The sequence below is a fragment of the Neoarius graeffei genome, chromosome 17 (assembly GCF_027579695.1).
Source record: "Neoarius graeffei isolate fNeoGra1 chromosome 17, fNeoGra1.pri, whole genome shotgun sequence".
In the NCBI taxonomy this organism is placed as follows: Eukaryota; Metazoa; Chordata; class Actinopteri; order Siluriformes; family Ariidae; genus Neoarius; species Neoarius graeffei.
In genome coordinates, this window is record NC_083585.1 from 28,817,283 (window position 1) to 29,075,780 (window position 258,498).

The 258,498-nt window shown below is 42.0% G+C and overlaps 8 protein-coding genes across 10 annotated transcripts; 6 read left to right on the top strand and 2 right to left on the bottom strand.

Moving 5' to 3' along the window:
• Positions 1-4,327: 4,327 nt before the first annotated feature.
• Positions 4,328-15,085, top strand: dhrs13b.1 (dehydrogenase/reductase (SDR family) member 13b.1). Its single transcript, XM_060943956.1, has 5 exons — positions 4,328-4,477; positions 11,680-11,798; positions 11,984-12,107; positions 14,164-14,490; positions 14,622-15,085. The coding sequence occupies exons 1-5, from the start codon at positions 4,354-4,356 to the stop codon at positions 14,879-14,881; spliced, it is 954 nt and encodes a 317-aa protein (XP_060799939.1). The 5' UTR covers positions 4,328-4,353; the 3' UTR covers positions 14,882-15,085.
• A 5,558-nt stretch (positions 15,086-20,643) lies between these two features.
• gemin4 (gem (nuclear organelle) associated protein 4) lies at positions 20,644-33,850 on the bottom strand. Its single transcript, XM_060898068.1, has 2 exons — positions 33,631-33,850; positions 20,644-23,930 (listed from the first exon to the last, which is right to left on the bottom strand). The coding sequence occupies exons 1-2, from the start codon at positions 33,641-33,643 to the stop codon at positions 20,734-20,736; spliced, it is 3,210 nt and encodes a 1,069-aa protein (XP_060754051.1). The 5' UTR covers positions 33,644-33,850; the 3' UTR covers positions 20,644-20,733.
• A 311-nt stretch (positions 33,851-34,161) lies between these two features.
• On the top strand, positions 34,162-50,027 carry dhrs13b.2 (dehydrogenase/reductase (SDR family) member 13b.2). 2 transcript variants are annotated; one of them, XM_060943959.1, is made up of 8 exons: positions 34,162-34,293; positions 37,798-37,983; positions 38,099-38,359; positions 38,478-38,807; positions 41,242-41,571; positions 41,793-41,885; positions 46,631-46,653; positions 49,483-50,027. In XM_060943959.1, the coding sequence occupies exons 1-8, from the start codon at positions 34,248-34,250 to the stop codon at positions 49,645-49,647; spliced, it is 1,434 nt and encodes a 477-aa protein (XP_060799942.1). In that variant the 5' UTR covers positions 34,162-34,247; the 3' UTR covers positions 49,648-50,027. The 2 variants fall into 2 exon arrangements, with proteins under 2 accessions (XP_060799942.1, XP_060799943.1); XM_060943960.1 differs by having other exon boundaries at positions 34,163-34,293; positions 49,499-49,592.
• A 29,360-nt stretch (positions 50,028-79,387) lies between these two features.
• Positions 79,388-117,663, top strand: smtnl (smoothelin, like). 2 transcript variants are annotated; one of them, XM_060943958.1, is made up of 10 exons: positions 79,388-79,704; positions 79,862-80,482; positions 94,511-94,592; positions 94,678-94,932; positions 95,021-95,074; positions 99,951-100,029; positions 100,174-100,317; positions 100,420-100,543; positions 113,613-113,764; positions 116,888-117,663. In XM_060943958.1, the coding sequence occupies exons 2-10, from the start codon at positions 80,018-80,020 to the stop codon at positions 117,012-117,014; spliced, it is 1,482 nt and encodes a 493-aa protein (XP_060799941.1). In that variant the 5' UTR covers positions 79,388-79,704; positions 79,862-80,017; the 3' UTR covers positions 117,015-117,663. The 2 variants fall into 2 exon arrangements, with proteins under 2 accessions (XP_060799941.1, XP_060799940.1); XM_060943957.1 differs by having other exon boundaries at positions 79,389-79,704; positions 95,021-95,083.
• Positions 117,664-120,119: 2,456 nt separating this feature from the next.
• tmem199 (transmembrane protein 199) lies at positions 120,120-125,587 on the bottom strand. The gene is made up of 7 exons (XM_060943961.1): positions 125,361-125,587; positions 125,072-125,271; positions 124,269-124,342; positions 122,474-122,563; positions 122,346-122,388; positions 120,520-120,632; positions 120,120-120,342 (listed from the first exon to the last, which is right to left on the bottom strand). The coding sequence occupies exons 2-7, from the start codon at positions 125,241-125,243 to the stop codon at positions 120,247-120,249; spliced, it is 588 nt and encodes a 195-aa protein (XP_060799944.1). The 5' UTR covers positions 125,244-125,271; positions 125,361-125,587; the 3' UTR covers positions 120,120-120,246.
• Positions 125,588-135,167: 9,580 nt separating this feature from the next.
• lrrc75a (leucine rich repeat containing 75A) lies at positions 135,168-211,234 on the top strand. Its single transcript, XM_060943962.1, has 4 exons — positions 135,168-136,265; positions 161,832-161,960; positions 172,218-172,330; positions 209,594-211,234. The coding sequence occupies exons 1-4, from the start codon at positions 136,011-136,013 to the stop codon at positions 210,426-210,428; spliced, it is 1,332 nt and encodes a 443-aa protein (XP_060799945.1). The 5' UTR covers positions 135,168-136,010; the 3' UTR covers positions 210,429-211,234.
• Positions 211,235-217,305: 6,071 nt separating this feature from the next.
• On the top strand, positions 217,306-221,600 carry crk (v-crk avian sarcoma virus CT10 oncogene homolog). The gene is made up of 3 exons (XM_060898069.1): positions 217,306-217,847; positions 218,717-219,288; positions 219,369-221,600. The coding sequence occupies exons 1-3, from the start codon at positions 217,628-217,630 to the stop codon at positions 219,504-219,506; spliced, it is 930 nt and encodes a 309-aa protein (XP_060754052.1). The 5' UTR covers positions 217,306-217,627; the 3' UTR covers positions 219,507-221,600.
• An 8,443-nt stretch (positions 221,601-230,043) lies between these two features.
• On the top strand, positions 230,044-242,505 carry ywhae1 (tyrosine 3-monooxygenase/tryptophan 5-monooxygenase activation protein, epsilon polypeptide 1). Its single transcript, XM_060943963.1, has 6 exons — positions 230,044-230,234; positions 233,353-233,552; positions 233,639-233,745; positions 234,209-234,415; positions 234,748-234,884; positions 240,550-242,505. Exons 1-6 carry the CDS (start codon positions 230,171-230,173, stop codon positions 240,600-240,602), a joined length of 768 nt encoding a protein of 255 aa, XP_060799946.1. The 5' UTR covers positions 230,044-230,170; the 3' UTR covers positions 240,603-242,505.
• The last annotated feature ends 15,993 nt before the right edge of the window (positions 242,506-258,498 follow it).

Here is a 258,498-nt window from a genome sequence, read left to right on the forward strand (position 1 = left end):
AACTGAGAAGCGGACGCATAGCAGAAAGAGCGGATGCATAGCGGATGAAGGGGATGCATCACGTACGCCTAACGGAAACAAAGGGGATGTTGCGCGGATGTATATCGGATGCAGACCGTTCACTGCGCATGCGGGGGGTATGAATTGCGTTTGCTCCGCGGATATAAAGGGATGCAGCACGCACGCCGTCAGCATAAAGTGGAAAGACGTGCTGGCGGCTACATCGATACATCTCTACTACTAGGTGATTTTCTCCCCCTTTTTATACAAAATATCGATTGTCCGCTAGGTGTCCTAATACATACTCTAGACATACTCCAGACATCCTAAATATACGAGATACATCCCAGATAGGCGGCACGGTGGTGTAGTGGTTAGCGCTGTCGCCTCACAGCAAGAAGGTCCGGGTTCGAGCCCCGTGGCCGGCGAGGGCCTTTCTGTGTGGAGTTTGCATGTTCTCCCCGTGTCCGCGTGGGTTTCCTCCGGGTGCTCCGGTTTCCCCCACAGTCCAAAGACATGCAGGTTAGGTTAACTGGTGGCTCTAAATTGACCGTAGGTGTGAATGTGAGTGTGAATGGTTGTCTGTGTCTATGTGTCAGCCCTGTGATGACCTGGCGACTTGTCCAGGGTGTACCCCGCCTTTCGCCCGTAGTCAGCTGGGATAGGCTCCAGCTTGCCTGCGACCCTGTAGAACAGGATAAAGCGGCTAGAGATGAGATGAGACATCCCAGATATAAACGCTTTGTCCGTTTTGAATACTTTATATACGAGATGCATGCGCTTACATCCTTTCTATTTCCGTGCTACTAACGATGAATAGACGTTTCATGTACCTTATCTTTCCTCCCTCTTTCCGTTTTCAGCTGCAGCGGATGTGAGTTGCGAGGATGCCCAGAGGATGCAGAGAGGATACAGCAGACATTTAACGGATGATAACGGACATAGAACGTTTGTTGCTCGTATATGTCGCGGATTTACATCGTACACGGCGGAAAGTTCATCCGTTCTAAAAGTTTTGTGCAGCTCAGAACTTTTTGCGCGGATGAAATCACAGTGGACGGATGCTCGATGGATAGAGCGTATGAAGCACGTATGCAATGAGTACACAACGGATGCAGAGCGTTTTCCAACGGATGGCAAAGATTTTTTTACGTTTTACATCCTCTTTGCATCCGTAAGTGCAGTGGGACCGGGCCTTTACAAATTAATTACAATCTAGCTATATACCATGTTAATCTTATTGAAAGAATGTGTATGTTTATTCTACTACACATGTTTATTAATTATATTTGCTAAAACATCACCTTCCTATGTTTCAAAAAGTAATTCTACATTGTTAAAATTGAGAATATATATGTCCACAACACTTCTGTTACGTTCTGACTGGCATATAAATATGTTTTTATTACATCTCAGAAAATTAAAGTTATCTTTTAACATATCATTCATTAAAGATGACATGTTTTGTGACCTGATGGTTAAAAAAAAGAAATGGTTTTAGGTGAATTTTTAAAAATAAGTTCATGTCCCCATTTCAGTATCCATAAGCGTGGAATCACTCATATATATATATATATATATATATATATATATATATATATATATATATATATATATATATATATATATCCTCCTGACTCCCAGCAGTTCAAATTTGTTCTCTCTGGAGGACATTTGTAAACCTGAATATCTCCCACCCCTTACATAGTACTGAGCTAATTCCTACTGTGCCTTAAAGAGGACATTTAGAACTTTTAAATGATACCTCATTTGTAGGGGTGGGGTTTTGGGAACTTCCTTTTCCTCTGCAAAGAAAATGGCTTCCCTCACCACAAAGGCATTTTACAGTCAAAGGAAAAGTGCATGCATAATACTTTAAACTTAACAAATGTTGTCTTCAAATATTGGCGTTATGTTTTACATGAACCTCTTAAGAACACATTAAATCAATTTATGAGTTAATGTAACATGTTTTACCACAATATTTTCCCCTTTTAAGAAATGTCCTCCGTAGTGGACATTTGTAGTTGCTTTTTCTATTTTGTTCTGTATTTTTTGCAAATCAGAAGGCAGGGAGTCACTATCAGAGGCAGAGAAGATTTTACTGCAAATTGTTGAGGGAAACTCAGATTTTGAGTTGTCTGATTAGGAAGAGCAAGGTGGGGTGTTTGAAGGTGAAGCAGAGGCAGAGGATTCAGACAGCTCTGAGGATGAAGGTGAAGCAGGGCAAGTACAGGCAGAGGAGCAAGAAGATGCCGGATGCTCCTCATCTTCGTCCAGCCGTCGTCCACTATGGAGCAAGACTACAATGTACACATTGACTTTATATTTTCATACAAATACATTACAATTTACAGAAAACATTTTTCACTTAGGCGGCACGGTGGTGTAGTGGTTAGCGCTGTCGCCTCACAGCAAGAAGGTCCGGGTTTGAGCCCCGTGGCTGGCGAGGGCCTTTCTGTGTGGAGTTTGCATGTTCTCCCCGTGTCCGCGTGGGTTTCCTCCGGGTGCTCCGGTTTCCCCCACAGTCCAAAGACATGCAGGTTAGGTTAACTGGTGACTCTAAATTGACCGTAGGTGTGAGTGTGAATGGTTCCATTTACGGGTCGCTGCCCAGTTCGCCAGTATGTACCAGGCAAACCATACCCGACTGGATTCAAGGTGTTTGTCTTAGAAACACCAAATGGTCTGATCCTAGACTTTGTGGTCTACCAAGGCAAAACCACCTTTAGAGTCACAGAAGAACAGGGCATTGGAGAACAAGCTGTCCTTCACTTGGCAGAATCTGTTCCCCAAGGAACGCACCTCTTCTTTGACAGGTTCTTTACAAGCGTGAACCTCCTGGAAATCTTGCATGCAAAATGGTTGACCGGTACTGGAACTCTCATGAAGAACAGAGTTCCAAATGATTGCAACATCATAGCGGACAGGCCCTTCACAAAGAAAGGAAGAGGGACATCAGAGATGGTGGTCAGACGAAGTCCTCCTGAAGTCGCTGTCTTAAAGTGGATGGATAACAAGCCAGTGGCCATGGCATCAACTGCCTATGGCATCGAGCCGGAGGACACACGCAGGAGATGGTCTAAGAAAGGCAAAAGGTTTGTCCAGGTGTCAAGGCCACAGGCATTTGCTGAATACAACACTAATATGGGTGGCATGGACTTGGCTGACAGGATGCTAAGCTTCTACAGGATGGCCACTTGCAGTCGGAAATGGACAGTGCGTGCAATTTTCCACTTTTTTGATCTGGCAATCACCAATGCATGGCTTCAGTACAAAACTGATTGCCAGATTCTGGGAAAGAAAGCACTGAAGTTTCTTGAATTCAAAATGTTCCTTGGTGAGCAGTTGATTACTCGGGCCCAAGCAGGAGTTGCAAGTGACAGTGAGGATGACTACACTCCCCCACGTCAAAAGTGGAAACCACAGCCAAATGCAGCTCTGAGATACTATGGGGCCATCCATCTCCCGGAGATGGTAGATGAAACACATGCATCAAGGTGTCGCAGATCTGGTTGCAAAAGTAAAACCTATGTGATGTGCACCAAGTGCAAGGTATTCCTTTGTGTCTCAAAGAAGGGGAATTGCTTTTTGAAATATCATACCCCATGAATCAATCAGAAATACATCAAAGATCACAATATAAACAAAAAAACCCCTGATGTTCGATGTCTCAATCATGTATAGAAGTGTGACTCATTTGTAAGTGGAATTGTTTTTTCATTTACAGATTGTGATTATCATACTATTTCACATGTATGACGTTCCGATGTCCACTGTATAGGACATGTTATATCTTAAAAATAGAAACTTTTTTTTCATAAAAACTCTTGTCAATGTCCTCATTCCCTTTCAAACAATTGGGGAAGTTAAAAAAATAGAGATTTAAAAACTTTTTTCCCCCTGGTAGTCAGGAGGATATATATATATATATATATATATATATATATATATATATATATTTTTTTTTTTTTATTTTTTTTCACCAAAATGTCTCTGCTTGCACTGATTCACTTCACTCGCGTGCGGTGAGTTGTTGTAGGGAGCGCCTGGAAAACCCGGAGTGGATTTTCAGTGCTCTGTGTTTTCTCTTATCGATCAAGTGGAATGGATTCTTTCACGAAGCAATAGAAACGGCGCTGGGTGAACTCATATTTTATGTTAAATGTGTGTGGGGGGTTCCAAACGAAGAATTAGGAAATGTGAAGGGGTCACATTCAATGGTGGCGACACCCATGCCTGATAAACCAGAGGATGAGATTCGAACAGTTCAGTCCGGGTTCCAGTTGGGCTTGTTTGTTTTAAAGCTGACCTCCGCGCGAGCACCGGAAGCGCGCATAAAGCACAGTAAACATGTCCGACCTGCTCCTGCTCGTCGGAGTTTTCGCCGGCGTTTTTATTTTAATCCAGAAAATGGTTTCAGGAAAGAGATGTAAGAGTAAAGCAAAGCTGCACGGTAAAACGGTCATCATTACCGGTAAGCGTTTGTGTCGGGGGATTTCTCTCTGTTCTGCCTTACAGCTCACTTTGTTGTCAAATCTGTTTTCGGTTTCGAGGTTTAAAGCCGCTGTGTCCCCGGACTTTAGAATGTGTTCGGGAGTGTAACTGTTAGGTCTCGTAGCTGTAGCCTACTGTTTTTCCACCAAGAGAAGTCAGATCTGTTTGAAGAAATGCCTGTGATTCTACACAGGGGTTAGAAATGGACTGAGGCGCGTGACTGTGATGCTCAGAGAGAAAAGAAGTGAGCATGATCAGATTATTAGGATCATTTATTCATTTGTACACGAGGAAAACTATTGTATTCTCTTTAATCTGTGCGTGGACTGAGAATCTGAACATGTATAAGGTGGTGTTTACATTAGACCGTATCAGCGGATCATCAGATTAACGTTTTTAAAAACGATTCGCGTGCACACAGCAACACCAATACACGGATACGCTAATCACATGACTAATTCGGCACGTAAGTTGAAATGTGTCAGTGCGGCTCATCGCTTCCTCCTCAGCGGCTGCGCTCCAAATCACTCCGCCCTGAACAGCGAGTGCCCTCTGGAGGGTGCGCACTCCGGCCCTGCGCAGCTCACAGAGTGCGCGAGTGAAGCGCACGAGCAGTGATTCGGGACTGAGCCGCTGTGCGCATATCACTTACCACTTGCAAGTGGAAGGATGGCAAGCCTAAAGACAATCATAACTACACAATGGGCAGTATTTGCATCAGTATTTGCAGTATTTTCATACTTTTATACTCTTTAATGAAAGGTGATACAAGGCGGAAGTCCGCGCCGTTTTTCAGCAGTCGCGTCACATGACCAACGCCAGCGAATCAGGAAGGTGGATGTCACAGTGACGTTGTCCAATGACGACGCCAGCTAGAGCTCAGCACAGCGTATCCGCGTATTCTCAATGTTTACACAGCACCGGAGCTGACACGATCTGGATTGAATACGTGGACCCTGGCGGATTCCCGTTTCCCGGCGTTTTAATGTAAACGGACAGTGCATCCGCGAAGAAAACGAGACAGATACGGTCTAATGTAAACTTGGCCTAAATTAGGGTTGTCAAACGATTAAAAAATTGAATCGCAATTAATCTCAGAATTTCATATAGTTCATCGTGATTAATCACATTTTTTAAAATCTATGTAAATGAATAAGACTTTTAAAGTGAAATGTTACAATTAAAACGAACACATTTTATGCTAAAAGTACTTATTAAAAACTGCTGGGGCAAGAGGAAATGGTTAGGGAGTTTATTCACTCACATACTAGGCAGTACTGAACATACAAAACACAAAATTGGATTTTGTGATGGATTAGGGAGCTGTAGTCTCAAATATAAAACGTAGTCACAGACTACTGTGTCTCAGTTCAGACATGTGTGACAAAAGAAAATAAAAATGAAATAAAACTTCAGTTGTGCTGGAGTTGTATTCAGTCACAGCCTGTAGGACTTCACAGTGCTGTGCAAACAAAAATAAATTGCAGTTGGACTTCAAGAAAGACATTTAGTGTCATATCACAGTGCTACAGCATACTGAAACCTCACTTTACGAAAGTATTTTAGAACTGCAAAGTGCATACCAAAACCAACTCAATCACACTCTACTTCTGAACAGTGTTGCCAGATACTGCTGACGTTTTCCAGCCCAAAATATGTTCAAAACCTGCCAAAATGCACTTGAAACCGCCCAACTTGGGCGGGAAACCTCCCAATCTGGCAACACTGCTTCTGAAATGAAACTTCCTGTTTAACAGACCTTTCTCCATCACTTACTCTTATTGAAGCAGCGCGCGACAAGCCTCAACATGAACTACAGATGACTTGCAGGGCCAAATTAGGATTTGCGTTAACGGCACTATTTTTTTAAATTGCGATAAATTGAGATCGCGTTAATGCGTTATCGTGTTAAAGGAACAGTCCACCGTACTTCCATAATGAAATATGCTCTTATCTGAACTGAGACGAGCTGCTCCGTACCTCTCCGAGCTTTGCGCGACCTCCCAGTCAGTCAGACGCGCCGTCGCTCCTGTTAGCAATGTAGCTAGGCTCAGCATGGCCAATGGTATTTTTTGGGGCTGTAGTTAGATGCGACCAAACTCTTCCACGTTTTTCCTGTTTACATAGGTTTATATGACCAGTGATATGAAACAAGTTCAGTTACACAAATTGAAACGTAGCGATTTTCTATGCTATGGAAAGTGCGCACTATAATGACACGCGTACTAACACCTTCTGCGCGCTTCGACAGCGCATTGATATCTGAGCTCCGTATCAATGCGCTGTCGAAGCGTGCAGAAGGTGTTAGTACGCGTGTCATTATAGTGCGGACTTTCCATAGCATAGAAAATCGCTACGTTTCAATTTGTGTAACTGAACTTGTTTCATATCACTGGTCATATAAACCTATGTAAACAGGAAAAACGTGGAAGAGTTTGGTCGCATCTAACTACAGCCCCAAAAAATACCATTGGCCATGCTGAGCCTAGCTACATTGCTAACAGGAGCGACAGTGCGTCTGACTGACTGGGAGGTCGCGCAAAGCTCGGAGAGGTACGGAGCAGCTCGTCTCAATTCAGATAAGAGCACATTTCATTATGGAAGTATGGTGGACTGTTCCTTTAACTTCGACAGCCCTAGTATAAATGGATCAAGAGTAGAAACAAGAAGAAACCTTTATTTGTCACATGCACAGTGAAATTCATCCTCTGCATTTAACCCATCTGCAGCAGTGAACACACACACAGCGCCCGGGGAGCAGTCAGGGGTTCGGTACCTTGCTCAAGGGCACTTCAGCCCAAGGCTGCCCGACGTCAACCTAACTGCATGTCCTTGGACTGTAGGGGAAACCAGAGCACCCAGAGGAAACCCATGCAGACATGGGGAGAACATGCAAACTCCACATAGAAAGGCTTTCACCAGCCGCTGGGTTCGAACCCGGAAACTTCTTGCTAACCACTACACCACCGTGCCGCCCCAAGAAGTGACATTTCTTGCACTGTGTGGATCAATTTGAAGAGCTGCACGACAACTCCATGTGGTGTTGTACTAATAGTAACTGAATTACTATTGTACCTAGATACATACTGCTCTATGTACAGTACTGTGCAAAAGTCTTAAGCCAGCATCTCACTGGGCTGCGACAAATTGCGAACGTCATTTGTGAGAGAGTTTCAAAAGTGTCTTGAAACATTCACGGGGCTTCTCAATTTCCTCGCATGAGTTGCAAAGTGTCGCTCCTTCGTCACTGAAATTTTGAACATGTTCGAAAAATGTGCGCGACAGAATTTCTCTCAAAATAGCTGCAAAGCCGTCGCGAACCCTTCTTAAGTCAGTTTCCGTGAGGCTTCCTCAACTTCCTTGCCTGCCGAGGGAAAGCCAGGCTGCGACAGCCTGCGACTAGTTGGAGACACAACAATTGTGATAAAATATGCAAATATCAATTTGGTGTGATTCCAAGTGAAAATTGTCGCTAATTCGCATATTTTATCACAATTGTTGTGTCTCCAACTAGTCGCAGGCTATCGCAGCCCAGTGAGATACTGGCTTTAGGTACCCTGGGTTTGTTTTTCCTTCTTCATACAAACATCCATTATCCGTAACCACTTATCCTGTACAGAGTCACAGGCAAGCTGGAGCCTATCCCAGCTGACTATGGGTGAGAGGCGGGGTACACCCTGGACAAGTCACCAGATCATCACAGGGCTGACACAGAACCATTCACACTCGGTCAAGTTAGAGCCATTAATTAGCTTAATCTGCATGCCTTTGGACTGTGGGGGAAACCCACACGGACAGCATGCAAACTCCACGCAGAAAGGCCCTCGTCAGCCACTGGGCTCGAACCCAGGACCTTCTCGCTGTGAAGCGACAGTGCTAACCAATACACCACTGTGCCACCTCATACAAACATGTTTATGGATTTCTATTTTAGAGCTCCTACATTATCAAGTCAGTACAAAAACATTTGAGTCCAAAGGTTCATTTTCCAGTACAAAATTAAAGCTGTACTGCCTTTCAGATTTTAAGTGTAGGTCATGGAAAGAATTTTCCCGACACCCAATTATTTTTGTTTAGTGGACTGAAAGCTACTGAATTTGAATCACAGACTTCCAATTTTATTAGTTTTTTTTTTTTGTTGTTGTTTTTTGTTTTTTTTCCCCTAACAGAATACTTAATGAATTTAAGGCCACGTGCTTCACCATGACCCAATTCAAGATACTAAAGGCCTCTGCATGCTCTTGCAACAAGGCTTTCGCAGATAGCTTTTCGCAGACAGTTGTAACTTAGCGTTGAGCGGGGAGTAATAGGCGTGCGCGATGTTATTCACCGGCACAACGCAAGGGGGCGTGAAGTCGCTAGGAGTAGTTGGTGGGTGTGGTTAGTGGAGTGTTTATCCTCCGGTTACTTATAATGACTAGAACTGGAGTCGTATAGATGTACGTACTTCCTCAATCAACTGCTCTTCGTGCTGCTCCATCTTCGCTTGTGTTTTTAAAAATGCCGGTCGTGAAAACAAAACAAACTGGGAAAGTAGGGAAGCGGAAGTGCGTGTACAGCGGATGGAGAGTGGACCAATCAGAGTCCTCTTGTCTGCGAGGCTTCTGCGGTGGTCACAATTTTTGGGAGGTGCGCGCAGAGCGTCTGCAAAGGTGGGGGGGCTACGCAGACACTGTCTGCGACGCTATCTGCGAGGACTGGGTTGTCAGCATAAATTGGCCTTAAGTCATGCATCACGTGGTGGGCTTTCCCTGTTCATGCAAGGAATTGTGAGATACAAATTTGAAACAGGAGAGAAAAATGGAGGACGTGAGTGTGAATGAAACGTGAAAGACCAACTACAGTAACGGAAAGCGAGAAGAAAAGACATTGTTATATACAAAGGAAAGAAAACGCAGGACCAAACTAATAAATATCGGCGGTCAGCGAGCACCTCGGTGTGATCAGCTGTTCGTTTAGCGACAGAATGATGGAACTGTCCGTGCACGCTCAAAGGTAAACCTGTACAGTAGATGCGCACAAGGACTTCCTCTGTCTGCTTGACTGCGCGAAGTGAGCGATTTCATGCACGTTATTTGCTCGGGAATCCCCTCAAATTAAGTAACTTCCCAGCTACAGAATGGCCTGAGGTATTAGAAATGAACATGTATCACAATGACCACATTTCAGAGGGAACTAAATTTCACCAATTTTATGAAATCGAAAGGTTGGATAGCTTTAAATGTTACGGGGGAAAAAGAAGTTTGTATCTGAGCAGCATATTACATGAGAGTACTTTTCAGATTAAAAAAGGAAGCATAATGAAACCTACTGGGTTTTGGTGCAAAATTAAGAAGCAGGTGTGACAGTGTCCAGAAGAACTGTGGCTGGTTCTGTAAGATGCTCAGTTAAACCTACAGCTCATTTCCTTATAAAACTGCACTTGCTGTATCTGAGACTACCGGGTTTTTTTTTTTTTTTCTTTCGTTTCCCCTCAAATATTGACTGTTTCATTTATCTTGGCTTACTGCTGTGTTTTTTTTTTAAACATTGAAACATTTCATTATTTTTAAGCCATTTTTGGTCAACAGCATTTCTTTATATGTGCCTAATACTTTTGCACAGTACTGTCCATTCAGTGAACACTTTATTAGGAACACCAGTACACCTACTTGTACAATTCTCTAATTAGCCAGTTATGTGGCAGCAGTGCGTAAAATCATGCGGTTACAGCCCAGCAGCCTCGGGTAATGTTCATGTAAACCACCAGAATGGGGGGAAAAATGTGATCTCAGTGGTTTTGACTGTGGCATGATTAACGGGCTGGTTTGATAACTTCTCGTCTCCTGGGATTTTCACACAGACACACACACACCAGTCTCTAGAGTTTACTCAAAATGGTACAATAAAGAAAAAACATCCAGTGAGTGACAGTTCTGCAGGGAATGCCTTGTTGATGACCAAGGTCAACAGAGAATGTCTAGACTGTTTTGAGTTGATAAAAGGGCTACAGTAATTTGGACAACCACTTTTTTGTGATAAGCAGAAAAGCATGTCGAACATTGAGGCGGCTGAGCTACAACAGCAGGAAACCATGTCAGGTTTCACTTCTGTCAGCCAAGAACAGAAAGCTGAAGCTGCGGTGGGAACAGACTCACCAAAACTGGACAGTTGATGACCGGAAAAATGTAGCCTGGTCTGAAGAAAATCGATTTCTGCTGAGGCGCACAGATGGTAGGGTCAGAATTTGGTGCCAACAGTATGAATCCATGGACCCAACCTGGCTTGTGTCAACACTCCAGGGTGGTGTAATGGTGTAGGGAATGTTTTCTTGGCACACTTTGGGCCTGATAATACCAATAAATTATCTCTTGAATGCCACATCCCTTTTAAGTGTCATCTGCTCATGGCCACAATTTACCCATCTTCTAATGGCCACTTCCAGCATGATAATGCACCATGTCCCAAAGCAAAAGTCATCTCAAACTGGTTTCCTGAACATGACAATGAGTTTATTGTTCTTTAGTGGCCTTCCCAGTGACCAGGTCTGAATCCAGTAGAACATCTTTGGGATGTGGTAGAACAGGAGATTCACAGCATGAAGGTGCACCTGCAGGAATTGTGATGCAGTCATGATAACATGGACCAGAACCTCAAAGTGATGTTTCAGGCATCTTGTGGCATCCATGTCATGAAGAATTGAGGCTGGTTTGAGCACAAATGGAGGCCCTAATAAAGTGTTCAGTGAGTGTAATGTATATCTGCATGGATTTATTACCTCTGCCAACTTTGGAGTTTGTTTTCGCCTGTTTGTTCCCAACATAACTCAAATAGTAGTGAACGGATTTTGATGAAATTTGGTGTACAGCTTTATTATCCTAGGCTCAAGTGATATTATTATTATTATTATTATTATTATTATTATTATTATTTTATTTTTTTTTTTTAAATGTTATGTAACTTGGTGGAGGTATGCACCTCCATGGAGGAAGTGCTCTTCTAGTTTATCATTGTGTATTTGCTTTTTTTTTTTTTTGTTCTGTATATTTTTATTCTTCCTTATCCTTTCAATTTTACTTTTATGCTGTCTTAATACAATCCAGGTAATGATGGTATAATGGAACTTTTATCTTCTGAGATCAATATCAATAATGTGTGCTCATTTTAATGTATTTTTCCCATCACCACTTGGACTGCCTGCAGGCAGTAACACAGGGATTGGAAGAGAAACAGCTGTAGATTTGGCCCGGAGAGGAGCTCGTGTTATTCTGGCATGTCGCAGTATAGTACGTGCTGAAGCAGCTCTGGCTATCGTGAAAAGAGTGAGAAATATTTTTATATTTACTCATCTATCCATGTCAAAAGGCACGGTGGTGTAATGCTAATAAACAAATGAACGAGTACAGCAACGTTGCAATTAAGGAGAATGTTTGTGTTTTGACCACTAGACAGTTAAGTTTTTGTTTGACCAGTAAATGCTATTTCATGAAAAAAATATTATTTTCAGGAGAGCCAAAGCAACAATGTGGTGGTCATGCAACTGGATCTGGCCAGTCAGAAGTCTGTTCGCTCTTTTGCTGAAACTTTCCTCAAAACTGAGAAAAGGCTGGACATTCTTATCAACAATGCAGGTTTGGCTGAGCTCTGTACCACACCATGCTTATTATGCAGGATATCATAAGGACACAAGGTCAGTTTATAATTTAAAGGTTTGAAATGACTCTTGGGAGAAGGAAGAAGAGTCCCAAAGGTTATGTCGTGTGATATTAAAAGTTTAGGTGCCATGTTAGTAAAAGGTTTGGACCTGAGAAACTGAAAAGATGTATGGAGATCAGAGAGCTTGGGTGTGATGAGGCCTTATAGGAATTTCTATCTGATTCTCTGTAAAAGGGGGAGCTACTATACTACAGTGTCTTGCAAAAGTATTCATCCCCCTTGGTGTTTGTCCTGTTTTGTTGCATTAGAATCTGGAATTAAAATGGATTTTGAGGGGTTAGCACCATTTGATTTACACAACATGCTTACTGCTTTTAAAGGTGAAAATAATTTTGTGTAACAAAAAGATGAAATAAAAACAGAAATCTGGAGTGTGCATAGGTATCCCCCCCCCAAAAAAAAGCCAATACTTTGTAGAGCCACCTTTTGCTGCAATTATAGTTGCAAGTCTCTTGGGGTATGTCTCTATTAGCTTAGCACATCTAGCCACTGGGATTTTTGCCCATTCCTCGAGGCAAAACTGCTCCAACTCCTTCAAGTTAGATGTGTTGGTGTACAGGAAATCTTAAGTTAAGCCACAGATTCTCAATTGGATTGAGGTCTGGGCTTTGATTAGGCCATTCCAAGACAATTAAATGTTTCCCTTTAAACCATTCCAGTGTAGCTTTAGCAGCATGTTTAGGGACATTGTCTTGCTGGAATGCAAACCTTCATCCTAGTCTCAAACTTCTGGCCAATTCAAGCAGGTTTTCCTCCAGAATTGCCCTGTAATTAGTGCCATCCATCTTTCCTTCAGTCCTGACCAGCTTTCCTGTCCCTGCAGATGAAAAACATCCCCACAGCATGATGCCGCCACCACCATGCTTCACTGTAGGGATGGTGTTCTCAGGGTGTTGGGTTTGCGCCACACATGGCATTTCCCATGATGGCCAAAAAGATCAATTTTAGTCTCATCTGACCAGAGAATCTTCCATGTATTTGGGGAGTCTGCCACATGCTGTTGGGCAAACTCCAAACGTTTTTTCTTTTTTTTTTTTTTTTTTTTTTTCTGGCTACTCTTCCATAAAGCCCCGCTCTGTGGAGTGTACGGCTTAAAGTGGTTCTGTGGACAGATACTCCCATCTCCGCTGTGGATCTTTGCAGCTCCTTCAGCGTTATCTTTGGTGTCTTTGTTGCATCTCTGATTAATGCCCTCCTTGCCTGGTCTGTGAGTTTTGGTGGGCGGCCTTCTCTTGTCAGGTTTGTAGTGGTGCCGTCCGTATTCTTTCCATTTTGCTCTAATGGATTTAATGGTGCTCCTTGAGAGATTCAAAGTTTGGGATGTTTTTTATAACCCAACCCTGATCTATACTTCTCCAGAACTTTGTCTCTGACCTGTTTTGAGGCTCCTTGGTTTTCATGTTGCTTGCTTAGTAGTGTTGCAGAGTCAGGGTCCTTCCAGAACAGGCTGATTTATACAGACGTCATGTGACACTTTGATTGCACACAAGTGGATCTTAATCAACTAATTATGTGACTTATGAAGTGAATTGGTTGGACCAGCTCTTATTTTGAGGTTTCATACAAAAGGGGTGAATACCTATGCGCACTCCAGATTTTTTTTTTCATCTTATTGTTTGTATCACAATTTTTAAAAATGAAGAAAAAAAAAGAAAATTACATCTTTTAAAGTTGTAGCCATGTTGTGTAAATCAAATGGTGCTAACCCCCCAAAAATCCATTTTAATTCCATCTTGTAATGTGACAAAACAGGCCAAACACCAGGGGGATACTTTTGCAAGACACTGTAAAACTGTTGGAGTAGAGTTTATACTGTGTGCTGGGAGCTTTGTATGCGTAAGGACTCTAGCGGTTGAATTTTGAATATGTCAGAGTGACCCAGTATCTCTAACTCTTGGGATTTGATTACATACCTTAAATGGTTCCTCCACAGCCAATTTTCTTAATGCTTTAAATGTGCTTTTCTTGTAGGAGTTTATATGCATGGCACTACAGAGGACGGTCTTGGGTTGATGTTTGGAGTCAATCATATCGGTCACTTCCTCCTGACCAATCTCTTACTAGACAGACTCCAAGAGTGCGGGCCGAGCAGAATTGTTACTGTATCATCAATGTGTCATAATTTTGGGAACCTTGACTTTAACCTCCTTAGCACTCACAAGGAATTTGGAAAAGGCAACTCTATCATTGATGGCTTCAGGATATACAGCAACAGTAAGCTGTGCAACGTGCTGTTCACACATGAGCTTGCAAAGAGGCTTCAAGGAACTCCGGTCACCTGTTACAGCCTCCACCCAGGTCAGCATTTCTCTCTTCACTGTGGGGTCCACAACAGCATTGACAAATAACCTGTCATTTCATTTATCGAGTTATTCTTCATAATTTCCTTTCAGACCTCATTCAGAAGTGTTCTTCCTTATGTTTTGTAGGTGCTATCAATTCTGAGTTGGCTCGCAATCTTCAGCCAGGGTTCAAGAAAGTGTTGAAGTTCATAGGAGCCCTGTTCTTCAAAGATGTGGAGGCAGGCGCCCAGACCACTCTATACTGTGCACTGCAGGAGGGCATTGAAGGCCTGAGTGGGCAGTATTTCTCCAACTGTGAAGTAAAGAATGTTTCAGCCAAGGCTCAGGATGATGCAGTGGCGAAGAAACTCTGGGAAGTGAGCGAGAAGTTTTGCGGCCTGGCCTGAGAGAAACTCTGGACTTTATCGTCAAATAGATTGTGATCTAATGGTTCAGAGACTTTCATAAATTCTGTGTGGAGTACTAGATCCAGGAACCAAATCTACTGTTTTGGGGCAGATTATCATATTTTTGGGATGTTCTAAATTTTGTGTGTGTGTGTGGGGGGGGTTTCAGCACCAGCATATTAAAAAGAAGAAACCTGAATGTGATCATGGTGTATGCTTAAGCTTTCTTTGACTTCTAATAATATACCCACATGACCGTAAACCTCTGCCAGATGAAATTCATATGCTCACGAGGCAGCAAATTAGCTCCGTGTGCAGTCCCATGATGGAGGTTATATTTGCCAACTGTGACTTAAATTTTAAAGCTAGGCTTAATTTGAATTGCTTTAGTTGAATACATTTTAGTTTTTTTTTTTAATCTGTTTTGCACTTGTGACAGGGAAGGGGCATGGGAGAAATGAAGTTTTAATACTACATCAGAGAACGCATTTAGAGTCTGCTCGTTAATGGTGTCACACCCATCAGTGACATCCACTGGACCAATGGATGTAAAATTGAATAATTAGTGGATAGTATTTATAGATGGATAGAATTCAGTGACTTCTGATTATGTAAACATTATATGGGAAGCAAAAACTGTCTGCACTGACAAGATAGAAACTAGTTAATTTGGCTTTTACTGAAAAGTAGTAATTTATGTGCACTGAAGGCACACATTCAATTCTGCTTCAAGCAAAGCTCTTGCCAAATAACAACTGTTAAAATATGTAACCAATACATAATGTTTTAAAATGTTATGGTTAATAGAATGGATGGCACGGTGATGTAGTGGTTGGCACTGTCGCCTCATAGCAAGAAGGTTCTGGGTTCGAGCCCAGTGGCCGACAGGGGCCTTTGTGTGGAGTTTGCATGTCTGCGTGGGTTTCCTCCACAGTCCAAAGACATGCAGGTTGGGCTAATTGGTGGCTCTAAATTGACCGTATGTGTGAATGGTTGTGTCTCAGCCCTGCGATGATCTGGCGACTTGTCCAGGGTGTACCCCGCCTCTCACCCATAGTCAACTGGGATAGGCTCCAGCTTGCCTGTAACCCTGCACAGGATAAGCGGTTATGGATAAAAGATAGATGTTTAATAGAGGCCTGCAAGTTTTTTTACCCTTTTTCACTGTGCAAAGTTGAATGCTGGAGGTGTTTCAAGTGGACTCTATGCTTAAGAATTTGATAGCTTCCTTGTATTTGGACCTAATTACTTCGTATCCACAAGGACAACACAGTGATCACCCAGCACTACCCATGTTACCATCATCACTGCCTTTGGGGGGGTTAACGTTTTCAGGGACCAAATTCAAGTTTCCAGGATCCACAGATGAAGGTTATTCTTAATGTTCTTGGTTAATATTTGCAAAGAAATCAAGGTATGACTGTTTTCCTGGAAAAATGGGATCCTTTATATGTATCATTTGTTTACAAAATGGAAATCAATTTGATAGTTTTATTGTAGAATACATTTACATATGCCTCTGTTAATTCACATTAGTGTGCAAAGTCTTGGAAACATCACCTAGTTTCAGATGTCCCAGATGATCAGGCTCTAAGGTTCAAATTATGACCACTATCCAGAAATCCTTTTTTATAATGTGATTGCTAGGGGTTCTGAATGTTGGGCTACTGTGGTAATGCTATATCCAATGAATTAAGTCACGAACATGGTACATTATATACACACAATACACTGTTTTGCTGTCAGCATAATAGGCATTCATTTTATCACGTTTCACTTTATTTTGCAGTAAAATATTAGGGGCCTGGCCCCTGAAAAGACCTCAAGGATTATTAGCTCATCCGGCCGACAGGCCCGTGAACTTGTGCCATCATCATGTATTGTCCGTCTGGCATCGTTCACATTTCACGAAAATCACTTCTCTCTCAATTCTTCACCATTTTTTATTCTTTTTGGTAGGAAGGTAGATCTGCCTGGGGTGTATGTAGTTTCTATCCAAATTTGCATAATTGTAATTAATAATGAAGATATGGAGTAATTAATCCCTAATGAGCAGTTTCCACACAAATCGCTTCTTCCTTCAATTCTTCACCGATTTTTATTCTTTCTGGCATGTAGGGGTACCTAGGGTGCATATAACGTCCACCCAGATTTGTTTAATTACAATTATTAATGAAGTTATGGACTAATTAAGCCTTAATAAGCAGTTCAACAAAAATCACTTCTTCTCGGTCAATTCCTTGCCGTTTCGGATTATTTCTGGCAAATAGGCTGGTATTTCTAGGATGCATACATCTTGTATATAGTGTATATTGCTTGCAACATTTATTGTGCAAGGTGGCCCACTTCAGATCGTTCCTTCTGGACTGGCTGGGGCCGGAGTGAGCTACACCATCATTGACTGTCTCGTTTATAACTGCCATAAAGACAATGTCAAATCAAGAGAGGAACTTAAAAGAATAAATTGCTGGTGTCATGTCATACAGTTTAATTTATGATCCCATTTACAGTTGAAATATACACACACGGTCAGAAGTTTATATACAGTGACGTCATCTTGGATATGAATGCCATGGCAATATTTGGGCTTTCGGTAATTTCTTTGAATTTTTTTTCCCTGTGGAAGAATGATTGTACAGCATACATCTTTAATTAAAAAAAAACACTAGAATTTGGTGCACAAGTTTTAATTTTCTTTGGGTTTTCTGAAATCAACACGGGGTCAAAATTATACATACGCTCAATTAGATTATTAATTCAGAGGTGCTGAAACTTCCAAAACGTCTCTTATCTTGCCAAGGCCGAGGTCTCTTAACTTCCTGTTAGTGATCATGATTGACTACAGCTGGTAGCTTCTCTGTGCCTTCATAAAAAGGGTTTGTTTACAGCACTCATTGGATTGACCAACATAGTAAAAAGTCCAAGGAGCTCATTGCAGATCTCAGAGCCTAATCTAGGGCACATAATACACGATAATACGCGTTTTTTATCTGTCTGTTGTACATCCACTTTTTGGGCACGAGAGTGATATCATGTATCTATTCATTTTGTCGCGCATTTATAAGTAGAGAGCGAGTAGTCGCATTTTACTGAATCTTGTGCGTATCAATTTGTCAGCACCAGCTAGCAAGCACTGCGGTAAATATAGCGTTGTTTACACACCAATCGGAAAATATCGGAAAGGACTGAAGTATTCCGAATGGTTTATTTAGCGGGTAAAACAGTTTTGTGAACTATTATATCATTGGTCACTGAACCGGAAGACAGTGTATCTCAGCCAATCATGTGAAGTGTTTTAAAAATACCCAAAAGCACATGGCATATCGTTCTGTCTCATCCAAATATAATGTCAAAACGCGTGGTCACGTTGAAAGACCTTTGGACAAAAAAAGAAAAAAGGAAACAAAACGAAGACACAGAAGTGACAGATACTAATCCAGCCGACATTACACAACCCGATACAAGTACTACCGATGAACCAACCAAGAAGAAAACGAAATATGAAACCGAAGTCGACGATGTTACCACCGAAGTGACAGTCCAGGCAGATACGAGTTCAGCTGTCGTTATTGTCGATGAACCTGAGCCTGAGGCAACGGGGACGAAATCGAAACGCGATGAAACTAAAGACAATGCAACGAAGAAAAAAACGAAGTATGAACACACATTTCAAAAGAAACGGCTAACCACATGGCCGTGGCTTGAATCTGAAACGAGTGATGGGGCGATGAAATGCACGCTATGCTTGAAGCACCGTAAAGACAATGTTTTCACACAGGGGTGTACAAATTACAGAACGACATGTCCAGTCGGTAGACCACGTGAATTCTGTTCAGGCCGAGTCTCTCAGCAAAGATTACCAAAAGGTATGTGCCTTTACTAATATTTAATATATTTCGTGTATATTTATATTCAATAATTACAATTTAAATAATAAATGACACATAAGTGACATATTTGGGATACTGAATAGATCAGCATAACTATTTGTTCTATTAATTATGCTCTTGCATAACTTTTAGGACAAACAGTTTGTGTAGTGCTATTCTTTTATTGAGGGAAGGCGGGCTAAAAATTTCTGGGCTTGGCCCTAGGGGAAGTTCTGGCCAATTTTTTTTTAGGTCAGGACTTATTATATTTTTACGATTTTTTTTTTATTCCTATGATTTCTAGATATTATTCAATTTTATTGTAATGTGAATGCTACATTGTTATTTGTGATACTGAATAGATCTACTTGTTCTATTAGTTATGCTTTTGCATACATTTTTTAATAGTTTGTAGTAATGCTATTCTTTTATTGAGGAATAATATCACTGTAAAGGATACTGTATGTATAGTGCCATAATTATATTATATAGATTAACATCTGATATGAATGTTTGTTACATGTATTTAGCTTTATTAATAAAACTGTTCTGTTTATAGATGTACTCTTGAAAATATCTACCAATGTATTACTTATTTTTCTGTCCCCACTAACTGGAACAAATGAGGGATATTTTTACCCATGTTAATATTTTCTGTCCCCTGTTTCTACAACTAGTGAGGGATCTGTCCCCTATTTTCAAATTCCTAGATTAGGCTCTGGATCTGAGAAAGAGGATCGCAGATATACACAACTCTGGAATGTCTCTTGGAACAATTTCTAAACAACTGCAAATTCCAAGATCAGGTCAAACAATTGTATCCGAGTTATTGTGAGGTGTAGTCACTTTGCCAAGCTACTTGGCTTCAAGAAAACCCAAACTGTCACCCTCAGCTGAAAGGAAATTGGTTTGAATAGTCAGGAACAACCTGGGAACCACTATGATACAGCCCTGCCATGAACTGCAAGCTGATGGATCACTCTACAGTTCAGTGAGTTTTACATCACCATGGACTAAGAGGCTGCTATCCAAGAAATAACCCCCTGTTCCAAAATTGACACCTTCAAGCTTAAAGTTTGAAGCTGACCACACACAAAGAAAAAAGCCTTCTGGAGGAAAGCTGTATGGTCAGATGAGATAAAGATTGAGTTGTTTGGCCACAATGACCACCATGTACAGAGGGACACTGTACCAGCTGGTGGTGGTGGTGGTGGTAGGATCATCATGCTCTGGGGCTGTTTTGCTGCCAGTGGAACTGGTTCATTGCACAAAGTGGATGGAATAATGGAGGAGGAGGACGACCTCAGAATTCTTCAGCATAAACCATCAAAAACTTGAACACGACTTGGGAGTTACAACAGGACAATGAACCCAAACACGCATCAGAGCTGGTTGTGGAGAATAAAGCAGGCTAACATTAAGCTTAAAACAAGTCCTGACCTCAACCCTATTGAAAATATATGGACGGTGCTTATAAGTCGAGTCCATGCCAAGGAAAAAAAACAAATTTAATTGAACTCTATCAATATTACCATGAAGAGTTGTGAAATATCCAACCAGAATTCTGCCAGAAGCTTGTTCATCTGTATGTATAATTTTGACCCTGTGTTGATTTCAGAAAACCCAAAGAAAATTAAAACACGTGCACCAAATTCTAGTGATTTTTTTTTAATTAAAGCTGTACTGTATGCTGTACATTCTGCCAGAGAAAAAGAACAGTTCAAAGAAATTACTGAAAGCCCAAATATTGCCGTGACATTCATATCCAAGATGACATTCATGTCACTGTATGTAAACTTCTGACCACAACTGTAACTGAAGTCCCAACTTCCAGGATTTAACTAAAGGTTTTTTTTTCTTACCTCCCAAGTAAATTAACAAGAGACAAGCAAATGCTGTGCTAATAGCATTTTATTGTGAGGCTAAGTGGAAGAGGAAAGAAACTCATTTTTAAATCAATAGCATTAATTTGCCATTTGATCCTTATAGCTGAGCAATCTTCTGGTGCAGGACAGCTCTCATGTCCGTGCACTGCAGATTATCTGTAATGGTGGTAAAGAAGTGGCGTGTATTGGCTACCTGTAGGGCATTGCTGCTCTTGGGGTATGCAGTCAGTACAGCTTCATAGTGGGACAGAATATCCAGTGCACACAGAAACAAAGGCTCTGGCTGGCCAGGCATCATCACCTGCATGTGGAGCACATGGCAAAACAGCTGAGTCAGCACAAACAGAACTTCCTGACAGAGATTTCCACTACCCATGATGTGGCTTTTAGGGGAGGTGGTGGTGGATTGGAGTGGCACTTTATTCTTCACAGAGTCTATGGTGCCTCTCATGGCAGTAGCACAGAGCCGACCTACATGTGCCCAGCCCTGGGGAGGCAGCCATCCTATACAGCTGGAGCCACAGAGCAGCTGAAACGTACGCAGCAGGAACACGGACACCTGCAGGTCATGAGCAAATGAACGAAGGTCAAGTAATGGGAGGAAGTCCACATATTCCAGGGAGTATGGTACATGAAGCTTATCTGACTGGAGGAGTTTATGCAACACTTTCAGTAGTCGCTGCCATTCACCAACTGTGCACCAGGGGAGAACCTGAGACACTGCCACCAGCAAGCCTTTACCAAACATGGTTACTTCCTCTGGGTTGAGCAGGTTGAGAGAGAGGGAGTCCAGCATTATTTCCTGAATGTGATCTGAGAGACAACAACATTCAATCCAGGCCATCAAGCCAGTGCCTTGACCATAGTGAGGCAACACCAATCCAGACCACTCCTGCTCAGAGAGCTCAGATACAGCCATGAGAGAGGTTGGCACCTCGTATTTGAAATGCTCTCCCCACACTTCTTTGAGGTGAATGCGGACAGTCCAGTCAAGTTCTTCCACTTTTGCATAAAGCCAAGAAAGTGCCCTGGACCATGTACTAGGAGCTATAGCCACTTCCTTACCAACTGCCTTGCCCACTGTGGTCAGAATGGAGATCAATAGTTCTTTGGATTCAAGAGATAAACCAATATCACCCTCTAGTTGTTGCTCCCAGCACTTACTCCAACTGTTCAAAAGCTGAGCGAGACAGTACAGGAGAGGAAATGGAGAGCAGTTCATTATCCAGTGCACATCATCTGTGGGTACACAGGCCAAAGCTGATTGGAAAAGACGTAAGCACACTTCAAGTCTGCAGGGTTGGGGGTCCGAAAAGGAGAAGTAAGGCAAGACAAAAACATGTACAATGTCCTCTGGGAGGAGGAAGCTTGATTCTTCTGCCCTTTGATTAATAATATTGGACTCCATTAATGCTGACAGGAAACAAAGAAACTGGTCTTCCTCTTGAGGTGAAGAGAGTTTGTTCCACATAGTATCTTGCAGACATTTGCACAACAAGTTGTATTCCTTGTTTCTTGTCCCATACAGGTCCCTGGATGTGCTCTTAAGTCCAGAGAGCTGCTGGAGAATCTGAGCAAGGAGAGTATGAGCACCAAGGTTCGCCACAGCCATGTGGCAGCACCGGTGCATGGTGGCTTCAGGGTTCTGAAAGGCCATGCGAGCCACAGCATTGACGGCTGAGCTCAGGCTGCTGCTTTTTGCTTTACCTTGAATGATGCAATTAAAAGCAAGATTGAGCTCCTTGTCATAGCCTACGGTTACTGAGCTGGGAAGGAAGCCATGCAAACCTTTCTTTGATAAGGTAAGAATTTCAGAAAGGATTGCATTCTTGTCTGGTAAAGACAGCTGGGAAAAGATTTCCACAAGAATATCCTTGAGTTTTTTGCAGTGGGTTACATCAGCATCGCTTTGGCATTTGGATATAAGAGAAGAGACTAAGGCCATGACGAGGTCTTTTTTCTGAAATGCACCTTTGTTTCTCTCAAGGCAGCTTAGCCACTCTGCATCACTGAAAGTCTGGCTCAGTTTGGAGGCAAAAAGCTTAGGAAGATCCTCAAAACCCTTCAGATTATGGTCAATGATTGTTATTGCAACACTTGCTATTTCATTTGATGGACTTTCCGGCACATTAAAAGACGAGGAGGATGAAAGTAAATCTTCTAAAGTTACTTTCAAACTATTTGCCATCTGTCCATTTCCATCCAGGTTCTCAGGCTGGACTTTCAAAGACTTCACAACTCTGCCCAGACTATCTTTGAGACGGATTGCTAAAGCACTCGGGTCATGAGTGGGCATCCTCAATAACCCTCTGTTTTTCCATCCATGTATCATTTCAAGTACTGTGTCCATGGCTTGCATCAGGGTAATTCCACATGGCTTGCTCTGAGCAGGAGTGAGTATCGCAATCAGATCTCTCAGAGACTCACGTATGGCCTGAATAATATCGACCCCTTCCAAAGGATTATTTCTCTTTCGCAGGCTCACTGAGCGGGCAATGTTCTGGAGTTTGACTTCAGCTGGGAGGTCTGTTGCATGGTTCAACAAATAGAAAGTGTACATCATGTCTAGGCAGTTGGAGAGAGCAAAATAACACATCTCGGATGAAGTTATAATATCCTTTACGTCCTTCAGTCCTTGAAATAGGATCGACATTACGCATGTGGTGGACACGTCCAAATCTGGGTCTGGTTTAAATCGTTTTGAAGCTTGTGGTGAGCAGTCTGGGAGGGTCTGTGTGAACTGTACACACTGGGCAGTAAAGATTTGGTCCAGGTTGTCCTTGGTTTCTTTCCTTCCCTTCAACAGCTCCCACCACACCTCTAGCAAGAATTTCACATCAGCCTCTGTGCCGTCCTTAGTAACATGCTTCACTAATCTCTCCAACTCCATGCACTGCTGGACTGATTCGAAGCACTGCAGCAACTCAACGTAGATGCTGAAGAAGTCTAGGGATTTGATCAGTTCAAACAGGACTGTATGACTGATATCAGGGAGGCTGTTCTGAAAGGAAAATAATGGATTTTCCCTCCATCTGATATCAAGATCCTCTCCTTTTTCATTCTCCAAAATTTTGCTCCATAGAATACACAGAATTCTCTTTCTCCAGTGAAGTCTCTCGTGGTTGGTTACACACAACTCTCCACATACTTCAGTGATGGCCTGGATTACAGGGCGTCCAACGTGCTTCCAGTCCTCTTTTCTCAAAACGGACAGAGGCTCCGGCTGGCATAACTGATTTGCCAGCAGAAACCCGCCCTGCAAGACGGCAGTCTTCTCACAGTTCAGCCAGGACTCTGAAGGTGAAACAGACAACATAAGGTAGCTGTTAAAATGGTTTCCCCGTCACAGTTTTAGCCTGCACGTTTTTAGAACAAAGTCATTTTATGCTTCACAATTGCAATGTAAGCCTCATTAATTTGTAGTCTTAATATCTTCTGGATTAATTATTTCACAGGTAATTTGGGTACTGTAGGAAAACAGGTCCAATGACACCAGCATACGGCGTGAACTTCCAAACAAACAGTAGAACAAATACAAAGACTGGATCAGTGTGCATTAGTGCTGATAATGGATGAAAGATTCATTTACCCAATATCATTATTATTATAGTTATTCAGTCAAATTGGAAAATAAATGTTTTTTCTTCACGTCGTCATTAAAAACACAACAGAAAACGGGCCTTTCTTTCACAGCTGACATTTAAAAATTATTCACCAAAGTGAGGCGAAGTTGAGGTTATTATTCACCGATATTCACCGAGTCTGAGGCGGATAACTGTTTTAATATAAATACACAGATGATTATTTCAAAAATTTTTTAAAAATCGTATTAAACATTATTTCAGACTTTAAAAGCAGCATGCAAATGTAATAAAGGTGTGGCGCAGACTTGTCACATAAAATCCTGCTTTTAAATCTCATCTCATCTCATCGATAAAATAAATCACAATTCCACCTTACCTTTGAATAGTTTTAGACCAGACTTCGGAGCATCTTTAGTGCTTTTAGGAACGGCATTTTCTTTCATAATTTGTAATTCTTCCTCACTCAGGGTAGTATCTCACTGGGCTGCGACAGCCCATGACTAGTTGGAGACACAACAATTGCGATAAAAGATGCGAATTAGCGACAATTTTCACTTGGAATCACACTGAATTGATATTCGCATATTTTAACGCAATTGTTGTGTTTCCAACTAGTTGCAGGCTGTCGCAGCCTGACTTTCCCTCGGCAGGCAGGGAAGTCGAGGAAGCCTCACGGAAACTGACTTGACAAGGGTTTGCGACGGCTTTGCGACACTAGCGACGCATTTGCGGCTATTTTGAGAGAAGTTTTTTGAGCATGTTCAAAATTTCAGCGATAAAGGAGCGACACTTTGCGACTCATGCAAGGAAATTGAGAAGCCCAGCGAATGTTTCAAGACACTTTTGAAACTCTCTTGCGAATGACGTTCGCAATTTGTCGCAAGCTGTCGCAGCCCAGTGAGATACTGGCTTTACGGTGACAAAGCCGTAAATGGCCGCCATTTTGCCGAGCCATTCGAGGTGATGATCAAGAAATAGTCTGAATTTCTCAACCAATCGTCACACACGATTTCCTATAATCACCTGCATCTCATCTCATTATCTCTAGCCGCTTTATCCTGTTCTACAGGGTCGCAGGCAAGCTGGAGCCTATCCCAGCTGACTACGGGCGAAAGGCGGGGTACACCCTGGACAAGTCGCCAGGTCATCACAAGGCTGACACATAGACACAGACAACCATTCACACTCACATTCACACCTACGGTCAATTTAGAGTCACCAGTTAACCTAACCTGCATGTCTTTGGACTGTGGGGGAAACCGGAGCACCCGGAGGAAACCCACGCGGACACGGGGAGAACATGCAAACTCCGCACAGAAAGGCCCTCACCGGCCACGGGGCTCGAACCCAGACCTTCTTGCTGTGAAGCGACAGCGCTAACCACTACACCACCGTGCCGCCTAATCACCTGCATGTTTATACTAAATATTATAGAAATATGTATGAGTGTGTGAGGCCCTCCAGGGATAGATTTTAGATCCGCTGATGCTGAACAGGATAGTGTTGAATTACTTATTAACTATGTATGTATGTATGTATGTATGTATGTATGTATGTAAACATTAGTTTTCCAGCACAAAATTAAATGTTACAGAAAAACGTTTGTATGGTCAGTTAAAAAAAATAAATCTTACACAAGAAACCACTTTTCAGAAAAGAACATAATGAAGGCTGCTGGGTTTTGCTGCAAAATTAAGAAACAAGTGTGACAAAGTGTCCACAAGAACTGTGGCTGGTTCTGTAAGATGCTCAGTAAAACCTACAGCTCATTTCCTTATCAAACTGCACTCATTGTACCTGAGACTACTATTTTTTTTTTTTTTAAAGAAAAGGGTCATCTCACACCAAATATTTACTTTATTTCATTTAATTCCTGCTCTATATAGTATTTTTTAATGCAGACACGTTTAATTCCATTTAGTATGAAAGCATCTTTACAGCATTTATTTGAGCTCAGTACTGTTTGTCTGGATGGATGGATGATTGGATGGATGGATGGATGGATGGATGGATGATGGTCCCATTCACACACTGATCTGTTATGCCACCAGTTACAGTTAAAACGTTAAAGCTAGACGGCCTTTCGATTTACAACCCCGATTCCAAAAAAGTTGGGACAAAGTACAAATTGTAAATAAAAACGGAATGCAATAATTTACAAATCTCAAAAACTGATATTGTATTCACAATAGAACATAGACAACATATCAAATTTCAAAAGTGAGACATTTTGAAATTTCATGCCAAATATTGGCTCATTTGAAAGTTCATGACAGCAACACATCTCAAAAAAGTTGGGACAGGGGCAATAAGAGGCTGGAAAAGTTAAAGGTGCAAAAAAGGAACAGCTGGAGGACCAAATTGCAACTCATTAGGTCAACTGGCAATAGGTCATTAACATGACTGGGTATAAAAAGAGCATCTTGGAGTGGCAGTGGCTCTCAGAAGTAAAGATGGGAAGAGGATCACCAATCCCCCTAATTCTGCGCCGACAAATAGTGGAGCAATATCAGAAAGGAGTTCGACAGTGTAAAATTGCAAAGAGTTTGAACATATCATCATCTACAGTGCATAATATCATCAAAAATTCAGAGAATCTGGAAGAATCTCTGTGCGTAAGGGTCAAGGCCGGAAAACCATACTGGGTGCCCGTGATCTTCGGGCCCTTAGACGGCACTGCATCACATACAGGCATGCTTCTGTATTGGAAATCACAAAATGGGCTCAGGAATATTTACAGAGAACATTATCTGTGAACACAATTCACCGTGCCATCCGCCGTTGCCAGCTAAAACTCTATAGTTCAAAGAAGAAGCCGTATCTAAACATGATCCAGAAGCGCAGACGTCTTCTCTGGGCCAAGGCTCATTTAAAATGGACTGTGGCAAAGTGGAAAACTGTTCTGTGGTCAGACGAATCAAAATTTGAAGTTCTTTATGGAAATCAGGGACGCCGTGTCATTCGGACTAAAGAGGAGAAGGACGACCCAAGTTGTTATTGGCGCTCAGTTCAGAAGCCTGCATCTCTGATGGTATGGGGTTGCATTAGTGCGTGTGGCATGGGCAGCTTACACATCTGGAAAGACACCATCAATGCTGAAAGGTGTATCCAGGTTCTAGAGCAACATATGCTCTAGGGGTGTGCAAAATAATCGTCATGACAATGCATCGCGATACTAACTTTCACGATATACTGCATCGATTCTTGACGCCAAATATCGATTATTAATTTTAAAAAATGAATAAATAAAATTGTATGAATGGTTGGCGAACATCAGCTAAAAACAAGTAGAATACAACTTCCAGTCCTGTAGATGTCGCCGTGGAGTTTTTGACGCCCGCTGCCTTCATGCCAGTGGCATTTCCAGCGGCGGGCTACTGCGACCTAGACATTCTGCATAGACATCATATGCGACTGCGACTCTGTTTACAAATCTCGCTGGAACAGCGCGCACGACATGCTTGAGCGCTTTTTAGAGCAACAGCCTGCCATCCACGCTGCACTCCTGTCTGCAGAAATACGTAAATCTGAGAAGGACATGTGCACACTCACCGAGTCTGACATAACTGCTGCGGTACTACAACATGCTAAAAGAAATATGCTTAGTGAGTGTATTGTTTCCTAATTTGAGGATGCTCCACAAACTATAAATGCATAAGGCATTTAAATATAATGTAAAGTAATGTAACAAATAATATAATGATGATGATAATTTAATGCACTGAGTAATATAGTATATATATTTTGATATTTATTATTGCCTTGTCCTCCCATACTGCAGGTGCTGCAAAGAAATTGAAAACTGCTGCTATTAGTTTTCTTTTATTATTTTTAGTTTTATAAATCCTATGGAATTTTTGTCATTAGTGTGTCCACTTGTTAAGTATGGAAACAGTAATATTCATTTTAATGGCAACTACCTCCAAAGTCGTTTCAATAAATTCAGTTATGAACTGAGTTGCTCTGAGTTATGCATCAATTGGAGACACTATCCAGATCGTACACAGCCACTGGTAATTATGCTCTTTTTTTTTTTTTTACATTTTCACTGAAGTATGTTGAATATATCGCAATGCATCGCAATAATTCAAGAATCGTGATGCATCGTGATAGTATCGCATCGTAGCATGTGAATCGTGATTCGAATTGAATCGTGACTTCTTTGCCAATACCCACCCCTAATATGCTCCCATCCAGATGACGTCTCTTTCAGGGAAGACCTTGCATTTTCCAACATGACAATGCCAAACCACATACTGCATCAATTACAGCATCATGGCTGCATAGAAGAAGGGTCCGGGTACTGAACTGGCCAGCCTGCAGTCCAGATCTTTCACCCATAGAAAACATTTGGCGCATCATAAAACGGAAGATACGACAAAAAAGACCTAAGACAGTTGAGCAACTAGAATCCTACATTAGACAAGAATGGGTTAACATTCCTATCCCTAAACTTGAGCAACTTGTCTCCTCAGTCCCCAGACGTTTACAGACTGTTGTAAAGAGAAAAGGGGATGTCTCACAGTGGGAAACATGGCCTTGTCCCAACTTTTTTGAGATGTGTTGTCATGAAATTTAAAATCACCTAATTGTTCTCTTTAAATGATACATTTTCTCAGTTTAAACATTTGATATGTCATCTATGTTCTATTCTGAATAAAATATGGAATTTTGAAACTTCCACATCATTGCATTCTGTTATTATTTACAATTTGTACTTTGTCCCAACTTTTTTGGAATCGGGGTTGTAATAAAATCGGTGAAATTGAGTTCCCTCTGAAATGTGGTCATTGTGATACATGTTTATTTCTGTAATTTCTCACACAACATCAGGCCATTCTGTGGCTGGGAAGTTATTTAATTTGAGGGGATTCCCGAGCAAATAATGTACATGAAATCGCTCGCTTTGCGCAGTCAAGCAGACAAAGGAAGTTCGTGTGCGCATGCGCAGGTTTACCACCATCATCATCATCATCTTTTTTTGGGTTTTACACCAGCTGGTATCCACAGTGTTGCATTACTGCCATCTACAGGTTTACCTTTGACTGTGCACTGACAATTACATCATTCTGTCACTAAACGAATGGCTGATCACACCGAGCTGCTCGCTGACCGCCGATATTTATTAGTTTGGTCCTGCGTTTCCTTTCCTTCGCAACATAACGTCTTTTCTTCTCACTTTCTGTTACTGTAGTCGGTCTTTCACGTTTCATTCGCACACCCACGTCCTCCATTTTTCTCTCCGGTTTCAAATTTGTATCCCACAATGTCTTGCACGAACAGGGAAAGCCCACCAAGTGATGCATGACGTACCCTGTGTCCAAAATCGCTCCCTACTCACTATATAGGGTACTATATAGTGAGGACGCCATTTTGTAGTGCTGTCCGAAACCTTTGTGAGGATTATTTACACCCTATGTAGTGCAAAGTATCCTCCAATGCATTATGAAAAGTAGTGCACAACGATGGTCACTAACCAAAGCAATATATCCCATCATGCACTGCGGTCATGCTGAAAGAATTCAAATTAAAAGTCTCAAACTGATTGGCTGGCAAGCGGGTCCGTATCCTACGGCACGGACCCCAGTTATGGACCCCGGTTACTGACCTCTGGCGACTCACTTGTTCACAACAACAACAAACATAGTAGATTTTTTGTCAACATTTATCTTTTTTTTAATAAGATTTATTTATAAGATTATCAAAAATCTTACAAATTTCTGCCAGCATTTCTCAGGAGAATAGCATTAATTTTACAGCATGGATAGCGATAACGACAGTGTTCACAGTGAAAGCGAGTTTTACTACCCTGAGGAAGAAGAAATAAAAGAAAACATTTCAGGAGAAAGCTAAAAACCTCTAACTTGCTAACGCCGAGCAAAAACATGGCTGAATCCTGAATGACTCAATTTTGTATAAATAGGGGACTACATAGGCGGCAAAATGTAGTTTTTTTTCCTGCCATGGAAGTGCGCTTGCATACTGAGCAGGAAGCCATTTGCATTACAGCCGTGAATGAGGATTCAAAATAGCATTAATTTTACAGCATGGATAGCGATAACGACAGTGTTCACAGTGAAAGCAAGTTTTACTACCCTGAGGAAGAAGAAATAAAAGAAAACATTTCAGGAGAAAGCTAAAAACCTCTAACTGTTGCTAACGCCGAGCAAAAACATGGCTGAATCCTGAATGACTCAATTTTGTATAAATAGGGGACTACGTAGGCAGCAAAATGTAGTTTTTTCCTGCCATTGAAGTGCACTTGTATACCGAGGAGGAAGCCATTTGCATTACAGCCGTGAGGACCCTTTTCACGTGACGTCACGACAAACGCGGCCGCCATTTTGGACATGTACTACCAGTAGTTTACCACAGCCAACATTGAGGAACGGCAGCAAAGAAAGTGTTTATTTTCAGCAAGACTTCCATCATGCCACTATATTGTTGTGCACCTGGATGTAGTAACCATCAACAAACAAGGCAAGGTTTATCATTTTATCAGATCCCGGTAGATGCTGACCGACGGAGAAGATGGATAGCGGCATACCAACGCTTGTGTAGTGACCACTTTGTTGGAGGTAAGATGAATAAAATTAGCCAGAAAAGGCATTACATTGCTGTTAACATTCCATTCTAGTTTACTGTAATTATGATCTGGCAGCTATTTACACCGGATCCAGTGTAAATAGATGCCGGAGCCAACGTCCGAGGTTCCGGAGCGCGCTAGCTTGCGGCCGGCCGGAGCGCGCTCCGGCAAGCTCGGACGTTGACTCCGGCAGCTATTTACACTGGATCCGGTGTAAATAGCTGCCAGATCATAATTACAGTAAACTAGTAAATACAGTTTTCTGCATCTCGCTCCTTTTTCTTTTATGTTTGTCGCCTTCCTCGCATTCAAACCGATTCGAGCCGAAGTCCACTACATGTCCAAAATGGCGGTCGCGTTTACGAAGGTCACGTGACTGAAAAGGGTCTATAATGAGGATTCAAAATGGCAGCTCGGTTTTCCCTTTCGGGCGCTCTCGTTTTCTGTTAGAATTTGGTAAAGAAAAAAATAAATATATTATTTACCAGCTTAAGGTCGGTCCGTATGGTGAAATACCGTGACCGAGGTCTTGAAAGTACTGACCGAGGCCTTCTGGGCCAAGGTCACGGTATTTCACCATACAGACCTTCCAGCTGGTAAATAATATACATGTATTTATTATTTTGAAAACCAACCAGCCGACTGATCTGGCACATTTTAATTCTGCGACAGTAATGACGTAAACACCAGCATGACGGACTAGTGTTCGAAAGTGTTTTTTGATTTTACCAATGAGCTCACCATATAGTCCTTTATATAGTAATTCCCTGTATAGTGAGTAGGGAGTAGTGAACGAGCGAGCGATTTCAAACACAGGAGTAGTATCTTGAAATGGGTCATGGTGAAGCAGGAAAAAACAGCGGTGAATTTAGGGCCACGTGGTTCTAAATTCATTAATTATTCTGTTTAAAAAAAACTAATAAAATTGGAAGTCTGTGATTCACATTCAGTAGCTTTCAGTCCACTAAACAAAAATAACTGGGTGTCAGGGAAAATTCTTTCTAGGACTTACAGTTGGAAAATCTGACAGGCAGTACAGCTTTAACAAACTAATATATGGGTTGTTTTACAATCAGGGTACAAAGTTTGTGTCACAGGGGTCCAAAATTCAAATTAAAAAAAAAACCTATCAAATCTGCACTTTTGGAAATTAATACACATATGAACATAGGCATGTGTAATAGTTTGTATTATAACAAGATTAACCTCCTAAGGCCCAAGCTGTTTTTTTACATGCATTTTTTATTTCTCTTTGCTATTTGGGCTTATTAGAACCTGATTAGAATAAAAACTAAGCATCATCTTTTGATAAGATGTACTTTTAGAGAAAAAGTATGTCCACATATGTGGATTCTTGTTCCGAATTTCTAAAAAGTGCTGTCCACGCATGTGACCGCTAAGCCCTAGGAGGTTAATGGTAGCTTTAAGCAGGGCTGGGAGAAACAAATGAAGTGATTCTCGGAGAGGACTTTTTTTTTTTTTGACAATTCAGAATCCACTACTTCCATAGTGCTTTTAAATATAAGCTGTAAGCTTTGTGTTAGTTGTCTCTAATGCTGCTTTTCCACTACAAATGCGGCTCAGTTGGGCTGAGCCGTGCCGTGCTGAGTCGAGCTGAGCGGGGCTGTTGGAGTTGCATTTCGACTACAACCGCGCTGAACCGTGCTGGCTGGAAGTGGGTGGACACATTGGGTGGAGTTAGCGAAAGTGGGTGGACGTCACGTGATGTCGTTAATCAGCACAAACAGTGACATCAGTGAGCTTTTAAGCGGTAGTCTCACGACCCGAATAGTAAACAATAAACATGGAGGACATGGAGTTGTTAGTGTTGCTGGTCTTGGTGCTGTGGCTTGTTGTCGCCAACAGATACTGGCAAGAGCGTATAAATGAGGCGAGGCGCATAAGGCTTCAGAAATTCTCGTAATTCGTAATTCTCCTCCTTCCGGGTTTACGGTGTTTACAGATCCCAGCGTGCTCGCGGGGCGTGTGTGGGCATGTGAGGACACTCCTCCTCACCAATCAGTGCACAGGGGAGTGTCTCCTCACGCCCCTAGCCTCACTCAGCTCGGTTTGGCTCGCTTCAGCCCCACTCCAAAACTGTGCGAGTTTTAGGGGCTAAGCAGGGCTGAAGCGAGCTGAGTCGTGCTGGTTTTTGGTAGTCGAAACGCGAGCCGTGTCGGGCTGAAGCGAGCTGAAAAAGGGTAGTGGAAAAGGGCCATAATATTTATGTCCCAATATCTTGACCACATTTTAGGATGAAAACAATCATTTTAGATATGTTATTTTATATTGAAAAATTAGCTGTCTCGGAGAGGACATTTTTTTTTTTACACAATTACATACTAAATTGGTCAAAATAGTCTGAAAACTTACTGGCATTCAACATTAAAACTTAACTATGTTTCCAATGATATGGAACCAAATATGTGTTTTATGGTATAAAGAATGATGTAAGTGCATCCCTTTTGGAGCTACCTGTGGTCAAAAAAGCACTTTTTCTAAAGGACACGAGTAATTTTGCTAAATATGACATATATTGCCATACATTCACCAAAAATAATGTTATCAGCAAATTTTTTTTTTGCATGGTAAATAGAGCTATCACAGGGCTACAATAAACAACCAAGTTTATTTAGTCAAGCCTTTTGATATTGAAGAGAATAAGTGTTAAATGTGATTTTTAGCTTGCGTACCCTGATTGTAAAACAACCCTTATGATTAATTGTGTAGGTCGTGAATATAATGAATAAATAATATCACAGATTCAGAACGGACTGAGATGAGAAAATGCATGAAATATGAATAAAAATTAATACTGTATTACCTTGGTCCGTCATTGCTGAGCTTGGAATTATTTTTATAATAAAAAAAAATCAGACTAAAGGGCTCATGTGTTTATTCTTTGCAGATTATCTGACACAGTATGATTTGACTGCAGTGTAAATAAAACACTACGATATTTAAACTATCCCTGTGAGACACAGAGACTATCAGAGTTTAAGTGTGGAAAACGAACACTTGCTTTATTCACCACTCCAGTTCTGACACGCTGACTGAGCACAGAGTTTTGTACAATACTTCCGCATCAACGAGTGCAGCGAAGAGAAACCTACAGGAGCAAATCCGTCGGGCTGTGTGTAAGTAGCGCCCCCGTGCGTTCACTGCAGTCCTGGCGAATTCATCGTGCTTTGTTTTTTCGTGTATTTTATAAAAATGTGCTTCAAAAATGTTTTGGAAAAGTCGTAAAGGGGAAGTAAAAAAGATGTGGATGTTTCTGAGCTCTTGGTGAAGGCAGAGGGGGAACTCTAGTGCGATGCTGATGTTGCACACTGAGGTGAGGCGCTGGCTTGCAGTTCCTCTGAAATGAAAGTGAAAGCACCTCTGGCTTTGCATGGCGGTTTGTTGGCGCTCTGACTGCAGGTCTCTGAACCCGGGTCTATCATGATTACTACTTTACGTGGACTTTTTCTCGCTTTGTTGTTTTCAGGTGAGGTGCTTTAATATCTAATCTCTTTTTCTTCATACACCACACCAAACCAGGAAACAGGCTGCTCATTCAAACCTACCTTCTGTAAGCTGTTTGAAAGCTGGGGTGTACTTACTTTTGATTTAAGGCCATTCAAGTTACAAGAACATATTCATTTCATTATGAACACACTCTTCAGAGAAAGCCTTTTTACAGAACAGCTTATTGGAATCTCATTTATTTATTTAGTTTATTTATCACAGTAATATCATTGCTTTGTTTATAATGCCATAAAGCATGATTAAAGCTAGACTGCCTTTCAGGTTTTTCAACCGTAGGTCATAAAAATAATTTTCCCCGACACTCAGTTATTTTTGTTTAGCTGCTGAATTCGAATCACAGACTTCTAATTTTATTAGTTTTTTTAAAAACAGAACAATTAATGAATTTAAGGCCATGTGGCCCTAAATTCTCCGCTGTTTTTTTCCTGCTTCGCCAAGATACTACGTGACGCATCACGTGGTGGGCTTTCCCCGTTCGCACAAGGCATTGTGGGATACAAATTTGAAACAGGAGAGAAAAATGGACGACGTGAGTGTGCGAATGAAACGTGAAAGACCGACTACAGTAACAGAAAGCAAGAATAAATATATGTTATTTACCAGCTGGGAGGTCCGTATTGTGAAATACCGTGACCGAGGTCTTGAAAGTACTGACCGAGGCCGAGGTCACGGTATTTCACCATACGGACCGTCCTTAAGCTGGTAAATAGTATCTCATTTCATCTCATTATCTGTAGCCGCTTTATCCTGTTCTACAGGGTCGCAGGCAAGCTGGAGCCTATCCCAGCTGACTACGGGCGAAAGGCGGGGTACACCCTGGACAAGTCGCCAGGTCATCACATGGCTGACACATAGACACAGACAACCATTCACACCTACGGTCAATTTAGAGTCACCAGTTAACCTAACCTGCATGTCTTTGGACTGTGGGGGAAACCGGAGCACCCGGAGGAAACCCACGCGGACACGGGGAGAACATGCAAACTCCCCACAGAAAGGACCTCATCGGCCACGGGGCTCAAACCCGGACTTTCTTGCTGTGAAGCGACAGCGCTAACCACTACACCACCGTGCTGCCCTCAGCTGGGTAAATAATATATTAATTTTTTTCTTTACCAAATTCTAACAGAAAACGAGCGCGCCCGAAAGGGAAAACCGAGCCGAGCCGCCATTTTGAATCATTCACAGCTGTAATGCAAATGGCTTCCTCCTCGGTATACAAGTGCACTTCCATGGCAGGAAAAAAACATTTTGCCACCTATGTAGTCTCCTATTTATACAAAATTGAGTCATTCAGGGTTCACCCATGTTTTTGCTCGGCGTTAGCAAGTTAGAGGTTTTTAGCTTTCTCCTGAAATGTTTTATTTCTTCTTCCTCAGGGCAGTAAAACTCGCTTTCGCTGTGAAGACTGCCATTATCGCTATCCATGCTGTAAAATTAATGCTATTCTCCTGAGAAATGCTGGCAAAAATTTATAAGATTTTTGATAATCTTATAAATAAATCTTATTAAAAAAAAGATAAATGTTGACAAAAAATTCTACTATGTTTATTGTTGTTGTGAACGAGCGAGTCGCCAGAGGTCAGTAACCGGGGTCCGTAACTGGGGTCCGTACCATAGGATACGGACCTGCTCGCCAGCCAATCAGAGCACAGGATTTGATGGAAACCGCACTGTGAAAAAAATAAAAGACATTATGTTGTGAAGGAAAGGAAACGCAGGACCGAACTAATAAATATCGGCGGTCAGCGAGCACCTCGGTGTGATCAGCTGTTCGTTTAGCGACAGAATGATGGAACTGTCAGCGCACGGTCAAAGGTAAACCTGTAGATGGCAGTAATGCAACACTGTGGATGCCAGCTGCTGTAACACCCAAAAGGAGGAGAAGAAAAAGAAGAAGGTAAACCTGGGCACGTGCACACTGACTTCCTCAATCTCTTTGTTTGCGCGAAGCAAGCAATTTCATGTACATTATTTGCTCGGAATCCCCTCAAATTAAATAACTTCCCAGTCACAGAATGGCCTGATATTTTGTGAGATGTTACAGAAATAAACATATCACAATGACCACATTTCAGAGGGAACTAAATTTCACCGATTTTATGAAATCGAAAAGCCGTCTAGCTTTAACATTGTGAGAAATTCCTCTGTAATAGTCTTTAACATAGGGATAGATGGGATTCATAGGAAATGTCATGAATGCTGGTCATCTAGAAACCGAAATTTTAGATCGAACTGATTTTGAGGAGAGCACCATGGTGCAGTGGTTAACACTGTCACCTCAGAGCAAGAAGTTTCTGGGTTCAAAACTGCCAGATGACTGGGGTTTCTGTGTCGAGTTTGCATGTTCTCCTCATGGCCACGTGGGTTTCCTTGTCTGATTTCCTCCACAGTCCAAAAACATGAAGATTCTGTCATCTGGCTACTCAAAATTGCCCATAGGTGTAAATGTCCATGCACCTCTCACCCAGTGTCAGCTGTGATGGGCTCTAATTCACCTGCAATGGATAAGTGGTATAGAGAATGAATGATTTTGATGGGGACAGTGTAGTGGTTAGCACTGTCACATCACAGCAAGAAGGTTCTGGGTTCGAGCCCAGTGGCCAGTGGGGGCCTTTCTGTGCGGAGTTTGCATGTTCTCCCCGTGTCCGCGTGGGTTTCCTCCGGGTGCTCCGGTTTCCCCCACAGTCCAAAGACATGCAGGTTAGGTTAACTGGTGACTCTAAATTGACCATAAGTGTGAATGTGAGTGTGAATGGTTGTCTGTGTCTATGTGTCAGCTCTGCGATAATCTGGCGACTTGTCCAGGGTGTACCCCACCTCTCGCCCATAGTCAGCTGGGATAGGCTCCAGCTTGCCCGCGACCCTGCACAGGATAAGCGGTTACGGATAATGGATGGATGGATGATTTTGATGGAAAACTACATTAAAAATAAAACTGATTTGTGCAAGTGGGCAGGGCATAACAGTTCATAGCTATGTTTAAGATGATTCATTAGTTGTGAACGTGAAGCAAACATATGACTGCTGAGTCTTGACATTTCTATTTTAGACATGACTTATATAACTTACAGCTTTGTTGGAGAAGGTCATGTTTCACCTCTGTTTGTTTGTCTTTTCCCAACATAACAAAAAGTAATGAACAGATTTTAATAACATTTTGAGGAAAGATGAGCCATGGGCCAAGGAACAATTGATTAGATTTTGATGCAAATCCAAATATGTGGCTTGGCGGAGGTATGCACTCTATCAAGTGTACTTCTAGTTGTCATTTTTGTTCTGCTTGTAGGGCCTTGCCTTTAGTCTCTTGCCTTTATTCTGAATTTGTTTTAATCAAGTACACGATGTGCAGCAATCATGCTTTGTTCTGGTTTTAGTAACACTAAATTCAAGTAACTTTATTTTGATCTCCAGCTCGAACCTACAGTGGCATTCTGTTTAATGACATTTTGTTTGTGAGCAGGTATATGTGGAACTCAGTCTCATTATGATATCCGGTGGCTGCCATGTCAATTCCAGGATGACAGGGCACAAATAAATGATGAGGGGATTAAGGAGATCAAGTTTCACCCACGGAATGCAGGACTGCAATTTGGAAATTCAGGAGATAGTCCTATAAACCCCAATGCTATCACCTTCCTTGTCACAAGTAAGTATGATAAGCAGAAATCTTTAAGAATCATTTCAGTGGATCAAAGATGGAATATCCTGTATGATATATTAAAACTTGTCTAAAATTGTATTTATATACATGTTTTATGTAGCATCAAAGGTGGATATGAGGCGTTATATGGAACCTACAGACAAGGAGTCACTGGAATGCGAGATCCAGAGATATGACACGAAAGGGATTGTAATACGCTGGCCTGGTATAGGTGCACAGGAAAATGATGTCTGGTTCATGTGTATTCTCCACCATAGTCAGGGCTTGTTTCACCTCACCACCTTCCTCAGACACACACCTGCCCAGGAAGGCTTTCAGGAGAGGATTGAAATTGGAGATCGAGAGCTTCTGACCACCTCAGGTAATCAAGGGTACACTATTAGTCTAAATGATTGGTTCTTCGCAGAGCTTTGTCACGGTATTTTGTTATCTTCCTCGACTGCATCCTGATAGTATGGCCTTCTTCCTTGTTTCAACAGCTGCGATGGCTGTGCTGACACGTACACCTGTCATTAACGTGGGCCTCCTGAAGGAGCAGACCCTTCATTGTCAGTTCGCTGTGGACCACAAGCAGGCGAGTACGACAGTGGATTGGATACTCCAGCGGCGTGGCGAACGCACTAAAATCTTCAGCTACTCGAGCCGTACAGGCAAGAGTGAAGGCAGCGGAGTGTCCGTGAAAGCCCTTGCGACAGGAGATGCCTCTCTGAAACTACCCCTTACGAAGCAGACTAGCGAGGGCACATACATATGCTCTGTGCTCATCCCACCACTCACCACCAACAGTGACATTGTCCTCAACATTCAAGGTGGGACAATCAAGCACGTATTTTTAATCGAATAGAAATAGAGACTTAAAGTAATGGTTATAAATGTGGTAGGGCAGTTGAAGATCACCAGTTTAACGTTCTGTACTAGTGACCAAAAACTTGTGAGTCAGAAAGACACTGTTATGCTTGAGAGTACATTCATATTCTGGAGATCTCTGACTCTATTTGAATTCTGGATGATGAAATTTGGGATGAAATTTTGACCAAAATTTCAAAAAAGCCTTTATCATACACTATTTGGCCAAAAATATGTAGACACCTGATCGTCACACCCATATGAGCCTTCTTCAATGTGGTACCACAAAGTTGGAAGTACACAGTTGTTGAAAATGTCTTTGTATATTGTAGTATTAAAATACTGAGGGGCCAAAATCTGTTTCATCATGGTAGTGCCCCTGTGCACAAAACAAAGAATACATGGTTTACAAAGATTGATGTGGAAGAGCTCAGGTGTCCCGGGTCCTAACCTCAACTCAAAGGTGCTGAACACCTTTGGGATGAGTTGGAACACTGACTGTATGCCAGACCATCCCGCTTGACATCAGTGCCTGACCTCACTAATGCTCTTATGGCTGAGTGTACACAAATTCCCATATCTACACTCCAAAATCTAGTGGAAAGCCTTCCCAGAAGAGTAGAGGCTGTTCTAATGACAAAAAAGGGGGTAGAACCAAGTCGACGTTAATGCTGAAGGTTTTGGAATGGATGCATTTGGGTGTGGTCACGTGTCCAGGCGGCATGGTGGTGTAGTAGTTAGCACTGTCACCTCACAGCAAGAAGGTTCTGGGTTCAAGCCCAGTGGCCGATGGGAGCCTTTCTGTGTGGAGTTTGCATGTTCTCCCCGTGTCCGTGTGGGTTTCCTCCGGGTGCTCCAGTTTCCCCCACAGTCCAAAGACATGCAGGTTAGGTTAAGTGGTGGCTCTAAATTGACTGTAGGCGTGAATGTGAGTATGAATGGTTGTTTGTCTCTGTGTCAGCCGTGCGATGATCTGGCGACTTGTCCAGGGTGTACCCTGCCTCTCGCCCATAGTCAGCTGGGATAGGCTCCAGCTTGCCCACGACTCTGCACAGGATAAGCAGTTACGGATAATGGATGGATGGATGGATGGAGGATCATATCATTTGTAAGGAGAAATGGAGGAAAATACATAATCTAGAAGGGCACTCAGTATGGCGCAAACCTGTGCCAAGTCATATATTATCAACATCGAAACCAAGTCATTTGAACCAGGGATAATACTAAAGCTGTACACCAAATTTCATCCAAATCCGTTCACTACTTTTTGAGTTACGTTTGGAAAAGACAAAATGAATCCAGGATCTTCATACATTTCTGGATCCTGGATCAAGCTACATATTCAGATTTACATCAAAATCTAATCAATTGTTCAAATACTAATCATGCGTCCAAATACTTTTGGCCATTATAGTGTACTTTGACACCTCAACTTTAAGAAACGTTTTACCAAAAGAACTTGGAAGTGATTTTAATGATTTTATAACCTTGTTTTGTTATCTTCCTATAAAGATCATGTTGCATAAGGAGCCAATTTACGGGTTGTAAACATTCAGTGTGGTACTGTATAAGCAGTCAGTCCGTATAAAACCTCACTGGTTTTCAGAACTATACATACTAGACAGTTTCACTATGTGAAGGGTTTTCCTGGGCTGCTACGCAGTTTAAAATGGAATCATTATATAAACTGCTTTGTATGAAAAATGAGCAACTACAATTGCTAATGGCACGTTAAATGGAAACAAGCTAGGAAATTTAACTATAGATGACTTGCAACCACGTGATCAAAATGTGCTACATCATGAGCGTCCGCCATGGTGGCATGGCAGCTGCTGAAAGCGTGTCTGTAAACAATGCTGAATTTTCTCAGTATTACGACTATTTGAACACTCGAGTGAAGATTTGATACAAAGAGAAGATAGATATGTGTGGTTTTGACCCATATTATTTAAAAAAGTCAGGCTTTTCTGAAGATAAGACGCTTCTACCGACCATTGAGTACCCAGATATCGCGTTCTACCTGGTTTGGCTGCTGAAGAATCAAGTCCGACCTTGGACGAAACATAGCCTGTTTTCTGAGTGGGTGCCCAGTCTGGATCGTTTCTCTCGTATAATTTTGCTGGCACTCCTAGAAGCGAAATGGTAATACATGTGTTAAAATTATAACAACAACCGAGTGAACCACGACAAGAGAACGCTCATTTCATATTTTGCTTTGACGTCACTTATCCTTGAAGTCAAGGATTGGTCTCCGCATTTTTCAGCAAAATGGTCATTAATTGACAATTTAATCTTGCTAGTTATTGTAACTGTATTCTGATTTCTACCCTTACACACGTCCCAATAGCTAACTCGAGAGTTTAATCATGTTTTCTTCTGTCTGTTACGTCCCAACAGAACCACCGCGTGTAACAGTGAATGTGGGCCCAATCTTGTCTTTAACCCTGGGTCAGGAGCAGAAGGTGGTGTGTGACACTCAGGGCTACTACCCTCTCGATGTGACCATCGAGTGGCTGCGAGAGCCGAAAGATTCAGGCTTCGTGCCTGAGGTTCTGAAGAACATTCTGTATTCCAGCCACCGCCACCATCAGGATGGCACATACTCACTCTCAGCCTTCTTCCTACTCCAGCCTGGCCTAGGAGACACTGAGTACAAGTACACCTGCCGGGTGCAACATCAGTCTCTGCGCACACCAATCCGCAAAAGCTTCATACTCATCGTCACAGGTGGAATACACCACACTCAGTTACACTCACCAGAAAATGAAACTACATTTTATTGTGTTTGTGTATTATGAAAACAATCTGGAGCGTCCCTTCTTGGAAACTCCCTGAAGTAGCATACACCTACCACTAGATGGCATACAAGGTGTAAGATCTTTAAACACCACATTTGCCTAGATGCATTTATATTTCTCTAAATTTCTCCTTTATTTTTCCATGTTTAGAGGAAGACTCCACACTATGGTACATCTTAATGTTTGGATTCATAATTGTCATGCTCGGAATTCTCAGATGGCTGCTGCCTCAGTTGATTGCTGGTAAGAGTTTGAGAAATCATCTCATCTCATCTCATTATCTCTAGCCGCTTTATCCTGTTCTACAGGGTCGCAGGCAAGCTGGAGCCTATCCCAGCTGACTACGGGCGAAAGGCGGGGTACACTCTGGACAAGTCGCCAGGTCATCACAGGGCTGACACATAGACACAGACAACCATTCACACTCACATTCACACCTACGGTCAATTTAGAGTCACCACTTAACCTAACCTGCATGTCTTTGGACTGTGGGGGAAACCGGAGCACCCGGAGGAAACCCACGCAGACACAGGGAGAACATGCAGACTCCGCACAGAAAGGCCCTCGCCGGCCACGGGGCTCGAACCCGGACCTTCTTGCTGTGAGGCGACAGTGCTAACCACTACACCACCGTGCCGCCTTTGAGAAATCATGTTGTTAATATTTTTTTGCTTTTTAAAAAAGATTAATAGGCGGCATGGTGGTGTAGTGGTTAGCACTGTCACCTCACAGCAAGAAGGTTCTGGATTCGAGCCCAGTGGCTGACAGGGGCTTTTCTGTGTGGAGTTTGCATGTTCTCCTCGTGTCTGCATGGATTTCTTCCACAGTCCAAACACATGCAGGTTAGGCTAATTGGTGGCTCTAAATTGACCGTAGGTGTGAATGTGAGTGTGAATGGTTGTTTGTGTCTCTATGTGTCAGCCCTGCGATGACCTGGCGACTTGTCCAGGGTGTACCCCGCCTCCCACCCATAGTCAGCTGGGATAGGCTCCAGCTTGCCCACGACCCTGCACAGGATAAGCGATTACGGATAATGGATGGATGGAAAAGATTAAAATGTAAATATGGTTTTCAAGTTGGGTGTATGTGACTTTCTAATTGTGGTATAGTGCTGGAAATCACTACTCACCATTATCAAAGATATGGCTGTACATAATGCCAAATCTATTCTCAGAATGAATGTTACTATCTAATAATAGGTTTTCTACCCGTTATTGAAATTATCTATGCTTAAATAAATGTTGTTTATACAGATTTAAATAATTTTTAAAAAATGTAGTGCTAAGAGTGCATCTCGTCACCAAATAAAAAGCCACAGGTGAACTGGAAAGGGGAGAAAATCAAGCCAGAGCAAATTGTTTGCCCATCCCACTGATTCCAAAACCAGGCACTCATGTGGACTGTTTGTTCAGTTGTAATGGACCAGAACCATCCTCGGTGGTCTTGTAAGTTGCCATGAAGGAAAGAATATATCAGGCATATTGTGTTCAAAACTTCCACATATGACACATGGATAAAGAAAAAGTTCAGGATGGGATCACTAATGGTGAATTTGCAGAGGCCTTGCTGCAGCATGCACACAGTGGCCCATATGTAAACAAAAACAATGCGTTGGATTCTGGGAAGGGTGAGCTGGCCCCTTTAAGGGTAAACAAAAAAATAAAGAGGCTGTAGGGAATTATTCTATCCACATTCACTGGATATGAGCAATTGTGCGCTCTGATTGGCTGTTCTACTACTAGGCTATCAGCTCATATACCGTGAGTAGAGAAAAACAAAACGGCAGCATGCATCAATTCAGATATATCACTTTGTTATCAAGTACAGTTAGGTCCATATATATTTGGACACTGACACAAATTTTGTTTTTTTACCTGTTTACTGAAACATATTCGAGTTATAGTTATATAATGGACATGGACATAAAGTCCAGACTTTCAGCTTTCATTTGAGGGTATCCACATTAAAATTGGATGAAGGGTTTGAGTTTCAGCTCCTTAACATGTGCCACCCTGTTTTTAAAGGGACCAAAAGTAATTGGACAATTAACTCAAAGGCTATTTCATGGGCAGGTGTGGCCAATTCCTTCGTTATGTCATTCTCAATTAAGCAGATAAAAGACCTGGAGTTGATTTGAGGTGTGGTGCTTGCATTTGGAAGATTTTGCTGTGAAGAAAACATACGGTCAAAGGAGCTCTCCATGCAGGTGAAACAAGCCATCCTTAAGCTGTGAAAACAGAAAAAACCCATCCGAGAAATTGCTACAATATTAGGAGTGGCAAAATCTACAGTTTGGTACATCCTGAGAAAGAAAGAAAGCACTGGTGAACTTATCAATGCAAAAAGACCTGGACGCCCACAGATGACAACAGTGGTGGATGATCGCAGAATAATCTCCATGGTGAAGAGAAACCCCTTCACAACAGCCAACCAAGTGAACAACACTCTCCAGGAGGTAGGCGTATCAATATCCAAATCTACCATAAAGAGAAGACTGCATGAAAGTAAATACAGAGGGTTCACTGCACGGTGCGAGCCACTCATAAGCCTCAAGAATAAAAAGGCTAGATTGGACTTTGCTAAAAAAGCATCTAAAAAAGCCAGCACAGTTCTGGAAGAACATTCTTTGGACAGATGAAACTAAGATCAACCTCTACCAGAATGATGGAAAGAAAAAAGTATGGCGAAGGCGTGGTACAGCTCATGATCCAAAGCATACCACATCATCTGTAAAACACGGCGGAGGCACTGTGATGGCTTGGGCATGCATGGCTGCCAGTGGCACTGGGTCACTAGCGTTTACTGATGATGTGACACAGGACAGAAGCAGCCGGATGAATTCTGAGGTATTCAGAGACATACTGTGTGCTCAAATCCAGCCAAATGCAGCCAAACTGATTGGTCGGCGTTTCATAATACAGATGGACAATGACCCAAAACATAAAGCCAAAGCAACCCAGGAGTTTATTAAAGCAAAGAAGTGGAATATTCTTGAATGGCCAAGTCAGTCACCTGATCTCAACCCAACTGAGCATGCATTTCACTTGTTAAAGACTAAACTTCAGACAGAAAGGCCCACAAACAAACAGCAACTGAAAACCGCTGCAGTAAAGGCCTGGCAGAGCATTAAAAAGGAGGAAACACAGCGTCTGGTGATGTCCATGAGTTCAAGACTTCAGGCAGTCATTGCCAACAAAGGGTTTTCAACCAAGTATTAGAAATTAACATTTTATTTACAATTATTTAATTTGTCCAATTACTTTTGAGCCCCTGAAATGAAGGGATTGTGTTTAAAAAATGCTTTAGTTCCTCACATTTTTATGCAATCATTTTGTTCAACCCACTGAATTAAAGTTGAAAGTCTGAACTTCAACTGCATCTGAATTGTTTTGTTCAAAATTCATTGTGGTAATGTACAGAACCAAAATTAGAAAAATGTTGCCTCTGTCCAAATATTTATGGACCTAACTGTATTTAAAAGAAACAGAAATAGCTAAAAGAATATAGTTTTTTTCCCCCAATATCCCAGTAGCTCCTGGTCCAGCCCAGTTGGTGGCGGTAACGCACCTTTAAGTTGGTTTGCCAACCACCAAAAAAACTCTAAAGAAGAAGAAGAAAATGGTGGTGTGTGTTGCTGAGCCAACTGAGGACGAAATAAAAACTCTACTCGAAAACAAAAAACCCCAAAATACAAAAAAGCAACAAAATATGGAATAAAAGTATTTGATGATAAGAACGTATCTTTTTTATTTTTCAAGAATTATGATTATAGCATTTTTCAAAAGTTGCTACCGTCATTTCGCCCGTTTGTTTACATTCTAAGCGGAAATGATTTTGTCAGACGTTTTGTATAAAGTTTTTATTTGTCGAATTTGCAAAAAAATAAAAATGCTCTGTTTCTCAAAATCCAGTGAATGTGGATAGAATAAAGCAGTTATTCCAATCAGTCTCGTCATACATGGCTTATAACCCACTCGGTGCTACACACCTCATCAGCTGTCAGCTCATGTATGACTTGATTTCGTGGAATAACTGTTAATTATATCTAAATATACAGTGTGTACATGTACAAGTTCAATGCACTGTGTATGGTATACATACATAAACTAATGCATATAAACCCAAGTGGAGCCCCTGAAAGAGGCGACAAAAAGAGGGAAAGTCAGTGTCCTCACTGAGACCTGGACAGGGCCTTGAGCACGTGAATCCTCTCACTGCTTAAGGCGCTTAAGTTTGTCTCAACCCCTGTGCTTAATGTTTTTAATAGTCTGTGAAATAAATCTGTATTAATGGGGATCTATGAACTTTTTTTTTTCCCAGTTAAAGGGGTCCGTGACTGTAAAAATATATTTGAGAACCTCTAACCTTGACTATTTCTGAAATTTGGAATACACACTGCAAAAAATGATCTCTTGTTGAGAGAAAATAATCTTTAATATGGGTGAATTTATCTATTATTTCTTATTAGAAGTTTACTAGAACTCAAATATAAGATTATTTAGCTTACTTTGAGACGCTTTTACTAATTTCAAGCCTTAAATTTTCTTATTCTATTGGCAGATAATTTTGCTTCTTTCTCGAATTGAATGCTTAAAATGAGCAAAATTATCTGCCAATAGAATAAGAAAATGTAAGGCTTGAAATTAGTAAAAGCGTCTCAAAGTAAGCTAAATAATCTTATATTTGAGTTCTAGTAAACTTCTAATAAGAAATAATAGATAAATTCACCCATATTAAAGATATTTTCTCTCAACAAGAGATCATTTTTTGCAGTGCAGTTGTATGCTTTGCATGTCTCACTGTCACTGATGATTCAACAGGTCATATTAATAGAAATTATAGATTGTAGAATAAATAGATTATACTATTCGATTAGAACAAGTTAGTAAACGAGAAGTGTTTGTGCCAATATAAATGTAGTACTTAATAACAGTGCATATAACAGTATGATGTGTGAAATGTGATTTTTTTCTCTCTCTCTGTCACAGCAAAAAGAAAAGAAGCAAGGAAGGTGAGGGAAACATTCTTAAAACTGTGTCTCTATGTGTTTGGGGGCACATTTTTATATCTTATTAGGAACCAAATGTCCCCACAAGGATCAGAATATCTGACAGTATTAACCAGTGGGGACATTTGACTTTTTTTTCCCTAAAAAACCACCAGCTTTTACTGAAAACCTAAAGGTTTTTCTTACGGAAAGGTTTCCCTCTGGTTAGTGGGGTTAAGGTAAAGGCCTGGTCCAACAATACCTATAACTATAACTTCAACTAGAACGATAACTATAAATAAATCGGACCCCTAGAGTTTATGTGGTTGATGGTCACACCAGACCGATAACGATCCCTATAGCCCAGGCCTGGGTTTATCCGTATCGCTGAGATTGCTTCTGGAGCGATTTTTCCAGGCCTGGACCTGATCCGATAAAACATCTGCACTGCAAAAAATGGCCTTTCAAAAATAAGAAATAAATGATTAAAACAAATCATATTTGCTTGAATCAGGTGAAAAAAATCTGCCAATGGAACTCGTCAAATTTGACTTGGTAAGATTTCTTAAAGTAAGATGAAAAATCTAACCTGTTTTTAGATGAAATAATTCCAAAATAAGATTGGGGAACTTATTATGCGAGATCTGATTAACTCAAAATAATCAAAATAGTTCTTATAACAAGATCGTACTTCTTACATTTAGCCATTCAAGTCATTTTTATTTATTTCATTTTAAGGGTATTTCACTTAAATTCATGACAAAGTCTTAGCAGTAAAAACTGAATTTAAGATAAATATACTAATATTAGGATTGTTAAATTCTACAACTAAGCATTGCTAGCTTAAAAGATTCTCCTTTTGTGACCTGTGATTAGTAAAATACTCTAGATATGAGACCAGAGACTATCTTGAATCAAGTTGACGACACGTGTAGCATTGCAACAAGTTTATTTTTTTTTCCCATTTCAACATTCAAACATTAAAACATCTCTTAAGATTCCACTTCCCCAGGACCTCAGGCACCAAAAAAAAAAGTCTACGCATTTTGACTTAGTGCTTACACAACGCCAAAGCAACAGTGCATTTTGGGGGCACTGACTATTCATGTGTACGAGGGGTTTACAAGATCAGGCACAAAAAACAAACAAGCAAACAAAACCACTGAACTTAACTCACAGCATTCCAAAAAGACCTCACTAAAACGCCCTCCACTTACTCATAAACTTTTTGAAGGCACTTGTCTGGTCTAGAGTCTGTACAGCATCTAGAAGGAGCTCAATCTGAATGACTGAGTAAACAGTCGCAGTAAACTAAAGATATGCAAGGTGACCAAACATCTACGCATTTTGACTGACAGTGCTTACACAACGCCAAAGCAACAATGCATTTTGGGGGCACTAGATTCAAAGATTTCAGTAAAGTTCATTTATTCCCAAAACAAGCATACTTTGTTTTTTTTTTCTTGAAACAAGATGAACCGCATTTGACAAATGTCCAAAATGTACTTACTTGTTTTAAAAAAAAAACTTGTTTTATTTTCAAAGGTGCTCCAAATAAGACTTTTTCAAGACATTTTGTCTATACAAGATTTTCAAGATGGACTGTCTAAAAACTAGCCTTTCTAGCTAAATGAGGTTTTGCTTGTTGGGCAATTATGTCTTATAATAAGGGTGGCTAGATGTTTTGACTTGAAAATAGACAAATAAACTTCCTAAGATTTTTATTTTTTGCAGTGTGACCAATCAGGTAATTGTTTTACGTGTAACGTTGTCTGAGCACATGCTATTTTTCCTGGGCATCTTTGTGCATCCTTGCTGCATTATGAAGTCACAGAATACGGAATATAGAAAATATAATACAAAGCACGGATCTTTTATTCACGGGTATGTGATATTTTCTGTGAAACATCAATAGTAAATTAAACATATAAATGCAGGTAAGATATTTTAATTATGAACTTCGGCAGTCCAAACGTTTAATTGTTTTAGACTGCTTAATTCTTTATCCATGATGCATCATCCGTATGAAATCAGTAACCAATCTGTAATATACTGAAGTGTCCGTGACCAATCCGTAAATTATTAGCATCCGTGATGTATCCGTATTAAAATCTGTAACCACTCTGTATTTTGTATCTTTTTTTATTATATTTCCGTAATCCGTGACCTTTGCGGATTATATCAACCACTGGAGTATCTACATGGGTTGTTTTGGAGTCCAAGCTGTACAGTATGACCCAGAATAATGTGCTACTATTTGGGGAAAAAAAAACTTCCATGACTATTCCTAAGTCACATGCATTTATTTCCCTGAGTGTCAGGACCAACGGATATTATAGTTGGGATTATAGTTGTGGTGTGACTGCTTCAGACTGGAACTAAATTCAGGTATAGGTATAGTCAGAGTTATTGGTGTTGTGGGACCGGGCCCTTAGAGTTATTTTTAGATATAGACATAGCATTAATTAGCTGCATTAATAATTATGTCAGTGGTGTGGCACGTTTCGACCATTGTGAGAGCCAAATGTTCCTGTAATGAAAGGAATACAAAAGAATGAGGAATACATGTGAGGACGTTTGCCTTGTGCTCATAGAAATAAATCTTTTTTTAAATACAGCTTTGTCATCTATGCTGAGTTTCTTCGGTACTGGATCAGTTTACATTACTGCCATGAAATTATGAATTATTTATCATCTCATAAACTGGTTATGCAATATAAATGAAAAAACAACCTATGAGGATTTTCCTTGGCTGCCACACAAATAGTAAAAGCTGTGTGTGTGCGCGTGTGTGGGGGGGGGTATAAGAGCATATGCTTGCCATCTGTCTGTTTACATTGTGTGTTTACATAGTGTCTCCTGTGTGCAGAGGTTCTGAGGGCCCATGCCAGAGGAATTATAGCTCTGCTCCATGGAGACAGACAACACCGTATCCGTCTCTCTACTTCTTCCTCCTCCCCTCTCCTTCCACCTCCCCTGCTGTACCTGCTGCAGTGCTGGAAGAGCTTTTTCAGCTAAAGAGGTTGTTGTGAACGCCAGTGTCTGATCTCATGGTTTATGAGGGTATTTACACTCGCTAATGGAGCCATATGTGAGGAATAACAAAGTTCTCTGAACCTAATTGCAAGATGGATGCTAGCATGGTGTTTTTCTTAGTAAATTAACAGGAGTTGGTGACTTAATAAAATAATAATAATTTGGGGAGATGTTGTGAATAATTAGTTTGTTTTGCAGTGGATGTTGCCGGCTCACAGCTCTGGCCATCACTGAAAATAGTGTAGAACTAAATAGTTTAGAAATCAGGTTGGGTTTAAGACATTCAAATTATTCAGTTGTTGGAAATTATTCATTGTTTTCTCTTGGATTCTTAAAATAATAAAATAATAATTTGTAAAATATATTGTTTACACTGAGTTCATTTCAAGCTGAATAGTTATATCTGATTTGACTTTATTGAGGCTCAAGATCTTAAAATCACAGAATTGTTAGATACCTTATAGCATGTTGCTATACAGGCTTGTAGTACTCGAGTCTGATTCGTGCCCTAATTTTAAGGACTCGTGACTTGACTTGGACTTGAGCACTGATGACTCGGACTCGTGCATTAACTGCATTCGGACTTGTAAATTGGAGACGAGGACTCTCGATTTTTTCTTTATTTTTTTGTAACATGCCATAATAATTTGGCATAAGATATTTATATCTACATTAATTTTTGTCCTAATTCCGTGCAAGAGAATGCACATTCACCTGTTCATATGTTATGTTCAGGAACAAACTAACGTTAATGGCGTTAAAATGCCTGGAGAGAAGCCCCTAGGATTGTCCGCTTTGCTTATACAGACTTCTCGTGCAGTGGGAAAAAATGCACTGCTTTGTGTTCCATATGCAAAAGAACTATCGAGGCGATGACGGGGACAACCTCGAACTTCAATCGTCATTTGGCAAGACTCCACCCAGAGAAGGAAGTGACACGCTATGTTCATTGCCCTGTTGATAGCGGGGCTTGCTGACTGATGAACTAGCAAGTGTTAACCTTCTCTCATGTTATTTGCCCTGTTGATAGTGGGCGGGGCTTGCTAAGCGATGAACAAGCTTTTTATCTGTAGCCTATTAACTAAAATGGGGCTGTTGAGCAGTAACGTTAGTCCAACACAGTAGCAGAGACGGTTTCACATAAAGGCAGCAACAGCCACCGTCAAATGGTGCGGTTGGAGTCTTGTTCATGGACTTGGACTCGACTCGGACTCGAAATTTTCTTTAATGACTCGGACTTGAACACTGGGGACTCGAGACTGGACTCGGACTCGAGGTTTAGTGACTCGACTACAACACTGTTGCAATATGAGCAACTTATACATTTTCTACACTGGTAAACTCCAGTGCTTTAAGTATGATCTGCTATGTTGTGTAAGATGATTAAGAAATGTTGTCTCAGTTGTCTCATGTTGTGTTGTTGTCTCTTCATTTTGGCTGAAACATGACTCCAGTGGCCAGTTTGGAGACCTCTGAGGTGTCCTGGTATATGCTTGGCTGAATCCTCACCTCTGCATATGAGGTAGTCATGTTGCATCCGTCGATATCCCATTAGCTACCAGACTATAAACACCTTGGTTAGGAATGACGGCTGTTCTTCAGTGCCTCTCGGTACATTTCCCGACTACAACATGTCTGATATCTCTTCACCCAGCTATCAATCACTTATCCCCACTAAAGGAAGTGGTTTTAAGATCTAGTCTTTCCTGTTGATACTGAAAATCATATTTCCTCTCCAGTGTACACTACCGTTCAAAAGTTTGGGGTCACCCAGACAATTTTGTGTTTTCCATGAAAAGTCACACTTTTATTTACCGCCATAAGTTGTAAAATGAATAGAAAATATAGTTGAGACATTTTTCTGGCCATTTTGAGCATTTAATCGACCCCACAAATGTGATGCTCCAGAAACTCAATCTGCTCAAAGGAAGGTCAGTTTTATAGCTTCTCTAAAGAGCTAAACTATTTTCAGCTATGCTAACATGATTGTACAAGGGTTTTCTAATCATCCATTAGCCTTCTGAGGCAATGAGCAAACACATTGTACCATTAGAACACTGGAGTGAGAGTTGCTGGAAATGGGCCTCTATACACCTATGGAGATATTGCACCAAAAACCACACATTTGCAGCTAGAATAGTCATTTACCACATTAGCAATGTATGGAGTGGATTTCTGATTAGTTTAAAGTGATCTTCATTGAAAAGATCAGTGATTTTCTTTCAAAAATAAGGACATTTCAAAGTGACCCCAAACTTTTGAACGGTAGTGTATACTGGATGCTTTTAATACAGTTTACCATTTGTTATCGACAGTGAATAGCCAGTTGAGTGTGAACTAAAAATGTACACTGAACTGCAGATGAACGGCTCAGGCAAAAGGATCTCTGGAAACAAACATGCTTGGAGGTCAGCAGTCAGAACAAGCAATGGGTCAGCATTTGGCTACACACCACAGAACTGAAATGGTGAAAGTGGAAACGGCTCCTCTGGGAACAGCTCAAATACAGCTTAAGTGTGGAAAAATGAAAAGTTTGCATTACATCAGCAAGGCTCTCATCTTGCCATTGCGTCTGTCAGTTTCCATTCAGTCAATTGACATTTTTAGAACCATTCCATAATAGAGTGTTTTGTTTGGAGTTAAGATCCTGGAAAGGCCGGTTCAAATCCAGCTCTGCTTGAATCACCCCCCCTTGAGTGGTGTTAGTGAGTTCTTGAAGCTGGCTGCAGTAAAGTGTCTGTAGTCTTCAGCTCATCTCTTTCTCAGTAAGCAAGCAAGCATGTGGCTCTGACTTAATTACAGATGGGGAGGAAAAACAAACAGGCCTGGCTCACACTGGGAGCAGGAGGGAGTCTGTAATAAAAGTCAACATGTAGCCAGGGAGGGCTTGTTTTGTTTCCAAAGCCGGGCAGTCGAGGACGCACTGCCAGCACATGCACCTGTAAGCCTGCTGATGGGGCTCGAAGTTCTGGGGAAATCACTAATGTCTGAATTAGTGTTTTGTAATGGGAAGCTAAAGCTTTTCTTGGACCTAGCAGGAAATTTAGCATTGGATATTGACTGTGGAAATGAGAGTATGCTTAAGGTATTAGATCACATTTCATCATGATGGAGAGATCGTAGATGCTGGTTGGATCCAGGCGCAAATAGTTGGGCTTGCGGTTGTGCGTGCACAATGACTATGTTTTCTTTGCCTTTACCAGATGACCTAATACTTTGCTGAAATCATTTGTTCACCATTTGTAGTTAGTGAGCCATTTATATAATCACCAGCCATTTTATCCCATAAACATTTGCAGTGGTTTAGACCTCATTTGACCCCATTACGCCTTGTTCACTGCTCTGCTCTTTAACACATTGTGTGTGTGTGTGTTTACATTTTATTTTATTTACACTCCTTGCAGTCATCCTGTCCCTATGTTGTTAACTATTTGGGTCTAGAATGAAATCCCTTCTCCCGCTTGTGTGTTGCACTGAAAGCAGAGTCCATGTGCTCATCTTGCACTCTTAAGCTTAATCACCCACTATGTCCTGAGCATGGAAAAACCTCTAAGCCTGTTTATTTGTGTAATCCATCCATGGTTTCTGGCTCTCACAACACACACACACACACACACACTCCACTCCCAAACCCCTCAGTGTCTTTTCTCCCTGTTATTGTGGTCAGCCACTGCAGAGACCAGCTGTTACCATGGGAAGGTTGTTTTTGGCCCATGAAATAGCTCATGGGTACTCTCTGTCTCTTCTCACTATCTTTGAGGAACTTTGAGGACACACTTCTGGGATACTTCTAAATATGGCTGAAGGCAGCCAGACCTCTGGTTACAGTTTTATTAACGTTCCACTTAAGAGGGGCAAAGAGGCACAGAACCATTAGGGCTAAGTGAGCTACTCTGCAATAAAATGTATAAATAGGTGCAAGAAACCAGTATGTTCTCATGGACAGTGTATTATGTTAACACATTGAACGTGGAATTTGTATGGTGAAATATGATTCATATGACATTTACATTATGTCTGTAAGTGATATAAGTGTATAAATTATATCTACAGATAGTTTATTGCTCAAAATAGAGACCAAGATCCAGATTTCTAAGTATTTTAAACAGAATACTGCTTTATTATACATTTTGGAAAGGGAATCATATTTAATCAGGTTATATACAAATATAAGGTATAATAAGGACATTCAGCCCTGTGATGACCTGGCGACTTGTCCAGGGTGTACCCCGCCTTTCGCCTGTAGTCAGCTGGGATAGGCTCCAGCTCGCCTGCGACCCTGTAGAACAGGATAAAGCGGCTGGAGATAATGAGATGAGATGAGAATAAGGACATTCACAGCTCCAGGTTACTGTCTGCGTGGAGTTTCACATGGTCTCCGCATGTTCTCATGGTTTCCTCTAGGTTCTCTGGTTTCCTCCCACCTTCCAAAAACAAGCCAACGCTGTCAGAAATAGGGGTACAGGAGGAGTCCATTTCTGTGCCCCTAGGTACAATCTACACTAATGTACCCTCTAGGGCTCATTACTGGACTGCAAGGTAACTATATGGATCTTTTTTGGCCCAAAAAGGTACATACATGTTCCCAAGCAGTATATAAAGTGTACAAATAAGTACAGTGTCTTGCAAAAGTATTCATCCCCCTTTGGTGTTTTTCCTGTTTTGTTGCAATACAAGCTGGAATTAAAATGGATTTTTTGGGGGTTAGCACCATTTGATTTCCACAACATGCCTACAGTTTTAAAAGTGCAAATTGTTGTTTTATTGTGACACAAACAATAATTAAGATGAAAAAACAGAAATCTGGAGTGTGCATAGGTATTCATCCCCTCCTCAAAGTCAATACTTTGTAGAGCCACTTTTTGCCACAATTAGAGCTCCAAGTCTCTTGAGGTACGTCTATTACATAGCTTAGTACATCTAGCCACTGGGATTTTTGCCCATTCCTCAAGGTAACACTGCTCCAACTCTTTCAAGTTAGATGGGTTGTGTTGGTGTACAGCAATCTTCAAGTTATGTCACAGATTCTCAATTGGATTGAGGTTTGGGCTTTGATTAGGCCCTTACAAGACATTTAAATGTTTCCCTTTAAACCACTCCAGTGTAGCTTTAGCAGTATGTTTAGGGTCATTGTCCTGCTGGAATGTGAACCTTCATCCCAGTCTCAAACCTCTGGCTGACTCAAACAGTTTTTCCTTCAGAATTGCCCTGTATTTAGTGCCATCCATCTTTCCTTCAGTCCTGACCAGCTTTTTTGTCTCTGCAGATGAAAAATATCCCCACGGCATGATGCTGCCACCACCATGCTTCACTGTAGGAATGGTGTTCTCAGGGTGTTGGGTTTGCGCCACACATGGTATTTTCCAAGATGGCCAAAAAAAGTCCGGGATATTTTTTACGACCCAACCCTGATCTATACTTCTCTATAACTTTGTCTCTGACCTGTTTGGAGGCTCCTTGGTTTCCATGTTGCTTGCTTAGTAGTATTGCAGAATCAGGGTCCTTCCAGAACAGGTTGATTTATACAGACGTCATGTGACACTTTGATTGCACACAGGTGGATCTTAATCAACTAATTATGTGACTTATGAAGTGAATTGGTTGGACCAGCTCTTATTTAGGGGTTTCATATGAAAGGGGGTGAATACTTATGCACACTCCAGATTTCTGTTTTTTCATCTTAATTATTGTTTGTATCACAATAAAACAACAATTTGCACCTTTAAAGTGGTAGGCATGTTGTGTAAATCAAATGGTGCTAACCCTCCAAAAATCCATTTTAATTCCAGCTTGTAATGCGACAAAATAGGACAAACACAAAGGGGGATGAATACTTTTGCAAAACACTGTACCTTAAATGGTACTGCCCCAGTGATAGGCCACTGTACCTCTAAAGGTAGAATAATGTACTTTATTTTCTGAGAGTGAATAGTTGGATTATTTATGCTAAATTACCCCTAGGTGTGAATGAGAAGCATCCCATCCAGTCTTCCCAAAAGTATTCCCACCTCATGCCAAGTGTTCCCTCAATATCCAACCAGGATAAATTAAGTGCTGAAGAAAAATGAATGAATCAATGAAACAAATTCTCCACAGCTGGGGTGTGTGTGTGTGTGTGTGTGTGTGTGTGTGTGTGTGTGTGTGTGTGTGTGTGTGTGAAGGATTATGGAGGGAATGAATGGGTTCAGGCAATATTCAGTTCTTTGACTGTGAGTGTAACAGGTTCAGTTTGCATGAATAAACTTACTATATGTACTTACTGAATCATGAGCCTTTCTTTTCAAATCCAGCACAGATGCAAGATACACACAAAAAAAAGTAACACAAAAAAACAACTACAAAAAATGACGGCAAATGAAGGATGAAAGAGCTGAATGTGTTTACATTCATGCATGAGTCAGGCGTATTACAACACATTGCACTGCTTCATGTAAAAAACTTTAGTGTTCAAGCTCCATATGATTAACTTCTGAAGCATGCCAAAAAACTGTTCCAGCTTTATTTTCTCTTAAACGTTTCCAAACTCCAGATGCAATGGCAATGAAAGTTGAATCTTTTAAATGAGGTTCGGAACAGGCTGACGCCAAAGCACTGGTTGATTGTTCATACTTCCACATGGGTCCATATTACTCTTAAATGCAGCAGTCTTACACTCGGTTGTTTATTGCTCTGATGGAAGATTAGGCTGCAAATTAGGAACTTTGAAATAAACCCTATTTTATCACAACTCATTTATCTTTTTCAGCAGATCCCTCCAAAGAAGATTCGAATGGCTTCGGAGCCTCATAAGAGGGATCAATGTTTGAGCTCGTAAAAGATGAATTGACAAAATGAGTCATGCTTACCAGGAGTCATGCTACTTTGCTCATGTTTACACAGGTAATCTAATCCATATGACTTGCTGAAAAAAAAAAAGTAAAGACATTAGCTATTTTTGAGAAGGGGGGACCAGCTGAGGAGTCAAAGGTCAAGGTCAGGCCTCTCCATTGTATTCCTCAAGAAGGGTCACATGAAAAGATTCCCAGCCGGTAAAATAGTGAACCGGGATGGAAAACTATGCAAGCCTGCTGTCTCCTTGTACACCCTCAGGCCTCACTGCTGGGAAGTGAAGTCATCCACACTACATTTTATCAGGCCTCTGAGGGGCCAGCACTTCTCTCTTTCTCTCACTCTCACTCTGCATTAGTTTTTCTGTGACTTTTTGCTTCTGCCTTTCTCTTACACTCTTACTCAGTTTCCATTTCCACTGTCCTCTCTCTCTCTCTCTCTCTCTTAAAACTAAAAGCTTGCTCTCATCTTCTGATGTTTGTTTTTGTTCCAAAGTGAGAATGATGCTGTCCTCGAACAATGATGTCACTGAGTCCTTCACTCTTCATTTTTTGCTCATAATAAGGAGTGTTGTAAATCAGTAACAACAGAACTGAGGACAGAACCATAATGGAGAGGCCCAGCGGCAGAGTCAGTTGCTCATTACTTCTGCTCCTATATCCATAAATCTCACATTCTCTACTGGTTTATATACACTCTGGATGCATTCTTTTCACACTGGTGCACTGTGTCCATTGATCCTCCTGATCCGTGGCCTAGGGTCAGAGCAGCCCAGCCCTGGATCTCAGATCTAGTGCTAATCATTACAGAGGGAGTGTAGGGTGTGGACGCAGAGGTAATTGGCTAAAACACAATGTCTCCCTGCTGTGCCATGGGCTGTTTCCTTTTAGCTTTATTTTTCTAAACCATAATCACCTAAGGTTGTTTCCTGCTATGCCAGTCAAGTTATATTTGGCCAACTTAGCCATATGTTATGGGGATACGCCACCATTTTTCAGCCTAATCTCTATGTACCACATCTCTAGAGAATGTGCATAGAGCATATTACCAAAGACAATAATTTAGGCATGAGTCGTGTACTGTACTGAGAAAAGAACAGAAAACCTGTTTACTGGAAACTTGCTTATAATAGATGACTCAGGGCAGCTGTTGGAGTAGGCAAAATGTGAACACGTTTTTGGACAATGCTTTTAGTTAAAGGTATAGTAAGTGCTCTAAACCTGTATCAATGGTCCTTCAAAAAATGGCTACGCTTTCAGAGGGTTACTAGCATATAAGGGTAACAAAGGCAAAGCTGCAGCTTCTGCTTGATTAAACACAGATGTATCATAATGCATTAACTGCATTAACTTGGAAAATCTGGCAAAATTAATGTCTGGGGAAATACAATACTAATGTGGTAGACAGAGATTAGGTTAAAAATATTGGTGGATTCCTTTAAGAGTGACGACAAAGCTGGGCAGAAGGAAACCTTCTACCAACACTTTGTTCAAAGCTCTTCTCTTCCCCCACAATGATAATCTCCAGCAGGCTCTCAGCCAGACTGTCTTTTCCCCTGCTCTTATCATTAACAGTGACAGACACCCACCAGATCCTCCTGACCGCAACCCAGCCATCCAAACGCAGCGACGAAACCAAAAGGAGAAAATGGAGGGACTGGTGTGGGGTAATTGTGGGGGATGGTAGTCGATCAGAGTATGCAGATGACTGACATTTTGTTTAAAAATGCATGTTTGTAAAGTATGCAGTGAAGAAGATGACAGAGTTCGACTAATGTGAGGTAATCTTACCTGTCGCTGCATAGGTAGTTGAATGCTAACTACATTTGCTAACTATGGCTACAATTGGAGTTACAGTTACATCAAAATATCCTAAAGTAGCACTTTAAAGATCATCGAGCTGGCCTTGGTGGTTCAGATAGTTAGGCTACGTTCACACTGCAGGCTGAAGTGACTCAAATCCGATCTTTTCGCCCATATGTGACCTGTATCCGATCTTTTATTGACAATATGAACGACACAGATCCGATTTTTCAAATCCGACCCAGGCCGTTTGGATATGTGGTCCTAATTCCGATTCCTATCCGCTCTTTTCATATGTGACTTCAGTCTGAACCGCCAGGTCGCATTCATCCGATTTACACGTCATCAACAAGCCACAACGTCACTATTCTGCGCTGAAGTAGGCGGCGGGTCTCTCAAAAAAGTTACAACAACATGGCGCATAATCACGGGCGCAGATAGAGGGTGGGACGAGTCATATTTAAATTCACCTCGTTCGGTCCCCCCACTTATAGGGAGGAAAAAACGTCTATGCTGTCTTTCTTTGCATAAGGCAAACCTCACGGAAAAATCAAAAGACTAATTACCATTCGGTTTATTGAGGTGCACGGCAGTGTATACATAGTTGCAACAACTCACATAAAACAAAGACTGATATTCGGTTGGTTGAGCTGCGCAGACTGCACAGGTTGCGAGCTCAAGCTTGGTTGCTATGGTTACTAACAACAAGTTTGACAGGCATATCGGGGTTGGGGTTGGTTTGCTGGCAGCTTTGTCCCCCCCCCCAGTTTTTTGTCCCTCCCAGTTCAAAAAACGTATCTGCGCCCCTGCGCATGACATCAATGCGAGGGACGCTTCGGGCTGTGAAGGTTCTGAATCTTCTCAATGGAAGGACGCAGAGGTTAGGGAGCTGATTTCCATTTGGGGGGATGCAGCTATTCAAGCTAGATTGGATGAGTCATACCGCAACCGGGCGGTTTTACTTCCGTAAACACTGGCCATGCTCACTGCGTGTGACGTCGTCGTATCCTGCAATGCGCATGCGGAACACTTTTAGGTCGCTTTTCGTTCATACTGAGGATCACATACAAGTCGCATATATTTGTTAATGTGAACGACCTCACAAAAAAATCGGATTTCACAAAAAAATCGGAATTGAGCATTAAGCCTTGCAGTGTGAACGTAGCGTTAGTTAGTACACAAACCAGGTAATAAGTTAGCTGCTAGGTGAAAGCCTTAGCTACAACATGAAACAAGAGCAACAGATATTTGTTGTTCTGTATATGTTTTTGATAACTTTTAAAACCTCGAACATTATAGCAATATTTCAAATAATTGGTTGTCACATTCATTTAAAAAAAAAAAAACATTCAGTCAGTTCAGTAATGTACTGTAAGTGAATAAAAGCATCCGAACTAGCTAACAAGTTAGCTGAGAAGACAAAGAAGCTATCGGCTTTGTCAAATCAAGGTCCTTAAAATGGAATGATTATTGGTTATGGATGTGCATGAAAACACGAAATTTTACTGACATAAAGATGAACTTATTTAGCATTCAACATGTTAATAGCGATTACAGTCCTTTGTGAAAAATTCACAAAGACCGTATGTCCTGCTGCTCTTATACAGTCATTTCATTGGTAATATAGAATATTTAAATAATATTGGCTGGCGTTGAGTGGTCTATCAAATATATTCCATTCAGTATCTGATAGACAAGTTTAGTATCATGCTAGCTGAATGGAATATATCTGGTATACCATGAAAAAAAAGTAATTCTTCTTCTTATTATTATTATTATGGGCGGCACGGTGGTGTAGTGGTTAGCGCTGTCACCTCACAAGCGCTGTCACAAGAAGGTCCGGGTTCGAGCCCCGTGGCCGGCGAGGGCCTTTCTGTGTGGAGTTTGCATGTTCTCCCCGTGTCCGCGTGGGTTTCCTCCGGGTGCTCCGGTTTCCCCCACAGTCCAAAGACATGCAGGTTAGGTTAACTGGTGACTCTAAATTGACCGTAGGTGTGAATGTGAGTGTGAATGGTTGTTTGTCTATGTGTCAGCCCTGTGATGACCTGGCGACTTGTCCAGGGTGTACCCCGCCTTTCACCTGTAGTCAGCTGGGATAGGCTCCAGCTTGCCTGCGACCCTGTAGAACAGGATAAAGCGGCTAGAGATAATGAGATTATTATTATTATTATTATTATTATTATTATTATTATTATTATATACACATTCCTTTTGGGTGTTCAATGCATCTTTCTCTTTCAAAATTCTTTCAGAATCTTCCGTATTTAACAAAGCAAACCTGGCGGCCATGTTTGTTTACAAATTGTCACAGTCGCTTGCCAGTGCAGAAGTTTTATGTCTCCAATGTGTGACGTCATGCTCTCTTGACAGCTATCCAATATCGTAAACCATATTCAATGCTCATTCTCCATTGGGTAGAGTGATGTAATACATGTAGGATAAGCGATATGCTAACAATATTGCATGCTATCAAACCAAATGAATGAAACCTGCTAGAAGGGAATAACTTTTTTTATTCCATCGAAAAAGTGTCCTGTATGTATAATAATATGCAATATTTGTACATAAAACTGAAATATAAAAAGCAATTATAGACCCTTTTCAGTCACGTGACCTTCGTAAATGCGACCGCCATTTTGGACATGTAGTGGACTTCGGCTCGAATCAGTTTGAATGCGAGGAAGGCGACAAACAAAAAACAAAAGAAAAAGGAGCGAGATGCAGAAAACACCTTCACTATCCAGCGACGTAGGGCATTTACAGGGCGAGCAGAGAGAGAGGTATTTGCAAAAATTGAGGTTAGCAGGCTTAGAGAACGACGTTTACCTGCTTCCACCAGGATTGTTCACTGACGTACGGAAGTACACGAAGCCCTCGTCTTTACCTGACTTCGGCCCACATGATCTGTATACCTCTGTCGTTAAAAACCCATCGCCATACACATACACGCCAACGTCCGAGGTTCTGGAGCGCGCTCCAGCTTGCTCCAGGAGTGCTCCGGCCGAGGTTCCGGAGCGCGCTCTGGCTTGCTCCCCCTCAAATTAAGCAGCGCGCTCTGGCTTGCTCCCCCTCAAATTAAGCAGCGCGCTCCGGCTTGCTCCGGAGCAAGCCGGAGCGCGCTGCTTAATTTGAGGGGGAGCAAGCCGGAGCGCACTCCGGAACCTCGGCCGGAGCACTCCGGGAGCAAGCCGGAGCGCGCTGCTTAATTTGAGGGGGAGCAAGCCGGAGCGCGCTCCGGAACCTCGGCCGGAGCACTCCGGGAGCAAGCCGGAGCGCGCTGCTTAATTTGAGGGGGAGCAAGCCGGAGCGCGCTGCTTAATTTGAGGGGGAGCAAGCCGGAGCGCGCTCCGGAACCTCGGACGTTGGCTCCGGCAGCTATTTACACTGGATCCGGTGTAAATAGCTGCCGGATCATAATTACAGTAAACTAGTAAATACAGTAGAGGAAAAACTTGAGACTGAAAGGTTTTAACAGTCATCCAAATGACTGAACATAAACATTGCTACAGTAACATACTAGCTACTGTGTTGTTGACATTAGCTAGTCAACAATAGCTACTACAGAAGAACAAAGAGGTTACAATGGGTTATTTTAGCCTATTTGGTTACACACTCGCCGCCACAGAATGTTAACAGCAATGTAATGCCTTTTCTGGCTAATTTTATTCGTCTTACCTCCAACAAAGTGGTCACTACACAAGCGCTGGTATGCCGAGGGCTGCCAATCTGTTAATGGCCGCTATCCATCTTCTCCGTTGGGATCTGATAAAATGATAACCCTTGCCTTGTTTGTTGATGGTTACTACATCCAGGTGCACAACAATATAGTGGCATGATGGAAGTCTTGCTGAAAGTAAAAACTTTCTTTGCTGCCGTTCCTCAGTGTTGGCTGTGGTAAACTACTGGTAGTACATGTCCAAAATGGCGGCCGCGTTTGTCGTGACCTCACGTGAAAAGGGTCCATATCTGGATTCTGTATATGGACAGCATTATAAATACACATTAATAATAATAATAATAATAATAATAGCCCTTGTAACTTGTTGAACATTTTAAAAAATAATTTTCTAACATGAATTCCAAATAAACATATATTTTACCATTCCTGAATGATTACCCTGTATCAGGCAACTATAAGGTCACTACTGGAAAATATTTATTGGCAAAGATAAAATCCTAAATGAGTAACAGGGTTAAAAGTGATATGGTCGAGGGTTGGGTTTTGTTTGTTTGTTTGTTTCTTTCTTTCTTTGTTTTTTGCATAGAAATAGCAAATGTACAAATGTACTTAACTAGCATCCATGCTAAAGCAGTCCTTCTTAGTTCTCCTTTGATGCTTCCAAACACTCACCCACGTCCTAATGTTGTTGCTACATCTCTGGAAAAAAAAAATCTGGATGGGCCCCTGTTCATACATGAGTCCATGAATTATATTAACTAGGTCTAAACAAGCGTATAGCTTTTCGAACATGATATCATACCTGGCGTAGAGACGACAGTAAGGCTCATGTTTAAACGCCACACGTGACTTTTACCTCAGGTGATTGGATGACTGATGTGGACGATACATCAAAAGTGATAACTTTATTTCCTGTTGTAAATATATCGTTCATTAAAATTTGGCAATATTGTTGTTTTAAAAACAGAGACGTCTCTGTGAGCTGGAGCAGATGAGCTCATTTGAGCAGTAACAGAAAAGAACACACTCACTCATCTGCAGGTGTCAGAGTGATCAACAACACCTGGCACTGTTCCCTTCAGCATGTGAGCACATGTACAACCGTCAGTAACGATGTGTGTGTAGTGACAGGCTATAGTTTACAGTTACCCATCGCACGTATCACTAATGCTTCTGTTACAGGTGTACTGTAGGATGTGTTGATATACATGTGTTAACTGGAAGAAGTAGTCTGGTAATTTGTCACTCTTAAAAGTGACTCAGTGCACACACTTATCTGTATTTTCTTGTTATCTGTCTTTTATATCCTTTATATTATATATTTTATAATTTTCTTTTTCTACTTGTATGCAAGTAAATTCTAATTCATGTAAATTCTGTTTTTATGTCACTGGGTGGTCGTAAAAAGCATTTAGCTGCATGTTGTACTGTGTCTGGTTTTGTGTGTGTGTGTGAGATCAATAAAATTTGCATTTGGAATTTGAATGTGTACCCACACACACCTAGTTTGGTTCACCTGTGGAAATCTCCAGGTTTCTTGCACCACATACACTACCGTTCAAAAGTTTGGGGTCACTTTGAAATGTCCTTATTTTTGAAAGAAAAGCACTGTTCTTTTCAATGAAGATCACTTTAAACTAATCAGAAATCCACTCTATACATTGCTAATGTGGTAAATGACTATTCTAGCTGCAAATGTCTGGTTTTTGGTGCAATATCTCCATAGGTGTATAGAGGCCCATTTCCAGCAACTCTCACTCCAGTGTTCTAATGGTACAATGTGTTTGCTCATTGCCTCAGAAGGCTAATGGATGATTAGAAAACCCTTGTACAATCATGTTAGCACAGCTGAAAACAGTTGAGCTCTTTAGAGAAGCTATAAAACTGACCTTCCTTTGAGCAGATTGAGTTTCTGGAGCATCACATTTGTGGGGTCGATTAAATGCTCAAAATGGCCAGAAAAATGTCTTGACTATATTTTCTATTCATTTTACAACTTATGGCGGTAAATAAAAGTGTGACTTTTCATGGAAAACACAAAATTGTCTGGGTGACCCCAAACTTTTGAACGGTAGTGTATCTCACACCACATGAAACTTTCACAGCAGGCAGCTCTCTTACACAAGCCTTTGTTTGAATGTAAAGGTTTATTAAGCTCGGTGAGAGAGTGAACTTTTTCACCTGCTTTAGCAACTTGGAGGGGGTGAATCATGCTAAAAAGTGATAACTTTATTGTGTTTTAAAGTGATAACTTTATTGTGTAAAGCACAAATCTGGTATTTTTCAAAGTAGTCACCTGATTGCAAAATTCATTTCAACATTATTCGATGTCTAACAGCTTTTCTTTTGCGTTGTATAATCTGACGATTGCTGCCAAGAACAAAGGGGTTTTGATGTCACATAATAGATGTGTACATGCCAAAAACACTGTTCTTATTTCCCTTTTTGACAAACTGACAAATTGAAAATTAGTCACGAAAGGAGTTATACAGTCATCATTACCAAGGTTTCTCTGTTTGTGTTAATACCCCTGATGGTTTATTGACTCTCTGTGTGTGCGTGTGTGTGTGCGCTTCTGCTAGAAGCTGGTCAATCTCATCCACCATGAGCTTAAGGGAGAGGGTGATGTCATGCTGACTGAGACTTTCAGTGCTGGAGGGATTTCGTTTGGTTTCGGAACATGACAAGCAGCTTGTGGGAACGAATGAGGGATATAACAGATATGTCTTTTGGCTTAAGCTACAACTATGACATCAGTGCACACACCGCTTCCTTGAGAACGTGTCATCAGCGACATATCAGTATTAGTCTAAACTACCAAATGACTGATGGTTCCTGCTTCTCAGGAAAAGCCTGACTACTCTAGCTTCTGTTTGAAACCCTGCGAGAGAGGCAGTTACGTGTTTGGTTTTCCTTATGTGTTGATAGGACAGTTTCCTCCCCTTCCTTTACACAGTCTGAATGAAGGTCAGTACAATTTCCAGTTCCAGTTAGGTCCTTTCTTCCCTATTATTGATACAAACAAAACGAAAATTATTCAAAAATGTTATAAAAAAGGGGCGGCACGGTGGTGTAGTGGTTAGCGCTGTCGCCTCACAGCAAGAAGGTCCGGGTTCGAGCCCCGTGGCCGGCGAGGGCCTTTCTGTGTGGAGTTCGCATGTTCTCCCCGTGTCCACGTGGGTTTCCTCCGGGTGCTCCGGTTTCCCCCACAGTCCAAAGACATGCAGGTTAGGTTAACTGGTGACTCTAAATTGAGCGTAGGTGTGAATGTGAGTGTGAATGGTTGTCTGTGTCTATGTGTCAGCCCTCTGATGACCTGGCGACTTGTCCAGGGTGTACCCCGCCTTCCGCCCATAGTCAGCTGGGATAGGCTCCAGCTTGCCTGTGACCCTGTAGAACAGGATAGAAATAATGAGATGAGATGTTATAAAAAGCAGAATCAACAGAAAAAAAAGTTTTTGCCACGACCATTTCAGTCTGATCAAAGAAAGGCTGGGTATGACATTGTTGTGACAGATTCTGTTTGTTGATGGCTACTGCAACTCAAAAGAACCACAGTTTGCTTAGGGAACACAAATAGGCAGATAAAGGGAAATGGTTAGTGTACAACTTATTGAAGAATAATTATATCACACTGAGAAAGGGACAATGCAAATGGAAGAAGATTTGGAAGATGCAATCCTTTTATATAATTTTGGGCTTTTTAAACTATCCATCCATCCATTATCCGTAACTGCTTATCCATTTCCGTTTCCGGTTGCGAGTACACCGTGCGCATTCTGGCTGCCCCTTCTCACCGGAGCTTTTTTTGTTTTGTTTTGTTTTGTTTTTTGTGTTTGATTAGATTAGATTAGATAGAACTTTATTGATCCCTTTGGGAGGGTTCCCTCAGGGAAATTAAAATTCCAGCAGCATCATTACAGGATAAACAGAGAATAGAAAATAGAGAAAACTTCTAGATAAATGAAATTAAGTATTTACATATACAAATATGAAGAGAAAAAAAAGATGTGAAAAAAGTCCAGCAGGAGAGGTATTGCACATTATATTGCACATTTATATTGCACATTGTCCAGTATTGCTTTTTGTCAGGCTAGGCTACTGCTCTTTCCCGTCCTCTGTCCTCCTGTTACCCCTCCTCCCCCCCAGAGAGGAGTTGTACAGTTTGATGGCGTGAGGGACAAAGGAGTTTTTAAGTCTGTTAGGCAGCTGGGCCATAGAAGGTTCACGCTGCACACTGCATGCTGCACGCTACACGCTACACGTTCACATGAAGAACCGGACCCTGGGCCATTAAACTTCAACTTTTCTCGGTAGTCATCCATTTTATCTCCCTAGACCCGTTCTGATTGGCTGGCGCGGCGGTGACCTTGGGGTCCTGCATGCATTGACTGGAATTTCCATCTTCACGCCTAGAAAAAAGTGTGCATGTTCATTTCTCGCTTCACGCGTGAAGTGTGCAGTGTGCAGCGTGCAACGTGAACGCCGTTCTATGGCCCAGAGCAAGTCATGCTACGTTTGTCCACTTTTCTTTACACGCATGTAGCGTGTAGCGTGCAGCATGCAGCGTGCAGCATGAACCTTCTATGGCCCAGCTGCCTTAGTCCTGCACTTGGGAAGGAGCATTCTGTCACGGAACAGGCTCCTCTGGTTGCTGATGATGGTGTGCAGAGGGTGACTGGCATTGTTCATGATGTTCAGTAGTTTGTCCATGGTCCTATTCTCTGCCACTGTCACCAGAGAGTCCAGCTTCATGCCGACCACAGAGCCAGTCCGCCTGATCAGTTTGCCCAGCCTGGATGTGTCCTTCTTGGATGTGCTCCCCCCCCCCAAGCACACCATGGTGTAAAACAGGACACTGGCAACCACGGACGGATAGCGCATCCACAGGAGTTTCCTGCAGATGTTAAAGGACCGCAGCCTCCTCAGGAAGTACAGCCTGCTCTGTCCCTTTCTGTACAAGTGGTTGGTGTTGCAAGTCCAGTCCAACTTGCTGTCTAGCCATAGCCCGAGGTACTTGTAGGAATCCACAGCCTCCACCTCGACTCCCTCGATCAAAACTGGTTGTGACCTTGGTCCAGACCTCCCAAAGTCAATGACCAGCTCCTTGGTCTTTGAGGTGTTGAGCTGCAGATGGTTCCTGTTGCACCAAACAGCAAAGTCCCTCACCTGGCTCCTATACTCCTCCTCTCTGTTGTCCCTGATACACCCAACGATGGCTGTGTCATCGGCGAACTTCTGAATGTGACACAGCTTCGAGTTGTAGCAGAAGTCCGCGGTGTACAGGGTGAAGAGAAGAGGGGCCAGCACCGTGCCCTGGGGTGCTCCGGTGCTGCTAATCACAGTTTCAGATGTGATGTCTTTCAGCCTGACGTACTGCGGCCTGTCGGTGAGGTAGCTGGAGATCCAGGTGACCAGGCAGGGGTCCACTCGCATCCAGTTCAGTTTGTCCTGAAGCATAAGGGGCTGGATGGTATTGAAGGCACTCGAGAAGTCCAAGAAGAGGATCCTCACTGTGCCATTTCCCTTATCCAGATGCAAGTGGGCTTGGTGTAGCAGGTAGAGGATGGCGTCTTCCACACCAACACCGGTACGCAAACTGCAGAAAGTCCTGGACATGTTGCACCTGGGGTCTGAGGAGGCTGAGGAAGAGCCGCTCCAACGTCTTCATCAGATGTGAAGTGAGTGCCACCGGTCGGAAGTCATTCAGCTCGCTGGACCGGTTCTTCTTGGGAGCTGGGACCATGCATGATGTCTTCCAGAGGGTGGGCACTCTCCCCAGCTGCAGGCTGAGGTTGAAGATGCATTGGAGTGGTTCACCCAGTTCAGCAGTGCAGGTCTTCAGTAGTCGGGGACATACCTTGTCCAGGCCTGCTGCTTTCCTGGGGTGAAGCTTCCTCAGTTGACCTCTGACCTGGTCTGCAGTAATGCATGGAGGAGTCTGTGTTAAGGTGGGGGAGGAGGAGGAGAGGGCTGCTGCGATGACTGGGGGGAGGTGTGTTGAGGGAAGAAGGAGAGATGGCTGCAGTGAGGGGGAGGGTGGCGGGGACGTGGGCTGGTTGAACCGGTTGAAGAAGTCATTCAGCCCATTTGCCCTCTCCACTGTCCCCTCTACGACTCTGCTCTTTGTGTTGTGGCCTGTGATGGTTTTCACACCTTCCCAGACCTCCCTCATGCTGTTCTCCTTCAGCTTTTACTCCACCTTTCTCCTGTAGCTGTCCTTAGCTTCCCTCACGCAGCGTTTCACCTCCTGCTGTGCTGCTTTCATCACCTCCCTGTCCCTGCTCCTGAAGGCGGCCTTCTTCCTGTTGAGGACAGCTTTGACTTCCTGTGTTACCCATGGTTCATTATTAGGGTAACCCCGTACAGTCTTAGCGAGGGAGACCACATCTGCACAGAAGTTGAGGTAATCCATCAGACAGTGTGTCAGCCGTTCTATGTCCTCACAGTGTGGGCTAAGCAACGCATCCCAGTCCGTGGTGTCATAACAGTCTCTGAGGGCATCTTCCATTTCAGGGGACCACCTCCTGATGGAGCTAATTGTTGCAGGCTGCCTTTGGACCAGGGGGGTGTACTTTGGCTGTAGACAAACCAGGTTGTGCTCAGACATCCCTAGTGGGGGGAGGGGTGTGACTCTGTATGCATCCCTCACATTAGCATACAGCAAGTCAATTGTCCTGTTGTTCCTTGTTGGACAGTCCACAACCTGGTAAAAAGCATTCAAAGTAGAGACCAAAGTAGCGTGATTAAAGTCCCCAGAAATGATCATAAATGCTTTATGGCGATATGTTGCGGGTTACACCAGCGGTTGTTTACGTAGATGATGAGTCCCCCACCTTTGCCTTTCCCGCATGCTTTAATGTCTCTGTCGGCTCTCACAGCAGTGAATCCCTGCAGGTCCATGTTAGCATCCGGTACAAGGTGTGTTAGCCATGTCTCTGTAAAGATAAACAAGCTGCTCTCACAGTAAATCCACTGGTTGTTCAGTGCGGATAGCTCGTCGACCTTGTTCGGCAGCAAGTTCACATTCCCCATGATAATGAAGGGAATGGATGGTTTGCAGCACCACCGGTTGTCTGCTAGCCTAGTCTGTAGCTTAGCCGCGGCTTTGCAGCCCCTGGGTCTCCTTCTCAGCTCCACCAGGATGGGGTGTCGTATCCCAGCTCGTCCCATTGTTTTCAGGGCCAGCAGCTCCTCTCTTGAATAAGCAAGAAAACTGGCTCCTGGTTGCGTGTTAAAGTTAAAAATATCCATGTGATATGAAGAAAAACACACTATGTCTTCGTAAGAAGAGCAGAAAAGTAAAAAAGTGGAAAAAAGAGGTTAAAGAGCTAAAAACTACAGAGCTACTGGAGAGGCAGCCGTCTCCCACAGCGCCACAGCTGAAACTCTTTGTGTAGTTTGATGTTTGTTTTTCTTTGAGTGTTTTGTCCGCTGGTTGTGGTGTAGCTCTGGACCCAGTTTTGGGTGTCGGTTCCCTCCAGGCCTTGGTTCACCATGGGTGATGTCTGTGCTCCTAGCTATGGACTGCAGTGAGCTCATTGCTCATTTTAATATTGTGGTTGTCCAGCACTCTGTGGAGCAGTGCTTTAGTGCTTGGCATGATGTTCTGAGCAATGTTGCTCGGTGGCGTCATGGTGGCTGTGCAGGCAGTTTGGGACATACCAGCGCTCTGCGTGGCAGTGCGTCTCTGCTCGCTTTGTGGATCCATGGCACGATGTTCAGAGTGATGTTGCCCGGCAGCGGCGCAGTAGCTATGCTGGCGGTGTGGGACTTGTTTTCGTGCACCTTTTGGTGGGACTGTGGCTGCTACACCATTGGAATGACATCCTGACCTTTATTTGGCAGACTTTTTTTCTCTATAATTGTAAAGCGACCTTGGGTTTTGAGAAAGGCGCTATATAAATTGAAATTATTATTATTATCATTATTATTATTATTATCCTGTGCAGGGTCGAGGGCAAGCTGGAGCCTATCCCAGCTGACTATAGGTGAGAGGAAGGGTACATCCTGGACAAGTTACCAGATCATCACAGGGCTGACACATAGAGACAAACAGCCACTCACACTCATATTCACACCTACGGTTAATTTAGAACCACCAATTAACCTAACCTGCATGTCTTTGGACTGTGGGGGAAACTGGAGCACCCGGAGGAAACCCACGCAGACATGGGAAGAACATACAAACTCCACACAGAAAGGCTCCCATTGGTCACTGGGCTTGAACCCAGAACCTTCTTGCTGTGAGGCGACAGTGCTAACCACTACACCACCATGCCGTCCTTAGTGCTATTTACTGTATTTTTTATTATTTACTGTTTACTGTTTGATCTCAAACACATTAAGAAGGCAAAAAATTGTACTAATTAACTTTTGATGTGACACAAGACACACCTGTTAATTGAAAAGCATTCCAGGTGACTCCCTCATGAAACTGGTTAAGATAATGCCAATAGTGTGCAAAGCATCATCAAGGTAAACACTGGCAATTTTGAAGACTCTAAAATATTAAACATATTTTGTTTTTTAACACATTTTTGTTCACCACATAATTCCATATATGTTCCATATGTTATTTTGAGACTATGAATCATATGACCACTAATTTGTTAGTTTTGTTGAGATACTGAGGCCCTGTGATGACCTGGCGACTTGTCCAGGGTGTACCCCGCCTTTCGCCCACAGTCAGCTGGGATAGGCTCCAGCTTGCCTGCGACCCTGTAGAACAGGATAAAGCAGCTAGAGATAATGAGATGAGATGAGATGAGATGAGATGAGATGAGATAGTGAGCCTCATAATACAACTGTGACACTGCCATGAGCCTCCTCCTCTGTGGCACTATCCTCAGCCCCCTCCTCTATTCCTGCTTCACCTAAGACTGCAAAGCTTTACATGATAGTAACACCATCATCAAGTTTACAGATGGCACCACAGTGGTAGGCCAAATAGCTGACAATGATGAGTCCGCCTACAGGGAGGAGATTGATTGCCTGGTTACCTGGTGCACAGAGAACCATTTGGACTTGAATACCAAGAAATCCAAAGACCTCACTGTGAACTACAGGAAAACTGGAGCCAGCACACACAAGCACATGTATATCTATGGATCCAAGGCGGGGTGTGTTTCCAGCTTTATGTTCCTGGGGGTCCACATCTCGGAGGATCTCTCTTGGCCCACTAACATATCTCTCCTCATCAGGAAGGCTTAACAGTAGTCGTACTTTCTGAGAACACTAAAGAAAGCTCAGCTTGGTGAGCTTCTACTGGTGTGCTATAAAGAGCATACTGACCCACTGTATTACAGTGTGGAATGGGAACTGCTCTGTCACTGATAGGAAGGGCCTTCAGTGGCTGGTGAAAACCAACCAAAGCATCACTGGCACCCAGATCCCTCACATTGAGGACATCCATTGAAAATGATGCTTGTAGGTACAATGGCAATGACACCTGTCAAGGGGTGGGATATATTAGGCAGCAAGAGAACAGTCACACCGTGAGTTGGCCTAGTGGTTAGTGTGTCTGCCTCTCAATCAGGAGATCGCGAGTTCTACTCACGGTCGGATCATACCAAAGACCATCATAAAAATGGTCTGGCAAGGCAAGCTGCAATACATTTGCGAGTGGGGAGTCAAACTCTCGCGGTTACCAGAGGACTAGCCCCCCACTGTAACCCTAGCTATGTAATAGGTGAGAGGCTGAGGGCTACGGAAACGGAGATCAGCGCCACATGGCGTGGGAAGGACTTTAAAAAAAAAGAACAGTCAGTTCTCGAAGTTGATGTGTTGGAAGCAGGAAAAATGGGCAAGCGTAAGGATCTGAGCGACTCTGACAAGAGCCACATTGTGATGGCTAGATGGCTGGGTCTGAGCATCTCAAAAATGGCACATCTTGAGGGGTGTTCCCAGTATGCAGTGGTTAGTACCTACCAAAGGTGGTCCAAGGAAAGACAACCAGTGAACCAGTGATAGGGTCATGGGTGTTGAAAGCTCATTGATTCACATGGGGCATGAAGGCTCACCCATATGGGCCAATCGCTATGATGCCAACTGCATTTCATTTTTTAAGTACTTGTACTTGTTCAATAACAGTTGGATCTAATCTACTACGTTATTTCATAGTTTTGATGTCTTCAGTATTGTTCTACAATGTAGAAAATAGTCAATATACAGAAAAACCTACGAAAAAATAGGTGTGTCCAAACTTTTGACTGGTACTGTATATTTTGATATATTATTGATTAACACTGATTTCTGTTGCTTCTTGAAGTTATAATTTATCCATAGGTGATATGAAAGTCTTAAGTCTTCACATCATGGCAGTATTTGTAACCAAGGAGTGAGACACGACTTAAAGGAGTATTGATTGGGAAGCTTAAGCCCATGTTTACATTAGACCGTATCAGCGGATCATCAGATTAACGTTTTTAAAACGATTAGTGTGCACACAGCAACGCCAATACACGATTCGCGTGCACACAGCAACACCAATACACGGATACGCTCGGCTCCGCAGGCATCCTGCGCTCCAAATCACTCCGCCCTGAACAGCGAGTGCCCTCTGGAGGGTGCGCACTCCGGCCCTGCGCAGCTCACACAGCGCGCGAGTGAAGTGCACAAGCCACGATTCGGGACTGAGCCGCTGTGTGTGTGATCCCAGCGCATATCACTTACCACTTGCAAGTGGAAGGATGGCAAGCCTAAAGACAATCATAACTACACAATGGGCAGTATTTGCATCAGTATTTGCAGTATTTTCATACTTTTATACTCTTTAATGAAAGGTGATACAAGGCGGAAGTCCGTGCCGTTTTTCAGCAGTCGCGTCACATGACCAACGCCAGCGAATCAGGAAGGTGGATGTCACAGTGACGTTGTCCAATGAGACGCCAGCTAGAGCTCAGCACAGCGTATCCGCGTATTCTGAATGTTTACACAGCACCGGAGCTGACACGATCTGGATTGAATACGTGGACGCTGGCGGATTCCCGTTTCCCGGCGTTTCCAGGCGGTTTAATGTAAACGGACAGTGCATCCGCGAAGAAAACGAGACAGATACGGTCTAATGTAGTGAGTCTTTATGGAAACAATAAGGGATGTAAATGAATATGAATAGATTAGTCAGATAAAGCAGAATGTGTTCTAAACAGACAAATACAGATACGAATAGGAAATTTTAGAAAGCTTGCCAGAAAGTTTCACATGGCATCTGGTTGAGAGTTGAGATGTGCACCGGAAGTGGAATTCCACAGGATGCAACGAAAAAGTCACATGAGGGTGAGGTTTTTACTTTCACAAGTGACAAAAGACTATGTTTGTTAACAAGAATGTGTGGTGCTACATGATGCATTTAATACACAGTAACTGCCTGAGCAGGGACACGGTGCTTTAAATTAGGCTACTAGTTTGTTTACCACGACTTGGCCTAATGATTGGTGTGTCCACCTTTCAACTGGGAGATCGCAAGTTCTACTCAGAGTCTGGTCATGCTAAAGACCATCATGAAAATGGTACCTACTGTCATCTGGCGAGGCATGCCACAATACAGATGTGGGTAGGGAGTCAAGCTCTCACGATTGCCAGAGGACCAGCCCCCCACTATAACCCCAGCTATGTAATAGGCGAGACGCTGAGGGCTATGGAAACAGAGATCGGTGCTGCCTGGTTAATACTGGGAAGGGAGACTGCCTGGGAAGATCAAGTCCTGGCACAGGAGGGACTTTGACTAGTTTGTTTATATTTTGGGGAAAATACCCAATTAAATTCATTAGAATATATCATGACATTGTACAAACAAAAATAATAATTCTCATTGAAACCAATTATGAGTAATGAGGAACTGTTGGCATTTCTACCTCTGGGTTTCTGTTTCCAGGGGCATAATTGTAGGGTTCGTAATCTTCCAGTTTAGGCCACGGCCCAACTGTGAATACAGATATAGATATATGAATATTTTGAATACTAAACAGATCCAGATACAAATACAGATAGTGTCATTAACATACATGAAATATAGTAAACATGTAGTTGCAAGTTCTTATGTGGTGTAAATATACAGTGATTACATCGTTTTACATGCGTGATTGTGCGTTAGGTTTCATCAGGCTAAAATTGGAGTCCAGTGTGTGTAGAAGGACAACGCAGTGTCTGCTCATGCCCCTTCTGGAAGCAGGGGAGTAGGACTGTAATTATTCGGAGCCAGTCCTCTCAAGAGGTCAGCTAGACTATGGGGAATGCATTCCTCTGCTCTTTGTCCCTCTCCCCCATTCTCTCTCATTCCCCTGTCTTCTTCTCCCTCTAGCTTATTAAAGAAAAGGTCACCTCTTCCAGTGGAGCTCTCATTGGATCCCTGTGTGCTACGCCAGCAGGACAGCGAAGGGCTTTCAGGAAGAGCAGACAGCTGATTAATGCAATATATAAGATGTGTTTATTGGAGTGTCTGTCTTTTGCTAGTCAAGTGTGTAATGACGAATACTGACTGTACGCTTAGAGTGCATATGCAAGAATTTTACACAACCCCCTGCAGTCCAGACCTGCTGCATGAGCAGAGACTCCCCTCCCTCATAAATCACCTCCTGCCTCTGACTGTCTAAGACTGCCTGTACATTCACATACTGCCAAGAATATTTTAAAAACATGTCTAAATCGCTTTTATCATATTCTCGTCTGCCTCTCCAAACCCTCCTCTCACTCCCTCTCTCACCTCGCTGTCTCTTGGCCCCATATGTACCTAATTACGTTAGGACTTGGAGCTGACAATGACATCATCAACCGTTGTTATTCTTTTGGACGTGTTTGGATGTTAAGGTTTCCATGGAAACGCTGATGTAATTGCTATGAAAGGGATAAGCAGGTTGTCGGCGGCTTTTTTTCTGGATAAATGCCACCAGGGCTTACATCTTTCCCCACATTCCTTCACCTTATCCCTCTGTACATAAAGTGAGAAAGAGCATCATCTCTTAGGCAAATGGTGTGATTAAAAAATTCTCAGTGTAAACAAGGGAGTCCTCAAATGATGCAGGATATGTTTGTTTGTATGTCTTGTTGAGAGTGTGTAGAGGCTATTATCAGTGTGTGTATATAGTGTAGTTGTAAAGTATGGAGCGTGGTTTACTGTCTGGTTTTCTGTATATATGTGTAAAAGTGCAATGACGCAATAAGCATACTTTCAACTGCCCTCATTAATGTTTACTACTGCCATACACACCATACTTCACTTGATCTCTCACAGATGGCGTGAAGGGCTGCGTTTCAAGAAAAGTTAAATTAGTCTATAAAAGATGGAAGTGGGAAGGACCTAATAGTTACAGTATTTCCAGAAATACTATGTGCATTATTAATAAGGGAAGCATGAGTAATTTTAATATGATTGCGTCACAAAAACACTTTAATGGATAAACACAGTCAGGACAAACATACATTTTGATACATCATATATAAAACCCAAAATGTAAATGTTTCAGAATGACGAAATAAACTACAATAACTAAAAGTGCATTAAAATAATAATACAACAGAAATTTTTAGACATACAGAGCTACCTTTGATAAAGGGTGAATGATATCAGCTACTGTTAGCATTCTGTTGGATGCTAGTTAAAGCTAGGTGTCCTTCAGAAACCAGACTGGTGGTATGTACTAAATTATTATGGATCAACCTATTATTATGTTTCATTTCTAAGGTGTTGCTGTACTACAAATTAACCTGTTTATATTTTTCCCCGGGTGGCACGGTGGTGTAGTGGTTAACGCTGTCGCCTCACAACAAGAAGGTCCGGGTTCGAGCACCGTGGCCGGCGAGGGCCTTTCTGTGCGGAGTTTGCATGTTCTCCCCGTGTCTGCGTGGGTTTCCTCCGGGTGCTCCGGTTTCCCCCACAGTCCAAAGACATGCAGGTTAGGTTAACTGGTGACTCTAAATTGACCGTAGGTGTGAGTGTGAATGGTTGTCTGTGTCTATGTGTCAGCCCTGGCGACTTGTCCAGGGTGTACCCCGCCTTTCGCCCGTAGTCAGCTGGGATAGGCTCCAGCTTGCCTGCGACCCTGTAGAACAAGATAAAGCGGCTAGAGATAATGAGACGAGATATTTTTCCCCAAGTAGTGAGGACTTTACATAGCGCATGGCCTCCTAACTAGCATACAGGTTTTAGCTAGCAAAAACAAAGGAGTGGACAAATCACTAGCCTCTGTGACCAGGACAAGAAAACTGCATGTCTGGGCTATTAGGGTTTTTAGTCATAGTTCAACAACCAGAATAAGGAAAACACCTACTTGCTTTTGATTTGAAGATTTTATTTGATGTACGTTAAACAAAACTACTCATGAACTACTCCATCTGAATCTCACTGCCTGCTACACCACACATATCTGCTCCTATTTAGATTACTTAGCCTGCACAGATAATACAAAAAAGTTGGTGTGAAACATGGGTGTGGAAACGGACAAAACCAGTCAAAATACTGTGTAGGTATAAGCCATCTTATTTTTTTTCACAGTGCGGTTTTCATCAAATCCTGTGCTCTGATTGGCTGGCGAGCGGGTCCGTATCCTACAGTACGGACCCCAGTTACGGACCCCGGTTACGGACCTCTGGCGACTCGCTCGTTCACAACAACAACAAACATAGTAGTAATTTTTGTCAACATTTATCTTTTTTATAAGATTTATTTATAAGATTTTTATTAAAAATCTTATAAATTTTTGCCAGCATTTTCAGCATAATAGCATTAATTTTACATCATGGACAGTGATAACGACCGTGTTCACAGCGAAAGCGAGTTTTACTACCCTGAGGAAGAAGAAATAAAAGAAAACATTTCAGGAGAAAGCTAAAGACCTCTAACTGTTGCTAACACCGAGCAAAAACATGGCTGAATCCTGAATGACTCAATTTTGTATAAATAGGGGACTACATAGGCAGCAAAGTGCACTTGTATACCGAGGAGGAAGCAATTTGCATGACAGCCGTGAATGAGGATTCAAAATGGCAGCTCGGCTCGGGTTTCCCTTTCGGGCGCTCTCGTTTTCTGTTAGAATTTGGTAAAAAAAAAAATATTATTTACCAGCTTAAGGTCGGTCCATATGGTGAAATACCGTGACCTCAGCCTTAAATACTGACCTTGGCCCAGAGGGCCTCGCTCAGTACTTTCAAGACCTCGGTCACGGTATTTCACGATACGGACCTGCCAGCTGGTAAATAACATATATATGACTCTTCAATTAGCTAGCACAGTTACCTTGTGATTAAATATACAAGGAAAAACATAGATGCTAGCACACACAAACACTACGTGCTCCCTCAGACATCTTCTTAGGAAAGGATATGGCTGAGTCATTCCCTATGCAGGAATTTATATACTTGTTTGTGTCTGCATAAATCCACCTAATGAGCCAAATAGCTCACCATATTGTATTAAATTATATTAGCTAGCATTTTTGGTCTAGTCATTTAGGTTTCTGGGCAACCAAAAAAAATGGACTGGGCAAGCACATGATTAAGGTTTGTCAACCCCAAAACATTATTAGCCACACGGTAAAAATAGTCATGATTTTCTGCAACATTCTAGATAGAATTTGCTGAAATGTCCAGCTATTAGGAAGCCGCTCTGCTGTTACAACACGTGTCAGAAATACTGCAAGCCCTGGTAATCGTTTGCCTCATCATATAGAAATCCAATACTCATCTCATCTCATTATCTCTAGCCGCTTTATCCTTCTACAGGGTCGCAGGCAAGCTGGAGCCCATCCCAGCTGACTACGGGCGAAAGGCGGGGTACACCCTGGACAAGTCGCCAGGTCAAATCCAATACGTTTATATTATGTATTTATTGTGAGTCTCGAAGAGCCAAGGAGTGTAGGGAAGCTACGGCCTAATGGTTAGAGAAGCAGCTTTGAGACTAAAAGGTCATCAGTTTGATTCCCGAGACCAGCAGGAATGGCTGAAGTGCCCTTTAGCAAGGCACTTAACCCCAGGCTGCTCTGGATATGTTGTATGTTGCTCTGGATAAGAACGTCTGTGAAATGTCATTAATGTAATCTATTGTGTAGAGTTCAGTAACCTCAGTCTGGAATAAGAAACCAAAACATCTTTGTGTTGCCCAACTCAGTAATTTCTCAAAGAAACATTATGTCATGTTTTTTTTCTTTCTGTCACTTCCTTCATATTTGTCTGTCAGTATTTCATAATGTTGCAATGCCTGAGGGAGCTATTGCTCTGATCTGATCTGATCTGATCTGATCTGATCTGATAAGCGTGCGCTTTCTAGTCCAGGCCTGTGAATAGGTCCCGCTAGGTCTACATGTTGACGCTCTTCAGGAGGCGCCTCTTGAGTTCCATTCGGTCAGCTGGGATCAGTTCCTCCTCGAATCCATACTGCATCTGATAAGAAGCAAGGTAAGGGTTGGCAAGAAAGCCCTGCAGATTTAGACACAATAACACACCTCCAGTGCACCATTACACAGATCGAGACCTTCCTGCCTGGCTTCTCCCACTTACCTTGCAAGACGTTTAGAGTCTGAGCTTAGCATGAAGACTCGCTTCTCTGTCACTGCAAGATGGAAATCAAATAAAATAATAGCTACTCAGAGTCTGGAAGCTCTGAAGAGGCACCATTCGGTTTTTCACTCATTATTGAAATGAGGTTTTCGGTCCTATGAAACTGACAGCTTCTCTTTTCCTGCTCAACATGGACACCTCCTGTGAGTGTCGTATGTGTACACAGATCTGTAATGCAACGTCGGCGGGGGGTCTGACTGTCCAAGCTGACATTGACAGGCTGACATAAATTACCTCCTAGGTCCCTCAGCCCCTCAGTCTATCAGTGTTTACAGTAAACAGAATGGAATGTAAAGTTGTTTCAGGCTGTGTGCCTGGCTTCATTGTGGGGTCTGCGTGGCCACTGGCACTGTGCCTCCTTACAACCTCACACCCCTCCTCTGTGCCATTCTTTTGATAAGGAGAGTTTGTTCTCCCTGGGATCTGATATCACACACACACACACACACACACACACACACACACACACACACACACACAGAGAGAAAGAGAAACCCCTGAATCTGTTACTTTCCAGGTGTCATATTTCACTATGTGACATTGTAATCCTAAAATCCTTCATCATTCAGGTTAATGCGCACACTTATCTCGAAAAGACAATAGTCCTGCGTAATCTCTGAAAGGGTAACTGTCCCCCGTTTTTCCTATCGCCTGTAGATAATCCACGTTTTCTATGAAATTTTGGTGAAAATTATATAAAACATAAATTCTATTAACTAAACAAGAATGGTTAATGAAATTGATGCTAACTAATTAACTCACTGGAGTGAAGGAGGAGTGCCCTATGCCCTGCCCTGTTCTGATGTATGACAGGAGAGAGAGAGAGAGAGAGAGAGAGAGAGAGAGAGAGCACTGTGAAAGTACAGTGTCGAATGCACTGGACAGAGGAGAAGAGGGACAGGAGAGAGAAAGGAGGGAACAGACAACAAAAACAAAAGGGGACTATTTCCAACAGAGGGCTGGGATAGAGCGCAACTTCATCTCTCCTCCCTTCTTCCCTCCCTCTCTCTCTCTCTCTCTCTCTCTCTCTCTATTCCCTCCCCCAGGCTGAGGAGGGGGAGATTAACCTGACTGTGAGAGTTGTACTTTAAAACAGGACAGCAGGCAGAGCACTCACTCGCACCCAACTGGGAAAGCAAAGCAGAACTAGTACACTAAGAAGACACAACTGCAGCACAGGTCTGTAGACATATTCACAATGTTCCAGAAATTGTTTTATTCACAGCTCACATGCCCCCACTATGCTATGTGTTGGTAGATTTTCATATAGTTTTACAAGAAATTTGTTTTGGTTGATTGAATGGGAAATTAATACAAGATGGTGTTAACTCAACAGGACACTGCTGGTGGATCTGTGTGGACCTGTCTGGGATTTTTAAGTGGTCTACTAGCAGAGACGAATATCTCAGTGAAGTGCATCCAATTGAGAACCCCAGACCTCAGAGAGAGTGTGTGAAGACAGCAGCACTAGCAGAGCATTGGACTGGGCAAGATGGACACTGGCCCAGCATTGGCACTGGCAGGAGAGGGTCCTCCAGAAGGTGAGACGGTATGTGCTGCCTTGGCACGTTACGAGACCACACTGCACGATGCTGTGCGTGAGATCCATGTGGATGTCAGTGCTTTCAAACTGGGTGTGGAGAGGCGCCTAGAAGAAGCCCTGCACATGAGCGGCCCGCTTGGCCGAGCCGTGGCCCAGTTGCAGCAGGAGAACCGACAGCTCCGTAGCCAGCTGGAGGCCCTTACGCGTCAGGTGGAGATGCTGACAGGCACAGTGTGCGACAGGAGTGCTCTGCTGGGATCAGGATCGATGCCAACCCGCCCCCAAAGTAGCACAGCAGTAACCCAGTCATCCCTTTCACCCAGCAGCGCGACGACCCCCAGTGGCATGGCCTCTAGCCCCATTGCCACGCGCTTTTCCAGCAGAGCCACCTTCTCTGTCAGCAGCAAGACCAATGTAAGTACACACACCTCAGCAGGGAAAGATTATGAGTAAGAAGAAGGTGGGGTTTGTGGGTTAGAAGAGTTGAAGCCAGCATGTGTTTCCAAAGCCAAGAAGTGCAATGATGTCAGATTTTATGAGTACAACAGAAGCTCGGAAATATTTAGGCATGCAGATACTAAAGCACCATTTGAAAAGTATGTGCATGACTGGGCAAGATTTAATATTGCACTATGCCTCTTGTAAAACATTTCCAACAGCTAAGACGGTTTGAAAGGTTTAATCTGCAGAAGATGAATATGAGGAATAAGAAGCGTCCCAAAGGCAAGATGACAACTGGCCATTATTATTATTATTATTATTATTATTATTATTATATTCAAAGATTCTTTATTGTCAATTCATTATATATCCAGGACATACAGGAGAATCGAAATGCCGTTTCTCTCTCACCTTACTTGTAAAAAAACAGATAACGATTACACACACAAAATTATGAAAAAACAATATATATAAATATTTATAAATATAGATAATATAGATAAAAATACACTGTAAAATCAAACAATGTAGAAAATAGCAGTAGTGCAATACAGTACAATAACGGAGAAGGTGCTAGAAGAGCAGCTTATGAGGTGTATATGACAGTAGTGCAAATGAGCAATAGCAGCAGATACAGCAGTAATGCTAATGTTTGTGGTGTGATGTGCAAACGGATGAGGTAGTTTTCTTGTGTGAATAAATGTGGTACAGACCAGGGGTAGGGGGTAGGGGGTAGGTAGTGGACAGAGTTCAGCATCCTGACAGCCTGGTGGATGAAGCTGTTGAGCAGTCTTGTCTTATCACCGTTAGTTGGAATTGTCTCCATAAGTGTCTTACAGATTTATTTGAATCTGGCCCTGGGCAAGAGCTGTGAACTTTCACTATTTCATTGTAATTTAATCTTCTGCTATTAGCGGTCACAATCTTACTGAAACCAGATACATATTTAAAAAGTAAAGTAAGCTGGATTTACTCAAACCAGAACTGATGGCATTTTCCCCTTAATTGGATTAAGGGTTAATTATGTTGGTGTTTTCTTTGAGTTTCTTTAAGTGGACTCCCCTCTGGAAAGATTACTTAAGGCTCTGGTTTAGAGCTCATCATGTTGCCTGGACATGAAATTGCTCTCGATCCAGCCATTGCGGACTAACAAAAGCACTTTTTATTCCATTAAGTGACCCCATTCTGTCCTGAGCTCAGCATGCAGCTGCAGTCTATAACTCACAGTGATGTTTGACTCAAACACTCAGACCCAGACATGATTAGAGCAACATTCACTCTATATCTCTTCAGCTCTCATCTATCTCTCCAGCTCAGCACGTTAACCTCGCTTCACTTTCATACAGAGTATGGAAAACTGTTATGGACAGTGCATGCAAATCGGTATATTGGTTTTGTAAGGAATACATAACTTCCTGTTAACCCGTTTCTGTTTTTAACAGCTTTCTTTTCCCTGTTGTCGCTTTTAGTTATGAGGGCAGGTGAACGTAAGTCTTATTTTGTTATACCACATACACACCTGCAAGCTCCATAATGAGAGAGACATGATTCTGGTTTTGGACAGCACAGAGAATGTTCCAGCAGGTGTGAGGAGCACTCCCTCTGCTCCAGGCTATGATGCTGCTGTATTGGAAAAAGGGTGAAAAAAGGACAGACACAAACTCAATGTGTGGATGTGTGCTAGCCTGTCCCGTAGCATTTGTCTATGAACATCTGCAAATGTCATACCTACCAAATATCACACTTGATCTCTCACACTCACTTCCTTCTCCATATCTGTAGCTCTGGTTATCTCTGTCTTCCATCCCTCTGTGGTTGCTTTGTTTCGTTTTTTTTTTCTATGCTCAGTCTTGTATTGCTAATGTATTCCTACAGTTTTTCTCTCTCCATTGCTTACATTGTCCACCACACACATGCTTACTTTTTTTCACTACACGGCCTTTGTGATCTCTTTACCGACCAGGTTGCATTAATGAGGCCAGAGGTCTCCTATGTTCCTTTCGCTTCAAGCCAAGCTCTAGCAGGATGATATACCAGAGAAATGCCCTCGACGTTCTACGAATAATGTCGTCTTCTTACCCCCCTTCTGCTCTGTGCTGCCTGTGCTGCTGTTGCCAATTACAGCTGCATTTCTGCGGTTTCAATAGGCCATTGTGTCAACATTCTGCCTCATTTGAAGTACACTGCGAGTGAGGATTAGACGAACACCCAGGACAGAAATTTTCTCCCTGCACCTGTTTTTTCCACTGGGTTTTGTACAGTTCTGTGTGTCACTGTGCCTCTTGGCTTTTCTTCGTTCATTAATCATGTGTCAGGGACATTTACCCTACATTCAGACTATCAAGGGATAAAATGACGTTTTCTATGTATGCATTCGACACAGAGCCACAATTTCAACAACAGCGACAAGCGGCAAAGCAACAGTGCAACAAACAACATGTTAATGTCCTCATTCACAACTCCATACATTTTAAATTTGGTTAATACTAATCAGTCTTTTGAGTGGTCAGCGTTGTTTTGGTTTTTTTTTATTGCTACTTGACAGATATAACATGATGTTATGTCGACTTGCTTGCATTTCTACAAGTTGTGCAGTCATGGCACAGCATGCACAATGCCCCATTTAACTCCAGAGGATTATTATTACACTGCAAGTTGGCCTAGTGGTTAGCGTGTCCGCCTCTCGATCGGGAGTTCTACTCACGGTCGGGTCATACCAAAGACCATCATAAAAATGGTACCATCTGGCAAGGCATGCTGCAATACAGATGCGAGTGGGGAGTCAAACTCTCATGGTTACCAGAGGACTAGCCCCCCACTGTAACCCTAGCTATGTAATAGGCAAGAGGCCGAGGGCTATGGGGATCAGAGACGCCACATGGCGTGGGAAGGACTTTGATTGACTTGATTGATTATTATTGCACTGCTAATAGAGGCCAATTGGGGCAGGAATAATGCTGCCCCAAGCTCACTCCATGAACGTTGTCAGCTGACGAGGAGCAACTGACAGGCTGCCAAATTGAGCTCATTTAAAATTTCTTGTGGCTGCCCAGATTTTATTTTATAGCAAACAATCAGAATTTAAATTAAATGTATTTCTGCAAAGTATAAGTACAGATGTAGGTGTGTCTATGATGTACAGAACCATTATAAGATACAGTATATTGTGAATCTTGGGAGAGAGAAAGGAGGATTATGGATTATGTCTGGACATTAGAAATGCATGTGCACCAAAGTCCCTCCCACGCCAGGATCTGGTCTTCCCAGACAGTCTCCTGTCCCAGTACTACCCAGCTCTCTGAGGGGCATGGGTTTGGCGCCGATCTCCGTTTCAGCAGCCCTCAGCCTCTTGCCTATTATATAGCTAGGGTTACAATGGGGGAGTTAGTCCTCTGGTAACCACAAGAGTTTGAATCCCTACTCACATCTGTAGAACTCGCGATCTCGTGGGCGAGAAGCGGACATGCTAACCACTAGGCCACCATGGTGACCATATTTCTCATGCAAAGGCTGAGAAAGAAGAAAATGTGTCTTTCCTTTCCATTTTTTGGTCTAGTTTGAGATATTTTGTGCGTTTTTGAGATATAGTTGTCCTGGAAATTTTGTTGAAACTTGGCAAGCACACCTGCTGTATCAAACACAGTTGAACAAAAGTACAGTCTTTTAAAACCACTCAAAACAAGCTGCTAGACTGCATGCTGGATGACTGTATATTGTGAACTCTCAAGTGCCTGTTATGGAGTTACTGTAAAAATTTACTAGCTTGACGCCTATAGCGTAAGTGAAGTGTCATAGCCTGTCAACTTCAGGTTATTAATATGTCATTATTATTATGTCATCCTGCTCCACCAAAATCTCTGGTTATAAGCCGGTGCTGTATACAGGCCATCACTTGAGTCAGTCAACCTTTATTTTAAAAGAAAGAATTAGCTTGCTGCAACCGTTTATACTTAGCATTACAGTAGGATTTTCAATAGTAGTATTTCAGTTGTACTTAAGTACGATGCCTGTTGGCAGTGCTTTTGTATGCAATGGAAAACTTTCACGAGTACCATTATGCAATGAGAAAGGGGCAGAGATAGAAGAACAGAAGAAGAAGAACCAGTGTTATTAGACAATTGTGCTGACACATGGGAGGAATTTGTTTCTGGCTTATAGGTGCATCCGGTACTTACACTGAGTGCAACACACAATGGGTTACAACCTCCTGCATAATCAAGAAATAAAGAAATATAAAGATTGATGACAGTACAGATGGTTCTGGATCCAAATTAGTAATTGTACTGAGTTATACCTTGAAGTGCTCGGCTCTGCCTTTTCCTGGTAATGGTCGACAAATTGCTCCTGGGTCAGTGGGTTATCTGAGATTACTCAGTATCACGGCATATCACTGCCACTGAACAATTATCACACGCCGCCTTCTGACGGAAAGTTTATTTGAGAAAGTGTGTTGTGTGTGAGGGTGTGTGTGTGTGTGTGCGTGAGTGTATGGGAGAGGTGCGGAGTGAGATAAGTTGTGCATGGCTATTATCTGTGGAAACTGCACCAGAGGATGGCGTGTGTCTCAGTGAGAGAACACAGACACACCTGATATCAAAATATTTTAGCGCTGTTAAGAACACACACGTATTTTTTAATATCACACTGGGATTTTACCCAACTAATGTCTGACATATGTGAATGTAAAATTCTTAACCAGTGATGCAAGTTAGTTTTAATCAAGACAGAAGTGATGACATATTTCTTACACTGAACAGCCAGGCTGAATTCAGAGTAAAGTACGTCATTTAGAAGGAGGTTGTACCACAAATTACTGGCTCACTAGCCATCATCAGGATCAATCCATCCATGTGTTTAAGCCCAGGCTTATCACCTTTTCTCATGCATGCTACAATCAGCACTGAACCGTAAACAAGCTGATGTATTTTTGTCATTATGGTCGAAGATGGATGCTTTCTAACTGGTTCCACATCACGTTTGGCTCTAAGATTTTGTCTCACATGGTTAGCACATGTGAGTGGGATGGAGTTTGGCAGGACGGTTTATATTATTACCCCGTTTACCCAAGTGTGCCAGCAGATCTGATTTTATGGCTATCCGTTAAATGCATCCAAAGCTTTTCTTAATCCTGGGTATTTTGGTTACATAAAGCTCTGAGGAATGTCTATACATCTCATACATCGAGATCGATATATGGCCTAATTTATTTGACTTTTCTGCATTTCCACACAGGCAGACAGGCCTTGACATAATGCTGGCAAAAAAGCGATCTTGACTTCATGCCTGTATTAGTAAAAGGGTGATATGCATGTAGTGTCTTGAAATCATATATTTAAGCAACACACCTGGTTAAGTACACTATGTTTTGATAGGCATTTTGAATGTTCTATTTGGCTGTCTCTCTCTCGTGTGTGTGTGTGTGTGTGTGTGTGTGTGTGTGTGTGTGTGTGTGTGTTTATATACTACTGAGGACCAAATGTCCCCACAAGGATAGTAAAATCTGACAATTTCTACCTTGTGGGGACATTCAGATGGTCCCACAAGAAAATAGCTGTTTTTTGGGGGGGGCTAAACAAAAATTGAAAAAAAATAAGAGCCAAAAAGTTTCCTTTTCATTACTGAGGTTAAGGTTAAGGTTAGGTTTGGGTGCAAGTATAGCATTAATTAACTGCAATAATAATTATGTCAATGGAAGGTCCTCGCAAGGATAGTGAGACAAATGTGTGTGTGTGTGTGTGTGTGTGTGTGTGTGTGTGTAATATGCATGACATTTTAAGCCCTGCTACAGAGGCACCTGGCCAAGCGCCAGTACTCTCACAATGGCACTGAGTATATAATCTCCTCTTGTCCTTCCTGGATCTCTATGTTCAGCACAAGTTCCCGAAAAGAAGGAATAGAACAAAAACTATATGGTAGTTATTAATAATATAGTGAAGTGAAGAGCCATGTGTGTGTGTGTGTGTGTGTGTGTGGTGAGTGAAGGGGCTGAAGAATTCAACCACTCCCATGCTACCCCCTGGCGATCCTGATTATTTCCAGGCAATATCATGTATTCTCATCTCCGTGGTTACAGGTTAATAATTCCTTGTTTATAGGATGACCTCACTGGCCTCTAGACTTATTTTTCCTGCCATAAAGGTGTGTGTGTGTTCACATGGATCTCACAAAGACTTCACACCAGCAGTCCAGGTATGCTTGGCATTAACCTAATATAGAGCCCTGTGCTTTATTACTTTTATTAACACAAGACATTCTATGACACTTGGGCTTCAGCTCTTCCTCCAGCCAGTATCTTTTTCCAATATGTCTCTCATTTTCAGTTGAGGCTGTCAAGGGGTCAAGATCTTCTGCAGCTGGTGATCTGAAACCCTAAACCAGCCTTAGGCTCTTAGATCCAGGGTGCCAACTGCTATGTCGTCATGGAAAGATGGCCTAAAAATTTCCTCCCTCCCTCCGTTCCTCGTCCTGAGTGCTGTGCCTGACCCTTGGCTCAGCCTTGTCTTACTTCCCCGCAGGTGGGGCTAAAAAGAAAAGATTTTCATGCTCAAAACCTGGAACATTATTGACATAAGTTTTGTGATTTGTTGCAACTGGCCTGCATCCACATTTGCCATTCACATGAAGGTCCTGTTGCACGCAGAGGATGTGTCCACAGCTGCTGCAGTTGGCATCATATTCGGTCGAATTCAAGTTTCAAACATAAGGGGTTGGGTTTTGGGGGTTTTTTTTACTACTTGCTTTTTTCCTCTACTTATGCCATCTTCTTTGAGTTTGCTGCTGATTTACTCATAAATCATCACATTCTGGAATGTTCCATTCATCTGTCCTGAATTCGCCATCATTTCATCCTCTGTGCAAATGCCTGATATTGATTTAATGACTGAAATATTGCAATTTCCCATTCCTCTTCTTGGTTGAATTACTGCTGTGTTGATGTTTGAAATTAGCCACCCATTTTTCTTAGCAAAGTTTTGACTTCTGTTCATACACAAGGCCAGTATAGTTCACAGACATCTTCCAGTAATTTCACAGAAATTATACAAGATGTCATCCTGGTTGATTTCCATATCAAAGTTTCCTGGGACTCCTGTCTTCCATGCACACGTAATCCTTTTCCAATTATTTAGCATTGAATTCCAACAAAAGTAGCACTGTCGCCTCACAGCAAGAAGGTTCTGAATTCTAGCCCAGCGGCCAACAGGGGCCTTTCTGTGTGGAGTTTGCATGTTCTCCCCGTGTCTGCGTGGGTTTCCTCCGGGTGCTCCGGTTTCCCCCACAGTCCAAAGACATGCACGTTAGGCTAATTGTTGGCTCTAAATTGACCGTAGGTGTGAATGCAAGTGTGAATGGTTGTTTGTCTCTATCTGTCAGCCCTGTGATGACCTGGTGACTTGTCCAGGGTGTACCCCGCCACTTGTCCAGGCTGTACCCCGCCTCTCACCCATAGTCAGCTGGGATAGGCTCCAGCTTGCCCGTGACTCTGCACAGGATAAGCGGTTACAGATAATGGATGGATGGATGGATGGATGGATGGATGGAAGGATTCCAACAGAAGTGCATATGAAAGCAGGTCTAGAAATCTTTACCTGGTCACATACGGATAACCTAATGAGTAGCCTGAATACTCTTAATATCAATTAACTATGCCTATTTACACTGCTAATGCACACACTAATTTTCTTTCCAGTGTATGTAAACGGTATTATATTGCACATGTGTGTGTTTATCCCAGTTGGAAGTAACATACTCTAAGCCCTCACAGTTGCTGACTCTGCCTTTTTCCCTGTTGCGGCTTACGCTGGAAGTAGAAATTGCAGGCTTTGTGCCCTTTGAAAAACAGGTGTTGGAGTTTCTTTTCCGACAGTGATGCAAGTTCCAGGAGGAAATTACAGAGCAAAGACCTCTGTAGGCCCCCATGATAAGACCATCCTCTCGTTGCCTGTTTCTGCGTGCTGCTTCACGAGGTTTGTCTCCCTCTGACTTTCCATTCACAGCAACAAGGAGGAGTAGTAAAAGTCAAATTACTGTCGAGGTGAAATTTTCCACAAATTCTACAATTAATTTCATTCTTTTTCCATACATGCTATGTATGATTCAGCTCCCCTTGAAAAATGTATACCTTCCCAGTCCATTTATTTTTATTCTATCCAGATTCACTGGATATAAGCAATCACATACTCTGATTGGCTACTCTACTACTAGGATATCAGCTCATATACCATGAGTAGAGGAAAACAAAATGGTGGCGCGTCTTGCTGAACCAACCGAGGATGAAATAAATACTCTACTCAAAAATAAAACTGCAAAAAAAAAAAAAGCTACAAATTTTTGGAGTAAAAGTATTTGATGGTAAGAATGTATTTTTTTTCAAGAATTAATATTATAGCATTTTTCACAAATTACTCCTGTCATTTTGCCGGTTTGTTTACATTCTAAGCGGAAATTATTTTGTCGGACATTTTGTATGAAGTTTTTATCTATCGAATTTGCAAAAAATAAAAATAAAAATGCTCTGTTTCTCAAAATCCAGTGAATGTGGATAGAATAAAACAGTTATTTCAATCATCATACATGGCTTATAGCCAACTCAGCGCTACTCGGCTCGTCGGCTATCAGTTCATGCACGACTTGATTTCATGGAGTAACTGTTAAATAGAACAGGCCTTGTGCTCCATGAGCAAGCCCAGAGCTGTATATGATGGAACATAAGAATAGTACTTTCACTATGACATTTATCGATCAAAGCAGGGTGAATGGGTGTCACTGTGTTAGTGTCACTTTCTGGAATAATCTGAGTCTCCAGAGTCACTATGAGGAATCATCTGACTCTCCAGAGTTTCCTCACAGTCACATCATGCTCCCACTGTAGCCAGCATTCCATTCACCCACACTGCTCAAATGTCGAGAGCTTTAATATTCATTTCATATATGTCTAAGATCCCAACCTCCCCCATATTCTTTATCAAAGCATCCAGCTTTCTTCATGCAGGCTTTGGAGCATTGGCACAATCGCTCAGGCAGTTACATGCCTACTCAGCCAGAGTGTGCAGTCCCTTGTTTTGGTGAGGTTTTTATTATGTTAACCACCAGGGCTGCTGTGAGAACACGTCCAGCGTGAGCCAGAGAGCTTGCACACATAACCCTCCTGTTCGCACCCCAACATTTTTTCGGCACACAGCCAGCATGGGGGAATTCTCATTTTAGCACGGCATGCTCACATGGGACAAGTCTGACATTTAAACGCACATGAAAGCCTTTCTCTGAGTGGAGTCCATTGTCTCATTTGTTGGCTCTTGTTCCACTTTTTGGCCAGGTTGTACACATGAACCAATGCTGCCTTCGCATTTCCATGAATGATGGAAAATGGACCACTTTGCACAATATTGCTTAATTAAAAACAAAAGAGCAATGGGGAACCACCTTCCCCTGAACTTCTCATGAATGTCACATTACATAAGATGTGACTTGTAACAATTTCAATAAACAATGGAATCTAGTGGTGACTTGCTCTTCAATGCCGCTATTTCGGATTATGCCACTGAGTAAAGAAGTACATCCTTGGCTTCAGTGGCCAAAAGCCTTTATTTTTTGGGAGATATTTCCCCATTTTTCTCCAAAATTTGGTCATCTGCCAATTCCAGTCCACCAGCCAGATTGCCTACCATATATCACACAACAGCTACTACAACCCTAAATCAGAAAAAGTTGGGATGGTATGGTGAAGTTGAAATTAAAACCAAAAACAATGATTTGTAAATAATCTTTTATCTGTATTGCACTCAAAACAAGACAACAGTACATTATTTGATGTTTATTGTTTTTTCAAAATAAATACATTCATTTTGATTCTCGCAACACATTTTTAAAAAACTTAGTTGGGACAGTAAAGTAATTACCACTTTGTAATGTTGCCATTCCTTCTCACAACACTTAAAAGATGTTTAGGTTCAACACCAAGTGATGAAGTGGTTCAGGTGTTATTTTGTCCCATTCTTCCTGACTCTTGTATGCTGCATAAATGGGAATAAAAAAATATATTTTTGAGAGTTAAAATCGACCGCAAAGTTGGCATTCGAGCTGCCCCGCTGAGCCAGCCAGCCCTGAGTGCGTGACATCACAGCGGTAACCGGTTTTAAGGCCGAGGCCTTTTACAGCTATAGACCATAGTCATATAAATAAACATTTATGGTGAAAGTAAGAAATCCCGTTACCGACTTGCTCAACTAAGACTGATTTGACTTCACTGATTGTGGGTTGACTCTCATTAAAACAAGATAGGTGTTATAACTTATGCAACATACATGTACATGCATGCATTTTCAGATGAACTGAGACAATCACATTCTGAAGCAAATTAAATAATCTTATACTGGTAACTTAAACACACAATACAAGCTACATGTATTAATCTAAATGCAGGTAAACATGTTTTTTTTTTAATCCAAATGAGAGTCGGAGCTTACCCGTCTGTGTTCTCACTTCTTGAAGGCCGATCTTATGGCTGATTGTTTCGAAACAATCTGACTTTCAGTTGTTCGTTCAGTCCTCCGTTCATTCGCTTCTTCCACGTAAGGGCGAGATGGCAGCAATATCCAGTTTAGAAATCAGACGGCTGCTCCACTCATTCACTGTTTTCTTCTTACTGTGTACTCTGCCATTACTGCTCGGCTCAGGCAATTACTAAAACCCGGGACAGAAGGGGACGTCACCGGTTTTAGCAACAACCACGGGGAGGTCACTGCCCGAGCGATATGTCACGTCCCGTTCCGTCCCAGGTTTTAGCAACAACCCTCGGCTCACTCCGGGAGAACTGGTGCAACTGAACTCACTTTCCTTTTAAAAAATAAATAAATAAAATAAATGCTTTCCTTTTCTTGTAGTTTTATTTTCCTTTAATTGTTGGTACTGCACCCTCTTTCAATACGGGCTTATACCCAACGCTCCTCAACAGATCAGAGGTCTCGTACGAGTCTTCAGTAAAATGTGCAGAGCAGAGGAGAGACCACTTCATAGGCACCCAATGTGCCCGTGAACTTCTCGCAAAACGCATCCAAATCTTTGCAGTTTGAACATTCTTGGGCCACGAATGCAACGTAAATCCACCTTCTGTCATGTTGCTGCACTGGCCAGCAACACATCTACGTGGCATGGCGATAAATTAGCTCAAAATGGAGGATCGGAGTTGCAGTCAGCTCTGTGTTTTAGTATCGTGGAAATGGCGATGAGACCGATAGACTTCCTGCTGTGACGTTACGGACGTCAAGGTCATTCACTCAGACTGCTACCTACAGTATATAAATCACTTTAATCGTAAAAATTACTATATTAGATTTATTGTTAATGCTTAAAACTATTCCTGTGCCATTCTTGAGGTCTCAAGGCATTTATGAACAAAAGTGAGGCCATGGCTCTGCGTATATGCTTTAAGGTGTACAACAGTACGTGGTCATTGTTGTCATATTTTTTTTTCCAAAATCCACCACACATTCTCTATTGGGGACAGAGGAGTTGGGCACCCTCTTCTTCCACAGCCATGCCTTTGTAATGTGTGCAGAATGTGGTTTTGCATTGTCTTGGTGAAATATCCCTGGAGAAGATGTCGTCTTGAAAAGCAGCATATGTTGCTCCAAAATCTCAATATATTTTTCTGAATTAATACTGCCATCACAGACGTGTAAGTTACCTTTTGCCAAGGGCACTGACACAACCCGGTCTTTAGTCCGGAGCACACGGTGTCCTTTTGATCATCATCATAACCTTCTGGGAGCCCTCAGGAGAGAAAAGCAGAACCTCCAGAAGGAAATATAGGGTTGATCACTGTAAGCCAAAGAGTTTCGCTCTTCTCCTGAGCTCTCGTGAAAATCAGAAAAGCCTAGAATATGAGCTTTTAAGCAGGGGTCGTTGTCACCCCCCTGTTTGTTTCATGTATTGCTCCCTACTGACATTATGACGCATTCTTAGAAATAAATGAACTTTATTATACCTGGAAAAGAGGAAAAGATCTTGCAGGACTGAACAGGTCATGCTGTTTGTGTGTGTGGGTATGTATGTTACTTACTCAGAGTAGCTGAGGTACTCCCTGTTCAATGCAGAAGGTAAACACATCAGAAAGGCTTAAAATTATCTTGTACTTTTTATGGGTCAAGTGCATAGACTGCAGGGTGGGCTTACTACTGCAGGCTTTCTATCTTTACTAGCCTGAGAGCCCGACCTGTCAGCAGCACTCCCTTTGAGGATAATGCCACATAACGCACAGTCCATTGATACGGACCTGGCTGTGTGTTCCTCCAGAGAACCGGAGCTGCATGATTTCCATGGTTCAATGGTGAATTCTATCTCCCCTCTACCTCACAGCTGTTCGAGCCCCTCACCCTCCAATGTACTCACCCTTCAGCATTCTTCTACACTTAGGTCACTTCTGTTCTGCTCCAGGAACTCAATTACCCTCTGCATATCACTGTTAGGAAATTACTTTTTCATTTACTGCAAGGGTGTGTATGTCAATATACAGCTTATGTTTATATCCTGAGTGCACGATTGCATGTTGTGTTTTTACGCTCCTGTGTAGGTCTGTGCATGTCGGTGCCTGTATGAACACACATGAAGAAGCAACAAGTTTCTAGAAAAACTGAAAGTGAATTTCCTTGTCAGTTAGGCTTTCCAGGGTAGACTCAAAAGGCTGTGTCAGGTATTAGAGTGAGCTTTGTTTTTTTTTAAAGCACGAGATTATTGACCGACGGATTTGTGAGACGTGCGTATAAGCACTGTTAGGAGCACTGTTTAGTCCTTGAGTCGAGGTATTGTAGGTTAAAGGAGACTGGAGGTGATAGGAGCAGACAGACTGCACTCGTGGTTCTGATAGGAAAAGCATAAATCTGGCTATCAGGATAGATGATTAGATTAAATTACTCAGCCATCCATTTGAGTACTCCAGGAGATGAGATCTTGTTCTTGTTGAGAATCTGGAGCCTCAGAGGAATGTTCGACTGTTTGATCTCACTGATTAGGCCTTATTGGATAATTACATCAAAATTTGTGTTAATCTATTTGAGTTTTTCTCCTTAGTAGAACTCGGTTTATATACAGCTGTGTAAAGATGCGTGTAATTCACCTCACAGTGTCTTTTATCTCTAATACATTGCCACAAAACAACTTACTACAATGAGTGTCTGTAAGTATACGAACACCTATTCAAAGGCAGTGTCCCATGTCACCATGATAACATGCATTTCGTTGGTCTCCATGGTCTGAAGGCTTTCTTCAGAAACAATGTGTATCAGTAGCAAGCTGGTATTCTCAACACAGTGCTGCCAGACAGGCATTCATCACAGACATGGTCAGCTGTTTAGATTTGTTAATGACACAGCAACAGAAGATAACCCAAGGGACGCAGTATTTACCTATCCAAATGTTCTAGCACAAAAATAACCTGGCACACAAAACGGGGACAAGGAAACTGAGCAATAGGTTGTTAATATTTCATCAACCTTATCTGTGTTGTTATATTGGTCAAGCATACTTTGTCTACTAGGCTTTGGAGCCTCTAAGTTGAAATTTTTAAATATTATAAGTTTAGTTTACAAGTTTACTGAATTATCTGTTGGTGGTCCAATGGCTTAGCAGCTAGCATTGCCCTCCCAGGCTCCCGAGTTGTATCCTGGGTTCAGGTTCTTCTCTGTGCAGTTTCATGTTGTCCCCTCATCCACGTGGGCTTCCATCAGGTTCTCTGGTTTCTTCCCACTTCCCCAAAACATGCCAGTCATTATGGAAGATATGCTAAATTGGTCTCCTGAGATGGACTGATGACCCATCCAGTGTGTATTCCCATAAGCTCAAGTCCAGTGTGATCCATAGGCTCTGGATCCACCACATTCCTGACCAGCATAAAGTCAGGAACGTGGTGTATACGTACCTGACTTTCAGCACAAAGCTACTTACATTGAATACGTGAATGAATGAATGAATGAATGAATGAATGAATGGTGTGCTTATGTCTTCCAGAGTATTGAGCGCGAAGAGCCTATCGAGGTGGACCCAGTTCCAATCGCCTCTAAATTGGAGAATGGACACACATCTACAGCAGGTAACGGTTCACTGCTTCTCAATCAGACATAATACTTATCATTAAACATCCATGTTTATAGTTCAGCTGTGTCTGTTTTTATCAGAAAACTCCACTGTTCCTGCAAGAGAGAATTCTCCATCTAATTGCATGTCACGACAAAACTCTTCCCCTGGATGTATGGCAATGCCACACTTGCCAATCACTGCCACTACCAAGGTAGCTGACTCTTCTGGCCTGAAGAGTCCTGAATCACCAAGCAGCCCAATGCAGACACTGCCAACTATAACAGATACACAGCCCGATATCCAACCAGCTTCCAGTAACAACGAGCCACAACTTGAATCTCCAGTTCATGCAGGTACACATGACAGTCATCACAGCCTGACAGTTTCTGTCCCTTTTCTCTTCTTCTGCCTAATACTTGTGTGGCTGATTTGTTTGTCTAGTGTCTTCGGTGAAAACATGGACTCCGAGTCCAGTGAAGACAATGGGCTATTCAGGTATCAACGGTAAAGTCAATACTGTTTCATTGTTCTGTTCTTTTTTTTTTAAATATTGATTATAAATTCATAATGTGCAAATGTATTATTTATTTGGAGAGTTTGATTCCAAAATGTGATAACTGTAATAAACTTGAAAAAAAAAAAGTATTTTCTTTCCTGGGGCGGCACGGTGGTGTAGTGGTTAGCGCTGTCGCCTCACAGCAAGAAGGTCCAGGTTCGAGCCCTGTGGCTGGCGAGGGCCTTTCTGTGCGGAGTTTGCATGTTCTCCCCGTGTCCGTGTGGGTTTCCTCCGGGTGCTCTGGTTTCCCCCACAGTCCAAAGACATGCAGGTTAGGTTAACTGGTGACTCTAAATTGACCGTAGGTGTGAATGTGAGTGTGAATGGTTGTCTGTGTCTATGTGTCAGCCCTGTAATGACCTGGCGACTTGTCCTGGGTGTACCCTGCCTTTCGCCCATAGTCAGCTGGGATAGGCTCCAGCTTGCCTGCGACCCTGTAGAACAGGATAAAGCGGCTACAGATAATGAGATGAGATTTTCTTTCCTAAAAAATTGGTAGCATGAAAAACACTATTTTCTGTTTAAAACTTTAATATAACACTATGAGGTTGTAATAACATTAAAAATGCAAATCTAGATTTGGATTCTTAAATTTTTATTTGTTTCTATATTTTATTTGTTTATTTATATAATTTAAATTTAATTATAAATTATTATTTTTTCCAAATTGTGATATATCCATGACACGTTTTTTCCCCAAAATGCTATAAATACATTGTCAATAAGTTTTTTTGTTTGTTTTGGGTTTTTTTGCATGAAATATACCTAGAAACAAGAAGTAAAGTTGATCTACACATATGACGGCCTCTGAACTTGGACCATCTCTTCTATTAGACCACAGATTTTCCCAAATTACATTCATCTTGTCATCTACAAGCCCCAATCTATTTTATACACAAAGCTCTGAGGAATGTTAACAGGCCCAGTCAGATGTTTCCATAGAAATTAAAAAAAAAAAGGACAAACTTTTTATTCTGAACAAGTTTAGAAGTTTGGACATCTTGTACAGCACGTGCAGTTAAATTCATAGCTTATCCTGTACAGGGTCGCAGGCAAGCTGGAGCCTATCCCAGCTGACTACAGGCGAAAGGCGGGGTACACCCTGGACAAGTCGCCAGGTCATCACAGGGCTGACACATAGACACAGACAACCATTCACACTCACATTCACACCTACGGTCAATTTAGAGTCACCAGTTAACCTAACCTGCATGTCTTTGGACTGTGGGGGAAACCGGAGCACCCGGAGGAAACCCACGCGGACACGGGGAGAACATGCAAACTCCGCACAGAAAGGCCTCCATTGGCCACTGGGCTTGAACCCAGAACCGTCTTGCTGTGAGGCGACAGCACTAACCACTACACCACCATGCACACCACTACACCAGAAAATCACATTTTGCATATATGGATTTTGGAACTTTGAAAAGCAATCAAAAACCAAACTTCTTTTGGCGGAAACTTTGATTTTCTTTTAATGGTGCTAATCACGTTTTGGAATCAAACTCTTCAGTTGTTCTTTTCCATTTCTGGCGATGTTTAGACATCAGATGGAAACTAAATTTGCTTGTCAAACATCTGATCAGTGGGTTTAGGCAAATCATTGATATGTTCAGTTACTAAATGATGTGCTTCATTATATGATAGCATTGCTACAACCCCGATTCCAAAAAAGTTGGGACAAAGTACAAATTGAAAATAAAAATGGAATGCAATAATTTACAAAACTCAAAAACTGATATTGTATTCACAGTAGAACATAGACAACATATCAAATGTCAAAAGTGAGACATTTTGAAATTTCATGCCAAATATTGGCTCATTTGAAATTTCATGACAGCAACACATCTCAAAAAAGTTGGGACGGGGCAATAAGAGGCTGGAAAAGTTAAAGGTACAAAAAAGGAACAGCTGGAGGACCAAATTGCAACTCATTAGGCCAGTTGGCAATAGGTCATTAACATGACTGGGTATAAAAAGAGCATCTTGGAGTGGCAGCGGCTCTCAGAAGTAAAGATGGGAAGAGGATCACCAATCCCCCTAATTCTGCGCCGACAAATAGTGGAGCAATATCAGAAAGGAGTTCGACAGTGTAAAATTGCAAAGGGTTTGAACATATCATCATCTACAGTGCATAATATCATCAAAAGATTCAGAGAATCTGGAAGAATCTCTGTGCGTAAGGGTCAAGGCCGGAAAACCATACTGGGTGCCCGTGATCTTCGGGCCCTTAGACAGCACTGCATCACATACAGGCATGCTTCTGTATTGGAAATCACAAAATGGGCTCAGGAATATTTCCAGAGAACATTATCTGTGAACACAATTCACCGTGCCATCCGCTGTTGCCAGCTAAAACTCTATAGTTCAAAGAAGAAGCTGTATCTAAACATGATCCAGAAGCGCAGACGTCTTCTCTGGGCCAAGGCTCGTTTAAAATGGACTGTGGCAAAGTGGAAAACTGTTCTGTGGTCAGACGAATCAAAATTTGAAGTTCTTTATGGAAATCAGGGACGCCGTGTCATTCGGACTAAAGAGGAGAAGGACGACCCAAGTTGTTATCAGCGCTCAGTTCAGAAGCCTGCATCTCTGATGGTATGGGGTTGCATTAGTGCATGTGGCATGGGCAGCTTACACATCTGGAAAGACACCATCAATGCTGAAAGGTATATCCAGGTTCTAGAGCAACATATGCTCCCATCCAGACGACGTCTCTTTCAGGGAAGACCTTGCATTTTCCAACATGACAATGCCAAACCACATACTGCATCAATTACAGCATCATGGCTGCGTAGAAGAAGGGTCCGGGTACTGAACTGGCCAGCCTGCAGTCCAGATCTTTCACCCATAGAAAACATTTGGCGCATCATAAAACAGAAGATACAACAAAAAAGACCTAGGACAGTTGAGCAACTAGAATCCTACATTAGACAAGAATGGGTTAACATTCCTATCCCTAAACTTGAGCAACTTGTCTCCTCAGTCCCCAGACGTTTACAGACTGTTGTAAAGAGAAAAGGGGATGTCTCACAGTGCTAAACATGGCCTTGTCCCAACTTTTTTGAGATGTGTTGTTGTCATGAAATTTAAAATCACCTAATTTTTCTCTTAAATGATACATTTTCTCAGTTTAAACATTTGATATGTCATCTGTGTTCTATTCTGAATAAAATATGGAATTTTGAAACTTCCACATCATTGCATTCCGTTTTTATTTCCAATTTGTACTTTGTCCCAACTTTTTTGGAATCGGGGTTGTATTTTGAATTCAGGAGAATACATAGAGCAGGGGTCACCAAACTTTTTTCTCTGGGGGCCACACTGTCATTCCTGACTGTGATGGGGGGCCGGGGTCGGGTCAGCTATATAACATAGAATTGTATGACCCAGACAAATATGACCACCAGCAGGCCTCATTGTGTAGTAGAGATTACTAGCCTGGCACAGCCATCCCCACTATTATATCCACACTACTATATCAACACTTGATTCCTGGCACATATTTGTTTATCTTTACTAGTGGTTTGCAAAAGTAGTAATCGAGTCTTCACACTTTGTTTTAATTTGAAATATCACAGATATTCCATTTATTTATTTTCTAATAAAAATAACATCAAAGCTGTCAAGGTAAGAAACATCTGCCTAGTTGAGGTGATTGACACTGGCAAAGGTGAGTGGAAAATTATAAATTGTAGGTAGGCCTGTTGATATTATTAATAATATTAATAATTGTGTGCAGCACTTAATAAAGGTCAAATAGGCCTAGAAAATAAATACATTTTAAAAAACAGTAAAATTATAATAATATGAGCAATAGCTCAACTAGCCAGCTCTTATGCCTATCCATTTGAGCATGTTCAGTAAACATTTTTTAGGTCAAGGTGAAAATGAAATGAGCAGTAGGCCATTTACAGGTCAAAACTAAAGCATACAGAATAATGGGAATCAAAATCAGTAGTATATGTAGGTGAGCTGGATTTGTACTTGTTGATTTGTACTTCTTGTCGGGACACACCTCCTCGGCCACAGCAAGCATGCATACTTTAACAAAGTCCCCATCAGTAAACGGCTTTCCATGGGTAGCTAGTAGGTGAGCTACCTTATAGCTAGCTCGGACAGCAGCCTGGTTGATCTGGGTTTGGCGAAGGAATACATTCTGTTGTGCAGCCAGTCCGCATTTCATCCTCCGAGTCCTGTCTTCTCTTGTTTGCCCTCACAAACTAGCATACTCTTTGTGGCGGGTTTCGTAGTGACAACGCGGATTATATTCTTTGAAAACCGACACGCTTTCTTTACATACAAGACAAACTGCACGGTCCTTACACTGAATGAAAAAATATTCGGTGGTCCACTGTTCTTTAAAAACTCTACACTCTCTGTCAGCTTTTCGCTGACCGCTAGCCATTTTGCTGTCCTGAACACTGACAGTTCTCTGCGCGTGCGCTGCCTGTCACTGCTTGATTGCGAGCATATGACGAAAATTCGGAAAATATGAATAGTTCATTTTATAACTAAATATCAATTTTAATTTATAAAATCAACAAAATACAAGATGCAGACATGTTATTATTTGCCAAAAAGCAATTTAAAAAAATAGGCCATGACCACTTTTGGGGATTGCCTCATAGGGCCGGTTCAAGTGGTGGGGGGCAGAGGGGCTGGGGGGCCGGTCAAAGGGGGGGGTGGGCCGGAGTCGGCCCGCGGGCCGGAGTTTGATGACCCCTGACATAGAGGATAGAAATATGCAGAATAAAGGGAAAAAACAGACTTGACTTCCTGCCTAACCTATATATATATATATTCTGTAATTTGCAGAGAAAACATCATCTTCTGTGCCATCTAAATCTGTAGCTTATTCAGGTTACTCTGCACTCAACCAGCACAACACAGAAAGGTTGGTTAAATCAAAATATACTTGAATTTATAGTCACTTTGGCAAAAAATGACATGCACAATACTTTAGTGCTCCAATCCAGAGACATGCTGCAAAGATCCCCTGAATATCTGAGGCATATAATAGGGATATTGTGTGTATCAGGAATGCAGATATTGCAGGAGAGCTGTCCTTTGGCAGAGGCATGGAGCGCAAACGTGAGCTTGTGAGGTCACAAACTCTGCCCCGCAGCATTGGGGCCCAGGCACGCAGGTCCATTTTTGAGCGACTGGATTCTGAGAATAACAGGTAGGAGGATTTTTAGCCTTGATTCTATAATCTCTGTTTCGTGCTCATATTTCTTTCTTCTAAGCTTTTGCATTCTTTGTTTCTGCTCCCTGTTTGTTTCAGTCAACCCAAACCTGTGGACTCTAAACCCAAGCTGAAGCGCTCTCAGAGCTTTGGCGTGTCCAGTGCAAGCAGCATCAAACAGATTCTTTTAGAGTGGTGTCGCTCCAAAACTATTGGATATCAGGTAAGACCTTTCTGATGCATATTAGTTCTAAGAGAAAAAGCCTGAGCAATTATAACATTTCTTTAAAGCAGCAGCAGTGCATACATTTGGGGGAATTGGAGATACATAAAAAACACGCAAACAGTCTTAGAAATGTAAAGCTATTTAGATAACTAAAAACAAGGCAGTAAACGGAGTGGAGGACATTATGCAAATGGATAAAGTGCTGGCAAACAAGCCAGCTGGTATTAACCAGGTTAACTAGCCATAAATCCAGCCACTAGGGGGGCATAAGCGTACTTTTGGTGCCGGTCCCAAGCCCAGATAAATTGGAGAGGGTTGCGTCAGGAAGGGCATCCAGCGTAAAACTGTGCCAAATCTAACATGCGGAATGAAAGAGAAAAGGTCAGATTCATTGGAGACAGCAAATCAGGAATCAGAATTGGTTAGTAAGGATGAGGTGAGGACAGCCATGAAAAGAATGAAGACTGGGAAAGCAGTCGGACCGGATGGTTGAGGCTTGGAGATGTTTGGGTGAGACGGCTGTGGAGTTCCTAACGAGATTGTTTAATAAGATCCTAGAGAATGAGAAGATGCCAAATGAATGGAGAGTGTGCTAGTCCCAATATACAAGAATAAGGGAGATGTACAGAGTTGCAGTAATTACAGAGGAATAAAATTGATGAGCCACACCATGAAGCTATGGGAAAGAGTATTGGAAGCGAGATTGAGAAGAGAGGTAGCAATCTGTGAATAGCAGTACGGGTTTATTCCAAGGAAGAGCACGTCAGATGCAATTTTTGCTTTAAGAATGTTAATGGAGAAGTACAGAGAAGGCCAGAGAAAGCTATATTGTGTGGCTGTAGACCTGGAGAAGGCATACGATAGAGTGCCGAGAGATGAGTTATGGTATTGTATGAGAAAGAGTGGAGTGAATGAGAAGTATATTAGAGTGGTGCAAGACATGTATGAGAACAGTGAAACAGCAGCGAGGTGTGCAGTTGGAACAACTGAATGGTTCAAGGTGAAGGTGGGACTCCATCAAGGATCTGCTTTGAGTCCTTTCTTGTTTGCCATAGTGATGGATAGCTTGATGGACGAAGTGAGGCAAGAGTCACCATGGAACACGATGTTTGTGGATGATATTGTGATATAAGATGAAAGTAGAAAGGAGGTTGGAGAGATGGAGGTATCCATTGGAACGAAGAGGAATGAAGGCGAGCCGTAGCAAAACAGAATACATGTGCATCAATGAGAATGGGGATGATAGTGTAGTGATGCAAGGAGTAGACATGAAGAAAGTTGGTGAATTCAAGTACCTGGGGTCAACTGTGCAGGAAAATGGGGCCTGCGATAGTGAGGTGAGAAAGAGAGTGCAGGCAGGGTGGAGCAGTTGGAGAAGGATTTCGGGAGTCATTTGTGATAGAAAAGTCCCAGCAAAAGTGAAAGGTAAGATGTATAAGAGAGTAGTGAGACCAGCTGTGATGTATGGATTGGAGACCGTACCCTTAACGAAGAGACAGGAGGCAAAATTGGAGGTGGCGGAGTTGAGGATGTTAAGGTTTGCGATGGGAGTGACGAGGTTGGACAGGATAAGGAACGAGCACGTCAGAGGGACAGCACATGTGGAGCACTGCAAAAAATGATATATTGTTAAGAGAAAATATCTTTACTATAGGTGAATTTATCCAATATTTCGGATTAGAAGATTATTAGAACGCAAATACAAGTTTATTTAGCTTACTTTTAGATGCTTTTGCTCATTTCAAGCTTTAAATTGTCTTATTCTATTGGCAAATAATTTTGCTTCTTTCTAGAATTAAACGCTTAAAATTAGCAAAATTATCTGCCAATAGAATAAGAACATTTCAAGCTGGAAATGAAGAAAAGCATCTAAAAGTAAGCTACATAATCTTATATTTGAGTCCAAATAATCTTCTAATAAGAAATGTTAGACAAATTCACTCATTTTAAAGATATTTTCTCTTAACAATATATCATTTTTTTGCAGTGAGAGCTTGGGAATGAAGCTAAGAGAGATGAGACTGAGATGGTACGGGCACATCCTGAGAAGAGATGCAGAGCATGTTGGAAGGAGAATGTTGAGGATGGAGCTGCCAGGCACACGAAAACGAGGAAGGCCAAAAAGGAGATACATGGATGTGGTGAGAGAGGACATGAAAGTGGCAGGTGTGGTAGAGAAGGATGCGGAAGACAGGGAGCAATGGAGACGAAAGATCCGTTGTGGTGACCCCTAATCGGGAGCAGCCAAAAGAAGAAGAAGAAGAAGAACTAGCCATAAATATGGCTGTAGTTGGATTGGTGACAGTAAATTGACCCAAGGTGTGAATGAACATATGAATATTTGGACCTGGCTGGTTTTCAAATCCAAGATGTATATTCACACCCCATGCCCAGTGTTCCCAGAATAAGCTCTGCCTCCACAAAGGCTGAGACTAAATTAAAGTAGTTACTATAGATGGAGGGGGAAAAAAACAAATGAATGAATGAATGAATTGCTTCAGTAGCTAGCTAACAATTAATTTATGTATTTAAAAAAAAAACAGCACCAAATCTGACCCAACAAATCCAACGTTGAACTATTTTGTTATTTTGAGGGTTTTGTTAACCACATTTTATCACACATTTATAATAATGCTACTTTGTTAATTTTAGCAATAAAGTTTTGTTCATGGGCGGCATGGTGGTGTAGTGGTTAGTGCTGTCGCCTCAGAGCAAGAAGGTCCTGGGTTCGAGCCCTGGGGCCGGCGAGGGCCTTTCTGTGTGGAGTTTGCATGTTCTCTCCGTGTCCGCGTGGGTCCCCTCCGGGTGCTCCGGTTTCCCCCACAGTCCAAAGACATGCAGGTTAGGTTAACTGGTGACTCTAAATTGACCGTAGGTGTGAATGTGAGTGTGAATGGTTGTCTGTGTCTATGTGTCAGCCCTGTGATGACCTGGCGACTTCTCCAGGGTGTACCCCGCCTTTCGCCCGTAGTCAGTTGGGATAGGCTCCAGCTTGCCTGCGACCCTGTAGAAGGATAAAGCGGCTAGAGATAATGAGATGAGATGAGTTTTGTTCATAAAGCGCTCCAGTAAGTCTAGTTTATAGACTATGCAAACAAAGCAATTTAAAGCTAGACTGCCTTTCAGATTTTTCAAGAGTAGGTCATAAAAAGAATTTTCCCTGACACCCAATTATTTTTATTTAGTGGGCCAAAAGCTACTGAATTCGAATCACAGACTTTCAATTTTATTAGTTATTTTTAAACAGAACAATTACTGAATTTAGGACCACGTGGCTCTAAATTCGCCGCTATTTTTTCCTGCTTCACCATGACCCAATTCAAGATACTACGTCATACATCACGTGGTGGGCTTTCCCTGTCACATGAGTGTGAGAATGAAACGTGAAGGACCGACTACAGTAACGGAAAGTGAGAAGAAAAGGTGTTATGATGCAAAGGAAAGGAAACGCAGGACCAAATTAATAAATATTGGCGGTCAGTGAGCACCTCGGTGTGATCAGCTGTTCGTTTATGTCCAGGTCAGATGGCAGGCTGCAACTAGTTTTTCGATTACTTGTGTCTACCTGCGATAACAAAATCGCAGGTAGACACAAGACTGGTCTTGCATCGACGCACGACGATGCAGAGTGTTGCGGAGGGTCTTTAGTAGAGGCAGGTTGACGCAAGTGGATCACAATCTGTTCGCATTTCAGCTGCGATTCACTTCCAATCGGTGCAAATAGCAGGTTGATGCATGTAGAGGCAGGCGGTCTTGCAACACTTGAGCGACCAATCGCAGGTTGAAGCAGGTAGTGGCAGCTAGACACAGGCTGACGCAGGAGAAGATAAGTCTTTAGAGAGGGCTGTGATGCATCGCAGGTAGACGCACACTGCACCTACAAATAGTTTACAACCTGCGAGCAGTCTTACAGCCTTATATTTTTAAAGGTTTCCTGTGCGCTGCGTCAACCTGCGTCTGTTTCCGACTGGTTGATTCAACTTAAAAACTCTGCGTCTTGCAATATATCTGACCACAACGAAGGATTTGATGCAAAACACCTACGTCCACCTCACGGGCGATTGCTCTAAGACAACGAGGGAGGCTCAGCCTCCTCTAAAAATGCCCTTATAACTTTAATGTGGGCGGCACGGTGGTGTAGTGGTTAGCGCTGTCGCCTCACAGCAAGAAGGTCCTGGGTTCGAGCCCCGGGGCCGGCGAGGGCCTTTCTGTGTGGAGTTTGCATGTTCTCCCCGTGTCCGCGTGGGTTTCCTCCGGGTGCTCCGGTTTCCCCCACAGTCCAAAGACATGCAGGTTAGGTTAACTGGTGACTCTAAATTGACCATAGGTGTGAATGTGAGTGTGAATGGTTGTCTGTGTCTATGTGTCAGCCCTGTGATGACCTGGCGACTTGTCCAGGGTGTACCCCGCCTTTCGCCCGTAGTCAGCTGGGATAGGCTCCAGCTTGCCTGCGACCCTGTAGAAGGATAAAGCGGCTAGAGATAATGAGATGAGATGAGATGAACTTTAATGTGTGTGTGAGTGGCGGCATGGTGGTGTAGTGGTTAGCGCTGTCACCTCATAGCAAGAAGGTCCTGGGTTCGAGCCCCGGGGCCGGCGAGGGCCTTTCTGTGCGGAGTTTGCATGTTCTCCCCGTGTCCGCGTGGGTTTCCTCCGGGTGCTCCGGTTTCCCCCACAGTCCAAAGACATGCAGGTTAGGTTAACTGGTGACTCTAAATTGACCGTAGGTGTGAATGTGAGTGTGAATGGTTGTCTGTGTCTATGTGTCAGCCCTGTGATGACCTGGCGACTTGTCCAGGGTGTACCCTGCCTTTCGCCCGTAGTCAGCTGGGATAGGCTCCAGCTTGCCTGCGACCCTGTAGAACAGGATAAAGCGGCTAGAGATAATGAGATGAGGTGTGTGTGAGTTTTTCCCCCTCGTGACAGCACGATGCAGCACAGCCTCAGTGGGCTTCAATGGCATTGGGAGCTCTGCGCTTTTCAATCTCAAAATGCAAGACGATTATTGGACAAATACTGCGAAAATGCCCGCCTACGGACTCCCACGGACTCCCAGCCTCAGTGGACTTCAATGGCATTTGGGAGCTCTGCGCTTTTCAATCTCAAAATGCAAGACAGTTATTGGACAAATACTGCGAAAACGCCCGCCCACGGACTCCGAGCCTCACATGGGAGAGACATGGCAGTTTCCGCGAGGAGACTGGTGATTGGTGAAAGCGGCCGGATATTTTCTTTGATTGACAGCTCGTTTCAACTATAGACAGGCAGCGGTACAGTGTTGCCAGATTGGGGGTTTCCCGCTCAATTGAGCGGTTTTAAGTGCATATTGGCGGGTTTTGAACATATTTTGGGCTGGATAACGTCAGCAGTATCTGGCAACATTAGTTCAGCCCCATGCGGATTCGCAAGTGCTGTATTGTAAGAGATCAGCTTACATTTCGATTTCATTCATTACATACGGTTTCTACCAGCTTTTTTAGTTTGTATATATTTTCATTGTAAATAAGGTGTAAATATAGTGTTGTCAAGTTTGCTATCTTAGTTCCAGAAATTTTGTTTATTTGAGTGACTGAACTTGAACTTGAGGGGGCTAGTCAGCTAGCAAGAAAGCTGCGCACGGATGCCGAGCATTGCTGATTTAATTTTGGCGAAGCCATTTGCCAGTCTTCCTTTCAAGGAAAAAATTAAAATTAAAGAGCAGGGTAGACCAACGCCTCAAATTGACTTGGTGAAAAAGGTAGGGAATAATACTCGCTCCTTTCAGCTCTCCTGGTACGAGAAAGTGAATTGGCTAACAGCAAGTGACCCACATCAACAACAGTAAATAGGCTACTTTAGTAATATGTCATGGATGGACCAAAAATATAGAATCTATTTAAAATGTTTATGCTGAGTCTATTATATTGGAATATATATTTTTCTGGATATGAATTAAACACAGCTACAATTTGGAAAACATTTTTAAACAAAAACACAGCCAAGAACATTTCACACTACAGACCTGGATTAAAAGTGAAGGGTTATCAAAATTGTCAATAAAACATTTCTCAGTCAAAATAAGTAAAATATAGGGAAAGTGTCATTGAATGAAATGTGTGGCACCCAGCTCTACTGCTGAGGTTCCTGACAAAGAGCTGCTTTCAATAATGATCAATTTTTAAACAACATGCCACAATTTTAAAATATAAAATGTGAAAATATACCCCCCCCCCCCCCCCCAACACCACCATCAGGTATATTGGACAGTAGGCTAATGGGCCAAAAGAACCTGTTATTTCACAGTTTGTGACGCTGCCAACAATCAGCCAGATCAGAGGCAAGAGTATGGGCAAAATTGATGTGTTTTTTCTTTTAAAATCTGGAAATATCGTAACCGACCAGCCTCCCCTGTTTGAAAGACTACCAGCCGCCACTGGTCCACCTGCAATCAGTTGCCACCCGACCGATCGCAGGTCACAGCATGCGTCTTTGTGCCATCTGACCTGGGCATTAGCGGCAGAACGATGTAACTGTCAGTGCATGGTCAAAGATAAACCTGTAGATGCCAGCTGACATAAAACCCAAAAGAAGAAGAAGAAGGTAAACCTGTGCATGCTTGACTGCATGAAGTGAGCGATTTCATGCACATTATTTGCTAGGAATCCCCTGAAATTAAATAACTTCCCAGCCACAGAATGGGCTGATATTTTGAGATATTACAGAAATAAACATTTATCACAATGACCAAAACTCAGATGGAGGTAAATTTTACATGTATGAAATGGAAAGGCCATCTAGCTTTAAGACATGTTATTAAACATAGTAACACGACCTTTCAGCAATGATGCAAACAATATTCAAAGAAATACTCCATCTATGGCAAATCTTGAGTAGGGGTTTAGAGAACTGAAGACCCACTTCTTCACTGAACACTGAACCACACACATTTAATCCAGAAGGAGAGAAAATGAGACAAAGAAAGATATACTGGTACTCGGTTTTCATTTTTGGACTAACTTATACGAAATCCCCACTAATAGGGCTTGAGCTTAATGGACACTGACCTATTTTTTCTATCATGTACAACCCCGATTCCAAAAAAGTTGGGACAAAGTACAAATTGTAAATAAAAACGGAATGCAACGATGTGGAAGTTTCAAAATTCCATATTTTATGCAGAATAGAACATAGATGACATATCAAATGTTTAAACTGAGAAAATGTATCATTTAAAGAGAAAAATTAGGTGATTTTAAATTTCATGACAACAACACATCTCAAAAAAGTTGGGACAAGGCCATGTTTACCACTGTGAGACATCCCCTTTTCTCTTTACAACAGTCTGTAAACGTCTGGGGACTGAGGAGACAAGTTGCTCAAGTTTAGGGATAGGAATGTTAACCCATTCTTGTCTAATGTAGGATTCTAGTTGCTCAACTGTCTTAGGTCTTTTTTGTCGTATCTTCCGTTTTATGATGCGCCAAATGTTTTCTATGGGTGAAAGATCTGGACTGCAGGCTGGCCAGTTCAGTACCCGGACCCTTCTTCTACGCAGCCATGATGCTGTAATTGATGCAGTATGTGGTTTGGCATTGTCATGTTGGAAAATGCAAGGTCTTCCCTGAAAGAGACGTCGTCTGGATGGGAGCATATGTTGCTCTAGAACCTGGATATACCTTTCAGCATTGATGGTGTCTTTCTAGATGTGTAAGCTGCCCATGCCACACGCACTAATGCAACCCCATACCATCAGAGATGCAGGCTTCTGAACTGAGCGCTGATAACAACTTGGGTCGTCCTTCTCCTCTTTAGTCCGAATGACACGGCGTCCCTGATTTCCATAAAGAACTTCAAATTTTGATTCGTCTGACCACAGAACAGTTTTCCACTTTGCCACAGTCCATTTTAAATGAACCTTGGCCCAGAGAAGACGTCTGTGCTTCTGGATTGTGTTTAGATACGGCTTCTCCTTTGAACTATAGAGTTTTAGCTGGCAACGGCAGATGGCACGGTGAATTGTGCTCACAGATAATGTTCTCTGGAAATATTCCTGAGCCCATTTTGTGATTTCCAATACAGAAGCATGCCTGTATGTGATGCAGTGCCGTCTAAGGGCCCGAAGATCACGGGCACCCAGTATGGTTTTCCGGCCTTGACCCTTACGCACAGAGATTCTTCCAGATTCTCTGAATCTTTTGATGATATTATGCACTGTAGATGATGATATGTTCAAACTCTTTGCAATTTTACACTGTTGAACTCGTTTCTGATATTGCTCCACTATTTGTCGGCGCAGAATTAAGGGGATTGGTGATCCTCTTCCCATCTTTACTTCTGAGAGCTGCTGCCACTCCAAGATGCTCTTTTTATACCCAGTCATGTTAATGACCTATTGCCAATTGACCTAATGAGTTGCAATTTGGTCCTCCAGCTGTTCCTTTTTTGTACCTTTAACTTTTCCAGCCTCTTATTGCCCCTGTCCCAACTTTTTTGAGATGTGTTGCTGTCATGAAATTTCAAATGAGCCAATATTTGGCATGAAATTTCAAAATGTCTCATTTTCGACATTTGATATGTTGTCTATGTTCTATTGTGAATACAATATCAGTTTTTGAGATTTGTAAATTATTGCATTCTGTTTTTATTTACAATTTGTACTTTGTTCCAACTTTTTTGGAATCACAGTTGTAGATTTTGTTTTTACGGAGACTATGAAGAAGTTTCTCTGAAAAAGAACATCTGCTAAATACTGTAAATGTACCAGTACTTGCTGGCTCCAGTTCCTTTGTCATCTGAAACTGAATTCCTTTGTTCTTGAGAGTGAATCTTACCTCATAGATTTATGGAGTAGTTGCTGTAAAGTATTACTGTGTGAACTGAGAAAAAAAAAAGTTTTTCTGTATGTCAGATGTGGAGTTATGCGAGTTGAACGCCGCAATGCCTCTTCTGTTCTGCTTCACAGCTGAGCTCGTCTTTCCATATGGACCTGATTAAAGATGGTGCCGTCATGGTCAAGGCACATTTAGCACAAAAACAGAACAATATATAAAACACAGAGCACTAAAACGCTGGATTCATGACAACTGCAATGACGTAAAGGGGGTTGAGGGCATTGAACTAAAGGGCTTGAATTTGAAAGACAGATCTGAAGACAGATTTAGATGTGAAATCTAAAAAAAAAAATAATAAACACCATTCATAATAGTTACAAAAGCAGCTTTTCATTTTTGGTGACTTCATCCTGTGACCGTCATGGTCAGAAATAATATTTGACAGATAACATCAACAAACACTTGCCCTAAACCTTAGACATTCTCCAAATGTGCTTTAGATTATAGCTATCCAGTGTGCAAACCCTGCAGATAAACAATTCCTACAACAGATTATTCATTCACCATATGCTTGGGGGGGTGACCCTTGGAAAAAAAATAAAGAAGAAACAACAAACTGTAATATGATTATTGTTTGACTAAATTTCTGCAGAAATAGTGTATACCTTACTGAATTTCAATTTGTTTTTGGACTTGGAGTTTAGGGCGGCACGGTGGTGTAGTGGTTAGCGCTGTCGCCTCACAGCAAGAAGGTCCGGGTTCGAGCCCCGGGGCCGGCGAGGGCCTTTCTGTGCGGAGTTTGCATGTTCTCCCCTTGTCCGCGTGGGTTTCCTCCGGGTGCTTCGGTTTCCCCCACAGTCCAAAGACATGCAGGTTAGGTTAACTGGTGACTCTAAATTGACTGTAGGTGTGAATGTGAGTGTGAATGGTTGTCTGTGTCTATGTGTCAGCCCTGTGATGACCTGGCAACTTGTCCATGGTGTACCCTGCCTTTCACCCGTAGTCAGCTGGGATAGGCTCCAGCTTGCCTGCGACCCTGTAGAAGGATAAAGCGGCTAGAGATAATGAGATGAGATGAGACTTGGAGTTTAAAACCGTTATCATATCCTAAATATATGAACTTGATTCTTACGTTCAAATACTAATAATAAGGACTTGAGTAATCCAATGTGTCACATTAGAAGTAAATAATTAAAAATGGTTAATGTAAGGGACTAGTATAATTTCTATTATACACTCACTGGCCATTTTAATAGGAACTTGTTCTTGATTCTAAGACTCCTGTTCTTGGCTGCAGGAGTGGAACCCATTGTGGTCTTCTGCTGTTGCATGCTGAGATGCTTTTCTGCTCACCACGGTTGTAAAGAGTGATTATATGAGTTACTATATCCTTCCTGGCAGCTCGAACCGATCTGGCCATTTTCCTCTGACCTCTGTTATTTCTAAGACGTTTGTTTCCACCCACAGAACTGTCCCTCACTCAATGTTTTTTTTAACGTCCCATTCTGTGTAAACTCTAGAGACTGTTGTGTGTGAAAACCCCAGGAGATCAGCAGTTTCTGAACTACTCAAATCAGTCCATCTGACACCAACACCCATGCCACAGTGAAAGTCACATTTTGAGATCACAATTCCCCCCCCCCATTCTGATGTTTGAAGTGAACATTAACTGAAGCTCTTGATTTGTATCTGCGTGATTTTATGCATTGTGCTGCTACTACATGATTGGCTGATTGGGTCCTTGGTATACACATATAGCTGTTGTAACCTCATAATGCCAAAATCTTTAGTTCACATGTGAAATTATTACCCTCACTCAAGTATTTTCATGCTCTAAAACAGCCATTTTAATCTTGGAGACTATTAACCACTTCTGTAAGTCACTCTGGATAAGTGCACCTACTAAATACTGTACATATAATATGGGAACACTTTGCTGGGTACCATTACTTTTTCACAATTTTTATTTTTAAGCATTAATCTTATCTTATCTTACAGAGCTTGCAATAGATTTCTAGTTGAGTTGCTGGAAAGTGTTACTGTGTGTACAGTGTCTTGCAAAAGTATTCATCCCCCTTGGGGTTTGTCCTGTTTTGTCACATTACAAGCTGGAATTAAAATGGATTTTTGGACGGTTAGCACCATTTGATTTACACAACATGCCTACCACTTTAAGGGTGAAAATTGCTGTTTTATTGTGACACAAACAATAATTAAGATGAAAAAACTGAAATCTGGAGTGTGCATAGGTATTCACCCCCTTTTGTATGAAACCCCTAAATAAGAGCTGGTCCAACCAATTCACTTCATAAGTCACATAATTAGTTGATTAAGATCCACCTGTGTGCAATCAAAGTGTCACATGATCTGTCACACGTTGTCTGTATAAATCAACCTGTTCTGGAAGGACCCTGACTCTGCAACACGACTAAGCAAGCAACATGAAAACCAAGGAGCCTCCAAACAGGTCAGAGACAAAGTTGTGGAGAAGTATAGATCAGGGTTGGGTTATAAAAAAAAATATCCCAAACTTTGAATATCTCAGGGAGCACCATTAAATCCATTATAGCAAAATGGAAAGAATACGTCACCACTACAAACCTGACAAGAGAAGGCCACCCACCAAAACTCACAGACCAGGCAAGGAGGGCATTAATCAGAGATGCAACAAAGACACCAAAGGTAACACTGAAGGAGCTGCAAGGATCCACAGCGGAGATGGGAGTATCTGTCCATAGGACCACTTTAAGCCATGCACTCCACAGAGTGGGGCTTTATGGAAGAGTGGCCAGAAAAAAAAGCCATTGCTTAAGAAAACACATTTGGTCTTTGCCCAACAGCATGTGGCAGACTCCCAAAAAAAATGGAAGAAGATTCTCTGGTCAAATGAGACTAAAACGGAACTTTTTGGCCATCATGGAAAATACCATGTGTGGTGCAAACCCAACACCCTGAGAACACCATTCCTACAGTGAAGCATGGTGGTGGCAGCAGCATGCCGTGGGGATATTTTTCATCTGCAGGGACAGGAAAGCTGGTCAGGACTGAAGGATAGATGGATGGTACTAAATACAGGACAATTCTGGAGGAAAACCTGTTTGAGTCGGCCAGAGGTTTGAGACTGGGACGAAGGTTCACATTCCAGCAGGACAATGACCCTAAAAATACTGCTACACTGGAGTGGTTTAAAGGGAAACATTTACAGTGGGGCAAAAAAGTATTTAGTCAGCCACCAATTGTGCAAGTTCTCCCACTTAAAAAGATGAGAGAGGCCTGTAATTTTCATCATAGGTTCACTTCAACTATGAGCGACAGAATGGGGGGAAAGAACCCAGGAAATCACATTGTAGGATTTTTAATGAATTAATTGGTAAATTCCTCGGTAAAATAAGTATTTGGTCACCTACAAACAAGCAAGATTTCTGGCTCTCACAGACCTGTAACTTCTTCTTTAAGAGGCTCCTCTATCCTCCACTTGTTACCTGTATTAATGGCACCTGTTTGAACTCGTTATCAGTATAAAGGACACCTGTCCACAACCTCAAACAGTCACACTCCAAACTCCACTATGGCCAAGACCAAAGAGCTGTCAAAGGACACCAGAAACAAAATTGTAGACCTGCACCAGGCTGGGAAGACTGAATCTGCAATAGGTAAGCAGCTTGGTGTGAAGAAATCAACTGTGGGAGCAATTATTAGAAAATAGACAACATACAAGACCACTGATAATCTCCCTCGATCTGGGGCTCCACGCAAGATCTCACCCCGTGGGGTCAAAATGATCACAAGAACGGTGAGCAAAAATCCCAGAACCACACGGGGGGACCTAGTGAATGACCTGCAGAGAGCTGGGACTAAAGTAACAAAGGCTACCATCAGTAACACACTATGCCGCCAGTGTGTAACTCAAATGGTGCTAACGCCCCAAAAATCCATTTTAATTTCAGCTTGTAATGCGACAAAACAGGACAAACACCAAGGGGGATGAATACTTTTGCAAGGCACTGTACTGGGCATGAAAAGCATTTTTCTGTATGTCAGGTGCAAAATGAACTGTGCACTAACTTTTCTGTTCTCCTTCACAGCTGAGCTCTTCTGTCCATATGGCTCTGGTTAAAAACAGTGCCATTTTAACCTTGTCAAGTCCTTGTTAATTTGTTGACAAGGGAAAGCCCAAAACTGTGCCACTCCAGACGCAGAACTGGGGAACCCCGTTATATAACATGTCCTCGATTCTTTCTTTCATTCTCATCTAGAACATCGACATCCAGAACTTTTCGTCTAGCTGGAGTGATGGTATGGCTTTCTGCGCCTTAGTCCACTCATTCTTCCCCACTGAGTTTGACTACAATGTCCTGTCTCCTACCGAACGCAAACACAATTTCGAACTGGCCTTCAGTACTGCAGAGTAAGTACTTGCAACATCCACACTCTTTTTAGCTTTGATGTGAAAATATTTTCCTGCTGCTATAATCTCCAGTCATCTGCAATGCATTAGTGTACCATCTGTATCTTTACACTCAGTAGTGGGAAAATATATGCTGAAATCTGCACATAACTTCTGCAAACCACAACCAAGGACAAGTATCAGAAATTACTCTCGTAATTCTCAGAAAATTAAAAAAAAAAAAAAAAAAAAACATATCAGTTACAAGATATGCGCTTCTTTACATGGTGTTAAAAAGCGAACTGAAGTCAAGATTGACTGATGAGGATGTTGACCTTAGCAGAATCCTTTAAAATGAGCTGATCTTCTAGTTGAGCTGCATCACGTCATTCCTCAGTTTGGCAATACAGATACTGTTACCAACTTTCCAGTGCATCTGAGAACTGCATGTCTGTAACGTATCCTGCTTTTTAAACCACAAAGCCAAGGCAACGAACCCCAAGCCTCTTCTTGCCCACAGCCTCAATCTTTCCATTACTGGAGCCAGACATTAATGAACCCTGTAACTCCCTCCATTTTGGTGCACGTGTATATCAGTTATTTACAGGGGTAGAAAAAGTACAGAAAAAAATATATACTCAAGTATGGGTAATATGTCAAAATCTTGCTTAATTACAAATGGCAAGTAGTAAATGAGTATTATATAGTACATGGAGAGTAAATTTTACTTATTATTAATTTTTATTTATATATTTTTTTATTTACATTTTACATTATTTAACTTTTTTGTTATGAATCATGATGAAATTATTTTGTTAATAATAATAATAATAGTCAGTATTATTAAAGTGTCCACACTAAAAAATAAACTATTATGTTTGCTTTCAATTAAATGTCAGGTCATATCCCCCCCATATGGTGCCACGTTTATAAATTGGTAACTCTTCGCACAAATTCACAACGTTACAAAGGTCCAGGATTAGCTTTCCCACATCGTTGGTGTAAAACTGAAACGCCGCCACTTTGATCTGTTTTATTTCATATGAGATCAGGTTGTTGTTGTTTTAAAATAAACATATGAATATCAGTCCATGAGCGAAAGTGATGCTTATGGTATCACTGCAAATTGGTATGGATTTGATTTGATGTTTTAAATATAGTTGAAATGTGAATGATGTTGCTGACTGACCAAACTGACAGTTGCATTCATAATCTCTGAGATTTGTAAGAAGTAATCAGTCTAAATGAAATACTTTAGTACTAGAAGTACTTTGGGTCAAAATGAAAATTTAGAACATTTTTAGTGAAAATGTAATTGAGAGAGTACAAAGAGGATATTACATGGGTGCACAAAGATACGAAGTTCATCTTTGAGTGGTGAATGTACAGTATATTCACGAGTGAGCGAAGTGAACAAGTGAAAATATTTTCAACATGAGAAGATAAACTTCATATATTTGCGCAACCGTGTAAACTTCTTTATATTATATGGACACATCCACACACACAAAAAAAATTCAAGTTAATCAAAAAAATTCTAATTATGAACCAGTTCACCGTTTTGACAATGCATGTCTAGTCAGCGGGAAAACCGTGCGAGTCATGTCATTTGAGTGAAATATCGGGAATTATTATACATACAGGCCACTTTTTTGATGGAATCAAAACATGTATTCTATTCCCTTCTAGTGGGTTTATTGATAGCATGCAGTATTATCATATCGCTTGTCCTCCATGTATTACGCCACTCTCCCCAATGGAGAACGAGCATGCAATATTGTTATAATATTGCACTTTGTCAAGACAACATGACATCACACATCAGAGTTCACGTAAATATACAATGACAAAACTTTTCTGCTGCGCACGTGCACAATCTTTTGACAATTTCTTTGTCAGCCGGGAAAGAGAGAAGACGAGGCTAATCCAGTGCTACTGCTAGGATTAGCTGTGCTGTAATTAAGCATTAAATAAATGAAATAAAAACTCAAACCGAAGACACGCTGAACACCCGAAAGGCTACCAAAACTTCATTATATATTCTTCACGTATATTTTACAAGAAAAAAACATACCAACAGACATCAAAAAACTGGAAAAGAGACACATCAGAGATGTAAAATTTCCACACTAGCAAGTGACTGTGACAGTTTGTCAATAAACATGGCCACAAAGTTTGCTTCATTAAAAGCAGATTTTGAGAGAATTTTGGCTGCCAGGTCGCTCCACTGGGTGTAGTTGTCGATGTTGATTTTCAAAGTAACTAAGTAAATTACACAGGAATAATAATAATAATAATAATAATATTTGGCTTGACTGTGCTAGCACTGGCCTTCACCAACACTACACCGGCTAGAAGGTAACTGGACTTCCACGAAATTAGCACCGAGTCGCAGGTAAGCTTGCGTTGGCCTTCACTAACGCTACTACTATGCCAGCTGGAAGCTAACTGGACTGCTGCATTAACAGCACCAAGTCGCGGGTAAGCTAGCGTCGGCCTTCAAGAATGCTGCTATGAAGAGTGTGTATGTATAATAATGATATTGGCTGGCTTTTTTGCGTGGTCTATCAGATATATTCCATTCAGCTACTCGTCTTCGACTCCTTCAATATCATGCTAGCTGAATGGAATATATCTGATAGACCACAAAAAAAGCACCAGCCAATATTATTTCAATACGTCACTCCACGATGTATTTTGTATGAAAAAATGTGAGTTTTTCAAGACAAAAAGATAAACTTCATATATTCAAGCCAACGTGCGATTTTCTTTTTATTATATAGACATATTCACAAACTGAATTCACCGATTTCCTCATGAGTGACACAGAGAGAGTTACGTCACAGTTTTGGTTCTCCATGTCCTGGATGTAGCACACATGGAAAAATACAAGTGGTGTATTTCCCAGTAAAACACTTGTGTCCATATGATATAAACGTATTTTCAGCCACACTGATACAAACTCAAGAGTACAGAAGTGATAATGGAGTCGAACTAACACTATTAACACTGCAGTGTAAGTGTACCAATGAACTTTTGTTTAATTATTTCCCATTTTTGCTTAATCAAGCTATACATACAAAAAGAACAACTCCATAACAAATCTAACCCTTTCCTGATTCTTGATGAAACTTGCTCTTCCAGGAATAAAGCTGGTTGTGACAGACTCATTGAGGTGGAGGACATGATGGTGATGGGCAGAAAACCTGACCCCATGTGTGTCTTCACCTACGTCCAGTCTCTCTATAACCACCTGCGCAAGTTTGAGTGAGCCATCTTATCAAGTTTGAAACCTTTTTCCAGTTCAGAAACTGCCAGAAGTGCTACACTGCCCCCTGTTGGACTGGATATGACTCTACTTCAGTCTATGATGACAGGGAGAAGTAAAAGATGAGGAGGAACACCTGTGTGATTTGTTCTCGGTTAATATGCCTCATGCTTTGTGGTTATGCTTTTACCAGGAGAGGCCAAGAAAGCCTATTTATTTCCTTTTTTGTGTAACTGTTAGTGATATTTCAGTACAGGGAAAGCTCACGGAGGTTTTAATGCGTCGATGTATTTTTACAAAAGGCAAATAATTTGAAGGAGTTGAACTTTACCTGCAATGATGCCAGACTGCAAAGACAAACTTTTTTTCAAAACTCAGAGTTGTACAGTAAAGCATACAACATATATTCTGGGAATTTAGACCACTTTTTTAATTTGCTTTTTATTTATCTTGTTATAAAAGTGTGATTTCAAGTCAAGCATAGGTTTTTGGGGTTGTCCATTATATTTGTCGTAAAACTTCACAAGTCTTGCTAAAGCCTTTACACCATGAACAGCTGAGCGCATCTGCATCCAAAACAAATGTCACTTGGTAGATTTAAATGCTGTACATTTTGGTGCGAATAAAGCTGGATTAGCAGCAGTGGATATGGCTTAGTGTGTGTCACACGTTTCATTTTTTCAGAACTTTGGTTTCTGCGTACGATTTTGTCTTGAGGGTGCAAACGACTTCGCATTAGACTTTGTGGAGTTTGATTCATAGTAAAGAATGATCACCGTTTGTTTTTATGGTGATACTTACTGTATGAACATACAAAACTACACCAAGGTCTCGCTGATAATTGAAATTCTTATGTAGGAGACACAGAAATAAACATACAAAACAAATAGAACGTCGTTCACCGTGAAATATTTACTGAAATGAAAAATTCACTCCAAGTATTAAACCGTTTTTGAGAGTTTTATGTTAAAGGGGACATATTATGAGAAACTCCGTGCTCGTGCACGTACATTTGGGTATCTGGAGTCCCTACCAACCCACAAACTCTGAAATAAGACGCCCAGTGAGTTTCATTTGGGTTGCCGATTTCAGAAAACATGGGCAACAAGCCGTTCAGATTTGGCTCCTCTTTCTATGTCACAAGGGGAACTCATTAGAATTATGTCGCCCCATCATCCACGTATCTCCACTCATGGCTTGAGAACTGATTTTGTAAATAAATATTCATGAGTCAAGTGCTACCTGATTGGTCAGTAGAAAAGGAGGGTGGAGTGACTAGTGGCTCATTATCATTTAAATGAAGGGTTGTTTTACAATCAGGGTACGCAAGCTAAAAATCACATTTAACACTTATCTTCAATATCAAAAGGCTTGACTAAATAAACTTGGTTGTTTATTGTAGCCCTGTGATAGCTCTATTTACCATGCAAAAAAAAAATTGGTGCTAACGTTATTTTTGGTGAATGTATGGCAATATATGTCATATTTAGCAAAATTACTCGTGTCATTTAGAAAAAGTGCTTTTTTGACCACAGGTAGCTCCAAAAGGGATGCACTTAAATCATTCTTTATACCATAAAACAAATATTTGGTTCCATATCATTGGAAACATAGTTAAGTTTTAATGTTGAATGCCAGTAAGTTTTCAGACTATTTTGATCAAATTAGTATGTAATTGTGTCAAAAAAAAAAGTCCTCTCCGAGACAGCTAATTTTTCAATATAAAATAACATATCTAAAATGATTATTTTCATCCTAAAATGTGGTCAAGATATTGGGACATAAATATTAGAGACAACTAACACAAAGCTTACAGCCTTATATTTAAAAGCACTATGGAAGTAGTGGATTCTGAATTGTCAAAAAAAAAAATGTCCCCTCTGAGAATCACTTCATTTGTTTCTCCCGTCTTATAGCAGATTACACAAAACTACCATACACACATGTCAAAAAATTACCTGAAATCTGTTCTTTAACTTGTCCTTCACTTAAAAACTGGTACAAGAACCAGTTTGAATTTTGGACCCCTGTGACACAAACTTTGTACCCTGATTGTAAAACAACCCTGAACAGAGACTCAAATCAGCCATTTTGAACAAGGCCGTTTAGACGGAGGAGAAGGGAGCTGTGGGTTTTTATCCTTGTGGTATTTTGACCAAAGCATGTCACAGATATTTTATTAAGACCTCAAGGAACTGTGTCAACACGTGGAAAAAGGGATATCATATGTTGTCTTTGAATCAGACATTGTACAACCTTTAAACATTTGTTTTTAAAAATGAAAACCTTCCTCAGATCAGGCCAAATGGACAGTTTTCTGGGACAAAGCTGATCCTTATTTGTTATTGTACATCTGGTTAATCAGGACCAAATCAATCAATGACGTACTTTTTAACGTTTTTATGTCTGCCGAACAAAATAATACGATTACTCATTACTGCAATAGCTTTATCCAGCTTTACAGAATAACATGCCAGTCTGTGGTTTGTTTGTTTTTTTGTACAGTTTATGTGCCATCTAGTTGACATCAACAGAACTCCATAATCCTGAGAGTCAGATTATGAAGATTTTCTGCATATAGTCCACAATAACAAACAAACAACAAGAGTGCTCTGAGAGCACAAGATCCCCCACTGGCAGCTATATCTATGCTACAAGTGCCTAATACACCCTCATGAAATTGTTAAAGTACAAGTTTGGTAATAAAGGGCCATAACGCCGGTAAAATGTGACTGAATTGAACGAAATTGCAATAAGCGTATTACCGACATATAACAAAGAATCCTGTCAAGTTTAGTGAAATTCCTCCAAAAATTGTGAGAGGAGTTGATTTCAGAAGGTGAGTACCCTTCCCAGGACGGACAGATGGATGGACATCGCGACGACATAATCCCCCTTCGGGCCTTTCAGCCAGTGGGGAATAAAAATTCACACACACACAAACACATCCATTACAGGTGGATTACAAATATTCTGAAATAAGAATTTTAAGAAGCCCTTCATCATTCTTCAATCTTTACATTAATATTATAAACACTGAGGTGAAGCACAAGGGTTTGTAGATGCACACTTATTATCTGAATTCATCTGATTATCATCAAGCTTCCATTGGGGGGGGGTATTGAAAAATCTTTATTTTGAAAATCTCCACTCCTTTCCAGATGGAAAACTTGGATTAAATACAGTCTAATATGGTTCTTGTCAACGTCCTGGAAATAATGAGTTTTTTCCAGTGTTATGGTTCTCCCAAATCACCCTCCATAGTGCGAACAAGGACATAAAGCTCTGCTAGACCAACAACAGATGCTGCAATCACTGCAGATATTATTCTCTGAAAAAGGAAAAAAAAAATCGTAAACCACAAAATTTTCAGTTCAGACAGTTCTGTACTCGTGTAGGAAAACCACACTGAGAAGCAATTTATTATTTAAACAGTGTTCAACGTTAACTGTTATCCGTCTGTGGCGATTATGTTCTTCGCGAGCACTCCTGAAAGTACGTCTCTTACCGATGTAATTTCTGTGAAGATGTACTGACTACCCAAGTAGGCACAAGCGAAGGCTGCAACCACCGTTACCAGGAAGTTGAACACAGTGACGACGATGGCTTTGACAGATCGCACTGTAAAACACACAAGGGGAATAATAACGTGAATCCAGTCAGAGTTTGAGAATAAATATGATCTTTTAGTCATATAGATTATATAATCTTTATGATGTAATCTATATGATTATAGATTACATCATATAATCGATACGATTATAGATTACATAATCTTTAGAGATGCAGAGCATGTTGGAAGGAGAATGTTGAGGATGGAGCTGCCAGGCGCACGAAAACGAGGAAGGCCAAAGAGGAGATACATGGATGTGGTGAGAGAGGACATGAAAGTGGCAGGTGTGGTAGAGAAGGATGCGGAAGACAGGGAGCAATGGAGACGAAAGATCCGCTGTGGCGACCCGTAATCGGGAGCAGCCAAAAGAAGAAGATGATTACATAATCTTTAATCGATATGATTATATCTTGCCTATTTTTGACTATACAGATATCATATGGGGTGATGGGGAAATTCTGCTCTTATGGCACAACTTCAAGTTCTCCACAATAAAGCAGCACGAATAATTTTGGATTTACCTTTTTTCCATCAGGAACAGAGGCCTTAAAAAAGCTTAAGTGGAAGCCACTCAGCCACAGATGCGCTGACCGTCGAGCTACTTTCACTTACAAGTGTCAAAACCAGCTGTTCGCTCATAAGTTTGAAATTAATTTCAGTACGGTTTATCACAACTATAACACTAGATTTAACAGCGATATTTGAAAAACAGCAGCCAGTAGAAACCGAGGCTTGCGGACGTCTACAAAGTTTGCTGTAGACGATTGGTACAAGTTAGATACCGTAAGTCCTTGAGGGAAGTGACATCATGAAGAAAAGTTTTTAAAAAAGGCCTCTGCAAAGTAGTTTTCTAGGTCAGAAAAGACATTTTATATTTAAAATGCACAATTTCATAACTGCACAATTTTACCTGTATCATTTTTATAGTTTTTAATTTTATTGTTTTGTTTTTTGAGGACCCTTCTGTAAATTACTTCTGTGACGTTGGCATCCTAAATAAAGATCATTAAAAAAATCTTTTATTTAGATGTGTTTAAAACAAAATCTCAAAAGGATCTGCCAGATGAACCTGCTATGTTTTGTAAAAATCAATTTTAAAAAGTATTTATGAATTACAGCTGTAATGCTACAGACAAATGCTTTTAAAAAGGTAAATCCAGTGAAAACATTCATTCATTCATTTATTAAATAAAGCAAACTTTTCATGACCAAGAAACTTATGGGGAAAAAAAAATAATAACCCTAAGGTTAGGTTAAACCTTTGTTGGTGTGAAAAGATGTGCAAAGATTGAGTGACTAATACAGGAACAGTTTTACATAAGAAGGACAATGTGTTTGAGAGTTATGGCCTCGCATGTTGGTGGCTTTGTGTTTATCAATGTTTTATGGATACATGCGTTTAAATATCAAAAGTACATTCAAAAACATGTGTCTATCTAATCAGAACCAAACTCAAACCAGATATGATAAAATCTGTAGAAGGAAAACCCTGTGTTTATAGTTTAAACTGCACCTGTACAGACACACAACTCTAAAATGGAAGCTCTTGGTGGCGTTAATGGTCTGCGCACCAAATTTTGTGAGAAATTTTTTCACGACACACTCCATCAGTCAATCTGCACAACTTCATGACAATTAAACAAATAGTGGCTCTTACATCTTACTCCAAACCCCGGTTATACCCCTACCCCCCCCCCCCCCCCAAATAGGATTTTGCTGACCTTGTCTTCCAAAGTCTGCAAGGGTTCCATGACTATTCATTTCCTGTCAATGTAAAAAGACATGACTGTATACTAGACTTACAAAAGTGCACAATGAATTTGTTTATGAGTCATAAATCAGCACTTACCTGAGGATTTACATTCCGTGTGATTCTCCTGTATTCTTCATTTGCCAGTTTTGCTTTAATCTTCTCCAGACGAGCCACTAACTGAGGGTTCTGCTCACAGTACACAGTTGTGTAAATTAATTCAATTCTACAACCCCGATTCCAAAAAAGTTGGGACAATGTACAAATTGTAAATAAAAACGGAATGCAATGATGTGGAAGTTTCAAAATTTCATATTTTATTCAGAATAGAACATAGATGACATATAAAATGTTTAAACTGAGAAAATGTATCATTTAAAGAGAAAAATTAGGTGATTTTAAATTTCATGACAACAACACATCTCAAAAAAGTTGGGACAAGGCCATGTTTACCACTGTGAGACATCCCCTTTTCTCTTTACAACAGTCTGTAAACGTCTGGGGACTGAGGAGACAAGTTGCTCAAGTTTAGGGATAGGAATGTTAACCCATTCTTGTCTAATGTAGGATTCTAGTTGCTCAACTGTCTTAGGTCTTTTTTGTCGTATCTTCTGTTTTATGATGCGCCAAATCTTTTCTATGGGTGAAAGATCTGGACTGAAGGCTGGCCAGTTCAGTACCCGGACCCTTCTTCTACGCAGCCATGATGCTGTAATTGATGCAGTATGTGGTTTGGCATTGTCATGTTGGAAAATGCAAGGTCTTCCCTGAAAGAGACGTCGTCTGGATGGGAGCATATGTTGCTCTAGAACCTGGATATACCTTTCAGCATTGATGGTGTCTTTCCAGATGTGTAAGCTGCCCATGCCACACGCACTAATGCAACCCCATACCATCAGAGATGCAGGCTTCTGAACTGAGCGCTGATAACAACTTGGGTCGTCCTTCTCCTCTTTAGTCCGAATGACACGGCGTCCCTGATTTCCATAAAGAACTTCAAATTTTGATTCGTCTGACCACAGAACAGTTTTCCACTTTGCCACAGTCCATTTTAAATGAGCCTTGGCCCAGAGAAGACGTCTGCGCTTCTGGATCATGTTTAGATACGGCTTCTTCTTTGAACTACAGAGTTTTAGCTGGCAACGGCAGATGGCATGGTGAATTGTGTTCACAGATAATGTTCTCTGGAAATATTCCTGAGCCCATTTTGTGATTTCCAATACAGAAGCATGCCTGTATGTGATGCAGTGCCGTCTAAGGGCCCGAAGATCACGGGCACCCAGTATGGTTTTCCGGCCTTGACCCTTACGCACAGAGATTCTTCCAGATTCTCTGAATCTTTTGATGATATTATGCACTGTAGATGATGATATGTTCAAACTCTCTGCAATTTTACACTGTCGAACTCCTTTCTGATATTGCTCCACTATTTGTCGGCGCAGAATTAGGGGGATTGGTGATCCTCTTCCCATCTTTACTTCTGAGAGCCGCTGCCACTCCAAGATGCTCTTTTTATACCCAGTCATGTTAATGACCTATTGCCAATTGACCTAATGAGTTGCAATTTGGTCCTCCAGCTGTTCCTTTTTTGTACCTTTAACTTTTCCAGCCTCTTATTGCCCCTGTCCCAACTTTTTTGAGATGTGTTGCTGTCATGAAATTTCAAATGAGCCAATATTTGGCATGAAATTTCAAAATGTCTCACTTTCGACATTTGATATGTTGTCTATGTTCTATTGTGAATACAGTATCAGTTTTTGAGATTTGTAAATTACTGCATTCCGTTTTTATTTACAATTTGTACTTTGTCCCAACTTTTTTGGAATCAGGGATGTATTTAAAAAGTAATACAATTCAGCCATACTATGTATTACTAACTATTACTTTCACTTACTCTTGGAGGTGGCTCCACCTTCGGAAGATGAAGCGTGCTGTCTTCAAGTAGCTCATGAAGGTAAACTGGATATCCTGCAGTGAAATAAGATGCTGCATTAGTCTCCCTGTCTTAGCTATTATAAAGACATATTAATCAATTGCAGCCATTTTCAATGTCCTTACCGAAAGGGTCTGAAGAAACACTGTGACAAAGCAGGGGTATGCAATGGTGATGTATTATATTTAGAAGTCTAAATATTTTTGTACAATATGAAGATGCAATGCACTCACTAACTTCAGAACCAGATGAGTCAGTGGTCACCAAAATTGAACAATAAAACAAATATACATATACAAGAATAAGATTAGTTGACTTATTGTACATCCATCCATTATCTGTAGCCGCTTATCCTGTGCAGGGTCGTGGGCAAGCTGGAGCCTATCCCAGCTGACTACGGGCGAAAGGCGGGGTACACCCTGGACAAGTCGCCAGGTCATCACAGGGCTGACACATAGACACAGACAACCATTCACACTCACATTCACACCTACGGTCAATTGAGAGTCACCAGTTAACCTAACCTGCATGTCTTTGGACTGTGGGGGAAACCGGAGCACCCGGAGGAAACCCACGTAGACACGAGGAGAACATGCAAACTCCACATAGAAAGGCCCTCGTTGGCCAGAGGGCTCGAACCCAGAACCTTCTTGCTGTGAGGCGACAGTGCTAACCACTACACCACCATGCCGCCCGTTATTATACATATATTTTGCAAATGTATAGTGCAGATCTTGTTTCAAACAGACCCTAGCTCCTCCTACCATTTTGCTGAAGAAGTTTCTGCAGTTTCCTGGCAGTCTGGAATGAGATGATGGTGTGCTCTTTAACTGATCCTAATTCCTCAAGGAGATCCGGTGAATTCCAGCATTTTTTCTCCAGTAACTCTTTTATCTTCTCATGAAATCTTTCACCAAGTTTAAATGAATTCGCCATGGCGTTCAGGCTTATATGTGGAGAATCTCTGTGTGGATGAATCAACATTAAACTGATACATCATGGACTGAATAAACCAAAATACTGCTGAATATTTCTCATAATCAGGATACTTACCAACACAATACCTGTTAGCTCTTAGCTGTTAGCATCTGATAGACATGTACTGGTACCGAACAGTATAATCCAAACAAATAAGAAGTGCGCTAAATTAGACTTACATTATACCCTTAAAAATAAGTACAAGTTATATATTGTATATTATATGTATACCAAATGCACTAATACATGTCCAATTACAGCCATCATTTACGGAACCCTATCAGCTGACTTGTCGCCTAATGATGACGCTCACTCTGGCCCGTCCACGTGACCGTGACGTAAACAAAAACAGTGTGCTCGCGTCCTCTAAATAAGGATGTCTGAGACACCGACGTCGGAAAAACCTGATATGTTTCCTTATTTATAATAAGGAATGTATAATACGTGATATATTTCCTTTCTTATATAAGAATGCTGTTTAATGTATTTATACATTTCCTTTAATAATATACAGTATTTCCTTTTGCTGAAGTGGGAAATGCCCAAATGAATCTCACCCAGTAATAAATATATTGAATTCATAGACAGTTTTGATATATAATTGAGCCAGATCAGCAAGTATAAATGGCTTTGCAGAAGTAAGCCCCTTATTATTCTCAGATAAAGCAATTTTACAATTCTTATTTTACAATTCTTCACTTTTTTACCATTGACCATTCTACCATTCTTCAACCATTCCTCATTCTTCACCAATGACCATTCTTCACCATTCTTCATTCCTCTTCTGCAGGGCTGGAAAAGCTCTGCTGGAGGCCTGATCCGGACTTGGACTCACACTCTGCACCTTACTGTGTTTGGCTACATTGAATAATTACATACTGCAATTTATACTGCTGCTTATATGCCAATATGCTGCTTTTTTTATCCATCCATCCATTATCTGTAGCCGCTTATCCTGTCCTACAGGGTCGCAGGCAAGCTGGAGCCTATGCCGCTTTTTATTTATTTATTTATTTATTTATTGTATTTTTTTGGATATGCTGCTGTGATCTGAGCCACAATGTTTCGTTGTATAGTAATGTGCAATGACAATAAAGAATCTATCTATTCTTCATTCTTCGCCACTGGCCATTCTTCACTTTTTTACTATCAACCATTCTTCACCATTCTTCATTCTTCACCATTGGCCATTCTTCACTTTTTTACCATTGACCATTCTTCATTCTTCACCATCGGCCATTCTTCATTTTTTTACCATTGACCATTCTTCACCATTCTTCTTTCTTTGACCATTTTTTACCATTGACCATTCTTCACCATTCTTCTTTCTTCAACCATTTTTTACCATTGACCATTCTTCACCATTCTTCTTTCTTCGACCATTCTTAATTCTTCACCACTGGCCATTCTTCATTTTTTTACCATTGATCATTCTTCACCATCCTTCTTTCTTCGACCATTCTTCACCACTGGCCATTCTTCACTTTTTTACCATTGATCATTCTTCACCATTCTTCTTTCTTCAACCATTTTTTCCATTGACCATTTTTCACCATTCTTCTTTCTTCAACCATTTTTTACCATTGACCATTCTTCACCATTCTTCTTTCTTCAACCATTTTTTCCATTGACCATTTTTCACCATTCTTCTTTCTTCAACCATTTTTTTACCATTGACCATTCTTCACCATTCTTCTTTCTTCGACCATTCTTCATTCTTCACCACTGGCCATTCTTCACTTTTTTACCATTGATCATTCTTCACCATTCTTCATTCTTTGACCATTCTTCATTCTTCACCATTGGCCATTCTTCACTTTTTTACCATTGACCATTCTTCGACCATTCTTCATTCTTCACCATTGGCCATTCTTCACTTTTTTTTACCATCGATCATTCTTCACCATTCTTCATTCTTTGACCATTCTTTATTGTTCACCATTGGCCATTCCTCATTTTTTACCATTGACCATTCTTCACTTTTTTTTACCATCAACCATTCTTCACTTTTTTACCATTTGTAAATTTTGTAAATTTATTTACAAAAAATTTTTACTTTTACAATTCTTCACTTTTTTTCAATGTTTACAATGCCTATCACAGACACAATGTTTACATCTATTTATTTCTTTTTACATATAATACCTTAATACACACACTAAACTTTCTACACATTATCAGTAACAGGTACCGGTTGGGGTGGGACGGTGGTGTAGTGGTCAGCACTGTCGCCTCACAGCAAGAAGGTTCTGAGTTCAAGCCCAGTGGCAGATGGGGGCCTTTCTGTGTGGAGTTTGCATGTTCTCCCCATGTCTGCATGGGTTTCCTCCGGGTGCTCCAGTTTTCCCCACAGGTTAGGCTAATTGGTGACTCTAAATTGACCATAGGTGCGAATGTGAGTGTGAATGGTTGTTTATCTCTGTGTCAGCCCTGCAATGACTTGGTGACTTGTCCAGGTGTGCCCCGCCTCTTGCCCATAGTCAGCTGGGATAGGCTCCAGCTTGTCTGTGACCCTGCACAAGATAAGCGGTTGCGGATAATGGATGGGTAGTGGTTGGCAATGTTCTGTCTATAAATGGAAGCAAGCTGGTTGGTTATTTATTTATTTATTTATTTATGCATTCAAATGAATGAATAAATAAATAAATAAATAACCAGTCACATTCCTTGTTATGGTATGTAACTGTACAATTCAGTCTCTGGACTGCAGGACACAGCTTAACTCTCAGTCAACAGGGACAGTAATCAGCTATTCATGGTCAGATATGTCTGTCAGCAAGGGATATGAGGGGATTCAAACTGGTCTGTGTCCAATTTTCCAGATGGCTTGTTGGAATTTCAGGCTTGTGTAACAGCTTAGCTGTCCACAATAAATCCATATATTTGCTGATTGCTTATTGCCTTTATACAGCAACTTTCTGTTACAAAAGAAAGTACTGATGGGGCCTCCAAAGTTACACCGCAGTAATGGAACAGGTTGAACATTACATACATCATTCATTCATTCATTATCTCTAGCCGCTTTATCCTTCTACAGGGTCGCAGGCAAGCTGGAGCCTATCCCAGCTGACTACGGGCGAAAGGCGGGGTACACCCTGGACAAGTCGCCAGGTCATCACAGGGCTGACACATAGACACAGACAACCATTCACACTCACATTCACACCTACGGTCAATTTAGAGTCACCAGTTAACCTAACCTGCATGTCTTTGGACTGTGGGGGAAACCGGAGCACCCGGAGGAAACCCACGCGGACACGGGGAGAACATGCAAACTCCGCACAGAAAGGCCCTCGCCGGCCCCGGGGCTCGAACCCAGGACCTTCTTGCTGTGAGGCGACAGCGCTAACCACTACACCACCGTGCCGCCCACATTACATACAATTACATAAAATTTAAGCATTTCAATATTAAAACATACATATATATATATATATATATATATATATATATATATATATATATATATATATATATATATAACAATGAGAAACTGTACAAAAGTATTTCTCTTGTGTTTCTTTGGTAATAGTGACTTGCAGTGAAGACAATATAAAAACAGGTTTAACACAACACTCTACTTATGGTCAGAGGTGGACAAAGTACCCAACTTCATTACTTAAGTCAAAGTACAGATCCCACTGGTCAAATGTTACTTTGATACAAGTGAAAGTTGTCCAGTCAAATTTTTACTTAAGTTAAAGTACTGAAGTACTTGCTTTTAAAAATGCTTAAGTATTAAAAGTACATTTTCTGTCAACGCATCGTTGTATTATTGCCATAACGCTTACAAAACCTAATGCCACTATCAAGGACAGAAATGTGAATTCACTAAATGAACGCATGCTGTGTCATCATGGTGGTTTAACATTAAGCTAGCTAGTCAGTGAACCTCCACCTGACATGCTAGCAAACTCTTTTCAAACTCGAAATCATATTGGGTAGCTAATGCTACTAGAAAAGAAAGATTTCTACATTCTGTTTATTTGGCAAGATTATGCTGAAACATATTTCTGAAAGGACTTCAGATAAGTTAACATTATTCATGTTAGTGTAACTCCGTTTTTACATGCTAACTAACAGTGTCCACGTTAACTAGCTATGTGTTAATGTTAGCCGTGGACAAGGCAATGGCAACTTGGTGGCAAATCCATAGAAAGTCATTTGACTAACCAGACTGCATAGCTATTGCAATGTTATCGCTAGCTCTAAAAGCACAGACAACTTCATTGCAAGCTTTCTCTTGGAATAAAATGTTTATATACCTCAATATCCTTCTGCAGGTTGGACGGCGAGTTTTTGTAGGCCGTGATGTGGTTTGTTTTCGGCAAACAAAGCAAACATTTAAAACGAAACGAATCTTTAATCCTTTCAGAAAATTGAAACATGGGTTCATGGGCCATGGGTGTGTGTATTCTCCAGAAGAACCGCCTCCTTCCATTCTGCCATCAACTGATCAACTTCAAATAACACTGCTGAGAAATCACTGAACTTGATTTTATCCAGTCTATGGATGTTATGTGACCCTATTGATTACTGATAGTCTGTCTCAGTGTCACCTGCAAAAAAACAATCACGTTTTAGAAAAGAAAAGAAAAAACATCCACTTTCAAAGCCGCTTCATAGTAATGAGGACCTTGATAGAAATGCAGTGGAGTGAAAAGTACAATATTTGCCTTTCAAATGTAGTGAAGTTAAAGTCATAAGTTTCCAAAAAAATAATACTCAAGTAAAGTACAGATACTCAAAAAGTGTACTTAAGTACAGTACTCAAGTAAATGTACTTCGTTACTGTCCACCTCTGCTAATGGTTCATGTATTAGGCATATCAGATGCTCGTGCTGTGAAAATTGCGCATGCAGATGATCATCCAAATCTGTCATTGCTTAACTCTTGAATATTTTCTATTGAGAATACTATCATTAAAAAGCTTATAATCTCTGCTTTCCAAAGAAATGTATCTCGTTAAAATCTGTTCAGTACTTTGGGAGTAACGGCAGGTTGAATTTGGTACAACAGAGTACTTTTTCTGTTCGTGTGATGTCAGGAAACTGCCGGTGCTTTTTGAGTCATGGGAAAGCGGTCAGGCTCTCTCTCTCTCTCTCTCTCTCTTTGGATCAGTTTCTGACTGGATTACTTGTGAATATCAATCAGATAACTTTTATAGGGATGTTCTCTCGATCTCACTGTTTCTGATGAAGGATTCAGCAAAAATTTTTTCATCTGCTAGTTTTGATGTTATGATTCACGGGAGACTTTGAAGTGAGTTTTCATAGCTTTACCTACTTATTTTTTCAAATCAAACTAATTCATGTAAATAAATAACTATTTTAGAATATAACTGTAGTTGTTTTGATGAAAAATAGAGATCTTAGTGGTTGGAATGAGATTTTAAAAAACTGGAAGCCAGAAACGTGTCAATTTCAGTTCAATTAACTGGAATTGTTTATTGGATGTAGATCACACAGGGTTTTTTTTTAGGTTAGCCTTGAAAGCTGGGAATGTTAATTGGAATAATAATCATTTATCTTCTTTCATATAAAACACTAATAGGCCTTACTTTTGAGAAATACAAAGCCCTACAGAGCACAAAGAGGGTATTAGAAATAATCTTTTATTACTTTTTTATTTTGATAGAGAATGGTAGATGTGGGTGGCACGGTGGTGTAGTGGTTAGCGTTGTCGCCTCACAGCAAGAAGGTCCTGGGTTTGATCCCAGCGGCCAGCGAGGGCCTTTCTGTGTGGAGTTTGCATGCTCTCCACGTGGGTTTCCTCCGGGTGCTCCGGTTTTCCCCACAGTCCAAAGACATGCAGGTTAGGTTAACTGGTGACTCTAAATTGACCGTGAGTGTGAATGGTTGTCAGCCCTGCGATAACCTGGTGACTTGTCCAGGGTGTACCCCGCCTTTCGCCCGTAGTCAGCTGGGATAGGCTCCAGCTTGCCTGCGACCCTGTAGGACAGGATAAAGCGGCTATAGATAATGAGATGAGATGAGAATGGTAGATGTGCATGACATTCCTGACTGGGATGCATTCATCCTTCATGCTAATTAAATACTAATTTGCATAATTTTTTTTTACTAATTTTTCAAACTTTGTATTCAGTATACAATCCTCTATGTGCCTGCCAATTTCCGTGTAAATATTCTGAAAAATAAATTTATTAAGAAAAAATATTTGATCTCATTGGTTAATGAGGCCCATTTTGGACCATGTGATCCTCTAAAAATTAAGCCGTTTTTTTTTTTCAATCTTTGATTTGTGATATCTCAAGAACGGATAAACATATTTTAATTTTGTAAGAAGTATGTTGTTTAGCATTCAGTTCTGAATTCATTGAGACCAGTTTCAAGCAATTTGGGCTGAGTTTGAATTTTCACCTTATATGCCTACATGTAGAAATAACTGAAAATGATGTTCTGCAACCGTGTTTAGTAATCAATGTAATGTCTCGTTAAATATGTCACATGGTGCCTTGCAGCTTTTATTTTTAAAAAAGTGTGACAAAAATGACTACACGCTGATGAAGTTTTAAAGCTAAAACTTTTGCATGATTAATCCTGATTGAACAGAATGATTGAACAGAGCTAAATGTTTATGAGCTTATCCTTTCAGTTATTTACAATGAAGAAATGCCTGAGCAGTTTACTTAACTCTAAGGTTTTACTTAAGAGCCCAACCGTGGCTCTCTGTCAGTCCTGTGCTCACATCTTTCAATCATCACCTCAAAGCATCGTGGTACTTAATCTTATTTGCAGAGGGCCAACATAGCTGCAGAGACATGCTTCATAGTGAATTAAAGACCAAGATCAATTATCTGATTAAACATATTGGAGAAGGGGGTGGTGGTAGCATGGTACATCAGGTATCACTGACACCTCATAGCTACAGAGTCTGTTGTTTGATCCTGAGCTTGGGTTGGGCGGCACGGTGGTGTAGTGGTTAACACTGTCACCTCACAGCAAGAAGGTTCTGGGTTTGAGCCCAGTGGCTGATGGGGGCCTTTCTGTGTGGAGTTTGCATGTTCTCCTCGTATCTGCATGGGTTTCCTCTGGGCGCTCTGGTTTTCCCCACAGGTCAAAGACATGCAGTTAGGCTAACTGGCTACTCTAAATTGTCTATTAATCAAGCTTGGAGAGGGATGGGATCCACCAAGTTTAAATGCCCTAGACACACTGATGATGGATTGTTAAAGTATCCTCAGTGGTGCCCCCATGGCCCTGGCTGGCTATGGGAAGAAGAAGAAGAGCTTGGGTTACTATCTTTGTGGGTTTTCTGTGCATGGCCATTTCATTTCCATATGGATTTCTTTTGAGTTTCTTGTTTCTTCCTACCACCCAGGTAAACTGGCTATTATAAATTGCCCTAGCCTTTGCTCCTCACTCATATCAATATGCCTTGGGTGCCCATGACCCTGTCTCCGGATCACCGGTTGTCCTTCCTTGAACCACTTTTGTTGTACTAAGCACTGCATACCAGGAACACCTCCAAGATCTGCCATTTTGGACACAGCCATCATTTAGCCATTGCAATTTGGCCCTGATCAGAGTTCCTCAGATCCTTACATTTGCCCATTTTTCCTGCTTCCAACACAACTGACTGTTTGATTACTGCCTAATATATTCCAACCCTTGGCATGTGCTGTTGTCATCAGCTGTCCATCACTAGCGATGATGACTGCTTCATTAGGATGTACAGAAACGGAGGTGGACCACGAGGCCCACACCAGAGCTCCTCTCCTAATGAAGCACCTTGCACAGTAAGGTAAGACAAATGATGTTGTGCCCCCATCATGTTGTCTCTCTGGACCTCCAGACCTGATGCCAAGTGGTGCACAAAAGTGCCACAGACCTGATGGGTATGGAAGTTGCCCCGCAGCAACAATTGACTTGCTGAGTGATGCCATCCGTTGGCCATTTGAGTGGCTCTTCCGCATTCCATCTGGTGGTGTGCCATTGACCCTGTTGAGTTCATCTGCCACATTGCTCCAAAAAGCACCCTGCTGCCAGCACCTTATTGGTGATGTACTATTTAACCCATAGCTGGAACCCAGGCAGGTGCTACCACTCCGGGTCAACGTGGACCTGGGAGCAATGGTGATTAAGGGGTAACTCCACTTTACCCAATACTCAAGTCCTCCCGGACCTGAGACTCACCACCGGTTGCAGTTTAAAGTCATATCCAGGACTAAGAATGACAGTATAATGCTTTATGGAGAAAAATAGAGAATAGAGTCAGATAGAGTAGGATAACAGGAGAGAATAGAATAGAATATGACAAATTAGTATATATTAAGGTAGAATGTAGAGAAATAGAAAGTATGTTCACAGAACAGAAGAGAACATGACCAAAAAAAAGAATAGGATAGACATTAGGACGATAGAATATATTATGAGGGAACAGAAAGGAATATGATCGAATAGAAAGCATTTTGAAGACATAGAAAAGAATAGACAGTCATGACAATACATTCATCCATTATCCATAACCGCTTATCCTTTTCAGGGTCGCAAGCAAGCTGGAGCCTATCCTAGCTGACTATGAGTGAGAGGTGGGGTACACCCTGGACAAATCGCCAGATCATCACAGGGCTGACACATAGATACAAACAACCATTCACACACGTTCACACCTACGGTCAATTTAGAGCCACCAATTAGCCTAACCTGCATGTCTTTGGACTGTGGGGAAAACCAGGGCACCTGGAGGAAATCCATGCAGACACGGGGAGAACATGCAAACTCCACACAGAAAGGGCCCTATCGGCCACCGGGCTCAAACCCAGAACCTTCTTGCTGTGAGGTGATAGTGCTAACCACTACACCACCGTGCAATACAGCAGAATAGATTAAAAGAAAGAAGAAGGGAATATGCCAGAATGGAGAGCATTATGAAGATATATAACAGAACATGACAAAACAATGTGCCATTGTAAAGAGATAATCAGTATTATTCCCTTCACTTGTCAGGGTTTTTTTTTTTTTTTAAATAATGTTATGGCTGATCAGTGACTGGGGCGGCACGGTGGTGTAGTGGTTAGCACTGTCGCCTCACAGCAAGAAGGTTCTGGGTTTGAGCCCAGCAGCCGACAAGGGCCTTTTTGTGTGGAGTTTGCATGTTCTCCCCGTGTCTGCGTGGGTTTCAGTCCAAAGGCATGCAGGTTAGGTTAATTGGTGGCTCTAAATTGACCGTGAGTGTGAATGGTTGTTTGTCTCTGTGTGTCAGTCCTGTGATGATCTGGCCACTTGTCCAGGGTGTACCCCACCTCTCACCCATAGTCAGATGGGATAGACTCCAGCTTGCCTGCAACTCTGCACAGGATAAACGGATGATGGATTGGTGAATGGTCAACGTTTTAGGGCTTTATAAACAAGTGCACTTTCTTTAGCGCCAGGTGTCAGTAGAGAGAAATGTACGCAGTGTCGTGGCTCTGTGCAAAGACATCAGATTTGCACTATGTAGATGAGAAACAGATGCAGTGGATGATCTTACTTCATTTGACCCAATACAAATGCTCACTTATTATTTATCTTACATTGTTACCTAGATATGAAATAGCCTACATGTGTGTGTGTGTGTGTGTGTGTGTGTGTGTGTGTGTGTGTGTGTTTATTTCAATAGCTTATTATAGACTTGCTAGCCATAAATGCAACCAGATCACATCATTCCAAAATGGTCAAAGCAGTCACTCTTTATAAAGCGAGTTCCGGTCAGTGTTATGACTGGGTCAGCTACAATGTTTGGTGAGTTGCTGGAGGATGATGTGCATACTCCCCGACCCCTCCCAGATGGAGGGTGGAATGGGGTGGGAGGCTCTCTGCACCATGATCCACTGGTACAGCTTGCATTAGTCTTAAACCCAATCCGTAAACACTGAAGCATCATTCAGGACCCATGCACCATACAGAAAAGAAAGCTCTGAGACAAATATAGCCATATAAAGTGCACGTGATGCAAAGAGCTGGGATATGACTTTGGCGAGGAGGAGAATGACGGACACTACCGACGCGAGCACTTCTCTTCTATTCTGACCTCGGTTTTAGTTTGCTTCGGGGTGTAGGCGGATCTGAAGACACACACACACACACACACACTGTTCTGCACATGGGATTGCTATGCAGAGTCTGATAAGTGCACCGGCTGATGGGAGTTTGAGCATTACCGGACCGTTATTTTCCTCTCCCTGTAGTGTGTGCGGCCATGCTCCAGGCATCCTCATCCGATCTATTCCCTACCTGAAGGACTCGAAAGGAAATAGCCTTGTCGTCCTTTAGCCTATATTTAGAGGATATGTCGTGTTTGTCGCAGTGACCTGGGTTTATTCATTCAAGGTAGTTCCTAAGGTATTGCTGCACCTGGATTATAGCTTAACGCTTGAGGCACGCTGTTTTGTTTGTTTGTTTGTTTGTTTGTTTGTTTGTTTAGGTGAGCGGAATGCAATGCATTGCTTGAAGTTTGTGATGCGCGCGGATGATGCGTTGTTGTGAGCTCGCGCCTAGCTATTGTCTGTGTTTGAACTCGGAGCATGCACATCTCGTTATTTTGAGATTCGCACCGATAACCGTCAGCACTCCGGCTGGGGCAGGTGTGATGTAAACAAAGCAGTGACGCGGCTGTGGTGGTAAACTTGTGTTATTCGACCAGGCTGTCGGATGCTGTGCGAACTTGGCGTGAGTGAGTGAGTGAGTGGTGAGTGAGTGAGTGAGTGAGGGTCCGGGCTCGGTCATGGGAGCGAAGCAGGCGAAGAGCCCGGATGAGGCGGGTTCCAGCCCTCAAAGCGCGCGCTGCAAGAGGACACCGACGCGCGAGCGCAGCAATGACGTGCGCGCGTCGCTCGTGCTGCGCGCTGGGGAGAGACTGGCGCGCGCCGGACCTCCGCCTCCATACCAGCGGCGTGTGGGCATGATCCAGGACATGATGCTCATGGCCAAGCAGGGCAAACATGACGAGGCTACAGAGATGCTCAGAACCCTGCGACAGGTACGAGAGTCGAGGCTGTTAAACATTACACGACAAACACAAGACCATAGACAGCACCGGTAAACAACACGTTTGCTATGAAAAGAAGCGGATAGGTTACTATACTGTATACTAGAGCAGTGGCTACAGTTACCGACACCTTAACGATCTTTTGGCCATTGCAAAAGTAGCAAAGACTTTCAATACGTCGACTGCATGAATAATTACTCAAACTTCCACTGGGGGAAAAATGAGTTGATTCCCAATTATTCAGGGTACACGTGATCACGTGACACCTTTGTTCACAGTTATCGACACCTTTCACAGTGATCAACACCTTTGTCCACAGTTATCGACACCTTTGTCCACAGTGATCGACACCATTCCACAGTTATCGACACCTTTGTCCACAGTTATCGACACCTTTGTGCACAGTTATTGACACCGTTCCGCAATTATCGACACCTTTGTCCACAGTTATCGACACCGTTGCCCACAGTTATCGACACCTTTGTCCACAGTTATCGACACTTTTGTGCACAGTTATCGACACCATTCCGCAATTATCGACACCTTTGTCCACAGTTATCGACACCTTTGTCCACAGTTATCGACACCGTTCCGCAATTATCAACACCTTTGTTCACAGTGATCGACACCTTTGTCCACAGTGATCAACACCATTCCACAATTATCGACACCATCCCACGGTTATCGACACCTTTGTCCACAATTATCGACACCATTCTGCAATTATCGACACCTTTGTGCACAGTTATCGACACCGTTCCACAATTTTCAACACCTTTGTCCACAGTTATTGATGCCTTTGTCCACAGTTATTGACGCCTTGGTCCACAGTTATCGACGCCTTTGTCCACAGTTATCGACGCCTTTGTCCACAGTTATCGACACCTTTGTCCACAGTTATCGACACCATTCCACAATTATCGACACCGTTCCACAGTTATCGACACCTTTGCCCACAGTTATCGACACCGTTCCACAATTTTCGACACCTTTGTCCACAGTTATATACACCTTTGTCCACAGTTATCGACACCATTCCACAATTATCGACCCCATTCCACAATTATCGACACATTTGTCCACAGTTATTGACACCTTTGTCCACAGTTATCGACACCGTTCCACAATTATTGACACCATTCCACAATTATCGACACATTTGTCCACAGTTATCGACACCGTTCCACAATTATCGACACGTTTATCCACAGTTATCGACACTGTTCCACAATTATCGGCATCCAGATGATTATTTATAAAAAGAAAACGTAATCAGTGTGTGGTACTAAGTTAACAAAACATAGTTTTTGTTTAAAATTTGTTTTACATAGACTTATATTTAGTACAAAATGTCTTTTTTATATAAATATATGGCTGTCGGTGTTTACGTAAATGAGGAAGTAATTCTAATGTTTGTAAACAAATGAACTGACCATGTTTAACCTGAGTCAGAAAATCTTTTCTTTCCACTTTATAAGTATTTTTGTAGATCACATTTTATTAATCATTCATGGTTGTTTGTATTAATTTCTAGTTTTGTAGTTTACCAATAAATATCAACAGGCAATTTACATTGTAACCACATGAAAATCCAGGTCAAAGGTAAATGTTTTTAATTGAGATTTTAAATTTACATCTAAATATATAAAATGTCTACTGATATTGTAATATGTGGTAGATATTTACAACAAACTGCAAAAAATATTTTCTGAATGGAATAGAAAAATCTGAATATTTCAAGCATGCATTTTTTTAAAATATATACATGCTAGGAATTTAATTTTGGTCTAATTCTGTTTATTACAATCGAATTCCAAATACTCCATAAACATTCCATTCTGTTATGAATCAGAAAAAAAAATTATCATAAATCGCATCACTTTTACACAAAAATCGATCCATAACAGTTGTAAATGTCACTTAATTCCACAGGGTGCCGATAATGGTGGACACCGGTGAAAGTGATCACTATTATCGACACCTTACGTGATTTCTCAAATGTGCGTTTAGATACAAAACGGCGGCTGTCAAATGAAAGAGTAAGAAACAAAGCAGGTTTCGACAAGGAGATCATGAAATATCGGTGAATTTGATCAGTAAAACCATGTCCATGATCTTTCCACCATGTTTACCTGCGATGATAAGGTCCGGGTTTTCCTCAAATTGCTGATTGTGCTAAAAAATCCATTTCAGGTAACGAGCTGTCATCAGACGACAAGATCAAAGGGTGAGGCGGGTCTTCCAGTGGATTAATTAACCAATAATAACTGCCGGAACTGAAACTCACCTTTGTAAAATTTGCTTTTTATTGGTAAATCTGAAAAGGTGTTGATAATTATGGATTGTCGATAATTGTAGCCGCCGCCGCTCTATATTTATTACTATTGCACTGTCATAAAAAATATTGCACACAAATTGCATCTAGAGCGCTAAACACAGTGCTGTCAGTGACCCAGTCATCACGTCTGTGAGGCGGTTAAGGGGTTATAAGGCTCACTGCATCTGGAATTAGAGCAAAGTCAGCTGCTATTCAAACGCTGACACGATTCAAATGCTGTTCTGAGACTGGTTACAGGCCTAAAGGCAAAATTTGTATATATACATTTGTAGAAAGTAGTTATATCATCACTGAGGAAATGCAAACATTTGAACTAATATCATTTACATATCATTTCCCCCACCTATTTTCAATATCTCATATTGTGTACAGTATAGTCAGTTTGGCCCATTTTTTACTTAAAATAAAGGGTGTTACCATCTCGCAGCTCCAGGGTTCGATCCTGAGCTCTGTTTACTGTCTCTGTGGAATTCATGTGGGTTTCCTCTGGGTTTTCATTTTTCCTCCCACTCACCAAAACATGCAGGTAGGCGGATTGGTGATACTAAATTTCCCCTATGTGTGAATGTGTGCACAACTCTGAGCAGGATAAAGCAGCTGCTAAAGATGAATGAATAAAAAGAGCACATCTATAAAAACTATAGCAATATATACCTTGTTTCTTTAAAATATTTGTCTTCTTTGTTTGTCCGAAAAGTTTGCACTCCGCTGTAGATCATCTGCACTGCGCACTTTATCATTATGCAAAACGATGAAGGAGATATTTTGAAGACATTTTCCTATTCTAAGGGTGCGTTCACTTGTGCAATATAGCCGATAGACCATTTCGGTCAACTAATGTGTTGTGTTTAGACCTTTTAATGTTGTTTGTTTGGGTGGCTGAGACCACTTGTAAATGAAAACTAGTGCAGTTTGATTAAAGCGAGAACCTGATTTAATCCTGACTCCAGATACATTTGCACGTATAAATGAACCCTCTCTACAGGCCCCTCACAACAAACAATGACAGTAGTAAATTGGTTCATGGTGAATAAATAGCAGTTCAGCAATTCCTGATAATGTGACACAGCACGGACACAGTGCCATAGATTTGACATTTAAATAATGTTGGCTGGCTTTGAGTGGTATATCAGATATATTCCATTCAGCTAGCATGATATTGAACGAGTCGAAGGTACACACTCTCTTCATATCAGCATTCTCGAAGGCCGATGCAAGCTTACCTGCAACTTGGTGCTGTTAGCATGGCAGTCCAGTTACCTTCTAGCCGGTGTAGTGTTAGTGCAGGCTAACGCTAGCACAGTCAAGCCGATTATTATTATTATTATTATTATTATTATTATTATTATTATTATTATCCCTGTGTAATTTACTTAGTTACTTTTAAAATCAACATCAAGAACTACACCCAACGAAGCAACCTGGCAGCCAAAATTCTCTCAAAATCTTCCGCTTTTCACGAAACAAACCTCACGGCCATGTTTGTTTACAAACTGTCACAGTAACTCGCTAGTACGGAACTTTTACATCTCCTACGTGTCTCTTTTCCAGTTTTTCAATGTCCATTGTTATGTTTTTCTCTTGTAAATATGCGTGAAGGAAATATAATGAAGTTTTGGTAGCCTTTCGGGTGTTCAGCGCGTCTTCAGTTTCAGTTTTTAGTTTATTTATTTAGTGCTTATTTATAGTATAGCTAATCCTAGCAGTAGCACTGGATTAGCCTCGTGTTCTCGCTTTCCCGGCTGACAAACAAGCGATTGTGCGCGTGCGCAGCAGAAAAGTTTTGTCATTGGATCTTCGCATGAGCGCTGACGTGTGACATCGTGTTGTCTTGACAACGTGCAATATTGGAACAATATTGCACGCTCATTCTCCATTAGGGAGAGTGGCGTAATACATGGAGGATAAGCGATATGATAGCAATATTGCATGCCATCAGTAAACCTGCTAGAAGGGAATAGAATACATGTTTTGATTCCATGGAAAAAGTGTCCTGTGTGTATAGTAATTATTTCTATTAACCAGCAAGCATTCTGGAGAGGGAAGTTGTATAAAGCATGGAAATTTGAGCCATTGCTTTTCCTTTGCATGTCTTTAATCAGCAAAGTCAGAATGAGTAGCTATCCGTATAAGACAATGTGGGAGTAGAGAGCATAGCAAGCCCAAGCCCTCCATCATGGACAGGTTAATTACAGCGATGGCAAGCATTAAAACTCCTCTGTAGATGTCCCACAGTCTCCATCCATGGTGCTTCTACTACAAGTCCACCTACATAACAAATGTATGGTTTCTCCGTGCCTGCCCTGTGAACTCGTATGAGGACACATACTTCACCCCCATCACAGCTGCTAAGATAGATGCCCAGCGGCTGGACTGTCCTGAGCTGCTGATGCAATTAGAATGGCTGTGCGATTTATTACTGTGCTGTGTAGACACTTTTACTTTCTAGATCTTGTAGTCTGTGATGGTGGGCTCAGGAAGAGAGTGTAGGAGTAACAGGATTTCCTGTAGTGAGATCGAGGATAGAAAGAAGGCCCTACTGCGGCTCACACCCATCAGTAAGAGCGTAGATGATCAAATGATCTCAGCAGAAGTGAAATTCTGAGAGAGACAATACCATTTAGCATTTTGCTGCTGCTAGGCTTTAGTATGTCTGTGCTTTCTGTCTACTACTAAAGGAATATTCCAGAGCTTTTCAACTTCTCTCTTTGCCGCATCTATAACGTATATTGTGAAACATTTCAAACACATTTACTTGAAGTCTCAGGGAAGGTGCTGTCAATAAACGATAAGCAAAACACATTTTTAAAAAGTGCTTTCATTAATTCTTTAGTGGAAGGTTCTTGGAAATTTGTATCTTGCAATTTCAGAGCGTTGAGTATTCTTTTAAGAGGGAGGACTTTGTGGTTACAGTTCGTCATTGTTGTCATCACCGCCGAACCAGGATCGGGCTTGAAGCAAACCATGTTTGGTTGACTTGGCCAGAATAGCCCCCAAGCATAACTACGTCATCACGCAGTGCATTGTGGGGGATAGCCAGGGTCAGTAGTTGAGCGATATGACGGATGTTAGATTAATTTTACGTCAGAGCAATGTGAGAGGAGCGATTTTGCCATGCTCTGTCATGGAAGACAATGAAATTGGCGATTTAAAGAGGTGGATAACATGACGAGGGTTTACAGCAGGAAACTCGGAATCCAAATCAAGCTTGGTGAGAAGGTAAGAGTCTAGACCGAGTCTACCACACTGTACAACAACAACATCAAATCTCAGAATGTCTTATTTCTGCGGACGTGTATTGCACCAGGTAAACTTTATCGAGAACATACACCTGCGTCATGCTGAGTGCTCCTGAAATGAGGCCATGGATCGATCCCTAAGACAGGCATCACTGACCATGATGAAATGGCTCCTGAAGATGAAAAGTGAATGACTGACTGTTTTTCTCACGTGTTAGAAAGGACAAACCTGTCACCTATGATAAGACATTCATGGCTGTCTCATCCAAAAACCTTTATTGTCAGAATTTAATGGTGTTGAATTTGTGTTCTACTGTATATATTTTATATATTGTGTTATACTGTACATTATTCTATCCACATTCACTGGATATGAGCAATCACAAGCTCTGATTGGCTACTCTACTACTAGGCTATCAGTTCATATACCGTGAATAGAGAAAAAGAAAATGGCGGAGCGTGTTGCTGAACCAACTGAGGACAAAATAAAAACTTGAAAACAAAACCCTGAAAGTTGTTATCAAGTATTTAAAAGAAACAGAAATAGCTAAAAGAATATAGTTTTTTCCACCCAATATCTCCTGTTACACACTCCAGCCCAGTCGGTGGCGGTAATGCACCTTTAAGTTGGTTTGCCAACCATCAAAAAACCCTAAAGAAGAAGAAAAAGAAAACCCCAAAACAGCAACAAAATATGGAATAAAAGTGTTTGATAGTAAGAATGTGTCTTTTTTTATTTTTCAAGAATTATTATTATTATAGCATTTTTCACAAATTGTTACTGTCATTTCGCTGGTTTGTTTACATTCTATGTGGAAATGATTTTGTATAGTTTTTATTTATCGAATTTGCAAAAAATAAAAACAACACACTCTGTTTCTCCAAATCTAGTGAATGTGGATAGAATAAAACAGTTATTCCACTCAATCTTGTCGTACATGATTTATAGCCAACTTGGTGCTACGCAGGCTTGTAGTACTCGAGTCCAGGACTCAGACTCAAGTCCGACTCGCGCCCTAATTTTAAGGACTCATGACTTGACTTGGACTTGAGCACTGATGACTCGGACTTGGACTCGGACTCGTGCATTAAATGCATTCGGACTCGTAAATTGGAGACGAGGACTCTGATTTTTTCTTTATTTTTTGTAACATGGCGTAATAATTTGCCATAAGATATCTACATTAATTTTTGTACTAATTTCGTGTAAGATTATCACACCTGCGCGCCTTGGTGCGTGCATCAGATAGACTCTCGGGCGCGCTCCGGACAGCACGCGCACCAAGCGGACTCTCGCGCGCACGCTGTAAATGACTCGTACCTGCACAGGATTAAGGCGCAATCAGTGCGCCTATATAAAAACTGTGAAAACACACTTACTTTGCAAAGTATTGAGTTGTGTTGCTGACACATTACTGAGCCTTATTTCCTTGTTTGGTTTCCTGATCCCTGATTTCCTGTTTCTCGTCTTTGATTCTGCCTAGTCTACGATAGCCTGTTTGTGTCTCGCTCGATCTATTGCCTGTTTCACTGTTTTATGATTTTGCCTGCCATTCTGGATTGTTTACCGTCTTCACTTGTATTAATAAACACACCTTCTGCACTTACATCCGTCTCCCAACCATCTCTGACGGAATACTTCACACTCCCTGACAAAGAGACGCACATTCACCTGTTCATACGTCATGTTCAGGAACAAGCTAATGTTAATGACGCTGAAACAGCCACCATCAAATGGTGTGGGTGGAGTCTCGGACTTGACTCGGATCAATAGTGGACTCGACTCGAAATGTTTTTAATGACTTGGACTTGAACATTGGGGACTCGAGACTGGACTCGGACTTGAGGTTTAGTGGCTCGACTGCAACACTGGTGTTACGCATCTCGTCAGCTATCAGCTCATGTGTGACTCGATTTGGTGGAATAACTGTCCAGTATATGTTATAAATATTTGCATATTTGAAACATTTTTTGACAAAATTCAACAACTTGGACTTGCACTTCCATTATAAGTGATTTGAATCCGTTTTTTATTTGTCTAAATTCTTCATTGTGGTAATCTCACATATGCTACACATATGATATAGTGGATATAGATAAAATGAAAATGCCAGAGTATTCCTTTAAGGATGGGAGATGATAAAGGATCCTGATAATCCTATAGAAAAGGGTGAGCTGTGATGAACAGGGATCAAGGCCAAGGACCAGATGTTTTTTTAATCCTCCATCTGTATTAACAGAATGAACTCATGATTCTCAGTGAGGGATTTCAGTCTGAGTGTCATTTCGGTTGCATAGTTCAATGGTATTTCAGTCTATTAGTCCATGCAAATTGACAGAGCAGTTAATGAGAAAGAGAACGACGGTGAGATGCCTGTGGTTGCTAGATGCACCATTTCGGATGGACTTTTGTTTGAAAGGAAGATGATGAGTAATGGACTCCATGGATGAGTATTGCGCATGCTGTTCTGTATTACTGAGTGAGGAAGATTCTTGGGGAAAATCATTAATGAGGAGAAAACCCTGATATTTTTCTTCTCTAGTTCTTTTCGAATGCATCTTCTGTGTCCTTTTGTATGATTTGTGCATTTATATTTCACGTCATGATTGAAAAAAAAGCATGTTTTTCATTTCCTTTCTCATTCTCACACCCATGTCTTTCGTCTTCTTGATATAGTAATTCTGCCAGAGGTGGACAAAGTACCCAACTTCATTACTTAAGTCAGTGGTTCCCAAACTTTCTCTGCTGGGCCCCCCTTTGGTAGATAAGAAAATTTTTGCCCCCCCCCCAGACAAAAAGAGAAAAAAAAAGATAAACAGGACACATATACACATATTTTGTTTTCAGACTCCATTGCAGTTTATTAATACAAACCTCAACCTTTTTTGAACAAATAAAAGTAAACTGCCATAAACTACAGGTTGCAATATAATTATTTTAAGTATAACTGGTTTCGGCGGCACGGTGGTGTAGTGGTTAGCGCTGTCGCCTCACAGCAAGAAGGTCCTGGGTTCGAGCCCCGGGGCTGGCGAGGGCCTTTCTGTGTGGAGTTTGCATGTTCTCCCCGTGTCCGCGTGGGTTTCCTCCGGGTGCTCCGGTTTCCCCCACAGTCCAAAGACATGCAGGTTAGGTTAACTGGTGACTCTAAATTGACCGTAGGTGTGAGTGTGAATGGTTGTCTGTGTCTATGTGTCAGCCCTGTGATGACCTGGCGACTTGTCCAGGGTGTACCCCGCCTTTCGCCCGTAGTCAGCTGGGATGGGCTCCAGCTTGCCTGCGACCCGGTAGAAGGATAAAGCGGCTAGAGATAATGAATGAATGAATAACTGTTTTCAAGCACCTTAACTGTGTAACAGGTTTCTTTTTTTAATATTCAACATTATCAATGCAGTTTTCAAACATTGCCTCTCTGCAAAAATGGGTTTTAAAACATGACCAACTCCCTGAGAAGAAAAAAACTAGTGCTGTCAAGCGATTAAAATATTTAATCGCGATTAATGTCGCGACTGTCATAGTTAACTCGCGATTAATCGCAATTTAATCGCACATTTTTGTCACATGAAAAACCATTGTAATTCTCTTATCAGCATAAAAAAGTGAATGGGCTTGCTCACCGTTCGAACTACGGGGGTACTCGGGGGATCCGAGATCCCCTAAAACAGACATGAGATCCCTTGAAAACATGACTTGGGAAATGTTGGGGGGTCTCTAAAATATTGGCAAAATGATGTTTATTGACATAGCAATCGTGTGTAACGGGAAGCATTTGCATATCCGAAGTGAGCGCGCGATGGAGAGCCGCGCTCTGAGACAAGCGCATGCACCCCCCTCCCCCAAGGGAATAAAGGGACCCCCTGAAAATATCAGCATAGTTCGAACACTGGTTGTACCAATGTTTTTTTTTTTTTTTTTTATTGCAGAGCATAACACGTCTTGTCACAGCCACTGCAAAGTGGGGCTGGAGCCGCCGATGGGAAAACGAAACCTAAGCCGAGCACCGTGGCTCTTCGGGGGAGGGCAGAGGACTCTGGCTGTGCGGGGCGTGGCATCATGTCACAGAGCGTTAATCTCACGATAAAAAAATTATCGCCGTTAAAATTGAGTCAAGTTAACGCGTTAATAACGCGACATTTTTGACAGCACTAAAAAAACCAAAAACCTAAAGATTTGTTATGCAAAAATGACACCTTTAATCCTCGTATCTTTTCAGTGACTGGTGTGGGCCTGCTTCATGCTGCAGATCTTCTCAAATCTGGGTTGCAGTTTTGAGATTGCCACTCTGAGTTCATTTTCAATGTCCAGCTTTGATCTGTATTTTGTCTTGATTGAGGCCACAGCATAAAAACCTCTCTCACATAGGTAGGATGTGGCAAAAGGAAGAAGTATGGCCAGGGCTCTCTTACCTCGCAGTGGGTAATCTTTCTCCACTCCAGTGCAAAATGCAGCCAGTGTCTTTGACTGAAACTGCAGCCTCATTGTTGAATCAGAGGTGACATCAATGAACTGTTCCTCCTCTGATGTGCTGAAGTCGGCAGGTGGTGTTGCACTGAAGGGGTCACGGATCCAGTCGTATTCTTTGGGATCCTGCATCAGGAAATATTTCTGGAAATGGTTCTGAAGGGCAGAGACGTGTGCTTTCATGCATGGGATCACTGTGTTCTGCAGTTTGTTGTCTTCAATGAATGATTTCAGGTTCTCAAATGAGTCCACATTTCCAACCTTCACTCGCTGCAGCCACATCTCAAGTTTTCTGGTGAATGATGTGATTTTATCTGGCAGATGTGGGAGGCGTGTATTTGTGCCCTGCAACTGCAAATTCACTTCAATGAGTTTCAGAAACATGTCACTGAGGTATGCAAGTTTCATGAGGAACTTGTTACAGTAAAATTTGTGGGCAAGATCATTGCCCTCTTCCTTCAAAAAGATGCGGATTTCATCTCGCAGTTCAAAGACCCTGGACAGCACCTTCCCACGTGACAGCCATTGGGACTCGCTGTGAAACAGAACAGCTGTGTGGTCGGAGCCCATTTCCTCGCACAGTGCCGAAAAAATCCGGGCTTTGACAGGTCGTGTTTTGATGTAGTTGATGGTGGCAATAACGTTGGTCATTCAGCTCGGGACTCAGCTGTTTAGATGCCAGTGCTTCGCGGTGTATCATGCAGTGCGTCCACTGCACATCGGGGGAGACGCACTTGATGAGCGCTTGCAGCCCTGCCCGTTTCCCAGCCATAGCCTGCGCCCTGTCAGTGCAGATCCCCACACAGTCCTCCCATTTCAGGTTGGCCTCTTTCAAGTAAGAGTCAATGATTTTAAACAGTTCTTCTGCTGTGGCTCTGCCAGTAACTTTTTTGCAGAAAAGCAATTCCTCCCTCATGTCATCTCCATCTATGAATCTGACGTAAGTAATTAATAAACAGTCTTTGTTACTGTCAGTGGCTTCATCCATCTGAAGAGAAAAGCGGCTGTCACGCACTTTGTCATTAAGCTGCTCCTCTATGTCCTTTGACATGTCATAAATGCGCCTGCCGATGGTGGTGTTGGACAGAGGAATAGCCCTTAGTTTGCTGGCTGCAGTGTCATCAAGCATAGTTGATACCATGTCCATAGCACAGGGAAGTACTAATTCCTCCGCTATTGTGTGCGGCTTTTTACACCGTGCCACTCGGTAGGCAACTTTATATGAGGCGAGTTGAGCATTTGCCGGCACGGATGCAGCTTTAGTAAATAGGGACTGTTGAGCACAGCAGTTTATGAGTTTTTGTCTGAAAAACTCAACTGGCTTGTCTTTGTGCTCTGGATGTTTTGTCTCCAAGTGGCGTCTTCGCTTGTTTGGCTTCAAGCTGTCACAAGCTAGCACTTTAAGACAGACAACACACTGCGGTCTCTCCTCATTACCCACCGTTATACAGGTGAAGCCAAAGACAAGATATGCGTCGTCTATGGCATGCCGTTCAGGAAATTAATCTTTGAATATATGGAATGAATCCCCAAATATACTGAATGAAACTTTGAATATATGGAATGAAACTTTGAATATATGGAATGAAACTCTGAATATATGGAATGAAACTTTGAATATATTGAATGAAACTTTGAATATATTGAATGAAACTCTGAATATATGGAATGAAACTTTGAATATATTGAATGAATCCCCGAATATATTGAATGAAACTTTGAATATATTGAATGAATCCCCGAATATATTGAATAAAACTCTGAATATATTGAATGAAACTTTGAATATATTGAATGAAACTCTGAATATATGGAATGAAACTTTGAATATATTGAATGAAACTTCGAATATATTGAATGAATCCCCGAATATATTGAATGAAACTCTGAATATATGGAATGAATCCCCGAATATATTGAATGAAACTCTGAATATATTGAATGAAACTTTGAATATATTGAATGAAACTCTGAATATATGGAATGAAACTTTGAATATATTGAATGAATCCCCGAATATATTGAATGAAACTCTGAATATATGGAATGAATCCCCGAATATATTGAATGAAACTCTGAATATATTGAATGAAACTTTGAATATATTGAATGAAACTCTGAATATATGGAATGAAACTTTGAATATATTGAATGAATCCCCGAATATATTGAATGAAACTTTGAATATATTGAATGAATCCCCGAATATATTGAATAAAACTCTGAATATATGGAATGAATCCCCGAATATATTGAATGAAACTTTGAATATATGGAATGAAACTTTGAATATATGGAATGAAACTCTGAATATATGGAATGAAACTTTGAATATATTGAATGAAACTTCGAATATATTGAATGAATCCCCGAATATATTGAATGAAACTCTGAATATATGGAATGAATCCCCGAATATATTGAATGAAACTCTGAATATATGGAATGAAACTTTGAATATATTGAATGAAACTCTGAATATATGGAATGAAACTTTGAATATATTGAATGAATCCCCGAATATATTGAATGAAACTCTGAATATATGGAATGAATCCCCGAATATATTGAATGAAACTCTGAATATATTGAATGAAACTTTGAATATATTGAATGAAACTCTGAATATATGGAATGAAACTTTGAATATATTGAATGAATCCCCGAATATATTGAATGAAACTTTGAATATATGGAATGAATCCCCGAATATATTGAATGAAACTTTGAATATATGGAATGAAACTTTGAATATATTGAATGAAACTTCGAATATATTGAATGAATCCCCGAATATATTGAATGAAACTCTGAATATATGGAATGAATCCCCGAATATATTGAATGAAACTCTGAATATATGGAATGAATCCCCGAATATATTGAATGAAACTTTGAATATATTGAATGAAACTTTGAATATATTGAATGAATCCCTGAATATATGGAATGAAACTTTGAATATATGGAATGAAACCCTGAATATATGGAATGAAACCCTGAATATATGGGATGAAACTTTGTATTCTGCCCCCGCTCCCACAGCTCGGCAGACAGACAACAGGTCCCAAGAAAAACTCTGACTCAGAGGGGAGTATTAGAGTATATTGAGAAACGCTGTAAAACTCGACAAATAAAATTTACAAATTAGTTTTATATACAGAAAATACCGTTATACAAATATGATCCACGAGGGAAATGACTTTGTCACCGTAGCTTCGTTGCACATAAAAGAAGTAAACACTAATAAAACCACAAGCATTCGCCAGAGTGTTAACAATGTCTTTATTGTTTAAAATTGCCGCAACCAAATCCCGAACGCTAGTTACGAATGTAACTGTGGTTCTATGAATGCCGGATGACCGCCAGAGGCGGCACAGCCTGTGGATGATATCCTTCGCGTAGCGCAAGTCGAGACTTATACCAACAAAGAAGTCGTGATGACGTACCTCATGCATAAGAGGCACTGCAGCACGTCATTCGTCCTCGGAAAACTTCTCGCGGTTGCGATGTCCGAGTGACTGGGAACTCTGGCGGTCATCCGGCATTCATAGAACCACAGTTACATTCGTAACTAGCGTTCTATTTCATGCCTCCTGACCGCCAGAGGTGGCACAGCCTGTGGATGACTAATACCAGCACTGTCATGAGGACGAGTATGTCAATCCATAATTGAAAGAATGGCAGGCCCAAGGCTTGTAGGTGATGCCACATTTACCCTATAAAACCTGGTGAATGTTGAAGGGCCAGACCATGTTGCTGCTGCACAGATGTCAGATAGCGGGGTTCCCCTCAGAGCTGCCCATGAGGTAGCCAAGCTCCTGGTGTTGTGGCACATTACACTGCCCACTGGTAGGGAATCAGCTGACTTGTGTGCAAGGGAAATCACCTCGCAAACCCAATGTGAGAGGCGCTGTTTAGATACAGGCGAGCCAATTGCACCACCTCCATAAGTGACAAACAGTTGGTCTGACCGTCTCGTGGCTTCGGTCCGAGACACATAGTGCCTCAAGGCTCGCACAGGGCATAGGTCTAGACGGTCCTCATAAGAAGCAAGCTCAATGGATTGGTTAATAAAGGATGGAGATAGAACCTTCGGCAGAAAGGCTGGGTTTGGCCATAGCGTAACGCCAGATAGATTTGGTCCCCATCTCATACAATCTGGGCTGACTGAGAGTGCGTGTAACTCACTCACACGTTTTGCCGAGACCATAGCTAAGAGAAAAACGGTCTTCAAGGAAACCCATCTCATGTCCGCTTCAGCCAATGGTTCGAAAGGGGCCTGGCACAGAGAGTCTAGTACGCGATGCAAATCCCACTGAGGGCTGCGAGGGGCTCTGTAGGGGTGGAGGCGTCTAGCGCCCCTAAGAAAGTTGCGGATGAGACTATGTGCACCAATAGTCGCACCCTCCACTTTATCATGCCTCGCAGAGATAGCTGCTACATAGACTTTCACGGTAGATGGGGATTTACCCTCATCAAGCAGTTTCTGTAGAAACTTGAGCAGTACGGGTATAGGACAACCCGTGGGAGAAACGCTTACGGTCTCACACCACGTCTTGAACAATTTCCAGCGGTTGTCATACAACGACCTAGTTGAGGGGGCCCTCGCGTTCTCTAAGGTATTGATGACCGCTGGGTCAAACTCTAACAGGGGGTTGTCGGGCCCAAGGGCCACACCCACAGCTGGAGACGTTCCGGGCAGGAGTGCCAAACTTTGCCCTCCATCTGAGACAGTAGGTCCCTTCTGAGCGGTAGTTGCCACGGAGTTCCGGTCAGCAGGGAATGAAGCACAGCAAACCACGGTCTCGCTGGCCATCGCGGAGCCACCAGCAGAACACGGTGACAGCACTGGCGTATCCGAAGTAGCACCTCCAGAAGGAGGGGAATCGGTGGAAAGGCATACAGCAGTTCGTCCGGCCACTCGTGTGCCATGGCGTCCAAGCCCAGTGCTTCGTCCTCCTGCGTGCGAGAGAACCACTTTTGGCAGTGTGTGGACTCTTTGCTGGCAAACAGGTCCACCGCTGCTGTGCCAAAGCGATCCCAAACCTGCTGTACCACCTGTGGGCTCAGGCGCCACTCCCCCGGGTCGAGGCGTTGTCTCAACAGGGAGTCTGCCACCGCATTCAGTTTCCCTGGCAAGTGGACTGCCCTGAGGGATGCCAGCCTGGGGAAGGCCCACTTCAGTAGAGATTGAGTTAAGCGAAAAGCAGTGGGGGATCGTGTTCCCCCCTGGTGGTTGATGTTGTACACCGTCGTCACATTGTCTGATCTGACAAGTACGTGGCGCCCCTGTAGGTATGGCATAAGGTGTTTTAGAGCCAGGTGTACTGCTCTGATTTCGAGGAGATTGACGTGTTCGCCCATCTCTTCTTTGCTCCACAACCCACTGACTGCTCTGTGTTGCCATACTGCGCCCCACCCTGTAAGAGAGACGTCTGTAGTCACAATCTCCCTGTGTGTGGGTGCTGCACCAAGAGGAACACCTGATGTTAAAAAGGTCTCCTTCCGCCATGGGCTGAGGGCAGACATGCAATGTTCTGTGATAAGAATGGGTGTCTTCCTGTGATGGGTCACGTCGAGGCCGAGGCCAATCAGCCATATTTGCAGAGGCCGGAGTTCCAGTAGACCCAAGGGGAGGATCTGGGCTGCTGCTGTGAGCATACCCTGGAGCCGCAGTAGTATTCTGAAACGTAGTCTTCGTCCCACCCGTACTCGTGACAGTAGTGAAGTGATGTTCGCTACACGCCGGCTGGTCAAGGACGCGGACATTGTCTGTGAGTCTAGGATCATGCCAATGAATTGAGCCGATTGGCTCGGGATAAGTGTGCTCTTTTCTAAATTGATTGTCAGTCCCAGTTCTGAGACATGGCTCTGCAGTGTTGCTATATCTGCTAGGCTGCGTTCCCTCGTTGGGGAACAGACTAACCAGTCGTCCAGGTATGGTAGAATCCTCATACCTGACTCCATGAGGGGGGACAGTACTGCCTGTATGCATCTCGAGAAGACTCTGGGTGACAGAGCGAGGCCGAACGGGAGTACCCTGAATTGGAACAGACGGCCCTGGAAGGCAAAGCGGAGGAACCGACGATGTGCTGGTGCCACCGGGATATGAAAGTAGGCGTCTTTCAAATCCAGGGTAGTAAACCATTCCGCTGGGGAGATTACCTTCAGAACATCTGCTGTGTGCAGCATCTTGAATGGCATTTTCTTTAGGTACTTGTTTAAGCCCCGAAGGTCTAGAATTGGGCGGAAACCGCCGTCTTTTTTTGGAACGACAAAATAAACTGAACAGAAGCCGTTGAAAGTAGGAGAACACTCTACTTCCTCTATGGCCCCTTTCTGCAGAAGAACGGTTATCTCCGACTGGAGAACCAGAGATCTTGTTGAACTTTTTACAATTGTGGGCCTGAGACGGGCCTTTGGAGGGGGCCGACGTCTGAACTGCAGTCTGTAACCCTCTGACACTGTTTTTAGAACCCATGGGTCGCGAACGATTCTGGCCCATGCGGCCAGTTGAGTCTCTGTGTACAGTCCAACCGTCGGCCCGGGGCCTTCAGCGGGGAGTGCGATTGGGCTTCGCTCCACTGTTAGTGGGGGTGGAGCGGGGCATGGGATATGCCTGGCGGCGAAAGGGTGCAGAGCCCCTGGGGGCATGTCTGTTCTCCCTTTGCCGTTGAGGTGCCGCGCGCTGGGGGGATAAGAATTCCCGCCGTAGTGCTGGGGGCTGCGGTGCTCGGAAGCGAGTCACCTGTGATAAGCCCACCTGCTGTTTCCGTGTTTCCGAAACTAGGGCGCGGCGTTCCAGAGCGTCCTTAGCGGCTGGCCCGAACAGTTGGCCAGGTATGAGGGGCAGCTCCCGTAGGGTGGCTCTGCACGCGTCCGGGAGTGGCGTTTGCGAAAGCCAGACCTGGCGGCGAGCGCGCACTAATACCGCCATCAGACGCCCTAACTCCTGGGTCATGAAGCCCACGCCCTGTAGGGTGGCTTCAATTGCCTCACGTACAGCCGGATCTGAGTCTGCCTTCAGCAGGGAAGACTGCGCGGCCAGAAGAAGGTGAGAAATCGTATTGTCGATCCTTCCGATGCGCGCCGCATGATTGTAGGCTCGAACAAGATCATCGTCTGTGCGCCTACAGGCCTTGCTTGGACAGCGTACCTGGGGACGTACTGCCTCATCTGGGGAGACCACCAGAGACGCCACACAGGGATCCACTGCTGGCATTGTATCCAATCCAAACAGGCCTGCATCAGCCATGTTACTCATAGCGCGTGCCACAGAGGTGGGGTGGGAACGTGCAGCTGCAGTTTTAAACGCCGTCTGGAACTCGTCCACAAAGGCGTCACATTTTGGGATGATGGAGGAGGCGTCCACCGAGGGCTGCCTGAAGTAGGCGCTCACACCAGCGTTAGATTGCAGCGGCTGTAGCCCACGTTGTACTAGCGCCGCAGTAATTGCGGCCAGCAAGGATTGGGGGCCGAGAGTCCTGCCATCCCCATTTTTGTCGGAAAAAACGCTGGAGGGGGCATCGTCAGAGGAAATGCCCGAGCGAGGAGAGCCAGGCAGCTCAAGGGAATCGTCTTCCACTGGATTAAAGAGAGAGTCAGTGGCGGCAGTGGAGAGTGTATCGTCCTCCACGTCTGGCTCCTCTCGGGTAGGCAGGGTGGGAGCAGTAGCCAGGGTACCACCTGCTGGTGGCATGGTCTGCATGTTTGCCTGAGGGGGTTGGAACTGAAGCAGTAACGTCTCTATTCGGCTTACAGCCGAGGAGAGATCGTCCACCCGTTGTTGAGCACAGAAGTGGAGTGCGATTTCGCCTTCTTCTTGGCTGGCTGCGCAGCCTGAAGGCCTGTGCTGCCGCGTTTTACGGCTTTGTGGGCACCTGCGGCAATATGCTCGGTTGTCGAGAGCAGCGCGTCACTTTTGGCCAGTAACTCGGTAAGTCTGGCCTCTCTTACCGTGAGCGGTAGGACGGCACAGCTTGGGCAAGGGTTCGTCAAAGCTGAACGAAGGTGAGCGGTGCCTAGACAAGACGGGCATTCTAAATGACCGTCCTCAGATGCAAGTGGTGCAAAGCACGTTTTGCATGTGAGGGAAAGGACATCCATCATAGCGCAACTAACGCGAACCCAAACTAACACACGACGCAATAACAATAATGTAGATCAAACACCGAATACACAATGCTAATACGAGTGACAGGGCTAACGAGTTGGCTAGCTAGCTAGTCAGTCACGGGGAGAGCCACCGTGCTAACTAGGGAATACACCACACTTGTCAACAAAACGGGGAAAAACCACCGCGGGGATGTGAGTGTGTGTGTGCGGGGGTGAACACGGGGTGAACCACCGTGCACTTCTGATCACGGGAAAAGCCTCCGTGTGCTTACCTTTCTTGTTCCTTTCCTTCTTTTTTATTTTTTTTTTCTTTAGAATATAAATTCCTTCACGGGGGAACCGCCGTACAGGATTCCGGTAATCCGGTAATTAACTTGGGATGCTCGAATCAAGCGCAAGAAGAATAAGAGGACGAATGACGTGCTGCAGTGCCTCTTATGCATGAGGTACGTCATCACGACTTCTTTGTTGGTATAAGTCTCGACTTGCGCTACGCGAAGGATATCATCCACAGGCTGTGCCGCCTCTGGCGGTCAGGAGGCATGAAATAGAACCGACTGACTCATTTTTGCTGCAGGACGGCGGCAGTGCCTTCATGACGTCAGCCAAGTTTCATTCCATATATTCAGAGTTTCATTCAATATATTCAGAGTTTCATTCCATATATTCAAAGTTTCATTCAATATATTCAGGGATTCATTCAATATATTCAAAGTTTCATTCCATATATTCAAAGTTTCATTCAATATATTCGGGGATTCATTCCATATATTCAGAGTTTCATTCAATATATTTTGGGATTCATTCCATATATTCAGAGTTTCATTCAATATATTCGGGATCATTCCATATATTCAAAGTTTCATTCAATATATTCGGGGATTCATTCCATATATTCAGAGTTTCATTCAATATATTTTGGGATTCATTCCATATATTCAGAGTTCCATTCAATATATTCGGGATCATTCCATATATTCAAAGTTTCATTCAATATATTCGGGGATTCATTCCATATATTCAGAGTTTCATTCAATATATTCGGGGATTCATTCCATATATTCAAAGTTTCATTCAATATATTCAGGGATTCATTCAATATATTCAAAGTTTCATTCCATATATTCAAAGTTTCATTCAATATATTCGGGGATTCATTCAATATATTCAAAGTTTCATTCAATATATTCGGGGATTCATTCCATATATTCAGAGTTTCATTCAATATATTCGGGATCATTCCATATATTCAAAGTTTCATTCAATATATTCAGAGTTTCATTCAATATATTCAGGGATTCATTCCATATATTCAAAGTTTCATTCAATATATTCAGGGATTCATTCAATATATTCAAAGTTTCATTCCATATATTCAAAGTTTCATTCAATATATTCGGGGATTCATTCAATATATTCAAAGTTTCATTCAATATATTCGGGGATTCATTCCATATATTCAGAGTTTCATTCAATATATTTTGGGATTCATTCCATATATTCAGAGTTTCATTCAATATATTCGGGATCATTCCATATATTCAAAGTTTCATTAAATATATTCGGGGATTCATTAAATATATTCGGGGATTCATTCAATATATTCGGGGATTCATTCAATATATTCAAAGTTTCATTCCATATATTCAGAGTTTCATTCAATATATTTGGGGGTTTCATTCCATATATTCAAAGTTTCATTCCATATATTCAAAGTTTCATTCAATATATTCAGGGATTCATTCCATATATTCAGAGTTTCATTCAATATATTCGGGGATTCATTCAATATATTCAAAGTTTAATTTCCTGAACGGCATGCCATAGTCGTCATATTTTCTTGTCTTTGCCTTGGAATGAACTTGCTTTGGAAGCACATTTGGCTATGCTTCATCCTCTGATTTGCGTTTATGTGGGAGCCCCGCGCCCCCTGCCAAAAACTTCTGCATGTTATGCTAGCAGTGTAATTTATTCATTCATTCATTCCATCCGCGCCCCGCGCCCCCCCTGCAATGGCTCTGCGCCCCCCCCGTACTGTGACTTAAGACTTAAGTCTTAAGTCACAGTACAGATCCCACTGGTCAAATGTTACTCCGATACAAGTGAAAGTTGTCCAGTCAAATTTTTACTCAAGTTAAAGTACTGAAGTACTTACTTTTAAAAATGCTTAAGTATTAAAAGTACATTTTCTGTCAACGCATCGTTGTATTATTGCCACAACGCTTACAAAACCTAACGCCACTAGTAAGGACAGAAATGTGAATTCACAAAATGAACGCATGCTGTGCCATCATGGTGGTTTAACGTTAAGCTAGCTAGTTAGTGAAGCGCCACCTGACATGCTAGCAAACTCTTTTCAAACTCGAAATCATATTGGGTAGCTAACGCTACTAAAAAAGAAACATTTCAACATTCTGTTTATTTGGCAAGATTATGCTGAAACATATTTCTGAAAGGACTTCAGGTAAGTTAACATTATTCATGTTAGCGTAACTCCGTTTTTACATGCTAACTAAGAGTGTCCAAGTTAACTAGCTATGTGTTAACGTTAGCCGTGGACAAGGAGATGGCAACTTGGCGGGCAAATCCATAGAAAGTCATTTGACTAACCAGACTGCATAGCTATTGCAACGTTATCACTAGCTCCAAAAGCACAGACAACTTCATTGCAAGCTTTCTCTTGGAATAAAATGTTTATATACCTCAATATGCTTCTGCAGGTTGGACGGCGAGTTTTTGTAGGCCGTGATGTGGTTTGTTTTTGACAAACAAAGTGAACATTTAAAATGAAATGAATCTTTAATCCTTTCAGAAAACTGAAACATGGGTTCGAAGTATGGCCACGGGTGCGTGTGCATTCTTCAGAAGACCCGCCTCCTTCCATTCTGCCACCAACTGATCAAGTTCAATTAATGCTGCTGAGAAATCACTGATCTTGATTTTATAGTCTATAGACATGACTTGACCCGAGTGATTACTGATGAGCACTAAGTGATCGAGTGATTACTGATGAGCACTGTCACCTGCAAAAAAAACAATCATGTGTTAGAAAAGAAAAAACATCCACTTTCAAAGCTGCTTCATAGTAACAAGTAACGAGGACCTTGATAGAAATGTAGTGGAGTGAAAAGTACAATATTTGTCTTTCAAATGTAGTGAAGTTAAAGTCATAAGTTTTCAAAAAAATAATACTCAAGTAAAGTACAGATACTCAAAAAGTGTACTTAAGTACAGTACTCAAGTAAATGTACTTCGTTACTGTCCACCTCTGCATTCTGCTTTGCTTGAACACCAACCCAGGACACTTGAGTGATGAGTTAAAGTGCATATCACGGGTAAATTCAGGAGCAAGATCAATGTAATTCTCCTATTTTATATTAAACTTTGGTCAAATATCTGTAACATTTTGCATTTTGCGCAATACCAGAAAAATTCAGTTGAAATCAAGCCATTTGAGGCGAATTGGTCCGCCTCTGAAAAAACTTGGCATTTGGATTTCCCGGCAAACATTGATTTTTGTGACGTCACGTGCGCGACGCCTCCTTCTGAATCCTACGTCAGCGCTGGTTTGTTTATGAGAAAACGACCTGGTGGTTTTCTGTAAATTTCTTTAACGTTATCACGTAATTATTAAAATGGTTAACAGATGTATCGTAGGAGGGTGTAGCAACACCAATCTTGATGGGATTAGTATTTATCATTTTCCAAAAGACCGGACAATGAGAGAGAAATGGGAGCGCTTGGTCTACACAGGCTGTGCACTGAAACCGTGCAAAGCTCGCGCAGCCTGCTGGTGCTTCCGCAGGTGACGTCACGAATCTGGCTCCAGACTCCCTTGGGATTTTTCCAGACGCGTTTTGTTATTTTATTTTTTTCTGCTGTAGACAGATGGCCTTGTGCAAAATTACCCTTCTGGATGAGTGTGTAAAGAGACATACTTTCATATTAAAAAAAAACGAAATTGGTCCAGAATATGCACTTTAAGCTGGTTCTTCTACATGTCTTGTTGCTGTGTATACACGTAACAAGGCCCAGGGGTCAAGTAGTGAAGTATTTGCAGAACTGTACTATGAATTTGTTAGGCTTTTTTTCCTGTAGTGACTGGGAACAGGCATGCTGTGCCTGTATATGCATGAAATATGTCACAGTTATCCAGTAAGAGAGAAATGCTTATAATCTTTAGCAGAGTGATTCGGATATAGTCAGTGCTCGAGGTACGCAATAAAACCGTTGGATGTATTTAATGAAAACATTAGCTGAGGTCAGTTAGACTTTCAGCTTCCAGCAGCTAGTGCAGTAGTGTCTCATTTTCACATTCAAATGGACTTTTACACTGCATAATTCACAGTTTCATCTTCTCAAGTGATGAGATTTTAGAGTTACTGTCTTTTTTTTAAGCAAAAAAAAAGAGAGCTCGAATAAAAATATTTTGAATATGGTCTAAGGTACTTACTCATAACACATTTACTGTTTGATCTCAAACGCATTAAGAAGGCAAGAAATTGCACTAATTAATTAATTTGACAAAGCACACCTGTTAATTGAAAAGCATCCAGGTGACAACCTCATGAAGCTGGTTAAGATAATACCAATAGCGTGTAAAGCGTCATTAAAGTAAACACTGGCTACTTTGAAGAATCTAAAATATCAAACGTTTTGTCTTTTAACACTTTTTTTTTGTTTACTACATAATTCCATATATGTTCCAGATGTTATTTCATAGTTTTGATGTCTTCAGTATTGTACTACAATGTAGAAAACAGTCAAAGCTAGACGGCCTTTCGATTTCATAAAGTCAGTGAAATTTAGTTCCATCTGAAATGTGGTCATTGTGATATATTTAGTTCTGTACTACCTCACAAAATATCAGGCCATTCTGTAGCTGGGAAGTTATTTAATTTGAGGGCATTAAAGCAAATACAGTAATTTGCACAGTCAAGCAGACAGAGGAAGTCCATGTGCTTGCGCATGCACAGGTTTACCTTGACTGCACTGACAGTTCCATCATTCTGTCGCTAAACGAACAGCTGATCACACCGAGGTGTTCGCTGGCCGCCGATATTTATTAGTTTGGTCCGGCGTTTCCTTTCCTTCGTATATAACATAACGTCTTTTCTTCTTGCTTTCTGTTACTGTAGTCGGTCTTTCACGTTTCATTCGCACACTCACATTCTCCATGTTTCTTTCCTGTTTCAAATTTGTATCCCACAATGCCGTGCGCAAACGGGGAAATCCCACCACGTGATGCATGACGTAGTATCTTGTATTGGGTCATGGTGAAGCAGAAAAAAATAGTGGAGAATTTAGGGTCATGTGGCCCTAAATTCATTAATTGTTCTATTTTTTAAAAATAATAATAAAATTGGAAGTCTGTGATTCGAATTCAGTAGCTTTCGGTCCACTAAACAAAAATAATTCGGTGTCAGGGAAAATTCTTTTTATGACCTACACTTGAAAAATCTGAAAGGCAGTCTAACTTTAAAATAGTTAAAAACCTATGAATGAGTAGGGGTGTCCAAACTTTTGCCTAGTACCTTATATGCCAGAAGAAGTCCATTTCAAACGTGAAATTAGTTAAATGTCTTTTACATAATGTGATATTTATCAGTATAATCTTATACACTTGTACACATTTTCTGTAAAGCAAAAGGTAAGGTGATAAATGTACAACCCCGATTCCAAAAAAGTTGGGACAAAGTACAAATTGTAAATAAAAACGGAATGCAATGATGTGGAAGTTTCAAAATTCCATATTTTATTCAGAATAGAACATAGATGACATATCAAATGTTTAAACTGAGAAAATGTATCATTTAAAGAGAAAAATTAGGTGATTTTAAACTTCATGACAACAACACATCTCAAAAAAGTTGGGACAAGGCCATGTTTACCACTGTGAGACATCCCCTTTTCTCTTTACAACAGTCTGTAAACGTCTGGGGACTGAGGAGACAAGCTGCTCAAGTTTAGGGATAGGAATGTTAACCCATTCTTGTCTAATGTAGGATTCTAGTGGCTCAACTGTCTTAGGTCTTTTTTTGTCGTATCTTCCATTTTATGATGCGCCAAATGTTTTCTATGGGTGAAAGATCTGGACTGCAGGCTGGCCAGTTCAGTACCCGGACCCTTCTTCTACGCAGCCATGATTCTGTAATTGATGCAGTATGTGGTTTGGCATTGTCATGTTGGAAAATGCAAGGTCTTCCCTGAAAGAGACGTCATCTGGATGGGAGCATATGTTGCTCTAGAACCTGGATATACCTTTCAGCATTGATGGTGTCTTTCCAGATGTGTAAGCTGCCCATGCCACACGCACTAATGCAACCCCATACCATCAGAGATGCAGGCTTCTGAACTGAGCGCTGATAACAACTCGGGTTGTCCTTCTCCTCTTTACTCCGAATGACACGGCGTCCCTAATTTCCATAAAGAACTTCAAATTTTGATTCGTCTGACCACAGAACAGTTTTCCACTTTGCCACAGTCCATTTTAAATGAGCCTTGGCCCAGAGAAGATGTCTGCGCTTCTGGATCATGTTTAGATACGGCTTCTTCTTTGAACTATAGAGTTTTAGCTGGCAATGGCGGATGGCACGGTGAATTGTGTTCACAGATAATGTTCTCTGGAAATATTCCTGAGCCCATTTTGTGATTTCCAATACAGAAGCATGCCTGTATGTGATGCAGTGCCGTCTAAGGGCCCGAAGATCACGGGCACCCAGTATGGTTTTCCGGCCTTGACCCTTACGCACAGAGATTCTTCCAGATTCTCTGAATCTTTTGATGATATTATGCACTGTAGATGATGATATGTTCAAACTCTTTGCAATTTTACACTGTCGAACTCCTTTCTGATATTGCTCCACTATTTGTCGGTGCAGAATTAGGGGGATTGGTGATCCTCTTCCCATCTTTACTTCTGAGAGCCGCTGCCACTCCAAGATGCTCTTTTTATACCCAGTCATGTTAATGACCTATTGCCAATTGACCTAATGAGTTGCAATTTGGTCCTCCAGCTGTTCCTTTTTTGTACCTTTAACTTTTCCAGCCTCTTATTGCCCCTGTCCCAACTTTTTTGAGATGTGTTGCTGTCATGAAATTTCAAATGAGCCAATATTTGGCATGAAATTTCAAAATGTCTCACTTTCGACATTTGATATGTTGTCTATGTTCTATTGTGAATACAATATCAGTTTTTGAGATTTGTAAATGATTGCATTCCGTTTTTATTTACAATTTGTACTTTGTCCCAACTTTTTTGGAATCGGGGTTGTAAAACGTAAAATAAGGATAAAGCATAAAATCTATCATACTGTGAAAAATAAAGTGTTGCTGTTAATCTTGGCTTTATCTTCTGCTGCGGAAGCCATTATAAGCTCAGTTTTCTCTCTTTTTTGCTGCAGGATCTGGGAATGGAGTCGACCTCCCTGGATGACGTCCTTTATCGCTACGCCAGTTTTCGGAACCTGGTGGATCCCATTACACACGACCTCATTATCAGTTTGGCCAGATACATTCATTGCCCAAAGACGGTAAAGTGATTAGTTCCTTTAGCGATGTACTGAAATGAAAATTCGTGACCGAAAGGGCACATTCAGGACACACTGAGCTAAAACCCGACACATGATATATGTGCTTATACTGGTAAACGAAACAGTATTCATAGAAATATCACTGACAAACATTTATTTTAATAGCTTTTTAATAGCATCAAGTCTTCATCCAGCACTGGAAACAAACACTGAATGGTGATCAAGCAGTGGTGTCGAGTGTTTCGACTATGCGTGTGTGGCAGTTCATAGGAGGGGGAGGAGCACAGAAAGACGGCAGGCCAGAATAAAGTTCCATAACTTCATTTATTTTGCTCTTTTCAGATGCAAACATACTCTCACAGCCATGCACACACACAAGTCGTCTGGCTGGGGAGAGAGCTCACTTCCTCTGCTCTCTCTCTCTTTATATAGGGCGCGGTCACTGGGAAGACACACAAACAGGTTAACTGACATCAGGTGTAGTGATTCTGCCACTTACCTTCCCTGACTCCGCCCTCTGGTCACAGACCGGCGCTTGACCACGCCCCCACTGCCACAGCGTGCATTACGTAGTGCCCGAAAATGTGGTGGATTGAGTGCACGCATGAAAATTGTGCAAATAAAGCAGAAGAATAACGCAGACATGAAGAATGTTATACCATCTGGTTTTTAGAAAGACTTGCTCTGTGGTGAAGTATTTCCAGAAGTACGGTATGTGTCTTGCGTCTTTGTCAGGACTCTTATGAGAACAGAAAAGCATTTGCCCTATTGTTGGGAGAACATAGTTTCACATCCCAACAATATCACAGCCATTCATGAGCAGGAGCCAATGGAGAAAAATTGGCCGTGCTCTCTGGGTGGAAGGGATTACAGTCTCTCTCTCCCCTGTCAATCATAGCAACATTAGCCAGCCACTGGTGTCTGTGAGCTTATGTATGTGCAAGAGAAGAACCAGTGCTTTCCTCTGAGCGTGACATGGCATGAGTAGCAATTTGTAAAGACACAGTCGGCCGGCTTCACAAAGCATGTCAACCTTCATCCTCCCAGGCTACAAGCTGTCATATGATCGGGAAGAGCTGGCTAGGAGGAAGGAATTGGCATGGTGACCAAATTAGAGAGAAAATGGAGGGAAATTAAAAAAAGAAACATGCTTTTTGACCTTCCTAGTAAGTGTAGGGCTGCCAGATTGGATGATACGGTTTCTACTATTTGTTTCTAATATCGACAGATGATTGACACCAAGGGCGCAGATGGCACTGGGGACGGGGGGGACATGTCCCCCCCAGATTTATAGTGACCCCTATCTGTCCCCCCACCCACCGTCCCTACGTAAGGCGCCAAACATGGGTAGAAAAAGTGAGGATTAATCTTCCGTTAGTTAGACTAACTTATATCGCAGCACAAAGTTGAAATGGCAGCAGCAGCAGCCTTGTCTGCGATCAATCCACATTACACCGATTCAGGAAGGGGAAAGGCTGGAGCAGATCCTTGCAGAGTATCTTCAGCTTAAGGCATGTACAACTAGGTCCCTTGTGAGAGCTGTGGCTGTGTTTATCAACACTGAACAGGTTGCTGGCCCTGCTTGAACACCACAGGAGCAACAGCCCACAAGCATAACTACATCATCACTTGTTTACCGCAGTGCATTGTGGGGGATAGCCGGGGTCAGTAGTTGAGTGATACGACAGATGTTAGATTAATTTTACGTCAGAGCAGTATGAGAGGAGCGATTTTGCCATGCTCTGTCATGGAAGACAATGAAATTGGCGATTTAAAGAGGTGGATAACATGTCAAGGGTTTACAGCAGGAAACTCGGAATCAAAATCAAGCTTGGTGAGAAGGTAAGAGTCCAGACCGAGTCTACCACACTGTACAACAACAACATCAAATCTCAGAATGTCTTATTTCTGAGGACATATATTGCACCAGGTAAACTTTATCGAGACAACAAATCTATCTGAATATCGGGAATTGTATGTAGCCTCTCTGAAATTGGCTGTAATGTCTATAATGTTCATAGCGAAGTTACATTCATGTTAGACCGACTGCCAGGTCCAGTGGCCAGGTATAGCAAAACTTTATAGGCCTAATCAACGAAAATGTGCAAACAACATAAATAATTTGTATGCTAAATAATTTAATTCCTAATTTTGAAACATTTTGCTACGTCTAATCAAATCTTAAAGGAGAACTGAAGTCATTTTTAAACTTGCTTTATTTCTTAATTAACGTGTTATTCAATAACATTTTCGGTTTTAGTAACCTTATATCGTGACTCGTATTGGCAACTAATTGCAATTAAATATTATACTTATCGGCCTATTCAGTTTTTAGCCGTGTTGAATTTAGTTCGTTTGGTCCACGGCAGGCGTCGCTTATCCACGCGATCTTCACGAGACTTGTGCGAGACTTCGAAACGTGAAGTGTCAGCCAGGTGTCAGTGCCGCCATTTTGAAAACTATTTTCCAAACGAAATATTGCACAAAAACGAGTTTAAATGACGATTACTGCCTACTTTTTTCAAACTTTCCTGATTGCTATCAAAACAAACAAAACTTCCGGCTTGATTACATCAGCATTCGAAAGAGGGCACACGCGTCTTTTGACGACGTTGGCAGATGTTGGTCACTTTGATTTCCGCTGTACGTTTTACTTCCGTCCTACGATGTCTCGCACAGGTCTCAACGAATCTCGTTTACGGCCATTGTTTTGACATATGGACTGATATATTACAGAGCATTTTTCAAACACTCAGAACTTGCTATAGCAGTGACAAAATAGTATTTAATAAAATGAGAAATAGAATTTTGATAATGAAAAAATTTGCCTTCAGTTCTCCTTTAAGAAATAAACTATTCTGCAAGTCCAATCTGGATTTATTTGTCGAACACAGATGGAACTTAATTTTTGGTGTGTTTTACAGGGTGAAGGACTTAATAAACAGTGGATTAAGTCGATACATATGTGACCCAGATGGTGACGCATTAATAAATGCCGCTAGTGAGGTACACTTAACATTATAAATACCCGAAAGAGAACCCTTCATGGTTTGGGAGTTTTATTGGTCCGACAGGCTCGTTCGGCTGCCAAGTGCTTTGGTATGTCGAGAGGCAAAGGCCGAAAAATGCTTCTGTGTTTTTACAGGCTTTGGAATATCGCTAGTTTCAGACGATGAACAGTGTCAAATGTTATAATCTTCTGTAACCGAAGGCCATTCCGCAGACCATGAAAATATTACTGGGTCACGGTTAAGTACGTCTTTTTCCCACCAGAGAAATATAAGCTACAAACATTTGTCCATTTCGATTCAGTTCTTAGGTTTTCATTGGGGATTAAACTTATCCATTTCTTTCTTCTCTTCTTCTCAACTGGCAGCTGATAAAAGTTCAAATTAGGTGTTCTCTTTGTTGTGGAGACACAGTAAGGCCCACAGCAATTCACTTTAGACATGGTTAAAACCGGTTAGACAGAATAATGCAGTGTTTAACAAAGGCGAAAGTAAGCAGTACGGCGGAGCTGAGCCCAGGTATCGCCCATAATGCATTGCGGTAAACAAGTGATGATGTAGTTATGAGTTAGGGTCATTCAGGAGATGTAAATTATAAACAAGCGCATCTTTTTAATTCCATCTGTAACTATCAATTGATTTTTTTTTATCTTGAAAATGGAAACAAAAATATATGACAGGATCGTTATTCCTTCTTCTGAGCTGAAATGTGATCATATCTTGGGGCATCTACACAGTCAGTTTGTCGTGTGTGTGTGTTAGCTGGGGAGAAGCAGAAAACGAATGGTACTTATGATTAAAAAAAAAGCTTTGATCTTGAATATCAGGGCAATAGAAGGCTGTTTTTCCAATCAAACCACAAATAATATGATCTTGTCTACGTGCATGAACACACACAAAACAAATCTCCCTTTTTAGCTGTAGGATGTAGATTTTAATGGTGTGTCTGTCACATCGAGCTACATGAGATACAGGAAATGACATTTAGGTGAAGTACGTATTGACTATTTTCAAATCAGACCAGATTTCAGAAGCGTTCGTGAATGCTGCTAACAGCAGTAAAGAGGAAAGCAATTTTGATCGCAAACATATTGACAGATAGAGGGGGGATGATGAGTCCGGCTGTGTGATTGACAGCGCTAGTGTTCTGCTCATGGATGAGTCACATTGTGAAGATGACGGAGTTTACACTAGAAGACATCTGCTAATGCTGCTGCACTTAATGGAGCAAATTAAACCCAACAGCACAGAACAAACAACCAGCTCGGCTCTGGGGCAAAGGCTCTCTAACAGCTGATTTCTAATAAAACAGCAGTTCTCAATGCAAACAGGAGCAAAAACAATAATATTGCACAAGGACGGCTAAGATAAACGACTGCTGAAGATCCAAGACTGCAGAATGTATCATAGAGTAAAGAAGCAATAGGCATTGAGCTAAATGTTGGTTCGGTGTTATAAAAAGAATAGTTTCTGTTTTAAAACCTGATTGGCATTCAAAGCTGTTGTAAAATCCTCAGTATACGCACGCCTGTGACCGAAAGACAATAATTGAATTCTGTATTAATGCACCAGCTTTTAAAGCAACAAAACCATTACAGTTAAGACATCCATCGTATACCCTAATCTTTTTTTTTTGTTATGTTGCTTAGCAACCAAAGCTTACTGATGATAGATGAATTGCAAATATTCATCTCATCTCATCTCATTATCTCTAGCCGCTTTATCCTGTTCTACAGGGTCGCAGGCAAGCTGGAGCCTATCCCAGCTGACTACGGGCGAAAGGCGGGGTACACCCTGGACAAGTCGCCAGGTCATCACAGGGCTAATTGCAAATATTATATTAATAAATTGAATTATTTATTGAACACTGGATTTCATCATATTGTTTTCATCACAGTTTTCTAAAAAACAGTACGTGTGTGTTACATTGACTACAGTCAGGGGTGCTATTAAGGGGGGAAGTTAGGACGATTCTAAGGGCCCAGCATTGACAGAGGGCCCTCAGAGGACAATATTAACATTATTACCATGTGTAAGTTACATTAATTTTAAAAATAATAATAATTTTGTCTCTTAAAACAAGCAAATACAACAACATTCTGGTTTGGGTTTCCATTTTCTGCAAAATTATTAGAGTAGATAGTCTTTATATTTGACCTCGCTTCCAATTCATGACATGGTACAGTCTTGCGTAGGCGGAGCCAGAGCATGACGCCGCGTTAGGTTTGTTGCTTTCCAATCCAGCACTAACGTTAGCTGCGTACGGTAGAAGCAGAATTGATGGTGAACCATCAGTAGATTGACACCATCATGAAGAAGTCAGGTTACCAGAAACATGGGGGGGGGGGGGGGGGGGGGGGGGGGGGCAATATTATATTTTTTCATAGGGCCCAAAATTTCTAGCAGCGTCCCTGACGACAGTGTCATGCATAAGAACAACTTTACTCATGATAAAATCACTGTAACACACACACACACACACACACACACACACACACACACACACTCGAGTGGATTATTGCGTCATTCTAACACATTTGCTTACTCTGAGGTTAAATCGCACAATGTCAGTGTAACACTAGCAGGTTCAGGCAGTGAGGAGACGGGCATGACAGTTCCAGGTGCATTTTATTTATTTTATTATTATTTTTTGGCTTCACCTTTCAGAGATTTACTTCACACACACATATACACACACATAAACACGGCGCTCGGTAGCAATGCTCGCTCTCCCTGATTACTGGCCACTGAAAGACACACCAGTAGTTGACAGCCAGTCATCAATCACAGGTGTCACTGATCACATGTGACCTGCTGGTTCACCTGACTCCTCGCCGTTCACAGCCGACACGCGACCACACCCTCACTGCCACAGTCAGCTTTAAGTTGATGCTATGTACAACCATGCCAATTCAGAATTTATATCCTTTTTATGTGTAATACTACTATTGTAATGGAACAAACCTAGGAAGTTACCTAACATGCATCTGGTGATGTTATCTACTTACTGTTTTATTAATTGTAAAGGATATGACAATTTTGTTTTATTCAGTCAGCTACTTTTTTCTACTCAGAATGTTTCTGAGCTGGCATTTGATGTGTAAGTATTTCCCACCAGTTTTAACTCAGTGTCACCCCAGGTACAATGCTGACACTGAAGTTGGCCTACTATTACAGGAAAAAAAAAACAGAAGGGCATTCGGTATAGTGCATACGTCCGCCAAGCCACATGTTCAGAGTTGCATTAAAATCTAATCAATTGTTCCTTGGCCCATGGCTCACCTTTCCTTAAAACATCATCAAAATCCATTCACTACTTTCTGAGTTACAGTTGCGGTCAGAAGTTTAAATACAGTGACATGAATGTCATCTTGGATATGAATGTCATGGCAATATTTGGGCTTTCAGTAATTTCTTTGAACTGTTCTTTTTCTGTGGCAGAATGATTGTACAGCATACAGCTTTAATAAATAAATAAATAAATAAATAGAATTTGGTGCACAAGTTTTAATTTTCTTTGGGTTTTCTGAAATCAACAATTATACATACAGGGTCAAGAATATACATATAGCACACCTAATATTTGGGTAAAATGTCTCTTTGCAAGATTCATCTTGACCAAACATTTTTGTTTACCATGAACAAGCTTCTGGCAGAATTCTGGTTGGATATTTCACAACTCTTCATGGTAGAATCGGTAGAGTTCAATTAATTTTTTTTTCTTTCTTTCTTGGCATGGACTCGACTTATAAGCACGGTCCATATATTTTCAACAGGGTTGAGGTCAGGACTTGTTTTAAGCTGAATGTTAGCCTGCTTTATTCTCCACAACCAGCTCTGATGCGTGTTTGGGTTCATTGTCCTGTTGTAACTTCCAAGTCGTGTTCAAGTTTCTGATGGTTTATGCTGAAGAATTCTGAGGTAGTCCTCCTCCTTCATTATTCCATCCACTTTGTGCAATGAACCAGTTCCACTGGCAGCAAAATGGCCCCAGAGCATGATGATCCTACCACCACCACCTGCTGGTACAGTGTCCCTCTGTACATGGTGGTCATTGTGGCCAAACAACTCAATCTTTGTCTCATCTGACTATACAGCTTTCCTCCAGAAGGCTTTTTTCTTTGTCCGTGTGGTCAGCTTCAAATTTTAGTTAAGCTTGAAGGTGTCAATTTTGGAGCAGGGGGTAGCAGCCTCTTAGTCCATGGTGATCTGAACTGTAGACAGTGATCCATCAGCTTTCAGTTCATGGCAGGGCTGTGCCATGGTGGTTCCTGTGTTGTTCCTGACCGTCCAAAGCAATTTCCTTTCAGCTGAGGGTGACAGTTTGGGTTTTCTTGAAGTAAAGTGGCTTGGCAAAGTGACTACACCTCACAATAACTTGCATACAATTGTTTGAAATGATCTTGGAATTTGCAGTTGTTTAGAAATGGCTCCAAGAGACATTCTGGAGTTGTGTATATCTGCGATCCTCTTTCTCAGATCTGCACTGAGCTCCTTGGACTTTCCCACTGTATTGTGTGTTGGTCAATCCAATGAGTGCTGTAAACAAACCCTTTTTATGAAGGCACAGAGAAGCTACCAGCTGTAGTCAATCATGATCATTAACAGGAAGTTAAGAGACCTCAGCCTTGGCAAGATAAGAGACATTTTGGAAGTTTCAGCACCTCTGAATTAATAATCTAAGTGAACGGATGTAAATTTTTGACCCTGTATGTATAATTTTGACCCTGTGTTGATTTCAGAAAACCCAAAGAAAATTAAAACTTGTGCACCAAATTCTAGTGTTTTTTTTTAATTAAAGATGTATGCTGTACATTCTGCCACAGAAAAAGAACAGTTCAAAGAAATTACTGAAAGCCCAAATATTGCCATGACATTCAAATCCAAGATGACATTCATGTCACTGTATTTAAACTTCTGACCACAACCATATGTTGGGGGAAAAAACAAAACAAAAATCCTGGATCTGCAGACATATCCAGATTTCTATCAAAATCTAATCAATTGTTCTTTGGCCCATGACCCACCTTTTGTCAAAATTTCATCAACATACATTCACTACATTCAGTTACATAGGGAACAGACAAACAGTTGAAGGCGAAAACATAACCTCCTCCAACAAAGTTGGCAGAGGTATTTATATGCACTGGACCTTTTAATAAATATTTAAATAATATTGGCTGGCTTTTTCTGTGTGTGTGGTCTATCAGATATATTCCATTCAGCTAGCATGATACTGAACGAGTCGAAAACAAGTTCAATATCATGCTAGCTGAATGGAATATATCTGATATACCACGAAAAAAGCCAGCCAATATTATTATTATTATTATTATTATTATTATTATACAAATTTGATGTGTATGCCAATTATAGATTTTACAAAAAGTTAAGAAGTAGAACTTTGACAATATTTCAACTATTGCTCTCTTTTCCAGTTTTTCAATGTCCATTGGTATGTTTTTCTCTTGTAAGTATGCGTGAAGAATATCTCATCAAGTTTTGATAGCCTTTCAGTTTTTCAACGTGTCTTTTCCTTTTAAAATTCTCTCAGAATCTTCCGTATTTAATGAAGCAAACCTGGCAGCCATGTTTGTTTACAAATTGTCACAGTTGCTCACTAGCGCAGATGTTTTACATGTAAAACATATATTATGGGCACGGTGGTGTAGTGGTTAGCGCTGTCACCTCACAGCAAGAAGGTCCGGGTTCGAGCCCCGTGGCTGGCGAGGGCCTTTCTGTGCGGAGTTTGCATGTTCTCCTCGTGTCCGTGAGGGTTTCCTCCGGGTGCTCCGGTTTCCCCCACAGTCCAAAGACATGCAGGTTAGGGTAACTGGTGACTCTAAATTGACCGTAGGTGTGAATGTGTGTCTATGTGTCAGCTCTGTGATGACCTGGCGACTTGTCCAGGGTGTACCCCGCCTTTCGCCTGTAGTCAGCTGGGATAGGCTCCAGCTTGCCTGCGACCCTGTAGAACAGGATAAAGCGGCTACAGATAATGAGACGAGATGAGATGAGATGAGACATATATTATGGCATTTTCAATTCACTGTGACAGTTTACTGCAGGGGGCGGCACGGTGGTGTAGTGGTTAGCGCTGTCGCCTCACAGCAAGAAGGTCCTGGGTTCGAGCCCCGGGGCCGGCGAGGGCCTTTCTGTGTGGAGTTTGCATGTTCTCCCTGTGTCCGCGTGGGTTTCCTCCGGGTGCTCCGGTTTCCCCCACAGTCCAAAGACATGCAGGTTAGGTTAACCGGTGACTCTAAATTGACCGTAGGTGTGAATGTGAGTGTGAATGGTTGTCTGTGTCTATGTGTCAGCCCTGTGATGACCTGGCGACTTGTCCAGGGTGTACCCCGCCTTTCGCCCATAGTCAGCTGGGATAGGCTCCAGCTTGCCTGCGACCCTGTAGAAGGATAAAGCGGCTAGAGATAATGAGATAATGAGTTTACTGCAGGCACTGCTGGTGAACAAAAATGCTTCCACGCATGCGCGGCAGAAAACTCTTTCATTGGATATTCACATCAGCGCCGATGTGTGACGTCATGTTGCCTTGACAACCATGCAATATCATAAACCATATTCAATGCTCATTCCCCATTGGGTAGAGTGACGTAATACACGTAGGACAAGCGATATGCTAAAAATATTGCATGATATCAAACTAAATGAATGAAACCTGCTAGAAGGGAATAGAACATGCTTTTATTACACTGAAAAGTGTCCTGTGTGTATAATAATTATTAATATTGGAAAATAAAACATTTTTCATATGACAACTTATAGGGTTTTTTTTTGTCTTAATGGTTATTTAGTTGAAATGTAGTGTTCCAAATATCCATTCAAATATCCATCCAAATATCCATCCATCCATCCACATATCCCTTAAGGAAATTTTTTTCTAAGAGTCTGTGCTGCACTTGTGAGTAAGAAATATAGAGAACTGCAGAGAAACTCATAAAACACATCATCATGCAGCACCACAGTCTGAAAACACATTATGCACTCATGAATCTTATCATGAGTACACACACAAACACACACACACACACAGAGCAACCATTGCTCGTCGGAGCTAAACTAACGGCTGTGCTAAAACAGAATTGAGGAATCTATCTGTATTCTTTGGTGCTTTTTTTTGCCAGTGAAATTAGATTTTCCCCATCACTATAGTTCACATGAAGCGATTCTGTCTATCGCATGACTGACGCCTCTTCCTCTTTCTCTGCTCCTACATTCTTTGCTCGTTCAGGAGGGTGATTCTCTGGGAGCGATGGAAAAGGTGTGCCGGCAGCTCACCTACCACCTGAGTCCACACTCGCAATGGAGACGACAGGGCCTGCTGAAGAGGAAACCTCAGGCGTGGTAAGCACTCCGAGCACATGCGCTGAGGAACCAGGAGGTGCAGGATTCACCTGTGAAAGTGGGGAAAGTATCAGATACATCATTTAACTTAATGGAACAACAAGCTTTTCTGTTTCTTCTCCCGTGCCAGTTCTCTCTCGGTCTGCCTCTAACCTCCTCTACTATCAGCGTTTGTTGATGTTCATGGCCTCATGGTCTTTTTTTGTTTTGTTTTTTTTAATTGAATTTCCATTTTAATTCAAGTGCAAATGATGGAAAGGTCTGGCCTTTCTGCAAATCCACTCATAAGAGCCAAATGCAAGTTCTTATTCATTAGATACATTATGAAAATAAAAAAAACTCTCTGCTTCCTCGTAACAGGCAGCTGAATTCATCACGGTGCCAGCTGTTACTTTAAGCACTGATTTGTCAGCGCTGTGAGAGTAAACAAATTAAAAACCACAGCAATAAATTAAATCTCAAACTAACCTTCAGGTCCCAAACCGCATTGAGAGGTCCGCAGTGGAGCTTAGGAGACAGTATGTGATATTCTGTTACCAGAGCTGGCGTGGATATGAGCCACAGCTCATCTCTCCCTGAGTACTGTCTCAGCCTGTCTTCACGCTGCCTTAAAACATTTACAAAATACAAGTTTACTACAAGGAAAAGGAGCAAAAATGCGAAAATTACTTCCTCAATTAATAGTGCGAAAATATTTTGTAGAAAAGTAGAAAGTACAGCTTTAGATTTTTCACTTAAGTGTAAAGCTACTAGCACTTATGTGTACTTAAATATAATAAATACTTAATAAATACTTAAAGATTGAATTTACTTATTATATCCAGCTTGCCTGCGACCCTGTAGAACAGGATAAAGCGGCTAGAGATAATGAGATGAGATGAGATATGAAAATAAAAGCACAAGTCAGAACTACAAGTGAATTATTTGCCTCAAATCCCTCAGTGAATTTGGCTATTGACAGTAATTAATGTGCCTTTAACTGAGAACCCAATAAACAATTAATGAGCAAACAATTTATGACCGCTAATAATACTGACAAGAGAATTTAGCTTGCATGCTAATAGGGCGGCATGGTGGTGTAGTGGTTAGCACTGTCGCCTCACAGCAAGAAGGTTCTGGGTTCGAGCCCAGCGGCCGACGAGGGCCTTTCTGTGTGGAGTTTGCATGTTCTCCCCGTGTCCGCGTGGGTTTCCTCCGGGTGCTCCGGTTTCCCCCACAGTCCAAAGACATGCAGGTTAGGTTAACTGGTGACTCTAAATTGACCGTAGGTGTGAATGTGAATGGTTGTCTGTGTCTATGTGTCAGCCCTGTGATGACCTGGCGACTTGTCCAGGGTGTACCCCACCTTTCGCCCGTAGTCAGCTGGGATAGGCTCCAGCTTGCCTGCGACCCTGTAGAAGGATAAAGCAGCTAGAGATAATGAGATGAGATGAGACATGAAGTAATCATCATCATTCACCTCCCTGTTTCACTTTTCTTCAAATTGAGGGTTGGGAGAAATTTTAATCAACTGCTTGAAGTAATCTTGGGAAAAACAACACCATATGTTGTTTTTTACAGAGCACCTCATATGTTTTTAAAATAGAAAGAGATCCTTCCTTTGAAATTTAGTGAGCAAAAGGGGTTTGGAAGCAAAGTACCGATATGTGAAAACCATCTTTACAAGAAATATATTAATATATACTGTACTTGAAGAGAAGTGCACTAAATGTCAAGCATACTTCAGTTCATTTTCGATATATAGTGTATTAGCACACTGGGTCTCAAAAATATTTATATTTACTTATCGATGGACTACTAATTATAAGAAAATACTCAATACTATTTCTATTAAGTCTACATTATTTATTTTGTATTAGATTATGTGAGTGGGCGGCATGGTGGTGTAGTGGTTAGCACTGTCGCCTCACAGCAAGAAGGTCCAGGTTCAGCCGGCGAGGGCCTTTCTGTGTGGAGTTTGCATGTTCTCCCCGTGTCCGCGTGGGTTTCCTCCGGGTGCTCCGGTTTCCCCCACAGTCCAAAGACATGCAGGTTAGGTTAACTGGTGACTCTAAATTGACCGTAGGTGTGAATGTGAGTGTGAATGGTTGTCTGTGTCTATGTGTCAGCCCTGTGATGACCTGACGACTTGTCCAGGGTGTACCCCGCCTTTCGCCCGTAGTCAGCTGGGATAGGCTCCAGCTTGCCTGCGACCCTGTAGAACAGGATAAAGCGGCTACAGATAATGAGATGAAATGAGATTATGTGAGCAAGCTTTAATTATGAGTATACGTATAATTCTCATAAATGCTCAGAATACATGTTTAAATTGTATTTAAATAGCTATCCGCTCTCCTTCATCTTTCAGAGCCTATTAGGTCCTGCTAAGTTTTATAAGCAGTATTACATCAAATAAATGCAGTGATCGTCCACATCTCTCACAGGAACCTTCTCAGATAGGTAGCGATATGTGATATGCAAAGAACTAACTATACTGCAACCCCAAATCAGAAAAAGTTGGAACAGTATGTTGAAATTGAAATTAAAACTAAAAACAATGACTTGTAAAGAATCTTTGACCTGAATTTACTCAAAATAGTAAATTCATATTTTTACCTCATGAATTTTTTTATTGTTTTTTCAAAATAAACACGTTTCATTTTGATTCTTGCAACACATTTCAAAAAATGTTGAGACAGTAAGGAATTTACCACTTTGTAATGTTGCCATTCCTTCTCAAAACACTTAAAAGATGTTTAGGGACTGAAGACACCGAGTGATTAAGTGTTTCAGGTGTTATTTTGTCCCATTCTTCCTGCAAACAGGTCTTAAGGTATGTAACAGTACGGGGTCGTCGTTTCATATTTTTCATCTCAGAATTCGCCACACATTCTCTGTTGGGGACAGAGGAGTCAGGCACCCTCTTCTTCCACAGCCATGCCTTTGTAATGTATGCAGAATGTGGTTTCACATCGTCTTGAAATATCCCTGGAAAAGATGTCATCAAGAAGGCAGTGTATGTTACTCCAAAACCTCAATGTACTTTTCTGCATTAATGCTGCCATCACAGAAGTGTAAGTTACCTTTGCCAAGGGCACTGACACAACCCCATACCATGACACACCCTGACTTTTGGGCGTGTTCCTGGCAACAGTCTGGATGGTCCTTTTTGTCTTTGGTCTGGAGCACCAAAAAAGACCTGGAGTACTGATTCATCTGACCACAATACACGTTTCTACTGTGTGATGGTCCATCCCAGCTGCCTCCGAGCCCAGAGGAGTCCACAGTGCTTCTGGACACAGTTAACATAAGGCTTCATTATTGCACAGGAAATTTTTTAACTGGCATTTGTGGATGTAACTCTGTAGTGTAGTGCTTGACAAAGGTTTGCCAAAGTAATGCCGAGCCCATGAGGTTATATCAGCTATAGATGAATGATGGTTCTTGATACAGTTCCATTTGAAGGATCAGAGATCACAGGTATTCAGATTAGGCTTGTGCCCTTTACACACCGAAATTCCTCCAGATTCCTTGAATCGTTTAATGATATGGACCATAAAGGGTGAAATATCCAAATTCCTTCCTATCTTTCTACTGAGGAACATTTGTCTTTAAACATTTCAATAATTTTCTCATGCATTTGTTGACAAACTGGAGATCTTCAGCCCATCTTTGCTCTTCAAAGACTAGGCCTTTCCTGGATACTGATTTTGTGCCAAATCATTATTACAATCACCTATTGATATCACCTGTGTCACATCACATCATTATTTAAGTGCTTTGCCTCATTACTAGCCCTAAATTGCCCCCGGCCCAACTTTTTTTTGGAATGTGTTGCAGGTCTGAAATGCACAAATGTATGTATATTAATGAAATGAAGTTGACCAACAAAACATGAAATATCTTGGGTTCATTCTGTCTGCAATGAAATACAATCCAAAGTACGTTTAGAAATCACTGCTTTCTTTTTTATTTGCATTTTCCATACCGTCCCAAGTTTTTCTGATTTGGGGTTGTGGTATAACTGATTTGTTTCTCACTCAGAATGTACTTTGTAGACATTATGCAGTTTACATTTAAGTAAAGTAATATGTTGGTAGCATAGTAGTAGTAGTCGCTAAAAAAATATTATTCTATAATAATAATAAGCTAAAAAACAAGTTGGAAGTGTACATTTTATTCCAGTTTAGTCCAAAGCAACGTTAGAAGTAGTACATGGATAGAATATAAAATACCGAAAGTTAGCTTCAGTATAAGATGCTGCTTTAATGCACTTAAAATGTCCTAAAGTAGACTATATTTTTGTAAGGGTCCTGAAAAATATCAGGGAGTATTTTCTCACTTTTTGTAAGGTAGAAAAGACACACATGTCAAATTGATGGTTAAAGATATAAACAAGAGTCATCAGGAGATGACGTATCCCCCCGGCCCCCACATGAAACCCCACTCCAAATTTTCCTAAGTTGAATTGGTTGCCATGGAAATACGGAAAAAATAAAAATCACAGTTCCCAAAATGTCAAAAGGCACAACTCCTCTAGTCACTTAACATAACTGTCAGGTTTTGTGAGAAAATTCCTAGTAGTTTTTGAGTTATGCTCCAGAAACTAAAATGGTTACAGACAGACAGAACGATAGCTATATCCCCTTGCGTTAGATGCCGGGGGGATAAAAATGATGAAAGTGCGTGTAGCATTCTTCACGCGATTGTCCCTTCACTGTGGTTGGCACTGTCTCAGGCTCCTCTTTTTCCCCTGGCTGCTCACGACAGACTCCGTGTGTGTGTGTGTGTGTGTGTGTGTGTGTGTGTGTGTGTGTGTGTGTGTGTGTGTGTGTGTGTGTGTGTGTGTCAGAAATTTTGCTTGCTGTTTATAGCCTGTGTTTGTTGGAGACTCTGGGGAGTCACTGGAGCTCTGACCTCTTTGCTGATTTCAGTTGACCTGCTGCTCCATCTCTCTGGGCTGAGGAATAAAGACATAACAGCCTTAAAGTGTTCCAGCTACCTGGATCTCTCAGACCCATTAATGTCTGCTGTCACCATCATTCTACTGGAATCCCAGGGCATGTGTTCATGCTGAAACTATTAGGAACATGCTACAGTGGTGCTTGAAAGTTTGTGAACCCTTTAGAATTTTCTATATTTCTGCATAAATATGACCTAAAACATCATCAGATTTTCACACAAGTCCTAAAAGTAGATAAAGAGAACCCAGTTAAACAAATGAGACAAAAATATTGTACTTGGTCATTTATTTACTGAGGAAAATGATCCAATATTACATATCTGTGAGTGGCAAAAGTATGTGAACCTTTGCTTGTGCAGCAATAACGTTTCCAGTAACTGTTGATTAGTCCTGCTCACCGGCTTGGAGGAATTTTAGCCCATTCCTCCGTACAGAACAGCTGCAACTCTGGGATGTTGGTGGGTTTCCTCACATGAACTGCTCACTTCAGGTACTTCCACAACATTTCGATTGGATTAAGGTCAGGACTTTGACTTGGCCATTCCAAAACATTCACTTTATTCTTCTTTAACCATTCTTTGGTAGAACGACTTGTGTGCTTAGGGTTGTTGTCTTGTTGCATGACCCACCTTCTCTTGAGATTCAGTTCATGGACAGATGTCCTGACATTTTCCTGTAGAATTCGCTGGTATAATTCAGAATTCATTGTTCCATCAATGATGGCAAGCCGTCCTGGCCCAGATGCAGCAAAACAGGCCCAAACCATGATACTACCACTACCATGTTTCACAGATGGGATAAGGTTCTTATGCTGGAATGCAGTGTTTTCCTTTCTCCAAACATAACGCTTCTCATTTAAACCAAAAGTTCTATTTTGGTCTCATCCCTCCACAAAACATTTTTCCAACAGCCTTCTGGCTTGTCCACATGATCTTTAGCAAACTGCAGACAAGCAGCAATGTTGTTTTTGGAGAGCAGTGGCTTTCTCCTTGCAACCCTGCCATGCACACCGTTGTTGTTCAGTGTTCTCCTGATGGTGGACTCATGAACATTAACATTAGCCAATGTGAGAGAGGCCTTCAGTTGCTTAGAAGTTAGCCTGGGGTCCTTTGTGACCTCGCCGACTATTACACGCCTTGCTCTTGGAGTGATCTTTGTTGGTCGACCACTCCTGGGGAGGGTAACAATGGTCTTGAATTTCCTCCATTTGTACACAATCTGTGTGACTGTGGATTGGTGGAGTCCAAACTCTTTAGAGATGGTTTTGTAACCTTTTCCAGCCTGATGAGCATCAACAACGCTTTTTCTGAGGTCCTCAGAAATCTCCTTTGTTTGTGCCATGATACACTTCCACAAACATGTGTTGTGAAGATCAGACTTTGATAGATCCCTGTTCTTTAAATAAAACAGGGTGCCCACTCACACCTGATTGTCATCCCATTGATTGAAAACACCTGACTCTAATTTCACCTTCAAATGAACTGCTAATCCTAGAGGTTCACATACTTTTGCCACTCACAGATATGTAATATTGGATCATTTTCCTCAATAAATAAATGACCAAGTATAATATTTTTGTCTCATTTGTTTAACTGGGTTCTCTTTATCTACTTTTAGGACTTGCGTGAAAATATGATGATGTTTTAGGTCATATTTATGCAGAAATATAGAAACTTCTAAAGGGTTCACAAACTTTCAAGCATCACTGTATTTTCTTCCTTTTTAAAACCTGTTTGTGTTTAATCTTTATGTCAGTTGATGTGGGCACACTGGCTGGGATTTCTCTCATTTCTGGTCAGACTTTATCTCTTTCTTTGCCTAGTCGCAGGGGTGACTGTGTGATAAGGTCTCAGAGTGAGACAAACACCCAGGAACATGTGATTTAAGGCAGAGACTGTTAGATTGAGATGGGATTTGGGGTCCAGTGTAAGAAATCTCATGATTTCGAACCTTGCTCCTGTGCAGCAGTATTGGTCATTGTTATAGTTAAGGCTGAATTGTCACTCAGAAACTTCTTCACATCTAAGTTGTACATGTTTTTTACAGGTTTGTGCCTTTTACACCAATGAAAAGAATAAAAGAAAACCCCCATCATATCAGTGACAAACTGATTATAGTGTACGTAAATTGCAACAAGAACAGTCTTAGCATGTAAATGAAATTATATCGAAAGCACGTGGCAGTCCTCCCTATAGTCACTTACAGAAGTGCATTATAGACCAGGGGCGCAGATAGGATTTTTGAACTGGGGGGGACTGAGCTGTCAGCAAATGATTCCATTTTAGTGTATATATGTATGTGTGCGTATATATATATATATATATATATATATATATATATATATATATATATATATATATATACACACACACTACCGTTCAAAAGTTTGGGGTCACTTTGAAATGTCCTTATTTTTGAAAGAAAAGCACTGTTCTTTTCAATGAAGATCACTTTAAACTAATCAGAAATCCACTCTATACATTGCTAATGTGGTAAATGACTATTCTAGCTGCAAATGTCTGGTTTTTGGTGCAATATCTCCATAGGTGTATAGAGGCCCATTTCCAGCAACTCTCACTCCAGTGTTCTAATGGTACAATGTGTTTGCTCATTGCCCCAGAAGGCTAATGGATGATTAGAAAACCCTTGTACAATCATGTTAGCACAGCTGAAAACAGTTGAGCTCTTTAGAGAAGCTATAAAACTGACCTTCCTTTGAGCAGATTGAGTTTCTGGAGCATCACATTTGTGGGGTCGATTAAATGCTCAAAATGGCCAGAAAAATGTCTTGACTATATTTTCTATTCATTTTACAACTTATGGTGGTAAATAAAAGTGTGACTTTTCATGGAAAACACAAAATTGTCTGGGTAACCCCAAACTTTTGAACAGTAGTGTGTATACATGTTATTTCACCTCCCTCACTGCCATCACCAGGAACTACCTGCAGGCCAGGACAATGATAACATTTTAACATAGCCTATGGAAATCCAAAGTTTACACATTATCATCACGCACAGAAATTGCAAAACTGCAAAACTAGTTTTAAAACCGCTAAGTTCCAACTGTTAAACATAGCGAGAGGCTGGGCTACGTGTGTGTGTGTGTGTGTGTGTGTGTGTGTGTGTGTGTGTGTGTGTGTGTGTGTGTAAGTGTAAACCAGTGCATCCTGACTTTCTAACTATGCCTGTGTGTGTGTGTGTGTGTGTGTGTGTGTGTGTGTGTGTGTGTGTGTGTGTGTGTGTGTGAAGTGTAAACCAGTGCATCCTGACTTTCTAACTATGCCTGTGTGTTGCGTGAGTGGCAGTCAGTCAACAACTCTTCGCAAAATTTCCTTATGAAACAATATGCTCGCTGAAATTATGGCAGGGAACGCCAGATTAAACATTAAAACTGCCTTCTGAGCACTGTATCTACAGGCTACCACCGAAAGAAGGAGGCTACCAGAACGGCATCTCTACTCCGTACGATTTTACTTTCACTACGACGTTACTTTGAACAGACTATCAAAAAATTGCAAGGTGATATGATAAAGTAAGGCACAGTTTACTTACAGCCGTTTTTTTTTTTTGAAAAAACGATGCAATCGTTTTCTGCCTTTTGGCACCCTTCATCATGCCGTGTTGGGGTCCTGAACTAGGAGGAACTGTCCCCGATATGCCTGTCAAACTTGTTGTGGGTAACCATAGCAACCAAGCTCGAGCTCGCAACCTGTGCAGTCTGCGCAGTTGCGACTATGTATGTACTGCTGCGCACCTCAATAAACCGAATGGTAATTAGTCTTTTGATTTTTCCGTGAGGTTTGCCTTATGCAAAGAAAGACAGCATAGACGTTTTTTCCTCCCTATAAGTGGGGGGGGACCGAACGAGGTGAATTTAAATCTGGGTGGGACGAATCCCCCCCGTCCCCCCCTCTATCTGCGCCCGTGTTATAGACCCCTTGCACTGACGTCACATTTACCTTAGCAACCGTCGCTATCCTATGCCTGGGGGACAAGCAAACTTTGTTTACAAACTGTTCGCATACTGAAGCCAAGCGAAGATGTCCAGCGTCTGTTGCTGTTGTCCAAAGAAAACTACAGCTAAAAAAGTTCTACTACCGGATTACTTGGATAATCTTAGTCAGAAAGAAGCGATGGATAGATATACATGGAAATTAGAGTTTATTAGCGGTTATGATCTGTACAAAATTCCTCAAAATGACTGGAGTGACGGTGCAGATTTGTGGTCTAGTGTTAGCGTTAGCTACATGTTGGAATATACCTTCTTTTTCCCTGAAGAGTCCTGACACGGAAGAACAGTTTAAAAAAAAAAACTACAAAAGCAAGAAAATCATCTTTGTGTAAAGACTTTTTCCTGACATCAGCTTTTGGGAACGGAATGTTGCGAAAGCCAAAGCATTTACTCTCAAAGGACTCCGACCTGAACTGTGGGCTGGATGGTATTCCCTTCCATGTATATCTATCCATCGCCTTCCATGTCTCAACAACCCCAAGGACATCTAGTTACATAGCTATTTGCACTATCATTTATAAAGTGATGCTTATTAATGTTAAAACAATATCTGAAGTGTTATTTGTAAAATAACAAAATATTTTACTCTAGACTTTCAAACAATATTGTAAGATTTAATTTCAATTTTATCTAATCGTGGATGGTACAATAATTACAGACGCTAACAGAATCAGCACATTCCAGTTGTAGCTGTAGTCCTATAGTAACTATAATCATTCTTGTAATAATAATTTCAATAAACGGTTAATGTTCAGTCCTGGCGGCACGGTGGTGTAGTGGTTAGCGCTGTCGCCTCACAGCAAGAAGGTCTGGGTTCGAGCCCCGTGGCCGGCGATGGCCTTTCTGTGCGGAGTTTGCATGTTCTCCCCGTGTCCGCGTGGGTTTCCTCCGGGTGCTCCGGTTTCCCCCACAGTCCAAAGACATGCAGGTTAGGTTAACTGGTGACTCTAAATTGACCGTAGGTGTGAATGTGAGTGTGAATGGTTGTCTGTGTCTATGTGTCAGCCCTGTGATGACCTGGCGACTTGTCCAGGGTGTACCCCGCCTTTCGCCCGTAGTCAGCTGGGATAGGCTCCAACTTGCCTGCGACCCTGTAGAACAGGATAAAGCGGCTAGAGATAATGAGATGAGATGAGTTTTTCCCACCTTAGTTGATTTATTTCTGTTTCACATGCATGCAGCTGTTGTAAAGTTCAGTGTGTTTGTGTAGAACTCTCTCGAACTGGAGGTTCATTACTACACTCTGGCTACATGGTGACATTTTGCACAGGACTGGGTTCCTCTGATAACAGAAACAAAGCTTCTGCTCTCTCTGCTCTTCATCTTTTCTGTTCTTTCAGGATATATTGCACATGTCGCACCTTGTTGGGTTTTTTACTGAGTTATCTCCGAGTTGTTTAAAACCAGTCTGGGATTTCTGTGTCGAATAAGGAAGCAGCTTCACCTGTAAGAAAATCAAACACTTTCATGAATGCGAGCAGAAAAAAATTAAACGAGATTCTTAAGCAAAGTCTTCCATACTCACTTCCGATTTTCTATACATTTTAGATACAATCACGAATTTCTCTGGCGTTTTCAGGCTTAGCTCCTCTCATCATATTCTCTTCGTTGTTCTTGAAGCATTTGCTTCTCTTTGTTAACATTTTTCTTGATAGCAGGGAGATCTTTTCTCGATTTGAACAACCAAAAACAGTGCAAAAAATAAGCCATATTGAAGACAGATTAAGCCTTGCTTATACAAAAGACGGTGTCTGTTTGACCCCCAGGTGTAATTGTCACGTGATGTGTGACATCATGCGCAAGGGGTCTATAGTCTCCATCTAAAACATATCCTCATGCTAATGCAAATAGGTCAGGGTCAGTACAGCAACAGTTTGTACACCAGGGATTCACCTATAGCTGGGGAAGTTCATTCCACCACCTGGGTGTCAGGACAGAGAATAGTCATAATGTGTGACTTCTTCATATCTTGAGGGATGATGGATTAAGTAGAGTCAGGTTATAGGCTTAAAAAGAATTTGGTACAAAGTGGGGTTTTGAGAGGCATTTTTGGATAGAAGGATCCAAATCTGTGTGCTTCTGCCACTAGGTGATGGACATGTGGTTGAATGTTTGTAGGATGGAATTATCACTGTAACCAGCAGATGAACTGATTAGATTTTGAAATCAATCCAAACAGGGTTAAGATTACAACAAGATCAGATGCCAAGGACCAGTTTTATTGTTATTGCTGGCAGAGACGATCTTTATCAATGCCATTGGAATTGAGTTGTGGGCAGCTACAGGAAGTCAGTGGAGGGAATGTAGCAATAGGGCAGCAGTCAGGGGATATAGAAACAGGTTCCATCTGTCCATCCGATCATGTTTTTGTTTCCAGGCCATATCTTTAAAACTACTGAAGATATCTTCATGAAACTTTGTATGCATATCAAGCAGCATGTGAACTGATGCCTTTTGCTATTTTGGATTTTTGAAAAAAAGGATTTTTCAAATTTTTATATAAAAAATACATTTTGGGCAGCACGGTGGTGTAGTGGTTAGCGCTGTCGCCTCACAGCAAGAAGGTCTGGGTTCGAGCCCCGTGGCCGACGAGGGCCTTTCTGTGCGGAGTTTACATGGTGTCTGCGTGGGTTTCCTCCGGGTGCTCCGGTTTCCCCCACAGTCCAAAGACATGCAGGTTAGGTTAACTGGTGACTCTAAATTGACCGTAGGTGTGAATGTGAGTGTGAATGGTTGTCTGTGTCTATGTGTCAGCCCTGTGATGACCTGGCGACTTGTCCAGGGTGTACCCCGCCTTTCGCCCGTAGTCAGCTGGGATAGGCTCCAGCTTGCCTGCGACCCTGTAGAAGGATAAAGCGGCTACAGATAATGAGATGAGATGAGATACATTTTGACTTAGTTTCTAAACGCAATGGGCAGCACGGTGGTGTAGTGGTTAGCATGGTCGCCTCACAGCAAGAAGGTTCCGGGTTTGAATCCAGCGGCCGGCGGGGGCCTTTCTGTGTGGAGTTTGCATGTTCTCCCCGTGTCTGCATGGGTTTCCTCCGGGTGCTCCAGTTTCTCCCACAGTCCAAAGACATGCAGTTAGGTTAACATGGGGCGGCCTTGGGCTGAAGTGCCCTTGAGCAAGGTACCGAACCCCTGACTGCTCCCCGGGTGCTCTAGTGTGGCTGCCCACTGCTCTGTGTGTGTGTGTGTTCACTGCTTCAGATGGGTTAAATGAAGAGGATGAATTTCACTGTGCTTGAAGTGTGCATGTGACAAATAAAGGTTTCTTCTTCTTCTTCTTCTTAATAGGTTGATGTGGGAGAACTTGGAAAGATTAGCACCAAGTCATGTAGCTACAATGCAAATCAGTTGCAAGTTTGTTGTCATGACTCACCCTTCCCAGAATCCGGTTCCTTGTTTTTGTTTTGAACTCATGTGATGGTCGTTATCCCCCGTCCAAACGAAGTTTAGCGGGGGATATAGAAACAGTTTCCATCCGTCCGTCCGATCACGTTTCCGTTTCCAGGCCATATCTTTAAAACTACTGAAGATATCTTCATGAAACTTTGTATGCATATCAAGCAACATGTGAACTGATGCCTTTTGCTATTTTGGATTTTTGAAAAAAAGTATTTTTCAAATTTTTATATCAAAAATACATTTTGACTTAGTTTCTAAAAGCAACGTTTGTTTCCGGAGCATATATCCAAAACTATTCATGATACGGATTTGAAACTTGGTATACATGTTAACAAGGTGATGTAGATGTGCCTTTTCTGGAGCAGAACTTGAAAACTATGAGTGGTATGGTCTTGAAAGTTGGAATATGTGTTGATGTAAGTAATGTATATGTGCCTTTTGATGCTAAGAAACGTGAGAAATGTTAATTTTTAGCTCACCTGGACCAAAGCCAGGGCTTATGCCATGGGCTGCTGAGGTCAGTATAAAGAGGTAGGGTTGGTTTCCTGCAGCACAACTTGAAAAATGTGACAAATAATATCTTGAAATTTGGTATATAGTTGGTCTATAGGGCAGGGGATATAGATGACTTTGTCTTCTTGTTTTGCTAGCTTTCTGTGCAGTAAAACCTCCACAAATCCACTGTTAGTTATTGCTCAAAATCCGTCTCAAACTTTTTCTTCATCTACATGTCATACATCAAAGTTTTAAGTAGAATATGCCTCATATTTTCTTTCTGGGCAACACGGTGGTGTAGTGGTTAGCGCTGTCGCCTCACAGCAAGAAGGTCCGGGTTCGAGCCCCGTGGCCGGCGAGGGCCTTTCTGTGCGGAGTTTGCATGTTCTCCCCGTGTCCGCGTGGGTTTCCTTCGGGTGCTCCGGTTTCCCCCACAGTCCAAAGACATGCAGGGTAGGTTAACTGGTGACTCTAAGGGCCCGTTTACACGAGGACGCTGTCGGGTAAAAATGACTAAATATTTTATCGGAAGTGCCTTTCGTCTACACGGGGACGGCGTTTCCGAGGCTGAAAAACGGAAAAAATTGAAAACGCCTTCTAGAGTGGATAAGTTAAAAACAGCCCCCGTTGCATATCCGTCTAAACTACCCAATACGCGAAACCCTGCTCGGATCTGCTCACGTCGGGTACGCGTTTACGTCATACATATGTCATATACTGTACATGCCAGCCCGGGAAGTAAGAAAGTAAGTAAAAAAGTAAGAGCGTGTCTGATTACATCGATCCAACGGACCTTCAAGCTGCTCTGGCAGCTTTAATAAACGTCCAGGAGTCCTTCGAACATCTATACCGAATCTGCACATATACCGTTAATGAACAGAGGCGGGTATAGTATGCTCTTACTTTTTTACTTACTTTCTTACTTACCATAGCCAGAGTAGTCAAAGTTTTCGCGGCGCAGATGTGCAGATCAGACAAGACGGAAGACGTTGCGCATGCGTGCAGACATAGCGGAGGTCTTTCACAGCACCGCCTGGCATGCACATCTGTGACAGAGCGCAATGCGTCTGTCACTAAACAGCGGTTCCTCCCGCTGGTCATGTTTCAATGGTCAAGTGCAATGGACTAAACCACAGTTGCAAAGACATTCCAAATACAATCTGTGTTGTATGTTTGCTGTGGGTTTGGTAATGGGGGCTTTACAAGTATGTTTTGTTACGAGTACATTTGTTACAACTTTTAGATATGTAAACCTGAAATGTTTGGTCCATGTGTTCATAGTAAAAGACGCGACACAGGTTTAAACAGCGCAAGCATTTATTAGTTTTCGCTATAAACAATAGCGTGTAAAGATTCATTAAGTGCGCACATTTAACATCTGAATCCTTTTCTGCTAGAGTTTATCTAACATCAGCCAGAAATGTTTGTAGCCATTTACCTGCTGTAGTCTTCCGGGTGCGGGACCAAACCAGAACGCAGGTCTGAAAGCGCTTTTCAAGGTTTCTTCCGCGATGCGCGGGAAAGCAGCTCATTAGAGCGGAGAGAAATGGTCTAAAAATCTTACGTAAGTTTGTTGTAATATTTAAGGTCTGCACATTGTTGTAGGAGTGTAATGCATGCAGTGAAAATGTTTAGAACTGTTAAAATCTGTCTAGATGTGTTGATTGATTTTAATTGTGTTAAGACTGTGCCGTAGTCTTTTAAATATGCGCTGCACTGTTCGTTTGGGAGACGGCCTCGGCAGGGAGAGGACGCGTGACTTGAGCTCTGTGTGAGTAATGCCAGAGTAGCCTAGCTTGCGTGGACATTTTGTCCCAGAATTTTTTTTTTGTTTGGTTTTGTCATCAGTGTTTTTTTGTTTGTTTGTCCTGTTTGTGTTAACTGCCGGCTTAAGAATAAAAAGAAAACTATTTTTGTACAAGAATTTTCCTTGTTTTGCCCATCATTCTGACTGACTACTCCATCCGCTCGGCACACTCTATTACAACATCCAATTGAATTCCACACATTTATGCGTCACCGTATAGACGCAGATTTCCTCCTTGAAAACGGTCGTGTAGACGCGGAAAAAAGTGAGAACGAAAACGGACTTTTGCGTTTTTGTTTCAGACCGTCCCCGTGTAAAGTGGGCCTAAATTGAGCGTAGGTGTGAATGTGAGTGTGAATGGTTGTCTGTGTCTATGTGTCAGCCCTGTGATGACCTGGCGACTTGTCCAGGGTGTACCCCGCCTTTCGCCCGTAGTCAGCTGGGATAGGCTCCAGCTTGCCTGCGACCCTGTAGAACAGGATAAAGCGGCTAGAGATAAAGAGATGAGATGAGATGAGATTTTCTTTCTGTCATGGCCGCCCACAAGACAACGGAAGCTGGTTCTGGTCCATTACAACGGAACAACCATATGAAATCAGGCTGGATTAGTCAAAATAATCTCTAATATAACTACTTTGACAAAATATCTTCAATATCACATTACAATTTATGATCTAAGGTTTAGGATGTCTCTGGATTGTTGTGGATTGTTTTTCAAACAGTGAAATATCCATGGATGCAAAAATGGCGACTCACTATTTGGCACAAAGGCTTCTGGGAAGGATGAACCAGACGCTTTAAGATGGCAAGGGCCTAAATAAGCACCTGAGTGACTCTTGTGGAGAAAATGGCCAGATACTTATGATGATGTAAAGAAAAAAGCATCTACAGTACCAGTCAAAAGTTTGGAGACACCTTCGAGTCAATAGTTTTTCTTTATTTTTATTAATTAAAAGTCACTTCATGTCTTAAAGTATTGATAGATGTCGTTTCTGTTTACTTAGTTGAGCGGTTTTTGACATAATATGGATTACTACAGTTGTGGAATAGGGCTATTTACTGTATTTATATTATTTACCGTTTGGTCTCAAACACATTAAAAAGGCAAGAACTTGCACTTATTAGCTTTTTGACTCCCTCATGAAGCTGGTTAAGATAATGCCAATAGTGTGCAAAGCGTCATCAAGGTAAACGGTAGCTACTTTGAAGATTCTAAAGTATGAAACATATTTGGGGTTTTTTTAAGTTTTTGTTTACGACATAAATTCATATACGTTCCGTATGTTATTTAATAGTTTTGATGTCTTCAGTATTGTTCTACAATGTAGAAAATAGTCAAAATACAGAAAAACATATAAATGTGTAGATGTTTATTTATATGCTTTTGGATTTTTATATAATTTTCTCCCAATTTGGCCATTTGCCAAGTCCTGCCCACTCTCAGCTATCTGTCACTGATCATATAATAGCTACCATCCAAGTAGAATGAAGACTAGCATGTGCTTCCTCTGAGACACATGAAGCTAACATGTTTTCAAACTGCTGCTAACACACTCCGAGGAAAATGCTAACTGACCGCTTCTGCATACATGAGCTCACATTTGGCTCGTGTCGCATTGATTGACCAGGGAGAATAAAACACCATTCCTCCCACCCAAAGAGCATGTCCAATTTTGCTATCTTGTCTTGGGAATCTCAGGATTTGAACTCATGAACTCACTCACTCAAAATGTACTCACAAAAAAAATAAAAATAAAAATAAGAGTCTTACATGGCTGAATAAAGTTAGGAGCATGAGAAGAGAAAGAGAGTTGTCAGGAACTATAGCAAGTTCGGACATGTTGTTAGCATGATTTTAGAGATCTCCAGGAATATTAATAGTCTTGGTGAGTCTTTGTCGAGAGCAGTTGGTGCTTCTGAGGAATAAATAAATGAGGTTAGTGTCATCAAAGACATGTGGTTAGGTTAACATGGGGCGGCCTTGGGCTGAAGTGCCCTTGAGCGATGCACTGACACACACACACACACACACACACACACCCCAACTGCTCCCTGGGTGCTGTTAGCATGGCTGCCCGCTGCTCTGGGTATGTGTGTGTGCTCATTGCTCATGTGTGTGTTCACTGTTTTAGATGGGTTAAATGCAGAGAGGAGTTTCACAAGTGTACGTGTGATGAATCAAGTTGTTGTTGTTGTTGTTGTTGTTGTTGTTCTGCTTCTTCTTCAGTGCATTTGGCAGGGTATTTGGACACACCATATCTGGCAAACCTTCTTTAACTCTGACGAACTCCCGATCCTTGATTATGTTAAAAACTCTGATTAGCAACTAAACTTGCTCCAACAGTTATGACTCATTTGCTCTCTGTCCCTTTTGCCAGTGTTTTATTAGAAGGGGACATTAGCATGAGCTAATGATCCAGTCCAAGACAGGGCTCCTTTCTCGACTGCTTCATGGAAACACGATTCTTGCCTCCTACCAGGGTTAAGGACATGATGCAGAGATAAACCCCATTTTCTCTTCCGAATGGCTCATGAAAGATAATGAGAGACATTAAACCTTATTATGAGAGCTGTGAAGGCTACATTGTGCATGAGTAATGATTCATAAGAGCTGTGTACTGATGCTTTGCTTGATTTGATCTGTCTGCACTAGTAGAAGAGTTAATATTGATCACTGATCGCAGTTATTGTCCCCGTCCTCTTATTTCTGCAATTATACATGCAGTTTTACTATAATATGAAAATACTTTACATTGGGCAAACTGAAATGTCGTCAAGGAGGGAGAATTCTACAGAAGCTCGATCGCTCTGATTTTTCTTTCGAGTTAAATTCGTATGTGAAATATACATTTTGTGGTTCAAAAGTGATTTATCCATTGTATTGTAACAGAGTAAGGAAGGACTGGCACAGTTGAAGGAAAATTGCTGCAGATGATGTGTGCAGGCAGTGCAGAGTGTTTTGGATGGACTGAATTGTGTGAGACATGGCAGCTGTCTGGGCTACACTGCTGTCTGTAGTTCATAATAACGCCTCATACAGTACATACTCAGTATTGTGCTGCCAACAGATGATGACGGCTTATTTTAGTGTCTGCACACAAGACATTTGGTTACTTCTGAGTGAAATTTTTCAGTTTACTCTTGCTTGAGAATCAGCATTCGTCATACATCTCATTTGTCACAACCTGCTCCTGTGTATACGGTATATACGTCGTACACACTGATGTGTGTGCGCATTAGTGCTTTAATCTTGGTCTAGAGAGGTTCAAGGAGGTGCATCTGTCTCTTTTCCGTTGAGAAACGATCACATCATTTCTTAGGCATGCCTTTTTTCTTCTCCTCTCATCCAACATTCCCTCGTTCTCCCCACCTCCATACATATTTCCGTTCTTCACTTTTTAGACAAACCCAACGCTCCTTCTTCGAATACTGTGTTCCTACCCATGCACATCTTTCCCATATGCTTGGCTCCATGCTTTTTTAAAAGCCATGATATACTTGGATCGAATCCCTTTTTAAAAAAAATAGTATCTGTCTCTGTCTTCTGCATCTCCTCCTCTGCTCGTCGTTGTGCTTGTTGTGCTCTACGTAGGAACAGCACTGGGGTCAGAGTACGATATGCAAATGAACTTGCTGCATTAGTATTCATTCCTGGCCTCCTGTGTGTTGTTTTCTCGCTCTTTCTCTCCCACACTGATTCTGGCAGCACTATCCATCCATTTCAAACCAAGACATAATCAGACATTCTGTTTGACACTTATGCCCTTTTGCTGGTAGTGTATTTAGCATAATCATTGCTCCAGTGCATTAGCAGTGACCAATCTAGATATTACAATCAGAAATGCCTCAACACACACACACACAACCCAAAACAAAATAGAGCACTAATAGACTCTTTTTGTCAATATTTCATACTTATGTATGTGCTAAGCAGCCTAAACAGAATTACAGAACCTATTCTACATTGCAGTTACTCTTCTGTTCTACCATAGTGCAAAGAAATTCTTGAATCTGATTGGTCAGAAGGTGTTGATTAATTTTCTATAACAGCGGCTCTGACAACAGTGGTGCCTATAGACCCCTTGCACTGACATCACACTTTCATTAGCAACCGTTGCTACCCTTGTCCTGGGGGACAAGTGAACTTTGTTTACATTCTGAAGACAAGAGATATTGAAGATATCAGACGTCTGTAGTTCAAAGAAAGCTACACCTAAAAAAAAAAGCTTTACTACCGGATTACTTGGATAATCTAAGTCAGAAAGAAGCAAAGGATAGATAAACGTGGAAATTAGAGTTTATTAGCTCATCCGGCCAACAGGCAACGAGCTTATGCCATCATGTGTTGCCCATCGTCTGTCGTCCGTCATCTGGCGTCGTCCACATTTCACGAAAATCGCTTCTTCTCTCTCAATTCTTCACTGACTTTTATTTTTTTTGGCAGGAAGGTGGGTCTGCCTGGGTAGAAGCTACACTACCGTTCAAAAGTTTGGGGTCACTTTGAAATGTCCTTATTTTTGAAAGCAAAGCACTGTTCTTTTCAATGAAGATCACTTTAGACTAATCAGAAATCCACTCTATACATTGCTAATGTGGTAAATGACTATTCTAGCTGCAAATGTGTGGTTTTTGGTGCAATATCTCCATAGGTGTATAGAGGCCCATTTCCAGCAACTCTCACTCCAGTGTTCTAATGGTACAATGTGTTTGCTCATTGCCTCAGAAGGCTAATGGATGATTAGAAAACCCTTGTACAATCATGTTAGCACAGCTGAAAACAGTTGAGCTCTTTAGAGAAGCTATAAAACTGACCTTCCTTTGAGCAGATTGAGTTTCTGGAGCATCACATTTGTGGGGTCGATTAAATGCTCAAAATGGCCAGAAAAATGTCTTGACTATATTTTCTATTCATTTTACAACTTATGGTGGTAAATAAAAGTGTGACTTTTCATGGAAAACGCAAAATCATCTGGGTGACCCCAAACTTTTGAACGGTAGTGTATATGCACCCCAAATTTGCATAATTGCAATTAATAATGAAGATATGAAGTAATTAAGCCCTAACAAGCAGTTTCCACACGAATTGTTTCTTCTCCCTCAATTCTTCACCGATTTTGATTCTTTCTGGCATGAAGGTAGAGGTACCTAGGGTGCATATAACTTCTACCCAGATTTGTTTAATTACAGTTATTAATGAAGTTATGGACTAATTAAGCCTTAATGAGCAGTTTAACAAAAATCACTTCTTCTTGGTCAATTACTCACCATTTTGGATTCTTTCTGGGAAATATTTGAGCTGGACTGGTTGAGAGTAGAACTGCACAAGGTGGCCCGCTTTAGATTGTTCCTTCTGGACTAGATGGGGCCGGAATGAGCTACGCCGTCATTGACGGTCTCGTTAGTGGTTATGATCCATACAAAATTCCTCAAAACAATTGGAGTGACTATGTAGATTTGTGGCCTAGCGTTACCAACATAGATGTTGGAATGTACCTTCTCACTCATCTCATCTCATTATCTGTAGCCACTTTATCCTGTTCTACAGGGTCGCAGGCAAGCTGGAGCCTATCCCAGCTGACTACGGGCGAAAGGCGGGGTACACCCTGGACAAGTCGCCAGGTCATCACAGGGCTGACACATAGACACAGACAACCATTCACACTCACATTCACACCTACAGTCAATTTAGAGTCACCAGTTAACCTAACCTGCATGTCTTTGGACTGTGGGGGAAACCGGAGCACCCGGAGGAAACCCACGCGGACACGGGGAGAACATGCAAACTCCACACAGAAAGGCCCTCACCGGCCACGGGGCTCGAACCCGGACCTTCTTGCTGTGAGGCGACAGTGCTAACCACTACACCACCGTGCTACCACCTTCTCACTACATTTTTTAAAAAACTTATCGTTTGCTGGAAGAGAAGAGCAGGGAAGATTGAGAATTGAGAAGCTGTGGTTTGTTTATACCCGATACTGAAACCTGTAGCGTCCTAGCAACCATCGCAAAGATGCATACAAAAAGCCCAAAAATGCTACTTACCCAGGTATAAACGATACAGGCTTTATCTTGTAGTGTCCTAATCCCCAGATCTTTAACCCAGCCATGTATAAAAAGTTGTACGCCTTCATGCTCTTCCAGGTTTTCATCTGTTTGTCCGTGTAGAACGATGTCCTGCAGCACCTGGTAGTTTGAGAGGTCAAGAAGCAAATTTACTGTATACTATTCTAATTTGTTAATGTTTCTATAGTAATAGTTAATTCACAGAAACCTATATAATGAACAGTTTACATAATCCAGAGCTTGGTAACATGACAAGCTGCATTTTTTTTGTCTTATCAACTACAAGAAAGAGGAAAAAAGGTGCTGATGAGGAAACGAGTGTTCATAGCTGCTATGAGATCAGTGATAACAGGAACAAACTTGTTTCTTGTTTCACTGATCTTCCACAACTAATGTATAACAAATGACGATAAGGTACAGTATAACAAGTAGGATGTGATGTTTTTAGTAATAGCTGGAAGATTACTGTGGTATAAGCATAATAGAGCACTTCAGGATGGGCTGTTTAAGTAAAACAATCAATGTTAGGGTAGTAAGAGCACCTCTGCTTTGAGCCGGGCCACATCGCACCACTTAGGATTTTTTCCATCATTTTTTCCAACCAGGTCTAAACAGTCCTGTAATTAAGATTATTACAGAATAAGGCTGGCCTTGTGGGAGGCCTTGTGAGGCATAGTGAGGGCAGCAGGTATTATTGGTGTCCAGAGTCCGGTGTTTGACCCTGAGCTCGATTTGCTTTACTTCGTATGTTTTTCCTGTGTCTGTGTGGGCATCCTCCAGGTACTCTGGTTTCTTTCCATCTCTCACACACATGTTGGTGATCCAGGGTGTATTCCCACCTTGCACATCGTGCTCCCAGGACAGACCCTGTATGAGCCATGATCCTGACAAGAATAAAGTATTTGTAGTCCATTAAGAGTCAGTAAATTGTTCTGCAATTCTTCTGCTACATCTATAAACTATAATCCGTGTGTCTCCTGCACCCGCCCACCTACCTGCTGCCACTACCTTCATCTCGTTTTTCATTGGCACGCAGACAATCAGGGCTGTTTACTCAAGACCCATCCTCACACCTTTATTGTTCAGCAGATTGTGGAAAAGGAGCATCGTCTCAACCCAGGCTTTCATGCTGCGCACATAATGGGAAACACTGCTATCACCACCTGTGCATTTTCCTCACACAGGAAAGAGGAAGCGTTCCCTGTGTAGGTCTCCAGGCCTGCTGCCTGGAGGATAATCACGCTTAAGAGAAATAACACACGCTGCAAGTGAAGGCCAGTGCTGGATAGATAATAACAGAATAAGCAGCTGATTAAGCGAGTCCTTTTGGTCTTCCTGTCTGGTGGGGATGTTCTTGGAGACCTTGAGTATCAGGTCTCTGACACACACACACACACACATACCAGGTATTGTCTTGCATTTTATTTTAAAAATCGTTAAGTCATACTTGATTTTGTGGTTTACTAAGCCTCCAGTAAAACCCTGGCTTTTTTTAAATATGTTTTTTCATATATAAAGAAAATATATGACAGTATATTACTGTATAGTAGATTGGATTGTATAATTTCTTGACAATATGTTTTATATATATATATATATATATATATATATATATATATATATGGGCGGCATGGTGGTGTAGTGGTTAGCGCTGTCGCCTCACAGCAAGAAGGTCTGGGTTCGAGCCCCGTGTCTGCGTGGGTTTCCTCCGGGTGCTCCGGTTTCCCCCACAGTCCAAAGACATGCAGGTTAGGTTAACCGGTGACTCTAAATTGAGCGTAGGTGTGAATGGTTGTCTGTGTCTATGTGTCAGCCCTGTGATGACCTGGCGACTTGTCCAGGGTGTACCCCGCCTTTCGCCCGTAGTCAGCTGGGATAGGCTCCAGCTTGCCTGCGACCCTGTAGAACAGGATAAAGCGGCTACAGATAACGAGACGACGAGACTAGATATATATATATATATATATTACATTACTGTGCAAAAGTCTTAGAAACATGTAAAGACATGCTGTCGACCAAAAATGGCTTAAAAAATAAGGAAATTAAATGTTTCTACATTTAAAAAAAATACGATAAACAGTAATCAGTAAACCATAAATGAAACAAAGTGAGACGAAATTCCCTTTGCTTTAAAAAATTAAAAAAATATAGTAGTCTCAGGTACAGTGAGTGCAGTTTGATAAGGAAATGAGCTGTAGGTTTTACTGAGCATCTTTCAGAACCAGCCACAGTTCTTCTGGACACACTGACTGTCACACTGGCTTCTTCATTTTGCACCAAAACCCAGCAGCCTTCATTATGGGTTTGTTTGTTTTTGTTTGTTTTTAAATCTGAAAAGTGCTCTCTCATGGAATGTCTGTGAAGGTTCTCAGTCATCCAGGTCATCATAAACCATCGGTGCTAAAGAAAGCAACTGGACTTGCTTGAAGTTCTTGAAGACGTTTCACCTTTCATCCGAAAGGCTTCTTCAGTTCTGTCTGACAGGTGGGGGATTTCAGATATTTATCCTCTCGTGGGCCAAAAGCAACCCTAAGGAGAGTCGTTGAGGTCACGTGGGTTGTTGACCATCTCAGTCATCCTGTAGGTGTTAGGGTCACTGGTCTTTTATGTAATGTGCTGCTCAGATACAAACTTATTTTTCTGTAACATTTAATTTTGTGCTGGAAAACGAACATTTGGAACTCTAAAATGCTTTCGTACTGACTCGATAATGTAGAAGTCATAAAATAGAAATCTATAACAAAGTGTGTATAAAAATAATAATAAGGTGCCTAAGACTTTTGCACAGTACTGTAGATTATTCCTGTTTCATATTAAGAAGGATGTATATATTGTAGTGACATTTCATGTATGTTACATGTGTTATGTTTATATGGATAAATGTACTGCGTCTATATGTGTTAGGGTTTTGCTGGGATTCGAACCTGGTTCGTTGGTGTGATAATCCAGCAAACCCCCACTAGGCCACCAGGGGGATGACTCAAATGCAGAGGCGTGAGGCGGAAGTAGAAAAAGAATCAAAAGGTTTATTTAAACTATATACACTATATACAGGGCAAAACAAAAGACAAAAAAAAAAAACCAAAGAGTATAATCCAAAAGAAAAGCAAAGTGCAAAAATACAAAAGCTAAGAAGATCAAAAAACACAGTACAAAGGAAACTGGAGATAAACATAACAGCACAAAGACTCCGTGACAAGAGGACTGAACTCAGGGGTATAAATAGACAAACTAATTAAGGACACAGGTGAAGATAATTAGGCAATTAACACAAACACAAAACACAGGAACAGTGGCGGCCTCTAGAGGCCAAAATAAACACGACATGAAAAGGAAATAACAGCGGCCTCTAGAGGCCAAAACAGTCCTAGTCCTAACAGGACCCCCCCCTCTAGGAGCGTCTCCTGACGTTCCCAGGGCAATCCGGATGGGCCGAATGGAAGTCCCGACATAGTTCTTTATCAAGGACATCCCGAGCAGGAACCCAGCAGCGCTCCTCAGGACCATAGCCCTCCCAGTCCACCAGATATTGCAACCCGCCGCGGACCCGGCGGGAGTCAAGCAGGCGATTCACAGTGAACACAGTCTGCCCCTGGAAGATGCGGGGGGGTGGGGGGTTCCTAGGGGCAGGGGCATACGTAGACGTCAGTACGGGCCGTAACAGGGAAACATGGAAAGTGGGGTTGATCCTCAGAGTCCGGGGCAACTGGAGCCGGTAGGAGACAGGGTTCACCCTGCGCACCACCTTGAAGGGGCCAATGTAGCGAGGAGCAAGCTTGCGGTTCTCCACCCGCAGTGGAAGGTCCTTAGTGGACAGCCAAACACGCTGCCCAGGGCGGAAAGCGTGTGCAGGTCTTCTATGGCGGTTGGCCTGAGTCTGGTTGGTTCTGGAGGTCTGTATGAGGGTCTTCCTGACCTTGCTCCAGGTCTTGCGACACCGTCTCACATATTGGTTGACCGAGGGCACCCCCGCGTCCTCCTCCTGGTCCGGGAACAGAGGTGGCTGGAACCCGAATTGGCACTGGAATGGCGACAGCTTGGTGGCCGATGACTGCAGGGTGTTGTGGGCGTACTCCGCCCATGGCAGCCAGGTGCTCCACGATGTCGGGTTATCCATAGCCAGGCCTCGCAGGGTGGTTTCCAGGTCCTGGTTGAGCCTCTCCGTCTGACCATTGGACTGTGGGTGAAACCCAGAGGAGAGGCTGGCAGTGGCTCCGATGACCTTGCAGAACCCGTGCCACACTCGGGAGGAGAACTGGGGCCCTCGGTCTGAGACGATGTCCTGTGGAAGACCAAAGACTCGGAAGACATGATTAAACAAAAGTTTCGCAGTTTCAAGAGCAGAGGGGAGTTTGCACAGTGGTATGAAGCGGCAGGCCTTGGAGAATCTGTCAACTAAGACCAAAATGACCGTGTTACCTTGTGACTCAGGGAGACCCGTGATAAAGTCGACTGCCACGTGGGACCAGGGACGCCGGGGAATGGTCAGAGGATGCAGGAGACCCTGGGGACGCTGTCGTGGGTTCTTGGTTCTGGTGCAAACCTCACAGGACAGGACAAATGACCTTACTTCCTTCTCCATGTTAGGCCACCAGAAGCGTCTTTTCAGGAAGTCCAGGGTCCTCCGAGCTCCCGGGTGGGCGGTGAGAGGGGAAGAGTGACCCCACTGGAGAACCTTGGCCCGGGCTTGATGTGGGACGTACAAGAGGCCTGGTGGCCCCGTCCCAGGACCGGGGTCCTGGCGTTGGGCTCGTCGGACAGCCTCCTCAATACCCCAGCGGACAGGGGCCACAATCCGGGACACAGGGATAATAGGCCCGACTTCATTCTCCCTGTTAGTGGCAGAGAACAGTCTGGACAGTGCGTCAGGTTTGGTGTTCTTGGAGCCGGGGCGGTATGAGAGGGTGAAGTCAAACCGACTGAAAAACAGGGCCCACCTAGCCTGTCGAGGGTTCAGTCTCTTGGCTTGCTGGAGGTACTCCAGGTTCTTGTGGTCAGTCCAAACCAGGAATGGATGTTGTGCTCCCTCCAGCCAGTGCCTCCACTCCTCAAGGGCCAGTTTGACCGCTAGCAGTTCTCGATCCCCCACATCGTACCGGGACTCAGCAGGACTCAGGCGGTGGGAGAAGTAAGCGCAGGGGTGCAGCTTTCCTTCCGAACGTTGAGAGAGCACCGCGCCGACACCACTGTCCGAGGCGTCCACCTCCACGATGAATGGTTGGGAGGTGTCCGGGAGAACCAGAATGGGTGCCGTGCAGAAGCGGTCCTTGAGGTCTTTGAACGCCTTTTCTGCCTGAGGAGACCAGCCATAAGATCCACCTGTCCCTTTGGTGAGGTCAGACATGGGTGCTGCCACAGAACTGAAGTTCCTGATGAACTTGCGGTAGAAGTTAGCGAATCCTAAGAACCGCTGAACCTCCTTAACGGACTTGGGAGTAGGCCAATCCCGGACGGCCAGGGTCTTGGCAGGGTCCATTTGGAGTTGGCCTGTCCGTACAATAAATCCCAGAAAGGAGACCTCGGGAACATGAAATTCGCATTTCTGGGCCTTGGCGAACAGATTGTTCTGTAGCAGCCTCTGGAGAACCTGGCGGACATGGTGGCGGTGCTCCTGCACGGTCTTGGAAAAGATAAGGATGTCGTCGAGGTAGACAAAAACGTATAGGTTAATCATGTCCCTTAAGACGTCGTTGATTAGGGCCTGAAAAACAGCTGGTGCGTTGGTGAGTCCGAAGGGCATCACCTGGTATTCGTAGTGCCCAGACGGGGTGTTAAAGGCAGTCTTCCACTCGTCTCCCTGTCGGATACGGATGAGGTGGTATGCGTTCCGTAGGTCCAACTTGGTGAAGACGGTGGCGCCTTGGAGCAGGTCGAAAGCTGTGGACATCAGCGGAAGGGGATATCGGTTGCGCACAGTGATCTTATTCAGGCCCCTGTAATCAATACATGGTCGGAGCCCCCCATCCTTCTTGCCGACAAAGAAGAAGCCGGCTCCAGCAGGTGAAGTGGAGGGTCGAATAAACCCAGAGACCAGGGCATCTTTGAGGTATTCCTCCATGGCCTTGCGTTCTGGCTGAGAGAGTGAAAACAGTCTGCCACGAGGAGGGGTAGTCCCAGGGAGCAAGTCGATGGCACAGTCGTAGGCCCGGTGCGGAGGAAGAACGGCGGCCCTGCTCTTGCTGAATACCTCCTTGAGATCCCAGTACTCTGTGGGAACTTGAGATAACTCAGTGAGATCAGGGGGCTCGGCAGGAGACACAGGAGAGCTAGAGAGCAGACAAGAGGCATGGCATGCAGGGCCCCATTCCACAACCTGGCTTGTTACCCAGTCTATGCGAGGGTTGTGGCGAGTAAGCCAAGGAAGGCCTAGAATAACTGGGAACTCAGGTGAAGGAATCAGGTGCAGGGATATTTCTTCCTTGTGACCTTGAGACTGGAGGAAAACTGGAGAAGTAACTTGGGTGACTCTTCCATCACCTAACGCTTGGCCATCGAGGGCAGACACAGACAGTGGGACTTCAAGAGGTGCAGTCGGAATATTGATGCTTTGGGCGAAGTGAATATCCATAAAGTTCCCAGCCGCCCCTGAGTCTATCAAAGCTTGACAAGAGTGGACAGACTCACCCCAGGAGATGGAGACCGGGATGTAGATTCCTTGGCCAGGGAGTCCGGGAGAGAGGGTAGGCCCCGTCACAACCCTCCCTCGGCTGGACGGGGCGGTCCTTTTCCCAAGAGTTCGGGACATGATGCTCGGAAGTGACCAGGCTTGCCACAGTAGATGCAGCACTTGTCCCTCCTTCTGCGCTCCCTCTCAGATGCGGAGAGGCGAGTACGACCCACTTGCATGGGTTCTGGACAGTCACTGAAGGAGGTAGACGGTCTCCAGGTAGAGGTAGGGAGGCTGGGGGGGCTCAAGGCTTGGTGGCGTTCTCTCATCCTGTTGTCCAGACGAATAGCATGTGAGATGAGGGTTTCGAGGTCACTTGGGCATCCAATAGAGGCCAGACCGTCCTTGATGGGGTCAGACAGACCATGGTGGAAGGCTGACACCAGGGCAGTCTCGTTCCATCCACTTACTGCTGCGAGTGTTCGGAACGAGATGGCGTAATCTGCGACGCTTCCTCCTTGCCGGATGGACATGAGCTTTCGGGCTGCGTCGGTACTGATGTCTGCCTGATCGAAGACCCGAAGCATCTCTTCAGAAAACAGCTGGAAATCAAAGCACTCAGGTCCCTGTCTTTGCCAGATAGCAGTAGCCCAGGCTCGCGCCTTACCAGCTAATAAGGTGATCACAAAGGCAATCTTGCGGCGATCCGTAGTGTAGGTGGTAGGCTGAAGCTCAAAGGTGAGTTGACACTGGGTAAGGAACTCTCGGCACTCACTGTGCTTGCCGTCATACCTCTGTGGTGCAGGAAGGCTGGGTTCGCGAGGTGAAGAAGGCAGCATTGCAGGAGGCACTGGAGCAGGAGCAGGAACTGGATCAGGAGCAGGAGATGCAGGCAGAGATGTCAGCTGTGCCAGGGTTTTCCCAATTTGCTGAAGCAGTTCCTCGTGGCGAGCGAGGGCCTCACGTTGGCTGGTGAGCGTACGTCCATGAGCGTCCATGGTCGCTCCGAAGCGTGTCAAAGCTGCCATAATTCCCTGAAGGTTGGCCGGGTAGACAGTTGAAGCAGCCTCTGCTGAGTCGGTCATGACGGAGTCTTTCTGTTAGGGTTTTGCTGGGATTCGAACCTGGTTCGTTGGTGTGATAATCCAGCAAACCCCCACTAGGCCACCAGGGGGATGACTCAAATGCAGAGGCGTGAGGCGGAAGTAGAAAAAGAATCAAAAGGTTTATTTAAACTATATACACTATATACAGGGCAAAACAAAAGACAAAAAAAAAAAACCAAAGAGTATAATCCAAAAGAAAAGCAAAGTGCAAAAATACAAAAGCTAAGAAGATCAAAAAACACAGTACAAAGGAAACTGGAGATAAACATAACAGCACAAAGACTTTGTGACAAGAGGACTGAACTCAGGGGTATAAATAGACAAACTAATTAAGGACACAGGTGAAGATAATTAGGCAATTAACACAAACACAAAACACAGGAACAGTGGCGGCCTCTAGAGGCCAAAATAAACACGACATGAAAAGGAAATAACAGCGGCCTCTAGAGGCCAAAACAGTCCTAGTCCTAACAATATGATGAGGTATAAAACGTATTATAGGCTATATGTTTTCTTTATAGCTACATTTTAGGACAGTTGTTGAGGTGCACATCAGGTGTCGCATTGCTGGTACTGAAATTCACTTTAGCTCGCAATACTAGTATCCAGAGTAAGTGCTATATCTCACTCCACATACAATATTTTGAAAAAGAATTAGAGTCGACATTTCTTTGGGTTAAAATTTGGTCTGTTTAAGCTAACAATAGTAAGCTATATGAATACATGCAGTATATAAAGTTCTGTAGTTTTTAAATTCTTTCGGAAAACTTTTGGAAATGAAAACTACACCAACATAGAATAGACTGTCAGTGGCAAAATCAATAATAACAAGTGTTGCCAGGCAAAACAAACCTCGCCTGGTAGCATTTATGAAGGAAGATATTGCGAAAAAAAAACTATTTTGACCTTTTTGGTGACCTTGATTTTGACCTTGTGTGTGAACATACTTGGCCAATAAACATGGTTCTGATTCTGATTCTCTGCTGCTCTCAGCCAATCAGAACACACCATACTGCTCTCAGCCAATCAGAATACATCGTACTGCACAATTGTTACACTCTTACATTCTTACGGCACGATGACATAGTGGCTACCGCCTCTATATGAAGCAGTAGCCACAAAAACCTTGAGCAGATGGCCCCCAAAATGTTGGAGGTTCTTTTTGAGACCAATGCCCATCTATCCTGAAATTTTCATGAAGATTGGTCCAGCTGTTTTCCCGTAACATCATTAACAAAGAAAGAAAGAAAGAAAGAAAGAAAGAAAGAAAGAAAGAAACCCCACCGAAAACAATACCTCGCCCCCTGGTGGACTCCGTCCCGGGCAAGGTAATAATTCTCTTGTCTGTTTGGTTATAAAGAATCTAAGGATTGTAGGGCAACTAATTTATTTTCATCATTAGTACAGCTATAATTTTCTAAATTAAAAAGTTTCTAATATTTCAAACAAAACTCAGAATTTTCAAAATTAAAAAGTCACAGATTTATTAAAAAAAACACAAACAAAAAAACCCTCAGAATTTTATTTATTTATTTATTTATTTATTGGTCAAGGAACCAAATTGTTTCACTTTACAAGGTTTCCCAGTGATAGGAAATGCAGTCTTTCATCCTCAATCATGCAAGATAAAGAATAAAGCACAGACATTTTCAGCTATATTTCCCAGAATGCACTCCAACTGGGAAGCATGTGATTGTTGTTTCAGTGTGGTTTTTTTTTTCTTGTAAATTTACAACTTTAATCTAAGAAATTTTTCCCCTCGGAATATCACCCCTTCTCCAGCTCCAGAGCAGAGAATGATACTTGTGAAAATCACAAAGAAACGGAAGTTATGGTCAATTAGGTGTTTTTACAAGATTTGACCTTGGTGACCTTGACCTTTAACCTTGACCCACCAAAACCTAACAATGTCTTTGTATGACCCTAGTGAGTTGTCCTGTGCATTTTGCTGAAGCTTGGTCAAGAAGTAACGACGCTAGAGCACCAACAAACAAACAAACGGACAGATCAACGTACAGTACTTGCAAAAATCTCCGATTTTTGAAAGTAATGATTTCAATGGGAATTCGATAGAATATGATGTGACTTTTTTTGTGACATCATTATCAAGTTTGCTCTATATTTTATTTTATTGATCAAAAGGGGCTTTAATGGAGAACCTACAAAAAAAATTATATCAAATTCTGAGTTCAACTTTCTGAGTTAAAGGCACTTGAAATGTTGGCACTAAAAACCGGTACTGTGACCGTGACCTTTGACGTTTTGACCCCAAATTTTGCATATGACCTTAAAATTAGGCCCAGAATGCTAATTAGCTAGCGGTCAGAGTATCAATATAAAATCCATAAACACGTTTTGGAGGTTAAGGTCAAATTTGTTAAAAATCTTGCAAAATTTGACCTCATTTTTTGACCTCAAGATGATGTCACAGGTAAACCGTCAATTGTTTACTGGAAAAGGATTCAAAAATGCTTTCCAACGCCACCAGTCCCATCTCAATACGAACGCTGGTTCGGAAGTTATGACTGATTAGGTGTTTTTACAAGAGTTGACCTTTGGCCCTGACCCACCAAAAACTAATGATGTCTTTGTGTGACCCTAGTGAGTTGTCCTGTGCATTTTGCTGAAGCTTGGTCAAGAAATGATGACGCTAGAGCACCAACAAACAAACAAACCGACAGATCAACATACTTGCAAAAATCTCTGATTTTTGCAAGTAATAATAAAAATACAGTAAACAGCCCAATTCCACAACCATCTGAATTAGACGAGGTGTCCAAACTTTTAACTGATACTGTACATGGTGCAAATAGACATATACAGTGCTGAGCGTAAATGAGTACACCCCCTTTGAAAAGTGACATTTTAAACAATATCTCAATGAACACAAACAATTTCCAAAATGTTGAAAAGACAAAGTTTAATATAACATCTGTTTAACTTGTAACGTGAAAGTAAGGTTAATAATATAAACTTAGATTACACATTTTTCAGTTTTATTCAAATTAGGGTGGTGCAAAAATGAGTACACCCCACAACAAAAACTACTACATCTAGTACTTTGTATGGCCTCCATGATTTTTAATGACAGCACCAAGTCTTCTAGGCATGGAATGAACAAGTTGGCGACATTTTGCAACATCAATCTTTTTCCATTCTTCAACAATGACCTCTTTTAGTGACTGGATGCTGGATGGAGAGTGATGCTCAACTTGTCTCTTCAGAATTCCCCATAGGTGTTCGATTGAGTTCAGATCAGGAGACATACTCGGCCACTGAATCACTTTCACCCTGTTCTTCTTCAGAAATCCAACAGTGGCCTTAGATATGTGTTTCGGGTCATTGTCATGTTGGAAAAGTGCATGACGACCAAGGGCACGGAGTGATGGTAGCATCTTCTCTTTCAGTATAGAGCAATACATCTGTGAATTCATGATGCCATCAATGAAATGCAGCTCTTTGACGCCAGCAGCACTCATGCAGCCCCACATAAGGACACTGCCACCACCATGTTTCACTGTAGGCACCATGCATTTTTCTTTGTATTCCTCACCTTTGCAACGCCATACAGTTTTGAAGCCATCAATTCCAAAAACATTTATTTTGGTCTCATCACTCCAGAGTATAGAGTCCCAATAGTCTTCATCTTTGTCAGCATGGGCCCTGGCAAACTCTAGGAGGGCTTTTTTGTGCCTGGGCTTTAGGAGAGGCTTCTTTCGTGGACAGCATCCATGCATGCCATTCCTCTACAGCGTACGCCGTATTGTGTCACGGGAAATAGTCACCCCAGTTTGGCTTTCTACTTCTTTAGATAACTGCAGTGAACTTGCATGCCGATTTTCTTCAATGCTTCTCATCAGAAGACACTCCTGTCGAGGTGTTAACTTCCATGGACGACCTGGACGTCTCTGTGAGATGGTTGCAGTTCCATCTTTCTTAAATTTTTGTACCACTTTTGCTACAGTATTCTGACTGATAAGTAAAGCTTTGCTGACCTTCTTGTAGCCTTCACCTTTGTGGTGTAAAGAAATTATTTTCTTTGGGGAATTCTGAAGAGACAAGTTGAGCATCACTCTCCATCCAGCATCCAGTCACTAAAAGAGGTCATTGTTGAAGAATGGAAAAAGATTGATGTTGCAAAATGTCACCAACTTGCTCATTCCATGCCTAGAAGACTTGGTGCTGTCATTAAAAATCATGGAGGCCATACAAAGTACTAGATATAGTAGTTTTCGCTGTGGGGTGTACTCATTTTTGCACCACCCTAATCTGAGTAAAACTGAAAAATGTGTAATCTAAGTTTATATTATTAATCTTACTTTCACATTATAAATTAAACAGATGTTATATTAAACTTTGTCTTTTCATCATTTTGGAAATTGTTTGTGTTCATTGAGATATTGTTTAAAATGTTACTTTTCAAAGGGGGTGTACTCATTTACGCTCAGCACTGTATTTGTAAACATGTTGCATAGTATTTTCCAATATGTCACAGTATACAGTATTTCTGTTGTGTAAGAGTGATGTAATGTGATAAAGACTACATTAGCAGCTCACATGAAATCTTACGGGTGTCAGGTTTCATTACTGACATTTACTTATCAGCTCTTTTATATTATAATGGGGTGGGTTTTTGGAGGGGTTTATAGAAAAGAAACAAAGGTCAGCATGACATCAATGAGACAGAAATTTGTTTCCAGTTTTGCTGGTTCAGTGATAGACCTAGGTGATTTGTTGGGATGAATTTTCAGAGAAATGGAAAACTTTTATTACATCATCCTTGTTGAACTATGAGACTCGGACTCTTCTTGAGCCTTTTATGGTGAGCAGTATACGGTATTTGTGAAGTACTCCTTCACTGTTAAGGGCTTATTTTCTGAAAATTGACTACTGAGCTTGTCCTGATGAATCCAGGCTAAATGCTGGCAGGTTTCACTGTTCATCTTTTTTTATATTTTCAAATTACACTGCGCAAAAAAAAAAAGGGGGTCTTTAAAGTGCTAACATATTGAGTCCATGATTGTTCGTTGTGACAAAATCGAGATACATTTGTAGTGCTTCATTAATTTACAAATGCATTCAGCATTTTAGTTCACTCAAAAACCTCATCCTCTTTTCGACAACAGCGTAGATTCAGAATCCAGCAGCATTTTTTAGAGCTTGGGTCATAATTGAAATCAGCTCTTCTCCACCCTGCATGACTACATAGTCTGTTTATTGTGCTTCCTACTGCCAAAAGGATTATTAAACCTAATTCTTATTTTCCTTTTTATGGCAATTAATGTTGCAAGAGTTTTCTCTCTCTCCTCTTTCTTTATTACAATTTCTGAGCTCATTTACAGGAATGTCAGTGCTCTCGGTTTCACTTATTTTTAGCTCTTTACGTGTGTAGCGAGTGCCGTGCTTCATTTTCTGGCTCCGTTTTAACACTTCGTCTGCAGATAAACATCTGCAGGACTTGCTGTTGGTACTCATTGGTTTAACAGAGCTGTTTAGTGACACGGACATTAAAATCGCATAATATGCTCAAACTATGTATCCATGGAGCTCTGTTGTTTTATTAGAAGAAAGACACAACAGACATTAATAGAGTAACATTTTGGTGGAATTTGGATCAATTTCTCTTCTTTATCCACTCCGTATGATCTTTTCTACTCAATTCCAGAATGATTAAAAACCCTAATAAAATATCATACAAAATAAATAATAATAATTCAATGAGTTATAACCATATGGGGATGCTGTATAGTATAATTTGATCACTGCATTTTTATTACTGCTTCATTCTGGTCAGGGTCATGTTTCTGGATCCTTTCCCTGACACAAAAGGCACAAGGCAGATGGACTAGCATCTCCCTGGATAAGATCCCAGTTCATCTCAGGATAACCCTTTCTATCCAGAGTCAAATTGTAATCTTCTGACAGAGGCAACCAAAACATCCTAGCACTTAGCAGAATAACCCCCGTACCATAACTATAGTGTTTACGATTTCTTATATTCAGTCCACTTTCTCATCAAACATCCTGATGGCGGTCAATATTTAAATAAAATAAAATGTAAATGATATCAATCATACTTCCACTGATACTTGGTAAGGTTTAGCCATTGCTCGTTATGCGATGCTCTGAGGAAGGGCTTCTTTCATACATCCTTTCCAAACAGGTTATTATTATGGATGTGGCATCTTATTGGATGATTTTAAAACATGACAACCACAACAAATAACCACATCTGAGCAGTTCTGATAATTAGGATTTTCTCTGCCTTATTCACTGTTTTCTATACTGTGGACATTTTTAAACTTTTTATTATGGTCTTGATTGCATTGAACTGTATTTTAACTGCCCATGTATTGAATATTAATCAGCAGGCTTGTGCAGATCAACAAGCTTGAAAAGGTAATAGTCACTTTTGGTCATTCTCTGAAAAAGTGCCAAGAAGTGTTGCCAGGCAAAACAAACCTTGCCCGGTAGCACTTATGATGAATATGAAGGAAGATATTGCGAAAAAAAAAGGTACCCTATAGGTACATGTGGCTACTGCTCATCTCATCTCATTATCTCTAGCCGCTTTATCCTTCTACAGGGTCGCAGGCAAGCTGGAGCCTATCCCAGCTGACTACGGGCGAAAGGCGGGGTACACCCTGGACAAGTCGCCAGGTCATCACAGGGCTGACACATAGACACAGACAACCATTCACACTCACATTCACACCTACGGTCAATTTAGAGTCACCAGTTAACCTAACCTGCATGTCTTTGGACTGTGGGGGAAACCGGAGCACCCAGAGGAAACCCACGCGGACACGGGGAGAACATGCAAACTCCACACAGAAAGGCCCTCGCCGGCCCCAGGGCTTGAACCCAGGACCTTCTTGCTGTGAGGCGACAGCGCTAACCACTACACCACCGTGCCGCCCCATGGCTACTGCTTATAAATAAAATTGTTTTCCGATACCATGTCCATACAATAAAGATAGCATATATTTACTCTGTGAGGCAAGGACACGTTATCCTAATGGGCTTCATGGGCAGCTGCCCAGGGCCTCGGCCACTAGGGGGCCTCAGCGGTAGCGAGATCGGAAAATATGAAACGATATTTTCAGAAGTTTTGATCATATTGATAACATTTTTGATGCATTTCGCCACCCGTAAGGGAGCCCATCTTGTCCCGTCGCATAAACCACCCGTTATTGTCAATATAATCACTGTCCACCTCCACCATGTCTTCACACGCTACGCCAGCTTGAGTTCAATGATTTAATTAATGACTTCGCTTTCCAGAAAAGTAGGAAAGTGCCCTTGTAAGTTGACCCATGGCTGTCAAACTGAATGCGCAAAGCTGTGTGCCACTGCTGTTTGGGACATTACGTGTGTGAAAGGATGAAATGTTTCACATAGCCTAACATTTTGAGATTTATTTCTGAGAGGCAAGATATTTTTCTTTCTTTGTTATCGCTCTTTGTTTTCACAAGTTAAAAGTCGCCTGGATTCCAAAATGAAAATGAACGGTTATATACCAAATGAATGTTCTTGTTCTGAATACTAAAGAAACTGTTGTAGGCCGAGGTTATGTTCTTGACATGCTGTTCATTGACTCACTCATTCAAAGGCTTCTTGAGGCTAAACTTTAGTTAACCAGACTTGTTAACCGTGATGTCTGATGGATTTTTTCACCATGCAATTGCCTATTTCACCATTGCTTTTTCTCGATTAAATAGGTGTTGATGGATATAAAGTTTTATCGTTCAATAGTATTTCTAATTGTGCCACTGTCATTATTTAAGTTTCTGTGTCTAGTTAGACAGGCACGTCAGAGGGGGTGAATTTGCTGAGCGCAGTTGACAACAGGCGGGGTGGGGCCTCGGGGGGGTGTCTGCCCAGGGCCTTGGCAAGGGTTAACGCGGCCCTGCTGTGAGACAGTAGCTACAAAAATGAAGCGTAATCCAAAAATGAACGATTTAAAAATCACAGAAGTAAAATACCTGTCCTTGATATTATTCTACTCTTACCTCTTACAGTTTTCGAAACTAAAACCTCCAAACTGAGGCTGACACACATGCTGTCGCCATGACCCAAACTCTTATTTCCAGGAAATGGCCCGGCGCTAGAGCTCAGTGGAACGCACTTTCCCTCTGTAATAAGCATAAACATGTCTGAAAGCGATTTCTTTAGTCTAGTCCATTTATTTCGAATGGTGACCCGAATTGTATACACTCACTGGCCATTTTAATCGGAACACGTGTATGCGCAGTGCGTGATTGTTACACTCTTACATTCTTACAGCACAATGACATAGTCGCTAGCACCTCTATATGAGGCAGTAGTCACAACAAAAACACTTTTGACCTTTTTGGTGACCTTGACCGGATGACCCCCAAAATGTTGGCGGTTCTATTTGAGACCAATGTTACAATCTATTCTGAAAGTTTCATGAAGATTTATCCAGCCATTTTCCCATAATATCGTTAACAAAGAAAACCGACCGAAAACAATACCTCGCCCCCTGGCGGACTCCGTCCCGGGCAAGATAATAATTCTGGAGTCGGGCCTGATTTTACCTGCTAGACAGTACTCAAAACTCATGTCAACACATTGGACAGTTAAATCAGCTAGTGGAAGGTTTGCTACTTAGCTGACAGGATGATTTAGGTCTGCCAAAGGAAAGAGATCCGGGTCTGGACATGACTACATAACATAAGTACGTCGTAACATTATACTTACTCTATCTGCCTCATGAAGGTTTAAATGAAGGTCCAAGTGTCTCCTTTGTTTAAATTTGTGTCTCTAGTGTTTGACTCTTTCTCTGTCCTCTTCTCAGCCTGAAAGCCATTCTTTCTAATCCACCGGCCAATGGAACATTAGACCTCTCTGGCATTCCTCTGGGAGTGAAGGATATGGAGCGGCTGTGCTCACACTTGCAGCGACATGCATCTCGTGTTTTCAACCTTGAGCTGGGATTCACAGAGCTCACAGATGAGGCCTTTCTTCTGCTCCTGCCCACTCTGGCTTCGCTGCCTCGGCTTGAGACACTGGCACTCAACGGCAACAGGCTGACACGAGCTGTACTCAAGGAGCTCACGGACACACTGAAGGAACCCGAGCGCTTCCCTAACATCACATGGATAGACCTTGGAAACAACGTGGACATCTTCTCACTCCCTCAGTCATTCCTAGTGAGCCTGCGTAAGCGCTGCCCCAAGCAGGGCAACCTGCCTACCATCATGGAGTTCGGAGAGAGCCAGGCAAGTGAGCCAGACGCTCGGCCAGATGAGGATGACACGGATAACACCGACGATACAAACAAGACACTGAGTCTGGGTGAGCTCAGGTCTGAAGTGGACTGTGAGATGGATGGGGAGATGGAGATTGAAGAGATGATGGAGGAGCTGCTCGACTTCGATAGAGAGGTCAGAGGTCCAGATGATGAGGACAGCGTGTGGACCATGGAGGAGCTGAGGGCTGCAAGAAGGCCATATGAAAGACAAAGCAGTGTGAAAAAAGCAACAAAGGCTGAAGGTGAGGAGGACACACACAGCCGGAGCTCACAGCTGTCCTGTTCTAGTCAGTCACAGGACTCCTCAGCAGCCTTCGGGGATGTCGGAAAGGACACCAGTGTGGATCAGGTGCCTTGTTCTTCAGGCAACCTGACCTGAACAGACTTGCTCGATTTAGAAATTGTAGCCTTTAAACTTGTCTTGTCCAAAGAGTCAGGAGAGACCCTGCATTAGACTGTTTACAGGTCAGCCTGATGAATATCAAGCTAGTAAAAGATTAGAGGAGATGACTCATTTAAACGTAAAGGACTGTGTGGTAAACAAATGATATTTTGTGTATTTCATGCATAAAATGAAAACCTATACCACTTATGAGGTATAACAATCATATTATATAGAGTAAGGTAAGGTAAGATACCCTTTGCAGTTTATATGCTTCTCTTTCAGGTCCTAACAACAAACTTTTACCTATGTGCCTGTCTGACCCTGTTAAAGAGGAGTGTGTGCAGATGTGTGATGGTTTGGCCGAGACTGGGTGTGCATGCTTTTCCAGTGCACATGGCAACTGAGATATGGAGAGAAACTCACCAGCCTGACATTGTTAGACTAGCTTGGACATATCCTTCTCAGTCTATGCATCTGTTCCTCCATCCCGAGCAAGAAAATATGTTAAGTAGCCTTTAAAATGCATGTCAACAGCATCAGAGCAGCCTGTACGCCTGAAGAAAAGCAAGAGGAAACCCAATATTTCAAGGATGCCCTCAGTTCAACTGTAGAAAACGGTTGTGCTTTATGACGGACCGGCACCAAAGACCCAAGGACAGAATAACATTAAAATAAACATAAATATCCCGATTATTATATCAAAAATATATCGAAAGGTAACAAAGCTTTGCTCTTCTTTTTACACAGGCACTCTAACCTTCTATATAATTGCAGTTTATTTGGTACATTTTAATATAATCACCCAGCCATTGTATTATAGACTACGGTATTTGTTTGAAATATCAGTTTATGACACAATTATAGCTTCCTTTTTTTTTTTCACTGAGTATTTCTTCACCAGCGCATACTCATGCACCAGTAGATCCAATCTTCAATATATTCAATTTCTTATATACATTTTATGATATGACTCCTATTATCTCTCACCATAATAATTACAAAATCTGTGAATGAGCCATTTTCAGGTCTTACTCTGTTGTTCTGCTCTTTTACAGAGTTTCGGTAATAAATATCTTATTTTGTAAGGACCTATTCATGTTGTAGTTTGGTTGATATAACCTGACGATCCTAGTGAGGCAGTTAGAAATTCATCATGGTACCAGATACACAGATAACACATCTTCAGAATTTAATTCTTCAGAAGCCTCAGGCCAGGAGAAATATTAGAAATATAATCTTAATATTCAGACCATGGTAATCTAAGGGCCTGTGGTCGAACAGGCTTATTAACATATTAAAGAAGAAAAATTCACCCTGAGCAAATGTATACGTATTACTGTTTTTGAACATGTTATCTTCAGTAGCGTTCAAGATTTATTTCTTAATGAAAATCTTAATTGCCTTTTTTTTAACTTCTTGGTCAATTTCCAATTTGGCTAATGGTTTCCTTAATTACTCACAATGCCATTCGACTTCTTGCTGAATAGTGGTGCCAGAGCGAGTTAGTTCTTGCTTCAGTTCTACTTTAAGAGACTGATGCAGCAGCACTTTAGACTTTAGTCTATTCAGCTGTCTCACTTCCGGCACGGTGGTGTAGTGGTTAGCACGGTCGCCTCACAGAAAGAAGGTTCCGGGTTTGAACCCAGCGGCCGGCGAGGGCCTTTCTGTGTGGAGTTTGCGTGTTCTCCCCATGTCCGCGTGGGTTTCCTCCGGGTGCTCCGGTTTTCCCCACAGTCCAAAGACATGCAGTTAGGTTAACGTGGGGTGGCCTTGGGCTGAAGTGCCCTTGAGCAAGGTACCTAACCCCTGACTGCTCCCCGGGCGCTGTAGTGTGGCTGCCCGCTGCTCTGGGTGTGTGTGTGTGTGTTCACTGCTTCAGATGGGTTAAATGCAGAGGATGAATTTCACTGTGCTTGAAGTGTGCATGTGACAAATAAAGGTTTCTTCCTCATCTGTACACTCTGCTCAAACAGATAACACTCTAAAGCTTAAAATTTCATGCTTACACCACCGTCAATGCAATCGTGCATGATATAATGTAGATTGCTTACTAGTCAAACCAAGTCGCTGCTATAACTCAGGACATTTGTGTCAACAACATTTGCTGTCTCCACTATCACTAGGAGGCGGCACGGTGGTGTAGTGGTTAGCGCTGTCGCCTCACAGCAAGAAGGTCCGGGTTCGAGCCCCGTGGCCGGCGAAGGGCCTTTCTGTGCGGAGTTTGCATGTTCTCCCCGTGTCCGCGTGGGTTTCCTCTGGGTGCTCCGGTTTCCCCCACAGTCCAAAGACATGCAGGTTAGGTTAACTGGTGACTCTAAATTGACCGTAGGTGTGAATGTGAGTGTGAATGGTTGTCTGTGTCTATGTGTCAGCCCTGTGATGACCTGCCGACTTGTCCAGGGTGTATCCCGCCTTTCGCCCGTAGTCAGTTGGGATAGGCTCCAGCTTGCCTGCGACCCTGTAGAAGGATAAAGCGGCTAGAGATAATGAGATGAGATGAGACTATCACTAGGTCAGATTTCTTATATGTGACCATGAACTTTGCTAAAAATTGGTCATTGAGAAAAGAAGCCCTTGCTCTTTTGATTTTTAGGCGATATCAGCAAAATCTGACCGATATCCCTTATGTTTGATATTGCTGAATATTTTTTCCTATTAAACATCATAAGCTATGTTTACATGCACACATTTTTTGCACTCAAAATGAATTCATTTCAATCAGCAATCCTGCACATACCATTTACATGAAAATTAACAGTTAGATGTGCATGTTTATACTGTTTGTCCCAAACATAAAATCACAGTAGAATTTCTGACATGCACCTAATCCTGTATCACCGGCTTACTCTACTCCATAAAGATGGATATGATGAGTATTTTAAGAAGAAGAAGAAACCTTTATTTGTCAATGATTCGCATTGTAGCTACATGACTTGGTGCTAATCTCTCCAAGTTCTCCCACATCAACCTATTAAGAAGAAGAAGAAGAAACCTTTATTTGTCACATGCACACTTCAAGCACAGTGAAATTCATCCTCTGCATTTAACCCATCTGAAGCAGTGCACACACCCAGAGCAGTGGGCAGCCACACTACAGCGCCCGGGGAGCAGTCAGGGGTTCGGTACCTTGCTCAAGGGCATTTCAGCCCAAGGCTGCCCCACGTTAACCTAACCTGCATGTCTTTGGACTGTGGGGGAAACCAGAGCACCCGGAGGAAACCCACGCAGACACGGGGAGAACATGCAAACTGCACGCAGAAAGGCCCTCGCCGGCCACTAGGCTCAAACCCAGAACCTTCTTGCTGTGAGGCGACAGTGCTAACCACTACACCACCGTGCGCCAATCGTATCGTTACTTTTATTTATTTTATTCAAGCAACAATTGGAAACAAACCTCCTCATAGAAGTTCTGAACAGAAGAAGGCGAACACAGGATAATTTGTTTTGAAATGCTGTTCTGTCCAGACTCATACCTTTGCTGCCTATTCCACCCCAAAACAAGAGGACTGTGGATGAAAGTCTGAAGCAAGGACTGGTGGGACAAAGTTATCATGCATGTTACATGTTTTCATGTTTCTGTCGTCAATAAAATGTCATGATGTAATCACTGTGCGAAGGCGTACTGAACATGTCCAGGCGTTTACAGTCCTATTGAGCGTTTACATGGCTAATATTTTCCTGTCGAACTGATTATCAGATTTCGACAATACCTCTTTCTATCTGATTAAATTATCAATCAGAATGGGGTATTTCATTCTAGCTGTTGACGTGAACAAATTTCATGAATCCGATTATTAATAGATTATTAGTGTCCATGTAAATGTAGCTCATTGTCCCCGTGTGACATCAGCAAGGCAGACAAGTCCTAACTTCTCAGGAAAAACATAAATACAGCACTGGCTAACAAATTTGCACCAGAATCACCAAGCCTTCTTCTTTCGACTGCTCCCGTTATGAATCGCCACAGCGGATCATCGTGTTCCGCGTATTTGATTTGGCATAGGTTTTACACTGGATGCCCTTCCTGACGCAATCTATCCAGACTTGGGACTGGCACTAGGTATGCACTGGTTTGTACAACCCCAGCGGCTGGGTATTTTACTATAATCGATATGTCTTTTAAACCGTGGAAAAAAACAGAGCACCCAGAGGAAACGCACACAGATATGGGGAGAACATACAAACTCCACACAAAGGCCCCCGTCAGCCAGAACCCAGAACCTTCTTGCTGTGAGGTGACAATGTGAACCACGGCACCACCATACCAGAATCACTAAAAACATATCCAGGGTGAACTTTTCCTTTAACACTAAATACACAAGTACAGTAGTCTCTAGAGTTCCACAGCATCAAACACCGCTGCAGCTTCACCGCTCACTACACAGGCATCAGGAAAAGAAGCTGCTGTAGATTCTTTACTGGTGGACAGATATTAGACTGGTGTCTGGGTGTCTGATCTTTATAAATGTTGCTTATTGAAGGATTAGTATCAAATTAAAGTAGGTAAATATCAGGCCAAGCAAAAAAAATAGTGCAAATTATTGTGCAATCAGCAGGATGTGCAAAAATAATAACCAAAAAAAAAATAAATTTAACTTTTCAGTTGTGTCTCAGTCAAATACACTACCATTCAAAAGTTTGGGGTCACCCAGACAATTTTGTGTTTTCCATGAAAAGTCACACTTTTATTTGCCACCATAAGTTGTAAAATGAATAGAAAATATAGTCAAGACATTTTTCTGGCCATTTTGAGCATTTAATCGACCCCACAAATGTGATGCTCCAGAAACTCAATCTGCTCAAAGGAAGGTCAGTTTTATAGCTTCTCTAAAGAGCTCAACTGTTTTCAGCTGTGCTAACATGATTGTACAAGGGTTTTCTAATCATCCATTAGCCTTCTGAGGCAATGAGCAAACACATTGTACCATTAGAACACTGGAGTGAGAGTTGCTGGAAATGGGCCTCTATACACCTATGGAGATATTGCACCAAAAACCAGACATTTGCAGCTAGAATAGTCATTTACCACATTAGCAATGTATAGAGTGGATTTCTGATTAGTCTAAAGTGATCTTCATTGAAAAGAACAGTGCTTTGCTTTCAAAAATAAGGACATTTCAAAGTGACCCCAAACTTTTGAACGGTAGTGTATTTGATGATGTCTAAAGCTTGAATCTGAGCCATGAGTCAGATCTTTATTCATTAAGTTAATCTGGGACTTGTAGCTACAAATAAGCCTCTTATTTCATGGAAAATTGAAATGATCTCACTACGGACGGTGGCGACATTCAGTGGTCACTCGAGCCACTGCAAATACTATCATGCTATTTTTAAGAGCAGAAGAAAGTGTGTGTGTGTGTGTGTGTGTGTGTGTGTGTGTGTGTGTGTGTGAATTACTATATATAAAAGGTATGATCATATATATATATATATATATATATATATATATATATAATTATACCTTTTATATCTCATAATTTTTATATCTAATAATTGTTATGGCATGTTATGTGGTGCTTAATCTTTACACAGTGTGCAAAGGGATATAAATATTCAGCATGACTCATACTTTTCAAATAAACTACACCCAAATAAATGTTAAACATTGTGAACAGAAGTGTGGTCTTTGGTTTGCATTTCAGTTTAAGACTTTTATGTCCCTGTTATTCCTCTCAAGACAGAACATTATGGGTTGTTTTACAATCAGGGTACAAAGTTTGTGTCACAGGGGCCCAAAATTCAAATTGATTCAAACTGGTTCTTGTACCAGTTTTTAAGTGAAGGACGAGTTAAAGAACAGATTTCAGGTAATTTTTGACATGTGTGTATGGTAGTTTTGTGTAATCTGCTATAAGACGGGAGAAACAAATGAAGTGATTCTCGGAGAGGACTTTTTTTTTTTTTGACAATTCAGAATCCACTACTTCCAGAGTGCTTTTAAATATAAGGCTGTAAGCTTTGTGTTAGTTGTCTCTAATATTTATGTCCCAATATCTTGACCACATTTTAGGATGAAAATAATCATTTTAGATATGTTATTTTATATTGAAAAATTAGCTGTCTCGGAGAGGAAATTTTTTTTTTGCACAATTACATACTAATTTGATCAAAATAGTCTGAAAACTTACTGGCATTCAACATTAAAGCTTAACTATGTTTCCAATGATATGGAACCAAATACGTGTTTTATGGTATAAAGAATGATGTAAGTGCATCCCTTTTGGAGCTACCTGTGGTCAAAAAAGCACTTTTTCTAAATGACACGAGTAATTTTGCTAAATATGACATATATTGCCATACATTCACCAAAAATAACGTTAGCACCATTTTTTTTTTTTTTTGCATGGTAAATAGAGCTATCACAGGGCTACAATAAACAACCAAGTTTATTTAGTCAAGCCTTTTGATATTGAAGATAATAAGTGTTGAATGTGACTTTTAGCTTGCGTACCCTGATTGTTTATTGTAAATTGTAATTTCCTGATCAGAATTGTATAGCCTTTTTCGGGCACTTAGGATATATATAGCATAACAATGAGAACGTATCTCATAATTATGATTTATTACATCGTAATAATCAGGACATTTCTTTTTTCTTTTTTTTTTCAAAATTATGTCTTAACATCTCATTATCATAAGTCATAATTATGAGATTTTAAGTCAAGTCATTATATAGGACAGCACGTCATAATTGTGAGATACCAAGTCAGAATTATTAGATATAAAAGATATAATTGTGGTCTAATTATCTCAGAATTAAAGGAAACCGTTATATTATGGTGGTGAAGACTGGCCTCCATGAAACGGTTATTTCTGGAAGGTGTCGAGAGTGAGCTGGAGGGTCCGTGACGTCACATCCGGGAAATAAGGGCAAAGATTGTTTCACCAGTCCGCCATTTCAAATATTTGAACTTCCCCAGTGACAACTTCGGGTCCTGGTGTAACTGTTAGTCGGGGTGCCATAATTTATCTGCTGATCTGGGGAGAGCGGCTGCGGGTTGTTTGTGCACATGTGCGCTGGAGCTGTGGCGCTGGTGGGTTTCGGTCCGGTTCTGAGTAAAGGCGGATGCTGTGGGACGCGTTTAACGGCGGAAAGGGGCTGAAGTTTTTTTTGTATGAGCTGAGCTGAGCGCGGCTGGCGGATCCGGACACACAGCAGGCCCGGGTGAAGCCTCGGCTTTTGGGTGGCAGCCATGGCCGGACACTTCGACGCGGAGGACCGGGGTAGCTGGTACTGGGGCAGACTTAGCCGACAAGAGGCCGTGTCCCTGCTGCAGGGACAGAGACATGGCGTGTTTTTAGTGCGGGACTCTATCACCAGCCCCGGAGACTATGTGCTGTCCGTGTCAGAAAACTCTAAAGTCTCCCATTATATCATCAACAGCATCAGCAACAGCCGGCAGTCCGCTCCGGGTAAGAGCCTGCGCTAATGCATGGACCGCCTGGCTAACTTGTTTTAAAACGACGCGCTTATTAATTTAAACGTCTCCTTTTTATCCACAGCAATTTCATATCCACGACATAGTTTCTAAACAACAAAAACGGTCATATTTTATAAATGCTTAACGCTTTAATATTTGAATTTCGTCCATTAGCTAGCTAGCTAGCTAGCTAGCTAGCTAACGTTAGCCGCATGCTAACGCTCTCTGCAACTAGCATTATTGACGTACTGCACATCTTTTAGGAAGATTTATTCATGCATGTGTGAGTCGAGTGGGTTCTAGAAAGACTATTGGACCACTTCCTATAGAATTATTATATTGACAAGTCAACTTGAACTCCATTTGTTAGAAACCATAAAGCTACAAGGAGTTCCCGTTAGCTTTGCTAGTTAGCTTGCAAAATAGCTACCTAGTCAAATTCCATGGCCATGTAGTTATAATGCAGTAGATTCAGAAAGTCACAAATATAGACGTGGAGTGGAGTTTTGTCTTTGCACACCACAATGCAATATTATTGAGCTTTTGCATAATTTTTTTTTTTTAATTTAAGTCTTTGGCATTGATGTGACCGAATGAAACGTTATAATTTTCACAAAAGGACTCCTTAAAGAGCCATCTTAAGTCCCAGTGAAGACTTGGATATTACCAAAATGCTTTTAAAATGGCAGCACAGGTTGTAGGTCTAAACTGTCTTCTGTAATCTTGAGTACAAATGCTTTGCTTTGGAGAAGAGAAATTCCAGCGGTCATAGCTGCCTTTGATTCAAGACAATGTAGGCATTTATACAAACTTGCTATTTGTTCACTAGGCGTTATATAATCTCTCGTCTCCCTCCTTCAGGCCTGGCTACTTCTCGCTTTCGTATTGGAGACCAGGAATTTGATGCACTACCTGCCCTGCTGGAGTTTTATAAGATACACTACCTGGACACCACCACTCTGATCGAGCCCATCAACAAAGCCAAGTACTCGGGGATTGGTGTCGCTAGCGCCGGGCCAGGAGGCGTTCCGCAAAGGCTTGAAGAGGAATACGTCCGTGCTCTGTTCGACTTCCCTGGCAATGACGATGAGGACCTGCCCTTTCGAAAGGGTGATGTCCTGCGGGTTTTGGAGAAGCCTGAAGAGCAGTGGTGGAATGCACAGAATTCAGAAGGCCGTGTGGGGATGATTCCTGTGCCGTATGTGGAGAAATTCCGGCCAGCTTCTCCCACGTCAGGGACCATGTGCGGTGGAGGAACAGGCACTGTGGGTAATTCAGATGGCCATAATTCCCAATCCCCTCCTCTGCTCGGTGAGCCAGGCCCGTATGCCCAGCCCACGTCTTTACCCAACCTGCAAAACGGGCCCGTGTTGGCCAGAGCAGTTCAGAAAAGAGTTCCCAATGCCTATGATAAGACGGCTCTTGCTTTAGAGGCAAGTTTATCACTGAGAATATGCAACTTGCTTTCTGTTCTTATTGTGTTCTTGCATTAACATTTTGTCCTCTGTTTCAGGTCGGCGACTTGGTAATGGTGACAAAGATCAACGTAAACGGGCAATGGGAGGGCGAGTGCAAGGGAAAGCGAGGTCATTTTCCCTTCACGCACGTGCGCTTACTGGATCAGCACAACCCTGATGACGACCCGAGCTGAGATTGAAGACTAGTTTTCCTATACAGCCCTTAAATGCGCACACCCTCTCCTCTCTCACCTCATAACTGACGTGCCCAGCAGTAGCCTCTTCTACTAGATCCTTTTCCTGTGTCCGTTCATTCTGTGCCATTGTGTCATTCATGCCAATATATACAGCCATTTCCTGATTAGATCTTATGCGGTGATTGAAGTTAATCGTTCAGTAGACACTAAACACCATGAACATTTTCTTTAGTTTACCATAGATTGAATGTTGGTGTGATTATTGCACATTTTAAAAGAAAAGAGAAAAAAACGAAACAAAAAAGGGCGGGGGGGGGGGGGGAAGAGAAGTCTGCTTGGACTCCATTTAAGCAGTTTGGTGTTGCTATAAGGGACTGTTGCTCTGCGTTTGAGTAGCATACACTACTCGTACTGATTTGCTAAAATCCGGCTGCATTGAAGGGGATTCGTTTGGAGCCTTCCATTACACTACAAATAATCTACCATGTGATTATGTACAAGATATCTGAGAGAAAATGCTGATCATACACGTATTGTTTACTATTACATGCTTAATTTGTATTTCTTTAAGCATTTTTGTGCACACAGAAGTATTTTTGTGTTGAGTCTTGTTAGTTAAACCGTCCCTTTCACTTCTTATTGATCACTACAGGAGAGGGTTTCTGGACCGTGGACACTTTATTTAGCAGTTACAAATCAGTTTTGGTTGGGGGGGGAAGCACAGGGTCATTTGATTGAACTTGTGTGTCTGTCTGTTAAAAGTAGTTCTTGCAGTTTTTTTTTTTTTTTTGGCGATACCCCACTAAAATGTCATCACATGAAGATGCCACTGATTTTACCACTTTGATATACACAGTGAGATTGTATGTCACTGTGTGTAAAAGTTGAACGCCTCAAACATGTCTCTCTAGAAGTATATAGGACACTACAGTAGTCTTCATCTATGATTGTTTTATGTATCTGTAAGCCAGCTGAGTATCAGTTTAACTGTACAGCAATATTTGCAAATCACACATCACTGCTTCATAGTGCCAATGTTATCACTCGTTATATATAACAATAATAGTTTCTTTAACCAGCTGTTTGCCTTTATTGCAAAAGTACCGAATAACTGAAGCAAATCGTCTTTAATATAGCCTCATAAAGAATGGATAAGATAGTGTACAAGAATCGTAAAGAGCCCTGTTGTATTTAAACAATGTATTCCACTTACTGTAACTGTTTACCACTTTTTGGAAAAAAAAAATGGAGCTAATGAAATTGACTTAATGAACAGATCTATAGCATTGATTTGAAAGACCATCAGAAAACACCCGGGGCATGATTATTGTCTGCAGTCCTTTGAATGATCAGACTTAACATCGTGTTTAATCATTTGAATAGGGACAATCGCCTGAAAAATCTCTCCCTCCGTTATATCTGCAATGTGAAGGTTGGGTATGAAGAAATAAGTCGAATTTCTACACGTCACATTAATGAAGGATTTATTTCTGCTTTAGTGTTAAATACAATTAAAACAAGTATTCAACTATGGAGCATCAAATCTCAATTGAAGTATAGACCGGTTTCTGAAGGTCTACGCCATAACTGAATTCCAAACATTTAATAAGCCATAAAACAGGTGTTTGCATTGAACAGAAACTTAAACTGAGCCCAGTTTTGCAGGCTGTTTCTAGTACACATTACAAGACATCACCTTCCTACCTGATTTTCATATTTTTGTCATAAACTGTGTAAAATGAAGATCCGTACAGGCTTATGACAAGTCTCATGTCTGAGATGGTTTAATCATTGTTTGTTTCATTCCTAGTAATGACTAATGTGTCTAAAAAAATAATAATAAATCACTGTGTGCTATGTCCAAGTTGGCTGAGAAGTGACCATGCCCCATACGTTTTTGTACTTTAAGTATTATTTTTATTGTCTTTAGTAAAAAAAATTATGTATTAACTTGACATTAATCTACGTTCATCTAAGTCCTTCATAAAAAATCTTAATGTGGTTTTTTGTTTTGTTTTTTCCTTTCTTGGATCAGCCTGTTCCTGTACATGAAATGAAGATAACCCCCAATAGTAAACTATTTAAACCCTGTTCTTTGGACTGTCAGTAATTTTGAGCAGCATACATGACTGATGTACAAGCTTTCGTTACTGTCAATTGCAGATTTGCTTAAGATCCAATGTTTAGTTAAAGATACTATATATATTTCTTTATTATTAATCTTTAGGAACCACTTGAACCTGGTAATGGTGAATCCAAAGTCTATTCTGGGAAGACTGGGTGTGAGATGGGGATTGGATAGGATGCCAGTCCATCACAGGGCACCATGCATACAAAATCACATACTTATTCATGCTTAGGGGAAATTTAGCATAGTCAATTCAGCATAGTATCAGCAAATTTTGGGAGTTAGGAGGAAACCCACAGGGAGAACATGCACTGACGCAGACAGTAGCCCAGTTCAAGATTGTACCTGGGACCCTGGAGCTCTGATACAGCAACGTGCTGCACCACCATACCATCTATATTGCATATAGTCTTGTCAAATCAGTGGTTATTCAATAAACATTCATGAGAATGGAATCCCACTTGGATTAAATCTGTTCTCATTCAGCTTTCAAGAAATATAACTGAATTTCTAACTGTACTTTGTGGACACCTGACCTTCACTCCCATACTTGGGTTTTCACCAAATTGTTGCCACAAAACTGGAAGCCCTCAGTTGTATGGAATATCTTCTTTATGCTGTAGCATTAGTTTCCCTTCACTGGAGCTAAGGAGCCCAAACCAGTTCCAGCATGACAATGCCCCTGTGCACAAAGCAACATCCATGAAAACAGGGTTTGCCAAAGTTGGAGAAGAACAACTCAAATGTTTTTGTTTGTTGGCCCATAGAAAATGCCTCTTGCTAGTAATTTCATTTTCTAGTGTGTTTTCTCAATCCACAAATATATAGTGTTTCTGGATACAAATGCCTGTCACCGTGGTAGTACCCTCAATGGTATGGAGGATCTACTGTACCATTAGAGGATCTAATGTCTGGTATTGTGCATTTAAAACTCTTTAGGGCTGTACTCTTATACCTTTGAGGGTATATTAGCATCATTGTTCAGACAGTGCAGTGGCCAGGCTTTGTAACTTAACATGTTTAGAAATCAGAATGTTCTCCACAAGGAGGTACGGCTAATCAGGCTTTGTGTAGATTATTGTAGAGATGACTGGTCTTTGCGTCAACGATTTCCTGTTTACACACAGGGTAAAGGAAATATAGGTCCCAAATTGCATGTTTTCAAACCAGGGATTCTCACAGATTATAGCTAGTTGGGGTGGTGCAGTGGTTAGCACTGTCGCCTCACAGCAAGAAGGTCCTGGGTTTGAGCCCAGTGGCCGGCGAGGGCCTTTCTGTGTGGAGTTTGCATGTTCTCTCCGTGTCTGCATGGGTTTCCTCTGGGTGCTCCGGTTTCCCCCACAGTCCAAAGACTGATTGACCGTAGGTGTGAATGTGAGTGTGAATGGTTGTCTGTGTCTATGTGTCAGCCCTGTGATGACCTGGCGACTTGTCCAGGGTGTACCCCACCTTTCACCTGTAGTCAGCTGGGATAGGCTCCAGCTTGCCTGCAACCCTGTAGAACAGGATAAGTGGCTACAGATAATGGATGGATGTTTAGAAATCAGAATATTCTCCACAAGGAGGTACGGTTAATCAGGCTTTGTGTAGATTATTGTAGAGATGACTGGTCTTTGAGTCAATGATTTCCTGTCTACACACGGGGTAAAGGAAATATAGGTCCCAAATTGCATGTTTTCAAACCAGGGATTCTCACAGATTATAGCTAGTTGGGGTGGTGCAGTGGTTAGCACTGTTGCCTCACAGCAATACGGTTATAGGTTCAAACCTGGCAGCCAGCTGGGGCCTTTCTGTGTGGAGTTTGCATGTCCTCCTCATGCCTGCATGGATTTTCTCCAAAGATGTGGAATAAGTAAGCTGGCTACTCTAAATTGCCCATAGGTGTGAATGTGTGTGTGAATGGTTGTTAGGCCTGCAATAGTTTGGCAACCTGCCCAGGGTGTGTCCTGCCTCTTGCCTGAAGTCAACTGGGATTGGCTCCAGTTTCCCCTGCAACCCTGACAGATAAGTGGATGGATGGATGGATAACTAGGTGATATACAACAATGCTGAATTCATTACAAAGACCTAACTGCTACTAATTAAGGTAGCAAGAGCTCAACTTAATCATTTTTACTGGCATGTACCAAGATGGCGTGGGTAAAAACAGCAGTTTGGTGTGGGGTTGCATATTTTATATACCAATCAAATAACTAATAATTTGTAGTAATACAAAAACTTAGATAATGCAACCACACAGACTCCAGCGCAGTGCCTTCAATTTGTGTCTCGTTATTTTAAAGAAGTAGCACTGTAAAAAAAAATAATAATAATTTTCAGAACTAAAGGGAAGTATAGTGTGACCGAAAGTTAATTATTAATATAATAAAATATCAATATTAATTATTAATAACACACCAGCTGTCAGTTTAAATCATTAATTTTGCAAAGAAGTTGGGGTATATTTGAAGCCCCAGAAATGATGAGAAATGATCTCGGAGCATCAGTTCACCTTCATCCTTATAAAGAATGCAGGAGCTATGTATATGTTATATAAAGATTTGGACAGATTTAGAACTTTCAGTGAGTGCTTTGTCCTGTCAGAGCCTACTGTATATTGGTAACACTGGGATTGAGATGGGAATACACATACCTAGGGGCACTTAATCCTAGCCAATCCACCCACCAGCATGTTTCTGGGAGATGGGAGGAAACCAGAGAACCCAGAGAAATCCCACATGGACACGGAGAATGGGCGGCACGGTGGTATAGTGGTTAGCACTGTTGCCTCACAGCAAGAAGGTTCTGGGTTCCAGCCCAGTGGCCGATGGGGGGGCCTTTCTGTGTGGAGTTTGCATGTTCTCCCCATGTCTGCATGGGTTTCCTCCAGGTGCTCCGGTTTCCCCCACAGTCCAAAGACATACAGGTTAGGTTAACTGGTGACTCTAAAATTGACCGTAGGTGTGAATGTGAGTGTGAATGGTTGTCTGTGTCTATGTGTCAGCCCTGTGATGACCTGGCGACTTGTCCAGGGTGTACCCCGCCTTTCGCCCGTAGTCAGCTGGGATAGGCTCCAGCTTGCCTGCGACCCTGTAGAAGGATAAAGCGGCTAGAGATGAGATGAGGTGTGAATGTGAGTGTGAATGGTTGTTTGTCTGTATGTATCAGCCCTGTGATGACCTTGCGACTTGTCCAGGGTGTACCCTGCCTCTCGCCCATAGTCAGCTGGGACAGGCTCCAGCTTGCCTACGACCCTGTAGAACAGGATAAGCGGCTACAGATAATGGATGGACATTAAAGACACAGGTCTCCCTGCTCTCTTTTTCTGCCTATCACCTTATTTGTGCGCTTTCAGAGCCATGCAGTTCCGATACTGCCCTGTTTATTTGTCTTACTAAAAGTCAGAGACTTTGCTCAGGGGGCGGCACGGTGGTGTAGTGGTAAGCACTGTTGCCTCACACCAAGAAGGTCCTGGGTTCGAGCCCAGTGGCCGACGACAGCCTTTCTGTATGGAGTTTGCATGTTCTCCCCGTGTCTGCGTGGGTTTCCTCCTGGTGCTCCGGTTTCCCCTACAGTCCAAAGACATGCAGGTTAGGCTAATTGGTGGCTCTAAATTGACCGTAGGTGTGAGTGTGAATGGTTGTGTCTCTATGTGTCAGCCCTGCGATAACCTGGTGAGTTGCCCATAGTCAGCTGTGATGGGCTCCAGCTTGCCCATGACCCTGTAGAACAGGATAAGTGGCTACAGATAATGGCTGGATGGATGGCTGGATGGACATTAAAGACACAGGTCTCCCTGCTCTCTTTTTCTGCCTATCACCTTATTTGTGCGCTTTCAGAGCTTGACCATGCAGTTCCGATACTGCCCTGCTTATTTGTCTTAATAAAAGTCAGAGACTTTGCTCAGGGGGCGGCACGGTGGTGTAGTGGTAAGCACTGTCGCCTCACACCAAGAAGGTCCTGGGTTTGAGCCCAGTGGCCGACAACAGCCTTTCTGTGTGGAGTTTACATGTTCTCCCCGTGTCTACATGGGTTTCCCGCATGTTCCGGTTTCCCCTACAGTCCAAAGATATGCAGGTTAGGCTAATTGGTGGCTCTAAATCGACCATAGGTGTGAATGGTTGCGTCTCTATGTGTCGGCCCTGCGATAACCTGGTGACTTGCCCATAGTCAGCTGGGACAGGCTCCAGCTTGCCCATGACCCTGTAGAACAGGATAAGCGGCTACAGATAATGGATGGATGGCTGGATGGACATTAAAGACACAGGTGCGCTTTCAGAGCTTGACCATGCAGTTCCGATACTGCCCTGCTTATTTGCCTTAATAAAAGTCAGAGACTTTGCTCAGGGGGCGGCACGGTGGTGTAGTGGTTAGCACTGTCGCCTCACACCAAGAAGGTCCTGGGTCCGAGCCCAGTGGCCGACTACGGCCTTTCTGTGTGGAGTTTACACAGGTTTCCTCTGGATGCTCCAGTTTCCCCCACAGTCCAAAGACATGCAGGTTAGGTTAATTGGTGGCTCTAAATTGACCGTAGGTGTGAATGGTTGTGTCTCTATGTGTCGGCCCTGCGATAACCTGGTGGCTCGCCCATAGTCAGCTGGGACAGGCTCCAGCTTGCCCACGACCCTGTAGAACAGGATAAGCGGCTACAGATAATGGATGGATGGATGGATGGATGGATGGATATTAAAGACACAGGTCTCCCTGCTCTCTTTTTCTGCCTATCACCTTATTTGTACGCTTTCAGAGCTTGACCATGCAGTTCCGATACTGCCCTGCACTGTCGCCTCACACCAAGAAGGTCCTGGGTTCGAGCCCAGTGGCCGACGACGGCCTTTCTGTGTGGAGTTTGCATGTTCTCCCCATGTCTGCATGGGTTTCCCGCGTGTTCCGGTTTCCCCTACAGTCCAAAGACATGCAGGTTAGGCTAATTGGTGGCTCTAAATTGACCGTAGGTGTGAATGGTTGTGTTTCTATGTGTCGGCCCTGCGATAACCAGGTGGCTCGCCCATAGTCAGCTGGGACGGGCTCCAGCTTGCCCACGATCCTGTAGAACAGGATAAGCGGCTACAGATAATGGATGGATGGCTGGATGGACATTAAAGACACAGGTCTCCCTGCTCTCTTTTTCTGCCTATCACCTTATTTGTGCGCTTTCAGAGCTTGACCATGCAGTTCCGATACTGCCCTGCTTATTTCCCTTGATAAAAGTCAGAGACTTTGCTCAGGGGGCGGCACGGTGGTGTAGTGGTAAGCACTGTTGCCTCACACCAAGAAGGTCCTGGGTTCGAGCCCAGTGGCCGGCGACGGCCTTTGTGGAGTTTGCATGTTCTCCCCGTGTCTGTGTGGGTTTCCTCCTGGTGCTCCGGTTTCCCCTACAGTCCAAAGACATGCAGGTTAGGCTAATTGGTGGCTCTAAATTGACCGTAGGTGTGAGTGTGAATGGTTGTGTCTCTATGTGTCGGCCCTGCAATAACCTGGTGACTCGCCCATAGTCAGCTGGGACGGGCTCCAGCTTGCCCACGACCCTGTAGAACAGGATAAGCGGCTACAGATAATGGCTGGATGGACATTAAAGACACAGGTCTCCCTGCTCTCTTTTTCTGCCTATCACCTTATTTGTGCGCTTTCAGAGCTTGACCATGCAGTTCCGATACTGCCCTGCTTATTTGCCTTAATAAAAGTCAGAGACTTTGCTCAGGGGGCGGCATGGTGGTGTAGTGGTTAGCACTGTTGCCTCACACCAAGAAGGTCCTGGGTTCGAGCCCAGTGGCCGACTACGGCCTTTCTGTGTGGAGTTTACACAGGTTTCCTCTGGATGCTCCAGTTTCCCCCACAGTCCAAAGACATGCAGGTTAGGTTAATTGGTGGCTCTAAATCGACCGTAGGTGTGAATGGTTGTGTCTCTATGTGTCGGCCCTGCGATAACATGGTGGCTTGCCCATAGTCAGCTGGGACGGGCTCCAGCTTGCCCACGACCCTGTAGAACAGGATAAGCGGCTACAGATAATGGATGGATGGATGGATGGATGGATGGATGGATGGACATTAAAGACATAGGTCTCCCTGCTCTCTTTTTCTGCCTATCACCTTATTTGTGCGCTTTCAGAGCTTGACCATGCAGTTCCGATACTGCCCTGCACTGTCGCCTCACACCAAGAAGGTCCTGGGTTCGAGCCCAGTGGCCGACGACGGCCTTTCTGTGTGGAGTTTGCATGTTCTCCCCGTGTCTGCATGGGTTTCCTGCGTGTTCCGGTTTCCCCTACAGTCCAAAGACATGCAGGTTAGGCTAATTGGTGGCTCTAAATTGACCGTAGGTGTGAATGGTTGCGTTTCTATGTGTCGGCCCGGCGATAACCTGGTGGCTCGCCCATAGTCAGCTGGGATGGGCTCCAGCTTGCCCACGACCCTGTAGAACAGGTTAAGCGGCTACAGATAATGGATGGATGGCTGGATGGACATTAAAGACACAGGTCTCCCTGCTCTCTTTTTCTGCCTATCACCTTATTTGTGTGCTTTCAGAGCTTGACCATGCAGTTCCGATACTGCCCTGCACTGTCGCCTCACACCAAGAAGGTCCGGGTTCGAGCCCAGTGGCCGACGACGGCCTTTCTGTGTGGAGTTTGCATGTTCTCCCCGTGTCTGCATGGGTTTCCCGCGTGTCCCGGTTTCCCCTACAGTCCAAAGACATGCAGGTTAGGCTAATTGGTGGCTCTAAATTGACCGTAGGTGTGAATGGTTGCGTTTCTATGTGTCGGCCCGGCGATAACCTGGTGGCTCGCCCATAGTCAGCTGGGACGGGCTCCAGCTTGCCCACGACCCTGTAGAACAGGTTAAGCGGCTACAGATAATGGATGGATGGATGGATGGATGGATGGATGGATGGACATTAAAGACACAGGTCTCCCTGCTCTCTTTTTCTGCCTATCACCTTATTTGTGCGCTTTCAGAGCTTGACCATGCAGTTCCGATACTGCCCTGCACTGTCACCTCACACCAAGAAGGTCCGGGTTCGAGCCCAGTGGCCGACGATGGCCTTTCTGTGTGGAGTTTGCATGTTCTCCCCGTGTCTGCATGGGTTTCCCCTACAGTCCAAAGACATGCAGGTTAGGTTAATTGGTGGCTCTAAATTGACCGTAGGTGTGAATGGTTGCGTTTCTATGTGTCGGCCCGGCGATAACCTGGTGGCTCGCCCATAGTCAGCTGGGATGGGCTCCAGCTTGCCCACGACCCTGTAGAACAGGTTAAGCGGCTACAGATAATGGATGGATGGCTGGATGGACATTAAAGACACAGGTCTCCCTGCTCTCTTTTTCTGCCTATCACCTTATTTGTGCGCTTTCAGAGCTTGACCATGCAGTTCCGATACTGCCCTGCACTGTCGCCTCACACCAAGAAGGTCCGGGTTCGAGCCCAGTGGCCGACGACGGCCTTTCTGTGTGGAGTTTGCATGTTCTCCCCGTGTCTGCATGGGTTTCCCGCGTGTCCCGGTTTCCCCTACAGTCCAAAGACATGCAGGTTAGGCTAATTGGTGGCTCTAAATTGACCGTAGGTGTGAATGGTTGCGTTTCTATGTGTCGGCCCGGCGATAACCTGGTGGCTCGCCCATAGTCAGCTGGGACGGGCTCCAGCTTGCCCACGACCCTGTAGAACAGGTTAAGCGGCTACAGATAATGGATGGATGGATGGATGGATGGATGGATGGACATTAAAGACACAGGTCTCCCTGCTCTCTTTTTCTGCCTATCACCTTATTTGTGCGCTTTCAGAGCTTGACCATGCAGTTCCGATACTGCCCTGCACTGTCACCTCACACCAAGAAGGTCCGGGTTCGAGCCCAGTGGCCGACGATGGCCTTTCTGTGTGGAGTTTGCATGTTCTCCCCGTGTCTGCATGGGTTTCCCCTACAGTCCAAAGACATGCAGGTTAGGTTAATTGGTGGCTCTAAATTGACCGTAGGTGTGAATGGTTGCGTTTCTATGAACCTGGTGGCTCGCCCATAGTCAGCTGGGACGGGCTCCAGCTTGCCCACGACCCTGTAGAACAGGATGAGCAGCTACAGATAACAGATGGATATTGACTATATATCTTGAATATCTTTGACGAGAACTTTAATATATCATTTGGGGGAAATATATTCTTGAAATTTTGATCCTTTAGAGTCCACAGTGTGTTAATAAGCACAAGAGATGTAAATCACAGCAACAATAAGGATCAAGTAAATATAATTTGTTTGGAGGGGGCAAAAAAACTAAATGAATAAATAATTATTTGTATGATAAATACGTATGCTCCATAATAATACATTTTATTATTATTTTTTTAATTGTTCGAAAGGGTTGAAGGATAATGAAGGATAAAGTAAGGATTGGTTGCTGCTGTTGTCCAAAGTTCCCGGATGAAAGCGTCCGCCATTTTTCCTCCAGTTTCACCGGCGGACGCGCTTCAGCACCATTCAGGCTGCAGCTGCTGGCTTGTGCAAGGGCCTGCTGCTTCATTCACACTCCGTTCTCCAAATCCGTCGCTGAAGTACACTCTCTGCACATTACTCACTATGGCTAATCGGGAGGATTTAGTATATCAAGCTAAGCTTGCTGAACAAGCAGAGAGATATGACGGTAAGATAAATTTTAAAGAAGAGAGAGAGAGCCGTGATGTCTGAACACTACACTAAGGCTAGCAGTCGGGCGTAGTGTTTCTAGTTAGCCTAGTGGCTAATTTTAGCGACCTAGCTTATGCAGCAATTGTGTGCAGCTAGTTAATGGGAAGTTTAAAAGATGTCTATATCTAGTTAACTCGCTTTCTAAGTCGTTTAACTGACGGACGAACGAGAAATCGGTTATCGAGTTGGGTCATTAGAATTCGATGAGGGATGGAATGAAGATGGAGACGTTAGTGGAACAGACAAAATGGCGGATAGTTATTGGGCGAGGCGAGCTGTTGCTAGCCAAGGCGGGGGGAGTTACAGACCTCTACACCCCACCTGACACCGACAGATTTAATTATAGGTTGCAGTAATCGTGATTAGACAAATCTGCTCGTTTACTCGTTAAATAAATCTCGGTTGTCAGTCCAGCAGTGGCGTTAGTCATGTTATTTCCAACTTGCTAAGTTAGAGCCTGAGCTGAAGTAGCTACCACAGCAGGCTGAGCTCATGGTGTAAGTGTGTGTTCTACAGAGCAGCACTGCTGCATGTCGACGAAGCTTTTCTTTTCTTTTCTCAGGTTGGCGCAAAAAAACATGACCAAGCAGGTGAATTCGACGAGCTCGTCCAATGTAATAAACACAGCTGACTGTCATCTTATTAATTTCACTTATATTGACTAAGCTATTAGTAATGAGAAGGGTTTTTGTCAAACCTACTGGAGCCCAGGCACTGAGTATCTGAAACAGTGGATCCAGACTACTCTAGTGTGCTCAGGTACAAAATGCCAGTTTAACTTGCACCTGAAATCAAAAAAGGTTTTTTGTACCTGCCAATTAGTGCACCAATAGGACAAAAACAGCATTGGATAAACTCCTGGTTTACTTTTGTAGTTTGCAAGTGATGGCAAAATGATTACTTTTTTGATGACTCATCCTGCACTAGTCTCGAGTTCATCCAATGAAATCTTCTCTAGACTGTGTAAGGGTTGTTTTACAATCAGGGTACGTAAGCTAAAAATCACATTTAACACTTATCTTCAATATCAAAAGGCTTGACTAAATAAACTTGGTTGTTTATTGTAGCTCTATTTACCATGCAAAAAAAAATTTGGTGATAACGTTATTTTTGGTGAATGTATGGCAATATGTGTCATATTTAGCAAAATTACTCGTGTCATTTAGAAAAAGTGCTTTTTTGACCACAGGTAGCTCCAAAAGGGATGCACTTAAATCATTCTTTATACCATAAAACACATATTTGGTTCCATATCATTGGAAACGTAGTTAAGTTTTAATGTTGAATGCCAGTAAGTTTTCAGACTATTTTGATCAAATTAGTATGTAATTGTGTCCAAAAAAAAAAAAAGTCCTCTCCGAGACAGCTAATTTTTCAATATAAAATAACATATCTAAAATGATTATTTTCATCCTAAAATGTGGTCAAGGTATTGGGACATAAATATTAGAGACAACTAACACAAAGCTTACAGCCTTATATTTAAAAGCACTATGGAAGTAGTGGATTCTGAATTGTCAAAAAAAAAAAAAAGTCCTCTCCGAGAATCCCTTCATTTGTTTCTCCCATCTTATAGCAGATTACACAAAACTACCATACACGTATGTCAAAAAATTATCTGAAATCTGTTCTTTAACTTGTCGTTCACTTAAAAACTGGTACAAGAACCAGTTTGAATCGATTTGAATTTTGGACCCCTGTGACACAAACTTTGTACCCTGATTGTAAAACAACCCATATGAAAGTCCTTATGGGCAAGTTTCACCACTCTCCAGCCATCGTGGTAAAGCCCTGGGTGGTTATTTTGGGCCAACAAGATCAGGCCCCCCCATCGAAATGAATGTAGAAGGGGCCATAACTTCATTTCGTCGCCATTGGGACGTAAAAAAAAGGTACATATATAGAAATAAAAGTTGAATCTGTTTTTTTTTTTTAAACACACTTAATAGTTGGTTTGTTTTGTTTCTTTGCTTGTTTTTTTTGCTGTTATATAGTAGCCAGTTGGCTTTTTTTGGGGTCAGAGATGTGCATACAGCTGCTATCTCTGCTGTTACAGACTTTTCCCGCTGTATAACTGTGGTACACTTCTTACCATGTATCCTTAACTCGGGTGCAATATATGTATATAGGAATCATTGTATATAAAATCACTTCATTTTGCTTTTACTTAAGTTATTGAACTTGTTTAAATTTTATTTATTCTTTTTAAGGACTATTTAATCTATTTTTAGACGTATTTACTTCCTTGATTCAGGAGCTTGGTTGCAATTTTGAATTTCCCTCTGGGGATTAATAAAGTAACTGATTCATGATTCTTTAAGTGGTTTGTCCTCCTCCCTTATAAGTTCTCTGGTGACTATCCCTTGGTTGAGGAACAAATGGTTGGAGGGTGCAATCTGTACAATTCAGTTATATGAGCGAAACCTTTCGGAGGCATGTTTTAACGACTTGTGCTGTTTCGTGCCAGAATGTCTTGCTACCTTATACTGATCAAGAACACAATTCTGTCTTCGAGTCATGGCTTCTCAAAATAAGTAATATCGTTTTGTCGACCATTCAGATGTAACGGATCGCTCCTGTTGACGGCTCTTCATCACGATCAGCGCTGCTGGCGGTCGAATTCGGTGCGGCATCATTCGCATGGCTTCTAGTTGTGTACGATCTCATCCTTGTCCAAGCGCATAGGTGGAGAAGTTCTCCACGGTTTAAAAAAAAATCTTAACTGTTTGGACTAGATCGCTAAGGTACCGTAGGGTTCTGTTATCTTCAGAGTGGGCGTGGCATATCTTGAACGTTGTTGTGTAAATCTGTCAGTTCAAAGCATCGTCACGTTAACTACTTGCTTCCAAGGAAGTATGTTCGTGTACATGGGGCTTAACGTGTAGTCCTAATGTGTACCCGTCTCCCAGTATGTATTCCACGTATTGGAAATATGAAGTCACTAATCGGTGTGACACGTGCCTCGGGAAGGAATGAATGAATGAGTGAGTGGACGAGAGATTTATTGTTGCAGTGAAATAAACACCACTGTGCCAAGATTGCTCTTTTTAATTTATTGCTTTTTAATTTTATAGAAATGGTTGAGTCCATGAAGAAGGTGGCTGGGATGGATGTCGAGCTCACAGTTGAGGAGAGAAACCTGCTGTCGGTGGCCTACAAGAATGTTATTGGAGCCAGAAGAGCATCCTGGAGGATAATTAGTAGCATTGAGCAGAAAGAAGAAAACAAGGGTGGCGAGGACAAATTGAAGATGATCCGGGAGTACAGGCAAACAGTAAGGAGTTATGATCCAGTTAATCCGATCACAAAGCAGTTGTCAGTTTTGTTCTGTCTCTCAGTCACAATGTTTCTCGTATTCAGGTTGAGACAGAGCTGAAATCAATTTGCAATGACATCCTTGATGTGCTGGACAAGCACTTAATTCCAGCTGCTAATTCAGGAGAGTCCAAGGTGTTCTACTACAAAATGTATGTGATTTATTTATTTTTTTAAATCAAGGTGCAATTAAAGTTTTTTTTATATTTGGCTATATGGAAAAGAATATGGGGGGGACAAAGGGATTTCTTAAATGATCACCTAATGGGTGAATTAATGACACGTTGGGTCTAATCATAGTAACCAGAAATGAACTGAAATCCTACTTCATTTTGGCAAACAAATGTCATCTTTTCTGGACTAGGAGTCTCAAACCAGTCATCGCCAATGTTGCTACTTGCCTTTTTTTTTTTTTTTTTAAATAAATTCATTATTTTCTTAGCCATATGTATTAAACATTCAACCTACAATAAAATGCTGGTTGATTTAACATGTTTTAAAAAGTCAGCAGGTTTAATGGGGAAAGTTTTTGCAAAAGTACCTGAAATGAAAGCGGTGAATGGTTGTGTATGAATGACTTAATCGTACATTTTGCTCCTGTGTCTGATATCACAGGAAGGGCGATTACCACAGGTATCTTGCTGAGTTTGCCACAGGAAACGACAGGAAGGAGGCTGCAGAAAACAGTTTGGTTGCTTACAAAGCTGCTAGTGATATTGCAATGACAGACCTTCAACCTACACACCCCATTCGTTTGGGTCTCGCTTTGAACTTCTCTGTATTCTACTATGAAATCCTCAACTCTCCTGACCGTGCATGCAGGTTTGTGTTCACTTTGGGATGTTTTACAGCTCTGATATATAACCGCAGAAACAGCCCAGAGTTTTCCCCCAGCTCTTACTGTATGTGTATTGGTGAACTTTTAATATGGTTCTTCAAATGGTCTGACAGATGAACTGTGAGCACACTCCTTAACGGCTAATTAAAGAGGAAGCCCATTTTGGCTTCTGTCTTAATGTTGGTAGCTGGGGAGTTGGCAGCATCTAATGTTGGGCGAAGGCTCGAGCTGAAGTGTCACCTCTGTCTTAATGCCTCGCCGCCTTGTTTCGTTGGAAATGCAGTACAACAGAGTAATGTGATGTTATTAATTTCAGGTTGGCAAAGGCAGCATTTGATGATGCTATTGCTGAACTTGACACGTTGAGTGAAGAAAGCTATAAGGACTCCACACTCATCATGCAGTTGTTACGTGATAATCTGACACTATGGACTTCAGACATGCAGGGAGATGGTAAGGCGCTCAGCAGGCATCACACGTCTGATTTCAAAACGAGGGATAGCCATGAGAAATTTGAGAAGCTTAGTGGACCAGGAGTCTAAGATATTATACACTGTATGGCCAAAAGTATGTGGACACCTGACCACACCTATATGCTCGTTGAACATCTGTTACGAGGTTAGTCTCCCCTTTTCTGCTAGAACAGCCTCCATTCTTCATTCCAGTTCATCCCAAAGGTGTTCAGTGGGGTTGAAATCAGGGCTCTGTGCAGCCCATTCATTCTTCTACTCCAGGCTTGGTAAACTGTCTTCATGTTCCTTGCTTGGTGCACAGTAGCATTGTCAGACTGGAACATGTTTGGGTCACTTAATGCCAGTCCTGGGAAATTGTAATACTACAGCATATAAAGATTTCCTGTAAAATTGCATGCTTCCAACTTTGTTCGGTGTTCACAAACATTTCACCATATAGTGTAATCTAAGGGCCAGTGAGAGGAAAAAAAGTTTGAATAATGAGGGCTGCATTTCTCTTTGTAAACAGTGAGTAAAGCAATACTGCTGGCTCGTGGTACTGTATGTTCAGAGATGGAACACAAGGTGGGACTCGGGTAAAAATGCCCATCTGCTTGTTAAGATGTGACGTAACGACTATTTCTGGGTCCAATCCTCACCTTTTCAGCATGCTGCAGTGCTGTCTCTCTGCGTGTGGGTCCCCCCCTTTTCTTTTTAAATAGGTCTGAGTCCAAAAGGTGAGATTGATTGATTTTTGATTATACCACTTGAGCACTAAACCAAACTGAAGTTAAGTGACTTACATACTAGTTGTTCGTCCTGATCAGTGGCAGGTCAAATTCCAAAGAAGGGTACATGAAGAAGGATGTTCACTTGCGTTAGATTACATTACAGGCGTTTAGCAGACACTCTTATCCAGAGCGAAGTACAACACACCTGGAGCAGTTAGGGGTTAGGTGCCTTCCTCAAGGACACTTCAACTATTCCTGTTGGTCCAGGGAATTGAACTGGTGACCTTTTGGTCCCAAAGCTGCTTCTCTAACTATTAGGCGATGGCTTCCCCCAATATATTCACACTTGGAATATAATAGAATGTGTGTGTAGTGTAATGTATTACACACACTTTTTTTCGTATAGAAACAGGTTCTTTGGTCGTGGCACCATGAACAAAACTTTTACTCCTTTACAGGATAAACGTTCTATCAAGAATATGGGCAACAGAAGCAGTGGTGATTAGATAATGTGATTAGATTAGTGATGGTGGTGAAGGAAACTTTTTTTTTTTTTAAATAAAAGTACTTGTAATATCTCTCAAAAGGGAGTTTAAAACAAAAACCAAAGAGAGGAGAGGGTGGGACAAACGGTGGCAATCAGTGATTTGTCGTGGGGGACCAGGTTTATCGGTGATTGGTCACAAGCGCAACGCAGTCAGGCATGACTCACTGCAACAAAAAAAAACTATCATGGCAAACCTGCCTTCTAAACTTGTATAATGGCGGCTGTGATGTGAGCTGGAGAGTCTTATCAAGTTGAAGTGTCAGTAAAATGGGCTGGGGAAAAAAGGAGCTAGATTTGTCACTAGGCTTTGCGTGTGTATATAAAGTTGCCAGATCTAGTGACAAGGTCTCTAGGTTGGCAATACTGAAGGGGTTTTGGACCCAGAAGTGGCTGTTGGTGTCAAATTTAACAAGTGGACAGGAAGCTCTTGTGTATGTTAGTTCAAACATCGTAACTAGTTATACATTAACTAGTTCCCACTGTGCTTCCAGCAGAAAATCGCTACAATCTAAACAATATTTATTGCTTCAATAAATCAGTAACTTGGAAGATTTTTAAGTATTTGAAATGCATTTGTTATGAATGATCCAAATTTTGAGTTCTCTTAATGCCGGGGACACAAACTCTACAGGCTGTATTACATTACCATATCATCTTATTGTCCAAAATGTTTTTGTCGTCCATTTAACCATTTGCTTCCCCCCCCATTCTTACTGTTTAGATTCCTAAAGGGTATTAAAGTTAATTGCCCACAAACTGTATTTGTAAGTGAGCCCATTTCTTGCTCTGCTGTGTTGCTAACCATATTGTCACTCACTCACCTTAACCTTTGTGCCAAGGTTTGCCAAATCCAGAAAACTACTTGTGTGTCTCAAGCATGTCTTGACATTAACAGTTTTATGGAGAAGTCTGCGGATGTGGAGACTTCATTGTGGAATTATAAAACAGGACTTGTGGTTATAGTTAAAGTACTATTAATATACTTGTAAATTCTCACCAGAGGGCATTTGGTAACATGTTTTGTAGCCATTGTTCATGTTTTCTAATGTTGGGGTCCTCATAGTTTTTGTAGCCAGGGACCCTTTTAAATGTTTCATGAACCTCACGATAACTGTGGCTCTGGCTATATGAAATTAAACCCATAAAATGAAAATTTATTAATAATTAACTCACTCCAAGCTGCAATCTAACAAGCATGCTGATTTTGTGTATTACACAACTTGAGTTTAAAAAAAAAAAAAGTTTCATATTAAAATCGTATACGAACAGTTCAATAACTAAACTAATGAAGTTTTACACATTCCCACCCCCCTGAATCTAATTTATGATATATAAATTTCCAGAGACTGCCTAGGTTCACCGTTCAAATCTAATGAGTAATAGCTTAAAACTATTCAGTCTGGACACATGGATGTGAAATTTTCCCAAAAGAATTATTAGATTAATCAAGTAATGGTCATAATGTAGTAATATTTGCTTGTTAAGCCGTGACGTAACGACCGTGTTTCCGGGGTCAAGCCTCGTCTTCACAACATGCAGCAGTCCTGTGCGTCTCATGGTTTGAATAGATCGGAGTCCAAAAAAATAAACAAGTGCCATGAAAGAAAATGTTTACTCGCTTTTAGTACTTATCAGATGTAATGGCTCCAAAAAGAACGTTTAGAACAAAGAGGCGAGAGGGTGGAATGTGCAACGATGGTCAGTGATTGGTGTGGGCGGACCCAGGGTTATCAGTGATTGGTCATGGGGCAGGACCATGGTTATCAGTGATCGGTTGCATCGCAAGCGTGAGTCAGGTGCTGCACTGTGAGTCACGCGAGCCTGCTTTCTAAACTCGTATAAGTACGACTGTGATGTGAGCTGGAGATCTGTATAGTGTTCAGCAGGCAAGGTCTGCTTAAGTCCCTAGATTTTTCACTAGGGCCCCCCCATTAAAGTTGCTAAAGGGGTCTAAAACATCACCAAATCTAGTGACAATGTCTCTACATTGGCAACACTGATGGGGTTAGTAATTGCATTATGACACATTAGATAACCATTCCTTTATTCAAGATATCTTGAATATCTTATTGTATAGGAGTTAACAACAGTGTTTCCTTTTAAAAAAAAAAAAAGTGGATAATTCATATAACCAGATGTCCTCTTTTGAGTTCTTTGCATGTATCCTTACATATCTGATGAACATTAATGACGGTCCCTTGCAGGGAGACTGACTGTAAAATACCACTATTGTGAGTGTAGTGCATGAAGTGAAAAACTGCAATAAGCCTATTTCAGAGGGACAAAGTGTTGAACTTGTGCAGATTGTCAGACATTCTAGATTTACATGTCTGCATCAGTGTGGCCAGAACACTGGGTATTACCCTCGCACATGGCTTTGTCTGTTATTAGGTTTAGATAGTCCACTGATTCACACCGGATGGTTATCACTGAATGCATGTTGCTATGACTCACATGACCCAGATTTTGCATGTGAACTCTTAAAACAAACTGCCATTGTGCCACTGATTCTTCACATACTGTGGCAACAAAAGATTGCAGGAAGTTGAGTAGGTGACTAAGAGGACGTCTGTGTCGAGTATCGACAAAATAAGATCAGGGCATCTTGAACTTTCCAGACTTGTATAAACTTAAGGTCGTTGCTAGTTTGTACTGGGGGGAAATTTAAAGATTTTGTTGGTAATCATTTCCTCCCTTGGTAAAACCTGTATGGCTCAGATAGCGTTCTGCATTTAAGGACTGAAATTGAGTGTTCGTTTCAGTGTGTCTCCATGTCCACTTGGGTGTCCCACAAATCAGATACGATGTGATGTGATGTGATATTTAGTAGGGGTGGGCAAAAATATCGATACGGCGATATATCGTGATACTTTGTCTTCCGATTCAATATCGATACTCAAAATTTGAATATCGATATTTTTTTCAAATAATAAATCACGTTTCAGACGGGTTGTAAATCCAGTACGACTTCCGCACCTCTGCTCCGCAAGGTGTCGCTGTGCCGCTACCCCACTGCAAGGCACTCTTTGTCTTCTCTTTTTTTCCCGGTGGTTGCAGTGAGGAAAAAAAAACAAGCAAGCATGGCTGTTAACGTAAACCTAGAGACGCCGCCGAACTTTAAGGCAGATGTTTGGAGGCACTTTGGATTCCAAAGGAAAGGAGGAAAAAAAAAAAACAGTGAGCTGGACAAAGAGTACTCACTTTGCAAAACCTGTTTCGCTCCAATTAGATATTCAGGTAACACAACAAACTTGTGAACTTGCTTAGCACGACACCACCCCGACATATTAGCTCAGCCGGAGCCACCGAAACCCGACCCGAAGCAAACTACACTGAACAGTGCCAAAGTCCTCCCGTCTACTTCAGTGATGTGACTTATTGTAACTGTGAACTTAATTTTGTCATTTAAGACCAAAAGCAAGAAGCTGCACTTTATTTTGCATTTTCAATTTTAGTGTGTGAGACACTGCATTTTATTTTGAGTATTTACTCAAAGTTCAGAAGAAATGTGATTCACTGAGGTTTCAGTTCAGTTTCAGTGTGTGGACGCTGACCCACACTGCACTTTGTTTCATAATTGTGCTCAGGGAGACTAAGATGCCCACTGCACTTTTCAATGTGTTCCAGACAGTGTGTTGTTCCTGCAAATATGTTGTAACTTGCGCTTGTATAGTTACAATAAAATGGCATGGATAATTAGAATTACATTGTTTTGACTCAGTTTGTCCCATGAATTATCACTATCATCTGATGTACATACAACTCGGATTTTAAGATGCATAATGCGTTTACATTTTTCAGTGAACTATGTAGAATATCGCAATATATCGCAGTATCGTATCGTGACTCAAGTATCGTGATGCGTATCGTATCGTGAGGTCCTTGGCAATACCCACCCCTAATATTTAGTTCAGGACTTACTCCCACAACTGCCGTGCTGTTTCTGTTCTGGAGTGTACCATGAACAAACAAAGAAAATGCGCTCAACCAACCTTTGATTTCAGATGCAGAATTTAAAAATTAGCTTTACGCATTGGTAATGTAGCTATATCATTTAAATGGTGCACCCTTGGTGCTGGTTCTACGTGAGGAAATAGATATTGAGGACGTCTTTGGGCACTTGGTTAGACAAGTCCACAGGCATGTGTGAGCGAATCGATCACCTGAGTCCTATCTCCACCCCACCCTGTCCAATCCACAGTCTGCTTTTGTTAATGATTTATTTCACCTTGTTGCATGTGTTCACTAGAAGTGCTTTGGTCTTGGTTGAACACGCTCTGATTATTGGTGCGTAGTGTGTGTTGCTGCTGCTGTCAGGACGTAATCATCTTTAAAATTCAGAAAAAGTTGCTCGATGAATTCTGATGTTGTGTTGTTTCAATGTGCAGGTGAGGAACAGAATAAAGAGGCGCTGCAAGATGTGGAGGATGAGAACCAGTGAAACATCACAGCCAATATGAGACTCCAGCCCACTCAACCCCTTCCCAAAGCCCACTCATAAAGGTGGCCACTAAGCCCAACCTCAAGAATGACACGCAACAGCTTGATGCCGCATTTTTTTTTGTTCGTTTGTTTGTTTGATTTTTTTTTTTCTGGTCATTGTTTTTGCTTTATTTTTATTTTATTTTTTAAATTATCCATTTAATTAAACCAAGAAACCACTTCTGAAAGAGACATCAACTGTAATTTCTGATGGGCAGAGCTTAATTTTTTTTTCGTTTTTTTCCCCTCCTTCCTTTCTTCCTCCCCCCTCGTGTGTGTGCGTGTGTGTATGTGTGCGTGTGTGTGTGTCCTGGTACAATGTTCCTTTTTTAAGTTTATTTGCTTGTTCCTCAACATTTTATCAGTTGCTGGATATATTTTGAGTTTTTCTTAATGTAATTGCGAATTAACTTTTATTACTATTACTGATATGTCTACTATTAGGCTATTAGTTGTTGGAGCTGTAATATTTGTGTTAGTGCAATTATCAAATGCAGTTAAAATGATTAAACCTTGGAAAAGGGCAAGTCAAAAATAAAGTGCTCTTTTTGTCAATTTAGTTTTTCAGAGCAAGTTTGCAAGTTTCTTGATATCCATGTGGAGCAAAATGCTTAACATCACAAAGTAGGAGTTACGTAGTGATACTTAGCAGTGGTGCGGACTGTAATTTGTGCTAAAATACTGTATTATGCACATAGGCTGATGGTGGATGGATAGTTGCAGCTCTAAAAATTGAAGGAGCCTTGCTGCTTTTAGAACTTAAAATGCAGGTCTCCATTGGCTGTTTGAAAATATTAAGCACTAATAAAGTTGATTTTAAGCTCTCATAAGTATATGAAAGTCTATTTCCCTTCTTCCCCTAAATTGAGATATTGCCTCCAATTTCTTCTGTACTTCTTGTTCATATTTAATTTGATGCTAATTTGTACTACTGGAAATTTGACTGGAGCCACAGACATGGCATCTGTATTATTGTTCTTATAGAGAAACAGCATGGAATTAACATTGGAGTTAAAATAAAACTGCCTCGAATTAAGCCTTTTGTGATTTTAATTTTGCATGTTTTATAATGTACTGTTTCCATGCTGATTCAATGGGAAACACTTCATTTAAAAGGTAAAATGAACACATGAAACTGCGTTTGCATTTCATCTGGAATGGGGCAAAATCACCCAAAGACCCGACAGGCTGTAACTGTAACTTTGAGAGGTCGGTGTGGGTTTCTGGTGGAACCTTTTGAATAAAAATGTTTCTTTGATTACTGACAATTTCATGGAGTTGGAAAAGCTTCTTGATAGGACGGTGATCAAACTTGTGCAGTACGTTAAACTCAAATCAGTTTCAGCGTTCATTTTGCATTTTGGCATGTAAAATTTTAAATCCAATGCATGTGAAGAAATGATTAGAGTCCTGAGAATTAAGCTTGGGTCTCTTGTGGAAGAAGAATCAAAAGCAACTTCTTGACATGTTCACAAGCCCTGACAGTGGTGCTTGAAAGTTTGTGAGCCTTTAGAATTTTCGGTTTCTGTATAAATATGACCCAAATATCATCGGAGTTTCACACATGCCCTAAAAGTAGATAAAGAGAACCCAACTGAACAAGACAAAATATTATAATTGGTCATTTATCTAATGATGAAAATTGTCCAGTATTATATATCTGTGAGTAGCAAAATGATGTGAACTTCTAGGATTAGCAGATAATCTGAAGGTGAAATTAATGTGTTTGCAATCAATGGGATGGCAATCAGATGTGAGTTTTTGCTCTGTTTTATTTAAAGAAAAGGGATCTATTAAAGTCTGATCTTACACTTCCACAAACGTATTGTGATCATTGCATGAATAAAGGAGATTTCTGAGGACCTCAGTGGTTTTTTTGTTTGTTTTTGTTTTTTATATATATATAAAAGTGTTTACTCATCAGACTGGAGGTGGTTACAAAACCATCTCTAAAGAGTTTGGATTCTACCAATCCACAGTCAGATGGATGGAGGAAATTCAAGACTATTATTACCCTCCCCAGGAACGGTAAACCAACAAAGATCACTCTTATAGCAAGGTGTGTAGTAGTCTTGAGGTCTCAAAGGAACCCTGGGTAACTTCTTAGGAACTAAAGGCCTAATCATATTGGCGAATGTTCATGAGTGCCATCAGGAGAACCCTGAACAACAATGGTGTGCATGGCAAGGTTGCAAAGGGAAAGCTACTACTCTCCAAAAAGAACATTGCTGCCCATCTACAGTTTACTAAAGATCATGCTGACAAGCCAGAAGGCTATTGGAAAAATTTAGTGGATGGATGAGACCAAAATAGACCCAAGGTAGCATTACATTTGGAGAAAAGAAAACCGCATTCCAGCATAAGAACTTTATCCCATTTGTGAAACATGGTGGTGGTAGGATCATGCTTTGGGCCTGTTTTGCTGCATCTGGATAGGCCAGCTTGTCATTGTTGATGGAGCAATGAATTCTAAAGGAAAATGTCAGGACATCTGTCTGTGAGCTGAATCTCAAGAGAAAGTGGTCATGCAGCAAGACAACGACCCTAAGCACACAAATCGTTCTACCAAAGAATGGTTAAAGAAGAATTAAGTCATGTTTTGGAATGGCCAAGTCAAAGTCCCACAACACCAATAACTATACCTATAAGTACAACAAGAATGCTAACTATAAATAAATCAGTCCCCTGCAGTTTATGTGGTTGGTGGTCACATCAGACCGATAACGATCCCTATAGCCCAGGCCTGGGTTTACCCATATCGGTGAGATTGCTTCTGGAGCGATTTTTCCAGGCCTGGACCCGATCTGATAAAACATCTGATCAATCAGGTAATTGTTTTACATGTGACGTTGTCTGAGCACGTGCTATTTTTCCTGGGCATCTTTGTACATCCTTGTTGCATCATGAAATCACGGAATACAGATTCACGGAAAATTAAAAATACAATACAAAGCACTTTTTTCTCACTGATATATGATTTTTGTGAAATATCAAATTAATAAACATATAAATGCAGGTAAGATATTTTAATTATGAACTTCGCCAGTCCAAACATTTAATTGTTTTAGACTTCTTAACTTTTTATCCATGATGGATCATCTGTATGAAATCTGTAACCAATCTGTAATATACTGAAGTGTCCGTGACCAGCCCGTAAATTATTAGCATCCGTGATACATCCATATTAAATCCGTAACCACTCCATATTTTGTATCCTTTTTTATTATATTTCCATAGTCCGTGATCTGTCTGTATTTTGTCAACCACCTGAGTGTGTGCATGGGTTGTTCTGGAGTCCAAGCTGTACAGTATGACCCAGAATAATGTGCTACTACTTGAAAAAAATGTCCATGTCTATTCCTAAATTGCATGCATTTATTTCCCTGAGTGTCAGGACCAACTGATATTATAGTTGGGATTATAGTTGTGGTGTGACTGCTCCAGACTGGAACTAAATTCAGGTATGGGTACAGTGGTGCTTGAAAGTTTGTGAACCCTTTAGAATTTTCTATATTTCTGCATAAATAGGACCTAAAACATCATCAGATTTTCACACAAGTCCTAAAAGTAGATAAAGAGAACCCAGTTAAACAAATGAGACAAAAATATTATACTTGGTTATTTATTTATTGAGGAAAATGATCCAATATTGCATATCTGTGAGTGGCAAAAGTATGTGAACCTTTGCTTTCAGTATCTGGTGTGACCCCCTTGTGCAGCAATAACTGCAACTAAACGTTTCCAGTAACTGTTGATCAGTCCTGCTCACCGGCTTGAAGGAATTTTAGCCCGTTCCTCCATACAGAACAGCTTCAACTCTGGGATGTTGGTGGGTTTCCTCACATGAACTGCTGGCTTCAGGTCCTTCCACAACATTTCGATTGGATTAAGGTCAGGACTTTGACTTGGCCATTCCAAAACATTCACTTTATTCTTCTTTAACCATTCTTTGGTAGAACGACTTGTGTGCTTCGGGTCGTTATCTTGCATGACCCACCTTCTCTTGAGATTCAGTTCATGGACAGATGTCCTGACATTTTCCTTTAGAATTCACTGGTATAATTCAGAATTCATTGTTCCACCAATGATGGCAAGCCGTCCTGGCCCAGATGCAGCAAAACAGGCCCAAACCATGATACTACCACCACCATGTTTCACAGATGGGATAAGGTTCTTATGCTGGAATGCAGTGTTTTCCTTTCTCCAAACATAACGCTTCTCATTTAAACCAAAAAGTTCTATTTTGGTCTCATCTGTCCACAAAACATTTTTCCAATAACCTTCTGGCTTGTCCGCGTGATCTTTAGCAAACAGCAGACAAGCAGCAATCTTCTTTTTGGAGAGCAGTGGCTTTCTCCTTGCAGCCTTGCCATGCACACCATTGTTGTTCAGTGTTCTCCTGACAGTGGACTCATGAACATTAACATTTTCATTGTGAGAGAGGCCTTCAGTTGCTTAGAAGTTAGCCTGGGGTCCTTTGTGACCTCGCCGACTATTACACGCCTTGCTCTTGGAGTGATCTTTGTTGGTCGACCACTCCTGGGGAGGGTAGCAATGGTCTTGAATTTCCTCCGTTTGTACACAATCTGTCTGACTGTGGATTGGTGGAGTCCAAACTCTTTAGAGATGGTTTTGTAACCTTTTCCAGCCTGATGAGCATCAACAACACTTTTTCTGAGGTCCTCAGAAATCTCCTTTGTTCGTGCCATGATACACTTCCACAAACATGTGTTGTGAAGATCAGACTTTGATAGATCCCTGTTCTTTAAATAAAGCAGGGTGCCCACTCACACCTGATTGTCATCCCATTGATTGAAAACACCTGACTCTAATTTCACCTTCAAATTAACTGCTAATCCTTGAGGTTCACATACTTTTGCCACTCACAGATATGTAATATTGGATCATTTTCCTCAATAAATAAATGACCAAGTATAATATTTTTGTCTCATTTGTTTAACTGGGTTCTCTTATCTACTTTTAGGACTTGTGTGAAAATCTGATGATGTTTTAGGTCCTATTTATGCAGAAATATAGAAAATTCTAAAGGGTTCACAAACTTTCAAGCACCACTGTATAGTCAGCATTGTAGTTATAGGTATAGTTATAATTATCGGTGTTGTGGGACCGGGCCCTAATCCAACTGAAATGTGTAAGCAGTTCATGTTAGGAAACGCACCAAAATCCCAGAGTTGAAGCTGTTCTGTACAGCGTAATGGGTTAAAATTCCTCCAAGCTGATGTACAGGACTGATCAACAGTTACTGGAAGCGTTTTAACTGCAGCTATTGCTGCACAAGGGGGTCACACCAGATACTGAAAGCAAAGGTTTGCATACTTTTGCTAATCACCAAAATATGTAATATTGGATCATTTTCCTAAAAAAAAAAAGAAAGACTAAGTATAACATTATTATCCAATTTGTATGACTGGATTCTCTTTGTCTACTTTTAGGTGTGAGAATCTGATGCCTCAGGTCATATTTATGCAGAAATATAGAAATTTTTAAAGGGTTTGCAAACTTTCAAGCATTACTGTAGGTCCAAAACATAACCATCATGTGTAACTTACAGTGCTCAGCATAAATGAGCATCCAGCAACTAAAAGAGGTCGTTGTTGAAGAATGGAAAAAGATTGATGTTGCAAAATGTCGCCAACTTGTTCATTCCATGCCTAGAAGACTTGGTGCTGTCATTAAAAATCATGGAGGCCATACAAAGTACTAGATGTAGTAGTTTTTGTTGTGGGGTGTACTCATTTTTGCACCACCCTAATTTGAGTAAAACTGAAAAAAATGTGTAATCTAAGTTATATTATTAACCTTACTTTCACATTATAAGTTAAACAGATGTTATATTAAACTTTGTCTTGTCAACATTTTGGAAATTGTTTGTGTTCATTGAGATATTGTTTAAAATGTTACTTTTCAAAAGGGGTGTACTCATTTACGCTGAGCACTGTATATACTGTGAAGTACCTTTGGAATTGTTAATAGCGTGAATCATCAGATGGTGTTACCATCCATCCATCCATCCATCCATTATCCATAACCGCTTATCCTGTGTAGGGTCGCAGGCAAGCTGGAGCCTATCCCAGCTGACTATGAGTGAGAGGCGGGGTACACCCTGGACAAGTCACCAGGTCATCGCAGGGCTGACACATAGAGACACAACCATTCACACTCACATTCACACCTACGGTCAATTTAGAGCCACCAATTAGCCTAACCTGCATGTCTTTGGCGGAAACCGGAGCACCCGGAGGAAACCCACACAGACACGGGGAGAACATGCAAACTCCACACAGAAAGGCCCCCGTCAGCCGCTGGGCTCAAATTCAGAACCTTCTTGCTGTGAGGTGACAGTGCTAACCACTACACCACCGTGCCACCCTGATGGTGTTACTACTTCTTTCAAAGTTCATTCAAGAAAATTTTCAAGTTTCATACAAGTATTGTATTGCGTATTTATAGATTACATTTGATACACTTGCCTGTGTAAATATAATTTGAGACCTACACTAGCTACCAAGTAAATTAATCTACTTTTAAAGTACAAAAGCACATCACAATTATGAAACTTGAATATAATCAAACTTGATTATCTTACCTCTAGTTCACTGGAGTTATTGAAAACTAAAGATAATATACAGTACAAGACAAGACAAAGGTCTTCGGCACGTGCAAAGAAATGCTGTAGAGCAAAGATGCCTTCAGAAATAATGAAATGTTTCAACATTAAAAAAAATATTAGAGACAGCAGTAAGCCATAATAAATTAAACAAAGTCAATATTTGGTGTGAGATGACCCTTTGCTTTAAAAAAATAGTAGTCTCAGGTACAATGAGTGCAGTTGTATAATGAAATGAACTGTAGGTTTTACTGAGCATCTTACAGAACCAGCCACAGTTCTTCCGGACACTTTGACTCTCACACTTGCTTCTCAATTTTGCAGCAAAACCCAGCAGCCTTCATTATGTTTTCTTTTTTAATCTGAAAAGTGGCGGCACGGTGGTGTAGTGGTTAGCGCTGTCGCCTCACAGCAAGAAGGTCCGGGTTCGAGCCCCGTGGCCGGCGAGGGCCTTTCTGTGCGGAGTTTGCATGTTCTCCCCATGTCCGCGTGGGTTTCCTCCGGGTGCTCCGGTTTCCCCCACAGTCCAAAGACATGCAGTTAGGTTAACTGGTGACTCTAAATTGACCGTAGGTGTGAATGTGAGTGTGAATGGTTGTCTGTGTCTATCTGTCAGCCCTGTGATGACCTGGCGACTTGTCCAGGGTGTACCCCGCCTTTCGCCCGTAGTCAGCTGGGATAGGCTCCAGCTTGCCTGCGACCCTGTAGAAGGATAAAGCGGCTAGAGATAATGAGATGAATCTGAAAAGTGTTCTCTTATGTAATATGCTGCTTTCTTTGCTGACATACAAACATTTTTGTGTAACGTTTAATTTTGTGCTGGAAAACTATTGTTTGGAATCTAAAATGATTTTGTTACTGACTCGATAACGTAGAAGGCATAAAATAAAAAATCTATAACAAATTCTGTCCTAAAATAAATAGGAGGCAAAGACTTTCGCACAGTACTGTATATTACATCATATTAAATATTACTTAAGAAGTAAATGCTGACTCCAAAGTGTATTACTGTCAGAATAATACAACTAGACAAATAAACATAAGTGCCAGTGAGAATCACCTGGATAACTTTTATGTTCAGACCGTCAGCAAACTCACAAAATGAGGGATGTTTCTAAATATGAATCTAAAAACAAGCACAGGGAAATTTCTTCGGAAATGCATAGCATTCATAGAATTTGAAAATCTTTTGATTATTCTTTTCAGACATCAAAACAATGAAATAACATATGAAACATATGGAATTATGCGGTAAACAACAACAACAAAAAAGTTACAACCCCTCCCAAATATTTGAGATATTATTTTTGATTCATCAAAGTATCCATTGTTTATTTTGATGACGCTTTGGCATTGTCTTGTCCATTTGGCATTATCTTAATCAGCTTCCTGAGGGAGTCACCAGGAATGCTTTTCAATTAACAGGTGCTTCCTCAAAAGTTAATGAGTGCAATTTCTTGCCTTCTTAATGTGTTTGAGATTAAATTAGTAAATAATAATACTATAAGTAAATAGCCCGTTTCCACACCACAACTGAAGTAATCCATGCATATTATATCAAGAACCACTCGACTAAGTAAAGAGAAATGACATCTGTCATTACTCTAAGACATGAAGTAACTTTTAATTAATAAAAAAAAGAAAAAAACATTGAATTGAATTAGGAGGAGATGTGTCTAAACTTTTGTCTGCTCCTACAGTTCATGTGGAGGCCCAGTCACTGTGTGTGAAATGATTTTGTTTTAATAAACAATTTTAGAAGCTTTTTCAGGGCAAGTCTGTTAGTTCAGCTAATGGCATTCCAGATGTGGGAGCAGAATTATGCAGTGTGTTTGTGTGCTGTAGTGGTAGTAGAAGTAGTGTGTGTGCTGTAGTAGTAGTAAGAGTAGAAGGGGTGTGTGTGGTAGTAGAAGGGGTGTGTGTGCTGTAGTAGTAGTAAGAGTAGAAGGGGTGTGTGTGGTAGTAGAAGTAGTGTGTGTGCTGTAGTAGTAGTAAGAGTAGAAGGGGTGTGTGTGGTAGTAGAAGTAGTGTGTGTGCTGTAGTAGTAGTAGTAAGAGTAGAAGGGGTGTGTGTGGTAGTAGAAGTAGTGTGTGTGCTGTAGTAGGTGTAAGAGTAGAAGGGGTGTGTGTGGTAGTAGAAGTAGTGTGTGTGCTGTAGTAGTAGTAAGAGTAGAAGGGGTGTGTGTGGTAGTAGAAGTAGTGTGTGTGCTGTAGTAGTGGTAAGAGTAGAAGGGGTGTGTGTGGTAGTAGAAGTAGTGTGTGTGCTGTAGTAGTAGTAAGAGTAGAAGGGGTGTGTGTGGTAGTAGTAGTGTGTGTGCTGTAGTAGTAGTAAGAGTAGAAGGTTATGTGTGTGGTAGTAGAAGTAGTGTGTGTGCTGTAGTAGTAGTAGTAAGAGTAGAAGGTGTGTGTGGGGGGGGAGTAGAAGTAATGTGTGTACTGTAGTAGTAGTAGTAAGAGTAGAAGGTGTGTGTGTGGTAGTAGAAGTAGTGTGTGTGCTGTAGTAGGAATAAGAGTAGAAGGGGTGTGTGTGGTAGTAGAAGTAGTGTGTGTGGTAGTAGTAGTAGTAGTAAGAGTAGAAGGGGTGTGTGTGGTAGTAGAAGTAGTGTGTGTGCTGTAGTAGTAGTAAGAGTAGAAGGGGTGTGTGTGTGGTAGTAGAAGTAGTGTGTGTGCTGTAGTAGTAGTAGTAGTAGTAAGAGTAGAAGGTGTGTGTGGTAGTAGAAGTAGTGTGTGTGCTGTAGTAGTAGTAAGAGTAGAAGGGGTGTGTGTGGTAGTAGAAGTAGTGTGTGTGCTGTAGTAGTAGTAGTAGAAGGTGTGTGTGTGTGTGTGTGTGTGTGTGTGTGTGTGTGTGTGTGTGTGTGTGGTAGTAGAAGTAGTGTGTGTGCTGTAGTAGGAGTAAGAGTAGAAGGGGTGTGTGTGGTAGTAGAAGTAGTGTGTGTGCTGTAGTAGTAGTAAGAGTAGAAGGGGTGTGTGTGGTAGTAGAAGTAGTGTGTGTGCTGTAGTAGTAGTAGTAAGAGTAGAAGGGGTGTGTGTGGTAGTAGAAGTAGTGTGTTTGCTGTAGTAGTAGTAAGAGTAGAAGGGGTGTGTGTGGTAGTAGAAGTAGTGTGTGTGCTGTAGTAGTAGTAAGAGTAGAAGGGGTGTGTGTGGTAGTAGTAGTGTGTGTGCTGTAGTAGGAGTAAGAGTAGAAGGTGTGTGTGTGGTAGTAGAAGTAGTGTGTGTGCTGTAGTAGTAGTAAGAGTAAAAGGTGTGTGTGGGGGGGAGTAGAAGTAGTGTGTGTGCTGTAATAGTAGTAGTAAGAGTAGAAGGTGTGTGGGGGGGAGTAGAAGTAATGTGTGTACTGTAGTAGTAGTGAGAGTAGAAGGTGTGTGTGTGCTGTAGTAGTAGTAAGAGTAGAAGGTGTGTGTGGTAGTAGAAGTAGTGTGTGTGCTGTAGTAGTAGTAAGAGTAAAAGGTGTGTGTGGGGGGGAGTAGAAGTAGTGTGTGTGCTGTAATAGTAGTAGTAAGAGTAGAAGGTGTGTGGGGGGGAGTAGAAGTAATGTGTGTACTGTAGTAGTAGTGAGAGTAGAAGGTGTGTGTGTGCTGTAGTAGTAGTAAGAGTAGAAGGGGTGTGTGTGGTAGTAGAAGTAGTGTGTGTGCTGTAGTAGTAGTAAGAGTAGAAGGGGTGTGTGTGGTAGTAGAAGTAGTGTGTGTGCTGTAGTAGTAGTAGTAAGAGTAGAAGGGGTGTGTGTGGTAGTAGAAGTAGTGTGTGTGTGCTGTAGTAGTAGTAGTAGTAGTAGTAGTAAGAGTAGAAGGTGTGTGTGTGGTAGTAGAAGTAGTGTGTGTGCTGTAGTAGTAGTAAGAGTAGAAGGGGTGTGTGTGGTAGTAGAAGTAGTGTGTGTGCTGTAGTAGTAGTAAGAGTAGAAGGGGTGTGTGTGGTAGTAGAAGTAGTGTGTGTGCTGTAGTAGTAGTAAGAGTAGAAGGGGTGTGTGTGGTAGTAGAAGTAGTGTGTGTGCTGTAGTAGTAGTAAGAGTAGAAGGGGTGTGTGTGGTAGTAGAAGTAGTGTGTGTGCTGTAGTAGTAGTAAGAGTAGAAGGGGTGTGTGTGGTAGTAGAAGTAGTGTGTGTGCTGTAGTAGTAGTAAGAGTAGAAGGGGTGTGTGTGGTAGTAGAAGTAGTGTGTGTGCTGTAGTAGTAGTAGTAGAAGGTGTGTGTGTGTGTGTGTGTGTGTGTGTGTGTGTGTGTGTGTGTGTGTGTGTGTGGTAGTAGAAGTAGTGTGTGTGCTGTAGTAGTAGTAGTAAGAGTAGAAGGGGTGTGTGTGGTAGTAGAAGTAGTGTGTGTGCTGTAGTAGTAGTAAGAGTAGAAGGGGTGTGTGTGGTAGTAGAAGTAGTGTGTGTGCTGTAGTAGTAGTAGAAGGTGTGTGTGTGTGTGTGTGTGTGGTAGTAGAAGTAGTGTGTGTGCTGTAGTAGTAGTAGTAAGAGTAGAAGGGGTGTGTGTGGTAGTAGAAGTAGTGTGTGTGCTGTAGTAGTAGTAAGAGTAGAAGGGGTGTGTGTGGTAGTAGAAGTAGTGTGTGTGCTGTAGTAGTAGTAGTAAGAGTAGAAGGTGTGTGTGGTAGTAGAAGTAGTGTGTGTGCTGTAGTAGTAGTAAGAGTAGAAGGTGTGTGTGTGGTAGTAGAAGTAGTGTGTGTGCTGTAGTAGTAGTAAGAGTAGAAGGGGTGTGTGTGATAGTAGAAGTAGTGTGTGTGCTGTAGTAGTAGTAAGAGTAGAAGGGGTGTGTGTGGTAGTAGAAGTAGTGTGTGTGCTGTAGTAGTAGTAAGAGTGGAAGGTGTGTGTGTGGTAGTAGAAGTAGTGTGTGTGCTGTAGTAGTAGTAAGAGTAGAAGGGGTGTGTGTGGTAGTAGTAGTGTGTGTGCTGTAGTAGTAGTAAGAGTAGAAGGTGTGTGTATGGTAGTAGAAGTAGTGTGTGTGCTGTAGTAGTAGTAGGTGTGTGTGTGTGTGTGTGTGTGTGTGTGTGTGTGTGTGTGTGTGTGTGTGTGTGTGGTAGTAGAAGTAGTGTGTGTGCTGTAGTAGTAGTAGTAAGAGTAGAAGGGGTGTGTGTGGTAGTAGAAGTAGTGTGTGTGCTGTAGTAGTAGTAAGAGTAGAAGGGGTGTGTGTGGTAGTAGAAGTAGTGTGTGTGCTGTAGTAGTAGTAAGAGTAGAAGGTGTGTGTGTGGTAGTAGAAGTAGTGTGTGTGCTGTAGTAGTAGTAAGAGTAGAAGGGGTGTGTGTGGTAGTAGAAGTAGTGTGTGTGCTGTAGTAGTAGTAAGAGTAGAAGGGGTGTGTGTGATAGTAGAAGTAGTGTGTGTGCTGTAGTAGTAGTAAGAGTAGAAGGGGTGTGTGTGGTAGTAGAAGTAGTGTGTGTGCTGTAGTAGTAGTAAGAGTAGAAGGTGTGTGTGTGGTAGTAGAAGTAGTGTGTGTGCTGTAGTAGTAGTAAGAGTAGAAGGGGTGTGTGTGGTAGTAGTAGTGTGTGTGCTGTAGTAATAGTAAGAGTAGAAGGTGTGTGTGTGGTAGTAGAAGTAGTGTGTGTGCTGTAATAGTAGTAGTAAGAGTAAAAGGTGTGTGTGGGGGGGAGTAGAAGTAATGTGTGTACTGTAGTTGTAGTGAGAGTAGAAGGTGTGTGTGTGCTGTAGTAGTAGTAAGAGTAGAAGGTGTGTGTGTGGTAGTAGAAGTAGTGTGTGTGCTGTAGTAGTAGTAAGAGTAAAAGGTGTGTGTGGGGGGGAGTAGAAGTAGTGTGTGTGCTGTAATAGTAGTAGTAAGAGTAGAAGGTGTGTGGGGGGGAGTAGAAGTAATGTGTGTACTGTAGTAGTAGTAAGAGTAGAAGGGGTGTGTGTGGTAGTAGAAGTAGTGTGTGTGCTGTAGTAGTAGTAAGAGTAGAAGGGGTGTGTGTGGTAGTAGAAGTAGTGTGTGTGCTGTAGTAGTAGTAAGAGTAGAAGGGGTGTGTGTGGTAGTAGAAGTAGTGTGTGTGTGCTGTAGTAGTAGTAGTAGTAGTAGTAAGAGTAGAAGGTGTGTGTGTGGTAGTAGAAGTAGTGTGTGTGCTGTAGTAGTAGTAAGAGTAGAAGGGGTGTGTGTGGTAGTAGAAGTAGTGTGTGTGCTGTAGTAGTAGTAAGAGTAGAAGGGGTGTGTGTGGTAGTAGAAGTAGTGTGTGTGCTGTAGTAGTAGTAGTAAGAGTAGAAGGGGTGTGTGTGGTAGTAGAAGTAGTGTGTGTGCTGTAGTAGTAGTAAGAGTAGAAGGGGTGTGTGTGGTAGTAGAAGTAGTGTGTGTGCTGTAGTAGTAGTAAGAGTAGAAGGGGTGTGTGTGTGGTAGTAGAAGTAGTGTGTGTGCTGTAGTAGTAGTAAGAGTAGAAGGGGTGTGTGTGGTAGTAGAAGTAGTGTGTGTGCTGTAGTAGTAGTAAGAGTAGAAGGGGTGTGTGTGGTAGTAGAAGTAGTGTGTGTGCTGTAGTAGTAGTAAGAGTAGAAGGGGTGTGTGTGGTAGTAGAAGTAGTGTGTGTGCTGTAGTAGTAGTAAGAGTAGAAGGGGTGTGTGTGGTAGTAGAAGTAGTGTGTGTGCTGTAGTAGTAGTAAGAGTAGAAGGGGTGTGTGTGGTAGTAGAAGTAGTGTGTGTGCTGTAGTAGTAGTAGTAAGAGTAGAAGGGGTGTGTGTGGTAGTAGAAGTAGTGTGTGTGCTGTAGTAGTAGTAAGAGTAGAAGGGGTGTGTGTGGTAGTAGAAGTAGTGTGTGTGCTGTAGTAGTAGTAAGAGTAGAAGGGGTGTGTGTGTGGTAGTAGAAGTAGTGTGTGTGCTGTAGTAGTAGTAAGAGTAGAAGGGGTGTGTGTGGTAGTAGAAGTAGTGTGTGTGCTGTAGTAATAGTAAGAGTAGAAGGGGTGTGTGTGGTATTAGAAGTAGTGTGTGTGCTGTAGTAGTAGTAAGAGTAGAAGGGGTGTGTGTGGTAGTAGAAGTAGTGTGTGTGCTGTAGTAGTAGTAAGAGTAGAAGGTGTGTGTGTGGTAGTAGAAGTAGTGTGTGTGCTGTAGTAGTAGTAAGAGTAGAAGGGGTGTGTGTGGTAGTAGAAGTAGTGTGTGTGCTGTAGTAGTAGTAAGAGTAGAAGGGGTGTGTGTGATAGTAGAAGTAGTGTGTGTGCTGTAGTAGTAGTAAGAGTAGAAGGGGTGTGTGTGGTAGTAGAAGTAGTGTGTGTGCTGTAGTAGTAGTAAGAGTAGAAGGTATGTGTGTGGTAGTAGAAGTAGTGTGTGTGCTGTAGTAGTAGTAAGAGTAGAAGGTATGTGTGTGGTAGTAGAAGTAGTGTGTGTGCTGTAGTAGTAGTAAGAGTAGAAGGGGTGTGTGTGGTAGTAGAAGTAGTGTGTTTGCTGTAGTAGTAGTAAGAGTAGAAGGGGTGTGTGTGGTAGTAGAAGTAGTGTGTGTGCTGTAGTAGTAGTAAGAGTAGAAGGGGTGTGTGTGGTAGTAGAAGTAGTGTGTGTGCTGTAGTAGTAGTAAGAGTAGAAGGGGTGTGTGTGGTAGTAGAAGTAGTGTGTGTGCTGTAGTAGTAGTAAGAGTAGAAGGGGTGTGTGTGGTAGTAGAAGTAGTGTGTGTGCTGTAGTAGTAGTAAGAGTAGAAGGGGTGTGTGTGGTAGTAGAAGTAGTGTGTGTGCTGTAGTAGTAGTAGTAGAAGGTGTGTGTGTGTGTGTGTGTGTGTGTGTGTGTGTGTGTGTGTGGTAGTAGAAGTAGTGTGTGTGCTGTAGTAGTAGTAGTAAGAGTAGAAGGGGTGTGTGTGGTAGTAGAAGTAGTGTGTGTGCTGTAGTAGTAGTAAGAGTAGAAGGGGTGTGTGTGGTAGTAGAAGTAGTGTGTGTGCTGTAGTAGTAGTAGAAGGTGTGTGTGTGTGTGTGTGTGTGGTAGTAGAAGTAGTGTGTGTGCTGTAGTAGTAGTAGTAAGAGTAGAAGGGGTGTGTGTGGTAGTAGAAGTAGTGTGTGTGCTGTAGTAGTAGTAAGAGTAGAAGGGGTGTGTGTGGTAGTAGAAGTAGTGTGTGTGCTGTAGTAGTAGTAGTAAGAGTAGAAGGTGTGTGTGGTAGTAGAAGTAGTGTGTGTGCTGTAGTAGTAGTAAGAGTAGAAGGTGTGTGTGTGGTAGTAGAAGTAGTGTGTGTGCTGTAGTAGTAGTAAGAGTAGAAGGGGTGTGTGTGATAGTAGAAGTAGTGTGTGTGCTGTAGTAGTAGTAAGAGTAGAAGGGGTGTGTGTGGTAGTAGAAGTAGTGTGTGTGCTGTAGTAGTAGTAAGAGTGGAAGGTGTGTGTGTGGTAGTAGAAGTAGTGTGTGTGCTGTAGTAGTAGTAAGAGTAGAAGGGGTGTGTGTGGTAGTAGTAGTGTGTGTGCTGTAGTAGTAGTAAGAGTAGAAGGTGTGTGTATGGTAGTAGAAGTAGTGTGTGTGCTGTAGTAGTAGTAGGTGTGTGTGTGTGTGTGTGTGTGTGTGTGTGTGTGTGTGTGTGTGTGTGTGTGTGTGGTAGTAGAAGTAGTGTGTGTGCTGTAGTAGTAGTAGTAAGAGTAGAAGGGGTGTGTGTGGTAGTAGAAGTAGTGTGTGTGCTGTAGTAGTAGTAAGAGTAGAAGGGGTGTGTGTGGTAGTAGAAGTAGTGTGTGTGCTGTAGTAGTAGTAAGAGTAGAAGGTGTGTGTGTGGTAGTAGAAGTAGTGTGTGTGCTGTAGTAGTAGTAAGAGTAGAAGGGGTGTGTGTGGTAGTAGAAGTAGTGTGTGTGCTGTAGTAGTAGTAAGAGTAGAAGGGGTGTGTGTGATAGTAGAAGTAGTGTGTGTGCTGTAGTAGTAGTAAGAGTAGAAGGGGTGTGTGTGGTAGTAGAAGTAGTGTGTGTGCTGTAGTAGTAGTAAGAGTAGAAGGTGTGTGTGTGGTAGTAGAAGTAGTGTGTGTGCTGTAGTAGTAGTAAGAGTAGAAGGGGTGTGTGTGGTAGTAGTAGTGTGTGTGCTGTAGTAATAGTAAGAGTAGAAGGTGTGTGTGTGGTAGTAGAAGTAGTGTGTGTGCTGTAATAGTAGTAGTAAGAGTAAAAGGTGTGTGTGGGGGGGAGTAGAAGTAATGTGTGTACTGTAGTTGTAGTGAGAGTAGAAGGTGTGTGTGTGCTGTAGTAGTAGTAAGAGTAGAAGGTGTGTGTGTGGTAGTAGAAGTAGTGTGTGTGCTGTAGTAGTAGTAAGAGTAAAAGGTGTGTGTGGGGGGGAGTAGAAGTAGTGTGTGTGCTGTAATAGTAGTAGTAAGAGTAGAAGGTGTGTGGGGGGGAGTAGAAGTAATGTGTGTACTGTAGTAGTAGTAAGAGTAGAAGGGGTGTGTGTGGTAGTAGAAGTAGTGTGTGTGCTGTAGTAGTAGTAAGAGTAGAAGGGGTGTGTGTGGTAGTAGAAGTAGTGTGTGTGCTGTAGTAGTAGTAAGAGTAGAAGGGGTGTGTGTGGTAGTAGAAGTAGTGTGTGTGTGCTGTAGTAGTAGTAGTAGTAGTAGTAAGAGTAGAAGGTGTGTGTGTGGTAGTAGAAGTAGTGTGTGTGCTGTAGTAGTAGTAAGAGTAGAAGGGGTGTGTGTGGTAGTAGAAGTAGTGTGTGTGCTGTAGTAGTAGTAAGAGTAGAAGGGGTGTGTGTGGTAGTAGAAGTAGTGTGTGTGCTGTAGTAGTAGTAGTAAGAGTAGAAGGGGTGTGTGTGGTAGTAGAAGTAGTGTGTGTGCTGTAGTAGTAGTAAGAGTAGAAGGGGTGTGTGTGGTAGTAGAAGTAGTGTGTGTGCTGTAGTAGTAGTAAGAGTAGAAGGGGTGTGTGTGTGGTAGTAGAAGTAGTGTGTGTGCTGTAGTAGTAGTAAGAGTAGAAGGGGTGTGTGTGGTAGTAGAAGTAGTGTGTGTGCTGTAGTAGTAGTAAGAGTAGAAGGGGTGTGTGTGGTAGTAGAAGTAGTGTGTGTGCTGTAGTAGTAGTAAGAGTAGAAGGGGTGTGTGTGGTAGTAGAAGTAGTGTGTGTGCTGTAGTAGTAGTAAGAGTAGAAGGGGTGTGTGTGGTAGTAGAAGTAGTGTGTGTGCTGTAGTAGTAGTAAGAGTAGAAGGGGTGTGTGTGGTAGTAGAAGTAGTGTGTGTGCTGTAGTAGTAGTAGTAAGAGTAGAAGGGGTGTGTGTGGTAGTAGAAGTAGTGTGTGTGCTGTAGTAGTAGTAAGAGTAGAAGGGGTGTGTGTGGTAGTAGAAGTAGTGTGTGTGCTGTAGTAGTAGTAAGAGTAGAAGGGGTGTGTGTGTGGTAGTAGAAGTAGTGTGTGTGCTGTAGTAGTAGTAAGAGTAGAAGGGGTGTGTGTGGTAGTAGAAGTAGTGTGTGTGCTGTAGTAATAGTAAGAGTAGAAGGGGTGTGTGTGGTATTAGAAGTAGTGTGTGTGCTGTAGTAGTAGTAAGAGTAGAAGGGGTGTGTGTGGTAGTAGAAGTAGTGTGTGTGCTGTAGTAGTAGTAAGAGTAGAAGGTGTGTGTGTGGTAGTAGAAGTAGTGTGTGTGCTGTAGTAGTAGTAAGAGTAGAAGGGGTGTGTGTGGTAGTAGAAGTAGTGTGTGTGCTGTAGTAGTAGTAAGAGTAGAAGGGGTGTGTGTGATAGTAGAAGTAGTGTGTGTGCTGTAGTAGTAGTAAGAGTAGAAGGGGTGTGTGTGGTAGTAGAAGTAGTGTGTGTGCTGTAGTAGTAGTAAGAGTAGAAGGTGTGTGTGTGGTAGTAGAAGTAGTGTGTGTGCTGTAGTAGTAGTAAGAGTAGAAGGGGTGTGTGTGGTAGTAGTAGTGTGTGTGCTGTAGTAGTAGTAAGAGTAGAAGGTGTGTGTGTGGTAGTAGAAGTAGTGTGTGTGCTGTAGTAGTAGTAGAAGGTGTGTGTGTGTGTGTGTGTGTGTGTGTGTGTGTGTGTGTGTGTGTGTGTGTGGTAGTAGAAGTAGTGTGTGTGCTGTAGTAGTAGTAGTAAGAGTAGAAGGGGTGTGTGTGGTAGTAGAAGTAGTGTGTGTGCTGTAGTAGTAGTAAGAGTAGAAGGGGTGTGTGTGGTAGTAGAAGTAGTGTGTGTGCTGTAGTAGTAGCAAGAGTAGAAGGTGTGTGTGTGGTAGTAGAAGTAGTGTGTGTGCTGTAGTAGTAGTAGTAAGAGTAGAAGGGGTGTGTGTGGTAGTAGAAGTAGTGTGTGTGCTGTAGTAGTAGTAAGAGTAGAAGGGGTGTGTGTGATAGTAGAAGTAGTGTGTGTGCTGTAGTAGTAGTAAGAGTAGAAGGGGTGTGTGTGGTAGTAGAAGTAGTGTGTGTGCTGTAGTAGTAG

Coding starts and splice junctions, on each gene's coding strand:
- ywhae1 (XM_060943963.1), top strand. CDS start 230,171: ATGGCTAATCGGGAGGATTTAGTATATCAAGCTAAGCTTGCTGAACAA. Junction 230,235..233,352: donor ACAAGCAGAGAGATATGACG/GTAAGATAAATT, acceptor TTAATTTTATAG/AAATGGTTGAGTCCATGAAG. Junction 234,416..234,747: donor TCTCCTGACCGTGCATGCAG/GTTTGTGTTCAC, acceptor TATTAATTTCAG/GTTGGCAAAGGCAGCATTTG.
- lrrc75a (XM_060943962.1), top strand. CDS start 136,011: ATGGGAGCGAAGCAGGCGAAGAGCCCGGATGAGGCGGGTTCCAGCCCT. Junction 136,266..161,831: donor TGCTCAGAACCCTGCGACAG/GTACGAGAGTCG, acceptor TTTTTGCTGCAG/GATCTGGGAATGGAGTCGAC. Junction 161,961..172,217: donor ACATTCATTGCCCAAAGACG/GTAAAGTGATTA, acceptor TTGCTCGTTCAG/GAGGGTGATTCTCTGGGAGC.
- smtnl (XM_060943957.1), top strand. CDS start 80,018: ATGGACACTGGCCCAGCATTGGCACTGGCAGGAGAGGGTCCTCCAGAA. Junction 95,084..99,950: donor GGGCTATTCAGGTATCAACG/GTAAAGTCAATA, acceptor TGTAATTTGCAG/AGAAAACATCATCTTCTGTG. Junction 100,544..113,612: donor CCAAAACTATTGGATATCAG/GTAAGACCTTTC, acceptor ATTCTCATCTAG/AACATCGACATCCAGAACTT.
- dhrs13b.1 (XM_060943956.1), top strand. CDS start 4,354: ATGTCCGACCTGCTCCTGCTCGTCGGAGTTTTCGCCGGCGTTTTTATT. Junction 12,108..14,163: donor CATTCTTATCAACAATGCAG/GTTTGGCTGAGC, acceptor CTTTTCTTGTAG/GAGTTTATATGCATGGCACT. Junction 14,491..14,621: donor CTGTTACAGCCTCCACCCAG/GTCAGCATTTCT, acceptor TATGTTTTGTAG/GTGCTATCAATTCTGAGTTG.
- tmem199 (XM_060943961.1), bottom strand. CDS start 125,243: ATGGCGAATTCATTTAAACTTGGTGAAAGATTTCATGAGAAGATAAAA. Junction 124,343..125,071: donor GAAACTTCTTCAGCAAAATG/GTAGGAGGAGCT, acceptor ATTTCACTGCAG/GATATCCAGTTTACCTTCAT. Junction 120,633..122,345: donor TGCAGACTTTGGAAGACAAG/GTCAGCAAAATC, acceptor TGTGTTTTACAG/TGCGATCTGTCAAAGCCATC.
- crk (XM_060898069.1), top strand. CDS start 217,628: ATGGCCGGACACTTCGACGCGGAGGACCGGGGTAGCTGGTACTGGGGC. Junction 217,848..218,716: donor CAGCCGGCAGTCCGCTCCGG/GTAAGAGCCTGC, acceptor TCCCTCCTTCAG/GCCTGGCTACTTCTCGCTTT. Junction 219,289..219,368: donor AGACGGCTCTTGCTTTAGAG/GCAAGTTTATCA, acceptor CCTCTGTTTCAG/GTCGGCGACTTGGTAATGGT.
- dhrs13b.2 (XM_060943959.1), top strand. CDS start 34,248: ATGATTACTACTTTACGTGGACTTTTTCTCGCTTTGTTGTTTTCAG. Junction 34,294..37,797: donor TCTCGCTTTGTTGTTTTCAG/GTGAGGTGCTTT, acceptor GTTTGTGAGCAG/GTATATGTGGAACTCAGTCT. Junction 37,984..38,098: donor TATCACCTTCCTTGTCACAA/GTAAGTATGATA, acceptor TGTTTTATGTAG/CATCAAAGGTGGATATGAGG.